At 41.3% G+C, this 261,224-nt stretch overlaps 2 protein-coding genes and 1 long non-coding RNA gene across 14 annotated transcripts; 2 read left to right on the top strand and 1 right to left on the bottom strand.

The window, feature by feature from the left end:
• The first annotated feature begins 7,584 nt into the window (after nt 1–7,584).
• Nucleotides 7,585–167,594, top strand: JMJD1C (jumonji domain containing 1C). Of its 11 annotated transcripts, XM_038141286.1 has the most exons (27): nt 7,585–7,835; nt 59,341–59,505; nt 111,181–111,294; nt 128,294–128,399; nt 133,113–133,237; nt 134,486–134,629; nt 134,747–134,933; nt 135,011–135,960; nt 136,579–136,677; nt 139,772–139,944; nt 140,262–142,459; nt 145,036–145,237; nt 146,908–147,122; nt 148,081–148,233; nt 151,006–151,095; nt 152,339–152,466; nt 152,648–152,861; nt 154,211–154,425; nt 154,698–154,976; nt 155,366–155,534; nt 155,942–156,032; nt 156,134–156,264; nt 157,371–157,493; nt 158,546–158,685; nt 160,906–161,082; nt 166,230–166,361; nt 166,694–167,594. In XM_038141286.1, the coding sequence occupies exons 1-27, from the start codon at nt 7,695–7,697 to the stop codon at nt 166,781–166,783; spliced, it is 6,951 nt and encodes a 2,316-aa protein (XP_037997214.1). In that variant the 5' UTR covers nt 7,585–7,694; the 3' UTR covers nt 166,784–167,594. The 11 variants fall into 11 exon arrangements, with proteins under 11 accessions (XP_037997214.1, XP_037997208.1, XP_037997219.1 ...); XM_038141280.1 differs by having other exon boundaries at nt 135,011–136,677; XM_038141281.1 differs by lacking the exons at nt 7,585–7,835; nt 59,341–59,505 and adding an exon at nt 105,236–105,951 and having other exon boundaries at nt 135,011–136,677.
• Nucleotides 167,595–169,480: 1,886 nt separating this feature from the next.
• LOC119702662 lies at nt 169,481–173,720 on the top strand. Its single transcript, XR_005257415.1, has 3 exons — nt 169,481–170,521; nt 172,625–172,701; nt 173,029–173,720. It is a non-coding gene; the product is annotated as an uncharacterized LOC119702662 (long non-coding RNA).
• A 135-nt stretch (nt 173,721–173,855) lies between these two features.
• Nucleotides 173,856–188,599, bottom strand: NRBF2 (nuclear receptor binding factor 2). 2 transcript variants are annotated; one of them, XM_038141067.1, is made up of 4 exons: nt 188,442–188,599; nt 177,886–177,970; nt 176,440–176,480; nt 173,856–175,392 (listed from the first exon to the last, which is right to left on the bottom strand). In XM_038141067.1, exons 1-4 carry the CDS (start codon nt 188,493–188,495, stop codon nt 174,676–174,678), a joined length of 897 nt encoding a protein of 298 aa, XP_037996995.1. In that variant the 5' UTR covers nt 188,496–188,599; the 3' UTR covers nt 173,856–174,675. The 2 variants fall into 2 exon arrangements, with proteins under 2 accessions (XP_037996995.1, XP_037996996.1); XM_038141068.1 differs by having other exon boundaries at nt 176,440–176,596; nt 188,442–188,478.
• Nucleotides 188,600–261,224: the final 72,625 nt, after the last annotated feature.

The raw sequence follows: 261,224 nt of genomic DNA on the forward strand, positions 1-261,224 counted from the left end.
GCCTTTTCAGATTGTCATTATAAGATGCAATGTTTCATTACAGTTCTGGCAGTAAGGGCAGACTTAAATCAATTCCCTTTATAGGGTCAATTTTGAATGTCGCCTGAACAAATGTGACAGACAGACCCTGGAACACTCCTAATGAGAACAGGAAATTAATCAAAGAAGTTACTGGCTGAGTAGAAAATTTGTGATCGTTTTAATTGGGATAACAGTGCCAGGAAAAATACAAAAGTACCACTGCTTGATCAGCACAGAATCAGTAACATAATTTGTTTACACCCTGTGCCAGACAACACTATGAAATATAAAGACCTAACCCTTACCAAAGAGATAAATATTGTTAAATAATAGCTATTACTGAATTGCAGAACACAGCTGACACTAATTTGTTATCCTTTCCTGATACAGCAACTCAACAGGACAGGCAGCTGCAATTCAGGAAAGAAAACCTGTGTTTCAGTTGTAAGCCAATTGGCAGACAATTTGCTGGCAGGAAGAAAGAACTAGCATGGCATAAAAATATTCATCAGACAAGCTCGTTAAAGAGTGCTTACCACATGATAAGCACTGTTACTGTTTTAGACAAAACTGGCAAAAAATGATGAAGATTGGTGAGATAAAGATATGGGGAAAATACTGCATTAAGAAATTGCAAAAGAATTTGGATAGAATTTGGATAGAGTAGTAAATGAGGCTGAGAAAAGATGTTACAGAAATTTCAGAAAGAAAAAGTAATTATTTTTTTTCCTAAGCCATTAAGAGCTTTTCTTTCTACCTCAGTTTCAGAAAGGCCCAACCATCTTCCTTTTAATATTTTTTCCCCAGACAAGCATAAGGAACATCATCATGTTCTCCATCTAGTACACTTTGATGGTAGCTGAAATCAGCTGTTTCTTACCTCAGCTTTAGACCTTTCCTAAAGCCCAAAGTCTCCCATTTGTTTTTTATTGTGCATGTTGTAGAGCAGCATTATAAACCATTTCCTTACCATAACCACCACCTCCTTTAGTTATGTCAGAATAAGCCTTACAAGGAAATTCAGTCCAAAGCTGCTGTTAACAGGAGCCCCTGCTTTTGAAGAGGGCACCACCCCAACACAAATCACGGAGAAGCTAGAGGTTCAGAAGGGAGGAAGCTTCCTGCACTGCAGCATCAGTACAGCTCTTAATAGTTTGGGTTTTTTTTAAATACATTATAAGTTTTAAAATAAACATTAAGAAATTTATGTACAGAATAGTAATAAGATAATAGAACTTCTGTTCCAAGTACTTCAATGCAGTTTGTATGGAGTGCTAGGAAGACCTCTAACAACTCAGGAGGCAGAAAACTCTAGCCAGATATAGTTGTACATTTTCCCTTTTTCTATCTTTGCTACACAACACCCTAGTGATCTCCAGTGCAGATAAGAACTCAACCCACCTCCCAGTTAATTCAAAGAAGACCTGTAACTTTATTTCAGTTATTTCAGTGTTGAATATATTCCATTCTTTTTATCAGTAACAATATCTACTCATAAAATGATCTACTTAAACACCTTTCATCCAACACAGAGATTCCTCTATAATATTCTGGGAAACTTTAGTACCTCTCAAAACTGAGATAGAAGTCTGACTTAGAAGCAATAACTGCCTTCACATAGCTGTTTATGATTTGGGGGATTTTCTTTTTAGTGCTACCCATCATTCAAAAGCCACTAATTGTAAAAACAGAGAGATAGCAACAGCCAAGCACTTAACATTAGGTAGAAAAAGCATACAAGATAACCCACAAAGCTGCTGCTCCAGGAGCCCATGTGAGAGAAGCCTACACTTCCATACAGTCAGCTATCTTTCTGGTTAACACTGCCCCAGCAGCAGAAAAAGTCTTACTGACTGACCTTTATACAACTTAGGTGTGAGTGGGGAAGAAGCACCACTTGAAGTAAAGGTTCATGGGAAAGTGATTCATTAATTTTAAGGGTGATTGGTTTCAGGTTTTATGTGTGACTGACAGGAGAAAGGAGCATTGCAGCTGGGAGCAGCCTAAGGTAAGGGAGGCCCTTTCAGGAGCACCATCAGCAGTGCTGAGGCTCCTCAGGCTCTGAGTAAGCTCAATCTCTTCTGGTGTTTAGTTCTGTAGGTGGATCCACTCAACTAAATAAAAATTTGTTCTCAGTTCTTGTTCTGTCTTCTGGGCATTATAGTGTATATTATGGGAGAGCTGTTATGGGCTGACTGATAGGCCTAAAGCTGAGTCTGATTCTTGAGAAGTACCAAACCTCAAGCTGGCACTGGCTGCTGGCATCAGCAGCAAGATGAAAAGCAGGAAAGAAACTTGAGTGGAAATCTAACGTTGCCAAAATGGCCACAAAAATATTACACTGCTGCTGCTGTGCATCATCCTTGCTCTTAGTGCTTGCACCTGGGTTGAGTGACCAGTAGAAATGGCATCTTCCATCTGTGCCTTGAAGAAACTCGGAGCATTTTCCTCCAAACAAATTCAAAGAAGTTGTTTTAGATGGAGACATTATCTGATAAGGCCAAAGCAGGGCCATGCAGTTTCACCTTAGGAATTAAGTCCTTAATTATTCAAGGAAAGGTGGAGGCTGAGAGCCTTGTTATCTCTATTCCCCCACCCTCTGCATTTTACCTCTACAGGGTGTAAACATCAGCAGGGGGAGGGACTGTTTGTCCTACACCAAGGTGTAGTGCTGGTCTAATGATGCTTTACCCTCAGGCTGCATTTAAACACTGCAGAAAACAGGGGCAGCTGTTGAAGGTGGTGCCATCCCCAGCAGGAGGGAGTCGGCTAACCCCGGGGCAGGGTCAAGGGGTGAGCACATTTCAGCAGCTCCTGGTCTCAGCAGAACCCGCCCCTGCAACCTCATCGGGCTGAGCCGGCCGACTGTGTATTTAAAGCAGATGTGGGGTACCCAGGAGTTCTGTTTGCTGACTCCAGTGTAAGGCAGTGGTTAAGGATGGCAGGAAATGGGAGCCAGGAGTTGTATAGGGGTAGGTTGATAGCTCAAGATGTCAGCAAACTTCTGAGGAAGAGAATGTATTGAAGGCTATGTTTATTCAAATTGTTAAACCTTTTTTTTTTTTTTTTTTTGGTGCTATCTCATTAGCTGGAACAGAAAGTTGGAATATGCTGTATTCATCTGTTCTAGGCTATAAATTGACTGTGAAACATCACATGGAGGCTCAGTAGTGCTCCTTGCTGTTGTCAGCATTGATGGAGTGGCACCCTGTGAAAGACAATGTTTTCTTTTGCAGATACGGTTGGAGTGATTCACAAATGCAGTAAACTTAAATCTTCCTCCTTTGTGTGCTGTAGCAACAGCCAGGATGGTACTAAAGAAGTCCTGATGAGGATGATGTCCTGAGGATGATACCCGGACACAGTGGGGTGCTCTATTCACCTGCAGTGTAAATATAGGAGTAAATTTGCAGACTTTTTACAACTGTGAAAGCCAAGACACAGGAAAATATTAAGAGTGGTCAGTTGACAGATGCAGATGGAGAGTGACTGTAGACAGCTGGAGATGCAATAAATCACCATACAGGATGTTAGTGGTAGAGCTGGAGAGGTAATGCCACAAACCACAACTTTTACTCTCTTGCACTTTTGTACCTCCAGGTGTTCAATGCAGCCTTTGCATCTACATTAAATAGCTGTCTTTAAAGAATCATACCTTGCCACTGGTTCTATGTCCCATTCAGTGTTCAAAGACTGCCTCACTACTCAAATAATTGTGCTTTCGAGGAGGATGCGTTAAGAAAAGCCCATCAACTCTCTGTAGAAGATAAGACTCTTGGAAATCAAAAGCTGGCATTGTATCAGAAATAACTTTTGTCTGATGACAAATTTTTTTCTCTTGGCTATGAATTTTAAAGTTACAAAACTCTTAAACCAGTTAAATGTAGATTCTTAATTTTCTGCTGCTGAACACTGGATAACATTAAATGTGGCTTTCCAAAGTTCCAAGAAATTGTGAATTCAGAGGAAACATGCTACGTTCTAAGGAAAGGTTAGATAGATCTAGAAGTATAGAGCACATATTTTGGAAATAATTAGTTCACTATTAATTCTGCTTAAGAATTGTGACACTGACAAGTCATTTTCTCTTTCTCAATTTTCCTTCCTGTAAAATGGAAATAATAATTTCTAAATATGGCATTTATCTGTATGGAGAAGGTGCAATTACTACTAGTACAGACTGTGCTGCATTTCAATCAAGAAGTTAGAAAAAGCTCTCAGTAAATATCTTGATTTTGCACCTACCCAATGTGTATACTTTCAGGGAGTGAGAGGTGAGTTTGTCCACAGTCAGTTTCCCAAGAGAAGCTCTCCTTCCCTGGGGCTCAGCCTAGAGCTCTTTTGCTTTATTTTTTGTGGACTTCTACCAGCCTGAAGGTGTCAGCTCTACTTTATTGTTGCCTATGGGCATCTGGCTCTGGGTGTTGCTCCTGAGCTCCAGGAGGATGATTCCTCTGGTCTTTTCAAAGTAATCTGCAAGAAGAGTCTTCCTTATGCCCCCTTTTTCAGAAGATACATCAATTCATAACATCCCTAATCCTTTAAATCCTGTGAATTTTGGTCCTTTGACTTTTCAGTTCAAATATTCCTTTATATTTATCAAACAAATAAGGGACGTGTTGCTTTGAAAGGGGAGTTAATATGTTGGTTTGATGCTTGCAAAGGCTTCTGAAAAAGGAAGAAATCCTACTGGAGTGTGATAGGGCACAGACTGTTTAAAAAGTTAGTATCTAAGATATTTTCAGGCCTTGAGCCACGGCACCATGACTTTGTTTTGTTGAAGACAGAGGTTCTGAGTTGATTTATTCATATCCTGAGCATTTAGTGTTCTCCCAATTCCCTCACAGAGAAACAAGGAGAGAAGGAAGCAGCACTCTCCCAATTCCATCACAGAGAAACAAGGAGAGAAGGAAGCAGCACTCTCCCAGTTCCATCACAGAGAAACAAGGAGAGAAGGAAGCAGCAAAGAACAAATGGATAAATGAAGAGAGACCAAGAAAATTAGTTGCTGGAGGTGGAAAATGTCCAGTAACCTGTGGGTCTCGTATGCTGATCCACCTGAACGTAGTAATTTTGACCTTCCTAAAGCACCTATGGGTTAAAAAAGCTGCTCCAAGATGAATAAGTGAAAGATAGAAGAGCTGAGGTGTAGGTTGCTGGGGAGTGAAGCTGCCCTGTGATATGTCAAGGCTTTCCCTTTGAGCTGTCTCTTCCTGGTCCAGCTCAGTGGTGTTGTGGGGAGCAGGACTAAGTCCTTAAGTCCTGCCCATCTCACCTGGCATCTGGGAACTGACAGCTAACCATGGGAATTGCCACCTAAATGTCGATGTTACTCGATCTTACTGATATTTTCAGGTGATTAACAACTATAAAATGGTTCTGCATTGAACAATAGCCTTCAGTGAATTCTAATCTATACTAAAACATCATTCTGGTGTCAGTGCCTTGAAATGAATTTTTGGAACAAATTAAAAATATTTGATTCTTAACAGTTTGGTATTCTGTGATAAATTCACAAGTTCAGTCTATTAGAATCATGTGAATTGGCTTTTTGGGATATATTTTATGTTTTATTGCACATTAATGTCATTTAATTGTAGAGTTCAATAATATCTCAAATTACCCTTTGATTAAACAAGAGGGAATGAATGCAAGAACTTTGATATGATTAACATTTATTTAGTGAGTTTTGTTACTTCTTATATCCTTTATGGATAACTGCCCAGTACTTACATAATTTTTGTTCTTTCTGCAAGACTGCAGTACACTTTTGTTGGTTGTAGCATTACCTTGGAATGTGAATCAAGATCTCATGTAGCTCAAATTCACTATGGCTGTGCTTCTGCAGCTTCTAAAGAGCACACCTCCATCCATTCCAGCCTGGGATGCCAGGCATCTATAGGTTCCAGTATAAATGTTATGTCTTGTAAGTTATTCTAATCCTGTGAATAAACTTGTCATGGTGAATGATGAATTGATTTTTTTTTGTTTGTTTGTTTTCTGTTAATTAACTTGTACCAGAAGTTATTTGTTCCACTAAAATATACAGGAATGTGAGAAGTTGGCAATCTTGATTTATGGCTTTTGCCTCATAATCTATTTTTCAAAAATGCACTATTCAAATTTGCTTTTAGTGCTAGATGAGAGATCATTAACCTGCTCTCTTGAGGGCAAGCATACCAGTAAAGGCAGGCAGAAGTTCAGGAAAGCTACACCTCCAGATAACGTGGAGGAAAAACTCTTCCAATGCAAACAACGGCATTACCACAGCATGGCTACGGGAGCCATGGAAAGAACAACAAACCCATAGCCACTGCTCCAGAACGTGGCTGCAGGGCTCCTCGGGGGCTGCAGCCCAAGCTCAGCTGAAGCCCTGTGAGTCTCTGAGATGACTTCTTGGATATGCACTGTTTGCCGCATCCAACAGAACTCAGCAGTGTCTTCTAGGGCTGCAGTGTTCTGTCTCTAAAAGCCTCTGAGGGATTCAACTGACATTACATTCCCGGGGAGTTCTGTAGTCTGCAGTAGGGAAAGACGGATGGATTGGATGGGTGTCTTTGTTGAACTCCCCAACAAACTGACTTTAGGGGAGAAGGTGCTGCAGATGGCAGACCTGGTCCTGGCTCTGCCAAACCCTGGAGGGGTGGGACAGAAGCATGCTGGTGCCTGGCTCTTGGTATACCCTTGCCAGCCTGGGCTCTCACAGAATCACAGAATGGGTCAGGCTCGAAGGGACCACAGGGGAGCACCTGGTCCAACCTCCCTGCTTAGCAGGGCTGTCCTAGACAGCATGGCACAGGGTTGTGTCCAGACTGTTCTAGAGTATCTCCAGCGAGGCAGACTGCACCCTCTCCGGACAATCTGTTCCAGTGTCATTGGCACAGTGAAGAAGTTCTTTCTCATGCTGGAACTTCCAGTGCATCACAGCAACACCTTGCCTGTTGCTTCGTGCCCTGTTGCCTGGTGCCACCGGGAAGAGCCTGGTTCCATCTTCCTCGTACCCCGCCTTCGCACATTTATGAACATTAATGAGCTCTCGGAGTGAGAGTAGGGTGTGGGCGAGCCCGCGGAGGACGGACAGCCGCTTCTTCCACCGGGGGGAAGGACCCCGGAGAGGCCGTGCCCGAGCTCCCGCCGTGGCACCGGAGGCAGGGAGCGGGTACCCCGCCAGCGTCAGATCACCGCGGGGCTGCTCTCGGGGGGCGCCGGGGCGACAGGTGAGGGCCGTGCTGCCCCGGCCGGGGCTGGGCAGGGGGCGGCGGGACGAGCCCCCGCGGGGTCCCGGTGCCACCCCAGCGGCCGCGGACTCTTTGCCGCGCTGCGGCCGCGAGCCCCGCGCTGCCTGGCGGAGGGAGACGTCGCGCGGCGTCGGTCTCCATGGCAGTGGGGCTGCGTGGGCGGAGTGGTCGGGGCCGCAGCGCGGCGGGCGGGCGCGCGCGGGAGCGAGGGAGGGAGGAGGTGAGGGAGGGAGGGAGCGCGCACCCCCGGCCCGCCCCCGCCCCTCGCTCGCTGTTTGTGTCGGGCTGTGGCGGCGGCGGCGCGGCCGAGGGGCTCCGACCCTCCCGCCGCTGCGAGCCCGAGAGCCCCGCGCCCGTCCCCGCCCCGCGCCCGCCATGCGCGGCCCCTAGAGCGGCGGGCTCGGCGGCTGGTGCGGTGCCTGCGCGGCGGCGGCCATGGCGGTGGAGACGCGGCCGGAGCTGGTGGGGAAGCGGTTCCTGTGCCTCGGCGGCGAGGAACCGCCGGAGAGCGGGCGCTGGCGGGCCGGGGTCATCCGCGCCGTGTCCCAGCGGGACTCGCACAGCCCCGACCTGGCGGTAAGAGCCGCGGCTCGGGCCGGGCCGGGGGCTGCGGCGGGGGGCGGCGGGCCCGGCGTGACACGGCCCCGCGCCCGGCCGGGCACAGTGACGTGGAGCCGGGGGTCACGGCTGGCGCCAGGTGCGGTTCCTGGCGGCGTGCGCGGCCGCTCCGCGCCCCGGCCGTGCGGCCGCCGGGCCTGGCCGGCGGGGGACAATCGGGCTGCCCCCGGAGCGGCAGGGGAGAATGCGGCTGATCCAGGGGAATGCGGGAACTGCCGCCGCGTAGCACTGTCCGAGCGGGTCCGGCGCGCTGCTGAACGTTGTTATTAAAAGAATGTCATTGTTTCCCTTCCTTTCATGCCCGCTGTCACTGTTTTCCTAAGGGGTGTAGGAATGTGCGTGTAGGTTAGCGAAGGAGCCAGGATATGTGCTCTGTTGTGCTCAGACACACTCTCGCTGTGGGGGGGAAACACGGCCAGGATTTCCTTGGGTTGGTGTTCTGAATGCATAATCTGTAAAATGGAGTTTTATTGTGCTCCCCGGACTTGGTCGTTATATATTGTTCGCGAATTCCGCAGTCACAGGAGTGCGGTGTTACCTCCGTGGTTGTCTCCTGCCATGTTTTTATGTCATTTAGTGCTTCTGAAAGCACATTTAAAAATATCACGACTATGTAAATGGGCATTACGTAGGCTGAAAAAAGGAATCACCGGACTGCGCCGGGCAATCCATATTGCTGCTGGCAAGGGGGAGGCGTTCACAGCCCGACACTGATCGGAGTGGAATGTTGCCTTTTTTACAAACTCATCAGGCAAACAGTTGCCTGGTGTTAGAGATTATCGATTGCTTAGTTCGACAAGTGTGAATCACAGGATTAAGAATTCTTGTTTTTGTTCGTTCCAGACTTCAAGCTTTGTTTCAAAAACAGAACGTGGACTTGAGATGCTACTTTTTTGCTATATTCTGGGTTAGTTTTCTTGGTTGTTTGGTTGGTTGGGTTTGTTGGTTAGTTTTGTTTTTTTTTTTTGGCATGCTGTTCTGGATTTTTTCCCATTCTCCAGCTATAATTCAAGGAGCCCTCGAATTCAAGCTCATAATTCAAGTTCATGCCCTTCTTTATGAAATGGTTTGTGTTTTCAGCCTTTGGCTATATGTGAGAATCGTCTAGAACACTTTATTTTTAGAACCTATTTTGGATGTTATTCTTGCAGGGCAGTCTCTAGAATCTATATACAGTTATGGAAACACTGAGTAAGGTTTAAGGAGGTATTTACTAACATTTACAAGTCAGAGCCATAATTTGTAAACTCCAGGGGCAGAGCTGATATAAAGAGAGAAAGGCATTTCAGGGGCTCTGTTTTGTTAAATGCATGCTGCCGATTGTAAAAACTTGTTCCTCTTCTTGACTTTGGTGTCTGTTTTTCTCTTCAGATGCTCTTTCGTTCCAATTCTTGGTAATTTAAGGAAGAACTGTCACATTACAGCTGTTTTTTGAGGCAGGATGACTTAAGGGTATGCTTATGTGTTGTGGTGAAGCACCATTTGCACAGATCCAAACTACCTGAGAAGCAGGATGGATGCTCCAGCCTCTCAGCCTGGGTGCAGTGCAGAGCTAACATGGCCATATTCCTTGTGGTGTTCAGTATAGCTGCACAGCACTGCATTATGCTATGTGGATACACTCCTAGTCACCTGCGAGTGCTGGAAGCTTGGGAGGGTCTTGAAAATAATTTCTAGGTCTAAATAGACATGCAGTAGTACTTAACTACTGGAACATCATTGCCCTCTTTAAAGTGCAGCATTTGGGGTTTGCGTTATGTGTTCTCTGGCCCCAAAGCACAAAGAAGTGGATAGAGGAAAAAATGATAAGGTTCCTTTAAGCAACAGGTAGTTTCTGCAGGTTGGACTCTCTTTCTGCATTTATAATGAACATTAACTTCTTGTTAGTCGATATTTGCTAATGTGATGATCCTCTTCCCCTGCCCGCAGCAAAGGACAACCATGTTTTCCTGTTAGCCCTGTTCTATGTGTGCTATCCTAGCTGGAGTAACTGCTGCTCTTATCCTTCCATGGCTTTTGTTTTGAGGTGGCCATCCCTGTAATAGCTCCCAGACCCTTCTGCTCCCCGTCACTGGAGTGAAGCAGTAATTCTTGTTGACAGTTTCATTGCTGCCCACAGGGTGCAGTATAAAAATGTTGAAATTGACTTTTTGTCTATTTCGTGTTTTCCTGGTCCCACAAGAGTGGGGAGGATGAATGAGAAATGCAGAAGCTGCCCTGAACCACAGGACAGGAGGAGGGCAGCAGTGGGCATTTCCCATGTGAATTGCAGCTGGCTGGAACTGAGTTACCTCCTAATCCTGGCTTTGGAAGGAAGTGCTATTTGCATTGACTTTGTGTCTTTTCTTCCTGGGTAAGTGTAAGTGTGAACCCCCCAGACAATTTCAACCAGTTTAAGAACAGGGAAGTGTTTGAGAAAGACTGTCTGTGTGAAAGCTGACATCTGAGAAACCCTCTCCCCAAAAAACCATAAAAGCAAGGAGGTCATGGCATTTGGTGTTCTCCTGGAAGTGAAGAGGTGATCTCCGGCTGGCCAGCCAGCATGCACCCAGCCTCAAAGCAGCTGCAGCATACGCTGTCTGTCTTAGCACCATTCAGAGATGGGCGATGGAGCTGATGGGATGAGAAGGTGGGTTTGAGGGCATGACAAAGAGCTGAGCATTAATGGAAGTGTGAGAGCAAGCCTCAGTGTGTGCCTGTGGGAATATATGGACAAATGGGGAGTTTTATGGAGTGCAGGAGCTCAAGGAGACATGGGCAAGTTTAGAGGCAACTGATGTAATTAATGTTAAGTGGCCACAGGGCTTATAGGAGCAAATCCAGAGGAAACTGAGCTTCATTAGTTCTGCTGTAAACAGAACTACTCATTAAATCAGGAACTCCAGACCTGAAGGCTGGACTAGCTGCTCTCCACTTTTGAGCAGGGAAATCAAGAGGCCAGTTTTTGTATGCTGCTAAATTTGTATCATGATTGTATTTTTATAGCTAAATTAATTATTATTTTCATAGTTGAAATTATTGTCCTGGTAGGAAAACGCAGGAAAGAACTCAAGGGTCTAGTATTTTCCTCCTGCTAGGTCTCCCCTACTCCATTATTGTACTGAATAAAGTAAAAAGTATATTAAATAACTCTTTCCTTATACTTTTCATGACTGCAATATAGCTGAAATGTAAGATCTTTTTTTCTAACGTATTTATTTACAAAGAGAACACTATCAAAGTATCTTTTCTCCCACTGCTTTACAGAAATTTTTCCTTCCTCAGCTTTTCCCCACCACTAGTGGGGAATATGGTGAGAACAGCTGGCGCTGGTTGTGAGTGCTGTTGGTCTCCTGGAATATGAATGCTGTTGCCATTACATGAGACCCTCCATGCCAGGATTTGGAAGCTGTGCTCCTTCTTAGTCATCCTCTAATGCTTACAGATGTTGTAAACACTTGCCATACAGGTGTAATTTGTGCACTGTATAAAATCTAATTCAGGAGTTTTCTTGCTGGTTTTCATGGTCTGGGCTTTATAAGTTACACCTCTTGATCTTTCTTTCTTGGACATTGTTGTTGCATGCAAAGCATTTATTTAAAAACCAAAGCAAGGACAGAAGTTTGATATGTGTGTGTGTGTGTTTCATAGCCATTGAGAGAATTCGTAACTATTTTTCAGCTTCACACTGAGTGTTGTTAGAGGAAACTGGGAGCTCTGTTTTTCCTTCCTTCTAACTGCCTGGAAAAGCTTGTGTGCTGCTCTGATTACAGTGATAACTCTGAGCAAATAAAGAAATGGCCAGGAGGAAAGAGGTGGAGTCAATGCCATATGATCTCCCTGGTCTTTACTGTCCCTTAAGAATTGCTTTCTGGGCCATAGGTTGCAAACCTTTGATGTTGTGATGAAAGGGAAGATCGAAGTAAACTTTTAAACATACAATGTGCAACTCTTAAAAAAGAAATACCATTAATTTTAAAATACTGAAATCTCAGTAATTTGTAAGTTCGTGTTTATTGATGCATGAATTTTTCTGCCATGATTAACGTGGTTTGGAAGACAGCATAAAAATTGAGTTGGTAGTCTTTAATGCATTATGATAGGCAGACTAACATCTAATAATTGTGCATAGGGAAATATATTGTGGCAATAAATCACCATATCACATACTCTTCATAAAAGCCTAAATATTAATGATAGTTTTAAAGCAGCTGTGTGATTTTTATTTACAGTAAAGTCAGTAAAATATAATGGTGTAAACAATACACTAATACCTTTGGTGAATTGTAGTTTTTTGGTATCTCATATTTGGCAATTTACAAACAGGCAATTGTTAAAAATTCAGTAAGTCTGGTAAAACCACTTGAAGAGGATATCAGCAGATTGTGTATCTGTTTTAACTGAATTTACCTCCACTTAAAAGTAAAATGGAAGTTTGCAAAATGTAATGAAAATTTACTACTACTGTGTTACACTTAATATGAAAATTATTTGAAATAATTTTGGATAATTGGAAAATAAAATATATTTTGACAAGTACCTTATACTCTGATTAGCTTCTCACTAAATGATGCAGTTGAATTTGCCTTCACTGTGTGTGGAGCTGCTCTTACCTAGTCTTTTTACAAACTGTACTTATTTTCATCTTCGTGCTTCTGCATTCCCAAAGTTTATGAATGGGATCTGTCTTTGTCACAGAGGCACACAATTGCACTTCTGTAGGTTACACTTGGTTTCTGCCATATATTGATTTTTAGTGCAGTGTGTTGCATGTTGTCCTCTGTCCTCCTTCTGCTAAGTAAGTATTTGAAGGAGAAAGTGGATGTGTTAATTTTTTGAACACGTTTGAGCTGATCTGTTGAAAATGAAATTTCCTTTTTCATTCCTTCCTATTGAAGTATGTGCTCTGCAGCTTTGACTTGTTAGATTTGACATAAACTGAAAGACACAGAAAAATCTTCAGTAAAATTATTGTAGAAAGTAAACAAATAAATATGTTTCAAACTCATTGTGCACAGCTTGTCGGTGGTTAATGGAATTTAAAAATTCTGTATGTTTCTGTACTAGCATCTGGGTTAAAGATGAAGAGCAAGTTGTTGGTGAGGATCCTGTCACGTTATTTCCTTCAGCTATTGGAGATGACACTAAAGGCATGCCAGAGTTTATCACATCACTGCTGCCTCTGAATGAAGGAATGTTGTTGTAGGATGTGTTTTGAATCTGGTTTGAAAGGAGTGGGAGAAGCTCAAAACGCAGCAGTGATTTAGGCCTTTTTCAGTTGTTCCTGCTATTCTGTATCAGTGTTGATGCCAACAAGAGTCTTGTAAGTTTGGTGTGTGTCAGCTGGGTAGTCTTTTCTTGGCTAAGCTGTAAAGAAAACTTCCTGCTTTCTTTTGTGTTCCTAGTAAGGTTGAGCTTGTCATCCTGTGTCTGTGAGTGTCGCCTCATCTGTATTCCAGAGATAGTTCAGGAAGGAGTATCTCTTTCGTAGTAATTTGACAAAAAGATCAAACAGAGGAGCAGTCCTATGAAATTGACTGCAAGGATTCAGTGCTTCATACTCTGCCCTTCCCTCTTCACTTCTCTTACTACGAGAAACCTGAGTAAGATGTAGATCAATAAGTAAATGTACCTGCACTGATGGGTTTTGAGTAAAGTTTGTTTGAATGTCAAGATGGCAAAGAGAGTTTAGGTGTCCTGAGCTAAGGACAGCCCATTTCATTTGTTGCCTAGTTGTAAAGTAAGCAACAGTGAACAAAGTATGGGAAAAGAAAGGTTTTATCCTGTAGTTAAATCCTTCAGGAGGCTCTTAGGAAGAGATATTAGATATTTTCTTAATAAAAAAAATGCTTTTGCCTTTTATATGTTTTGTGTATGAATACTGTATTATTCCACATTTGCGTTACCTCAGATTTTTCTTCTTCTGGAACTTTGTGTGAATCTTTGGAGCTGTCTGAAAGCATGGCTTAGCCATCATAAAGAGTTGTAGAAAATGAGCAACTATTTGTAAGAAGCCATTCTTCTTGTGCACCTTCCAGGATCTCTGAACCTGCCTGAGAACAGTAGAACTGATATTTAGTATGAAGTAGAAGGAATTTTAATAGTGATCCTTGCAAAATTTGGCCAAAACTCGGCTCAGCCCTCTTCTAATCCTACTGTCGGTGAACTGTAGAGATGCTTAGTTCCATCAGGGATCTTGAATCTTTACTGGGATTCGGCTTGACTTTCCCATTTAGTTGGACTTGGTAAACTGCTGCTGCTTTCGCTGAAAAAAACTAAGTGCAGATCATGTGAGAAGTTCAGCTTAAGTTGGCAGCGAGTGTTTGTTTGGGAAGAGACACCTCTGTGACGTGCTGTTCCTGCCCACTGCTGTGCTCTGGGCTTTGACATCCCACGTTGCTTCAGGGAAGGTTTCCCTCCTCACCCTGCTGGGAGGGGACTGAGACCACCTCTGCTTGTAACCAGCCTGTTCTTGGAGACTGGTGGAGAATTCTAAGCTAAACTAATGCTATATTGCTTCATTATATTGTTTCCTCCAGAAAGTTACTATTGTTAGTTGATGTTCTACCTGTGCACCACTAATTTTCAGTGTTATAAGACAAAATGAGAGCAGGGTGTCCAGAGGAGCCTCAAGGATTGTGCTGTGTTTTGCTTTCTAGTAATTTTCTTTAAAATAATATTTTACTTAAAACAGCTGTTGCAGTGTTTCAGAATTAAGTGGAATGAAGCAACTTGATTTGCTCCTGAGGAAGTTACTTTCATGTACATACAGCAACTGCTTTGAGCTAATTCACGTACCCTATTTGGAGCTTCATGGGCACAGAACATGCAGGATGAGCATTAGAAGTGTCTATCTTGATCCTCCAGTGGCAGTGTTTTTAGAAGTTTTGAAGACTGTGGTTCCACAGACATTTCTCTTGGTGGCACTGCTGGCTTAATTTTTTTTTTTAACCCTGAACAGTTTCCTGATCCTTCACCATATGGCACTTGAAGCAGTTGTACTGAGGCTGGAGGAGGTGGTATGGGCTCAGTCCGAGGGCAGGAGCAGCTGAAGGTGGAACTGTGTCCAGGAGAAATGTCTCTGGACCATGGCCTGAATGAAGCTGAAAACTGACTTAAGTACCTTTGAGGGTTGTATGCAGTAACTAGTAGATGTGTTCAGTTGTATTAATGATACTTATTCACAGAGTATGAGTAATTTCTTCTTTCAGCTGAATAAAGAAATAAATGTTCACAATAGCGCATGACATGATCATTTGATGTCTGCTGATGCAAGACTTACTTACAAAAGCAAGTTTTGGAAGAATAGATGTGAAACTAAATGCTCTGAGGGAAACCTAAGCATCTAGATCTATGTTAAAATGCATAAACCTCTGATGACTCAGTAAAGTGTTGCCTATAATACTTGTGCATCAAGAAAGATCTTTTTGAGTGTTCTGAACAGCACTACAGCTGATGCAGATGTTGAAATGATTGCAGCAAGGCTTCACTGCAGGTAACTCAAGTAGACTCTGCTGACTTATTATTTGGGTTGGCTCACCATGGTTTTAGTTTTTGGCTAAGGGACCAGAGCTCTTCAATCAAACGATGGTTTAAAATCTGAATTTTGATTGCACTGTGAAAAAGAGAGCACTTGCTGAGTCATTGCCAGGTGGTCCAAGTCAAATCTCTTCAGTCCTGCATGTCTAGTGAGGAGGGACTGGAAAAGCTGTATTTTGGAGGAGTGTTGGCAAGGACAGTTCATTTTGAAACATTGCTCCAGCTTATTTCCTTATTTTTTTGTTTTTCTTGGCTTCTCTTCTTTCCCGAAACATGGAATGTAAATTTACTACCTTTCAAAAACAAACAAAGCAGCCCAAAAGCCAAAGTCGAGCAGACAAAGAAACCTGTTGGGGTAATGATAGAAAATATGTAATCTAAACTGTTCAGTCGGTATAGAATATCCTGGATAAGGAAAACCAGAAAATGGTATTGAAGACTTAGGGTGGAGTTTCTCATTAATCTGTACTTTTTCTTGCACCCTAATTCTTCCTGCAACATGACTTGAAGACTTCAATTTTTCACCCTTGGTGTTCATCAAAGACAGGAGCAAGAGTGTCCAATCAAGACGTGGTGCAAGCAGCTTTTAGAGGGCAGGTTAATGAGTTTCAGGCTGGAGACTCTTGGTGAGATTTAAAGAATTAGGAGCTAACAGTGGTCTAGTTGCTAACATTTTAGTCAGAAGTACAAAAGCTGTTATAATTGAAGACTGAATGGAATGAGGTACTGTGGCCTTCAGAGCTCTTGTGATGATTTGCTGTCACACCTCTACAATTCTGGCATGTGGCTGCACTTCTCAGTGTTTTGTTATAAGGGTTTGGAGCTCAGGGACCTCATCCAGCAGAGGACTTTGAGGTTTGTAGCCCTTCCTGGGTTTCTCATAAATGAATTAGTGGGAAATCTTTTTGAATCTCTGTGAACTTCTCAAAATCCTGTGACAAAGAAGGGTCAGGCTTTACCTGTGCACCATACTCAGGATTCCCTTCTGTTGTTTCAGATATGCTTTGGTCCCTGCATTGTGAGGTACAAGTCCACAGTCACCCCTTGTTTGACATTCATGATTTTTTCATTATTTATGCATGGCACTCAGGATTTTATTAGTTCTGCTCTGTGACTTCATATTTGTCTCCTGGAGCTTATAAATGTGGCAGTTTTCCTTCACTGTTTCTTAACACAAGAGAAAAGGAGGTGTCTCTTCTGTCAGTCCCTACCAACCCTGTCCAAATAAATGTCTCTTTCAACTAGATTATTCCTAAGAGTGCAGTTTGTTTGCTTATCTGAAATGGCTCTCCACCAAGATGTGTATCTTCACATGATTCCCTTTCTGCAGGTTGTTCTGATCACTTTTAATTTAATACTGTCAAGTAGAATTTTATTTTTTCCAGGAAATGAGGTAACATTATAAATGAGTTTTAAATTTTAAAAAAACTATAATTTATTTATTCACTGGACTATATTGTTGATTTTTCTGTTTAGTTTTGGTAACAAAATTGTCCATTGCAAGTGCATTTATGTTTAGTATACCCAGATGTTGGTCAGACCTTGGTGGTAATCTATTTAATAGCAGTTAAGCTGAGAGTAAGGTTTGAAAAAATGTGGAGGTGATAATGAAATATTTCTGTCTTGCTAACTGTTAATTCAGGTGTGCTGTCCTAAAAACACCTGAACCTCCTATATATTGTCATATTTAAAATTTTTTATGTAGGTCAGAATGTGATATGTGAATATTTTTAGATAATGTCATGATCACTTCTCAATTAAATGGGTAGCTTTTCTGTGTTAGGGGGTACTTACCTCCTTCTGTGCCATCTTTTAGAAGAGATAATACATTTTGACTCATTTAAAGAAAGTTCAATTTGTTTTTATAAATAGAAAATGTTTCAAGTGCTTTGTTACTTTGTAGTATTTTTCCTTTAAAAGTATGTATTCTAAATTAATCCATTTCTTTTGTTACTGATTGCTTTTTACAAGATTTCAATTTAGTGAGTCAGGTCTAAGACTTTAGAAAATGAAAAATCTTGTTTAATAAATTATTCATTGACTAACTTTATGATTCCATCAGATGGTTTCTTTTAAAACTGAATGTAGTACTTAAGTAAATGATTGTGAAGATTTTTGTATTTAAAATTAAAAGATTTGGCTTTCTGTTGATGCCTAGAGAAATGGCTTGCTGGTGCTACGTAATTTGTTGGCGTTTTTTGGGGGTTTTTTTGAGTTCTGTAATATTGCCTTTTCAGTGGGATGTGTGTGTATACCTTGGCATATTTTTCCCTGTCAAAATTTTTTTGACAGTAAGTTTTCTGATATCTGATTTGAAACTTTTTGAGTTTTAAATGCATTTGAGCATGGCTCATGTTTCAATAACATGGCAGAATGGATTGCTGCTCAATGGCTTAGTTTCAAACGTGATACACGGGATACAAGTGTTAAGTTTTCCCATATATTACTTTTCTGCTAGAATAATGGTAGAACTTAATAGGCTCTTCAGTTGGTTCCTCTTAAATGGAGGAAGTTTCTGTCTCCAGAGGGTTCTTAGGTTTGTTGGCTGAACTAAAAGGACTGCATTCAATATCCTCTTAGATTCTTTTCTAAGATGTGTTTTGTATTATGGTAACTACCCATTTCCAGGTATCTGGAACCTGTGTTCCAGAAATGTTTACTGGTGCATTTGAAAGAGTTTAAGGCTTCAGTTGACATAACCAATCAGTGCAATGTTTTTCCTTCCTTTTTTACGGAAGTCTAGTTTTGGTCCTGGTCTGCACTTTGGGAAGTATGTCTTCAGTTAAGAAGAGGACGATATAAGGACACGCAGAATGGCTCTCAGGAGTCTTAGGATTGAGTCAGCTAGTGTTTGGTGGCAGGAAAGAATGGAAAACAACTTTTCTTTTTTATTCCTTTTTTTTTTCTCTTTTTCCCCTGAAAACTTTTTTATAAGTTCTTGAGCTCTTTAATCAGGACTTTCTCTGAAAAGACCAGGCAGGCACATACCCGTAGACGCACACTTTGTGGTTACTGGGAGTTACAATGGGCTACAGCTGTGAGAAGCAGGTGAGCAGCATTAAAGTTAATGAGCCATGGGGTGCCCAGGGGCACTGACCAACCACCAAAGGGAACACAGGGCACACAGGTGCAATGCATCAACCATGAGGGGATAAAAGGTTGGGCTAAACAGCAAGATGAGCAGACACCTGAAGCCTTCTGAAGTGGTAAGGTGCTAGTCTGTATGGGTTGAAGCTTTCTCAGATTGTATGATGATACTCTGTTTTGTGGCTGTCTTGTCTGTGACATGTGCTGTGACCCATACACAAGCTAGAAGGTGTGGGTCAGTCAACAGAGGGGGCAAGGAAAGAAGAGTGGGCTCTGATGGTTTGAATGCAGAAACACATAGGTGGTTTGATGTAAATTGACAAAAGGAAGGCTCCTCCTGGCTGCACAAAAGGCAGTATCCCTTCCTGGGAGGCTTCTGGCTGCTCTGGGTCCATGCTCTAGTACTAAGAAATATTAAGAAGTTAGTAACAAGGAAAATCTAAATGTTCAAGTTCAGTACCTGAATTGATAGCTTTACTTAAACCTAGTGGTTTCTTAAGCTCAAGAAAAAAGGAAATCTCGAAAAGCATTGATTACTTAAGGTCAGAGCACAGACATGAAGCTGGTATTGCTGTGTAATTAATTACAGCTCGGGCCATGTGCAGTTCTTGTTCCTAAAGCTGTCAGTTTGGTATTTCTTATGTCAGTTGTAGAACTGAGGGGGGTTTTGTGGCTGTTCTTAATTGCTTTGTTTACTTCTCTTTCCAGGACTTAGCTGTATCTGCTTGTTATTTGTCAGCTCTTGGCTGCCAAGGGAGACTCAGTTGTAACATAGCAGGCATGTGCTACTCTTCCTTGGGACTGCATGTATGCGACAGAGAGCCTGAGCTCAAACCTCACTTAGAATTGCAGAGTTTTTGGGATAGAGAACTCTAGACTGGCGGTCTGAGTACTGTGGATAATGACACAGCAGCATAATTCTGGGAGTTAAGAAAGTTTCTGGAAAGTTAGGTCTTAGAAACCGCTTCCTTAAAACACATTGTGGTGGAGGGACATGGTGCCTGACACTGTGGTAGGTTTGGACTACCTGTGTAGTTTCTGTGTACACAGAAACGTGGGTCTGAGTGTGTCTGTGCTAATGCACACACATTTTCTCTGAATATGTGCTGCTTGATTGGCTTTCCTTTCAGCTGATTTTTTTAATCTCAGATTTTAAGTAAAGCCGCGGTTGAATTCTTTTAGTTATGAGAACTCAGACAGGTCGCCTTGAAGGGGATTAGTTTATCAGATGTCTGGTAAAGTGCAAACTCTCTGCAGCTTTATCCACCTCCAGGCTATTTCAAGTGTGAATATCAATCTTAATGTCTGAACCAGCGAGGCTACAGAATTAACCTTTTTCTTTAGTGTGGAGAAGTTGGTGGTTTTTTCCCTTTGGGCCTTAGAAGACAGTGATGTCTAACTTAAATATGTGTTTTGCTGACAGCTACTTTTAATTAATACCAGGTGTTTTTTCACCACATCAGTATTCCATACCTTTCTTTATTGGGCCTGTCAGCTGGGCAGTGGCAGCATGAGGTTTGGAACTGCAGGCCTGCCTATTAGGCAAGCAGCCAGCTCACCATCAGTACAATGTATGGGTTTGCGAGTCATTTGTTTTGCAGGCCTCATAAGAAATTCATTTGTGGCCAGAAACATCCAGATCCTCTGAAATTTTCAGTAGCTGAAAATTAATAAGGAAATCTTGACTGGGAAATATGCTTAAAGTTATATGTGTGTGTGTGTATACACACACACCTAGAAGCAATAGTAGAAAGTAATAAATTTGTGTGGTGATGATATATTGCCTACTAGTATTGGCATTTATGGTGATAAAACCTAGAGATAATAAGAAAATTGATATATCTGCTTTGCAACAGAAGTTGAAAATTGCTGCTGTAGTATTTGTGCAATGGACTGTGCAGGCCTTTCCTCTGCTGTTTTATTGGCTTTGTTGATTGGGAGAGCTGAGAGGGTGGGGTTTGTGGTCTGTGGCCCTTGAGTAGTGGTGAAGGGTGGTGTGGGGAGCAGTAACAATGGACATGGGGCTGTGCATGCTGTTAAGTTGTGCTTTGAAGTCTATTTCTCTATTGGTTGCTTCTGTGTAATCCTTTTATCTGTTTTCTAACACTACTGACATTATTTAAAATGGAAATTACTTAGATACTCTGATGCAAGATTGTACTAACTATCTGGAAGATGTACTAACAGTCTGGAAGAAAATGAATTTTAGGACCACAACCCCATGCCAAATGGGTTACAATTTGAAGAGTGGTTAGCCTGTGACACTGGTTTGAGATTGCAGTGGTCTTTAAGTTAAAGTGTTATGTGCATTATGGGAAATGTACTCCTGGGGAAAATAATACAATTATAACTTTTCTATAGGTTGCAATGTATGAAAGTAATTTGCAAAGAAATCTTGAAACAATTTCATAGCACACGTAATATCACAGTCATTGCAACTAGAAGGCATTGTTGGTGTGCTTTCAAATGAGTGCTGTTAAATAATATCCCCATGCATCTTGCTGTGTTCTATGTTTTTTCTTAGCTTCTAATTTTAGAAATATCAAACCAAGGTAGCCAGCATGAGAAAACACTTTTCATTGCCAGTTATGCAGGGAGAAGGTGTCTTAAAGTAGCATATTAGAGTGAGATCTTTGTGACTACATGAGTGAAAATTATTGACACTGCTTTTAATCTTCTCTCATCCTGTGCAAAGCACCAAGTCTGTTTAACATCAAAGCACCAAGTCCTGTTTAGCGTTTCTTGTACCCTACCTACTCCAATGATGAGATATATTTTCATTTCTCCTTAGACCATATCTCTTTATTGCATTTTTCTGTGGTTAGAGTACTTCAGGATTCTCATAATCATCTAGTCCTGTCCTCACAGTTGGAAGACTCCAGTAAACCTCCCTTCCCTCAGGAAATAAGATACAGTTACCTAACTAATATCTTCTATTTTTATTGTCAGGATCAAACCTACTGAAACTGATTTCTCATTTAAAAATAAAATCTATAAATGCTGCTTCTGGTAATGGTAGATGGTTGCACAGGTCTGTTGGCTCTTTGCTTCTGTGGGCAATAAATTGATTAAGCAGTGGTATATTTTTTTTGAAGATCATCTGACGGGTTGGGGGTGGTTAACTTCAAAAATGGACTTTTGCATATAGGATTTTATTTGTCTGAAGGTAAGACTGAGATGTTCCAGGGTAAATAGACTGTGTAGTGCATGATAAACTTTGGCCAAGTCTGTTTTGGAATTGCTGAGATTACGGTTTCTGTATCCGTGCAACTCTGTTTACTTTGTAGGACACTCTTTGACCAAGACCTCACTGTGGTAGGTGCTGTGCAAATGCAGAGCTAAAATTGTCACTGCTACAGAGTTTCTGAAATCCAGAGTGACAAGGAGCTGAAATGAGGTTATGATGATGTATTGTTTGTGTCCTGCAGCCTAACCTTTGGGAAGTCTTTTGACAGAGGAAAGTAGATGTTTTTGAGGTGTATAGCAAAGTAGCTCTACTGGAGTTTCTCAGTTGTCTGTCAAACATGAAGGATAGCCAGGGATAAAACTCCAAAGTGGCAGGTTGAAATGGAATTTTCCTTTTCCTTTTCTTTCCATTTTTTTAATGTAGCCAGTGACAGGTTCTAAGTATGCATCAGAAGTGGGATTCGGCATGTTGTAGCTGAGTCTGAAGTCTTTGAAACCAAAATCCCAGTAAGTTACATTAATAAAGGAAGGAGGCGAAATGATGTAGAAAAGACAGATAATGTCATTATACAGTTATTGTATAACAGCTTTGTGAGGTGCTGTGTGTGAGCAGAGTTCTGTGAAGTCCAAAGGAAAAAATGATGTAATGACTGAATTGCAAACCTAGGGGAGGACTTAAAGATACATAAGGGTGAGGACCTAGAAGGAGATGATAGAAACAAAGAGTATTGGATGAGCACTGAAAGTTCTGTCTTAAGCACGGTGTGCTTGAGGTGCAGACTATGCATGTTAGTACCACTGAGGGAGTTTTAATGGGTTTTGTGACCCTTACTGTAGGATTGTGCTCAGCAGCCTGATTCAGCTCCTATTATAAGTACGTTGTGAACTTGTTTCCCCTCAGCACAGAGAATGTATTCTTCATTTCTATCACACTTCTTTTGTTTCTGTGGTATCAACTCAGGAAATACCTTTTGAACTGGATTAGACTTGTGACTTTTGAACTCTGTGCATGTAATTTGTGGTCTAGGAAGCTAAGTGGTAAGTGGAATGAGGTCTTTCTAATGAAAGTTTAAGTGAATACTCATCTCAAAGTTTGAGTGCTACCTTTTCAGTCCTAAAGGCTTTGGAATCACTTTACTTGAATGTTTTCCTGATGGTTTAGTAGGCCCACCATCATTGACATCTTGATGACAGAGGTTGGTGGCAACTTGAGTTGCCAGCAGACTTTTTCGTATATCACTTGCAATGCTAGTTGTGTTTTATGTTATAGATGCAGCAAAGACCCTTTGGTTTTTACTTTATTGTTGAGTTTTTAATAATTGGGAGTGACAGAAGAGTTGAGTAATAATCACATTAACCTGGATTGCCCAAATATGTAACAGTCAAGATCCTTTTTCTGTGAGGAGCTGACTTGATTTGTCAAGATGTCAAATTGGTCACAAGCCAAGCTTATCACTTCTGTGGGTTTCATCAAGAAAAGCAGAAGAAGTGCTCCATATGTTCTGATGTGTATTCATTCAGTTTTGCCTAACAAAATTTTAAGTGTTAAATAGGGTTTGTGACACCCCCTTGTTTTAACATTTCCAACCTGTAAAAGTGGTAAAACATGGTGAAATCTGGACTGTGCTGTTATTACGCCTTCAGGATTAAGTTCATAATTCTTCCACAAGAGGACAACCTGAGGGAGTTGCTAGGGGACAAAGAAGCATTGGTGTGTTTGCAGTTCTCTGAGACTTTATGCTTTTTGAATTGGGAGGGTGTGTTTATCCTAATTTGATAGATTTGGAACTACTATGAATATTTTATATTGACCAAGTTATTGGAACGCTTAACTGTGTGAACATATTGGTTTAGTTTAATGGGGAGGAGGAGGTGGAGGTGTCTAGGGAAAATAGGCAGGAACAGAAAGAATTTTGTGTCTTGGCAAAGAATTTGAGTGCTGTTAAGCCAGTGACTGTGTTATCCCTTGTGTTTTGGAATTTTTTTCGCTTTGCTTTTTTTGGCTTCTTTGTTTTTAATTAAGCCTACAGGATTGCTGTTGTAAAAGAAGATTTTAAAAAAGTTTTTTTCCCCACATTTTCAGCTCCCACTCACAAGTGTGGGTTGTAATAATTGAAGCATTCGGACTGAGATGTAGGAGTCCTGAAAATGGGTGTGCCTGAAAAAATCAACATAGCCTTAACTATCACCACAAGATGTTAAAATAGACATTCTTTAGACTTTTTCTCCATCTTTCTCTCATTGTGCTTAAAGAAAAATAAGAAATCAGTTTGGTTACAGGTTTCAAAAATGATAATCTAAAGTATCAGTCAGTAAACTAGGTAGAGCCAGTCGGTGATGAACAGTGCTTAGGATGGGTGACTGGGCTTTGTCCAAGAGCACAATCAGAGGAATTGCATGTATGAATAAGTTCTGTTGCAGCATCTGGGTCTCTGGAGGGAGTTTTACTGAACTATGAGTGACACCAAAACTTAGTTCTGTAACTAAACTCAGTTTTTACTTTTCTTCAATTCTGTGCTCAGAGAATTGGTCAAGTTTTTTATGCCTTATGATGGGAGGGAGTCTGCCTTTTTAAGGTAAAACCTTGGTGAACCTGCAGCTTTTGTATCCTGTGCTTATGGTGTGTGTATATATAGCAGGCTGTCAGTTAAAAGGGCTACTGAGAAGGGAGGTCTTCTAGATTTAGCAAATGTGTTAAGAAAAAATAGGAGCTTTTGGAAGGTGGGCATTATTGTGTGACTGTATTAGAGTATAGGCAAACCAAGTTTCAAAGGTAGAGAAACCATTGTTAAATGTTTTGCTGTAGGTGGCTGGTAAAAAACTAGATAGGCTTTTTGTCGTCTGAGTCTTTGAAATAAAAGCAGTGGGGTTGAGGGGATGGGAGGAGGGAGTGAAAGAAAGAAGTTTATTCTCCAGAAAAAGAAAAAAAAAAAAAGTTGGTTGGTTGTTTGGAACATGAAGAGAGGAGTAAAATTACTGGGTTTATGGCACTTTACTGAGTTTATGGTTTTTGGTGTTCACTGAAGTTTGTCCCTAGGCTCATTTTTCCAAATAAGTTTTGTAGGTCTCCCTTGTGGATAAGAGCAGAGAGGGCAGAGATTGTTATTTGCTGAATGACGTCTTGCTCTGGTAGCTGGGTATTTCTGTCCTTTGTAAATGTCTCTTAAATTAGCTCCACTATTACTGTGGCTTCTTAGCTTCCATTAGGCACATAGTGCATTGGATGAGGAATGTTACATTCTGGAAAGTGCAGGTGCAAGGATTTTGATGTCTGTGTTGCAGAATGTGTTTACTGTGGTGGCATTAGATGTGCTGGCAAGTCATTGTCTGGCACTAATATAGCTGCTAAGCATTGGGACAGAAGCCAGCTTAGTATTTTGTGTGAAAGAGAACCCTCTAAAACAAAACTGTGAACTGATTCATAATCTTCTGTGCTAAATCATAATCTGTTTGTTCACCATCAGTCCTTCTCACAGTTTAACCTGTTGTTGTGCACTGGTTGAGAATCCTGACAAACTCTAGGTTGCACTAACTTGTAGGTTTGAATGCTCAGGTGCTGCTTGTGTTTGCATTCACAGATCACTCTGACCAACTTGTGTCTAATGTTTTCTTAGCTAGTCTTTGCCCACCTTTCTCCCAGAGTTGGTTTTGCTAATGTGACACTCTGGGCTAATAAATCTGCTACCAGTTAATTACCAAAACTCATGAGTTTACTTAGGCAAATGAATTGCTGCACTCCAGATACAAGGCAGCTGCAGATCCTGTATAATTGGCAATTGCTGGTAAATCCTGTTCTGGTTTATTGATGAACCTAGTCACAGAAAGGAAAATCCAGCTTTCTTACGTTAGAAATGGCTATTTGTTTGTCAGTTCAGTATATGTACAGTAAACTTCTGAGCCATAGTGTTCAGGACTCTTGGCAATAAATGTAATTCATTTAGGTAATCTAGTAATAATCATCTCTTGAATAATTGAGGCTATGAAGCTTTATCGTAGGGTGTCTAGCTGAGTTTTCAAAGCACATTTAATGCCAGCATATTTTCCAGAAAGGGCATTTAGGCTTGATTTGAAGGTTCAGAGTAGTGAGTCCATTGTCCTTTGTTAGAGGTTAATCATTGCTGTTAAAATACTATTGAATTTCCTGTTGAGAAGCACAATAGGGTGAATTTCAAGTCCTGTGATTCCCCTCTCACAGCTCTGCCACCTGACACCAAAATCATCTAACCTTTTTGTGATTCTTGCATTTAGTTCTTGAGCAGAAGCCTCAACAGACTGAAAAGTCCATGAGATATTGGAATCCTCCACTGCTGTCCAGAGGCAAGCTTTGAATTCAAAACAGCTGAATTTTCAAGTGAATAATGAGGCATGTTTGTTTAGGTATGAAACTTTTTGAAAGCTACAAATCATCAATGATCATTGCTAGTATGCTTGGCCTGATTTTCAGTCAGCTGAGCTTAGCATAGCTGAGAACTAATGGAAGAAGCCTGTTAGAAGGAAACTCAGTTCATCTGGGCACTGTTTTCCCCAAACTGGAGCTCAAACCTTAAGAAGATTGAATGTACATGTTTGCTGTGAAACTTCCTGTTGCCCAGTCTGCATCATTAATTACTTGGGGATATAAATGTATTGCATTCTGCTAATGAAAAGCTGTCTGGTGTAGCATTAGGTTTTTGTCATGCGAGAACGCCTCAGATCCTGGCAGCACAGACAGCATTATCACTGTCTTGTTTGGGTTATGCAAATATACTTTGCCTTCACAAAGAGCAAAGGAGAAGAGAATCACATACCAAAGAAGTTTCTGTGAAACTTCAGTACCTATCTATGTAAAAAAACTTGGGAGCTGCTGACTGTGCAGACATTTTAGTGATGATAAGAAATATTTATTCATTTTTAGGCAGAGAATGAAAAGAAAAAAAAAAAGAAAATTTTGAAGGTGCCCTAGTTGTGACTTTGTCATAGTGGCCTATTACTATCTAGTGTTTTTCTGTGAAGTATTTCCTGGTAATATTTGCAAGTTAGAGTCAGATTTTTCTGTCTTTGTTAATAATTTGATTATATGGGACTAAGTGGGTTTTCCTGCCTATTTTCAGCACTCTTCTGCATCCTTCTTTTTTTTTTTTAGCATGCTTCTAAAAATGTGAGCCTCTGAGATAGATGCATTACTTTAGCTCCAGTTTCAGAAAAATGTTGGGTAAAAGGATTTTGTTGATTTTGGTCTCTGGTGTTCTTCAGAGTTTCTTTGAAGGAGTATGTATTCACTGTCTCTCACTATGGCAAGGTGCTGTGAATCATTGATGTCTTCTGGTCTCCCATGTCTCTGAAAGTTGGTCCTTGGGTTCCTGATGGATTCCAAACTCAGTGGGAATGTTACCAGCATGCTTAACTCCAAGGGTAAGGGAAAAAACAATACTATCTTAAGCACTTTGAGAAGTTGCCAGTTTTTCTTCTGGAAAAAGAAATTATAGTAGGCTGTGCTGTTTTCTCAGCCTGAGAAAGAAGGGTTTTTTGTGGGAGTTTTTGGTTTGTTTGGGGTTTTGTTTGTTTTTTATATATATTTATTAACATTTCCTTTTTTCCTAGGGTTTCTACTTTTATTCCAAGAGATAGTGAACTTCTACATTCAAATCCACAAAAAAATTAAATACCAGAAAGATGCAAGCTAACACTTGTTAGTATCTTTTTGATGTGGTTGTGACTCTGAATTTATTATCTTTCTTGATCTACTTCTGTTCTAGAAAGTGGACCACCCTCCTACTATCTGCAGGTTTTGTTGTAGAACTGACCTGATTGGCTGTCCATCCTGACTTTTCTTGGCATGGCTCTTATAATTAATTCTCTCTGTGTGTTTTATTTCTGTGTCTTCAACATATTTCTTATATGGGTTACTTTGAAACCATGTTGTAAATTTCTGAATAATTTGTGAATTTAAGAACTTGACAAAAAATCTTCTATTAATGGTCATTTACCTGGTTATTTTCCATCTTTGCACAAACACCCATTTGCGTGGGCAGCTTTCTCCACTTTGAGAGGCTTGACAGACCAGGGTCAGCTGTGATCAAATAGACCCTTTTTCCAAAATACATTCCAAACTACAGGACCCACCTTGGTTGAGAAAGGAGATCATGTAATTGGTGAGGTCCAGCACCAGGGCTGGGCTCTTGATCTCCTCCTTGCTCTGTGGAGCCTGAGTGGAGTGCCAGCAGGGGCACAGCACTGCACAACTCCAGTGCTGTGAGCCAGCTGCAGGAAGGACGTGGTGAGGAAAAAAGCGGAATTCGAGCACTAAAATGGCTGCATCTCCCCTTCCTGGAGCGTCCTCACTTTGCTTCAGCACAGACATTTTCATCCCAGTTTGCACTTCCCTTGTCTCAGCTCTGAGACCCTGACATTGCCTATCCTATACTCTGGTAATAGCACTAGTGGGATCCAACCTTTTGCCCTGCAAATGGTCTTCCCTGTTTTCCTTTAGCCCTTTGTCCTCCTGTCAGTCTGGAGAACAGCACTTACTCTGTATTTCACCAAGGAAGATACACCTGAAAGGTTGCATCGATACTCTTTGAAATGTCTGGATGGGAAAAAAGTAGGATTAGCTAAATTGATTTGTTTAGATGGGACTAGAGGGTTCCACCTAAGCCACCAGTGTACTGAAAGTAAAAAAAAAAAGCAAAGCAAACCATCCCCAGCCCCAACTGGCACTCGCTGTCTCTGCTGTACCTTGCTTATTAGTTGTAGTAAGAACTGCTTAGGATTGCCAGTTCTCTGAAGTGAGGTGCAAAGCAATTGCACTGTCTTGGCATAAGAGGCTGCCTTTCACAGGGCTTTTCCCAGAGGAAACTTAATCATCATTTCTTCCTAGCGAAGGAACTTGGTTAGGTATGCATGATGTGCATTTCATTTCCCTCCCCAGTGTTATTGCACACTCGGATCTTATGCTTTATTAAATAGCATCTGTAAATTGTTTGGCATAAAACACCCTGTTTTAGAAAGACCTACTTTTAAAATGAAATGTTTAACTAGAAGAAATCCTTTTGAATTTTCAAACAGCTATCGGCATTAGCAGTACAGTTTTGCTGGAAACATGTGCTGTGTGGTCTTCATATAAATGTATGAATTTCTCACTAAAAGGGAGCTGTGGAGCTATTACTGGTGTACTGTAGTTTAATGGTCTCAAATGCAGTTGTGATTTAGTAAGCTGTACCAGATTTCAGGCTGTCTGCATTGCAGCCTTTTTGTTATTAATAGTTAATGATACTCTCTGTCTGTAAGCAGATCCTTGCTTTCAGCCTTCCCTCCCCCTCCTCAATCCTTAGGACATTACGTTTTTCCTCTTAACTGGGAGTGGGGGAATGCTTACAATTGCTTTTAGGCTATCGGGGATGTTTTGTAGGCAGTCTGGAGAGATTTTCCTGGAGAACAATGCGAGCTGCCCCGTCTCAGGTCTGCTGGGCTCGCCTTGGCTGTAGGCACGCTTCTCAAGCCGAGCCTGATCGCCGTGCAGGGCAGTGCAGTGCGCTGCCTTTAGCCCCATGATGACCCTGGATTATGTTCTTGTTCCTGACATGTCTGCAGCGAGTGCAAGGTTCCAATTATATTTGCCTTCAGGCGGTTCTCAAGAGATGGTGGGGGGAGGAGAGGGCAGGAAGAAGAGAATCCATTTGTGTAACTTAGAAAAGACTGTTTCAGGGAAGATATCGGAATTTCCAGTGCAATCCTCGTCTCAGATTTGTCAATCACAAACAAATAAATTCAAAATTTGAGACTACCACTTGGGTTATATTTTCTTGGTTTAGTTTTTTTTTTTCCTTCACAAAAGCAAGTCTACTAAAGTGATCTGGTTTTGTTTTAAAGATAATTTAAGGAGACACTGCATTGCTGAAAAAACCAACAATTTTCATGTCTTGTACTTTGGAAACAAGTAAGACAGCAGTGAACTCTGAACTGGACCTTGGAAAATGTTTTATTTTGCCACGTTTTTTTCTTTTTTGCAGATTGAATTATGTCACCAAAACTGCTTGGCTAGTACATTCTTTTTCATTACCTCTCTGCTTGCCTGTTATCTCTTCAGTTTCGATTAGCTTCAGCTTTGCTACTGCTTTTTCTGGTAAGCAATCTCTTTCAAGACCTGGGGACAGAGAAGGTGTGAACTCTTCACATAGCAGTGAATGGGAGATATTGTTGTGCCAAATTCATGACAGCATAAATTGTAATTGAGCCATCAGTGAGACTTTGGAAGTGACTGTTCATAGCTTGTCCTGCAAACAGACATTAAAGAAAAAAAGACATCGTGTTTTCAGTTACAGCAACAGTTCTACAAGCATAGTTTGTAATTTCAGTTACAAGATTTTCCTAGTAAACATGTTAAAAGCAACTTGTGAAGAGACGACTTTCCAAAACTTCGGAACCAGTTGGTCATAACTTTAATGTAGTGTTCAGGTGACTGATGTAGTTGCTTATTTGCATTTTGAAAACCAATTCAAGTGGAAAGACGTTTGGTTTTTCATTTCCAAAATATTTTCGTTCTTACACCCAGAAGCAATGCAAAATAGTGATTGGCAGCCTGTAGTGAGAGGTTTGGCAAGGTTTCATTGAGAGTAGCCATGAAGGACTGTGTGTGGAGCCTTCATGTCCTTGTGCTGTTCACAAGGGCATAGAGAGCACTTTAAGCTGTGTGTCCTGCAGTGCTTGGGCAGAGTTGGAGTGAGCTCATTGTGTCTTACCTTGGGAAGGTTTGTTCCTATAAACTGTGGCTACAGCGAGTGGCGTTTCCTGTAGTTTTATGTGAACAGCTAGAAACAGCTGCCTGGTGTGTGGCAGTGTGCTGGTTTGGCATTTTCTCTTCAGAAGAGATTTCTGTATCACTGGTGGGCCCCAAGAAAGCAGCAAAATGTCTGTGAAACTTCGTTGCCTCTCTATTTGAAAAGACTTAAATTTCATTAAGGTATTCTGTGGACGATACAAGGAATGCTGTCAGTGGTCAGAACATTTGGGAGCCACTTAAAATAGATAAAAATTAATAAGGTCTAATCACTTCCCTTAGTGAGACTTTATAGACTGTTGCTCTTGCTGAGCAGAACTCCATCTTTATATTAGGATGTTCAGAGGCAGATTTCTAAGGGAACATATGCAGAAGGCTAGGGAGCTTTCTGTGGTAAGGTACCTCAAAGGGGAATACAAATGGAAGAACTCAGATTGTCCCAGAGAGCCCATTTAACTTGAACCCAAATATTTATAACCAGCATGTCCATTCCAGATCAGTGGAACTTTCAGAAAGGTCAAGATGTTCTGTAGAAAGGGGGTTGTGATCAGTGATTCGATGGCTTTAATGGATTCCATTCACGATCAGTTTTTTGCCATCAGGGATTCCCTTTGCTTTAAGGGGAGACAATCAACCTTCAATGTCATGAATTCTGCCCCAAGGACAAAGGAGTAAAAGACCTCTTAATAGCACGTTGCATTTTGCATTGGCTAAGGCAAAGAGAGCAGATCCTCTCGTGCTATTGTATGTACTTTGATGTTGAGGACATCAGCGTTACAGTCGCTGTGTCTTTGGAATTGCTAGCAAGAAAGTCTTTACTACTGATTTGCAGGGCATTAACTTGTGACTTGTGTCCTAATCGAAACCAACTTCATTCAGCAACAGGGCATGCAGCTGCTTTTTAACTTTGAGCCCCTTTAATTGGTATAACAGCACTCTATTCCTCAGATTTGGATGTGTAGCAAAAAAGTAATCTGCTTTTCTAGCTTTACCTTTACCTACAGCAGTCCTCCACCTGTATCAGTGCTTTTGTGAGCTTTCAGGCAAGGCAGTGTGAGGCTGATGGTATTCCCTCACTTAGGGGTTGTGGCTTGAGGGAACCTGTGGTGGTAGGAAGTCTGGGAAAACTTAGATTCATGTATTTTGGATGTAATAGGGATAAGATGGGAAAGAAGCTGAAGACAGGTTAGTAAAAAACAAAGGGAAGGAAATGTCTGCTGATTTTCAAGTTTGTAGTGCTGTCTTGAACAAGAACTGTGCAGCTAAGTGACTCAAGTTATATTATACCTTGCTGAAGATCTTTATTTTCCTTCATACTCTTTTGGGAGAGGAGGATCTTTAAATGCCTCTTGTTTTAACAAGTTTTAAACCAGATTTCTGCATGTAGCTTCTAAAGCAGGTTTTTTTTATGGTTCCCTCAAGGTTGACTGGTAACCAAGACTTTGTTCATTTGTTCTCTGCTATGGCCCCAGTACAAGGAGTGGTATCAGTGAAGTAAAACAGGTGGTTAATCCAAGTTGTTTTTTAGCCTTACCCTGACAGAGATCATAACGTGCTGATAACTGCTGTGCTAGGTGATGTTAAATAGAGGACTTTGAAAAACTATTTAAAAGAGCCAGGACTCTTTAAATTCTTCTAGAAATGCAGCAGTTTTCTCCACAGCAGTAGACATCAACCCAAATGCCTTATTAGTACCTTTCAATCACCCACTTAAAATAGAGTAATTTTACCATGAAAGATGATATTTTAAAGCCTGCCAAAGATCTGTGGGCCACATTATCTTCTGTTTCCACATCATCACACCATGCTAACCACATAAATTGGATACCTTCCAAGAGGGTTGAGTATCTTTACAGTACTCTCAAATTCTCTCTAGCAGTCATGGCAATTGAAAATTAAAACAACAGTGCATAAGAAGTCTGATCTCATGGGCAGATGGATGTCAATAATTCTTTGTTCCCTTTTCCTTCCCCCTCTTATTTTCTAGGCAGAATAGTTTAATATTAAAGTCATACTGTCAAAATTCACTGGGAAAAGATTCACCAGTTCTTTTGTCAAACCCACAGGGAGCTTGATAGCAAACTTTGCAAGATTGTTCTGGGTATCAGTTAATGAATGGCCAGAGCAGTGCTTCAGTCTCTCGGTGTTGCAGATACTGGTATCACTACAATGCCAGATTTCCGATTTGCAGTGCTTCGCTGTTCCTCAGGGGATGCTAGGTGATAATGCAATAACTCTCCTTTGAACAAATTTTCACTTAGTGCAAAACCAGGGAAAACTGTGGTATGGTTTACAGACTCAAATACTTCACTTATTGCACGTCTTTGTGGTTAAGCAGCTCACAAAATTTTATGAGCTGTCTTTTGGTGGCAAAGTCTGTAGGTGTAGTTATCCATTGACATGAGGATGCCTGGAACATCCTTAGTCAGAAAACAGAGCAATTTGTGTTTTTGGTAGAGACTTTGTAGGTCAGTGTTACAAGGTTAAATCAGGCTGTCTGAGTCCATCATTTTCTTCAGCAGTTGTGGGATTCCAGGAAGTGAAAGATTTCCATCAGGACACGTTTCAAATGCAAATCTATTTGTTGTTAAGCTTACAAAGCCACTCACAACTAGGGCTAAGTAGATGTCATTGCCTGCATTCAGTTATGTGCATATGTGATACTGCTCACAAGGGTTGCATTGGTGCCTCAGCCTTTTTTAAAAAAAGCACATGTAAGACAGGTGGTTTTTCAATGGTGAACAGAGTGAGAAGACATTTGTCTCTGAAATATATTCACTTTTGCATTGCCTGACAGTCATTCAGTCAATGATTACTAACATTCACATGGGCTGCTTTGAAAACAACCACTTGTAAACATGAGGATCCTTCTACCTGCTTGTATGTGGAAAACAGAGCTGTTCTGGGAAACAGCTGGGTTAGGTCAGTGTTACATGAACAGGGAGACAAATGTCTTGTCCAAAGCAGTCGAGGTGTGGGAATGGTTGGTTGTAAATCTGCAACATTTTATGGCTGTGGAGCGATTGAAAAATTAGCCAATCTTCTTTGTGGCAGATCCTCTGGTTCATAAAATAGACAGAAGTGTTCTGAGCCTGCTGGTCCTCAAATGAGTAATTCCTTGAGTAGGTCAGCTGCTTCTAGAGAGATCTGTATTCTGGCAGGAGAAAAGCCCAGTGTTAGTTGTGGATCTTGGCTTAACTATTGTGTACTTCTCTTACGTGTCTGTTAAACGCCCAGGTAATCTCACTGCTTCTGGCATGGCCTCACTGGTTTTGTTTATCAGACCTTGTACAGTAAGATGTTGGTGGTTACAGCATTATTTTTTGACCAAGTAACAATAACATTCAAGATTTTTCAAGTTGTATTTGAACCTCTCTTTCTTCAGTCCAACATGCCTGCCTTTTGCTTGTCAGGACGAAGCAGAGTGATAGTGTCTGATTTTTTGAAATGCTGGGTTTGTGTGGAGCAGAATCTGTTTGCTTAAAGCCTAAACAGTTTCGTTTCTTTTGGTTGTAGAAGGAGTAGTTTTTGGCAGACATTAGTAAAGTGGATTACAGATTGAGGCATAACAAAGAATGATATCAACAAATACTCCACTGTATATTGGAAGCTATTCAGCTGGGTCTCAGACTGTCTTCATAGCTTATTTTGGTGAGTTCCCTGTGGTGAGGGGTTGGAGAGAAGCTACGTGGTCTTCGTGTATGTGCTAACCAAACAATGTGCTGATGGAAGCACTGGGAACAGATGCACTGAGAGTTGCCTGTCTGATCTTTCAGATGAATTTTTAGCTTCCATCTCCTACACGACCATGCTGCTAAGTAAGAGTCACATGCACGGATACTTGAGCAAAAAGCCGTTACTTAATATAACAATTGTGTTTAGAAATGTTCTGTATTTGTCGATCCGGCGATTTGCCCTCTGCTCGTGCAGCTCAGTTTGATTTGCAGTGGGGCCCATGTAGGTTGCCTTGACCCTTCTGTGCTTGAGCCTGGGAGCTGAGGGCAGGGAGAGTGCTTGTGTGACCCCTAACGGAGGCTGCTGAGGAGAATTGCCTGAGCTCAGACTGAATGCATGCATATGTTATGTGTAGGGTCCATAGCTACAAAATAACTGGAATTGAAGTTACTACTTTAGCATAACTTTGGGGTGATTATAATGTGGTGTAAAAGCTTTTGGCAGAGATGGAGCAGATACAAATTTTTATTTCAGTATTTAAGTAGATTTACTGAAACTGCAGAATTGTCCTTATGATTTAATGTAATTTTTAAAACATAATTCTAGAATGTGAATATAAGTGTAAAGTGTAATGTGAATATAAGTGTATTTGTGTATAAGTGTACCTGAAAAAGCCTCCTGCAATGGATATTGTTTACTGCAATAAAATAACGTTCATGCCTTCTTTGTTGTGTTACTCAAGAAGTTTAAACTCACTTTGGCAAGGAATTTTGATCTGCTCCCTGGAGGTTATCTAGTAGAAGTGACAGACAGCTTTGTTCACAGATTTGGTGGCAAACATCTTCAAAGATCTATTGGTAGGGAAGTAAAAAGCCCTAATGAGCCTTAAACTATAGTTGTTTGTATTGTTCTCCACTTGTAGATCTGTGTTTTCTCACCTTCTCAATGTTGTCAAGCATTTTCAAAAGAAAATAGTGTTACTATATTGAGTCCTTTTTTATGATGTCTACATGATGCTGTTCTTTCCAGTTCCATTTTTTTAATATGGGGGTTTACAGTCATTCAAGTATGGTAGGTTTAACTTGCTTTCCTGACTTGAAGAATCCTATCCTTTCACATGCAAAACGTATTTCTCTTTACTGCCTGATTACTCCATCTTCTAGCATGAGCTTTCCAAAGTGTGTTTAAGCCTTCCACTTGAAAAAAATAATTAATCGATATTTTCCTGGTCATGTAGGCATATATTTTGTTCCTGTTGACTGTTGTTGCTGATTCTTAGCAGCAGGAAAATGAAATTAATCAGGAGAGTCTCTTTTTAGACTCTGCTTTCAGCTGTTAGATATGGTAGTTTTCAGACTAATGCAACAGTGTTCTGCCTTTAAAATGCTATCCTCTAATAGTAAATTCCACTTCTTCATCGTAAACCTATTGCTATTATGGATTTTTTTGTTCTCTGGGAGATTGGTAGTTTCTGTTTGGCCCTTGTAATTGTTGGAAGAAATCTGATGCCTGGCTCTTGCCATTTTGGCAGTCTCACAGAAGGGCTAAATTACACTGCAGGTCCTGACTTGCCAGTTGTATGAAAATATCTTTGTGCACAGATAAATCAACAAGCTCTGTAGTATTTTTGTACCTAGTACTGCTGGGCAGGTACAGTATTCCCATGTAAAGTTTCCTTTTGCAGAAGGAAGCTTGCCAGGTTACCAGGTTTGCTGTTTCTCCTTATTTTTTGAGTTTCTGACTCTCCCAGACAACATGCTAACCCATTTCAAAATGTTTTAGGATGCTATGTCTGAAGGGGGAAGGAAGTGACTTGTTTGTTGTGTGTATATATACACATGAAGATGGCAGCAGCTAGCTGTTTGATGTTTTAGCTTCTACAAGATGTCTTTCATTATTTTTTCCTGAAAGACTTAAAAACCCCACTCTTATATGTAGGAATTGGAATTTTGGGGTTTATTATTGTTGAGGTTTTTTCTTCCCCAAGAAGGTGTTTAAATCACTACCTTTATTATGCTCATTTTTTTTTTTTCTTGGCAGTATGTCAAAACAACTGAGTGTGATCACTTTGGAAATGCCTCTGTCCACCAGTGTTGGTGCAGCACATGGGGGCTCCTGGTTCCAGCTGACCCCCAGCAGCTGTCAGCTGAACATGCCACAGCACTGATGGATGTGATATCGCTCGAATTCCCTGTGGGATCAGTGTTGCTCTTGGTTGGCAAGACTTCTTTCCTGCTTGAAAAGTCAGACTTGAATTTTATTGGGTAGAAGAGCCTGTGAGAGATTGGGGAAGATGCTCAAAATACTGCTTATGTGTATGACTTTGTATAGATTTTTGCTGGTTTACAGTGGTTTGATTATTTTCAAAGAAGGGTATTTGAAGTGAGTTTGTGCCTCCCCTGCCAGGTACAGTCATCCATCCACCCAGGAGTTTCTTTTCTTAGTGTATTTTTGTGTTATTGCTGCTTAGACATCCCCCTTAAAATGATTAATTATATGTACCATAGTCATACACTTGAGGAGAAGAAAAGGGGTTTTTTTGACCTTCAGTTGGCAGAAATATAATTTTCAAGGTCTGCTTTCTGAAAGTATATGAGTGTCTGGCCAAGAGTTTGTCAAGAATGCAGAGAAACCCTGTTCTTTCCTGCTCTATAAATGTTAACGTGGGTAGATGGGAGGCAGTTACTGGGTAGTAGATAGACTGTCCTGAGAAATGGTTTTGTAGTAAAAGCAAGGATTTAAGCCTGTAGTGCTGAGATTTTTCACTTTTCTTTATTCATTGTTACAGGCATTTCAATTTGTAGTAGCGCAGTCTGAAGTAAGGACTGCTCGGTGTAGTAGATACTGGATGTAAGAGTGTGTACATAGTCTGGTGTTGCTGCTTTAAAACTATTATGTATAATAAGAACCATTCCATCTCTCCCTGATTAAAGTAGAAAATTGGAAAAGTTTCTAGACTTCATTGGGAAATAACCATCTGTACTTGAAGAATCTGGTTTGCTGTGCACGTCTGTCTTGATAGACAAGAATTTCCTCTTCTCTGTAACATCCAGATTCACTATCCCTGCCCCTTCCACAGCTCTACCAGCTTCTCTTACTGGTAGTTTAGGAGGACTGTGTTGGTGGGCACATCTTCCCATGTCCTTCAAGGGCAAAGGTCTCCAGCAGTTTGCTTTAGTAAGTTTATTTCAGGTTTGTGGTGTTGGGGTGTTTTTTTCTTCCAGGTTGATATTAGGACAGATGCAAAGAAAATTGTGACAGGGGTGTAGATGCTTAAGCATTTCCATAATTTTGCCTTGTTTTCCTGCCCCTTCTTGCTGGTGTTTGAGTCCCTTGACCATTTACAGTGCCATATATGGTGCATGAAACTACTGTAACTAAAGACATAGAGAATTCAATGAAAACTGATGTTTAGTAAGTGACTGAGAGTCCAAATGAACACTTTGCATACAAAGGCAGAGGGAGCTCAGCAGGTGATGATTTAATTTCATCACAAACCAGTTGTGCAGTCATGTATATTCTTAAGCCCCAGCCTGTGCTGTCACATCCCCAACATCCAGGCCAGATAAAGCTGCAGGACAGTGGTGTGGAGGTAAGATCACAGTGTAAGAGAAGATGATGTAGTAAGATATTGGAATATGTTATGGGAGGAAACTCAATTTTGCAACTCCTGGGGAATTCAGAGTACTACAATGAAAGTGTATTTGGGAACATAAGACACCACGCAGTTGTCTTCTGCTTCTGGGGAAAAAAAAAGTTCTAAAAAATAAAAACCAAAACGGGACGAAGGCAGTGAGTGATATGAAAGATGCTTCCCTCATAAGTTACTGTTATTCAATACAAACAATGAAGCAAGATCAAATTCTTGAAGCAGTTTATGTATATGATGAGGAGAATGTAACTGAGATTATTTTTTTTTACATATGTGCACCCAGGTAATGTGGTTCAAAATTGCACTGCCACAAATTTCCCTGATAATTTCCGGTGTAAAAATGTTGTAGAAACTCAAGGTTTACTATTGAAACATCATGAAAGACTTCAGGATATGTACTAACAAATCAAAATTGAAGACTTCATGAAATTTGTTCATGCTTCCTGAAGCCTTTGCTGTCAGGTCATGACAAAACCATTTTTCCATGTGTGGTAGTATAAACTGAGGACTAAACAAAATTAAAGGAGTAGAGTTCCTTCTATATAGAGCATTGTTTTTGTTAGATCTTCAGTGCTTTCTCTTGCAGGTGGAAGGAAATTTAAATATTTAATTGGATTTCTGTAAAAATTGAAGACTTGGAATTTGTCCATACTGCTTGTCAGGCTTGAGCTATGCACAAACACAAGCCAGGCAAAACCTTCCAATGCAGCATTCATTGTTGCCAGTGGTATACCTTAGTATTTGCATACGTGCTTTTATTTCTGTCAACTGTTGAATGCTGTTTGGGAAGGTAGACTTGAAACATCAGAGTAAAGTTCTCTAGAAAAAGCCTTGAAATGCAAATCACTGGAACTTGTTTCTTTTTTTCTTTCTTCCCTTCTACATATTGAAATTTAGCTGACCAGATGATGCTCCTTTGTGTCAGCTCATTTCTTCAGTGAGATTGTCCTAGCAGGCCAGCTGATAGGTGGGTTAAATAAGAAATTGATGATTGCAGTTGGTAGGTTTATATTTATATTATATATATATATAATATATATATATATTATATATGCTGTTCTGAGAACTTATTAAATGCTGCCTGGTATTTAAAGAAATATGGAAAGTTGCTAATTCTGGGAGGCAAGAATAAAAGAAGCCTTCTTGTCAGAATTGATAATTGCAATACTTTTGCCTGTCTGTCAAATAATCCTGAATATGCTTGCATTTCTAGGATAAGGGAATTGTCACCATACTGGAAATGTTGAGGTACTGCACACGTGCAGGGTGAACAGCAGTGAATTGAAAAGAGATACAGACAGGGTCCCTTGGGGCTGTTTGGGTGCTTCCCCTTTGTTTTCTGGGGATGAAGCACTCAAGTGGAAAATCCAATGCAGCTGTTGCCAACTTGAAGCTTGCTCTTTTAGTCTGTGAGAGTCTGGGAAAGCCACCTCTAAGAGCCTTCAACTGTTGGGTTTGCTGGGGGTAGATCTCTAATTCTTGGAGTTGATCACTAATAGGTTGTGAGTATAATTTGGTATATTAAGCAGAAGTTATACTAATTCATAAAAAGTCTTAAAATATTTTGGTTTTTTTTAGGTTGTGCCATAGCTAGAGTGTATGTCAGCTGTGGTGAACCTCTTGGATGTTGGCTAATTTGTCACTTGTGTAATTAATTGGCCCTGCAGAGTCTTTGTGAATTACTGGTCACATGATGATGCCAGAGCAGTGATGAGATCTGGCATTTGCAAACTTGGGTACGGTGAAACTTTTTCCTTGCAATCAACATGGATTTGTTCATTTGTGCATCTGTTGTAAAAATATTCTTTGTGCCGTGTGCACCATACAGAGTGATAATTTAATTTCCTGATCTGTGTAAGCAGATGATGTTACACTAATCCCATTTTATCTCCAGTGAAATAAGAGGCACCATGTGTATGATGGCAGTTTGGCTGTATCTGTTGGTGTTTGTGTTGCAAGCAAGTGTTCTGCTTTCTGGATGCTGCCCAGCTGTTGGACATGCAATGTGGACTTTCTCTTAGTTTCCTTGGTAGTTTGGAGACTTTGGCTTCTGTTTCTTACTTATTTCCCATTCTGCTCTTTTGTCTTCTGAAGGAGTAAATTGCTCTAATTGTTACTTTATATGACATGCTTGATTAACTTTACAGACTGCAGCCTTTGCTGACAGTTTAACTAGGAATCTAAGTGTTTGTGTGCTCACAGATCAGAGTGTAGTTATGCTTTCTAAATTGATTTCATTTTGATACTTCAATTAAGCTTTATTATAACTGAGTGTTCACGTCCTTGCAAGTGAGGAGAGGAGGGAGTATCACAAGTGCTACATGCAAGAATAGTTAATGAAATAAAACCCATTAAATGAGCTGGCTGCCTAGTATGCTCCTCAAAACTTTCAAGGAGGTATCAAACTAAAGTGCAAAAGTCCTACAGGCAACTCAGATAAAAACATCTTGACAGCTCTAGTTAAGAGTATCATCTACCAGTCTTTAGCTTTAATTTCATTTTTGCACTGGAATAACAAAGGATATGAAACAATATGAATGCAATTAAAGATAAAGACTACAAAATAGAATGCCAGTACCAAGAGAGTATCAGTACCACTAGAATGTCAGGAAATGGTAGTGCTCTTCCAGCTCAGCAGAATAAAACTACCTTGCCACACTTGGTAGTTCTATGCATTGCAATGAAGTCTTAAGGACTACTAAGTTAAGGCAGAGAGTTTCATTGGTATTTTAGGACGGGGGAAGAATGTAATCATCACACAAACAACTGGAATACTAAAACCATAAACTTCCTAATAGTATTTTACATAAAAAATGGCATAGCAATTTTTAACAGATTTGGAGGAAAAGTGGAATTGCCTGTGTCTGTTGTTTAAGTCTGCATTTCTCTCTGTGCAGTTTATTATGGTAAACACAATTAATGATATTTTAAACGTCTAAAGGTTGTTCTGTAAGTCTTTGTCGTTTTGTCCACGTGTCAGTGTTTCCCCAACCCCCAGCTTCCCCCAGTAAAATGCTCCCTTTGATTCTAAAAGAGTGACTTGACTTGAGTCTTTATGTAGTTCTCTTCTGGCAATTTCTTTGGTTTGACCCATCTTTCACACTTCATGTAGGCAGCATTCTTATCCGGTGTTCATACAAAAGGAAATCTTTAAGGAGTGAACCTGTGTTAAATAAAGTAGACTTCCAGCGGTCAGAGGGTCAGACTGGCTGGCATGTGATAGCTGTTTTATGCATTCTGGAGCTACAAAGCAACTGCAGAATGCAGAGCTGATTCTAACAGATTTACAGCTGCCTCGCCTCACTCAGGGCAACAAGACCTGCAGTTTATTTTCATTCTTGATACCTTATGAACTCCTGAATTTTCTCTTCCTTATTCCCCCCCTTCCCCCCCTTCAAATACAAATCTATTTCCTCTTTCTGTGTGTCCATCTTGTTGATGAATTCAGATGGAGCAGCTCTGCGGATGTTTAGGACTGAGATTAATTTTTAGCAAAAGGATCCTAAAAGTGCATTTCCCTCCATTGTGTCTGCAACTTCTCATTTTTCAGTCTGACTGAAGTCCCAACTGCCTGAACAAAGATGGTCACTACTTGCCTTCTGTTTTTGCTACTGGGAATGAAGCCAATTGCCCCCAGGGGAGAAAGTGGCTTCCTATCAGTAGGGATATAGATGATGACTTTGAGAAAGGATGAAAGCCAAGTAAGTTATTCTTCGCTGAAAGGCAGCCTATGGCATCCATCCTTTTGAGAGTGTAAGTAAATGGCAGCTGTTGTGGAAAAAGGGCAGTTGTTTTAAAAGGTTCTCTGGAGAGCATTATTCTTCATTCTCTTAAAAGCCATGGGAGAAAATTACTGCTAAATCTAAATTTTTCTTTATTTCACTTAATAAACTGTAAGATACTAATCTTAAATATACATGCATGGAGATGATTTTGGGGAGCAATTCTGGTAGCACATATTTAAAGAACTTTTTACGTCCTTTGAACTTGTGAACTTTTGCAAATTCTTTTTAAAAAATCCATTCAGCACAGAATGAATAAGTGCTGTAATTCTGTAGGGGATAGCCACAGTTATGCATGACTAGAAGCTTTAAATCTTAGATTTAAGTACTGAACCTCCTTCCCAACTATTTGATGGTGGATAGTGGATATCTAATGGTGACCTACTTGAGCTTTCCTTGGGTTAGTCACTGACTACACAGCTCTTGTGGAAGCAGCTTTTAGGCAGCTTTTCCCCCTCTTCTTTTCTTTCTACTTAATTGAGGTACAAGGTTCCATTGTGACTTAGGTGTGTCACTGAGGGTTGTTACTGACTGCTTAAATAATTTGCTTCTCAGTGGATTCTCTAGGAGCAGCCTGAGTGAGTGGCATTAGAGAGCAGCAGAGCAGGCTGACGAGTCTGTGCACTGCAGTGCAGAGCAGATGTACTTGAGCCTGGATTGAAGCTGTCGTAGCCACGGTAACACAGAGTTCAAAGTAAATGCTTTGGCAGTTGGCCTGCACTCATAAAACTGGTCTTTACAGATCCTCTAGCTCTCCTCTAACATCCCTCTTCCTCTTTTGTTGGATAATGGCCAAGCTGTACACTCAATCAGTAAAAGGTAGTGTAGGTGCACTCTGCGTGTGCAGTTTACGTTTACCAAGCACTTAATTTTCTACTTTGTGGAATAATATCATGTCATCAGAAAGTCCCTGGAAACTGGCATCCTCTCTAAGGTAGAGGTGGACATTCCTGTCCTGGAAAGCTGGAGAAATTAACCCTCTTCAGAATCTTTCCCAAAACTAAATTCTGCTGACTGTTACTAATATAGTTCAATTTCAGAAGTGAGAGTTAAGTATGCCTTGTCCTGCCTTCTACAGACGTGTCAGTAATAGGAATGCCAGACCAGTATTCTTCCGCACACGTCTGAAGATGTGAACTAATGAAAGTACTTTGGGTTCGTGTACGTATATATTCTATATTCCCATCTGGCCAGGCTGCTTCTTGAGTACAATATTTTAAAAAATTAAATCTATTGTCAAGTATAGCAATGCAGTTGCTAATGCTTACATATAAAAGCATCCAATTTCTTCAAGCTGTCACTGATTTGTGATCCTTACAAAGATTTGCCTTTGGTATGTGTATTGCTGCCTCTTCCCTTATGGGTGATAGCACTGCTAAATATCATTTGAAGAAATCCCCTTATAATGGGGACTTGTACAGATCTGCTGAAAGAAACACAGAGCATGACAGAGACTTATTGGTCCTTGTGCCCTTCCCTGAAGCATCTCACACAGATGTTTGTTCATTTTCTTGGCTTCTCTTGAATGCAGTATTGGTTGAATGGTTGAAAGTCAGGAGACAGCTGGATGCTGATAGGCCTTTCTGGGGCTGCCTTCCATTTTTTGAATTGTGACAAAACTCTGTACCCCTAAGTGTCCCACAAAAATGGGATCAGCCCTGACACTAGCAGCTAGATCAGACAGGAAACACTCAGGAAAAAAGGTTGCTCAAAGGAGCTGAACGCATTCGTCAAAGAATAAGTGGAAGTAATACAGAGAAATAACTATCTCCTTGAAATATTCTCATGTCCTATTGCTGTTCAGCTTTAATATGGCCATAATAAAAAAAACCCAGGCCAACTGACAGAGAGTCATTTATTTGAGCGATGTATTTAAATTCAATTTTAATAATTTCATTTTTGTGTCTTGGATAATACCAAGTCTTATGATAACGTTAAAACTTTCTGGTAGGTGTCTGTTGAAGCAGCCTGTACTTCCATTGTTCTGCTGTTTGTGCTGTTAAACACAAACAGCCCTTTCCAGTGAGCCTGGTCTCGCTGTGGGAGTGCTGGTCCCTTTTCCCGTGCCCTGCTCTAGGTGTCTGCTGCACAGCTCTCTCCTTTCACACAGGACCACATCTTCTCCCACCCAGCATGGTCCTGGTTCCTGGCATGGTGCTTCTGTTGGGCTCTGCCAAGGAAGCAGTCCCTCTGTAAGGAGTGTGCTGCCCCTCGGGCACTGGCCTTTGGACCACTTGGTAGGACTGTCCCAGCTGTGGGGGTCAGGAGCTAACTGAGCACCACTGGGCTTGTTTTAGAAAAGAATCCTAAATTTGTAGTTTGAAGATCACTTAGTGACACATAATTAACATAAAAGAATGCCCTGAATTCTGTCAGATTGCCCTGTTACTGGGCCTTCTCTTGTGTGTGCAGAAGGCTTTACTTGCAAATCAGTGCCAGATTATCCATATATAAAAATAACATTTTATGTGTAAAAATAGAACAAGCTCAGCTTTTCAGCAACGTTGGAATTGATCACTTATTTCTTCTGTGTGGACTCTTGCTAAAGCACTGGTTTTATGACATGTGATAAGCTGTTGAAATAAAAAGCATGTTGTTTTTAGCAGGAGCCTACAATTCCCTAATCTGCTATTATATTTGGATTATACTTCTGAGGTTGCTTAGTAAGGATTTTAGGGCAGAACTTAATGATTTCAGACTGTTTTTTAACTTTGAGATCTGTTTTTTAGAGCTTGGGGGGTGGGGGTGTTGTTGAAGTCACTGAGTTGAAACAAAGGCACCAATTATGCCAATATTCAGTTTTCTGAAACTTTTTAATGTTGATTAACATTTAAGTAAAGCCCTCCCTTTTTTTTTTCCTCCATAATGTTTCTCTGTCTGTGCTATCAGCTGTCCACTATTGAACAATGTGGAAAAATGGGCTGGCATCAAGAAACTGTTCTGCTGTAAAAAGCAAAACCAGAATAAATCTTAGCAGCCACTGCCAGGTAGACAAGTACTGTGTGGCAGTGGGAGCAAGGACTTTGCTGGTAGTGTTTTGGAAGATTTCAGGCTGAGTTTCTTTGCTTATGGAAAACAGTGGTCTTTGTTTGGCACTTCCAATGGCGCTGGGACTGTTGTGTAGCTTCATTGATTGGTTCCATGCAGTGGAAATCTGACCTTTAGCAGATGTTTGAGAAATTGCCAGCATTCAGAGTGATCAGCAGACTAGACAGTTTTTTCCTTATGTTGATGAGAACTTCCATTAGATTAGTAACGTGCGTGACAACGTTAGGCTTTTAAATGATTAGAAAACTTTTTGAAAAAAGGCAGATTTTCCTGCAGTGTAGAGCCGCATCAAGTAATTTATTTTCTTGTGTGCATCATTTTGCTAATTGGTTAGCTAATGGAAATATTTTGATAATGTAAGTGGAGTGGGTTTTTTTCTTTTTGTAATAAGACATTTGGATTTTAAGTTAAGTTTTAGTTTGTCTGTGTTTTTCTTGAAAGGGCAGTTTTAGCATGCTGTTACGGCACCAGTTTGGGATAAATGCTTTCAAAGAAAAAAGAACAAGCTGAAATGGGCTGGGGAGGGGGAGGCAGCAGTGAAACATATCCCATCTGGAGCATTTGGCTTGGAACAGGATGTTGCATGACTCCATGTGAAGTCTGCTCTCACGAACAGTATCCTAAGCAATGTAGGAGATTCAGCTGCTCAGTGGTGGGAGTTCAGCATGAAACGAGGTCTGTTTTCTCAAACTCCAACGGTTAGAGCTACAGGAAAGAGGTGGGACTTAATAAGAGATTTATGTGTTGAATAACTCAACAACACCAGCAGTTGCCAGATTAAACCCTTTCCTGCAGGTGCTGGCTTTCCTCAGACCTCTACAATTGTTTTTCAGTGTGATGCATGTGGAAAGAATAATTATTTCAAGGATTAGAGGTTTAAAATGAGAACAATACAATTACTAAGTTGTCTATTTCTTGTTCTAAATTTAGAAATCAAATAATTGCAAGAGGACTGATCTTGTCTTGGCATTAGATATCCTGTAGACATGTGTGCTTTTAAAAAAATTTTGACTGGGTGAAGTTCCTAAGTTTTTTATTATCATTTTGGGTGCAGAAAACATGTCAAGGAAATAGACTGTATTGAGAGCAAGGGGTAGTCTTGACAACCAGTCCTGCTATTGTGGGCTCTAAGGCAAAATGTATCCAATGTATCCTGTGAAAATATGTTGTGGGGTTTTTTTGTGGTTTTTTGGTTTGGTTTCTTTTGTGGTTTTTTTTTTTTTTTTTTTTTTTTTTTTTAAACATGGTTATTAGGAGGGATGGGATGTGATGGTAAGAGAAGACACATATATTACAAAGCCTGGGAATCTTTGTCCTTTGCTCTCAGTGCTCAAGAACACTTAATTTTTCCAGTGCTGTTGAACTTGTCAGGTATGTCTCTTTATTTTATGATTCCCATGAAACTGTGCCAAAATTCCTTGGCAGCTCATTTTGTTATCTAATAATCTATGTACCAAATCAGATGAAGGTTTTTTTTGGGATATAACTGATATTCTGACTCCTTTTTATAAGCAAAACTAGCAAAGCTGTCCTTGCTTATATGCAGCACATTTAATGCTGCTTCTCAGTCTTGTTTATTCAGCCTTCATTTCCTGATCTAAACATGAGCTAGTGGGAGAGGGTAGAACTGAACTGATTCCCTGAGTGGGTGAAATATTTGTTTGTCTGGTTCATCAGTGGTGATCTCCATCCCACCCTGAGAGGGAGACTTGAGAAAGTAGATTTTAGCTGTGACATTCCATCCTTCTTTTTTTTTTTTTTTTTTCTTTTAATGCAATGACTGGGGAAGTAAATGCTCTTGATCTTACTGGTTTTGAGGGAAATTAAATGCATGGGAGAAAAAACTGGCTTTTCCCCCACCTTGGCCATCTCCATGCAGTTAATTTTCATACATACACTGAATAAATACTGGTATATGTGCTTGTCTGAAATGCTGGCAACTGTTGTCTACTCAAAGCATATCAAAGTTGCAAGATTGCAGGTCTTGGTTGTGCTTAAAACTCTTCATAATTATGATATGTGAGTTATTTGTATCACAGTGACATAACTGAACCAGAAAGCTGTAAGGAATCCAATAATGAGCATTACTTTCCAAAGTATTATTGCATATTCCTTTAATTTATTGCAGTATTAGTATTTGTTGACTGTAGGAGACAGACCTTTCTGTCTTGCATGTTTGTCTTGAATGCTAAATGGACTTTTTCACGTGAGTAATTGTTCCTTTCTCATGCGCAGCAAGTTGATTGCAGCAGAAGGTGTATTTTGCATACAATTCACAGGGAAATGAGACTGACTGTTAGAAATACCATCCACATTTGAAACAGTTTATAGACAGAAGTGGAAGGCATTTTGTAAAACAAGGTAGAAACCTCAGTTGTCATTCCCTGATATGTTTTGAAAACAGATTAACTTCTTTATCACTATCAATGAAAACTGCAGTTACCTGATACCACAAATAGTTCTGCAGCTGATGACTGTAGTTGAAAATACCATCTCTCAGTGTGTTCATTTTCCTGAAGGGAACACTTGTGTCCCTTAAGTTGAACAGTAATTTCATTGCTCATTCCCTAGGGCAATGGGAAAAGTCTGATGTGACTATGCTCTATCTTCTCTTGCACTGATTTATCATAATACAGTAAAATTGTCAAATTCCTCCCTGCAGGAAGGCTGGGCTTGCTTGAATTACCTCTGGAGGTCATGAAAGTCCTACCTAATTTCCTGATGTCTTTCCAAAAGTCTTGTTTGTATTCTGTGTAAATATAGGGACACAATTGCAGTTTGTGGGATGGTTTTTGTTTGTTTTCAAGAGGTTTTCTGACTCAGAGAGCTTGGAATAGATCAAGTTGTGCTAACATTTGTTACAAAAAAGGACTTGGTTACATTCATACATTTTTTTTAAAGATTCTGAGTGGAAGTGATTGTTGGAATTCAAGAAGCTCCTCAGAAACAAATAGAGATGGATGCTGAAAACTTGGGGGAAGTTGTCCTGCATTTTTTGTGTATAGAAATGGTTGATTCAGAGGATACAAAAAACTAATCTTAATTTTAAATAAGTAAGATGATAGTGAGGAAGTAAAGGGGAGAAAAGAGGAAGTAAAGGGGACCAGCCCTTTTGTGGTACATTTATTGTGTGTATAATTTCTAGCATTAAAAGCTGTCCTGGACATACAGTAAATCTTGTTTTGTTCCAGAAACTTGAACAGATGGTGAGAAAATTATGTACAGTTCTGAATTAATGCTTTTTTATTCTCTTCTCTGCAGCATTTTCAATTGCAGGGAGGCCTTTTTTTTTTTTTTAAACCCAGTCACAGCCCTTACAGTTACAGTCTACAAAACCTTTGTGCATAAACAAACTCTTTTTTTAAATTTATCATCACAGCCTTCTTTAAAATGCCATTTTTTCAGAAATATTATCCTTACTGTTGTGACAGGCAGTGTGTGACTTTTTCACTAGTAAGTTACCCAGAGATGGCTAATGCCGTAATTAAGGTGATTAATTGGGTTCATTAGGCAGCTTTTGATGTATATTCATTGCCAATATTTTGTTCTTATGTCTTTGCTTCTGGCCTGAAGCCCTAAGGGTTTGATTGTGTTATCTGTGGGATCTGTTGTTCTCTTGGTCTTATCAATGGATCTATTGTTCCTCCTTTGAAAAGATCTTTGAAAGGAATCACCAGGAGAATTGAAAATGCATAATATTTCGTTGCCTTCACTTTTTTGTGTTGAAGTACATTGGATATTTCTAGGACAATTTCTAATTAACAAAAATTATTCTGAAGGCTTTAAAACAATCATGCAATTAAGTAAAAAACCCAAACATTTCTCTGTAGTTTGGACAATTGTGATACTGAAATAAGTTAGTTAAAACTCAAGATGTAAAAGGTTAAATGACCCCACATTTTTGAGAAATTTTATTGAAGGACAAAAAGTGATGTTAGATGTCAGAGCAAAAGTCTCTCTTCTGAAAAAGAGTAGTAGACAAACACATTGAAAGAGAATTTTCATGTATGTGCCGTGAGTGGCTTCTGTAACCTTAAGTGCTTTTCACCCTGTTTTCCTGAAGCTTTTCTGCATCAGTAATTCTGTTTATTTGAAGCCATTCCTCCTGTGCTGTAGCCTTAGCAGCTGCAACAACAAAGTGGGCAGTTGTTCAGGGGAGCTGGTTGTGTTTGTAATTCTATGATCCAGCACAATTTGTCTTGTAACACCTCAGCTGCACCTGAAAACCCCCTGGCATTCAATCTGCAACACATTCAGTGTCATGCAAACATAATCTCAGTTCCCAAGGAATTTGTGGTCAGAGGAGGCAACACTGGGCTGAAGTGTTTGTGTCTTGGTCTAGAGGATGGGTGTAAAGCACAGACATTGTGACTTGCTTGCTGTCATGGAGTGAGGGCAGAACCTCCCAACTCGCCATCAGTGACTGAAGCTTTTGGTTTGAGTATTTTTTTTTAATAAAAAAGCCAAACACAAGCAAATTACTATTAAAACACTTTTGGAATACATTGACAAAATATGAGTGCTTTATTAAGTTGGCTGTCACATTGCTGATGTCTTCATTCTGATATAAACCATCTCCTTAAGATTGTGAAATGGGAAAGCTGATTTTCTCAATTGCTTATCCTGCTGCCATATTTCTGTAGAGTTCACCTTTATTTATAGAGGTGTAATTTTTTTGCTTGGACATTTAGCTATCTGTGACTCAGGAGTGGCCATTATGGCAAAGAGGAGGTGGAGCATGTGGATTAAGACAGTCTGAAACCCCAGGAAGCCGTGGCTACATTTCCTCTCCTGCTCCCAAAATGTTGCTTACCTTTGGCAGGCTGTTTCCTGATGTTATGTTTGCTCACATGTGCCACCAGCCCTGCTCTTAATCTCCTCTGACCTTTTAGTAATTGCTGGAGATATCTCAGTTCAGAGTTGAATGAACTTTGATCCCAGTTTGTGGACATTAATGCGCTGGTGGACTCTGAGCTGTAATGACCCAGTTCTTCCCTGTGAAGTCTAGCCTTGCAGTTTGGTGTCAGATGGAAAAATAAAGGAAGATCATATAGACCTTAAAAGTCCATGTGTTAATCCTTTGAAGCTTCAGCCTCCTGAGTACAGATCTTACCTTTCTGTTTTATGCTGCACTTAACCTATAGGAAAGAAGTAGACCTGGGTAAGTTTTCTTTATGGATCTTTTGTTAGCAGGTGTCTTGAAGTTGTTAGTTACATCAGAAAAAACATATGGGAGTCTTTTTGAGTGAGTGATGACTCTCCAGTGTGAAGAACTAGAGAAGTGTGAGGGAAACAGAGGTGTAGTATTGAAAGATGACTTGTAGAGGAGATTGAAACTCAGAGGTAACGAAGTTAACTCTTAAACAACAAAACAGTAATTCAGCTCGTGAGATAGCACTGAATGCAGTCACAAGGCTACAAGAGAAGACTTTATTAACTCAGATTTCAAAAAAAAAATTAGAACTTGAACAAAACAGCCGAAGTTAAATATCTCTGAATCCTAGCTAGGAAGAACTTAGAAACTGTCTTTATTGTTCTGCTTAGAGGTGGTTTTGTCAGGACCAGCTTGCAGTGTGGTTATAGGTAGCATGTGAACTGGAGAAAAGAGGACAGCAAATTACTTTTAAAACTGTAACATGTTCTTCTCCAATAAGAGATAAAGCCTTAAAGTAATTGATATATGGTACTAACTTCCCTACTCAAATATTCTAGTCCTCTTATAATGGAAAAAAGGCCTGGAAAAAAAATCTCCAAAGATTTTAGCAGATGATCAATGAAGTAGATAAATATTTCACTAACATTTTGTCTTGCTTCAGAAGATTATGATTATTGTTACTATTACTGCTATTTTCTCATCTGCTTGCTGAGATTGGTTTGGTTGGCTTGTTGCCTAAGGTTAACAGTCTTGGTTACAAGAGCAAATACGTGTTGATGTCAGAATACAGAAAATTACCATTTTGTAATTGACAGTAATTTATAAAAATGCCAATATAATGTAGCTTTTTAGTTGCTCAGTTTTTCTCTTGGTTTCCTGGTTACTCTTGGAATAGTCCTCCATAGTTCTCTTAATTCCTGTAAGATGACCAAAGAAAGCAATGAATTGAGTGAGTTTGTCTGCTGGAATTTTTGCTGTTGATATGAGCTAGGCCTTGAGAAAATATCTCCAGTACAAACAAAATTTACCAGCCAGCTTCCTCTGGTGATTTGTCACTGTGCTAAGGATTTGCTGGTGTCTTTTTGATATCTCTGGCTTTATCTGACAAAAAGGAAATTGTTTGTGAGCCCACTCCTGGTTTGTTTGGCTTGCTGTCTGGAGACTGACGTGGGCACGCAGAGCAGCTGAGAGGCACTTGGTCTTTCCTAGCCTGGATACCCAAGTATGAGTATCAGAAGTTCATCTCAAAACCCTGCTTTTCTTTTACAGTCTCTCTTCTGTTCCACTTCAAATAAAGATTTGCTGTTCCAAAGTACAGTGTTTAATCAGTGTCTGCACTGTGGATTTGAGAGGACACCACTGTTCTAGCAGCATATAAATCAGGTTGAACCTCTGTCTGGGTAGATACTGAGAAGTACTCATAGGTCCTTAGTCAGGGTCAGTCCTTTGAGCCTTGGAAGGGTGGCTGTTGTGGCTCCTCATCTGTTGAAGATGGCTGATTAGATTGTGTTGGTAGAAATAGGGAAAGTCCTGTGCTTTCAGCACTTCTCGATTCCCTTTAGCAGTGCTTCAGGTTTGGGCTATTCAGCTGGAGTGAGACATCAATAAAACTCAAGTAACTGTAGCTCCCTGCTCAGGTCCTGATGTCCAGAGTGCCAGCTTTGTGCATTTAGAGTGTGAATTTAGACTCTCGGGAGGACTGAAGCTGAGCTGTTCCCCCATGAGTGGCTTTGCAGCCGTACCTTGCTGGCTACAGCAACAGCCACGTTGGTTGGTTGTTTCCTGCCTCAGTTTTCTGCCTCAGAGAGGCAGATTTCTGTTTCTGTCTCAGATTGGAGATGAGGAACAATAGCAACTGGTGAATTCTGACTAGGAGGTGAACTATTCCTTTCACCATTCACTTTAATTTAGCCTCCTGTAGTGCACTGTGATTGCTGATGGCCTGGTGGACAAGCTTTGTCTTCATTAATAAGCCATTGCATTGTAAAAATTGACTTAAATCCATTAATATATAGTATTTTAAATAGTCTGATAGTTATTTTTTGTTGCTTTTAGTGACATCTTCAAATGACATATATACAGTTTAAAGTCAGCAGAATCTTTTAAAAATTGAAACTTTGCAATAATGGTTCCTTATCCAAATGACAAGTGTTGGTATTTTTAGTGTGATATTACAAATGTTAGTATTAGCACAGATTAATTAACAAGTCATCTAAATCACTAAAGTTTTTAACTGGCTTTTAGCTTACCTTATTTAAAATCACATCTGATTTGAAAACATAAATGTATTTTTAAATTGATTGTGTAGGCTTTCTATAGTATGTGTGCTTCTTAACTACTGTTTTTAGACATGGTCATTTAGAAATTTAGGTATAGTAAAAGTTTCCTATGTTGTGCAATGGAGAAAAGAATCTGAAAGATGTTTTCAAGCCTGAAGGGCCAGGAGGTTTTTGTGTGATGTGCATATTTTACCTAGTTATCATTCAATAGGCTGTGGTTTCTTAAAATAGTAAGTCACTTCTATTTCTCATTTGGGATAAGTAATTCATTAAACTTCTGGAATGTAAAATATCTTTCAAATTTGGCTACTTGTGTCCCATTGGTTTCTTTGTAAGTCCAGTAGAGTCATGATTTAATTTCTGGTTTGTGTGTCACTTCACTTTGCTGTTAAGATCTGAATTTGGAAAAAGATTTGCAAAACAGGTATGCCAAATAATTTAAACACAGTGATTTAAGTAGTCTACTCCTGTAGATTATCTTTTTATCAGAGGGAAGTCTTTTTTTGAGAAATTAATTTAAACTCACGTACAAGAATTACAGGATTTTTTCCCTTTCATTTCTTTGTAGATCATATTTTCTCCTTTCACCTTTCTGTTCAGAATATGCATTTTAAATTGTGGGATGAAAGTCACATACTTGTATTAGATGGTTTTCTTTATTTTCAAGGATGGTATTGGGGCCTGCAAGTAGGATGCTTTTTTATTCTGTCATCTCTGCAATCTCTACTCTGTGCTCTACGTGATGTGCTGGTTGCTTAGCAATCCAAGCTACAGACTGCAGTAGGCTCTTGCAATAGTACTGGTATTTTTCTTCAGTTTTGCTACCTTTTTTTTTGCTGCATTTTTTTTTTTTTCTGCAGAGGCTACTTTATTGTGAGTGCTCAAGCATGCATTTTGGGGAATGCAGAATTAAGGTTTGAAAATTAACCATAAACTTGTACATGTTGATCCCTTCTTATCCTGCAATGTACCTTGAGGCTACTGTTTTCTGGAAAGAAATAATTGGGTTTGTTTCAAGGCCTCTCTCTATTTGTAGGATATTTATGTTTTAAGGCTTAATGTAAGGAAAATGCATATCTATTGGAGCATGTATTTGCTACATCTGGCCCTGTTCCCTTCTGCACATGCACATATTTGGGATGTCCTCCAGTGAGTGTGTACCTCTGCTTTATTCTGGAGCCTGTTGAGAGAGCAGGGTTGTCTTCCTTATTCTGCCATCCCTGAAGTGTGTTGAGCAATGCTGCCAGTCCAAGTGTGGCCTTGAGCGTGTCTGTCACTGTGTGACTCAAGCAATGACACAGGCTCCTCTGTGGTTTTATACATCTTGAGCAGATGATCCTGAGGCTGCAGATTTTTTTCTTCCCTCAGTAATGAGAACACTGTTTTTGGAGGGGTTGTCTCCTTGCATTTCAGAGGAGCTGCAGCTGGATGCTGTTATGTGTGGCCTTTCAGTGGGAGGACGTAAATCTAGGTGCTTTCCTGCTGGACAGACCTAGAATCATTCTGTACTTAAAAAAAAAAAGAGGGGGTTTCCAAGCAGTTGTGAATCCTGAAGCAACAAAGACTTAATACTCTGCAGAGAATGAACCAGCCTCTCTTTTTGTACACTTCAACTTTACAGCTTGTGATTGAGGACTGCTGCTGGGATACGACACCTATTCCATTTTCTTTTGAATAAATAGAGAATTTAAGTATTCAGAATTATCAGTATGCTGTTTCATGGTAGAAGGGTATATTAAAAACAGGATTTAATGTTTGAGGAGTTGTCCCTTTGATTTCCACAACTCACCTGAAAGTAGCAGGACTTTCTCATTCAATACAAAATGAAATCTTCTGCCCTTAAATTTGTTACTTCTTGCAAACTCTACAAATAATCAAAGCAAATATGCAGATTTGAATATTTGTTCAAACAATTTCATGTTTTAAGAGCTGAAATAGCCTAAAATAACTCACACTGCTAATTTGTCCCATCTTTTAAGGAGCTTTTAGTGTTCATGTGTGTAAAATATCTTATCAGATTCTACAGCTTTTTTTTCTAGTGCTTGAGAGTTAGAAGCAGGGCTCTTGCATTTTAGAGACAAGCTATTCTGTTCCTTAAATTGTGGAATACCAGTTTTGTCAAGAACATTTTCAGGTCTTCTAGAAACTTTCTGTGGTATTGTGGGTATCTACTCACCTTGGCTAAAAAATACATGGTACATTTAGTACTTTTTGTCAAAACTAGGTACTTTCTTGACTGCAAATATAAGTGAATGAACATGTATGATCTGCAGTAAAACTGCTGGTTATTGTTAAGAATATATGGAGGCAGTAAACCCCATCTTTTAATATTAAAATATTTCCTAGTTAAAGACCAATCTATTGCTATTATTTCAGCTGTTTGAGTTGCTTTTAGGCTATGTGGGGAATGATAATGTACTTTAAAATGATTTTCATGAGCTCTTTTTATTGTAGAGAGAATGACTGTGAGATGCTAATGTGAAAGACTGAGGAAATTTTGGTAACAAAAAGCAACATTGAAGCCCTTTAATAAAGAAAAATCCTGACTGCTGCCTTTGGTTGCTGTTTGACCACTTTTCCATGGGGAAATGGGTAGCACTTTCATAAGGGAGTGATAATTTGCCTGTGTTAGGCTGTTTTGCTTTATAGTAACTTGTGCTTTGATTGCACTTGATTAGGTTAAGATATATTTAGAAAGACTTGACTGCTGGGTAATGCCATCTCCATGAAAGAAACAATTTGTAAAAACCTGAGAAGTCAAGGATATTGGGAACAGGATGGGAAGATTAAGTTTTGTAAGAGCACCCTTACTGTCTCTGTTCGTTCCCTATGTATTTAAACTGGCCTTAGTTTGTACCAGACGGATGTTTGGCAATCACATCCATCTCCATCAGGAGATGGACAAGTTTTCCAGAGTCTAGCGTAGTTTTTTTTTTAAATTTTCAGCTGTGTACTATGCTGAGGAAGCACAGCAGAGCTGAGCAAGGTGTCAGAGTTGTCCAGGGTTCAGAACTCCAGAAACATTCCAGGCAATTTCAAGCCCCCATCACTGCCATAGGTGGTTCAGCGTGGTATCCCTGGACTCGCTGCCTCCCTCCACCTCTGTGGCAGCAGCAGGAGGTCCTGCCTGCTCCCTTGGCTGCCTGGGTTTTATTCCCTGCAGGTAGATTTTCTTTCAACACCAAGGAACTCCCAGAACCCTTGTTACTGGGCCAAGAATAAGCCTTTCTTGAACATCCCATAGAATGCTTGTTCCTCAGAATGAAAATTTGCAGGTTGCACTTAACATTGGGGAATATGAAGAGGGAAGAACTACTTTGGACTTGTATTTTGAATTTTGCTGTGACATCTTGCAATGTAGTTTCTGTTTCTTTTAGTTACTCTGTATAACTTGGAGGTGTCAAACAGAAAATTTTTGATTTCCTTTGATGATGGTGCAGTGGATTGTAAAAGCAAAACACCCCTCCTGTTGCAAAAATACTCTCTTTATTGCCACTGAAACATGTTTTTCTACAGTTGTGTGTTTTTAAGTAAATTTCTGTTAAATTACATACCAAGTTTACATTTTTGTATTCATTTGACCATACATCACAAGGTTGGAAAATTGACAGCTAATTTTTGAGTCTTGATTACATGCTAAGAGGTCTAGGCCTATCTCAAGTTGCATAACTAAGAAGTTTGAATTGCACAGATAATTTTTAGCATCTGAGTCTGGAGTTCTCAACACTTACCTTTTTTAAAGTATATACATGTAATAATTGAACATGGCATAATATTCTATCTGTTGTAATATTCAAGTGTTACAAGTGAAACCCAGTTGGATGCACTCTGAGGCTCACCTTGAAGTCAGCAGCCAAAATGGTTTTGATGAAAGACTATTTCATTTTGAACCAAGTAGTGTTTTCTTAGACCTATTGAAAACATCTTCAGAGAGGTTCCTTGGATTTTTTTTCTTCCTAGAAATAAACATTTTGCTAACAGTCATTAGGTGGTAAAGGTGAAACTCTACTCTCTTCCCTCAGGAGAGCAAACAGAACTTGGATAACAAGGCACTCAAGTAGTTTTAAGAAAGTGGATGATGCACAGACTATGCTTTTTAACATTTTAAGTCGAATTTTTTGTAAGTCAGCATTGCTTTCATGACAGTTCTAAAGGGTTTCAGAATTTATCTGGTCAGGCATATTTATTTGGAGCAGAAATGACTGGAGAACTCTCGATCGCAGCTCTGCATGTAGAGGATTTCACCATGGTTGTTGTGTTTGGGCTTTGAAATAACAATATTTTGTTGCAATTGCTTGGCTGACTCCATTGGAAATAAATTTGTTGTCTTGCTTGGAAAAGCATGCTAAAGCTTATGCTGCTTCCTGTTGGAAGATAGCAGTGAGTTACAAAATTAGCACATTAATGCCAATTATAAATATAATATCATCCCAGTGGGAATTTCTCCTTTTTATTCAAGAGAATGCATACATGGTGAGAAGACTTCAGCTACTCTGGGAACACAAACCTATAATATCTATTCACAAATAGCTGACAAGGCAATGAAGCAAAATTTGGCTGAAAAATCTCAGAATCAACATTCATTCTTAGGGAGGCAAATGTCACAGAGTTTCTTGCTGTACAGTGTTCCGTCAGTGGAGCAAAGAAGATGAAATATTTTTAGACTTTGCACTCCTTAGAGGGTCTAACTTTGGCTCTGTATTTTATTTTGTTGGCGTAGGTTGCTGGATTGCTTCCTTTCCTCATCTTTTTCCCTTTTTACTCCCCTTCATGAATTGTGCTGTTTGAGATAGTGCTGGTCTCTGTGTGGGAGGTCAGCGTGCAGAGAAAGGGGAAGCCTCTATTCTTCAGAGGCTTTACTGTTCCCTTAGAAAAATTAATTTCCCAGCCAAACAGAGAATGGGCAATGACTGGGCGCTTCACTTTGTCTCTCTTGCTTCTGCTTTTCAAAAATAAACTTTAAAAAGCCAGCAGATAGTTAATAGGCTTGGCATGGAAACCTGAAAGTGGTGGAAGTTGGCAGAAGTGATTCCCAAGTATTGTGTGTGTGGAACTAGAGGCGGAATATGGTGCCCTGAGCAATGGCAGACTGGCTCTGTGCCATGCTCCATTCTCCACTTTTCTTGGAACTGCTCCTTTGAAGATCTAATTATATGGTGCCAGGAGGCTCTGCAGATAGCTCAGCAGTAACTCCCACTGTCGCTGTACTGGCTTTTGGTTTATTTGGGGTGCAAAACTTGCACACAAACACTAGATTGTATCACAGCTATCCACAAGTTTTGGCCAGTGTCCAGAAGATACAGTATGTTTTAGTGTGGCTGTTTCTAAACTGCTAACTCTGCTTTAGACTTATCTGTGTTTTTCAAAAATATTTATTCATTTGATTCCCCTCGCCTCCTATTTTTTTTTTAAATCTGCTTCTGTGTGAGGTCTGGTGCTTACCCTTTTAACGCTTTGCAGTAGACTACCCAGGTGAAGTCTTTCCAGATACTAAAACAAAATTATTTGATCAGCCCAAAATAATTGAGTGAAATTTGGAGGAGGAAAGGCCAGGAGGAAGGTGAATTTTAGAGAATGATTTTTAACTGTACTGTCAGTGAAGGCTGTCTTTAGAATTGATCAAATGACAAAATTTACAAATAAATGGTTCTCCAGAAGGATTCACAGTAGCTGTAAATACAAGATAATGAATGCTGCCAGAATGATTTGGGATGTGATGTGCTTTCCTGCCAGTGTTTTAATGTTTTACTCTGTTTACTGTTAACTGTTCCTCTTAACTCTTTTGATTAAGAAATGAATATTTTGTGACTTTATTACATATTTTAGAATTAGTCTCTAGAAATGAAATTATTAAAAAGTGGGTATTTTTTAGTGATAACAGTTTTTGCTGCTGTTTGCTACTTGCTTTGTTAGAATAAGAGGCAATTGCTGTAGTTATGAACAGTGGAGGTGTGAGGATTTTCTTGATCTGATCCTTTGAAGAGGAAAGGGAAAAGTGTGTGGGAATGAAGTGGGAGTAATGTGGGTTAAAAGTATCTGTGAGGGGAAACTGGGATGATGAACTTGGGTAGACGAGTGAGAAGTGGCTTGGTGAAAATTTAAGTTGTGAACTCAGACGGGAGAAGGACAAGATGAGAAGGAACACTGTGTAGTACACGTTTGATAGTGTGAGACAGAAAGTCTAGACAAGAAAGTATGTTGTAGGCCTAAAATTAACCAGATCTAAAAAAGAAGAATATTTCTGTGACAGTGATTTTTAGTTCTCAGAAGCAGATAGAGGAAGAAACTCCAGTTTTGGAAATTGCCTTGGGTGTGGCTGAGGGCTGAAGTTCAGAAGGGTAGGAAAGCATCTTCCCTTCTTCTCCATGTAGTGTAACAAGAATTGGCATTTTTTGTATTTTGCCAGCTGCTTTTTCTTATGACATTTCTCATCATCGGGAAAAGAGAACAACTTACTACTTGGAGTTATTTTTAAATTTAAAATTGTGAAAAACGCAATTTGAAAACAAAATGAATTCTGTAATTTTGAAATGTAAAGGGTTTAGCAGAGTTGTTTGGTAGTGCAGCTAGCTTTTGGATGGCTTTGAGATCCCTATGATCTGCACAAGAGGAGACAAAAGGTGTGTGTTTAACCTAGTGGTTTAGTGAATGCAGCTGAGGGGAGAAGGTGCAGCTGTGCTGTATTGGGGAGGGCCAGGGATAGCACAGGATCAAATAGTTACAAGCTGGTTGCACATGAACCTAGCTGGAAACAAAATGTGGTGGCATTGTTTCTTGTTTGGTTTTTTAGCCGAATTGCAGGAGGAAACTCAGCTGCTTCTGTGAGCTGCTGTGTGTTGGACTTGCTTGCAGTAGCAAGGTCTGCAGGCTCAGGATATCCTTTCTGGTGCTGTTCCAATTCACTTCTTTTTCTTTTTCCCTTAAAACCATACCATTGGTTAGTTGGTGTGTATTTCATGACACGTATTTGAACTGAAAATGAGAAATATTCATTAAACTTAGGGATTATGTAGATAGCTGTATGTATTATTTGAATGCTACTATTAAATACTTAGTGTAAGGCTTTTTGTTCATGAGATAAGACACCCAATGTTAGTGGTAATGTTTTAGTAACTCTTCTTTCTTCACCACAAGTGCACTGCCAAGACAACTGTCTTCTGTGGTATAGGAACTGAATATATAATTTCAAAACCATAGCATTAAAATGGGTAATAAAAAAGTTCTTACATTAAATTTTTTAATGTATACATTGAAAAATGCATGTAGATGAACACGTGCTGTGTATATGCGATAATGTATGTCCTTTCCTTTCTTAAATTTCCCCAGGTATATGTGGAATTTGATGACCTTGAATGGGAAAAGCGAGAATGGGTTAAAGTTTATGAAGATTTTGCAGCCTTCTTGGTGGAGTACCAGCTGGTCTGGGCGAAAAGAAAGGACCCAAGCCAGACTCAGGGATCAAAGATCAAACAAATTCAATGGCCTGCATTGGTAAGATACTTTACAATTGCATTTTCTAAAGCATTTAATTCTCTTTAATTCTGTCCTTAAGAAACTGTCTAGATTACTCCAGTGATGGGAAGTGGTGAGCACGGAGGGGAGAAGGGTAAGAAAAGGATAAGAAAAAACTTATAAAGCATGTTGGTGTTGGAGGGGTGGAGTGACGTGATAATAGTCACTCATCTTCCTTTTTGAATCAACATAATGCACTGCAAAAGGGGTCTCTGAGTGGCATAACAGGATCAATGTCACTTTACATAGTCAAAGCATCTCGCAAATATAAACTTAGCAGTAACACATCTTACTGCTCTGGGGAGGATTGAAATTAAGGTGAAAAATAAACCCTTAAGCTTGTGATATCCTCAGCTTCGACAAAGAAGGTATCTGAAATTCAGGTCAGAGCTCAGAAAGATGAGATGAGATTAATTGAGTAAGTGGTAATTGTTTGCCTGGTTTATGAGGTGATACTTGTGGCTCTATTCTTTCTGGATTGGTGCCCAAGCATTTAAAGCTGTTGAGATAACTGCTAGGAGGCTGTGTGCATTTGTGACATGCCTTTAGATATATCTGATGAGATAATCTAAAAAGCAATAAACATGTGTGCCTTTTTTCTCCAAAGAAACTAGTAGTGCTATCAAAGTCTTCAGAAGAGCCAAAGAGATGTGAGATTTTTGGGAACCTACTGTATTGGATTTTGCTTTGTATACAGTGGGGGAAGATACCTCACAGACTTGTGAATGAAAGGGGGTTCCAACACATTTGTGGAAATGATGAAGAGAAATCTTAGATCTATTTGAGAATAAGCATAATATCTGTAACTCTTGGTTTTTTTAGATATTTACAGTCATAATGAATTTAAATGATGATATTTTTTCCCCTGCCTTTTGCTGTATGTGTTTCCTTTCAATACACTCCTCATATTATTGTCTCTGAGCACCTGATGGATTTCTTGGAATGCTATTGTGGGATAATTTTTTTGAAGCTGGGTTGGAACAGTCATGCTGACGGTCATGAAGCAGTCTGGTCAGAAAAGTCAGAGATGATTCTGGATTGACTTACTCCTCTTCATTTAATACTCCTACTTGACTCAGCTTGTATGTTTGTGCTAATGTACTTGAGTAAAGCAAGCTAACTTTCTGGATGTACAGGCTGAGTCATATATTTGCTTGTACAGGCAAGTTAGTATATCCTTGAGCAAGAATTTGTAGTTTTAGGGGAGCCATGTTATTTGCTCTTTGAAGCCACCCATCACTCCTTGATGGAGATGGGTATTTTAAAATCTGCTAAAAATTTAGCTTAGTGTCTAAGTACTCTGCTATTTTACATGCTTTTAATCTCACCCTCTAGGATAGAGATCCTTCTTGGGTTTAGAGGGGGTTTATTTCTATAAAGTATTCTAGTCTGGCTGCTGATCCTGTCCCCAAGTTGAAAGTATGTATTTGCTAATGTGTGAAAGTGTTTTGGTTGAACCTTTCTCCTAGCAGACACTTTTATCAAACTTGTGCCAGTCCAGCAAAAGGCAAAAATGTTTTTTCTTCCATCTTTATGTTACAAATTCTATATTTTTAAAAAATGTTTACATTCTTGAGGCAGCTGATAGGCATGAAAAGGAAGATTTTTAAAAGATCTGCCTCCTGCTTTTACAGGTAAAGAACTGAAATCGTATAGGCTGAAGTGAGGCTCAAATAGCTTCAGGTCACAGTTTTCAGATGTTAAGGATGAGAAATTCTCAGAAATTCTCTCATTTATACTTGGCCTGCGTACAGATGTTCTAGTAATTGTTTCCTGAGTCAAACCCTCTAGTCATCCATTCCAGAAAAAACATATTTGAGGGAAAGTGCAGATACAGGATATTAGCTGTAGTTAGAGCAGATTCCTTCCACAGAGACCTCCCAAGGTTTTGCTGTGTATCAATAGCAACTCTGAGCACACCATGGCTTGGCGAGCAGTGAGGGTGCTCAAACTGCCATGGAACTTTTGGGTTTTGTCACCAGACTACCAAAACACTGAGGTGCATTGGAGTGGATGAGCTCCGTGAAGGTTTCTGTGGTGTGTTTTGGTTGTGGTTTTTCGTTTATTTTCTGAAACAAGACTCACTAAAAATAAGAAAAAATTAAAAAGGTGGTTAAAAAAACTGATTTGTCAAACAGCAGTAGGAATATTTGCACTTTTATGTGAAATCCCAAGTGTGGATGTAGTAATATGCATATTTTGAAAAAGCTGAGTCTTGATGTAGCCTTTAAAGGAAAAGTCTCAAGCAGTCCCATGCATGTGAACAATATTGAAAAAAGATCATAGCAAAATAAGAGGTTTTGGTACAGCTTTATTTTGAATGCTAATGTAAATGCAGCAAAGCAATATTTTAGAAAATTGTATGTAGTATTTCTCTAGGATCTTTGCTTTCAATGGAGTGAATGAAAACTGCTTGTTTATTTCAGTGGTTCTTATCACCTTCTCTTCTTCTTTGATTAATGTACCCTGTATTTACTGCATGGTATTCAAGCCTGATCAGAAGACAAGGTCTGCAATTGCTGTGAGGCTTTTTTTGTGGGTAGTTACCAGTCTAGTGTCTGAGTACTTCAGTTACTGATTGCTTTCATCACTCAGTTGTGTGATACGATGTAATCTCCACTTTAGAGATGAAAATTCTAGAATGCAAGTTGTTCGCAAATGTTGCTATTTTAAAATGCCCGAGTGCCTGAGGTGTAGCTGTTCCTGAAAGCACAGCATCTATTGACCTTGGGTAATGATGCTTTAAGATTTTAGGCTCTCTAGTCAGGCTGAGAAACGGGGAGATGGGGAAGCACTGTCTCTTTCTCCTTGTTTAGAAACTCAGTAAGAGGAGAGGGGTAGACTATCACCTGAATTCAGTTTCTCTCGTGATGAGAGATCTTTTAAAGTGAAGCTCCTGCCTCAGGTGAAGAGTTGGCTGTAAATGAACCTGGAGCCCTATTGCCAGTAACAAGCTTCGTTGTGATGCCTTCATGTGACGGCTCAGACTGGACACCTCTGCCACTGTGCAGGGCTGAGAAGGAGGGAGGAACTGCAGTGCCTCGGGTTGTGCACGCTGTAATCAAAGGCTGCTTCTTCCTGGGAGCACTGGAGGTCGGGGCTGCCTAGCTGGTATAATTAGAAATCACCCTGCATGTGAGGTGTTTGCAATCATAGAAGAAAAGACTGTCAAGAAGCCTAAAGAAATGGCAATAGTGATAAGAAATGTCAGTGTATGTGCAGCCTGGATATTGGGGAAGAGGATGTTTGGTAAACAGTGCTTGTTGTTAACCTTAAAGTAATAGAGATGCTTTACTGATGTCAGTGCAGAAGAAAATTTCTTGGCCAAAGTATTAGCATAGGAAAAAGTCAAAGTATGGATTCTGAAAAAAAGTTGTAGCTAAGTGGAAATGAGTTGGTGTGCCTTCTCACATTAAGGGATTTAAAAAAGTAGCCAAGATAAGGTATTGAAATTGAAGGCATCAGTTTGGGTTGGTAAATAAGGGGGGGTGCATCTCACAAAGACAGAAAAAATAGGAGTGATAGCCTCAAAGTGATGGCTTAGGGGAATCACCAGTACTTCAAAAATGAGGCAGAACTGGGTTTTGAATTTCTCAGAAATAACTTTGCAGCAATTGACATGCTGAATCAAATTTTTCGAGCTGTAGGTAGACAAAGAATAGTTGCATTTTAGGGAGGGTAAATTTATTTTCTTATGTAGAAATAGTTTGGGTACTATGATGTTAGAGATCAGTGATAAAATCTGCATATGATATAATTCAGTCTGAAGCCTTAGGAGTATGGTGGTATCCCCTCAGCAGCCAAGAGGGGAGATTGGAAGTACGTGTGTGGGTAGGGTGACAAATTGGAGCCAAGGTTTTAATGTGGACTGAACAGAATGCTTCTGTGAGCTGTCAGTTTGAATTTAATTACTGCCTCTCTAATTGCACATTAAAATATCTAGAAATAAAGCGTAGAGGGAGAAAATGAGATGACAAAGGATAGAAGCAGCTAGAGACATTTTAGAGAATAATAGAATAATGTGCAGGAAAAGTTTTAAGGTCAGAGACTTACTAGCAGAGGGCACTATGGTAGGAACATAGATAGCAGTTCACATTTTTTCACAGCATCAAGTGTGCATGTTTTAAGTACGGGAAGGTATGGGCTGAGTGTCTTTTTCTTAATAATTGTGTTTGGGAAGAGGGTTTTGGAAACATGAATGATATGCTGAACCCAAAAATTATTATTGAAGGCCTGCAGATAGGAATGAAAGAAAGACATTTCAGACAGGCAGTTTAAGAAGTACGTTCCATCATCTTAGAAGGAAAATAAGGAAAGAAGAATAATGGAAAATGCAGTTATGATTAAATGAGGTTAAGGTTGATAGGTTATGGCAAGTCTGTACTTCCAGGCAGAGGATCTAGGAGAACACAAGAGGTTGGAAAGAAAAGGATTGGAATTGAATATAGAGAAAAGTGAATGCATTGAATGAGAACACACATGATAAAGTTCTGCAACTAGGAAGGAAGAGGATGTTGTAGAACAGAAAAGGAAAAGTATCTTATTTTGGCATTTTCCTTTTGGAAGAAACTGGTGGTCTTGTGCAGGGTAGATGTCCAAGGAGGAAATGGTTTAGCTCAGTATACTGTGATGAAAACCAGGACTGGGGAATGGTGCATTTAGCTGGCAGGGCAGAGCTGGGTGCCTGGGATGATGATGAGTCAGAGTGTTTCATGTGTTCCTCTGGGTATGCCTTGTGTTGTGAAGCATGTATTGCCTTTTTTTCCTACCTGTAAAATAACCAGTGCTGCTTGGGAATTCAGTATGAATCCATATGTAATAAATCAGAAGAAACCTTGGTAGCTTGTTGCTCTGAATATGGAGACAATGCTTCATTAGCTTTACAGCACTTGCCTTGTCAGACCAACAGATCTGCCCTTTGGTCTCAACTAATGCAAAGGTCTGCAGTAACTATCACTCCCTGTTTTGGGGTTGGTATACAGCAAGAACTGGTTCTCCTGCAATTCTGTGTTTCTGAGAAATATATAGATAAAAGCTAAAGTACATTTTCATGAGGAGATCCTGAATATGCATATCTCCTAAGGTAGGGAGGCTGGAAGAACAACTCAGTCTCCCCCCTGCATCAGTAAAAAAAGGAGTATGCCTGTTTGCCTGTCTCTCATGGATCAAGTGAAATAATTGATAAACCAGTGGCTTGAGAACAGTCTTTCTTGGGACTCTGTGCAGGGCTCTACAAGAATATAGAGCTTTAGCCAGACTTATAGCAAAAACAGGGACAAAGAGGGAATCTTCACTGGCAATGGTGAACCCTTTTCCACTGTGAGAATGTGGAGCTGATTTACAAGGGCCAGTGCCAGTGGCACATGTGGGACTGTGGGCCTTCAGTCTGAGTGACAGGCTAATGAGGAGGCTGTCTTCAGCAGAAGAATGAGATGAGGCTTCTTTTGGTGACAGTGGATGTGTCTGTTCTGGTTAGATGTGAATGAGCCCAACGTGTTCATGTGCTGACTGCATGTTAGGGCACTTGGTGGTAAAGTATGTGAGGTGAAGCATTCCTGGATACACGCAAGAGAAGACTTGTCCTCGGACCTTACGTAGCCTGTTCCCTCCTCTCTGTGCCCCCCTGTCCCAGCTGTCAATTGCAGAATCCCTTGGCTTGACTGCACTGTGCTTCAGCTGCCTTGATTGTGCTGGATTACGAAGCAAATATTTTTGAAGTGCCAGTTTATTGGCATTTGTGTCAGGATTAAAGGAGGAAGTGTACAGTTTGTACAACAAGCTTCTGCAGGGCTTCCAGATGTTCTTGAGGCAAATAAAGTTCTTTACCTTTGGCACGATAATGGAAAGTAGAACAGGTTCCTTGTTCATTTCTGTTCTTACTGTGACACACTGCCACTTTTTCACTCTCTCAAGGATTTGTTTTCTTCTTTGCCTTGATGATCTAATTTTAGCATTTCTGAGTAAATTGCTCTTTTATATGTTGATCCCATGGCTCAGATTGATCCCTGTCAAAAGCAGGAGCTTCTGTAGATATTGCTGATGTTCCCCCTGCATATTCAGTTACTTAGTTGCAGCCTGTTCTCTCTGCACAGTGAAAAATAAAGGTATACACTGCCAGATACTATGATTAAATCCTCAGTGGACACTCAAAATACTCCAGCAGTAAAAAGAAATTAATTCACAGAGGATTACTGTGTCTATGGAAAGTAAGGCAGAGAGAAGACTCGGTCTTCTGAGTCCTAAAAATAAGTAAAAACTTTGAGGATATTTCAAATTTGAGGGGAGGAAGTGCTGTAGCTTCCAGGGAAAACAATCAAAAACTAATAGTGTTTTTTTCAGGTACTCCTTTCCCTGCATTAAAAATTCTAGTGCTTGTATCCCTTGGTAATAAGGGGTAAAGATAAGATATATGCAATAGAGGAGAAAATGCTTGGAAGCTGTCAGCTTCTTGGATAACTTTAGAGCTTGGGGAAGAGAAAATTTAAGTAACTGACTCAGCAGAGCATAAATGACCCGATTTTTGCTGCATTGTGAAAGACAGTAACATGCAGAAACAGCACTTGGAGATGGTTCAAAGATTACTTTGTTGGAGAGCACATTACTGTAATATTCCCACAGAACATAAACATCTCAAGCAGTACCACATCCCGCCTGTGTACTTTGGCACCTGCTCCTTTTGAACTGCTGCTCGCTGGGAGTCTCTGCTCTCCATGCAGCCTTCTAGGGAGAGGCCCTTACCTTCCCAGGACATGCTCCAAATGAAGCGCAATAAACTGGAATCTACCTCCCCAGATGATTTGTTACGAAACATGGGTGTTGCCCTGTGGCTTCCCGCTCTGGAAATGAGTGATGGGCTGGAAAGCCTCACTGCAGTGCTGTTTTCTATGTGGCCCTGGTGCTTTGGTTGTTCCAAAGTTTTTTCTTAAGATGTTGGTTAATGGCAGGCTTCCTTTTTACCTTCTTGCTCAACTTGCACTTGTAAGCAATGGGGATGCTTTTTTTGTGTGAAAGGATTTAGTTTTGTAAAAGCATGCTTATGTATATAAAATAAATGAATTTTTTTTGTAGTTGAGTGCTGTGCTAAGAATAGGTCTTAATGTTAATTTCATTTATAGAAGTTACAGAATTCCAAACAAAATGGAGTATTTTCTAGACTTCAACAGTAACCACAACTCACACAGATCATACTGGCCTGGGAGTTGCCATTTTGGCAGCTCATCTGGAGAAATCTGCTTTAATATGTCACAGCACCCTAGATGCCTTTGTACCTGATGTCTTTGCTGCTAGTAAAGCACTTGCTGTTCTCCAGGGGCTGTGCCAGGTAAAAAGCCTTAGATACTGTTTAGCATCCTCCAGCTGTAAGTCAGCAATGCTCCCAGTTGAGTGTGCCTCTGTCTCTTGCCCCTGTTCCAATGTCAGATAGCAGTGAAATGCTGCTGATGATTTACATGTCTTTCTGTAACAGACAGCTATAAAGCATCTCGAGGTTCCATATTCAAGCTCTGCACTTGAAGCAGAGCAGTTGAAGCCACAGCTGCAGGGAGCTCAGTGCAGGGTGACTGCTTGCATGTTGGTATTTATAACTGGAACCTGGACTGGTTTGGGATATGGTTACTCTCCTGCTGCTAGCTCAGTCAGCTAGACTGCAGTTAGTGTTGATGTATCTGAGCTGTGTTCACACTTTGGCTTCAGTGTTGACCTACTGCACAGCTCCTTTGTGTAGAAGAGCCATGAGGTATGCTGGGTTCTCTGGAATTCACCTGAAAGTCTTAAGTATTTGACTTCTTTTTTTCAAATTTTCATTTGTGCTAAAGAAAACAAATTGCTTTGTAGCTGTCTAGATCATCCTCACTTTTTCAGTGAATTAGAAAGATCAGCTCTATTTTGGAGATATCTCAGTGAGCAGGATATAGGCTGGTGGATGCAGATGGTTATTTCAGTACAGCATTGTGTAAATTCAGCTTCCAGAGCTTGAGCTTTGGAAGATGACTGTGTATCTCCATCAGACTCATCACTCTCTTACTTGTTGCTGTTTATGTAAAGTATGACTTTTAATATGTCTATACATTATATATCTGTGTCTGTGTATAGATAATTTTCTGTATTTATAGAAAAACAGAATATTTTTCTCTAAATGTTAAAAACATTTAAAAAGCCTGTCTTCTGAACTATACCTGTTGAGAGTCTGTACAGTGAGAGAGACATGTCAGCCTGCTACTTGTCCTCTATCCCAACAGTGGCTGTCTAGATGAAGGAAAGCTGTGCCAGAAGACCTCCATCCCCAGATACTGCTCAGTGTTTCTCTTGTGATGCAGGAGGAGCAGCTGGGCTTTACACCTGTCAAATCCATTTAGCAGCTAATTTTGAAAGCCACCCACTCTTCAAATCTCCACTGCTGTTTCTGTGCATTAATAACTTGTCAGCTGTGCAATACTAAAGCTCTGCTCACATCATGCTTACTTGAGTAAGATAAGTTATGGAAAGTATAGTTAGAATTTCATGAGCTTCGTGTTCATCTTTCCCAGAATTCCAACAGTCTCTTCTGTGCTTAACAGTGAATACCATGATGTGTAGTATGAAGTCTCAATATCCAACTTACATATAGCAGTGTGGAAAACCCACCCAAAACGGGAAGGACTTTTTCTGTAAAAGGTACTTCAGTAGGTTACAGGACTGTGTAAAAACATAGGGCCTGGTCCATTCCTGTTCCTCCCGTTCTCATACAGCTGAGACATCGGAGCTTCAGCTGAAATTCATGTCTCAGTAAAGTAAAAAATGTTGCAGTCAGGACCAGACACAGTGTTTTCCTAGTTGGGGGTAAACGTTGTATATATTTTTCAAATGAAGAAGGCTTTTTTGGTATTCTTAAGAAAGCATATCCTTCAACTCCCCTTGAATTTTGGTTATTGACATACAAACAAGGCGACTTGCTGCTTAGGTATCTCATTGATGCTGAAAGGGCCATGCTTCTACCTCCCCTTTCTGGCACAATGGCTTAAACCCACTTCAGTCTCAGTTAGATCCACAATCTCTGTCCCTTCCATTACAGAAATTATTCTTTTAGTTTGCACTAAACACTTATGAACTAAGCAGACATATATGTGAGAATGAAATGCTCTTGTTTATTTCTATTATGCCTTGTCTCTACTTGAATTGTATTGATCACTTCTGATTTTTTTGTTTCATTTTTGTCATTCTCAGGGCTCTGCGTTTGAAAAAGATTTTGAAATGAGATGTTGGTAGTTACCTACCATTAACAGAAATTTCTTTTGCTGGCAGATGTTGCAGGCCTTCAGTTACACCAAAACAAGTATTTGGAGAAAAAAGTCATAGGTGCTAAAGCATTATAAATGGGCTGTGTGTGATATATTTATCATGAACAATCTTTCATACATGGCAGTTTCTTGAGGACAGGAAAAGTCAAATTTCCATAGCAACCTCAAACACTGCTGAAAGTTGTTCTAGCAACAATTTGATGTTTTACTATGTTTGCTTTTTAAATTTATCTTAACTGCTAAGGAGAAAACTGAACATAAGAAAGTTCAGGAACAGACTGTCAGCTTGAGGTATTAACTTGCATGAGGAGAATAGCTGAGTGGAATCTGTATTTTGTATTTTTAGCATCCTAAGCTTTCTGCTAACTTCGTTTCATAGCAAAGTGACCATCATGTACATTTGTTTGAAAAACAAACCCCGAGGTAGTAAACCCCCTATGCCCTCAATTCCTGCCTTCACTGTCACATGAACAGCCTCCTGAAGTACTCGCCAGTTCTTTCCAGGTGTGTTTTTGTATGGGAACACACGTTACTTTCTGCAGTTCATGTCGAGCATTCATGTTGGCATGCATATACGATCAGTGTTTCTGAAGCCTTTCTTGCATTTGCTGGCTCTGCGTTTGCCCCAGCTGGGCGGGAGCAATGGAAATGTTGGTTGGCTGCAGGTCACACCGCTCATGATGACAACTAAGATGTAGCTACTGCCTAATCACAGATCACTTGGAATCGTGAGGGAGTGTTGATGGGGAGAGAAGGACAGAGGAGAAGGCTGCTGAAGGCACAGGTTGGTTTCTTCTGCTGAGCAGTTTTCCTGTCCTGTCCTCACTCCTGTCCTCAGAGGCTTTATTTATATGCTGTGGGTTCAAAATCCATTTGCTGTGCACATGCAGAGGCCAGGGCTGGGAGCATATTGTTTTACCACTTCCTTTCTCGTACCCTTGGATTAACATCCTTCCAGCTGCTGGCCAAATCAGGAAGTTGAGTCAAGGGCTAGAAATGGCAGAGACACATCCAATGACTTCTTGAAAGAAAAACAAAAACTTCAACTGAAGATGCTTGTGTTTCTCTTTGCAAAACCTGTCCTGTTAAGATGATGTCAGTCCTAAACAAATGATAGAACAACACTGAAACCATTTAATTTTTTGAAATTCATCAGGTATCAACAAACCCCTTTATGTTCTCTGTGGGTTTAGAACACTTCTGGTTTTCTGCCATCTGCTGTGTGATATATCCATGTAAATGGGGAAGGACATACAGTGAAACTTTGATTTGGGATTGGTTTTTTTCCCCTTAACTTATCTGCACTTCCTTGCAGTAAAGCCTGAGGTTACTCCAGTAATAGTTATTGTTAATTCTTTGAGGTATTATACCTTATTTAGTGTGCATTGCATGTTTAAAGCATTGTTACATACAGTATCTTTAATACCAGAAGGTGAATCATTGTTCAGAATTATAAATTTAGGACTATATAAAGTCTTGAGAAACTAAAACCATTTCAGAAGAGCATTCATTAAGCTGATTTTGTAAGCAATCACAATAGATTCATATTGATTAGGGGGTTGATCTTTGTTTACAAGTAATATCCTTTTGCAGTAATTAATACTTTACTAGAGAAATATGGCAGACCTTATCTAACCTTGAGTAAATCTGACTTCTTATTTACAGATAGGTGAATTATTAACACAATTAATGATATAGTGTTTATTTTTTGTCTACCAACTCTCAGAGGGTCCACCAGTCATGGGTAAAAAAAAGTATTCGGCTTTTTTGTCTTTTATACCTGCTATTGTATTTAATTTTGATTACTTTATGGAAAAGTCTTGGTCTATTAGTTAGCCAATTTTTGAATAGATCTGTATAAGAAAAAATGAATTATTCTTACATATAATGCATAATGCTGAAAAAATCCTGACTGAGTATTTTAATTTGAAATTTCCCATCAATTTTGAGTCTAGGACATGGAATAAGTACCTCATTTCTTTTAATAAATGGTGCAAAATTAGGTTTCTGTTCTTGGCTCTAGTTTCAGATGACTCTGAAAAATTCTTACATATTTAATTTGAAGGGTTTTACTGAGATTTTAAATGCCTATGCTGAATTGCTGCAAACTGTATTAGTACCATCACAATAGGAATAAACTTCTGATTAGTCAGGCTGATTGTGAGTGGATAGATGTTGTTGGAATCACTGAAACATTAAGCTGCATCCTGAAATGAGCTGAATAGTACTTCTTATCTCTGGTTGATATATTTAGTTATTTTGAAAGTATAATAATAAAACTTTATATTAACATCAATACAGCTAAAATCTCTTTGTGTTCTACAGAGTTTTTTGTATTTGAGTGTAACCAGCTTTTTAGGGAACTGTGTTCCTATGTGTTTAGGTGTATTTGCTGGAATAGGAAGATCTTTGTAGGTCCCTTCCAGCTCAGCATATTCTGTGATCCTACGATTCAGTGTTCTCTAAGGCTCAGTTACCAAGTTAAAACCTGTTGGTTTTGCTTCCAGAATTTCTCTTTGTCCATATAGGCTCTTGCTTGTAGTAGCACTTTTACTATTCTAAATCACAGTACTTTCAGTACTTCTTGTACTTTAGTCCAAATTATTCATTAAACTTTTTTATTGCTTCTAAATTTAAAATCAACTCTTTTCACATCATGATTACATAAAGTGCTACAGAAATGACAGGGTCTATCTTCATACCTTACAGAAAGGAGAGTTTGAAGCTGCACCATAAGACATTTCTTTTCAGGAGTCTTGTTAGTAGTGAATTGTCCATGATTGCAGAGTGCATGAAGAAGCACCAACACCTCTGTAAACTGCTCGTATGCCGTTGCTGGATTCAGATGCTTTACTGAAGTTCGAGGCAAGATGCTAATCCTTTTAATCCTGAACAATGGGCATCACCACCCCCCCATCCCCCCCTTTTGAACTATCTCCTTCTGTTCCATTACTCAGGACAGACCTAATCGATTCTGTTTAAATTCCTGGGTAGGACATATTTACAAGGTAGTTTGAGAGGTGGCAATGAATTGATTTTTTTATTGGCAAGTAGAGTGATAGGCATTTGTGTGCAGTCATCTTCTAAGATTCCTGGTCCAGTTTATTCAGGAGCAGTACTTGGGGCAGTTATGGACAACTGTGGAGGAATAACATCAAGTCAGAGATGTCTTTTAGAACTCTGTCATCTTGAAAATAACATAAAACTAAAACAGAATCACTGAGTGCATTTATTTGTTGATGTTTTTCTGCTGTCTAGTAAGATGCTGTTCTGTGGAAAAAAGCAGTTAGAGGTTTGAAATGGCATCAGAAGTTTTGTTAAAGTTCTTGTCAAACTGATGTCAGGCTGTCACCTAGACAGGCAGAACTGAATGAGTCTCCAGCAAGTGCCATCAGCTTTGCTGGTGAAGGTGGCTGCAGGCAGCAGCAGTGTGTGGTCAGTCAGGACTCTGGTGCACTTGCAGAACAGAAATGTGTGCACCTGGATTTGCAGGTGGAGGGATCATGGATAGTTTTTATAAGCCTGACTTAAACGTTCAGTATACAGAGAACTTAATGTGACTCTGTTTTTCCTCCACCCCCAAAATGTGGTCAGGCAGAAATGCAGCCCTGATGTGTGCCTGAATATGCAGCAATCTGTGTTTCCTTTAAACTTGGATAATCTCAGATGACCTTTTGTTAGGCAAGAGTTTATACAGTTTTCATACTGTCTCTTATTAGTAGTTTTGATTTTCTGTCCCTTATCTATATGAAACCTATAGCTTGGAAGTTAATCTACCTGGGTAAGTGCTGTGTACACGTACTACCACAAGGTTCTGCTTCAGGGGGGCTTGATGGCATTCTTAATTGATCATAGGGTTTTTCTATGCCAAGCTATTTTCCTGTGTTACTATCAAAATACCCAGTGAACTGTAATTAATCACATTTTTGCACACAGCTGTGAAATTACTGCCACTGCTCTAGAATGCTGTTTTCAACATCTCTGGCTGCTACAATTGCACAATCTTTCAATGACAGATGTACTTGGAGTTCCTTCAATACAAATGACATTACTGGCACACTAGGATTGTATGCTAGATTATTTATCAGAATAACCAGTGCATTTATTATAGTGCCTTTTAAACACTCCTCTGAATATCTAACCTAAGCTTCCTCTCAGAGTGACAAAATGACCAGTGTCATATCCTTAAATGCTACAAATGCACATACAATGTACAAATGAAAGCAGGAAGGGCAACTGTTCCACACATGCAGGCAGGGAAAGCTGGTGCTCTTGGATGTCATTTGACTGCTCCTGTATTTGCCTGCTTTTGGGAGCAGTGTGTTTGACATCTCACCTGCCTAGAACACTGGAAAGCTGTAAGCTGTTCTGTCTGTACCACGTCTTTCTGTTAGTGTTATTTGAATCAAATTTTGGATAGTAGGGAAGACAAACTGGCTTTTACTCTGGTTTTACGGCATTCTAACCAATTCCTTTTATATGTTGATGGCATTGTAACATATGTTCTAGTGTATGTGTTTACAGTGAGACACAGGTTTGTTTTTGTAATCTATGTTATTTTACTGTATAAAGAAAGTACAGGTCTGTTACTTGGCTGTGGATGTTTCTGGCACAATAACACTATGAAAGGTAATTATTTTCTATCAGGGAATTGGTTCTCTTTAACATATATGTACTTTTTTTCACTGATGTTAACCAAGGTCTTAGCATCTCCATTGTGAGTTTAAAACTTTCTTGGTACAGTTTCAGTAATGTAGTCCAGATTTTTGTTGGTTGCCTTTAGAGTTTTTGAAATGAACTAAAAGATCGGTTTATCTTAATAAATGAGAGATGAAGATGGGAGGTAACAGGAAAGTCATTGCAAAATTTATAAAACACAATAAATCACAAATACTGTTGTTATGTGGGCCAGCAATAACATTTTTTACTATAAAAAGTAAATGAAGAAAACCCAGTAACTGTTTATATCAAATTTCTTATGGAAAATAAGTCATTAGGCCAAAGCAGATACTTGCTTCTCCCTTGAATTTCTGTTTTTAACAGTGATCCAAAATTGTGACAAGCCAAAGAATATTGGTAACCACGTATGCAGTAGTTTTTTATTGATCAGAAATTGAGCTTATTTTCCATTTCCAAGGCAGGCATGAGAAGATGAGTGTGAATTACCCACAAATTAACTGTAATAAGTAAGGCTAGTAAGATTATAGAGTTTATTTCTCAAGCAGTGTTGTGTTCAAACAGCCTTCCCATTAGAGTAGTGAAAATAAGAAGTTTAAAAAAATCCTTACGTAAAGTGGTTTTCAATCCTGTGTATCTTCACCTGTTGTAATTCTTGGCCATTGGTTTTATTCTGCTCTTCAAGTAATTCGTTGTGCACAGAGTAGTTTGGGTTTTCTTAATGCAGGGTTTTGAGTGTCCTGAGTCAGAGACTGTAGCTTGGATCCACCTTCACTGAATCTCCCAATGCCCTCCCCCATCCTCTTTGACTTTGAGTTCACCAGACCATATTTCTGTCTCTTCTGCCTTGCAGACAAAACCTGTGCTCTCTTTGTTCTTTACATTTTCCTGCTCATTGAACTGTCCTGCACATTAGTCACCCTCTGAGGGAATGAGTTTGCAAGTAGAAGTTGTGGAGTGGGGAAATAATGTAGTTCCTGTCTGAGACCAAGTGATAAAATTCTTTAGCCAAAATTTCTTTTTCATACTGTGTGTTGAGAAAGGCCAGAGTTCTACCTCATGGACATTGACTCAGTAGTGCTTGGCTTTGAGATTAATAAGGCAGTTTACAGATCTAATTAATTTTTCCAGATTCATGAGCAATGATTTGCAGCCTCTTCATAGTTCTAGGCTTAGGTTTCAACTGTGAAATCTGGAATTATACTTTTATTATTGAGAAATCATTCTCTTGAGTAGTTTTGTGAGAAGAGAAGAGGTCAATTGTGATTTCTTATGATTCAGAGGGACAGAAATGGGAAAGAAGACTTCCCCAAAATTGGTCTGATTTCCAATTTTGGTAAGATTTTAGCAGTCATGCAAACAATTTGGCTCTATGTTGTTCTAGAATTCCTTCATTTGTCTGCTGGGATTGCTGCTCCGCTGAGAAAGGATTCACTGCTTCCTTTGCCTCCAGGATGTGCTGCATGTTCTGAGATAGGAGGTTGTATCTCTCTGTTTAAAAGGAGATACCACCAGTAACAGGATAAGTGTGAAAGCGATGGATTTATCTACTTGTACTGCCTGTCTTTCGTTCCAAGCTATGACTGGAGCCTGGTTTAGTTCTCTGCTGCTGTTTGATAACATTGCAAGCAGTGTTGGTTCTCCTGGAGCTGTCTGACGAGCTTGCACTGGGATGGAGGCTGCTAGCTGAGGGATTTTTGGAATTCATCGTCCAAGAACAAAAAAACCATGGGTATGAGGGTAACTGGGGAAAGAATGCTCTGTACTGGTGCTATTTACCACTTCTTCATAGAATGACTAGGTTGGGAGAGACCTTAAAGATCAACCTGTGCCCTAACACCTCCACTACACCATGGCACCCAGGGCCACATCCATTCTTTTTTAAACACATCCAGGGATGGTGACTCCACCACCTCCCTGGGCAGACCAGTCCAGAACTTTATTACCCTTTCTGTAAAAAACCTTTTCCTAATACTCAACCTACATTTCCCCTGGTGCAGCTTGAGACTGTCCTCTGGTTCTGTCAGTGCTGCCTGCAGAAAGAGACCCACCCCAGCTGAGCACAGCCACCTTTCAGGGAGCTGTAGAGAGTGATAAGGTCACCCCTGAGTCTCCTTTTCTCCAGGCTGAGCACCCCCAGCTCCCTCAGTGCTTCCTCACAGGGTTTGTGTTCCCAGCCCCTCTCCAGCCTCGTTGCCTCCTCTAAACTTCTTCAGGTTGTTTTGACTTTTTTCTTCTGTTTCAGCACCAGCTTTTGTCTATATTGAACCTTTTGTTAACACAAAAGACTCAGTCTACATACACTGCTGGTTTGCTCTCTTCCCAAAGTAGCCAGAATGAGGTACAAACTAAAACATAGCTTTCTCAGGTAAGTGACTGCCAGAATACAAGGTCATCATCTCCCAAATTCAGAAAGCTGTTGCAGGAGCTCACTGGTGTCAAAAGGGGGAGTCTTTGTTCTCCCTGTTCTTTTCTCTGAAGGTGGTTCAAATGATTCTGCTCTTTAACTAGAACACATAGAGCCAACTTGCTGAGATAAATAGAATCATACAATATCTGGGGTAGCTCCTGTCTCCAGTTTCCCTTTGAAAGGAGAATTACTGCTGCCATGGAAGACTTCAGAACAGAACAGGATGATGTCCAGTAGCTTTTTCCTTTTGCTTCCTTGTAGTTCCGTTTTCATGTTGTCTTTTTTGCCATTTTTGGAGGGAAGAATGGGAGAGAATCCCTTGCCTCGATTCCAGCTGGTGGGTTGAATAGAGGGGCGGATACTGAAAGAAGCACATATGTTTGTTTGTGCAGAGCCCCAGATTACCTGTGATGTACTTGTACAGCTCTCATCAGAGCTCTGGGAAGAAAAACTGAAAGCAGGAAACCTGCCCCATTACTTCTGCATAACAGTGTCTGGGGTGATGGTCACAGGCAGAGCTATGTTATCATTTCACAAATGCATCGCAATATAATCCAGGTTTGAGGAATCACCGATCCCTTTTCTGTGATGCCTACAAACTCCTCACTTTAGACACATGATCCCCTCCATTCTCCTGTTCATCCTCTGTTTTCTTCCTCATTTTGCCAGGTCTTGCGCAAGGATCTGTTTCACAAGACTGATAACTGTAGGGATGTCATCTCAGACAGACTGGAGATGATTCTCTGTGTAACACAGAAAAAGCTTTTCATTCCCAGCCACATGACCTCTCCTGGAGTGGAGGGGTTTTAGAAGAGGCTTACCAGATTTCTGAGGAAATGCATATTTAACAGCCTTGTGAGGAGTTTCTTCCTGTGCCCATAACAGATAAAAGACCCTCTGGACCACATTTTTGAATCCTGTGCCCATAGTTTGGTTTCCCAGGGCAGTGTACAGAACATGCTCCTTGAGGGAGTGTCCAAGGCTCAGAGTTACAGACACCTTGTCCTGTCCTGGTTGCTAGAGCTTTGTCTTAAAAACAGTTCTTAGAACTCTTTTCCTTAAAGTCTTCTACTAGTTTCAAAGCTTCTCTTCTAAAAGTTCTCCCTTTGTGCAATCTAGTTCTGCAGTTTGCTAACAATTCAGCTTCAGTAACCTTAATTGTGTAAAGAAACTTGAAACTATAATAGTCTAGGAAAAAAAAAGTAGTTGACATACAAATGCAGACACATGTGTCAATGTGCCATTTGTTCCTTTTCTCTTACTCCTTTTACAATGCCTGGGAGCCATTTGGTATTTCTTCACTGTCCTGGATCCTCCATCCCTCTTGTCCTTCTCAGCTGTGTTTTCATGGAGCTGGTACCTGCCTCCTGCATAGGGTGCATGTCTCTCTTATAGCCCTCTTTCCATGTGAGTCAGTCCAAGTCAGTGGAATGAGAGCATTGAATTTTCTGTGGAGTAGAGGATTATCAATGAGAATCTCCTTTATGTAGTCTTTATTTTTCTCAGAGGACAGGATGATTTGTTCAGTTCCTCTCCACAGCTCTCTTTTGGATCCTGAATGCCATGTTCCAGTGCTGTTGGTACATGGTCAGTCTCAGCTGTTCACAGGACACACGGGATGCAGCTGCCTCCAGGAAATGCTTCTCTGGAGTGATGAAGGGCACATTTGCATGAGACAACTCGTGTTTAGTCACCTGACAAGGGCGCAGTCACCATGGCTAAAATGCAGCCTTTTCCCATGCCTGCTCATGTGCCTTTGCTGCTTTGTCTGCCTGGTAAGGAGGGTGCTGGAGGGCCTTCAGTGAAAGGAAGTGGGCTGTGGCTGGTTGAACAGCTCTCCTGTGGATCCCCTGTCCCCGCGAAGCTGGAGAGGCTGGCCCAGACCCTCACTTGCTGTGAGTCACAGGTGGCTGTGCTGTTCTTGGGTATTGCCAGGATGGGAGCTGACTCCTCACAAAATCCCGTTCGGGGCTGGTGGTGCAATCCCCAACGTGCTGTGCTGACATGTCACAGGAATGAAATTAATAACATCTCTGAGAGGAGCATTCCCAGGAACTTCTGAGAGCTTGAGTGCTGCCACAAAGCCTACCATGCTCCTAGGACGCTGAACACAATGTTTAAGCCTTTTGTTGCTCTCAGTCTGAGAGGCAAAGGATCATCGTTTGGATGGGAGGAGAATAAGTTACTTGAGGAGTCTAAGCAACTCTCACAGATCCTTGGACACAACGTGAAATATTGGCAGTTTATGTGTTTTTAGTGGCAAAACCATTGTGAATTGATGTTAATTACAGTATGAAGGCTGTCTTAATTTGCCAAGTTGCCATTAATTGTAAAAACAGACAGAGGCATGAAAAGGCTCTGAACTAAATGCCAAAACCATACGGTGACTTAAAATCTTGAATTTATGGAGCCCAAGCTGGGGAAAGGGATCAAAAAACTAGAAGGATACAGATATGTAAATAAATGGGTATTTCTGTTTATCAAGTCATGGAGTGCAAAAGACACATATGTCTTGGTCATACAGGTGGGATGATCCTTAATAATGACTGACTGTGAAAAAAGAATAGATCTAAATTTATATTAATGGATTCCAAGTATCACTGGACCGAATTGTTGTAGCCACGTATAATGTGCACACAATTACTTGCTGATCTCCATAATAAGAACAATTTTAAAATTTGTTTCCTGACCCAGTTCTTTATTGCTTTACTAGACCCCGCCCCTCAACTTACATCACTGAAAACTGCAAGTTAAACTCCTTGCTAGTGAAACCTTTTAAATCTAGGCAGCAAGATCAATTCTTCTGGTTTGAGAGTCTGCATTATACCATAGGAAGGGACTATTTAATCATATATAAAAATAGCAGATGAAAACACTTGGTTTAACACATAGATTTGTTCTTCCTTGAAGAAAAAAAATACTGAGTTATGAAATGCTTCTCTCCCTGAATTACAGTATTTTCTTGAAAAATAGTGCAAGTGATAGGTAAGCCTGGAGCAGCTATTTTGGGGGTGGTAATGAGCAGTGGAAATTGATTCATTTTTCATGATTTATTTCCAGCACTGTAGGTTAATGGAGTCAATAGTGTCTCTTTTATTGTAGAACCACATCCTGTCTGGTTGAAAAGGATGGAATTATTAGCCAAGTCTGTCTCTCTCTGTGACTTTTTTGTCAAGACAGGAACTGCTTCATGCCATGCTGTCTGACAGCATTGCTCAAAAGCTCTTCTGTCACATGTCCTCCTTTCTTCCAAAGGCACTGGCTCCTTTTCTGAGGGGTAGAGACGAATGTTAGATTCTCTCAAATCTGAAGGTGTTTTTAAGACATGGTTTTGATGAATTTAATGTCAGTGCTTTCATCACAGTCTCCTAATTAACAGCCAACAATTATTATTATTCTGTAATTCTGTAATACCAGTTGATGCAAAACACTGGCATATATTTACCTTACTTTGGTGTCAGGCATCTCTGATGTTTCTTTTTGTGTGCTTCCATGGTCAAACTGACTGTGTGTTTGTACTAAAGGCGGTAAATTTGTTACATCCTTACTGAGGTTGAAGGGCAGGTTGCTATACCCAGAATTATACCGGCTTATTTGCATGTAATATTCAAAGAAGAGCAGACTTAGAATTTACTGTCTGCTAATGTTGATCTGTTCTTTTGATTTTGGCACTGTGCTGTGTATGAATCATATTTAATGGCACAGGGAAGGCACCGTGCTCGGCGAGGGAATGAGGCCGTGTTGCATCTGTTTGAGTCAGCAGCCAGCGCGCTCTGCTGCAGCTCTGCTCGGAACAGTCTGGAGGTTATTTGAGGGGACAGTGAGTCACAGCAGTGCCTTCTTCACTCATCACCAGGCTGCAGGGTGACACGCAGCTCTAGTGCAAACCTCTGCGTGATTGGAAGGAGGAGATTTGAAGTTAAAAAAAGGAAGTGTCGTTACTTGAAAAGAAAAAGATTTCTGGTTATACAGATGGGAAAAAAAGCCTGATAATCTAACTAAATCACTGAGGATCTGCAGGTGGAAAGATTTCCTTCATGTCCTCAAGGTCTAGCCATTCCATTTCTTTGCATTTTCTTTATATAAAAGCAAATCTGGATGATAGATCACTAATACTGTATCTGAACTTACTGCTTGAGCTGTCTAGATAGTTCGTTAAACATAAAGCCACAGTTCTGTAGAAAGCATAAGTCTGAAATTAATTATGAAATAAATTCTGGTTGTGGCCACCTCTGCTGTACAAATCTGTGAAGGAAAAAAAGAAAAAAGCAAGTATCAGTTCATCCCCATTTCTCATAACCATTATGGGAAAAACCTGTGAGCAGCTGAAGGAGAAGTACTGTAATTTACTCTTGCTGGAGTGGTAAGAACGGTGAAAGCAGAAAGAGGCCAACTGGGATTGACCATAAAAAGCATACTTCCTTTCAGAACTAAAAATAAAACCTGTGAATCCTGAGTACCAAAGCTTGTCTACCAGATAATTATGACACTCATTTACATAGTCTTTTATCTCCTTCTAGGGACTGGTCTGAACAGTCTTCTCTTAAAATCTCTTCCAGCTTCTGTGGTTGCCTTGCAGCACAGGTTTTCAGGCTCCTTAGCTCAAAAGACATCTGACAACGTAGGTTGGTTTTAAGCAAGGTCTTGTGGGTTTGTGTTGTGTGGCACCCTGCCAGGGATTTCTGGTGCCTCAGTTACAGGGAGGAACAGAGCTCTGAGCAGAACAACACTTGCTATTAAGTTGTGGAAGCTGAAGAAGATCCTCATCTCAGGCTGTCATTTTGTTTTAGAAGAAGGAGTGTTTTAGAGTAGGCGAATATATGTAGTTCCAGACAGGGGCCCCCATGCCTGCTGTTCTTCCATTCACTTAATTTGCCTACTAAATTAAATATGAAAGTTCAAATTAGCATTGTGAGCTCCGTGGGATCACTATGCTCCCAAATGATGGAGGTTCTGTAATAATGGAGGTTTCCATTTTGAGTTTAGGAGATCACAGACCATAAGACTTGGACTTTTAGAGTCATTCCTCAGGTTGCAAAGTCAGCCATTGATAAAGTGGAAGACACTGTTTTGCTATATGTGGATGAATCTGGAGGTGTAAATTGTCTGTGCAAACTCTCAATCCTCTGTTCCTGAACTTCAGAATTTTGTTTCACTTTAGCTGAATAAAATTATTAACTAAAGCTGCACACGTAATGAAAGGATGGCAGCATCTATGCCTAATATTCTTCCTCAGTCATCTCAAAATCCACCAGTTAGTGCATAGGTGATCCACCAGCTCTTCTGCCAATGGTGTAAGATGGTCCTCACCAAGGCCTACTGATTCACTATGCATTTCCCATCATTTTCAAACTCTTGAGTTTTTAAAATTTTATGTAATGCAGATGATGTATTCTTCCTTCTTCCTGTTACCCTGTGCACAGTTATGGGAATTGCCCAGAACATGCTTAATCCTAAAAACTGAAAAGTTTACTTAATAGCTAGGCTGGACAGAAGACAAATGAACAAGTTAATTTTGCTGGAGTTCTACAAAATACCATGGTGGAATACGTCAGAGAGCATTATATGGGTTGTAATTTAATAACTGTAGCTGAGATATAGTTGATTGAAATATTTCACACATCATAGAATCTAGAGTGCCTCATAGTTGTTCTGCATAAAAGTATGTTAAAATATTCAGAGGATGGATTTTGACTATTTTGTTGTACTAAAAAAAAGGCAGCTGAGCTGATAGCATTGTAATACATGATATATTAAATGCTATTCAGTAATGGAATTCTTCTGTTCCATCACTGGTGCTATAAAAATAGAAGTGGTCAGTTATCTTTTCAATATAAGCATCACTTTTTTTAATGTTTACTTTAGGTCAAGAGTTATATAAGGCTTATTCCTAGTACTCCTCAAATATAATTTCTGCTCTACTTTCCAATGCCCAAAATAGTTTTCTGGTTAAAAGGCATTAATTATGAAGATGGCTATACCTTGTAGTCATCCTTTATAAAATCTCATATCAATAATGCTGTATTCAGGTGAAATTGAAATCAGGCTAATTGAATTTTTTTATGCCAGTATAGTAGAGTTTAGGCACATTTTTAAGCTTTGAAAAGAAAAAAAAATGTTTTTATTTATACTGAAAGCCAAAGTTGGAGAATCAACTACAGTATTGTCTTGGTTTGCAACAAATTGGGAGGAAATGTCCCGAAATGCAAGTGTCCTCTAATGGAAGGCAGAATTCAGCAACCCCTCCCCTGAGGTAATCACATATCTTCTGAACAGAGAGAGATATAGCTCTCCCAGGATTTTCCTGGGAAGCTGTGAGAAAGCTCAGAGAAAAAATTAAAACCCTGGCAGGCAATCCCTGTTTGTCAAAGATGTTTACAAGAGTTATCCCTTCTTGACCAATAGGTAAGAAAGGATTCCTAAAGGCTAATCAAGTTTAAGTCCACCATTATTTCTATAAGAACTGTGGATTTCTAATAATAAAATGCCTTTTCATACTTTTTGAAGATGGAGTCTCGTATCACCTTGGTCTGTCCCCCCCACCCCTTGGTGACACTCTCCCACCCAGACTGACAAAAGAATCTCTGGAGCAAAGTGAAAAAACCCTGTTTATTTTACAAGCAGGGTGCTCACAGGCATGAGAAGAAACGAATAATGTTAAATAATCAAACCTCTCGCTGCAGAGAAGAGCTGGTAAGATTGGGAGTTCTTTCTGTAGGTGTGGCTCAGCTCTTTCCAGGATCTGGAGCTGGCCTCTGGGCTGGTGTGGGGGCCTCTGGCACCATCCTGGTGTTTTCAGACTGGAGAAAAGCTGAACAGTTCCAGAAGAAGAAGCCACAGTCCCAGGAAAAACTTCTTGCCTCAGTTAACTAAAAAAAGCAAAGACCAACTCTCCGTGTCTCTCTGTGGAGGAAAAAAAGCCACAAGAGCTGGACAAGACAGCAAGTTATCTGAGTTTTGAACATCACTGCTGAAAGAATCCCACTGCTTCCCCCTCAGTCCAGCTTAAAGCTACAGGACTCATGCCTGTGCATAAAGCAAATGACAGGGGATACAGGGCCACAGAGTCACCCCAGGACAAGAATGTATGATCCCCTTTCTGATCCCAAAGGGATTTGTTGATAGATACTCAATGGGATGAGGCTGCCATTAAGAATGCACTCTTACAGCTAGAACCTTACAAATAGCAGTCTTTAAATGTTCAGGAAATATGAAGAAAAACTTTCTCTTCCTTGGCTGAAGGGGTATAGGGGTCTTTGGTATGATCTTGAAAATAATATCAGTATATCTTTCTTCCACTCAGTCTGCATTTTTACAAGCTGCTTTGTTGGCAAATATCCTTTTGAATAGCCTCAGGAAATATTTTCAAGTGAAGTTCACCCAAGGCAATGATTCAAAATGCTGTTTTGGTGTTTGTGCAGGACACCAAGGTGAGATTTATCAACTCACAAAGACTTTGTGATATCAAGTAACAGAAATGGAAAAAGTATGACTCTTTCTCTGGTAAGAGGTATGGACTTCTGATGGTCCAAAGGTACTGTATTCTTGCCATTTCCTTGTTCAAAGTCATCAAGTTTAGTCTACTGTATTTTTATGGTTTCACCTTTTGATAAGGCTCCCTACAAGCCTTGTCTTGCTGAAGCTGGGAGCTTTTTCTTAATATTTTGTCTGCAAGACTGTGAAAATTTCACAGCAAATTTAAATCAAGTTTTTGTATGGCAAAAATAATTTTAGTATTTTTGAGATGTTTCAAATACATGCATCAAAAGTATTTACCTTAGCCATCTTTTTCAATTATGACAGCAAGAAAGGAATCAAAGCCATTATAGTAGCCTTCTTTCTCAAATATGGGTTTTTACAAATGCAGGCTGGTAGGTCAGCTATTAATTCAAAAGAACATAATTTCTAATTGCAAATTTCTATGATCTTGGAATTCCATGAAATGAAGAAATTTCTTTGTCAAACTCTCCACCTTTATGTAAGCCTTTCTGTGAAGCTCTTTGGTTTAGGGCAAATTTGAGAGGAAACCTCCAGAGGGGTCCCCCTAGAAAGCAAATTCAAGAGGCTCCTCCCTGCACCGGTTTGAGAGACATCAATCTCCTTCGAGAGAAGTGGAAAAACTATTTAATGAGCAAAGTATTCACAAACATGAGAAAATGAATAACATTAAACAATGGAACCTCTCGTTGTTCTGAAGAGATGGCAAATCCAGGAATTTTCGTGGGGTGTAGCTCAGCTCACTCAGCCTCTTGCCAGTCCCTCCTGTCTTGGAAATGCTGTGTCCTGGGCCCTGGTGGGCCACAGGTGTGAGCTCCTGGTGTTTTCTCAGTTTTCAGTCCAGAGCAGGGCTGATCAGTTCCAAGAAAAGAAAAGCCACAGTCCAGGGATCTTCTCTGTCTCAGCTAGCTAAAAAAACTATCTAAAAGCAAAGGAGAGCTTTCTCCTTCTGTCCGTGCTGCAGACATCACGCACCGAGAGCCAAGGAATTCCGGGGGAGTGAGAATGAAGCTTCTGCACACACAAACTGTGCACCATCACTTCCCCTCCCTTCACTCCTGGCTCTAGTTTTAAAGGTGCAGAACTTAATTCTGAGCTAAACAGACGAACAGGGATACAATTCAGCATCATAAAGTCACCCCAGGACATTCTTTCATTCAGAAACGCATTAGTGGCATTAAAAACAAATTAGATAATGGAATAACTAATAGAATTATAGACTAGCCCTCTAAAAGAGGTGTCTAAATTCTCACTTGAAGTTTACCAAGCATTTAAGCATCATTCTAAAGAGCAGGTAGTGGTTCTGGCATCCTCAGTTGACCTTAACTATGTCTTGCCTTTTCCCTCTTGTTTTTAGCTCTAGTGATCTGCCGAGTAACAGCAAACAGTGGAGAAAGAGTGTAAGGACAAAGCAAAACTTAAAATCGTGTTCCAGGAGAAACTAACAGTACATGTCTACCTGGCATAGCAAATGCAGCTTATCTTAAGCCTTGTATAGTAGAACTGTAAAAGTAAAGAAGGCCAGGAGCAAATATTCTTGTCAGGACTCTTAAACAGGCTTGGAAGAGGGCTGGTGGTGGGGGCAGCCTTTTGTATGGCCATGGATGCTGGTGAAGGGAGCATGGCAGAAATGACTGCCTTGAGGTACCAGTGGATGCCCTGTGAAACATAGGAGCAGCAGGGTCACAACAAGCAAGAGGAAATACTTTATCAGCAAAGGGAATGACAGTGACTGCCATGGTGCCCTTGCTGCTGTGCTGTGCTGCAGTGGTAAGAAATGCTCATGGATGTGGTAAGGGGTTATGGTGACTCAGGGGGAGGATGATGAAATGGGATGCAGATTCCGGCTCAGGCAGCCAGTCCATAAACTGCTGTTTGCCAGCATCTGCTGGATCATTTTGGGTGCCCTTTTCTTGTTTCAAGGAGGGGAAGAGTGTGTGTGTGTGTGTGTGTGTGTGGGAACTGCTGAGACCAGATAGTGACCTGGTGTCACTGCTTATAGTCTTGTGAGAAAAGAGATGGGAATTACAGCAGTTAGCAGTTTTGTCTGCTATGATACACCACTTGGACAAGATTTGTCAGTTTCTTTGGGAAATATTTTTTTTCCCTTTTAGGTTTTTGATTTCTTTTTCCTTTTAACATCCTTTGATGTGGTCTGGTGAGCTGTGTGTGTGGTCAGAGGGGGGAGTTATGCTGTTCCATTTTGATATGCCTTTTCCAAGTCTCTTTCTGCCCTTTTCTGTTCTTGGATGTTTCTCTTTTTGTCCTCTTGTGCCCCTGCATTAAAGTGAACAACTCTCTGCAGTGATTTCATCCTCATTGAAGGCAGGATAGATGATGCTAACAGCACAAATTAGTGAAGCTGTAAAGTAACATTTCTCTGCCTTCCCAGTTTTCCTTCCTTCCCCTTACTAGCATGAAAAGTCAATTAGCATTGTTTCAGCAGCTGCCTGGGTTGTAAACTCCCATTGTTCTTCCCACCCCCCTCAGGACCATCCCAGCTTTAATTCCATAGCATTAGCTGCCATGGATGGCCAAGGTATTTGTCAGCCTGAAGTATTTTATACCTAAGACTTCAAAGCATGGCACGTATCTGAGAGTGGCTTTCTGATAAATGAAAAGTCTCATCCAAATCTTCTGTGACCAGTTAGAAGTACACTTTACCAGGAAAAAATAACAAACCATACAACAAGACAACATAATCCGGTTTTCAGTTTGTGATTTTCATGGTTTTTGCAGGAAATCCATGTAATCCATATGTTTGGATATGGTTTATTTTGGGCTTTGGAAATGCGTGGTAACTTTTCTGGTCTGAATTAGTCTATGCAAGAAACCCCTCAGTCAACAAACCCAAACAATAAAGCTGTTACTGAGGTTTAGCTTCCAAGTTGTCATTCTCAGCCGGTGCTGAGGGCTAGCAGCACATGTTGTGAGACACAGAGGTAAACCCAGTGTTTCAGCAGCTCCCTGATGGCCTTGAGCACTCAGAGCCTTGTCAGCTCTGGCACTTCCTAAGAAAGAGTCTTTGGTTGGAACATAAAGTTATCCAGTACTGCTCTGTGTGCCTTCAACAGAAAAATGGAGCTACTTGAAGGTCCTGCCATCAGTTAATGGACATGTACAATACTCTGTTCTGCAGCCATCAGAAAAAGCAAAAGAATGAGCAGAGCTTCCAGATGGAGGTACCAGCTAACCTCATCACCACAGCAGCTGCAATAAAGCCTTCCCAAAAAGAAGGTTTGAAATCTCAGTGCTGAGGGAATTAATATGGGAAAGCAATTTTTACTTTTGCCAAAAAATGCAAAATTAAGGGTAGTACATGGTACTGCCACAATACTTTGGTAAGCTTTTCTAAGGAATGGTAGCCCATGAGCTCTCCATATGCACTTGGCAGTTTTTTTCAGACTCAGGTGGGAACAAGGTACAAATCCAGAGATGTTTATATGGAGCTCTTGAGGTGAGCCCCAAGCTGTGCCAGAAGCTGGGCTGTACAGTTGCTGTGTGGGTCTGCAGGCTACTGCAGTGTGTGCACTGGATAAACAGACACCTAGCATTGCACAGCTACAATAAGTAAGCATCCACCTGGGGTGCTTTGTGATTTCCCATAGTAGTGTGGATGCTGTGATTGCAGCTCTGCATGTTGAGACCTGTGATTAAAGCTGCTTTTTGTCAGCCCCACCTGGGTTGCTTTTGTCAGTCAGAGCAGTTCTCATGTTGGAGGTTTCTCAGCTGGGGTGATTATCTTGTGTGATTGGAAGAGGTTACTTTGAATCTAGAGAAATGTGAGGGGCTGATGCAGGTAGCACTCTGGCCTGCTACCTCACACCTGCAGTTTTTAGGAGGACAGAATTTATTTATTTTCTTTAATAATTCTGAGAAAAAAAAAAAAACCCCAAACCTCACGTTTGGAAATGAAGTCCTGAAATGTGGTGTGAATGTAACAAATACAAGGACATCTGCTTGCTGCTTCTGAGAAGCTATAAGAGGAACCATATACTGCTTTAAAAGAGTAAATGCCAAAACATGTGACTTCTCAGGCAGGCTTGCCAGCACCAGTCCAACAGAATACTTCTTGTAGGGAAAAGAAGGGTGCAGTTGCTTACCAGTCTAGCCCAAGGCTTCTGGCCTTGTCATCATGTTAAGATTTCCTCACATCAAAAGTGTGCTAGTAAAACGACTGTGAATTTTCGCTACCTGCAAACAAAGGAGGGATGCTGCTGTGTTTAACACAAGGTCCCCATGATGCCATCTCTGCTTCTGTAGGAGAGGAACACACTTGCTAAGACAGTTTCAGGAACCTGGAGCAGCTTGTGACCCTGTGGGGGATAGCAACAGCATCGGGGCCAGCTGTGACCCAGGCAGAGCCCACTGGAGTCGGTGGGGTGGAGCAGCACAGCCACGGCCTCAGTGCAGGCTCTGGGCGTTTTCTCTGGACTGCTGTTGTCTCAGCTTCCACGTGGCAGCTCCTCAGGAGCTTGGTGTGGGTATTCTGTGGGTGCGTGGCTTGTGTTCTTAGGGTGAAGCATGGGGTTTTGTTCCTGACTATGCTCAGCAAGGTCTCGCAGACCTGACTGCAGCTCCCCCAGTCTGGCTTTAGGGAATTGTAAATATGTTGGCCACACGAGCCAGCTGCTGCTGCCTTTGCATCATGAGCAACTCTGATGCAAAGAGGTGGATTTTATTGACAGACCCTTGCCAATACATCACCATTGGTTTAAATCACTTTGGAGTAAGAAAGTGGATAAGCTACAGTTAAGGAAAATCTGACAGAGAAGTTAGTTTCTTTCCAATTTAATCTCATACAAATATATTTACATGGTAAACTTTATTGTGTAGGGTATGTGGGGGGAAAAAAAAATCTGGTTGCTTCTTTCCCGACCTATGTTAGTCCATCTTTTAGTACAGGAGTATATAATTTTCTGAAAAGCATGTAATCATGCTAATACTCTTCAGTGTAACCTATCTTTTTTTCCTTATCTATTATTGGGGGGAAGAAAAGAGCCACTCATACACATTCATGAGTTTTAGCTAGCTAAATTGACACTGTAACACAACAGGCCTTTTCTTAAAATAGGAAAAAAAAATTAAAGTGCATGAATCTTTTGCATAGTTTTTTCTTACTTTAAGCACTGAAAAGTTAGTATTTACTGTAACTTGGTGTAACCTAGAAGAAAACATATTATGGAATAATTTAATTTTAAAAATAAATGTAATTATTAATTTAGTAAGTTTTGGTTGGTCCCATTTCACTTACTTTCTTTGTAAATATAAGAATTTGAGCATTCAGTTAACAAACATGAATGCTTCTGAAATTGATGGTCATCCAGGCTCCACTTTTAGAGGAGGAAAAACTATGGTCATTTCACATCTCCTAGCGTGGTAACTGTTGTTAAAACAGATTGCCCATGGGAAATCCTTTTGCAAAACTTGGTATAAATAACTGTTTTCTCTGAATTAAATGCTGCCCTCCACTGCAGACTGTTCAGACTTCAGGGCTGATGGCTGATACCCTTTAACAGTCAGTATGTTGTGCCTGATGGGCAACGGGCAGAAAAACCAACAGGCAATTCAGTAAACACCAGAGGCACAAAAGTTCTCATGAAACAGACTGAAACGGTTTAATCTGTTAGCAGATTTCTTTCTGTCAATACATAAAGCCTGAAGGAATCCAGACTTTATTCATGTTCAGGAATAATCCCCCCCACCCCAGTCCACCCCAAGGGCCATCGAGGAACGCTCAGGAGTAAATGCCTAAAGGACTCTTTGGCACATAATGCAAAACCTGGTTTGACTGCTCTTAATAATCCTATGTAGGACTCGCCTGTCAGCAAGCAGAAATTCAATTATTGCCCATGCTTTTTAATTCCTAGTGATAGGCAAAATATATTCAAATAGATTTATTTGAGCTGCATCCCTTAGGAAGCATTCATAAGCGTCAACCTTTGGCATGCAGCATTCTCCTCTTGAGTGAGAATTTGGTTTCGGAAATGTTGCTGAGGAACGAAAAGAACTTAATTTATTGCACTTTGATGACTGCAGTGGAGTCCTGTGAGTATTCAGGAAGGCATGCTCCAGTAAGGAGCACTGGTGAAAGGAGTGCTGACCTTCCACAGTTACTGTGGGCTGACTGGCTTCTGCTTCCCACCACGCTGCTGCAAAGAGGCATCTGGAAGAGTGGGTGTGCCTCTGCTTCCTGCCCCAAGTCAGCTTATGGTCTTCTGTGGCACAATACCTACACCAGCAAAGTTTGCATGGAAAAAAAATTTTTTTTTTCTTTTTCCCCTCCATATATTTTTCTTATCTTCATCAACCTTCAAACTACTGTGATCCTCAAACTGCAGTTTTTAGCCCAGTGTTAAGGGCTCTCTGATTGGAAAGGTAAGATTGTGCAGCAGAATGTAAAGTCCAATAAAGTACACATTTCATATTATAAACACTGTTACAATCTAGAGTTCAGTGGGGTGTGTCTGTGCATACAGAGAAAACTTCTGAAAATAAATGGTAAGTTTTTGCATCTGAGAAGTAAGGCTGCGAGGTATTACCAGACCAGACAACAAAACAGAGGGCTTTCCCTTTTTCTCAAAAATAATTTAAAATTTCTCTTGGAAAGGCCATAAATAAAAAGCTGATAATGGAATTAATAGCTTTGTCCTTTTAATTTCTTTAAAGATCTAGAACTCAGCTAGTTAAACGTCACTTTCCAATTTCACACACCTCCTATCTTCTACAAATTAGTTTTAATGCCGATGTTACAATTACTTTTGGTACGCATCATCATTACATATAAATTTCTCTGCTTGCACTCTTTTGCCACTCATTCAGGTTCAGGAGCTTCTGCACCAACTTCCTATGAGTTCTTTTGCCCTTCAACTGAAGCACATTACTATCCTCAAAAGAAAGGTGGTACTGCTAAATATAGAAACCTAATTTAGATTCTGCTGTGACAACTAGGGGTCCATTTCTTTTTCATTACAATGATGAGGTATTTATTGCTGAAGTCCATTGGTAATGTTACTTAGGTCATTGTAGGCAGACAAAAAGTTGCCAGTATGGGGGTTTCTTCCATCATTAAAACTACTGTTAAAGCCACTTAGTGCAAAGCATCTTCTGCTCAATAGACTCAAACCTGTGGATGTATTTTTCCTTATCCCCTTTTTTTTTAGGACTAATAATCTTACACAGAAAGTCAGGTATAACTCAGTTTTAGAGAAACCCAGAGAGTTTCAGAGGCTCAATAATGACTGAGAGAGAGAAATGAAGCATTCTCAGCAGGTATGCCAGAATGATTTTGTCGTATGGGAAGGTAGTTCTAAAAGTAAGGTAACTGTGCTTCTTTCTCAAAATGTTCTTAGCTTTTATATTCATTGGAAAATGTCACACTTATTCTTTTTTTTTTCCAGAACAGGTTGTGGGGTGGTGGGGAGCAGGAAAGGTTATGTTTTTTGCTTTTTATAGGCTAAATGACTATATGCTTCACAGCTGGGATTTTTGACCAGAAATGGGTAATTTATTTTATAGATTCTCCTGAAGTAATTCAATGTGCAGTGTTATAGCACTGTGCAATTGTGGGGGGGAGGGAGGAATTGTCCTAGAGATTTAGTGCTTGCTCCATTGTCTAGCTCCACTTGTGAGTCTTGGTCTGATACAGCTCTCTTTCAGAGAAAAATAAAAACCTGTCAGTGAGAGTTACTCTTCTGTTCCCTCAGTACCTGGCTTATGTAGAGCTTGGTTCTTGTTACTTTGGGGTCGAGGAAGAGAGTAAAGTTCTTTACTCTCTTAACCAACATTTTACAGGTATGAGACTATAAAGACCAAAGGGAGGCTTTGTTCTTAAACTTCCATCCGCTGTTTATGTCTTTAAGCTCAACTTGAGAATATCTTAAATAGTAGTAACCCCCCCCCAACTTTTGAATAGTTCTAGATTTGAAGCTGTTATCTGATTTATTGATAATTTTGTGTCAGTTATGCCTGGCTAGTTGGGCCAAAAAAAGAGTAATTTAAATAGTAAATTGAAAAACTGTTATTAAAAATTGAACGTGAGCAGGAGAATTATTTAAAATAATTAATTACTACACTAAGTTGAAAGGCAAAAATGAAGGACAATGTTCTCATCCTCACATATGTAAGTATCTTGCAAGTGGCAAAAATACTCAGAAGTGACACAGGCCAGGAAAGAGGAAGGTATTAAGCAGAACAGTGTATGAGGAGAGTGTCTGGATGATTTCTCCTTTGACACTGCTGTGAGCAGGTAGTATTTGTAGAAATAAAATGCTGCTCCTTCCAGTCAGTTTGGGGTGGGGTGATCCCTGCAGGATAACTGTTTTAAATGATGGAGAGAAGGGGGCAGGATAAAGAGAAGCTTAATCCCTCTTAGTACACAAGCATTTTACAGTGCAAAGTGCTTTTTTCCACATCAGTTGGCTGGCAGGTTTTGTGGCCCAGGTACAAAAGAAGCAGTAAGTTGTCTTTGTAAAACACCAGAGGAATGTTGCCTGGGGTTTCTAGGTGTGTTTCCAGCTTCCAAGGGGAATGCGTGGTGGCAGTACACAGAGCTTTCCATTCTTGTTAATCCATTGCCAGCTGTTTTGTGTGTTCATTCTTTCTCACCCACCTGGTGGTTCTTTCCCTGCCTCTGTGCCTTCTCCTCTGCTTTTGTCTCCCTTTTTCTTTAGTGCTGGGTGCCGGCAATGGGGAGCACTCTTTGTCCTGATCTCTACGGCCACAACCCTCAGTAATCAGGAGCAGTGATTGTCAGGAATGGAAACAGCACCTTGCTTGCAAGCATTTCTCAGTCAGACATCTGTGAACTCCTTTTTTTTTTTAATTTTTAAGTCCTCTAACTGTGCCAAATTTGGATAGACTTCCATGGGAGTAACCAAAGCAGACATCTTTGACACATCCAGTCTGTTACAAAGCCCTGAGCTTATAGCAGAGGTCAGCAAAGCCAGCACAGCACCCTCTCCTGAGGCATTGGGAAGCAAATCTTGTTTCTTGAGGACCAGTGACAAGTGTTTGATTTGAATGTAATTTATGGACAGCATGTGAACTTAGGTATGAGACTGGTTCCTGTTGCTACCCACAGCTGATCTAAATGAAGGACTGAAATTCCTTTAGACAAGAGGTTTCAAAAGTCAAGCAGCTGATAAGTAGTTGCTGTGTAACTGGTGAGTATATCGAGGGAGTTTAGTGTGTGTTCTTTTTAAAGGCAGGGACTCAAAATAAAGGAGAGTTAATAATCAAAGGAATGGTGGAGGAAACTTGAAAAATGGCAGATTTAATAAAGATGACTAAATATACTGTGCATGAAATTACTAAAACTGTTCAAAAGTGAAGAGGAAAAAAAAAACCAGAAAAGCAGGGAGGCTCAAGATGCAATTGGCAATGAGGCTGGAACCTAAACCAGATCCAAGAATTAAGGGAAAGCTGAGAAGCTGCAGATTTCTTGGTGGAACTTTTGATGTTGCTGAATGGGAAGATAATGAGGAATGAGAAAGCTGAGAAAGATCCTGAAGGGATTTGAGTGGGAGTGGGAAGGAGAGACTCCATCATTAGCCTTCATGATAGGGTAAACGACAGTACATTTCTCCCGTGGTGGATTGCAGATGTGCATACCATCGTGGAGAAGGCAGAGCAGATGCTCTGACAATCCTACATGGAAGTATGATAGCTGGTGAGAGAGCACTGAGGAGATAAGTCACAGAGAGGCTCTGATCCCAAGTACCTAGAAAAACTGCCTTTGGAGAAGGTGGCTACTGCAACGGCTGGGAACTTCAGTGTAAGGAAAAGCCAGCACCAGCAGTGTGACCTCCATTCAGACCTCGCTGTTGGGTAAATGTTGTTTCTTTCTTGGCATAGGGAAAAGTGCCAGTGGGTAGAAGACTAGACTGAGAAGGAAAAGAGTTCCATGATTAAGGAAAATGATAGTCAGGCATTGCAGCTAGGGAAAAATTTCCACTGCATAATGGTATGTGATTACTAAGAAGTAACTGAAATGCTGGGAGCCTGGACAACAAAATGGAGAAATCTGAGCTTCTCACAGAGGTCAGGATATAAAACATCTAAGTATCAGAAGGTTGGCAGAATGCTCTTACTAACTGGACTAGATGTGTTTAAAAGGCTTTGTGCTGTTCAGAAATAACTGAACAAAAGCAAAAGTTGTGCAGTAGTAATTATATAGTGGACTAGAAGAAAAGGCTTTGGTGTAAAAAGGTCAGACTGAATTCAGTTTGGCTGACAATCACTTTGGAAAAAGATGACAGAAGGAGCAAAGAATCTGTGTTAGCCCCAGGGTTAGACTCAAACAGGGGTAGGGATCTTTGTATGTGGTGTTGTTAGATAAATACTGCCTTATTATCAGGTGGTTTACTTTCCCCAGTGGAGATAAGAGAAGTGATAGGGCCAAGGTACTCCTGGATTTGATTGCTGGCAAGTTTCTTCCTCAAACTAGTCACTGAACCATCAGGAAGAAAGTGCTTCTTAAATCTTCACTTTGAAAAGCAATGAGGATATTCTAGAAAATAATTTTGGATTGAGCATTCAGTTTCCCTTTGTGCTTTCTCATCTGCTGAAGAGCTGGCTTCCCTCTCTCTGCCCCTGTGTAGCTCATCTGAGCAGTCACGCAGCCAAGGCACGCGTTACATCAGCAAGGTGACTCCAGTGGGAATGAGTCAGTGAGACTGGGCTGAGTTCTGATGGATCAGGTCTCCAGAGAGCTGCAGCCACTGCTTGGGGCTGCTGAGGCACTCAGGCATTCCCAGCCAGTGGCAGCTTACAGTTCATCAGATGAAGTGGAATGTAAAATTGCACCCTTAGTAATCATGGGTTGATGGTGTTTGAAATATGTGGAAAAAAAATATAGAGAAGTTGGTTTGGAAATCTAGATTTTGAATCTTAGGGGCAAATTTAAATAAGCAAAATTGGTCACAGGTGTAAGGAGCCTCAGGACTCAGTTTCTGGAACTTACAGATATGTAAAGCTTGCCTGGAAATGAAATCCTCAGTAAAGAGTTATCCTGGTCTGTCGTTCAAAATGGATGAATAGTCATCCTGAGACTATATAGTGCAACTAATGCAGGAATCTTGCAGGCAATGGAGCGGGGGGAAGAGGACAGTACAACTTAATTTGGGTTTGTTCCTAAAAATTAAAACTTGATCTTGCAAATTGTGTGAAAGTAAATAAAAATAAGGTTTTATGTGTTGAGAAGGATAGAGAATAACCATAATACAGAAATAAAACATTAAATATTTTTGGTCTAATTTTCAGTAAGGATAACGATAAATAGAGGAAAATGTTACATGTATGAGAGTAAGAAGATGGCAGTTGCTATAACCAGAGGGAACTTAAGGATCGTAAACTACTCAAAGACCAAGAGAAATTTTCATCTCACAATTAGGAAAAAATTAGTGTTGATTGTAACTATTTTAGCTAATTTTTCCTTCAGGGTGATACCAATCATTGGCAAAAGCAGTGCCAACATGAAGAGGGAGAAAGGAAGAATTAGGCAAGCAATTAAAAGCCTGTCAGTCTATACTCACAATATGTAAAACTTTGGAAGGCATATGTGGGTGAGGGGCAATCAAGGATTTTGGAGATTAAAGAAAGTAAACTACAATTATTTACTTCAGAGAGTGAATTTTATTGAACCTATACTTGTCTTTGGGGACAATTAATCTTCAAGACAAGGAAGGCCATTCTATGGCATTCAGGTCAGGCATGATCTGCCAGAACCTTTCCCAAGGTCTGCAGGTAAATCTTCCTGTTCAGCTCCACTGGTGGGAATATGGAGGCTGGGCTCAGAGCAGCCAGGGAAAGCTGGTGCCTCCCAGCTCTCAAGAGCACTGGAATACTGCTGCCAGGAGCAAGGTCTCGAGACACTTTTTGCACTGCAGCCCTCCCAGGAACAATGGTTTGTTGCTGTTGAGGGAAGCCATGAAGTAGGTGATGTTGGGCAGAGAGGTACATGGCATAATAAAAGCAGACTTGAAGATACCATTAATTTGGCAATGTGTTTCTAAATGCTCTTTTATTTGGGAGAGGTCAGTGACTTGGCAGAATTGTACTACTAGTCAATTCTAGATGACTCTAGAATTGTACTACTGAAAAAGACCTTGAGATCATCTAATCTTAATTAAGGCAGTTAAAACTTGTTGTGTCTGCTGTAGAGATTAAGAAATTATTCCTTGCAGCATCCTGTTTTCGTAACTGGAGACACACCCAGCTGTTCTCCCCTCCCAGTCTCTTCAGTCTGTATTCACTTGGTATTTTCCAAAACTATGTTCATTTTATTGTACATACCTATCTTGAAGAGCAACATCCAGAACTCTGCTCACTTTATAGTACTATAACTGAGGCTTTATGAATGCTGAACACAGGTTGTACAAACATTCATATATCCCACTATTGTGTTTATATTTTTACAGCATGATACTGTTAACTCAGTCCATAAATTGAACCTAAACTCTTTTTTTTCTATGGAATTCTTCCTTAGCCACTCAGTATTTTTGCTGTTGACTTCTGCCTACGTGCAGTGTTTTGCATATCATCTTTTTTCTCAGACCACTTGTCCAGTTTTCCTTTTTGTCCTCTAATATAATTTGCAGTCCCATCAAGCTAGTTGGTTGTCAGTTTAATAAATGTAGTCTCTGTTCCATGATCTGGGTCACTAATAAATATAGTGAGTATGACCAGACCCAGTGTAGGTGACTTTGGGAACTGCATTCTACATACAAATTTTCACAAATAGTTAGTGGTGATTTCTGAATATTTGGAGGTGTTAATTTTTTGGGTTTTGGGCTTTTTTTTGTTTTGTTTTTGGTTTTTTTTTGGTGGGTTTTTTTTTGGTTGTTGTTGTTGGGGTTTGTTTTGTTTTGTTTATTCCTTCTTTTTTCCTGATATGCATCTCCATTAGTTTCATTTCGGTCTAATGTGTTTAGCTTGCACACATGAGTATCATAGGAGGCAAAGTCAGGATATAGATCTGCTTCTCTAGCTTGCTCTTTTATTTGGCAAGGAAATTTCCTTTGACATTTTTGATTTAATGCTGCCTTTTACTCATGGTCTTGTATTCTTTAAAGTTTTCACAAATAGACTGATTATAGCTACTGTGTGTTTCCTCCCTCTGCCCTTAATCCTGGTCTACTCATAACCATCAGCACCTTGAAATGCTATATCATGGACCCACCTGAATAAAAACTTCAGCTGGCTTTGCTGTGAGGCAAGAAAATGTAATTAATATCATTCATCAAGACTTTTGTAATGCATTCCACAGTATGTCAAGCAGTGAACAATCAGAGGAAGACTGGGATTAGTGGAGTGAACAGTAAATTAGGTAGGAATGAGTTTATGAGATGTTGGCTATGTGGTATTGAAACAGGTGGAGTGTTGTGGTGGAACAGTTTTGTCTGCCAATAGCTGTTAGCACATTTGGGAAATGACTTTCTTCGTGTTTTTACTAAAATGTTTAGACTAATTCAATAAATCTGATTAAAGCACTAGATGGTGCAGAATAGGAGAAGCCCTTAACACAGAGGATGAGGAGTTTTTATGCAATGAAAATGGAATATCCTTGAGAAACAAAGGAATAAAAATGGAACAAAATGTCACTGCATAAAACAGAAAGTGGTGGATTTAGGAGCAGATGGCAAATATAGATGAGAGCTTATCCAGCAGAAGCACTGGCAAGGAGAAGCTCTGAGCCTTCTGGCCGGTCAGAGGAGGACTGAGAACCGGCTGTGTGATGTCAAGCTGATGGCAGGTGTGACTCTGGGATGTGTGAGAACAGAGGCATGCTTGTGTCCCCCTGGAGCTGCCCCCAGAGCCCTTTCACACTCACAGACATAATTCTGCTCATCCATGCTGGAGAAAGATCATTTGAAGCCAAAGAGGGTACAGGGGAGGAGGATGAGGATAGCCAGAGCATAGAATACAATCTAACATGAGAGACTACATGGAGGTAGAAAATGCAGGTTAGTAACACTGCCACGCATGCTAATATGGGGGAATGGAATCACTACTCTAAATAGATCTTGGAGGGGAGTACTATCTGATAAACTACACAAAGCATGCAGAAGATCCCAAATTCACAATACAGACCTGAGACGTAACTTGGAAAAGAATACATTGCATTTTTCTAAAATACCAATAAGTTTAAACTTAGAAAAACGTTTCACATTCTGCAGAAAACTTCTGAGTGAGACATGTTTGTGTGACCTTTCAGAGACCCTACAGAAAGGAGATGAACAAGATCTGGATCATTTTGATTTTATCTTTAAACTCACAGCTGTCACAGTTTGAAGATAAGTGAATTTATAAAAAGCGGAAAACTTGTTATCTCGGAGAGAAATACTTTGAACGCCATCTGTCCTGTGTTTTCCTGAACGGAAAAAAAAGTGTTTGTCCATCAAGGTTGCTACTGGACAAGCATGTAGGGCAGATGTGAGAATCTAAAAATAGCATTGGGCGGGGGGAGAATCCATTATGATATCTAGGTTATTTTCTAATTTGTTTACTAGATAGACTGATGGTGTTTCAACATTATTTCAGCATTATCCTGAAGCTGGGATATATTGACTAAAACCCTGTCTGTTCCATCAGACTTTTTATTATCAAATGTTAAACTTTTAACCTCACCTTCTTAGTGGCTTATGCTTATAAGAGTTTTTTTTATTGGAGAAGTTCTTCCAAGCCTTTAATGCTACAGATTTAGGAATCAAACCAGTGTATTAGCAAGTGTATCTGTGTAGGAGGTCTGACAGAGTTACAGTATGATTATAAAATAATCATAGCAGGAAAAAATACTGCTCAGGAAGGTTAAAATACATTTCTGTGTAGTCTGACACTTGATTGTTTCTTTCCCTCCCTCACACAGGTGAGGTGAACAGTCTGGTGTTTTTATTTGAGGAGTATGTATTAGCATGTTGTCTCAGTAAGATGGAGCTTTTTATAAAGAATTAAAACGCACTTCAGTCTTAGTGTCTGGAAATATGAAAATACTACTTTTAAGATACCCTTATGGGTAAAGTGTACAATGTTTAGAATATAAAAAAAGATGTATTGCAAAACACAGAACAATGTTCCAATATGACCTTGCTCCCAAGAAGCTGGGACTAAGAGCAAAGAGGCACTGAGCCCAAAATGAGTAATCCTCTCCCTCCATGAATGGCCTATGGGAATCCATAGACAGCCAGACAGAAAGCCTAAAGAACTGCCAAATGGGTTCCTGCTTTTCTGGAGACGGTGGAAGTAGAAAAGGAGGAAGGAGTAGAGGTTGCAGCCTTTTAACTATTCACCATCCCTGGACCACCCTCTTCCTCCTCAGTTCAGACTATGTCGCAGATTGAATGTGCTTATTCTACAGCTCTTACTGTGTCTGACAAACAGTGAAATGCACTGCTGTCAGTAAAAGGAGTAAATGTAGGCCTCGAGGAGTGGCCCTGAGGAGTCTTTTGCTTCTCAGAAACTGAATCCAAATTTATGTACAACAACTTTATTGACATGATAACATGAAGTAGGTATTCCCCTCTTTCAGCTTCTACGACACGTTCTTTTAAAATACTGCTCTCTATTTTTGATATTTTTTCAGGATTTTTCTTCTTCACCTTCTGTGTGTTTTTGAGGCTTTTGTTATTGCGAATAGCTCCAAACAGGAGCTCCTCGTTAACATAGCCAGCTCTGTTTCAAAAGCCAGTTCCACTCCCCACAGACACTTAACTGAGTTGTCCCAGCCTACTACTCAAGCGACCATTTTATAGCATGGTGTCAAGAATACGTTGCATGCCCTGGGTGTGGTGTCAGGCATATAGGGAGCATTTGATGTTACAAGAGTCCTGTGGGGCTACAGGAATGGAAAATACCAGCACGGGTGCATGCTCACCACTGCTGTAAGAGGAAGTGATGCCTGCAGTGAGGCTCCCTCAGAACCGCACCCTGACTCGCCTCCGATGGAGCCAGTGGCTTGTTTCCAGGAGGAGTCCCTGGACCAAAGGGCCTGCCAGCATCCTGAGCAATCGAGGAGCCTCAACTTCAGTGGGAAGCTGAGCTTTCTGTGGTGAGGATGCTCCCGAATTGTTTTGGTGAAGAGCAAGCAGAAAAATGCAAAATAAAATACAGTCCATTTAAAAGACAGGAAGATGACTAAGCTGGTGAATAAGATGCTCTAGACAAAGGACACAGGGAGTGGCAGGGCAGAGGAGCTGAAAAAACAGCAGAATTGGGAAAAAAAACCCCAGTGCTCTGGAAATTCAAGTTAACAAATATGTAGGGGATAAGATGGAAAAAGGTGAGGCAGGTATTTAGGTTCTGGGTAGTAAGAACAGAAAGGGGCCTTATGAAAGCTGGATCTGGGTGACTCAGGAAGCAAGATGAGCTTCTGAGAGGCAGTTGGAATGTAGTCTGAGAGGAACAGGAAATAGTAGGAGGGTGAAAGGTGGACTCCTGTTCTGTAATGGACTTCAATTAGTGGGAAGAATGAGAGGGACATGACAGTACCGCTGAATCAGAAGAGCAGAAATGCAGTGGATGTTTAGAAGCCTGAAGCTGATTTTCTTATTAAGGTTGTTTTACTGGAGGTGAGGCTGGAAGGAGGCCAGGTAAATGAATGTTACATCCAGTAAGTTATTGGGGAAAAGGATGCAAGAACATTGTGAATGTTGCTGATAAGGTTGGGAGAAGAAAGAAAAGCCAAGAAATGAGTTGGATGGAGTTTGGCATCACTGTGATGGAAGCAAGAAGGCTGAAAAGGCATGAATACTGCAAAACATGGATGGCACCCAAGTTAAAAAGGGTTTGATGAATATTGCAGACGGAGTGTGGGTAAGAACATTATGAACTTGAAGCTGTTGTGCTTTATGAACTTGAAGCTGTTGTGCTTGCTTTGTAGAAGACAGAATCTGTCCCAAGGTTAATGAATGTTATGGCACATTACCACGACAATTGAAAACTCACATGAAAGTCCAGAATTCCCTTGTCCAATGAGTTGCACAACAAGCACAGAATGAAAAGGGTTCCTTTCTGCACAGAGTTAAAATCTGAGAGAGAGTGAGTCAAGGGCAGATGACACACAGAAACAGGAGGTGGGAAATAGAAGGCATTGCTTATGAGGGAAGATGAGGCTTCCATCAAGCAGTGCCCAAGCCATTGTCAAGGTTTCAGAGGTCAATACAGCAGGCAGAGTTTTAAGGAGAAAATGGAAAGATGTCAGTGAATCAGCTTTGCTAGTGTTGCCAGTAAATTGTTCCTGAAATTGGTAAATGAGTGATACCAGGACTGGAAGATGCTGTGTCGGAAAGTGCAGTGTGATGTGATGGGGCTGCAGGGGGAAGGAATGCCAAGAGTGGCTGGGAGTGTTTGTGACAGCATTTTGCATGGTCTGAACATGTGTGCATTTATTAAGGCCAGAATGAAATGCAGAATGAATACAGGCAATATAGGCTGGTGCTCTGAACTATGGGGATGGGTAGAAAAATGTGGTTTATAAGCTTTGTTAGAAAGACCTGCACCCAGAAGTGAGAGAGAGCAGGTCACACATAAGGTGACATTGATGTTACTCAATGTGAGTGAGTGGCAAGGGTCCCAGCATTTAGGATCAATTAATGAGGGAAGGGGGATTAGGAAAACACAAGTCTTTTACAGTGATGTTGGGCTTAAAATGAGGCATCCACAAAGTGATGCCTGAGAGACTGCTCAATATTTTGTATTTGAACATAAATCTGGAGTTAGAGCACTGCCCAGCAAATAAGAAAACTCATACAATTCTATTGACTACAATGATGATTTTTTTTTTCTTTAAGGCCATGAATCTGGTTTTTCTTTTACCACAATTATTGGTCTCCTGTTGCAGCAGGGTCACTGATTCAGCCACAGATATAGCACCAGATCACTAACAGCGCTTATTCCCAGAGTTGTGTTAACAGTACTGGTATGATGAAGTAGATGGGGATGAAGTAATGGGGAAAATTGCACAGTCATGTTGATGCATGCAGCATTAAACCCCATGATGCCTGCCCAGGGAAGGACAAAATTGGTTTTAAAAGTAGATTGAAAACATTAAAAATATAGAAACCATATTTTAAATTTGATTCATTTGAAATATACTGTAAAATCAGCACTGATCTGGAGTGTATTAACTGTACTGTTGCATATGTTCCTTCATGTACACTCTTGTCCTCAGCTTCTCATTTTTGAAAAATTACTAAAGATAGCCTGGTGAAGTTTTTGCATGTCTGATTTGCCCACCTCAATAACCAAAGAAAAGGAGAGTTAAATGAAGACTCTGCCAAATGAACTGGCACCTGAATGCCAGTCGCTGCATTTCTCGTGTTGCAGTTCCAGCAGTAATGATTGTTTCACACACATTAATTTCTCCTTTGGACTTTGGCTTCTGCACTTAAGTACAGGGTCTGAAGTCACGGGTTGCACAAATGCATAATGAGAAGGTTAATTTCTCCACTAACGCGAGGCTGACCATAGCTCTGCCCTTGCACTGCATTATTTCTGCAGGAAATATCTGCAGGACTATCACTATGAAACGGTTCTGCTTGCTAAGCAAATGTGGAGCAGCACAGACAGGAAGAAGATAAGTAGAAAAAAAATGCTAATTTAAATGCTGAAGACCGATTTAACTAACCTTCATTTGTTTTCAAGTTTAAATATTTACTCATTTGCAATATTTGCATGTGCTCTTTCCTGGCCGGCGGCAGCGCACACGTGGGTTTCTGTGGCGCGGTGAGAAGGAGCGGGCTTTGCAGTTCAAGGGGTTCTCCGCCTGCAAGAAACCCAAGGGGGTCACAGCAGAAGGCCTGCTCCGTGTGTGTCGCTGCCCCGGCGCTGTTCCCGGTGGCCGCGGCTCCCGGCGGGGCGGTGGCACGGGGCCCGGGCGCTGGCTGCCGGCCAGCCCGCGACTGCGGGGCTGCAGCTGCCACCGGCCCCTGCCTGCTCAGCCAGCGCCGCTCCGCTGGAAAACCTGCCAGGCCCCTCGAGGGGAAAAATAGCAGGGCAAAAAAAAAAAAAAAAAGAGCAGCTCTTGCACAACTGTGCCAGCGCAACCCGGCGTGCCTTCCGCCTCTAAGCAAACAAAAAACAAACCGAAAACGTCCAAAGCCTTCCACCACCTGGAATTTTTCACGCAGTCGCTAAAAATACAAAACCTGCAGTATTGCTGTCCTCACACGTGCGGCCCGAGCCTGGGCTGTGCCGCAGCACACCGGGGAAGTTACAACTGCGATTTTAGGAAGGGAATGTTTGCATTTTTCCGTTGATTTTCATGATTATCTGTAGTTCTAGTGATTATCTGCAAAATAGGGCACGCTGTGTTACCAGTAATACATGTATCCTGTGGCAGCGAGCCAAGGCAGTAATTGAAGGTCAGGGATTGTTTGTCGAGTGCAGTTCAGTGTGCTGCCTGATTCCATAGGGGACTGGCAGTGCCAAAGAACAAAGGCAGCTCTGTTCTGCAAGCTTATAGTATGGCTTGTTTGACAGAGCTCAGGCCCAATTGTGAGAAGAAGCAAACAGTAGTGGAAAACAGTGCTAAAATAATGTGACTACTAAATAAGCCTTTTTAAAGTGTAGTAGTTTGCACATGTCAAAACCAGACTTGGAGAGATGCTAATTTTTAAAATTCTTATTTAGAAATTAACCTTTATGTGGCAAATCTGTGTTTTGTTAAAAACATACACATATATATCATACTAAATTTTGTAAGTAGTAATGATGTAAATGTCACTTTAGGTTGCCTTAGTCTACTTAACATTAACAATTATACCAGTAGCAACTTCTTTGGTTTTGTTTTTACTTCCAAAAGGTATTTTACCACTTAGTGGATTTTTCCTGAGGATGTCTTTGAGTGAAACTCTTAGATATAAGAGTTGCTGAGTTAGTACTCCATGCATAGCTAGTGCAACTTGAGAATTTTTAGCAAAATCCCTCTGTGGTAATGAATTGGTGGTGCTGGGCTGGGTATTAATATTCTTTGTTACTAAGTCGCCGTCTATTAATAAAGCTTTGTCCAAACGGGCAAACTTGCCTGTCCTCCAGACCGTCTTGTGATTTGTATTTTAATAGTGTCTGTCTTGGATATTATTAAGGATTGCCTGCTTTGACAGTTGCACTACATACCACACAGCTATCACAGCACCATTAGTTCAAGAGTAGCGTCGAGTATGCTGTGCTCTGTAATAGGCATTTTTCATTTGTTTGCTCTTCCTGAAATAGCTATTAAGCGTCTGGGCTCTTAAGAGAAATGGTAAAACAAAACCTAAAACTGTATGAGAAACTGTGTGTATGAGAAAGGGGGGAATCTAGTGGTGGAAGTAGTATGCCTTTGGGATGCTCAGTACTTCTTGGAGGTGACCTAAAATGTGCTTTAAAAGCTAAATTGAAGATCACACAAGTACGGAATTAAGTTAGGAAAAATACTCTGTTTATTGATTACTTGGCAAAGTCTGAGTTCCAAGATATTTTCTTGTATCAGCTATTACTGATAAGTCAAGTTTTATTTCTTAGTGACGATTAGGCCTCTGAAGGACCAAGTCTGTGAAAGACTGTCCTGCTCACTGAACAAGTGGCCCTGTTGCTGTTGGGTGGCGGATAACAAGGCACACTTCCACTCCAAAGGGGGAAGAGCGGTGCAAACTGCAGCCCCAAACCTGGAATAAGGCTGCATTTTAGTCTTTGCTACTGCATGACCTCTCTCACTACTGGTGAAAGTGACTGAGGTGTTATTCCCCCCTACCCAGTGAGAAGAAGGAAGTAAAAGGAAATCAGGTCAGAATGGTGTCACGAAGATGTTTAATTTTTTTTCTCTGGAGATAAGGCAGTGCACCCCTACCAAGGCATGGCTGGGACAGGAGGTGTGTTGTGGGGGAACCAAGGAGCTTCGTGAGCTGTGTTCTCCTGGTGGTGAGCCCTGAGTGGATGTGGTGAGAGGCTGTGGCAGGGGTGCCAGAAACCAGAGGAGCAACTGTCCAGTCTGGGTGGTCAGGAATAGATGGAGGCTGCTCAAGGCACTGCTGCCTCCCTGCAGCCTCGCTGCCATATAAGGCTGCTCAGCTGTCTTGAGCCAGCCCGGATGGAAGACCACTTAAAAAGGAAAATCAATACAGTAAACTGCCTCTGCTAGTGTCCTTTCCATGCGAAACCCAGGAGTCTTGCACTTACGTGGTTTGAGCGCAGGCCAGGTAGTGTACAAACACCATGTACAGGTAGCCTGGTTCCTGCCCTTGCTTGTGTGCTATTATGGGAGAAAACCAGTTTGCTGGAGAAAAGCCTGTGGTGGGTAGAAAGCCTTCCAGTTCAACTTTAATGTTTAGCTGTACCTAAGTATTTTATTTCAGAGCTTAGTGCGTTATAGCATTCCAGTACACCTTTCAGCTTACATCATTTGGAATAATTCAAGATGAGAACAGAGATGTAGTCATGCATTGATTTCCCATTATTCTCATGCTTTCTTGGCAAATGACACGCCTTGTATTTTTTCCATGAAATGAAAAATGTACAGCTGTTTATGTTTAAAGAGTTTGGGGGAAACAAATGTCTCTATCGCAACCTCCCTTGTGATTATTTTTTCTTTTTTTTTTTTTCTTACTATCCATGTTTATGTATGTGAGCTAAGCTCAAGGAGTATATTACAGGTGTTTTTGCTAAATTTCTCTCTGGAAATAATTTTCTCATAAGTAAGTGTCCCCTGAACCTTTTCCCCCTGGACTATTCAGTTGAAGCTTCCATGTGAACTGTAAACAACTAGTTAGTGACATTAGCTAGTGTTGAAAAGTGTGAAAACACGTGGGTTTTTTTGGTTTTTTTTTCTTTTTGGGGGGGGGGGGTCGTCAGGGAGAAAACAGGTTCTATACTAAAAATGAGCAGATTGTGCTTGAGAAGTTTTCCGCGCGTTCCGGGGCTGTGAGTCCCCGCTGAGCGCTGTGTGCTGCTGCTGAAGGCTTTGGGCTGCGCAGCCCCGGCTCTGGCGGCGCAGGGGGGAGCGGAGCCGCCCACCGCCCTCTGCTCCTGGACCCAAACCAGGCACTGAGCTCATGCCTGACCCGCCCTTCCTTTTATTGCCTTTTTTTTTTTTTTTTTTCCTCCTCTGGGTTGAATGTGGACGAGCTGCAGCCCTCGCTTGCTAACTTTCCAGAGCCCACCCGCGGCAGGGACTGAGAACGGCTTTCCAAGGCCGGGCTCAGCTTCGCGGGGGCACGAAGCACTGAGGCCGTAAACGAAGTTCGAGGTTGTGGCGCGGAGCAGCGGCAGCGGGAGGCTCAAGGCCCCCGGGTGCCTCGGCCGCGCTCCCGAGCCACGGCCACACGTGTCCCGGGACTCCGCCCCCGCGGGACGTGGCCGCGGGCCGCGCCTGCCGAGCGCCGCCTCTTCCCGCGGCGTGCTCTGCTCGCCCGACGCTCGGCTCGGTGCTTCCCCGCCCGGCTCCTCCCGCCCCGGCACCGCGCACTGCGCGCCCGCCCTTATGTAACCGGCGGCATCGGCAGCGCGCCATGACCCAGCAGCGGGGACGCGCCGGGGCCTCCGCAGAGCGCACAGCTGCGCGGTAGTCCGCGCCGGCCCCACAAAGGGCGGGCGGTGAGTTGTCCTCCTCCTCCTCTTCTCCCTCCCCGCCGCCTCCTCCTCCGGCCCCGCAGTCTCCGCCCCCGGCACGGCCGCCCGGCCCGACCCGGAAGCGGCGCGGTGAGAACCATTTTCCTTGTGAGTTCAAAGGCGGAGGCGGGCGCGGAGGTCCCGCGGGCCGGGCCGCCGGGCGAGGTGCGTACCGGCCGACGGGGCGGGGGGGAGTGGGACAATCCGCCGCTGTCGTTCGGGGGGGCGGGGGACGCCTCCGCGCCTTCCCCCGCGGGATACAGACCCGCGTGGACACTTCAACTTCGCGACGGGCGCCTTTGTTTGCCCTCCGAGGCTGCTGGGGCGGAACGGGCCGCGCCCCCGGCCCGCGGGGCTGTCGCGGCCCTCGGCCCCTCTCCGTCCTATCCCTGCGGAGCGGCGCACGTGACGAACGGGCTCCCGCGGGGGCGCGCGCGGCGCGGCACGCGGCCGGCGACGGCGGCTTTGTGCGCGGCCCGGCGGGGACGAGAGCGCGGCGACCCCGGGACGGCGTGAGTACCGGGCATCTCCTGCGCCCGCGGGGGCGAGCAGGGCGGCTGCGCCCCTCGGGGAACGGCAGAAAGGGAGTTCAGGAAAAAAACTGAGGTTTTGTGTTTTTTGTTTTTTTTTTTTCTCTTCGGTTAAGTTTATGCCGTTAAGGCGGGGTGCGCGAGCGGCAGGACTCGGTGCCGGCCGTTAACGGCACGGAGCCCGCCGTTAGAACAGCCGTGGGCGCCGTTGGTGCGCCCTGCCATGCGGCGGCTCCGGCGGGCAGCGGGCCCGGCTGGCGCTGCCTTCTCCCCGCGTCCCGACGGGCACTTCCTTCTGCCCCCCCCCGCCCAAGGGCTGCGAGAGTTCCGCCCGGAATAACGCCTTGGCTGGAAACGGCCGCTTCCGTAGGGATTGCGGGCAGGGTAATCCGCGAATGAGGAAACCCCGTGCTCGATTTTAACGTCAGATCTGCTTTACTGATTGTCCGCTCTTTTCCACTCGGTAATTCTGCCTTTGAGTACAAACCATGGCAACAAACAGGCGTTGGGAGAGGGCTACAGCTGTTTTGAATGATTAAGTGTCATAAAGAAAAGGTGCCGGTGCTTGCGCTATTGCAGACTAAACAGCAAGGCTAGAGAACAATGTGTGGAAAAGTTTACTGAATAGCACGTAAAAAATTAGGCTTAATTAATCTTTTTAATTTTTGTGCTTTAAAGAAGAGGAAGTATGGAATGTAGATGTTTCAGTGCAAGAATAGCTTTCTAAATTATATTATTAACTCTTTAAAAGTCTGTTTGGCTTACGGCATAAATTCCTCTAGAAAGATTTTAAAAAAGGGTCACTGCGGTACGTGAGCATTGCAGGATGTGCTTTTGTGGTGTGGGGAGCAGGCTTGCGGCACTGAGTGCCCAGCAAAGCAGGCTGTGAGCCCCAGCGAGGCAGCTGAGGCAGTGCTACGTGCGGGATGAGCTGGGCAGCAGCTGCGAGCTCAGCTGTAACCCGAGCATTTGCTGCATTGAGCCTTCTGGGTGTCACAGCCTGGCAGCGCCCAGGCTGCAGCAGTCGAGGTGCAGCAGCTTCTGGAGCCCTGGCCAGTGCCAGGGAGCTCCCTGCTCGCATGCTGGAGGCAGATCACCAGCGCTCCAGCTGCTTAATTGCACTAGGCAGAGGTAAAAACGCGCTGTGTCCTTGCTTGCTACTGCTTCCTCGGGAAAGTGGGTCCTGTGATTGCTGTGAGGGTTTTGGAAAGATAAATAAAGAGATGACTTGTGTTATTGGGCATAAGAAAAGGCAGTCGCTGAGTAATTTGCTGTATTGGTATTTGGTGAATGCTGTTGAATGGTTTTGTGATTGTTTGCTGTGAAGTGGTGGTAATTTATGTCTTCTGAAAAATTATTTGAATTTCCAGAAGGTCCAGAATCCAATTCTCAGACTCAGTGCTGTGCCAGCTGCCTCTTGTAGGCAGGTTATTTCTGGCATGAGCCGGGGTAAAATCATGGTGAGGGGGCAGAGTAAGAAACACTTTTATTTATTTTTATCACTTTTATTTTATTTATTCAGTATCAGGGAACTTGTTAGCAAAGCAGCCAAAGAGAGAGAGAGTGTGTGCGTGTGTGTTCATGGAACTCCCTTTGGCTAAGCAGGGAAATCTGGTGGGGGAAAACGTGGGATTTATTTTTTTTTTAAGCATCCAGTTAGAATACTGGTAAAGCCAGATGTCACTTAAAATTGAGTGCTTGAGTCCTCTGCTTTGTTGTGGTCTTTGGGGAATTAGGTTAACATATAGAACTTCTTTTACAAACTACAGGTTTGAAAGGGAGATTTTAATTTACCGAGGTTCAGTTTATCCTGATTTTTGCCAGTATGCTTGGTTGTCCTTAAAGTTGTCCTCCACTTTGGGAATGGAAAGAGGGAGCATCTGCAAGGAGCCTGTTGGACCTTCTTATATATATTTTCATGTCATTACGTGCCTCATATGCTTACCTCTAATAGCTGATTCTTACCTGCTGTGCTCTCAGTCTGTTTTTCTTTAATCCTGTGTGATATGTAGTGTGAAATTCAGTTACATCTTCTATTTAAAATTTTTCAAATCCTTAACTTACCCCAGGCTGGGTGTCTCCTTGGTGGCCTGCCTATCTCATGGAACTGATGGAGTCTGGACTTTGCTTTTCCAAGAAGGCGTTTACTTAAGGGTGGTGTTTTGTTGTTGATAGTGGGAATGTTTTTTAATAGCGTCTGAAAAATCTCAAGTCCTGTGCAGCTGAGTGGCTATCCGCATAGGAGGAGGTGTGTGACATGGCGTGGTTTTGCTTTATTTATTTACATATTTTTCCTCTGTGCTTGTGGGATAGCCTGCATCCTCCACATGAGTATTTTGGGGGCGTTGACCTGTCTACAGGCATAGATCTATGAAAGTAAGGGAGAAGGCATTACGTTTCTCTTCTCAGAATAATCACACTCGCAGATCTATATTTGGAACTAGTTCTTTTAATACCAGTAGGAAGATAAACCAGTGGCTCACATGTACCTTAATCTGTTCTGTTGTCTGAATCCTGAATGATAACTGCGAGCCACATTCCACACAGTTTCGTTTTAGCTGATGATTTGGTGTGTCCTGTTGTTTGTAGTCGGAAACTCATTTATTGACCTAAATAACAGCTCGGAAAGTTAGAAAGAAGGTAGTGTGGGAAAAGTAGAACAGTGTGAGGGAAGACATGGGGGCAGCTAAAGAGCTGAAGGACTACAACATTGGCTTTTTTCAAAGTAAAATCTGCTTGTGAGTTGATGCACTCAACACTTTGCAATTCCATGATGTGAACTCCACCCTCTCTTAACCATTAGCAATACAAGATCCATTATAGGAAAGTGATGCAAGAGCAAAGGCCCTTTCTTAGCTATTAGAGGTTAAATAATTATTTACTATTTGGACTCTGTAGTTGGAATATTATCATATACTCTTGCTCTTCCAGCCCTTTCATCTAGTTACCTATTGGTGGAGAGGCTTGGCTTTTTTCCTTCCTTGTCTGAGAAAGAGTAGCAGCTGAAGTGAAACCTTAAATAAAATGGAAACAAGAATGCTGTGCATTCAGTCGGAGCATTTGAGGAGTTTGATAGATTTATTAGAAAGTATAATGTATCTCCCATGAAGAATTCTCTCATTTGTTTAGTAAGTGCCAGAGCTGAAGCTCCAGAGACACTTGGGTTATATTTAGCCTAATCTCGAGGCAACACCTTTGAAAGTAGGTAATGAAGCCTGATAAAACCTTGAGTGCTCTCTTAGGAGCTGCCTGCAGACTGGCTGAGGGCAGGTCACTGGCTCTGCTGCGGCCCTGCTTAGTGGCTTTTGTCAAGTTATGGGATTGCTTTGTGCCTCAGTTTCCCCATCTGTAAATAGGTCGTGGTGATCCTGCCTTCCCTTGTAAGTACTCGGGGTCTGTTGCTGCAGGATGTTGTATGTGAGCTGTTACAGCAGCATTTTACAGTTGTTGGTAACATTTGCTCAGTGCTCCATGTGGTTTGACCTGCCCTTGTTTCTCCTCTTTGTCTTTTTCTCCTGCATTTTAAATTTAGAATCGGTCTCAAAGGGCTTTTTTTTCTTTTCCTGTTTTCCCTCATTATTATTTTTTTGTCCTGTAAAATAACTTTCCTCTTATTTTTTTCTGTCCCTCCATGTTTTTTCCCCTAGCATCCTGCACGTTCTTTCTGCCAGTCATTTCTTTTGTTCACAGATGTCTTCCTCTTGCTGTTCCTGTCTGTCCTCAGAGCAGCATTTCTCTCCCCTCCATCCGCTGGGATTTCCTTTTCACCTGACTCATCCCCAGTAGGTACATCCCCGCTCGGCTGGGCTCTCCTTGTGCTTCTGTTCCAGGAAGCCCAGCCAGCAGGGAAGGCTTTGCCTGCTCGGCCCCTCTCGGGGGAGATGGCTGCAGGCGCGGCGCCCTCCCTGCTCGCCTGCTGCATCCTGCTGTGTTTGGATGAGGGCAGGGGCTTTGGGCAAAGCCTGTACGAGGGTGTTCGAGCCTTTTCTCTGTGCCTGGCTTTTGCAGCGGAGCTGGGAGATTTCTTGCTTCCTCCAGCAGCGAGGGTGGGCAGCACCTTGTTGCTTTGGCGGCCCTCGGGGTGAGTGCGGAGGGCTCCCGGCCCTGCTGCCGAGCGCCCGTGCCCGGCGCCGCGGGCCGGAGGCGTTGTGCTGGAGCAGCCGGTTGCTGCAGGGAGGAGCGGCTGCGGGGGCGGCAGGAGCAGAGTCAGAACAGTTCAGAGATGGGCAGGGAAATGAGATGGTTGACTTGAGGCAAGGTGAACGATTTCAGAACAGGAAGCGGGGGGAGGGATTTCTCTGCAGTCTGCTTCCACTTGAGCTGTCCTTAGTATAATCACTGCTGTGCTAGCTGGTCCTGCAGGCAGGGAGAGAGGAGCTGCGGGCTGAGCTGTATGTTTAGGATGGAATGGTGCTCCCGTACTTTGAGCTTCTGTGGTAAACAGTCTTGCTCAAGCATAGTGAAGGAAAGGAGGAATGTGTTGGTGTAGTTCTCTTTTCTAGCTGGTTTTCCACCAACGGCACAAAGGAAAAAAACGACAGCGCACAAAATCCTCCTTTCTTGTATAATTAGTAACTGTTATTTTATTTTAATGGATGAATACATCAGTATTTATACAATTTTGGGGGTTTGATATGCTAAGGGTTTTTTTCACTTGCCTGATTTTCTCTTTTTTCTTTGACAGACATTCAAGCCCTTGGTTGGAAAAAGTGTATACAATTCAATTACTGCAGTAGAATTCCTTGTGGACAAACAGCTGGATTTCATAACTGAAGATAGTGCCTTTCAGCCCTATCAGGTAAGGAATTTGACTAATGTATAAATACTATCAATTTAATTGATTTCAAAGCCATGATTTTACTATTGTTTAAGTGCATTTTATGTCCTAGTTCTGTGTTACAGGAACAATTTCCTATTGGTTATTGGCAGAGATTGTTCCTTGTTCTGTGAAAGATTATATTGGGTACTGTGTTATTCTAGTTAATCTGATCATGTCAAGGTGTACCGTGCCACGAATATTACCGTAGCACCTTCAGATAAAATACCTGACCCCTTTAAAGGTTAACCAGTACCATTAATTGTAGAGCAGATAAAAGATAGTATCCCTCCTTCTGAAGCTTTCATTTTCAGGTCTTTGCATGATTACAGTGATATTCCACTTCCTGAGTTTTGGTTCTCTTGGAAAATGAATAACAGAAAATGTTAATATCTTAAAAAAGAAACACTCCTCTTACTGTTGCCTGCTGAAATTTCCAGTATCCTTGATTTTAATGCCTCTCCATTAATTAGAAACACATTAATATATTGATGTGTGTGTATTTAAAGAACAAGAGAATTAGATTCCCCCCCTTGCTGCTTCAGAAGAAGGTCTAAAAATCTCTTCTATGACAAATAGAAAAATACTTGATACTTCAATTTGTGCTGAACTGATTGCAATTACAACAGCCATAAATTCTTCCTTATGGCTTGGATGGTACACTGTGGTGATACAGAAATAGTACTTAGAGGCTTGGAATAACAGATGGCCCTGAATAAATGCTATGTAATTTTGTCCTGACACCCCTTCTTCCCTCCTGCTTCACCAAGATGTTTTTTTTTTTCCCAATGCCAAATACAGAGCTAGAAAAAGAAGAGTGGCTGAGAGAGAATCCTAGGGAAAGGGAGAGGCAGGTTCAGTTCATGGAAGGGCTGGTGCTTTTGTGTGTCTGTGGTAGGGAAGCCAAACGAGTTGAGCATTTCTCATCAGGGTGAGGTTACATGTTATGACTCGAGCTGCTAGAACAGTTTGGCTGTGCCGCAGACAGCAGTTCCCACTCTCAGACCCTGCACTAGCGCCTTCAGTCCTCGAAACCAGCACAGCCTTGATTTTGGAGCATGCAAAGGGGGGGCACGGCGCGGGGGAAAAGCCTGTGATGTTGATGAGCTGAGCTGGATTAGCCCAGGGTGCATCCAGTGCCGCGGCTTCCTCCACGGAGGGGGTCAGGATGACGCAACACGGAGTGGGATATCCTCCTTTGGCAGCAGCGACCTCCTAAATCAGCTGAGCCATGAAGTGTAAATTCACCCTCAGAGTCCAGCCGCAATCTTCCCGATTCATTTTACAAAGCAAATACTGGTGCTACTGGCTGTCCTTTGCCTGAAATCTGTCAAGATCATGTGTCTGGTAATGCTCATTCCAGTAACAGTAATCAATCTCCTTTTGGCACTGGATCATTTCTGATCTGAACAAAGCAAACTGAGCATAGGAGGGACTGCCTTTTGTTAACCAGTGCCATTGCCAGGCAGTGACATAGCAATGTTCTGTGCATTTTAGGCCCCCCAAAGAATATTAACTGATAGAGCAGTAGGCTTGGAAGCACCTTAATTTGGGAAGGTGCCTTCAGGTTGAAGGTGTCATTTTGTGAAATATGTCATATGAACAGACAAAATATGTCATACTGTCTTGATTGGTAATATGAAATTAGCAGTGTTGGCAACTTCACTTCTCAAAGGCATATTCACCAGAAATTGCTACAAAGCAGTAGCTTGTCAAAAATAGTTCCAGAGATAAGCTTGTTCTTCCTAACTGTTGGCCTCTATTTTTGATGCATAGAGGGCTATTCTGTGTTAGATCAGGCTGTTTCCTCCTCTCATGGAGCAAATAGTTACCTATTGAAACCTGAGATGAGGACTGTTGATCTGTATCCCTCCTGAGTAGTTTGGTGACAAGATACTTAAACTGTTTATTTTAACATTACAATAAGTTTCCTGACAGAGATTCCTCTAAGTACTAAGGCACCCAGAATTTGCATTTTAACTGGATATTGCTTGGATATTGAGTGTAGTAGCATAAAACAGCATTGTACTCGCTGATGAATAGTGCAAAGATTTCTTTATTTGAATGGTTATAAAAAGCTTGATAAATGTTTTTCATAGGAATTTGTCTTCGCAGGGCTGGCGCTATCTCAGTGCCAAGTTTCACAGGTTAATTGTACAGATAAGAGCTTTACTGAATGATAATGTCTTCAAGAGAATAGAAACTATATGTACTAACAGTATGTTAGACAGAAATATTAGCTTTATTTCTGAGACTGGCTTTCCACTCAAAGATAGCTGAAGTGGGAGGATTGTTTCTATTCCTTTTGCATGCTGTTTTCTGTGAATGCTAGAATTTGCTAGCCATTAGTCACTTAGTGTAAGGTAGTTTGTACTTGTATGTTTTTTCTGAAAGACCTCCCTTTTCCTTGCCATAATACCAGGTCCTAGATAAATTTCTGGTAAACTTCCTGTTACTATCTCCTCTGCAAAAAAATGGCAGTTTGGCTCCCTTGTTTAGTCTGGAATAGCATTGATCTGCTTGTGAGAAGAAGACAGAACTGAGGAATCATTCTTTGCAGGGATGAGTTCACTTTGAGTCTTCTGAAACGTGTTTAGGTTTTTGTTTAAGCTCTCATGGCTGCACATTTTCAATATGAAGTCCTTAGAGACCATGTTGACCTAAACACTTTTTTATTGCATTTTGCTGTTAGTGCCTAAAATTCCAGTATCTTCCTGCCAAAACAAAGTTTGAATTTGTGTGGGAAGGCTCCATTTCACTTCAGATACAATTCTTAACTACTGACTAATTTTTCCCATCGTTACATAGACTCATAATACTGGTAATGGGCAGCAGACGAGTATTTGGTACTAATTCTGCTCACATCAGTTCTGATCAAGAAACACTGGTGTTTCACATAACTATTGGGCCAAAAGGCTTCATGAATAAGGTGCTGCTGTCCAGTGTAAAGGTGACAACTGTTCAAAGCAGGGAAAACAGCACACTTGGCATCCTTTCAGACTTGGCAGGAAAAACAAAGTTTGAGTAGGCAAAGAACTAAATTACTGTCGTTACCAGAAGTGGTTCTTCCAGAACAAGATTAAAGAGACTTTGGCAGGACTTCTGGGGAATCGTGACCCATGCGTTCCCATGCCATGTCTGCTCTTTGCATAAATAAACATGTTTCAATTGTTAAGAGATTCAGTGACCTTGCTAAGGGCTAGATGAATATCGTTATTAAAAGTAGGGTATGCTGCTGCATTATGTGAGCCCACTTCCATGCCTTCACAAGGTTTGCTATATCAACTGTAACACTTGCCAGTGAATTTGTTCTTTACTGCTTAAATGTCCATGTGGTTTTTCTCTTTTTTGCCTTTCGTGTGTACTGCTTAGAGCCCTGCCCTTCTCTTTAGAAATTGCTTGGATTCTGTATGTGTGGTGCCTTAAACAGCAACCTGCAACTTGTTTCCTGTGGCTTTTCTCTCTGTTGCTTCATGGAGGATGTAAACTGTATTATTCTCCATGTGAAACTTGTGTGTGACTGACTCATTCATTAATCTGGGATGGTCAGACCATTTAGTCATGTAGTTCTTTTTATGGTGGTGGTGGGGGGATCTTGAGGATAAAGCAGATGTGAAGGTTTGCTGTGGTGCTTTGCTTAGCAATGGAATGAAAATTCTGTGCTTTGTAGGAAATAGACATAAAGTTTACAACATTTTGATATTTTTAATATCAAATTAGTATCTGTAGGAAGTCTAGTCTTGAAATGGATATGTAGGTTAGGTCCTTAATGTGAATTCCACTTTGCATTCATAATATCATGTATGTTCTGTGTTTTAAAATTCACTAGTATAGTGAGTTTAGTAATGGCTCTTGGTGTAGTCTGAAAATGAACACTTCTTCCAAAAAGCTGTTTTAAGGAAATATTACAGTTGAGTGTACACATACAAGTGTGACCTAAATCAGATACTTTGAACTGAAGTGTTTTTCTGTAATTTGTACTGCTCTGTGACATCTCTGTGTGTCTGTTTTGTGGTACACATATTAAGTTAGGCAGCAGCAAAGCTAATCATGCCTTAATTTGTTTAAGCACTGTCGTTTACTTGAAGGACTATAGATGGGGATGTGAAGCATTAAAGCCCAGCACATGGTATGCGTGACCTCATCAGAGTGGTGTTTTTGTCTGGGTGGTGTTTGGCAGTGCCCGTCACGGACACTGTTGGGCTGAAGTGTGTGATTCTGCTGTTTCTGGCTGAAGCAGCTGGAGTCAACTGCATTATACTTTGGACAAGCAAATGAAGAATAACAAAAAGTGTTTTATATTGTGGTTTTTTTCATAGTAAAAGAGGCTTGTGGAAAGATCTGGAAAGACTGTGCTTTGCCTGAAGCAGTGAGTGCATTTCAGCTGTGTCTGGGTCGGGCAGAGCAAGGGTGCATGATTGATTATATACTTCCAAATATGTACATACTGTGTGTGATAATGTATTTCCAAAGGATTTCTGAGCACACAGCACTGGAGCAAATGTGCACAGTGGAGGCAGGACAGAATTCAAATGAAGTTCCTTCACAATCATTAAATGTCCTGCAGAGGGTATTTTACCACTCAGGGAGGAAAGTGGAAGGGTGCACAGTCTTTAAAAAGTCCTCTTGCTTATTTGGTTTAAAGAAAAAAAAAATCTTGCTAAGAATGAATATTTATGATGAAATCTCTCTTCAGGCCTCACACTCTCCTTCAGAACTTTTTTTTTCTGGAAGACAAGCCTGGTTGCTTTAGTGTTTCAAAATGGTACAGTCTGCCTGTCTACCTCTGTGCTGAAGGTTGCAGATGTAAAGATAGGGCAATGAGAAATCCCCCGTGGGAGGTGTTGCATGAACAGTGATAGGCACCTGTACTTTGCTCTTTTTCTAAATGTGTGTGGCACATCTGAATGCTGGCAGGTCAAATGTCTAACACGCCTTAAAGATTGTTGAAATAATAAACTTTCCCACTAATCGTGCAGTAGGTACATCAGATACAGGCCCTAATATACACCTATCTTGATCTATTACAAATTCAAGTCGTAATGCCATTAAGAAAGACTTGAGTGAAGGGCCATGGGCAACACCACTGCTCTGCTTTTCTGTTCATTATGGGCTGACGTGGGATATTTCAGACCTGGATGCCTTTGGGTTCCGTGACTTGTTTGCTTGTAGGAGCAAGTAAGCTGGGCTTGTATAGTAATGACATGTGCACATAAAAAATTCTTTAAACATCTTGAAACAGGGATAAAATAGTATTTTTCTGTCTGTATTTTAAGCACCCCATAATTATATGTGCACTCATTTTTCAGGCTTCTCTTACTTTAGGCTTCAGGCTTAAAAATAACTACTGCAGCTGAAAATTGCTTTTCCCATAAACTTTTACCTCCAGTGATGGGCAGGCAGGAGCTTTTGGGGTTGGTCCCACCCTTTGAGGTTGCCAGAAGCAGCTCGGGAGCTCCGGGTGCCGGCCACAGAACCTCTGTGCTCCCCTCCTGCTTTCAGTTCCTCCACAGACAACCCAGGCACACACAGCTTTCTGCATCTTTAACTCCTCTCAGCGTTGTGCCGAAGAACTGTCTCGATTCTTTCCCATGTCTCTGGACCACCCATAAGGAGTCCAGCTGGCTTCCCTGGCAGCCTTGTAGAGCACGATGGTCTAAACAGCTTGTTACCGACACATCGCTCGCTCGGCTCCAACATGTGGGGAAGCACAAAGCTGCGTCCAGCTAGAAGTGGGTCAGATGACTCACAGCAGTGCTCACTCCCAGCAACACGTGCAGGACAGGAGAGTTTCATCCCAGTGCTCCCAAAAGGAGAGCAATGAGGGAGGAGGGATTGGCACCCTCCATTTGTAGAGTCAGAGGGACGAGTACATCATCTGCCCTAAGCCTGTGTTTGTGCTTCTCTTTGAAGAAGAGCTGCTCATTTGAGAACTTCTTCTGTTTTCTCAAAAGAGGTGGAATAAAATAGCACCTTTCTGTTTTACCTTGATCTGGTAAGAAGTAAGAGCTTCAGTCAGTTTTTTTGTCTCTTAGCAAGGTTTGGCTCAGGAGTGGAGTTCTTCAGATCTGACAAGCCTTAGGGAAGTGAGCAGTGTGGAGGGGAGGCCATCAGTCACAGGAAGGTGACACAAATAGTGTGGCTCCACCAGTTCAGGTGGAGCTGCTGAAGCTGTGGGAAGGCACACAGGGAGGAATGGGGAAAGAGTTGTGAGGTCCTTGGGATAAGCTGAGGTTATCCCAATGCAGATGACACTCAGATCCATAGGAAAACAGTTTTCCTTCCCCAGTCATATTCTTCCTACAATTTCTGAAAAACCAGTTCAGTGATTTGATTTCATTAATCCTACTCTAGGAGGTAGTATTTAAGTAAGTAATTAAAAGACTGGACTTCAGAATGGAAGAGATAGAACAAAACCTGCTTCTTCTTTGAAAGTGAATATTAAATCCTTTTACTGAAGTATCTTGGTACTTCTGAAAGGCCATGCTTGGGATTACTGAGTTTAAAAATCCATCCAGTGTTTCTGGATAGAAATTCCTGTGTTTGATCACAAGTGATTACTTTTTCACCAGTAAAAATCCATGGAAAATACCAGTCAGTAGTAAGTGAAGGAAGCCTTATTCTTGGTTCTGTGTCCTTAAAATTTCTGTTTCATCTATTAAAAAAGAAAGTTTAAAGTATTTTTCTTATGTGGTGGTCCTGACCAACCCTGCTTCTGTAATCCAGACTCAGAGTCCGCTCCTAGAGAAGTCTGTTTCACATTATAACCAGTTGCTGCTTTTCCCCTGTGTTCTTGGTTTCCCAAGTTTCTCTTTGTTGGGATTGGGAATCCTCTGTGCTTTTAGGGATCCCAGAAGTGCGAATGCAAGTAAACTCTGCAGTGCTGCATGGGAGTTTTCACCTAGAGCAGGAAGAGAGTAGGCATTCCTGCATTTCAGGTAGAGGGAAACTTGAGTTTCATGAAAATGTGTTCTTAACCAAATTAAGCCTTATCTTGACATGATAAACACAATAGCTCGTTTGGTGAAGTGCTCATGGTTTGTTTGCTTTCGTCCCTCCCTTGGATACAATGCCCTTTTGTTCTGGCTGCCCCTCTAGACCTTTTTCTTACGGAGTGTATTTTTGAAATTACACTAATAGAAGTAATAATTTGTAGTCTGGGGTTACTGCTTCACAGGAACTGCTCCACAGCCTTCAGCAAGCTACAGTTAGTAGAGGTTGAGAGCTATAGCAGTTCCAGGTCTGTGTACCTAATTCTTTTTCCAGGCCAGACATCTGGGGAGAAACTCAAGTAATTTTATACCAACTTGGATTTTTAAAATTAAAACCAGGTATGAATCTTACAATTTTCTTAGATGTTGGAATAACTTTACTAAGGGCTTGTGGAGGGCTTGATGTACAGAGCATTATTTGTTTTTAACAGTGTACTAGTAATTGCAAAGTCTTTTTACTACTATTGTTTGTAAATACTGAACCCTCCCCCCCTTTAATCTAGCAAACATTTCCTGTCTTTTGAATGGAATTAAAGTTAACTATTCCCTTTCTTCCCCTGTAGCCTCCTCTACTTGAGTGTATCTGCTTGTATTATTAAGGGTAGTATTTTAATGTTTTTGCTGAGCAAGTGAGTTTGAATCATATACTTTCTACACATCTCACTAAGCATTATATTTTTTGTGATTTTAGTTGTGAATTTTAAGCATGCAGTTGGAAATTAAATTTCAAGCATAAAGACGGGTTTTACCCCATTTGAATGTTTTCTTTGCTTTCATTGTCTTATCACCATGTCACACCATTTTGGTATATGGGAGATAAAATCAGGTTAAAGCAGGTTTCAGAATGCATAAGACTTGGTGGCTGAATTATGGTGCTTGACAGGCTTGAGCTTTTTTCTTCCTTTTTTTTTTCTTCCCCAAGTGATGTAGTTCAATTTTGAATTATGTCTTCAATAGGAATTTTTTGGTTCTACATGCTAGGAGATTTGTCTATGAAAAAATATGGTGAGATATAAGATCATTGTATCAATTTTAGACTCTGAATGACTTACCTAAGTTTACCCCAGGGAATTTATTGCAGCAATAACTGAAACATTCCTGTTTTCTGATTAGCAGTTTAATCTTTCCTCTTTGCAAGACTGTTATTCATCAGTTCTATAAAAGGCATATCCCCTGCTTTCTCCAGAGTTGCAGAGAATTGTAATGTTAATCCAGCTATGATATATGTCCCAGCTGGTCAGATCTGTTATTTATAGGGAAAATTCCTAAAAAGGCTCCAGCAGGTCATAATGGAGCTCTCTACAGGAAAAAAAGATAGTGCTGCTTTAAATCCTGTTAAAAATTAACTTTGAAAAGTTCTCTGCAAATATAGACTTTTAAAATGGGAGAAAAATCAGTTTTATTTTGATCTACTTTCATAATACCAGCATGTGGGCCAACATGTATGTATTTGTATTCTAATAAACACATTATCAAATAAATCCCTGAAAGCTGCTTGAAAATAAAACATTAATGTAGTTCAGTGGACTAAAACACACTGGGTTTCAAGAACACTTGGATGGTATCTGATGTATTCTTTCTGCCTTAAAAAAAAAAAAAATTGTTTGTAGAGATTTGTCTTCCGCCCATAATCCTCATGAGTTACAGAGAAAAGGAGTTGGAAAGTTGTATGTTGCCAGAGTTCCTGTTTGGTAAATAGGATTGAGGATATCTGCAGAAGAGACTAGGTAGCTGTGTGATTGCTGTTGGTAATCTAAGCTGGTGGTAGTTCAAATTCCAGAGCAGGGAGTCATTCACAAGAGTGATACAACTGATGGATATCTCTAGGAGGTGGTGTTGATTCTAGGATCTGTCATCACACTGGCACGTATGGACAGTTTTCTCCAGTTTTCTTCTGCAGAACTGAATTGAGAGGCTTTGCTCTTCACTTCAGTGAGCTCTCAGTTACCAGTGGTCTTGTCAAGGAATATGGTATTGCTGAGTAATGCAACTCTAAAAGATTTTGATGGAGGTGACTGCTGTGAGCTGAGAGAGGACCTGTCTGGTCAGTCATTGTCTGTGGTGCTGGTGGTACACAGCCTTCCAGCTGCCACAGATAACCTCTGCTGTCCCTCATGCAAGGAAGATGTGTCTGTTGGAAGGTGGTCAGTGTCTGAGCAGGCCTCTTGTCTTGATTTCTGGTTGCCCACTAGTGCAGACAACTAGCGATCAACAGAATGTACTTTCTTTTTTGCTTAAAGATGCTGACATCCATACAGCTTGTCCTTCAGCTGATGGCATTTGGGTCTTGTTGAATACCTTCTGAAAGCTGTTCACAATTCACAGGGTGTCTGGTTCTCAGTTTAAATTTTAATATCAATGTATAAAAGAGATTTCTTCAATCTACTTACTTAGCAGGTCTCCTTGTTAGCATCAACTTCGCTCTGCTAATTGCTTGCTTCAGGGAAATGTCTGCACTTTGAGGTTGCTTTTCCCATAGTGGCAGTGAGTTGCTTAGTGACTCAAAGGCTGTTCCAGTATTGCCACATGACTGAGTGGCTTAGGACCAGTACTCCCTCCCTGTTTCTCTTACAATTAGAAAAAACAAAATGCCAAATTAGTACAAGTTGCATATTGCTGAGATGGTGGTGATAAAAATGTGGAGCCTGCCCCGAGGAAGCGGAAGGAAATGTGATTCAGTGGAAAATGAAAGAAAAGCAAATGTGTGTCTGTGTCAGCAAAATGGGAGAGAAGGTGGACATAGAGTAATGGTCTTTTTTTTCATTTGACCTTTATTTGTCTGCATGTGGAGAATATATGTAGTACAAACGGTCAGCACAGTATTCTAGGTGGAAGCTGAAAGCCCCTCTGTTTTGTGGATAGGAGCCACTTTTTTTGGGAAGTCTTAGATGCTATAAGATACCTGACTTTGGAGGAAGAGTTTGCTTTTCTGACCCAGATTGTCCTAGCTGCTCAGAGAGAGAGAGAGTAACATAATTTGTGGGCATAAGGGTCATCTGTTTTTTTAATCTCTATTTTCAAGTGCAAGACTATTGTAGCTGCTACTACAGCAGTTTTTAGGCTGGTTATTGACAATACTTGTCTAGCCCAGGTTTGGTTTTGCTTATCCATTGGTTGTTGCTTACTTTCCTGCTGGATGTTCATCCTGTTGTGTTCGTGCTGTTTTGATTTCCCCTCTGCCTTCCCACACCAGATTGTCATGTACAGATAGAAGAATAGTAAACTGACTTGTAAAATGTAAGTTTTACACTATGCCTAGTTCACCTGAGGTATTGATAGTTATATAGGAAGGCAAATACCTCTGTTGATTTTTGTGTCAGTAAGTTAAAATAATGGAGAATATTACACTACAAGTCAGATTCCCCCCCCATATAGTTATGTTCCTAATGTTAGTATACCATAGTATACCAGTTATGCTTCCAGAACTGAACAAGTCAGTGTGGTGATGCATCTTCAGGCCTGAAATCAGAACTTGGAGAAGTGTATGTAGCCCTGATCACTTGGTTCTCAAACATGATAATTAAAATTTTAAAATCAGTTTCAACTCTTGAGGTAAAATGAGGAAGGGAGTAGGAGTGTGTGGGGAAGAGTATTATGCATAGGGAAGAGTGGGGAGCAGCAGAAAAATCGTTGATAGCTTTTCCTGAGAAATGTTAACTTTGCTGACAGTTGGAAAATCACTAAATTTGTATTCTTTTTTTTCCCCCTTGTAATTTTAACTTCCTACTTACAGAAACATAGTCGCTGCTGTTACACACTGAAAATAACCCCTAATCTTGAAATGTTTGTGGTCTGAACTACCTATAAACATTTGTCCTTGGAACATTCAGAGCCCCTTCTGGGTGGGGATTAGTTATCCCGGTTGTCTGCCCTGGCCCCTGCTTGCAGGGCGAGCGTCACTGCCCATCCCTGCCTTCCCCATGCGGCCGTGCCTCCGCGCACGTGTAAGCAGGGCTGACCTCGGCTCGACTTTGTTTCTGCTTTAGGGGTCAGGGTTGTGCCTTCAAGCTTGACTTAACTGGTTCAGATGTAGCCCAGCAGCTGCTGGGTTTGAATGAGGTAAATTGTGACTGTGCGCTCAGAACAGCAGAAAATAGGTCAAGTGTGGGTTGGGTTTACATAGAAAGCGCTGGCGTCGCCTGGTAAGCCTAAGCCTCTTCTCTCAGCTCAGACAAAGCCGTTTAAGGTAAACTGGGAAGTTACAATCTCCCCAAAAAACTTTCTAGCCTTTCTAGCTTTCCAGCCTTGGTGTTGGTGGGTGGCGTTGCCCTTGATGAGAAGCGTGGAGCGGGAGGGAGGCTGCCCTGCTGGGTCGGTGCGTTCCCAGAGCAGTCCCCTCTGGTGTGGCCGTGCAGCACGGCCCCGGGTGCCTGCCTGACCTCCTGCCCAGCAGCTGCACTGCCGTGGCAGCTGGGGTGGCCTTTCACTTGTCAGAGAAATCAGGAATATTCTGGTTACCGGTGGTTTATGCGTGCTGTGTGTCTAGGAGGAAGCTGCAGGAGATCTGTATTTAGATTCATCTAAATTTGCTCATTTCCCTCCTAAGTTCTGGTGTGGTCTGTGTGGCAGCCGCAGTGCCTGCCTGGTAATACCCTCAGGGCTGTCGGTTGCTGCCAGTTTTTCTGTGTTTTAGTTAGATTCTTATCTTTTGCCGCTGAAAAAAAGAAGTCTGGTAGCAGAGCAGAGGGATACTTCCAGTTCATAGGTGATGTTCTTGTTACAATATTTGGTATTCTGCCTGGCTGCATTTTGTGGGTTTTTTCTCACTCTGATGTCAAGCAGGACAATGTTAAGATTGAAGGTTTGTTAAAAATTCCTGTCAGTGGAAGAGAATACAGATCAGTGATATAATCATGTATGTCAGGTGACATAATCAGTGAAAGATGAAAGAAAATGATTTTGCTGGTTATCAAGAAATGAAAATAAGGAGAGAGTTGTACAGGCCTGCTTTCAAATGGGGGGTAAAAATTGGCATGAATGTGTTTGAGGCCAGGTGCAGGTACAATACTTAATCTTTTTTATGGGAGAAAATAATAAAAAAATTGCATTAGAGGACTAGTATAAATTCTCAGCAGTTTAGAGTTTGAAAAGTGCTTTTAGCTGCTACTGTTCTGCTCTCTAAAGACTTGTGGCAATCAGTAGAGAAGTGTTGGCTTGTTTTCACACTGCAGTTCTCATACCTAATTTCTATGCAGCTGAAGTTCAGTGCAGTTGTACAAATGACTTGCTGCAAAAGGGGAAAAAAAAAGGGTTTGGGTCTGATTTTATATAAGCTAATATTCACTTATGAAACAAGAGCAAACCTGAAGGTTCAGGACACTAAGGTTTTCTTTTGCACTGTTTGAATTTAAATGTGGTCCCTCTACCATTCAAGTCTTGACAAAATGCTTATTTCAATGTGCAATGCACACTGTGTAAACATTGTAAACAGGACTGTCAAGTTGGTTATGTACTAGTTTTCATCTAATTCGTGTCCTAAATTATCAGAAAACCTCTAAGCAGCCAGAGGAAGCTATAGTTAATTAAGCCACAGATGGTGAGGACTAATGTGGCGTTGACCTTTGCGAGGACTGCAAAATCTACTTAGTCTTTCTCTGGAAAACACTAGCTGAAATGAGTTCCTACTGATAATAGATAGATGTCCTTGATGCATGAAGCCAAATGTAGAGACACCATGACCAAGGAAGGAGGTTTCCCAAATGAAGGTTTGCAGGTTCCTAATGTGTAATGGGTGTTGAGATGTGGTCTTCAGGGCTCTGATTTAAGCCTTTTTAATGCCAAAAGCCACTGTTTTTCTAGGACTGGCTTACCTGGAATGCATATTGTCAGCTCTCCTCCTCTTCTTTATTGACAGTGGAGAGTTGACAGCTGACTGGAGTGTGTGCACTGTCCCTTAAGCAGCATGAAGGCTCTGTGACTGGGGGTAGGAGCAGCTACTGGAATCCACTTCTTTGTTTCTCTTTGCTCCAGGGTTTCATCTCTCAATGAACTAATTTCTGCCTCTCAAGCTTCTGAACGATGACTTGGAAGAGTATTGTAAAATGCTAAGGCAGTGTGTTGCTTCAGTAGTTCATGTCTTGTGGAGGAGGTAGCTGTGGAAATAATGTAGGCCTTCCTAGCCCAGTCATACCTGGCTGCCCAAAATGCAAAGGGAACTTCTGGTCATTTGAGCCTTTAATAGTACTTTGTATGGTCTTTGGCCAGTGGGCAGGTTCAGCACATCTGGGGATAGCTCTCTGTCTCTTGTACAATATTTTTTTTGTGGATGGAGAGCAAGAAGAATTCTCATTGGGATTTTGACTTGTTTTTCTGTGGGTACTATCTTGAAATTCCTGTTTGATCTCAAAGGAATTTTGACAAGTGGCAAAGTGATCCAAGCACTTGTTCACCTGTGACTCTAAATGATAAATTATTTTGAGTTATTTTATGTCTGAATAAACTCTCTGAAAATGCTTCTCTGAACAAAAATTTCTCCTTCCTGGTTAGACCAGTGTGATACCTTAACCTGATGGTATGGCCTATGGTTTCAACCTGCTTGTATCGTTTTGTACAAGGATAAAGAACAGATAAACTCGGAAAAGCACAACATCTTTTTTGATACTTGGGGAAAATTTCATTCTCTATTCTTCTCAGGACTTCCCTGGAGTTGAACACATCCCCAGCAGGTGAGCATGATCACCTAGAGAGATATGCAGCTGACCCAGTTCTTGGGATAATTAAGCGTAAAGTCCAGTCCACCGGAAGTGAATTCCTCTTTTGATCTAGAAAGAAGGAAGAATATCAGCAAAGATGTGAAAAACTAGTCATAGATTTGCAAGCTTCTGATAGTCACGTTGCCTCATGTGACTGTTTTCCAGAAGGGCCAGAGTGGTTATCTCAACCGTATTTTTCTAGCCCATAAGTCCTTTGTCTTCTTCCCAGAGTTGCATATAGTCATTTGTGGAGCAAGAGGCGCTGCCACTTGAAGTACGTGAAGAGCTTCCTCCAGTAGATTTGAAGAAGAATATAACAGTCCCCTTTATTTGATTTGCATCTTGATTTGCATAAGGATTTCAAACCACTATTAACATCCTTCTGGAGGAGATATTCCAGGGCTTGTGGAAAAACTAGTTTAGGAGAGGGTACCATAACTTCTGTTTGTAAAACTACTTTCAAATGAGGAAAAGTCTGGAGGAAAATCCTGCAGGGCATTTAAATCTTCTGGAGGTTAGTCTGTCAATCATGCTGCATCAGCTAAGAACAGGAAGACTGAGGGTTACGATTGCCAAGGTTCAAATCTGTAGACAGTAATTGTTCCTTGAGCAATATAAACACAGGGCAAAGAAAAGAGCTGGGAACTGCGGAGTCATCTGCTTGTCTTCTGTGTTAAACTGGGGAAGAGACTGCAAGCCATCAGCCTTGCCTGTTGTCCTCTCCCTGCTTTTGCCAGAGTTTGTGATGTGTGCTGAGACTGTGTGGTTAAGGCCACTGCTTTATAGCTTTTACACATTATGCAATTAATTTCCTGGGCTTTAGATATTCAGATTTAAGACTGCAGATGGCAGAAGGTAAGTCGTGGCACACACATTTTTTCATAGATAGATGTACACAAAAGAACAGAGTTTCTGAGATTACGGAAACTTGCACTGTTAGTATCTTGCTCCCTACCCTGTGATTGATGTGTTAAATGTGTATTGTGTGTGTATTTAGAAACTCTGGGCTCTCTTTGATATCATCCACATAATCCCAGTCACACCTGCATGTGGTTTGTGTAATGGGTCTTTGACCTAACTTGTGCCTTTTGTAGCTCATCTTTGAGCTCGTCTTTCTCCAAGGGTGAGGAGATAAATACAAAATGGACTTTGCAGTCTCCTTTTCTAAATGTTCACAGGGAGCACTCTCAGCCAAGGATGCTGATGTCATGCATCTGAATAGGAGGTAGAGGTTCAAATGTACTTTATGTAGGATGGACCGTATCTTCAGTGTCAGGTTCAAAGAAGGCCAGGATGCTTAGGAAGGATGTGAAATCTAAAAAAAAAAGCACAAGTGTCTGTTGCTGTCAGGAAACAAATCAAGTGGCTTAAGATGGTAAAGAACTCATGAAAATAGTATCATGTTAAGAGTAACAGGTTTGATTTTATGGTACGTAATCAATGTGTATCATCTCAAAATGAGGATACAAATTTTCCTAGATGCGACTGAAGAGATTACTCAATATGTACAAGATCTGCACATCAACTGCATTTGTAGGTCAGCCAAACTCAGTATTGCATCCTCAGTCTGTTGTTTAGATCCAGCACATGTGGATCTGAGTGGGGAAATTTTTGGTGCAGGAGTCTCTTGCAGCTGCTGTGAAAGAGAATGCATGGGAAGGAGGAGAGATGATTGATCATCACCCAGCTCCAGTTCCAGGATCTGTTGTGTTCCCCTGGCAAATAATTCCCTCTTCCCAGTGGTGGTGGTGGTCTTTCTGTACATAGGATCATTGCACAAATGGATTTGCGCATGTAGGCAGAATAGCTAATACTCTTTTCTGAACTACTTTGGGAGAGGCCATCCTTAAATAAATTTTAGTTATGACCCTCTTGTGCCTCTGGTAATGCTAGCAGCATACTTACCTGGTTGGTATTTTAAACCTTGTGGTGGAGGTCCTGTTAATCTTCCTTCCCTTTCACTTTGTTCCAATTTACATGTATTAAAATGGCCATCTTGACCATTTCTTCACACCAAGGCCATATCCTTTGTAAAAGCCCAAGGATAGAGAGAGTAATTTTCTCTAATAACCAAAGCGTTGATGCATTCTTTATAGTGGAGCCCAGCAAATCTCCAAGTGTCAGGAACTGAATTTTGAATTGGAAATAGATATCCTGTGATCAGTGGGTTAGCAGGAATAATCTCATCCAGATGAATAGAGAGAAATTGCTTGTGTCACTGGAGGGCCTGGCAGCAATGCACGATTCACTGGGTGTTACTTGTATCTTTGTGTTCTGTGGCTGCAGCTCTTCATAATAAATTGTGAAACATCAAGGAACTTGCTGGAGATCAAGAAAAGAAATTGCTTTATCTCAGCTGCAGTACTGATAAAACATTCTACATTTCGTATGTGGAGAATTGCACTCATTATTTTAGCTGTCTGAAGTTCTCTTGCTATAAATGAATGTTGCTGCTGCTCATGGGTTTCCAAGGCCATCTTCGGTGTGAGGAGCCACCAGGCTTTTTTTCTCTGCCACCCTCAAAGACAGAAATAGCAAGTTTGCTCTGAAATAGAGAAATAGGTGTTCTAGGAGTCCAGAGATGAATGGTGATTCTTAAGCCATGCTTTTGCAAGGGTATGAACCAGATTCTGTGCCTAATTTTTTTTCTGTTAGAAGGAGCCACTGAACATATCTTAATTTCCCAGATGATATCCTACCAAATAAATACTGGAAAATAATCTTTTCCAGGAGGACTGATTATAAAAAAAATTAAAACATGTCTTATTTGAAACTACCTAATTAACAAAGGCCAACATATTTGAAAATCAGCAATGGTGTTTATCTCAGAATGCTTGTTTTTCCTAAAATACTGCTTATGTGTTACATTTGTAGGTTTGCTATCTGTGTTTATGCTCAACGTGTCCATATTATTACATTTTACAGATATGGAAACCAGAATTTTTTTAAAACAAAATTTAGTAATTATTGAAACAATTCTTTGTGCATACCTGTGAGCACCGAAGTCTTTAAGAGGGCATTTTTAGCTTGTAGTAAGACAGTATGAAAGTGTGATCCTATTAATAGCTTACAAGTCTGGCCACATGTGGGATCTGACATACTGTGTTCCCATGAAATAACTTCTAACACTATGTTATGCTTTGAACTTTTTTCTAAAAATAGTACAGGGATTTGTAGGCAATCAGTAAAATTAGCATCTAACGACTTAATATTTTATTTTAAAATACATCTAGGAAAATAAACAAAAATGTTACAAGTAAACATAACATATGGTTCTTTTTTTAATCTCTACTTTAGGACGACGTAGACAGTCTAAACCCAGTTCTCAGGGATAACCCGCAGTTACATGAGGAGGTAAAAGCCTGGGTAAAGGAACAAAAGGTTCAGGAGATTTTTATGCAAGGTAATTATGTGGGAAATTGTGTTATTTATATTCTGTGTTAGCTAGTTTAAGGCCATTACTTGTGTGGGACTCATCCCATAGCATTTGTGATATAATGGAGAATATATTTTTTTACTTGGAAGTTATTTTTTGGAAGTATTTGTTAATACAAGGAAACAAGACTGTAAGAAGCTGTTGGTGTTTGCTTCAGACTGTTCTTAACTTGTTTGATGTTTTAGTGATTACAGCAAAAGCTGAATATCATTAGTCTGAATGTAGATATTTTATAGAGTTTGTTGTGAAAATAAATGTGTATGAATGGCCTCCACACACATTTTGGCATGTTTAAAACTGTTCTGTGCTCTGTTAGTGTTATTGTTACGTGTGATAACTTCTCAGATACCTGTCTGTGCTTGTAGTTCTTCACAGTTCTGTCACAGCTGAAGAATACTTTCAGATCCCCACCCCACGCTCTCACCCCCTGAGTGAAAAGTTGTTTTCAAATCAGTAACAATTTGTAACTCTACTCTAATGCTGGGAGGTTGCAGAAAAAGCTGTGTGCAATAATATTTATGCTGTAGATGCAAGTTACAAGAAAACTAGTATGAATTTCAAGAAATTATTTTGGTGCCATCTTGCTGATAGTAACAATACTGTATGCATTTGCAGCATATTCATTAAGTTTCAGGAAGCTCTGCAGAGGAGTTCCTGTTACTAGGAGGCAGAAACCAGCCTCTGTGGGTCTGGGCTAAAATCCCCAGGAAAGAAGTTTCAGAACAAAAATGCTTAAGCAGTCATTTTGTAAATGAAGATTAGGAGGGAAGCTGTAAATAATCAGATATTTTAAGGATGGCTCTGAGGTTTCTTTGCTGTCTAGTCTTTTTGATAAAACCAAGAGCAGAAGACAAAAGGAATGTGGTAAGTATAATACTGAACTTAGAGTAAAAATCTTGTGTCTTTCTTTCTGTGGAGTTTCTCATTTGACTAGACGTGATTCTTTTGGGCCACAGAAAAAAGAATGCTGAAAAAATGAACATGTGGAATTGTTTAGATAGTAAGTTGGCATGTTGGTGTTAGTCATTTTAGATTTCACTTTTGATATCATCAGATACAATAAAAGTTAATAGTCTGTTGATGAAATTTGCAGACAAAACTGGATTGAGAGGTGATGCAAAATCTAATCAGGGCTATATATGAAAAGGAAACTGAAATTGAGCTTGTTTATTGTATTGCATTAGAGTAATGACAGTAAGACTATTGTAAAAGTCTCTGTGTGCAGAATCAATAGCTGAGCAAAGCTCTAGCAGTATTGAAATAGTCATGTAAATGAGACTGCCAGCCCATCACCCACACGACTCCCTCCCATCATTCCAGGGTCTGTATTTTTGTCTTCATAGATAGAGATTCTCAAACAGGGGTTTCTGTGCTTAGAAGTGCACAAATGAACAGTAATACAGATGACAAGATGAATCTCATGCCAATGTCCTTGAAGGCTAGTTGTCCTCATCTGAGGAGAAGCTTTAGATCCACTTGCTCCCCTGATGTGATGTGTGACCTGAGGGGACACGTGCTCCTCACTGGGGCCTTGGCCTCAGCCCCATGGGATGGTGGTCAGCCAGCAGAGACTGCTGTCACATTCTCCCTGCCCATAATCTGCTCCTGCTCACGCAGACTTTGTGTTGGCACGAACCTTCCAGTGGCTTACAGACAGCCCTCTGACAGTGCTAGCTGCTGTAATCTGGTCATGTTCTCTTCCTTTTCTCCTCCTCTCTCTTCTCTGGTTTGCTTCACCTCCTCCATTTTCTTGTTCCCTGCAATTTAAGCTACATTTTTGGCTCTGCCTTGTCTAGATGCATCTGTTAAGGTTATTGCCACATTCTCATCCTTCATCCTCTACAATATTTTTAGTATCCAGCCTTTGCCTTGTTTTCTGTGATGCTGAGACCTTCATATCATAACTTAGTATTTTCTGCTTTAACTTCTGCAGTTAAAACACAGTTTATGTGAAGAAAGAGGAGGGTCGGATAGAAGCATTAAAATCTGGTTCCAAATATTTGGAAAGAAACACGCCAATTTGAGGAGGGAGAATTTTAGTCAAAACCAATCCAATTATTTACAAGAATGAGACTAAAGAAAAAAAATTGGCCCGTTTAACTTCTCCTTTGGGCGGCAGTCACAGCAGCATGCTTTGCAGTAGAGATTGTAGCTTTGGCAGGAAAGTAGTTTGTTCCTTGTTTAATAAAAAATGAAACTCCTCCCAAACTTGGCCAAGTTGAAAGCTTTTGGGACAAATAAAACCGGTTCAAGGAACATAGTGAAGTGTCTTTGATTTTTAACAATTAAAATATTTGATTTCTTTCTTCCGATTAGTTTTTTTATTGTTACAGTCTCAGGCTGCATGTATAATAATCCTCCTGAAACACTGAGTGTGCTTCAGCTCTGAGCATATTTTCTCATAGCATGCACAGGCTGTTTCAACAATGTGGAGCTGGCGTGATTCAGCCAGGGACTGGAGACAAAGCCAGGCTTTTCCTGTAATGGCTGCTTGTGGCTGGGCTGGGCTGGGCTGGAGCTGAGCTGGTCTGTGTTGTGTGACTGCAGTTCAATCTTTCTCCTTCTTCCTGTCATCCCATCAGCATGTAAGAAAAAAACCCAACCCACTGTTTTTAAAGGTAGATAAACTCTCTTTTAAAAATAGGGTAACAGCTGGAATGAAGGATGGACACAGATTAGAACAAGGAGTAAGAAGAATGACACAGTGCCAATTTCTGTGTAGGGGAGTATGGGAGAAGCTGGAAGCTGTTGGAGAAGGAAGGATGGATGGAGGTTGTAAGCTGAGAAGACTGGGGGAAAGGACTTAAAAGCTAGTGGCCTGGAGTCAAAGGAATGCTGAAATGAGACAAGAAGCTGGGGAAATGCTGGTTCTGCTTATGCAAGAGACTGAAAATCATTGTGCAGTTAGCAGTAGGATGCAAGAGAGGAGGAGATTGGATAGGAAAGTAGGAATGGCAAATTTGCGCAAAGAGACACATGCAGAATTTTACTGAGACTGTCTGAATAAGGCAGAGCTCTGGGACAGCCCTTAAAAGTTCAAGATGTGGAGAATGTGGATGGGTCAGGCAGTCAGAAGTGTGGGAGCTGAGCTGGAGGCGTTCTGCAGGGGCATATGGAGTAAGGGTTGGAGAGAAGCCATCAGGAAATGTGTCCCCATGGGAACCCTGTCTGGTCCAAGACCAGAAATGTGAGACATAAGTTTGTAGATTCTTCCTCCTTTTCTGCCCACATGTACCTGTGATTGGCAGTGCCTGTGCTGGCACACTTCTGGCCCTTGTGTGTGCTGCTGGAAACACACTGCAGGCATCGGTTACAGTGAGTCAGGGGGTTCAGGAGCTCTCAGTGTTTCAGTTGTGCAAAGAATGATGTGGATGGGGTAAGAAGGCTGCTGTGGTGTGGTGTTTCTCTTCCCAGCTGGTTTTAAAAATGATATCATCACATGCAAAAAGTATTTCAAGAGACCACTTGGAGATTACTAAATAATTACCACTTTTGCACTTCCCTTGATCTGTCAGATGTTGACATTAAAAACAGTCCTTGCAGTAGCACACTGTCACATGCAGAGGGGATAATAGACCCACTTGTGTGATCCTGGATATTTTTTATTAGAGAAAGCTGTCACCTGTGAGGTCCCTGGCCTGTTTGCTGCAGATGTTTGAGCTTGCTTAATGTACTGGGCAGGGCTTGGAAAAACTGATCTTTAGGAAAGACAGGGAAATTCTGGCCTTGCCCGTGTGGTTCAGCAACTGAGCAGTCTTAAATCATTGAAGTTAGATTGTCACTGACTGGTTTTTCCTCCCTTCCTGTTTGCCTGACCTGGGACCTGGGGTTTGATTGTGGAAGTAGCAAAGCCCACACAGTTGGAACTGAGCTTGGTGGCAGTGTTGCTTGGTTATACAAAATGCCATATAAACACCAAGTGCAATGAAACTGAAAAGTTCCAGTGATCAAATAAGACATTGAATATGAATAAAACTGTTAAGTCTTGATTTCTGGGTCTTGAAACAAACAGCAAAATAGGTACTGTATCATAATAGCTCTCCATCCCCATGGGCTTTTGGAGGTGAATTAAACTGAGCTTTGCAAAATGTGTGAGGTTTCTTTGGATTTGGTATGTCTGAAAACAGGAGCTGAAGTGTTCATAGCGTGTGTGTGCTTGAATGTTCTGTGTGGCCGTTGCAGTCACGGGATCATTCCACTGCCTTTCTGCTTGTTGTAATAGAGAGAAACTCTGTGGTCACTTATGGGAAAGACTTGGCAGATGCAGAGCCTAACCACCAAGATGTAAATCTTTTAGCCAGCAAAGCAGCTGGGCATGTGACTAGCCTGTTAGATGGCTTCTGTATAACCTGCTGCTGCCACTTTCTAGCCTTTCAGATTACTTTTCTGTGGTTGCTGTTTGTAGGCAGGAATTTTCCCATCATGTGTCATCATGGTTGCAGAAAGATTTAGTTAGATAATAAAATTGTATGTTGAAAATGTTAGCAGAATTAACCTTAAAGCATACTTATATGGATCATTTGCATTTTGAAATGTCTTCCTGAATCTGTGGTTAGCTGTCCATGCCCTGTGCACTATATATTTGCTGTGAAGCTTAAAAAATAGTAGGAAAATTCATGTATGCCTTTTTTTTTTTCCCTGCATTCCTCAATGTTTTTTTTATTTCTTCCCCTTCCCAAGGTCCGTACTCCTTAAATGGTTATAGGGTGAGAGTGTACAGACAGGATTCTGCCACCCAGTGGTTCACTGGCATCATCACTCACCATGATCTCTTCACCCGCACTATGGTGGTTATGAATGACCAGGTGAGTTGATGGGTGATGCTCACAAAAAAAGCTGCAAGTAAGCTGTACCTTGGGAGGTTCTGGTTTTTGTTGGTAGCACTTAGAATCACACCAAGTTGGTTCAATTCCAGCAGGCTGAGGGTATCACTGCACTGAAACTATAGCACAACTGCATTGGGCTGTCAGTTAAATCCTCCTGAAGCTGAGTATTTGTGCAGTGACATGATTAATACCAGTCCTGCAGTTTGTTCTGCTGTTGCTCTTTGACTGTTGAAGTCTTTGAAGTAAAGCAATCCAGTTTGAAGAACTGGTCTTCCCTGTCTGCTCTGTTGGGAATTTTTTCCCCAAGAGTGAAATCTTTCAGCACTGCAGTTATGGTTACCTTTTCCAAGCAATTGAAACAGTCACTTTCTGCAATTTATTGAATTAAGCATTTGCTGTACCCCCAATTTATATTTGCTGTGGTAGGTTTTAGTGATGTTGCAAAAAGAGTTAATACTGGTATTTTTAATGGCAGTAATGAATTCTATTTCAGGAGAGTAGGGTGATGACTCAACAGTAATAGAGTGAATGACCCATCTGCCTTGAAATGACTGACACAAACCATGTGTGACAATAAAAATTTAAGGCTAGTCTATTACTCAGATAGGTTCTTTCCCTTAATTTGCTCAAATTAGTATTCCCCAAATGTTACTTTTTCACTTTGTGCCATGTCCTTTGAAGATCTGGTTAGCATTTCCTACTTTATGAAGTATTTCTCACTAATAATGTTCAACAGTTTTAGAGTTCTTCTTTCCAGTCATTTTAGTTCTGGTAGCAGTTTTGCCTCTGTTGAAAGCAGTACTGTAATGTGCTTCTGCAGTATAATTTACAGTATATTAAACTAATTTTATAAAATATTTGTATATTGTAATTACCAGTTAGGGGTTACTCTATGAATAACTTGTTAAATCTAAAATTTGCAGGTTAGTGAAGGGGGAAGGAATGGGTGGTGGGATACTTTCAGCTTTTTTTAAAGAAAAATGATTTTTACAATGGCATGTAAAGACACATTTGCTTTAGTTTGACACTGTTCCCAGCATGTGTTGTGTCATATGTCAGTTCTGCTTGTCAGGATTAAGTAGGCTTTTCTCTGATTAGTCTTTAGCACACAAAATAGACTGGTGAACACTGGTACAGAAAATACAGATTAGGCATTGTCTGAACATCTGTGGATTGTTATTTTCTCTCTTCTCTTTTTTCTTTTTTCTTTTTTTTCACATAAACCAGGTGTTAGAACCTCAGAATGTTGATCCTTCTATGGTTCAGATGACCTTTCTAGATGATGTTGTTCACTCTTTGTTGAAAGGTGAAAATATTGGCATCACTTCACGCCGACGGTCTCGTTCCAACCAGAACAGCAACACAGTTCACGTAGATACATTTATCTTTTTACCTAAGTATTTTCATATATTGCAAATGTTAAAAATACATGTTTAAAGACACTAACTAACATTGCATTTAAGTCAATTAATAATGAATTATTTTTAGGGTCATTATACGCGTGCACAAGCAAATAGTCCCAGACCAGCAATGAATTCCCAAGCTGCAGCACCAAGACAGAATTCTCACCAGCAACAGAGGAATACTCGGCCAAATAAGAGGAAAGGCTCTGACAGCAGCATGCCTGATGAAGAGAAAATGAAAGATGAAAGATACGATTATATAGGTCGAGGAGGTAAAAGTGGTTAATGGAAAGGGTGGGAGAGCTTCCTAAAACTGAAAATCTGATAGATGTGTTTTTATCTTTTGCAGAAAACCCCAAAACCAAAAATAAACACTTTCTTAGTAAGAGAAGAAAACCTGAAGAAGATGAAAAAAAACTAAATGTGAAGAGACTGCGGACAGACAACATCTCAGATTATTCTGAGAGCAGTGACTCGGAGATTTCAAATAAAAGATTAACGGATTCATCCTCGGAGCAAAATTCAGAAAATGAGTTAAAAAGCAAGAACTCTTCAAAGATAAATGGAGAAGAAGGAAAATCCCAAACTACTGAAGGAGTAGAACAAACACTAACAGATAGGCAGTCTCCGTGGGATGAAGTACAGCAGGACAAAAACCATGAAGAGACAGAAAGACTGAAGTCATCGGTCTCGGATCATCAGGAAAAATCTTCGCTTCATGCAGCGGAGCAGCCAACACTTTATGAGCAGAATGCCAAGGATCCACCTGTTCAAGAGTGTAATGCAGAAAAACATCATACTGTGGAGTTAAAAAATGAGCAGTTTTTACCCAGGCCTCCTACTCCTAAGTGTGTTGTTGATGTTACTAATAAAAACAACTCTGAAAAGGAGAACCAGGATAATGCTGCAAGTACCTTTGGTTTGCAAACAGTTCAGAAAATAGAATCTCACAGCAGTGATTTAAAGCAGCAATTTGCAAATGCAAATTTCCTTGAAGCAAGAAAACAGGAAGCTGATCAAAGTTGGGTTAGCAGTGTTGGTAAAACGGATTTGATACAACCTGGGGTTGTAAAAACATTACCAGTAAACGAACACTTAAATTCTGAAAAAGTGCAGTATGGCTCATTTATGTCTTCGTTAAATGTAGCTTCTCTAGCAGAAGAGAGTAAACTGCGTAAACAAAGTCCAGGCCCCGATTCTGTGAAGTCAAAATCTAGTGCTTCAGTTGATCATCCTAAAACAAAGTCACCTGATGTTAAGCCTAAATTCACCCAATCTTCTGATACTGTGAAGTCGAAGGTTAGTTCCCAAAACAGCCATGCTACTGGATTAACAAGGTCAGCCAATAAAACCGATCATGATTTGCCTAGGTCTAGTTTTCATCCGGTTCCAGCTAGAGTTAGTGCTCTAGAAGCTACTAAGAGTCCTCTTATCATTGACAAGAATGAACATTTCACAGTATACAGGGACCCCACTCTGATTGGACAAGAAACAGGAACTAATCACATTTCACCTTATTTGCATCAGCATAATTATCCTCTGCATTCCTCATCCCACCGAACCTGTTTAAATCCAAACGCACATCATCCTGCATTAACTGGTTCATCCCATCTGCTCGCTGGGTCTTCAGCTCAGGCTCCCTTGTCCGCTATTAACACTCACCCCCTTAGTAGCGCATCCCACCATTCTGTTCATCACCCTCATCTACTTCCCGCAGTGTTGCCCGGAGTGCCTGCTGCCTCCTTGCTGGGTGCCCACCCGCGACTAGAGACTGCTCATGCTAGCAGCTTAAGCCATTTGGCATTAGCACACCAGCAGCAGCAACAGATGTTACAACACCAGTCTCCACATCTTCTCGGACAAGCTCATCCTTCTGCTTCCTATAATCAGCTAGGGCTTTATCCAATTATTTGGCAGTATCCAAATGGAACACATGCTTACTCAGGACTCGGTCTGCCCTCCTCCAAATGGGTCCACCCAGAAACTCCTGTTAACGCGGAGCCTTCCTTGAGAAGGGTAAGTTAAGATCCTTTCTTAAAGACATATTTAGCTTGGCCTGGTGTCTCCCAACGGTGATTTCCTAGGTACAGATGTGGTAGTTTGTGTCACACTGAGTAATATTGTGATGGTGGAGTTTTCGAGTAGGCAGAGAACTGGGAATGGAACTGCAGCAGTAACCACTGTCTCATTGTGGATGTGTGTAGGGCGTTTTTCCAGACCTTGATTTCCTAAGAATTCTAAAGAAAGATGAAATGTTTGATTTTAATTTATGACTAAGGGTGAGGTCAGCCAGCATGTTTGGGAACTCAGGTTCAAAGGGTAAATATTTGCTGCCTGAAACTGTGCACCATTGTGTAAGTGAAATATTAGGACAGGTGAGATAGTCGTCTTCATAGTGAAATTTCATGCATGCTCACTCAATAATGGTGAAAGACGGAGAAGGAAGGAGTACTAAATCCAGTGGGAAGTTCTGGAGAGAAATACTCCTGCATTTCTAAATGTTTCATGCACACTGTACACCCATTTCTCTTGCCTTTACACCTATCTGTGTACCCTTTGTTGGAGTGTCACTTTCTCCCCTTCTGTTTCTTGTTGACACACATCTCTGCCTTCCCAGCTGCTTTCCTCTCCTCTGTATTCAAGTCAGGGTGATTCCTCTGTCTGTCTGCTGAGTGCAACCACTGCAGTCTCAGAAGAAGTGTTTTTTTTCAGCCTAGTGCCCAGTGTGGTGGTGGGGTTTGGCAGGCAGACGTGGCAATTACAGGAAAAGTTTTCTTAGCTCCTGAAGGCTTGGGATATGGCATGCTTATTGCAGGCACCTCAGAGGAATAGTGTAAGATGAAGCCTGTGTAGTGCAGACAGAAACTTTGGAGAGCTTTACTGCCAGCTTCAATTAAACCACCACTGAGCATGTGCATACTGATCTTTGGAGGCTTTCAACTTGGCCTAATTTGGGCAGATTTTCACAGGGACCACAAAAGGCATGTCACTGACAGTGGTCCTTCTGCCAAATTGTAAGCCTTTGTGTCAAAGCTCGGCCTTCTGAATGGTTAGAAAGATTTTTTTTTTCCTTTTTTTTTTTTGTCATGGGGAAGGCTGTTCTCCCCGAGATTCATTCTTAAAAAAAAAGCCAAACCATTGTGGCTAAGTTATTCCCAAAACAGTCAGTTTGAGTTGGCCTTGTAATGTGAAGTGAGTTTGATGTAAAATGTGATAAAATCAAAATGTAGCAGTGAAGAAAAGCCTAAGAGAAAAAGATAGGTGGATTTATCTTTTCGTGTTGCTGCCTGCTCCACCCTATACAGAAGTCCATTTTAAAAGAACTTAAGATAGATGTTGTTTTCACTTTGGCTGCCTGAAGAATGCAGCCCTGCATACTGAGGCACGTAGCTTTTTAATTATGTTGATATGTGGCAATTGTCTTGTGGTGACTTGTCTTCTGGCTCTCACACTGGAGTCCTTTTTTAAATAGATCTTAGAAACCCAGAATGGGCGTTTCCAAGGTCGGTTTGCACGGATGCCACAATCACAGTACGGGATCTGTGTTTCAGCTGTACGAGCAGCAGCAGCATCCACCCTTGGCTCAGGGCTGAGCCATGCCTGAGCTGAAGGAAGCGTGCCCCAAGCCCACCTTTCCCTGCTGGCCTTGGGTGGCTGTGGCAGCTCCCGTGTTTGGGCTGGGCAGTAGATGGTGCAGGTGGAGTCAGGAAGCTGTTTGAGCAATGCTTGCTGCTCAGGCAGATGTTCCCCAGCTCCTCTAGGGAGAAGGTGACGGGCCTTCTTTGCATAATACTTTAATGCAGCTTACAGGCTGTTCGTGGGAACTCACCACAGCGTGGGAACTCCTGGCCGAGAAAACGTGCGCACTAAAACTGTGAGCACAAACCCAAGTGGCTGCTTTAAATATTCAAAAACACAGAAATCATAACTTCAAAGTTGTAGCACCTGCAGATCTGTACTGTGCTGTGTGCATGTGTCATGAGAGCTCTTGGCTCCCCTTCTGCTGCAGCAGTTCCCAACTGGAGTTGCCAAGTCTGAGGAGAAGGACGGGGATGGACTGGTGAGGAATGTAGGGAGGGGAAGGAGGTAGGGATAGACAAGCACCACGAGGCTTTGGGGTGTGCACAAAAGCTCACTCTTGTCCCCAGTCCCTTCTTGGCTTGTCCCCAGCACTTGAGCCCCACTTGTACAGGTGTCCTGCTTTTCCACTCTGCTGTGTGCACTTCTTGTGGGCAGGTCTCCTAAGCAGAGGAGAGACAGAGGGCAAGAGGAGCAAGAGAGCTGCTCCTGTTCTTTTCTGCAGTCTGTTAAACAAGTTTCAGTTAAGATAGGAAGACAAAAACTTTACAAAGCAGTAGATTAAAAAGTACTTTCACAGATTAAGATTGACCACTGTGTCTAAACAAAGAGGCCCACCTTTGGAATGTTCAGGTACATAGCATAAAATTGGGCTATTTGTTTGCCATGCTGCACAGCATGGCAAGTGTGTACATTTATGGTTTTAATAGCGTGATGAGGATGATCAAGCCAAACAAAAATGCCTGACTAAATAAAGCAGATTAATTAGGATTATCATACTTAATCATTTGGTTGGGGAGGAGAGGAACAATCCAGGAAAGAGATACTTACATCCCTTTTATTGAGATGTGTCATAAGGCTGGAGATAAAATTGCTTCTAGAAATATCAAGCCATATTTGTATTTTTAAAGAAATACTTAATGCAATTCTTTGAAGAGGTAATGGTCTTTTTACTAGTAACTGAATATAAGTGTTGTCAGTTGTCATTGGTTTGTTAATTTTGATGAGCTTGAAATGCTGTTCTGGAATTGACTGCTCATCTTGAGTGCTTGGAAATTAAATGGTTCTAAGAATGCTTCTGAAATGTGTAAACTATTTTGTATGCTGAAAGTCTAGAGGAAGTACAATCATGTTTTATTTAGTTGGTCAAAAAAAGTGACTTAAAATGTTAAATTTTATTTAAAGTCTGTGATTTGATACTGAAATATATTACTTTACTTTGTTCATTGGTAGGACTTGGTAGAGTTACCCTTGTGGTCCCATGATTATTTTGAAATCTGATTTTATTTTTTGTTTTGGTTGGTGTTAACAGAATACTCCCAGCCCCTGGTTACACCAGCCCACCCCAGTGACCTCAGCTGACAGCCTTGGTTTACGGAGTCACATTCCCGTGCGACCGTCCAGCGCAGATCCCCTTCGGCCTCTCAAACTGACGACACATTCCAGCCCGCCTTTGTCCAAAAGCATCGTAGAGCATCGCAAAGAGTGAGTTGGCCGCTGATCTCTGTGTGTGAGGGTACATTTCTGCAAGTGATGTTGCCTTTCAGCTTCCTTTTAGTTTATTTGTAGATGTGGGTGCCTGTGGGGGGCACAGGCTTGTCGTCGTGTTGCCTTGTTGACTTGGGGTGGTACTTGGGTTTGTGAGTCATTTGAAGACTTCTGAAAATTGTACTTAATATAGAGAAAAGTTTATTTTGTGTTAATAGATAACTTGGTTCAGGGCATGGGAAGAAAGGTCTTCCATCTAGCACATGGTACTACATTCAGGCTAACCTGTGTTTGCTTAACCTTTCTTCAAACAGAGAACTGGAGAGGAAAGCTTTTGCTGAACCTTTGCGTTCTGTTACCGCCGCGCCAGTGAAGAGTGAGCTAGAGCAGAGCAGAACGCCGACAGCAAAGGAGAGCCATATGCACAGACATTATGCAGATCCAATGTTGAACCAGCTGCCAAGGCCACCGCAGGAGACTGGGGAGCGACTGAGCAAATACAAAGAAGAACACAGACGGATACTCCAAGAAAGTATTGAAGTTGCTCCTTTTACAGCTAAAATAAAGGCACTGGAGGGAGAGAGAGAAAACTACTCCAGGGTAACATCCTTATCTTCAAGTCCCAAAAGCCATTCAGCAAAATACGACAAAGATGCTGAACGCTCTGTGTCAGAGCTGTATAAAATGAAACATTCAGTTCCACAGAATTTGCCACAGAGTAACTATTTCACTACCTTGTCTAACAGTGTAGTGAACGAACCACCAAGATCATACCCATCAAAGGAAGCTTCAGGTGTATATGTTGATAAGCAAACCAATTGTCCTTCAACTGCAGCTAGTCCCCAGGCTCTCCCCTCCTACATTTCTTCCCTTTCAAAACCGCCACCTTTAATTAAGCACCAACCAGAAAGCGAAGGCTCTACGAGCAAGGTACCTGAGCAGCTTTCACAGTCGGTGCAGTCTCACTCTGTAAATTCTTTCAGAAGTGACAGCAGGAGCCCTACTCAGTTGTCAGTCTCATCTTCAAATACACTCCGGAGTATGCCTGCCTTGCACAGGGCCCCTGTGTTTCACCCTCCTGTGCACCAGAACCTGGAGAAGAAGGAGAGCAGCTACAGCAGCCTTTCACCTCCGACTCTGACCCCTGTTCAACCCGTTAATGCTGGTGGTGGCAAAATACAGGAGTTGCAGAAACCGCCAACTTTAGTACCTGAGCCCAAGGAAGCCCAAACTGTTTTCAAGGGCACTTCTGAACAGAATTTATCAGAAGTGTGGAAGTCTAATAATGCCTCAAATAATGAAAAAGCGGATTGGCATACTGAAAGAATGAGTGGAAAGTCACAGTCCGCTACAGCATCTGTTATTGTGCGTCCTCCTTCTAGCACAAAATATGAGAATGTACCAGCAATGCAGCCCGCTTCCAAAGATCGAGTCAGTGAGAGATCTTCAGCTGTGACAAATCTAGCAGATTGCCTGAAAACAGCGGAAGCCAGGGAGACTGGAAGAGTCATACTGCCAAATATGAACTCAGACAGTGCTCGCACACAGTATGAAAAGAAATTTGCAGCTGTCTCGCAAGGCAGCGTTCCTCGTGCTGTCACTCCTACCACAACTATCATCTGCAGCACCAAAACGGATGTCACTGCATCAGCGGCAGTGACGACCAGCGCGTCGAGCCGGGGCGGCTCTGAAGTGACCTGCTCGGTGTCGAGCGCGGCGTCCTGCGCGCCGCCGGAGAGCGCGGCCCCGCGAGCGGCCGGCCCGGCGGCGGCGCAGCCCCAGGAGTGCAAGGTCAGCACCGCGGCTCCGGTTACATCCGCTGCTGGCAGCGCTGCTCAGCCCAGCTCGGCGTTCTCCACCTCCACCGACTTTGTCCATTTGAAAAAGCACAAGGCGGCGTTGGCTGCAGCTCAGTTTAAAAGTAGCAACGCCGCTGAGACCGAGTCCAACTCTGTGAAAAATCAGACATTTTCAGCCTCTCTCTCCCTAGACAGTGCTATCGTCTGTAATACAATAAACAAAGCGAACTCTGTAGGCAGTGGGCAAACTTCCCAGACGAGTCAGCCAAACTACCACACTAAACTGAAAAAGGCTTGGCTAACAAGGCATTCAGAGGAAGATAAAAACACTAATAAAAAAGATAATTCAGGGAATAGTGTCTCAGAAATTATTAAGCCGTGTACTGTCAATTTAATAGCTTCTACATCAAATGATTTGCAAAATAACATAGATAGCAAAATCTTGGCAGATAAGTTCGTGAAGGAAGATAAGCACCCGAGGAGAAAAGGAAAACGAACGTACGAGTCTGGCTCTGAAAGTGGTGACTCTGATGAAAGCGAGAGCAAGTCAGAGCAAAGGACTAAACGGCAGCCCAAGCCAACTTACAAAAAGAAACAAAATGATTTGCAGAAAAAAAAGGGTGATACCGAGGAAGAAGTGAAACCAAATGGTGTTCTTAGCAGGAGCGCCAAAGAAAAAAGCAAGCTGAAGTTACAGAGCGGCAGTAACAGCAGTGAGTATATTAATCTGATTTGGAAGACACAAAAGTGTGTGAAGTCCAGCACTGTTAATCCTGGAGGGTTTGTCATGCACGATAGCTGGGGAAAGAGCTAAAAAACATGCCTGTGTAAATGAGTAGGTCCTGATTTATCTGTCTTGAGGCCATTTGAAATGTCCTGGTGTAAGAAATAGACCATTTTGTGTATCTGTGTTAACAAACTGGTTCTTGGCCTAAAAATAAGCAGTAAACCATCTTGTTTATGCTGTCCATCAGAATTGAGCAGGCTGGTGCATACAGTTATGCCACTTGTATTGAGCTCTATATATATATATGTTGGGGTTTTTTTTATTTTATTTTGAGATCTAATGCATTTATTTTTAGAGCACTGCTGGAGGGAAAGATTCTCTGTTGTTGAACTCTAATTCATCCTTTGATCAGAAAGCCAGAGGCAGTTCCTTGAGAGCCTGGTGCCACTCAGTTACGATTTGGTTAATTTAATGAAAGGTTTAAGGGAGAATAATTTCACACTCCTAACTAGCATGTGTAGTACATGATGTTAACATCCCTCTTGTTTAAGGACTAAAAAAATTTATGGAAATACAAATTTCCATTTAAATGTAATACTGAAACGTATAGCAGATTGTAACTAAATTAATCTGAAAAGAGAAACTGGTCTGCCAACATAAGGGATTTTATTTAAAAACTTGCCTTATTTTTATCCCAATTTATTCTTCTCCAAGGATTCTTCTTTGTCTTTGGTCTGGTTAAGTATTAGAGAGTCTACCATTAAATTACTTCTTGTAAAACTTTTTAAGTACAGGTAGCAAGAAAATGAGCAATACTGCCTGTAATTACATTCTGTGGCTTTCCACTGTCTGGTGTATAAAGTTACTCTTCTGGTATCTGAGAGTACTTGATCCCTGAATTGTACTGGGTGCTGGAAGTGTTGTAGTCCATCTGAAGTATTCTAGATATTTGGTCCAGTGATAATAGTATTACTTTTTCTTTCTGCTCCCAAGTAAAGGGAAGATCAAAGCAAACATGCCTGTAAAATCTTTTTCAGCTTCCCTTCTTAAAGTAAACTGTAAATACATGTATTTAACATGTTAAGTGTTTATGACCTTTCTGCTGTTGCAGAAGATTTTTTCGTGGTAAATTTCTGCAAGAGAGCTAGCTAGAGATTTTTCTTTCAAAAAGAACTTTCCACTAAAATTTTATGCAAAATCATAGTCAACTTTGAGGAGCTTTCAGGAAAGATAATGTTCCTTTGGAAAAGCTGCCTGGATTCTCTGTTGGTGGCTGGAAGTAGCTGACTGTGTGACAGGGTCTGGGGCTCAGTGGCAGTTTTGCAGCTTGGGTGGTGTGTGGATTCTGCCAGGGTTGAGGAGTGCTTTGTCCCGATGCTGTTTTGGAAAGCCCCCGGAGCTCGTGCACTAGCCAGAGCACTCAGAGCTCCAGGCTGGGAGGCTCCCTCCTGCAAAGCAAGGCATTTCACAGCCCTGCAAGTGCTGGGGGTCTTCCAAGTGCCTACCCACAGAACTTGAAGTCTAGCAGCTACCAGAAGACACCCAGGATCTCTGCTTCCAAGGCAGAAAGCATTGTTTTGGACTAGTAAACCTGTACTTGGGCCCCTTTTACGCTTCAGGTTTTAATCCAGTTACTGTCATGCCTTGGGTGAGTGTGGAATGTGGTTTCTCGGCCAAGAACTGAGGCACAGGCAGTCTGTCACTTGTAAAGTTTGTACAAGTCATCTCTGGCAAAATACCAATGTGCACCCAGGTACCAAGTCCAAAGTTAACACCCTGACCCTTTTATCGTCCTACATCAGATCCCTGTTTACAGGACGTGAACTTTCAAGAGCAGTGGTAGATGAAATGACAGATAATTCTCTCTGTCTGCAGATAAGAGTGGTGCCACTTTCAAGACTCCTTAAAATGAAAGCTTGGTTAAATGACAGCAGGGTTCAGTTTCAAAACCTGTATGTGAAAATTGCACTTATTACTCAATAGACTTGCTCCTCATGTTACTCAGTGTCAGATTTGCTGACTTCAGTATCGAAAATAGAATTATACTGCTTGGCCTTGCAAAGCCAGCAAACCAGACAGAGTGTAAATGGATTCTGTGAATATAGCTGCCAATCTGTAAATTAAAAAAAAAAGTTTTGAAGGAGTTGGAATTTTAGGTTGTTTTTTTTAAGCTCTGCTTTTATTCATTAAACTGTGGATTTTTTTACCTACACCTTCAGAAACAGAGCACAGACCTAACTTTCTTGCAGTATTGTATGTGTTTGGTTTTTTGTCAGAATGAGATTCTGAAGATGGCTTTAGTAGAATATCAGACAAATGATACACCTAATATAAGGGAAAATGTAGTGTCTTGGGAGATGAGCAGTTACTGTCTAAGTTTTATTGCTGCCTTTGCATTTTTAACTTTGGTGCTGTCAGGCAGGCAGGTGGAAATAAAAACGAAATGTGTTACGCAGGTAACAAATGTACCAGAAAAAAAGTGTTGAACTCTGACTGTCTTGACTGTGATGTGTGGGGGAAGCAGTGCCAGTACCTCATCTGAAACTGTCCTTCCTTTTGCAGCTGGTATACCTCGCTCAGTGTTAAAAGACTGGCGCAAAGTAAAGAAGCTGAAGCAAACGGGAGAGTCCTTTTTGCAGGATGATTCTTGTTCTGAAATAGGACCAAATTTGCAAAAATGCAGAGAATGTAGGTTAATAAGAAGTAAGAAAGGAGAAGAACCAACTCACTCACCAGTATTTTGTAGATTTTACTACTTTAGGCGGTAAGTATGCCTAGTTCCCTGGTAATGTGGTGCTTCAGGTTTTAAAAATAATATTGACAAAGGACTGGCATACTTGAAAGCATGTCTGATTTTTCTGGCTCAGTCTACCCGATAAAAGACAGAATCTATTTTAACAGTATTTACATTTGCATTTCTTTTGTGGATTGACTTCATTGCTGTTTAAAAGCTTCATAGCAAAGATATCAGAACATCTGCCTGCTGTACCTTAGGCAAGCAGAAAATACAGCACATCACCATTACACAGGTGTCTGACATTTGAAGTGGGATTTTCAAAAGGCAAGCTTCAGTTTTTTTGGACAAGTTGTACAACCGCAGAGTTGCACTTACTTGTAATTGTTCTTATGCCAGTGTATGGTGGGAATGTTGCTCAGGGTTTTCTGGGAGTTTTCTGAGGACAGAGAAGAGTTGTGACCTCCTTTCTTTGGAATTAATGGCCCATCAAGGAAAACTCACAAGGAAGCTCCAAGAAAGGATAAAGCATCTTCAGTTTGTGTATGGATTGTGCTGTCAATATTAACCCAACTTGTTTTTGACAAGAAACTGTTCCTTAAATGGGGTTTAATTTTTTATAATGAATCTTCAGTTACAAGACTTGGTAGATCTATAGGAATAGTTTCAAGGTTGGACTCTGAATACCTTCTCTGTAAGAATATTTGCTTCCACATTTGGCAAACTTGGAATTTTGGTTGATTCTCTTCCCCAGTGTGAAGGAGAGAACGTAGAGGTTTGCCAACATTTTAAAAAAACAGTATGCAATGTTTTTATTGTATTGTGGTAAATTTTACAGCAGTTTAATTATTTTCATTGTGTTTAGATGGTAGGGCTTGAATTGCGAAAGAAGTTTACACTTCTTTTGAAAATTGTTGTTTTGGAAGCCGAAAATTGATAATTTTATCTTGTTCATTTGAATACGTATCTAAATGTTACTATTGATACTTCTAAATTCAGGACTGTCTTGATGCCATAAATTCCATTACTGTTATAATCATATCTGTTTAATGACTTACCCTGTTTTGGATAAGATAGAATGATTAATTGTAAGCACTTAAAAATAGGCTAAGTATAGGCAGGGTTAGTAGAATGGCCCTGGATAGGGTAACAGGAAAGCCTTTGAAAGGTCAGAGTGTAGTGGCTACAAAAACGTTAGCTTCTATTGGTGATTCGTTCTGCCTAAAAAAATGTAAATGTAATATTTGAACCCATGTATTCTCAGTATGAGAGCAGTAGGATACAAAAATCTATAAAATATAAGTCAAAGTGAGTCAATATAAGTCAATGTCTGCTGCCACAGACATTCCGAAAGTTGAAAGTGAGGAGGGAAAGTGGGTGGAACCAAACTTTGACCAAAATAAAATAGAAAAAGAAAGTTTTTCTGTCTGCAATTTTAAAGGAGTAATAAATGCTAGAGGGAGAGAATGATGAGTGAATGGAAGGGAAAAAAAGTTCCTAAAAGGTTAGTTTTAGTTTTCATGCTTCCTTCTTTATCATTTTAAAACTATTTTCATCAGTAGGATTAATTTTAAAATGTAAAAAGTATGTAGGATGATAAGGTGAAAAGAAAACTTCTGTGTTGTAAGACACAAGCAGCAAGTAAATTGGAAGTCACAGAGTATGATACATGGAGTCAAACTGTCTGTTTTCATTTTTAGGTTGTCTTTTAGTAAGAATGGAGTGGTTAGGATAGATGGTTTCTCCTCTCCTGATCAATATGATGATGAAGCACTGAGTTTATGGACACATGAAAACTATGAAGATGACGAACTGGACCTAGAAACTTCTAAATACATTCTAGATATCATAGGGGATAAATTTTGTCAGTTGGTAACCTCTGAGAAAACAGCCATGTCCTGGGTGAAAAAAGACGGTAAGGAGCCCTCAAAGCTCTCAAGTGTTCTGCTGTTTTTCTTGGATGACCATTGCTTCCCTTTACGTAGCTCTCTGCCCCTGGCTGTTGGATTTTCCTAGGCTGTTTGGTAGGAGGACCTGCTGGGGCTGGGGAGGGTTCCTTCCTCAGTGGGCCAGCCAGATCCCCTCCCTGTGCTGCTGGCTGTGCCTGGCCAGGGCCAGGCTCCTGTTGGGTTTGGAGTAGCTTCCACTGCCAGCTTGGCCTCCAGCCCCCAGCCAGAGCAGCCAGCTCCCAGCCAAGGCCTGTGGTGAGCCAGGTACGGAGCGCTGCCAGCAAATGGTGTGTTTCTGATGTGCCTCCTTCCCAAAACAGAGGAGAAGAGTGGAGCAGCATAGGCCCTGCAGAGCACGTGCTAACACTGTCACCTCCCCACCAAAGCAGCCCTCCATCCTTCTGGCCTACAGCAGATGGGCACAGGCTGGTGGCTCTGTTAATTCCAGGCTGTATGAGGAGGAAGTGGAGCAGAAAATACATACTGGCCAGGTCTCCTGAACAGGCACCTCCCTCCCCTTCTGCCAGCTTCAACTGTCCAGCTCACTGGTTTGGCTGCCCTTTAGATCAAACACGTCCCATGGGCAGTCGGGTGAAAAACCCTCATGAGTGCATGGGTTAAAAGTGTATGCTTAAAAAGTTCTTCATGCTTGCAGCAATATATTTTCTGTATTACTTTAGTCTGTGTTTTCTGAATGCCTTATTTCTTTATAATGTGTTGATAATAGGTAGCATTGAAGGGGATGCTGTGTCATGGAACTAAGAGGGCAGCTCTTGATGGCCTGTTCATGAAGGATCACTTTCCTCCCCCAAAACCCAGTTGTGTCTGGGGGGAAACTTATGAATGCTTCATCTGTAAAGACTATTCATTCTGTGCTTTGCATTTAAATTTCAGTCCTTTTATTCTGCTTATTTTGTATTTCAGCCAAAATTGCATGGAAGAGAGCAGTGAGAGGAGTCCGTGAGATGTGTGATGCATGTGAAGCCACATTATTTAACATTCATTGGGTCTGCCAAAAATGTGGATTTGTGGTCTGCCTAGATTGTTACAAAGCAAAGGAAAGGAAAAGTTCTAGAGGTCAGTTTTTTTATGAACTAGAGTATTGTATAGGCTGTTTATTCTCATTTGCTGCAGAGCTGCTGATTCACAAGAACTGTCTGTCTGTAAAGTGTTAAATTACTTCTTGTGTGTATTGGTTTCTCTTGGATCTTTTTGCCTCCTTTTTTTGTCAGTAGATATAGAATCAGTCATTCCAAAAGCATCTGCTGTGGGGGCTGTTTCAGCTCTTCGTCCACGTTTCAGTCTTTTTGTGTGGATTGCTTGTGCCTTGAACCACAAGGTTAAATCTTGTTCTTTGGTTGTGAGACTGGTGCTCAGTCACACCTCCCTGTTTATGGGAACTCGTTGCTGTTAAAGCTTGCCTTGATTTAAGTGCTTGCTGGAGTCCTCCCTTCAGAAGTGGCTTGTCATACTGATGTACCATCTTATTTTATAGTTTTATCATAAAAAAAGAGAGATGGAGAAAAATACTTGGGAAGATATTTAAAATGAGTGTTAATGGAAGTTTCACAATCCATAAGCCTACACATAAATGTGGTTTATCCTGTGCTCTAATGGAAATGTCAGCTTTAGTCTGGAGGGAGAGAAGTATAACAGGAATGACTTGCAAACCTCTGATTTCTGGGTGACCCAGCTAGGTTGCAATTGAAAGGAGGAATGACTTGGAGCATTGATTTGGGCTCGGAGCCCTTGGCTGTGACACTGGTGTGCAGGCTGCTTGGTGGAATGCACTGCCTTCCCTGGGAGGCAGGCATTGTGCCCTGGCACAGTTCTGCGGTCAGACGCCGTGCCAGGAACTGATTCAAGGATAATGCTGTTTTGAAAAGCAGTTCCATGTTTGTCATAGCCGTGTAATGTCACAGATGTGAAATGTTAGTAAAATAAAGTTTAACTGTTAGGTGGCAAAGCTTTGCCAAATGGAGAGTCTCACCCACTTTGTCCCTGGCTTGCGGTGACAGGCCTCCTACACTGCAGTTTTTAGGGAGCTAATGTCAGTCTTTTCCTGCACTGGGAACAGTTGTTCAAGCTTTAGTGCTGGAGGCTGCTTCAGCAGCTCTTCACGGGCCGCGGTCGGTGTGCGCGCATGTGTGTGCATCCATCTGACGTGGCTTGGGATGCACGCCAAACATTATTTACCCTGGTGGGAACACACAGTCAGAGGCTTTTTATAGTATGTGTTAGCCAGCCAGGAAAGTTTTAGCAAAATGTCTTAGAAGTTGGAACAAGCAGTATAAAGAAGGAGGCTTCTCTTCAGTCTTCTTGCAGGGAGGACTTTCTCCTTTCTGTTGCTTGCAGTTTTACGTGTGAAAGCAGAAGTATGACAGCTTCCCTCCCTGCAGATTAATTTCTGATGATGCTGTAGGATTCATGTGAGCTGTGTTGCTTCTTTGGTGCTCTCTTGAAAGACGTTCAGAACCACCCACCCCTCTCTGTATAATAGGACTTTATATTACACCATTTTTCCTGGAACCAGTAGTTGTTTTTACAGTTGCTGAATGTAACAGAGAATCCCCTGGTTTTTCCCTGCTTCAGCAGGAATGTTAGAGGTTTAAATGTTCCAGATTCAGATACTTATCAATGATTTCTCTTATCACTTTGCTACATGAGTGAATAAATATGCAACCATTGTTACCTTCAGACAGTTTATGGCACTGGGATGTCATTTTGTGACATTTCTGAGAAAATAGATTAAGTAGGTACATACTGCTTTGTTGTTTTGATTTATTTATGTTTGTGACCAGTCGGATATTCAGATGTTTTAGGTGCTACAAAAACTACTGAATAGCTTATAAATTTAGTACTTATCTAAAGGAACATTTGAAACATTGTGTACCTACTACAATGTGAAAAAATGCCTTAAATGTGTTAAATGCTTCCTGTGTTGTGTTCCTTAGTTTAAATTGCTGGAGAGAGCAAACTGGTCAAAGGCTCAGAAAAATTTCTTAAAATGAGCAGTTCAGTGAGTAGGACTGGGGATGGAGAGAGAAATTGTGTTCTTTCTGCCCCAAAATCACATAGCAGGTTGGTGACCAGTTGCTTGGCCAGACATTTTTTACTCTCATTCTTGTTGTGTTTTTTTTTTTTTTTTTACACTGCACATTTCAGGAGAGTCCTCCTTAAACTTTTTAGAACACACCTCCTACCAGTTCTGCCCTTTCTGCTGGCACAAAGGATTTTCAGCCAGTACATAGAGACTTAGGGTTTCATGGTTGCTTTAATGTGCCATAAATCAGTGATGCAGCTTCCCTCTCCTTTGTGCCACCAGTAGCACTAGTGTAGCTGCATAATAAGCTGAATCAGAGAGGTGATTTGGTTAGAAGTTAATCTTTTTGGCTTGTCTGGTGAACTCTGGTTGAAAACAGACACTTCCAGTTGGAGTGTGGACTTTGTTACATTAGATGAACCATACAATCACAGCCTAATTATGTCTCTTTTCCATGGCAGGATTCATCAAGGGAGGCTCATGGCCTTCATAGCAACTGTAATGGATGTCAGCCTATGTTAAATTGGCAACTCACTAAATGTGATAAAGGGAATACACTTTGAAATTTGGAGGTAATTGGCAAGGGCCTGTGTTACAGATGCAGCTATTTCAATTTCAGTATTGTTAAACTCTTTCCATTAATGTGAAAAGTAGCTGTTGTATGCAAGTCCTTGTCACACCGGGTAACCACACAAGAAGGCCTGTATGTGCAGAGAAATGGTTCTAACCAAAACCAGTCTGAAAGGCCTTAGCTCTGTCTGTGTGCAACATACGGGAGCTAAAACATTGGCAATACTGTTTTACAGACAAGGAGTTGTATGCCTGGATGAAGTGTGTGAAGGGACAGCCTCATGATCACAAGCACCTGATGCCAACACAGATTATTCCAGGCTCTGGTAAGACCATATGCAAACTAGCAGAAACTGCTTTTTCCCCAGGTCTTTCTGTGAAGCGTGGCCAGAGTTGTTTCTTGAAACTTCTCATTTTCCATTTAAAAACCTGGGAATTGGGTTAAATCATTGCAAGAAGGCAGGTGGTTCAATTACCAGCCCTGGGCACAGATGATGATGAGAGTAACAGGAGTGTGCTGACAGATGTGTAGAGGGGTTTTGGGGACAGGCAGTGAAGAAATGGAGGGCCTTTTTTGTGATGGATTTGTACCTCTTTAGAGCAGAATAAAACAATCAGAATGTATTTAAATGTTTAAATAGTACCACTGAGGCAATGGATTTTTGGGGATTTATATTTCACTGTTGTCTGTTCCATACCCAAAAAAGCAAAGAAAGTTGGTTCAGATGATTGAGCAAAATGCCATGAATGAGCTCATGATAATTGAAAAACTAAGCAGGAATCGTAAACCCAGCTAGATTCAGATTTCTGCTTACAACCAAGTTCTCTGAAGTAGTGCCTTTAGGTGTGGTGTAGTGGTTGTTAGCACAACATTTCTGTCAGCATTGATACAGACCAGAAAATAGAAAACTGAAATGTGCCCTTAAACATACTAAGTAAATTCCCAGGTTATTTTAAGCTGAAAATACAGAACCAAGTCATTATTCCATGGGTTGTTGCATGTTAGTTCAGGTAGAAATGAAGGTTGGGTAGATTCCATAACAAATTCAAATTGTGACATTTCCCAGAACAGGTTCTAGACTGAAACTGGTTTGAATTTTAAATTGTGAAAGTGAACCACTCATCTGGAAGCAGCACAACGAAGACTGCCTACTTAACCTCAGTTTTGTTCTTCTGTGCATGCCCATTACCAATCAGCCTTCATTTACATGCTCACATACTGATTTTTTTGTCAAGACATGGCTCACTTCAGTCTGTAGCTGATGGTTTTATTGAATGAAGCAATGATGTACCCATTGAACAATGAGAAGTAAATAATTACTGGCTTGCTTGATGTGTGCCATGCAATGGGAATGCAGACTAAAGCTCAGATTATTCAGAAGACTAGTGTGCAATTATTTAATTGAGTGTCTCTGCACAAGCTTGAAGATAAACTGGGCAGTCATTTTGGAGTAGTTTTGAGTGGTAGATTCAGGATTTTTAATAGTTTAAAACATCACTCTATGTCTGTTGTAAAGAGGGTCAGAATGATTGACAGCTAGTAATGTTTTTCTTCTTAATTGTCTTTAGTTTTGACAGATCTTTTAGATGCTATGCACAATATTAGAGAAAAATTTGAAATTAAATCCCATTGTCAGTGCACCACCAAGCAGAACACACAAGCTGGCAAGCTCCCTGCAATGAATGGTGTGTCTCAGGTGAGTCTCAAATGTGTGTATATGTTGCATCTTGTTCAAGTGTTCTGATCCTGGTGAATTTTTGTATTCGAATAGTACCAGTTGCATTTTAGTTTGCATATGTGGGGGTTAAATGCTGGCCATGTCTTTGAAATACGTTAAAGTGAAGCTGTGTAGTTAAAAATAAATTTGTTCTTTACAGGTTTTGCAGAATGTCCTTAACCACAGTAATAAAATTTCTCTGTGTATGCCTGAGTCTCAACAGCAGAATACTCCTCAAAAGTCTGAGACAAATGGTAACACAAGTCCAAGGAGTGATGTGAGCACAGACAGCAAGTTAACACCGCCTGAATCCCAGTCCCCACTGCATTGGCTGGCTGATCTTGCAGAGCAGAAAGCCAGAGAAGAAAAAAAAGGTATATGTTTGCAGTTGTCACATCATGTCCTTGGGGGGCACTGCTGGTACTTTCAGATGACACCAAGCTGGGAGTGTGTGTTGATCTGTTGGAAGGTAGGAGGGCTCTGCAGAGAGACCTGGAATGGTTGGATGGATGGGCAGAATCCAGTAGGATGAAGTTTAATAAGTCCCAGTGCTGAGTCCTGCCTTTTGGCCACAATAACCTCTGCAGTGCTACAGGCTGGGGACAGAGTGGCTGCACAGTGGCCAGGCAGAAAGGGACCTGGGGGTGCTGGTCCACAGCCAGCTGAACATGAGCCAGCAGTGTGTCCAGGTGGCCAAGAAGGCCAATGGCTCCTGGCCTGGATCAGGAATGGTGTGGCCAGCAGGAGCAGGGAGGTCACCCTTCCCCTGTACCTGGCCCTGCTGAGGCCACACCTGGAGTGCTGTGTCCAGCTCTGGCCCCTCCGTTTGGGAAGGACGTTGGGACTGCTGGAGCGCATCCAGAGGAGGCAACGAGGCTGGAGAGGGGCTGGGAGCACAAACCCTGTGAGGAAGCACTGAGGGAGCTGGGGGTGCTCAGCCTGGAGAAAAGGAGACTCAGGGGTGACCTCATCACTCTCTACAGCTCCCTGAAGGGTGGCTGTGCTCAGGTGGGGTTGGTCTCTTTCTGCAGGCAGCAGCTGACAGAAAGAGAGGACACAGTCTTCAGCTGTGCCGAGATATAGGTTGGATATTAGGAAATTGTTTTTTACAGAAAGGGTGATAAAGTTCTGGAATTGTTTGCCCAGGGAGGTGGTGGAGTCACCATCCCTGGACGTGTTTAAATAAGAATGGATGTGGAACTGGGTGCCGTGGTATAGTTGAGGTGGTGTTAGGGCATGGGTTGCACTCTTCAAAGGTCTCTTTCAAGCTGGTGATTCCATGTGATTCTGTAATTGAATTAATAAAAAAAAAAAAACCCACGCAATTTGCTGTTCACAAAAAGAAAGGGCAGGGTTCTTTTCTCTCCTGATTCTGAGCTTGAAACTGCAGTGCCTTTCCCTGGTGGCATCAGAATCCAACAGCAGAAGATCACTGGTGGAATGGCTGTGTGCTGTGGAAGTGTTTCCAGCTACAGCGTATCTCACTCGGGACAGGCACTCACTCAGCTGCACGTCTGAGATGCTGAGGAAGGCCTTTGCTTGGTGCCACTGTTTGACTGTGTTGTGAAGGGTGTAGTTCATCCTCTGGTGTGTTTCCAGGTGAATAAAGCACTAGTGCTGCACAGTCTGTTGCCACCACTAGGAAACGCAGGGTACTGGTGCTGTTCCTTTGTGTGGACCACGGTACAACAGCGTAAACTTGCAATGATTATTTTTGTTTTAGAGAACAAAGAATGTCCTTCTGGAAAACATTCGAAGGAAGGGAAGGACCAGGATAATTTGGAGTCCCCAAACTGTAAAAGTTCCCCTCCTTCATCCCAGAACAACGAGCAGGGCTCAACCTTACGAGATCTGTTAACTACAACAGCAGGCAAACTGCGTCTGGGTTCTACAGATGCTGGCATTGCTTTTGCTCCAGTGTACTCTACAGGAACAGCAGTAAGTGTTTACAAGATGCACAGTTTTTCTCTTAGGATTTGAAAATCTCTATCAGTCTGTTCTGGCACATTACAGTTAGAGCAATCTGATAGGTGTATTGCTTTAAATACTCATTCATAATTAAAACTTCATATGCACGCACACACACTAACATTTTATTTGTTTTTATATATGATGATAATTGATAGAACATCAGAAATGTTACTCTCTTTCAAAAGGAATTGCATTAAGTTGATTTTACATTGTTTAAGCATGCATTTGTTTTCTAACAGAGTGGCAAGAGTGGAAGGACTATGCCAAACATTCTTGATGATATAATTGCTTCAGTAGTAGAAAACAAGATTCCACCAAATAGAGCACCAAAGATAAATGTAAAATCTGAAATAAAAGAAGAGCCAAAGGATGATAAAAAAAGTATTCAGGATGACTGCAGTAAGCGGTACAGTGATATCCAGTATTCATGGATCTGTGACAAGCATGTTCTGTGGCTCAGAGATCATAAAAACACCAACAACTGGAAGCTCTTCAAAGAGTGCTGGAAACAAGGAAGGGTGGGTATCGAGCAGGTTGGTTTGTAAAGTGACATTGGCAGGAGCTCTGGGAAGTTGTGTGTTATTAAAGGGCAGAGGTGCCTAACTCCGTGTTTAAAACTGGGGGTAAAAAAAGCTTGTCAGGAATAGCCCACAGATGAACCATGTGTAGTTACACTTGAGTTAACCCGTTATAATAAATGAGACATTTCTGTGATAGAGTTTCAGATTCCAAAAAGGGGTGACACCTTTGGGTATGGGTGCTGTTGGAGGAAGTGTTAACAGCTCAGTAAGGCCAAGGTCTTCTGTGTGTGTTCCAGACACATTTGTATTCCAGTTCAGTTGAAGAATTTGTCTACCTGTAAAAGGATAATTACTGATTTTTAAAAATTATTTTATACTCTTTACAGCCGGTTCTGGTGTCTGGTATGCACAAGAAAATGAACTTCAGCCTGTGGAAAGCTGAGTCAATCAGTCTGGATTTTGGAAACCAGCAAGCAGATATCTTGAATTGCAAGGACAGTATCATTTCAAACACCAATGTCAAGGAGTTCTGGGATGGTTTTGAAGATGTTTCAAGTATGTTCCTTAAAATATATTATGGTATTGATTCTGAACATGATCAGTGTTAGAAATTGCAGTTTAAAATTATCATTATGGACCTTGTGCCTTTGAAGAAACTTTTAAAAGGAAGCTCTAGGTAATCTGTTTCCAGAGAATGTGGTGGAAACTTGCTCTTTGTATCTCTGCAGAATTAAGGATGCACTTTTATACTAGCTAGGTCTGACTAAGAAACTGGACAAATGTCCTTCTTACTTAACTAGCTGAGTTTAGTTTGTATAATTCTTAAATCTTGAAAACAGCTATCTCCTGTTAATGCATGAAATTTTGATTCTTGGCAGGTTTAGAGTTAATGTTTATATTTTAGTTGAATAAAGTGAAATGCCTACAGTACATTAGTTTTTAATTATTTCTGTTACTTCCAGAACGGCAGAAAGTAAAAAATGGAGAAACAGCTCTGCTGAAACTGAAAGACTGGCCTTCTGGTGAAGATTTCAAGGCCATGATGCCAGCAAGGTATTTTGAGTTTAGTATTAGATGTTCTTCAGTCAATATTACTGTTTCCTCTATGTAACAGCTCAAATTCAAATATATTCTTTTTTTCTTTTTTCCTCCAGATATGAGGACTTACTAAAAAGTTTACCCTTGCCTGAATATTGTAGTCCAGAAGGAAAACTAAACTTGGCTTCTCATCTGCCAGGATTTTTTGTCCGTCCGGATTTGGGACCCAGGCTGTGCAGTGCATATGGTGAGTTTGCCCTGTGAATGCAGCAGTTACCTCTTCCCTTAAACTTGCAGGATATCACACATGGCCATGCTTGACAGAAAGCTGAGCTTTCCTGATGGATAATTGTCCACTGACTAGGGGAAATACTGACTGATTGGGTATTTAACAGTACATGCACCTGGGCCATGAGAGTCTATTTGCTTTTCCATTTTTTTCATCTTTTCTTATGCTATTACAGTGTTCTGAAGCATATAAATGATTAGCTGCTTCTACACAGTGATAGAACATGTCTTTAGTAATGCTGTGTGAGAAAATGCTTCATGAAATATCATTGCATTCATAATTCTGGTCAAATTAACCTCATCATATTTCTCATAATTTATTTTGTGTGCTGTACACTCAAAAACCTGTTTAGAAAAGGTTGATTCCCTCAGAATCCCTTTCTGTCTGCTCCTTCTTTTGCAAAGAATTTTGTTCAGTTTTGTTCTACAAATTGTTGTAGTAGGACAAGGAATGAGTAGTAATTTGTGACACAAGGGCTTTGGTTTTAAAAGTCCTCCAAATATCCTGTGAAAGAAGCATATTACCAATAGTGGTAATGGCATGGGTCTGAGAACTGTGTCATTGATGCCACTCTGAGGCAATACTGCTCTAAGGCTGTGTTCCAGAATGTCCTTTTGACTTAAGAATGTTAATTTGCACTTCTTAAAACTATAATTAATTTTCCTCTTTGGGCATGATTTTGATTAAGGACTCTGTTACAACCAGACATAAAAGTGACAGATTTGATAACCTTGTGTATTCATTGTAGCTGTGTTCTGTCCTGAACAACCCGAAGGGTTGAAGAGGAATGGAACATCGTGGTCAGGAGATGTCTCTGACTATTCTGCTGAAACGTTTTGTTCTGACATAGATGCTGTGTAGGGACAGGTACCTGGGCTGAGAGAGAATCTTAAGGACTCTGTTAAAAAGTAATGTTTTCTTGCTTAGCAGGTGAACCAAAAACATGTTTTTAATTTGTCTATCTCACTGATGCCAAGTATAATTCAGAGATTTCTTCACTGTTGTTACATGTTGTGATTTGAATATGCAATACAAACAAATCTTAATTTTATCTTGTAACATAGGTGTGGCTGCTACTAAAGACCATGACATAGGAACCACAAATCTCCATATTGAAGTTTCTGATGTCGTGAACATCCTTGTTTATGTTGGCATAGCCAAAGGAAATGGAGTACTTTCCAAATCAGGTAAGGATTTGGAATCGGTGAATCTCGCTCACTGAAGAGGTGTAGGTAGACTGACTGTTCTGCCCCTTCTAAAATTGACACTGTTCTTTGGAAGGCAGTGAAGGAGATCCACAGGAACCTTCTTACAGCTGGGTGATTCTTTGTTCCGAGGGTTTGCACACACATTAGTTCTGTAGAAAATACACTGCAGTTCATGAATTATGAAATGGTATTTCAAACTCTTTCCACTTTTTTTTGCCATTACATATAATTGATGCACCATTGCTGTGCTGGGGCTGGCATAGCTAATGGAAGTGCAGGGGTGAAGGATTTTCTCTGGAAGCTGTGCCGGGTCTAACAGTTATGTCAGGATGATGTATTTGCCAAACCTCCTGTTTATGCTGCTTCTTCTGGATGCATTGTGCTTACTCTATTGAATTTGGGCTGTAATGTGATTTTTCAGTGCTGGAGAGCTTAAAGTGGTGTATGTTAGTCGTCTCTATGAGGTTTATTGCTTATGTGAAACGGTCTTTAAATCACTGAAATAGTTTTGTTTCTTTGCCCTTTTTCTTTTGTCCTCTTATTCCGTAATCAGCAAATGTAGATTTTGGGTGTGACTAATAGAGCTGCAGTAAGGTTTGTCTTTCATTTGCTTTGTTTTCACTTGTGTATGCATGGAGTTAATAGCAGCAAACCTGAGCATCCTGGGAGAGCTCTGGCTGCAACAGCAGCATGCTTTACACTGCTTGTGCTGACTGCAGGAAAACACCTTTTTCATCTTTTCATTTTTTGGTACCAGCCCTGCTTGTTTATTTCAGGTAGGAGATTGTGTTCTGTGGAATTCAGGAAATGTGAAAAAGTTGAAAAACTAAACGTTTTTTTAAGGTATCCACGGCATTCATGTTCTAGTAGTGAATTACAGACACTGAACAGAAAGATCACCTGGTGGCTTCTGTTGTATTCAGCAAACTTCCATCCGCTCAGTCTCACACAAGAAATTTGAAAACAAATTGTTTAGTTTAGTCATTTTTTTCTCCTTCTCACATTTAAAGAATATTTTTGTTGAACCTTAGGAGTTTTGAAGAAGTTGGAAGAGGAAGATTTGGATGACCTTTTAAGGAAGCGGTTGAAAGATTCAAGTGAATTACCTGGTGCTTTGTGGCACATTTATGCTGGCAAAGATGCTGACAAGATAAGAGAGTTTCTGCAAAAGGTTAGATTTGTTACACATCATTTATAAATATAACCTAGGTAATTGGTAAATCAAAAGGAGCTGGCAAAAACCACAAACCCCACCTCAATGTTAGAGAAGGGAGGAAGGCAAAATTATTTCCTTTATAGCACATAAAATAAACTATACTTGAGCTGCTGCACCACCAACAAATAAAGTATGTAACACATGTGTTCACTTTGTAAGAGTGACACGTGGCCTGTAACTGAAGGCTTAGGAGGCCATGGAGATCTACTCTTGGCCTTCCCTAATACAAAAATAATTTGTGGGATGGTGTTTTTCTGTCACTGATCCATTATTGTATTATTGCTGCTGAATTTTTGGTGAATTTTCCCGTGCCAAATCCCCTGACCTCACCACCCAGTGGCCACCAATCTTTGCCAGGACTGTGTCACATCATTCAGCACTGGCACGTGGCTGGGCTCTTGGTGAAGGTGGAAGCAGTGGGAGAACATCCCCCAGGATGGCAAACTTGACCTGGCCGTGTTGCAGATCATCCTTCAGTGGCATGTGGTGATCACTTAGAGCCACATCAGAGCCTTTCAGGTTGTTCCCTAGCATGAATATCTGTCAGTGCATTACATGTAGGGATTCCATCTTGGAAACAGTTTTCTGTGCCGTGTCCTTAGCACATTGTGTGCTCTGGAAGGTGGCCTTGATAGAAGACACAGAAATACCAAAGTATCACTGAAGTGATTGCTTGAGGAGATGTCTTTACTGTCCTCCTCTCTGAGGAGAGATCAGATGAGTTTTAACTGGCTGCAGCAAAGGGGTCCATAAAAAAACTCGAGGCCAGGGGCTCTGCTGTGAGCAGGGGAAGCCTGAGGAATTCAGCAGTGAAGATTCCCTTTGACAGTAAAGCAGTGATTCTGTACCAGGCCAGCTGTCCTCCAGGGACTCAAACATTTGCTCTTTGGCTGGCTGAGCTGTGGGGAAAAATGAGCTCTGGTGAGTAAAACAAAGGTAATTCCAGGAGATTATGGATTATTCAGCAAGACTTTTCATTCATTCAAAAAGTAGATGCTCATAGATTAGATGGTGGCTTTTCAGTTCAAAAAAGAGAGTTGTGAACATAGGGAGGAAAAGCTGAATACTCCCTCAGAGCGCTTGTGAAGCTGTTGTGAATAGCTGTCAAACCATTTGAGCAGCAGGTTTAAAACAGAAGCTTTTAGGATGCTATGTGAAGTTTGTCATTTACTACCACAGTTAGCCCTGGTGTCCCAAGTGAGTTGTGTACCACCGTGTGTTTTAGGAGTGGTGGTATTTGGGAAATAGTGAATTGGACATTAGTTGATGGGTAAGCATTGGGACCTCTTTGCTGCTGATAAAATATAAAATCTCAGTATCTTGTTAGAAGGGTGATAATACTCAAGGGGAGTTTCAAGTTCTGCATCACACAATTACATTCATTTAATAAATAAAAGCAAAAAAAAAAATCTATGTTTCTAATAAGATATTTTTTTCATGACTCATGGCAGGTGGATTTGGTCTGTGTTCTTTGTATGTAATATGTTTCTTTTTTAGTGACTAGGATTGATTTAGTAGCAGTTGATTAAGAGTAATATTTGTTCCCCTGTGGCTCACTTGATGAGAAATAGTTGTGCAATTCCATTTACTGATGCCAGGAAGTATTTTTGTGTTCATCATTTTTTTCTGAATACCTTCATAGGGTGGTAGGAAAGCAGCTTCTTTCTTATCCCAGTGTGGCTGAGGTTGGAAGAGGCCCCTTGAGGTCCCTTCTGTCCAGCTCTGTGCTCAAGCAGAGTCACCTGGAGCAGGTTTCCCAGGACTACAACCTTTGGCTTTATTGGCTGCTTTTTTCCTGAGCTAATGTAGTGATGTTGCCTGTCTGTGTCAAAACTGAAGAAGGTTGTAAGCCTGAGGAATTGGCAGCACAGGAGCTCCTGAGCTCAGATTTTATTTTCTGGATGAAGGAAGTCACACAGAGAGCATGTTGTTTATTAATAGATTATTGTGCTGAGTTCTTTAAAGCTCTGCGCTTTGGAGTGGGAGTGTTGCAGATGTCCTCAGTTCAGTGAGACTTCCCAGATCCTTTGGGGATGTTTTGAATCCCTAGCCAGAATTCTTGTTTGGTATTGGGAACTGAGTGACATTGCTTGGCGAGGTGGGTATACATAAAATCTATCAGCAAAAGGTTTGGTTCTTTTGGAAGTTATTTGGGATCTTTTCTGTACTTAACAGATAGCAAAGGAGCAAGGCCTGGAGGTTTTACCAGAGCACGATCCAATCCGTGATCAGAGTTGGTATGTGAACAAAAAACTTCGCCAAAGACTTTTTGAAGAATATGGAGTAAAAACCTGCACAGTTATTCAGTTCCTTGGTGATGCTATTATTCTACCAGCAGGAGCACTTCATCAGGTAATGTACCTTAGGTTAAAGACATACAAGATTAATAACTTTTTTCCAAAGATACATTTTCCAGTGGATACATCTGTGCTCAGTTACATTTTATTTTTTATTAGTATCTGTTAGCATGTAGGAATGTAAAATAAGCTTGCTGGTGTAGCTGACTAACATACAGCAAATTAAATGCCTTAAGTATTAGTTCTTTTTTTGCTTCCAATTACAAATGAACAGAGCATTATTAACCATTGTTTTCCACTTTTCATTTCTGTAGCAAAGTTTTAAACAAACTGAGTCTAGTTATGGCAGAGTCAGGTTAGTAATTTTCTTCTAAGCCAGCAGTTAACCTAACAGAGGAGAGGCAGGGAGAGCAGCTTGAGCAGGTATGGATGGTAAGCACCTGGGTGTCAGGTGTCATTGTTTTTGTCTTTAGCTGTAGGAGAATTGTAGTGGGTGTTCTGTAGCTTCTGTAACAGATAATTGGTTGTTTTCCCATGCCACATTTAAGTTCCTTTTAACACAGAAGGTACATCAATCTCCAGAAGTCATTGTCTCTTCAGCAGCTTTTCTTACTGTGAGAAAGAGCGATACCACCTTTGCAGCAGCTGAGCTGATCTGTTCTGTAGTTGGGTAAGGAAGGCACTGCCAGTGGGGCAGTTCTGGAGAAGCAGGACAAATTCGTGTAGTCAGCCTCAGTTGCCCCTGGCACAGAGGGTTTGTTGTTGCATTTAGGCCTTTTTCCCTTACAGCCTCTAAACTGCTGCTCCTTGGTGAAAAGAGGAAGAAAGCTCAGTTGTTTAGGTGAGATTTTTAGGCCATTCTAGATTTCTTTCTTCCCTGCTTCAGGAGGAGGTGGAGCCTGCTGGCTTGCTGTCTTGCCAGCTGTCGAGCACCACTAATGAGGTCCTTGACTGTCAAGGAATGAGGAGCATCCCCACCCTGCAGTTGGTTGTAAACCATTGTGATGATGAAGATTGATTTCCCTGTGGGTTCAAGTGAAGCCAAGCCTTTCTGAAGAAGGTGGTGTTTGGTTTCCAATCTGCAGATCAGCTTCCAGCTGTGGCAGAGAGGAAGCAATGGCTCACCGTGTCCCTGTGGCCAGGGCAGAGGGGTTTCCTCTGTGATGAGGGTGTAGTGATGACAGGGGTTATGTCCCTGCTCTGTCTCTGGCTGTGTCTGTTGTGGGGCATTGAAAGCAACTGGTTCCTTACCAGACGAGGCTCCTTCTCATCCCACTGCCTTTCTGGCTGGGTTTGACGTGGTGGTTCATAGCTCTGGATGGTCTGTGTGGATTTGTTTCCTGGCACAGGAAAGGAAAGACCCAGACAGCCCCAAACAGACCTTGCTGACCCAAATCTAGGGAGGTGTAGGTTGCCTTCCCTCGTACAATGACTCAGGGCGTGACGTTGTTTCACAAATGTGGAGGAACATCTGACATTGCTGCTGTTCTTGGCTCCTGTTTGGCTGAAGAAGTTGGCACTCCCAGAGCATGTATTGCATCCTCCAGCAGCCTAACTCTGATCTCATGAAACAAGAGAGATATAGCCCAGATAGAAGAGTGGAAAGGGAACCCAGGGGAAATAACAGATGTCCTGGGAATTCTGTTCTATATAGCATGTGCCATTATATAAAGGCATACAGAATATAAAACATGAAGTAGTGGGACTGTTCCAGTCTTCTCTGTACTTCATATGTTTAAGGACTGAAAATAAGACCACTCTTATCTTTATCTCCTTGGCTTTAAACTGCAGATTGTGTTTGAAGTGGTAATGTTGTAGCTTCTGGCACCAAGGAGTTAATAACATGGTGTTTTTAAACCTTAGTGGGTGAAGCTGAGAACCTTTTCATCTTCAGTAAGAAGTTCCTGTGAATCTGCCACGTAGGAGGAAATAAAAGCATCGTGTTCTTTCATGTATGTGCATAGCGCTCTCTGTAGAGATGCGTAAATACTGACCTTAGGGATCAGCACCAGCACTTCAGAGATACAAAGCACACTTAAAAACTGAAAAATAAGTCTGCACAAGAATACATACCACGTTAAGTTTACACATTAAGTGTTTCAGATTTACATGCGCATTATGAACCTTTTAATTACTAAAACTGGGTAAGAGTTGATGCTAAATTAGGTGGGTAATTAACATTTTTATTTGCTCCTGAGTAATGTTGTGGAGCAGAAGAAATCAGACTGAGGGCTGGAGCTAGAGAGCCTGGCTGCCTGTGGTCACTGCATAAGTGTACTTCTGACTCTTCCGTTCTGGAGCCAGTTAGGATTGTTGGCACACTGCTGCTTCTGACATGCTGGATTAGAGTTTACTGCCCTAACATGGAGGAGGTTGTGTGTATTACTTTTGTGTTTTGTTTCTCTCCCCCCCTCCCCCCCCCCCCCCCCCCCCCCGATTCTATGGATTCATGTCTGGCTTTTAAAGTAACTTTTTCTTTACATTTCATGGCACCATATAGCATTCCTCTTGCTTCCCAGCTTTCTCCCCCTCCCTGTGTACTTGCAGACAGCAGTCACATTCTTCTTGTGATGACTGCAGCAGGCACAGTCAGACTGTTCCCGGTGGGATGGGAGGGACAGCCTCTCCTGTGAGCTGTGACGGGCAGGGCAGCCTTGTCAGTTCCTCTTGTAGAGGGAATTGCTCACTCAGAAGGAGAATCCAGAAATAGATCCAGCACTGGACCGGTCACCTCTGCAGGTGCTTCCCTGGATGCTCTGTGAGGGGCATCTCCTTTCTTCTTGGCTGTACAGCTTGGGAGCTCAGCAGTGTCCCTGCCTTGCCGATGGCTGGGCCTTGTTCCCTCTGTGGCACTTGGGACAGGGAGCCCCTGAGCTCTCCTTGGAACTTCCCCACCCAAAAAGGAGTGTTGGCAGTGTTCTTTTGAAAGATTCACTCTTTCTGCTGCTCCACTGTGGGTTATGCTGTATCACAGTCATCTCTAGGGATGGCCTCCCTGGTTTTAACTTGGTAGCTCCAAACTGGTGAAATATTTGAACTAAAAATAAAAAGCTAGAAATACTGGAGTCGGTAATGAAAATGTAGTGTTCAGGAGCCCTGCAAAACTTGTTCATAGTGGAACAAGTTATTATAATGTTGTTTTTTATGGAGGCATTATCTTGATTGAACAGCAGGATTATGTATTGTACAATAACATGCTCGGAGGTAATGTGACACCCTGGCAGTGCTCCGATAAGGATTGCAGGATAAAGGTCTGGGCGTTGCTTGTGGAGAGCTCTCGGAGCTCAGCCTTGCAGGAAGCGGCTGGTCCTGCGGCCATCGGGATGGGTGGGTGGCTCTTTCTTCCCTGCCCACTCACCTTTCCCTGTCCCGGCCCGAGTCTGAGGCTTTTCCAGCAGCACAGCCGCCTCCCGGGCCCTGCTGGAAGCTCTGCTCTGCGTGGGCTGGGTGTGAAGCTGTTCTCAGTTCAGCTGGAAGTGGCACGGGCGTGGGAGTGCTGCACTCCTCGCCCCACAAACCTCAGGGGAATCGTTGCTAAACGTTTCTATGTGTGTGTCACTGCATCAGCTTGTGTTATAAATATTATAAATAGAACTGCCTGGGGCCGTCAGCGGGGCATTCCCATGCTAAGTACCAGAGCAGCCCTTACACACGGATAAGACAGGCCCTGGAATTGGGAAGGAAGAGAAGACTTAAGGCACAGCAGAATTAAAGGTGTCAGGATAAAACGAATGTTTCCTATTCTGCCAGGGAGGGATCGGGAGTCAGTAAAACCTTGTCTCAGTGAGGAGAAAGTGAATGAGTGGTGTAGGATTTGCATGGGCTGGCAAGGAGACCAGGGGCAGGTAGAGACTTGAAAGAGGTGGGAAGCCTGGGAGGGAGGGGAGGGGGCTGGAGCTGCCTCCTGCACAACGCAGAGGTGCCTCACCCCAAGCTCTAGGAAATTCCCTGGGTGCTGGTGGGAGCCTCATGCTGGCACTCGTGCAGCTGCTGCCTCTCTCCTGGCTTTCTGCTGTTTGCAGGTTGTGTGGCATCAACCAACCCTCCTTGTGTCCAGAATTAGTTCTGTTTTGATGAATTCTCAGGAGGGACCAGCCCTGCTTTGTCCTTGGTGATGATGAGCCATCAGAAGCCCTGCGTGCAACATGACTGCTGAGCTGGGGGTCACCTGCTGGGATTTCAGCTGGAGGGGGGAGCTGCCATGTAAAACCAGACTTGGGCAGGGGTTTTGAAGAAGGAAGAAATTTTTAAATGAAGTCTTGTGTCCTCAGCTGTGAGGACCCCAGTGGTTTATTTGAATATCAGGCACCATAATGGAATTTTTAGAGTATGCATTTAGAAACTCTAGATTTTGCTAGGTTTCGCTTTAAAATACACAGATCTCTGTCAGTCCTGAGCAGGGTGGGATGGGGTGTTTGCTGGAATGGCTGAGGCTCTGCCTTCCCGCCCCCAGGCTTTGGGAATTCAAACTGATGTTACACAGCTTCTGTGAGGAGCTGGTGGAGTTTGGGGAAAAGAGGGTTTTGACATGCTGAATTACAAATTACAGTGTAATTTGTAAGGGTTTAGGGGTGAAAACACAAACGTCTCTGAAGGGAGTGAACTGGAGTTGGTGGTTGGGTCACAACGAGGAAGCAATTTCCCTTTCCCCTGTCCTCCAGGTACGACCTGGGTGGCAGGAGGTGGTGTCTGTTCCTCAGTAGTTATCTCACGTCAGCAAGAAGAAATATTCAGAGAAAGAAGAAAAGCGCTCTTTTCCCCCCACTCCTCAGCCTCCCCCTTTCTCTGTTCACGGTTGTTTCTTTCAAGTCTTTCCACTGGCAGTTCCTTTTGCATGGACGTGCCAGCTTCCAGCGCGTGTGTGTGGCAGAGGAGCCGGGTCCCGCGGGGCAGGGCAGCTCCCGGGGCCGGGCAGATCGCGCCTGCGCCGGGCTGGGGAGGCCGAGCGCAGCTGCTGAGGCAGGAACAAGGCCTCAGTGTGGAATTAATGCCGGAGCACAGGCAGCTGGGCTGCCTCCGAGCCTGCCTTTGGCAGCAGCCTGCTCAGACAAGGCAGACACACAGCTCTCTAGCTGAGAAGGTGCCCCTTAGTCCGATAAGGCCGTGGTTAAGGCGTCTCAAGAGCCACTCTTTCCTCAGGAACCTCTGCCAGAGAATAACCCCAAATGCTAATTATCAGCCTCTCCTTGTTGTTTTCGATAGGTGCAGAATTTTCACAGCTGCGTTCAAGTAACGGAAGACTTTGTGTCTCCAGAACATCTTGTACAGTCATTTCACTTAACGCAGGAGCTGAGGCTGTCAAAGGAAGAAATCAATTACGATGATAAACTGCAGGTAGGAAATGAATGCCGCTCTGGAAGCGCCGGGAAGGCAGGGTGTGCTCGGGCTCATTGAAATGCCGAGCCGTGCGTGGAGCTACTTCCTTGCTGCTGTTCACACAGAATAACAATGAGCAGCAGCATGAATGCCAGGGCTGTAAATGACTCTCCCTTGAGCTGCTGGCTTTATTTCACATTACATTTTAAAATGTGTAAAAAGCTGTTCCTTTTGCACGGGCTTGATGAAGCCTTTCTTTTTTCCATCCACTAAGCTTAGGGCTCAATCCTAAACTTTGCAGAGTTCCTTGGGTCGGAGGCCTTACTAAAATCTGTCCCGTGTTCTTGCAGGTTAAAAATATCTTGTATCACGCAGTTAAAGAAATGGTGAGAGCTTTGAAGATTCACGAAGGTGAAATGGAAGATGTGGATGAGAACTGAGCACGCTCTGCTTTTTGGAGGTAGCATCACCCAGAGGTTATTTCACCTGACCTGTGAACGGTATACACACTAATTTAAGCTTCACAAACCATCAGTGCCAAGAAAACACAGTCATCATATTTACTCGTTAACGACACTGCAACGGTAGAGCTTCATATCACAGCCACTGTGATTCCATGTTCCACTTGCAAACAGTCGAGCAGCGTTCTGCTGTCTGTATTATAATGTACATGAAGTTTGTGAAATGTCAAAGATTTAAGATGATGTATTTATTTTTGGAAAAAACGACAAAATTCTATGCTATATTGTTGATCAAATGTAAATGTGACTTGTACAGTTTGCTAAAATAATTCAGATCTTTTTCACTACATTGAGACAGTTACTGTGAGAGTAGGACACAAACACCAGCTATTGCCTGCATTTGGGATCTTGCTGAGTCCGCACAGCAGTCATGTCATATTCTGAAAATTACTGCCAAATAATTGTAAACTTTGTAAAATATAAAGTATATAAAGTAGATATTAAATACAGACACTTCAGTATTTTATTGAAGCTATTCAGTGTACAATTAAACGTTTTCAAAAGGTGTAATTTATTTAAAAATTGTCTCATTTTGGTAAAATTTATGTGAACTTTTAAAGCTTAAATATTAAACTTAATATGCTATGTAAATATATACATATATACATTCAATGATGTATTTTTTTAAAACATTGGCTTGCTTTAATTTGTTAAAAGTGCAAGTGTTACACATGCTTTGTACATTGAAGTTGAAAGGGGTTTTACATTTTCCATTAAAATGACTTTGTCAGACGTCGCGCTGTGCGTTTTGTGTTCGGCTGCTGCGGGCAGCCGGTGCTGCCCTCTGCGGGCCGCAGCCGGCACTGCGGGCGCTGCCGGGAGCCCCTGGCCCTTCCCTTGGGCAATCTGCGAGTGCTCCGCGCGGAGGGAGCGGCCTTCTGTAACCATAACAATGGTTATTTCCTAACGACTTGCCTTGGATAGTTCAGGTAATACTTCAAAATAATGGATGTTCTTAAAAATGTATCTTTATGTTTTTTATTTAATAATGATAAATGTTAGCAGTTTTGGAGTGAGTTTGAAAAGCTTCACAAGAAGTGTGCTTTAAGTTATCAAAACTATTCAAATACTTAAATTGATTATTAATTTAAGCTCATGAGGTGTCCAAAAGGGAATAGTAATTAGCCTGGTGACGGTAATGAGCCTGGTTACTGCTTCTAGTCTGACACATCTGACTGGGTTTGGGGTCACCAAAAACCCCAAATCCCCTGTAAGTTACCTTTCAAAATAATAAAGCACAAAAGCAATTCCTCGTTCCAAAAGTCAAAATATTTAGTTGGCTTGAAAATTTGAAATTTGTCAAGTTGCAGAGAAATACCGGGGAGTTAATGGTGCTGCACTTAGCAATTGCTTCTTAACTTTGTAGCCTGTCCCATCCGTTACCATCTTTATCCTTTCCTGCAGCATTAGAGCGTTGGCTGAAAGTGCAGGACCTGCCAGTGTACATTTGCTTAATGAGAAGTGGACTCTAGTTGTACATACTTTTATTTTTAAAGTTCAAGATATGTAAATATTTAAGTATTTCCTTCTTCAGTTTTTTTTTTCTTGAGTTTTTTTTCACATGCCTTACAGGTATGAAATTATCGTTCCTGCTGCAGAGTCCCAGTCCCTTTGGTTCTTTTCCTGCAGCCAAGAGCAGCTGCTGGGCCTGGGCCGTGGCTGCCATCACTGCTCACCCCGGGCTCCTGTGTCTTGGCAGCTGAGTGGGAGGGCAGGGCTCGGTGTCCCCTGAGTTACTGTCCCAAAGTGCCACATCGCCACGCCTGCCCTGGCCCAAGCCAGGGTTTTCTCCTCTGCCTCTTCTCAATGCCTGTACAGCTGACAGCGCCTGTGCCTCGAGGTCTGAGCATTGGTACCACCCTCTGGGCCCCACCGACAGCTGCCCCTGCCACCCCAGAGTGCTCAGAGACCTGGCCAGGGATCCCTGGCTCCTGCCTGCCAGGCTGAAGATGTTCTTCTCTCCTTAAAGGAAACTGGAAGACTGACTAAACTGTGCCAGAAGTGGTTGAAGTTCACAGGTACTCCAAATACCACTAAAAGACACCAAAAAAATTGTTAAGGTACTTGGTGTAGCACATTCTGCTTCTTCAGTGCCTTAAGGTTTCTGGCTCTGCCACAGGGAAGCCAAGCTCCCTGCTCCCCTGCAGGCAGTGGGGCTGGTGCTGTGCTTGTGGCTGTGAGCATGACCAGAGGTGTTCACAGCTGGTCTGACACAGAGAGGGGTTTGCGGGAAGCTGTTTTGTTTTCAGGTTAGTTTTCCCTCTTGACTGTTTTCCATGTTCTGTGAGGTGTTACTGGGTATGTTTTTCCCATCTTCCTTTGCTAAAGACTCTTGGGGGATTTTCTGCTCTACAATCTCAACTATTTTAATACAGCCAGAAGTATTCAGTGAGATCAGCTGAAGCTGTTGGAGTGCAGGAATGCTGTCAGCTGCTAGAACGTGGATATGAAATACTGTGTGTCATCTTTTGCCACCTTCCTGTTGAGCACAAGCTCTGTCTTTGTCTGCTTTGCTCTCCATGAAACTCTTCCTTCTTTCTCCTCTCCTGTCATTTGAAAGATCACACCTCAAGAGTCAGCAAAACTGTGAGCCCTGCTCCCCACACCTCTTCTTTCCCAGCTCCTTATCATCATCTCCATCCTCAGCACTGCTGTACAGTAAATGGCCACAGCAGTTTCTTTCCTGTTGGAACTGCAGAGGTACCTCATGAAGAATTAAGTTTTTAGCAAAGAACAAAGCAGGGCTCTGATGACCTGAAGTATTTCAGCACAGATGGCTGCTGCATTTATGGTTCAGCAGAAACAGAAATTGCTGGAGTTGCTGGCAGGGAAATGGTGGTCCCTGTTAGGGAGGTCAGACGTAGGGGTTTAGAACAGTCTGATTTGCAAATCTATTTATTCTACTCCTCCAGCTTCATACAAGTTGTTCAGATCTGTGTGTGTAGGCCAACCCCCATCTGATCAGCCCTATGTTCTCATGCTCTCTGACCTTTTTGGTAGGTGGTAATTTTGTTTGTACCCTCTCCCGTGACATTCTGTCAGGCCCTCTTCTGCTCTCACAGCTGACAGCCTTCCCTGCTCAGCGCCTGTAACTGGGAATTTCCCTTCCTTCCTCCTTCCACAGCTACCATCGCCTGTTCTGCTGCTTTCCAGAGCAGGATGTTTGTGCTCTCCCCCACATCCGTGCTGGATGAGCTGCCCCACCCTGTTGAGATTGCTGGAGCTGCTCTGTGCTGTGCTTTCCCCTGCTAGCCCCAGCTTTGCTTCAGACAGTGGCAGCTCTGCGCTGTGCTCCCGCTTTCCACGCGGTGACCCTGCCTCGATGCTGGAGCGCTGTGTCTGCCCGCCGCGGTGCTGCCGTGTGCACAGAGCAGTGCCGGGCGCTGCTGGGGTGCAGTGGCCACCACCACGTTCTTTTCTTCCCATCTCAGCAGGGTGGCCCAGGAAACTGCCCGAGGAGCAAATGCCCTGTGGCGTCAGCAGCACACACAAAGGAACCTCTGTACTTCTTTCATTTGTTCTCATCGGTTTTGAAGAGGAAGTCACCATCTATAAATAGCTGCTGGGAAAATCTTGCCTCAGAGCAAACTGAAGATGTGATTCACCTGATGTGTTTGTGTGCAAATAGCTGCATTTTAAACAAGGGCCTTTCTAAAGGTAAGTGGTGGACTGAGGGATTTTTGCTGTTATGTTTCAAAGCGAACAGTTCTGGTACCTTCCAAACATACTAAGGCTCTATATTCTTGTCCCAGGTGCCTGTTTCTTTTTCCAGTCCCTGGGTCTGTGCTACCTTAGTGAAAATAGAGAGCAGGGTTGAGTAGCTCTGAGGCAGGAAATCCTGTATTTTCCCAGCTCTCAGGATTTCATATTGTTTGATCTCAATAATACCTTAAGTCCTGCAGCAAATGGGCCTGAGGGAACACTTCAAATGATTACAAGACAAAACCCCTGAGCAGGCTGAGATTACTTCAGGTAAAACAAACATGAGAGAAAAAGAAGGTGGAGGAAAAAATGGCCATAGCTCTTGATTCTTTAGGGAACAATGAACTTTTTATACAATTGAACTCCACAGTCCTCATACTCGGGCAGGAAGGTGTGGCAAATAATGTCCAGCCTGTACCAGGCTTGTGGCAGCCACACCACCGCTCTGACTGCTGTGGAACAGTTTGATTTTGTTTTCTGCTCTTGTAGCCCAGGTCAGTACAGGATGTTATTAGCTGTTGTGGCTGTATTTGCTTTTCTCCACGTACAGAGCTGGACTGGAAGGGGTCTCAAAAGATCCAGCCTTTTGTGGGAAAGAGAATCTAGATGAGGTGTGTAGCTCCTGTCACTGAAAGCAGGTCATCAGGAACTGCAGATGGCTGAAGAGCTGCTGCTGAGAGGACAGTAGGAAGGAGTTCACTACCAGAGTTCCTGAACATGAAAATGCTGTCAGAGGAAGCAGTCACAAAATCTTTTTTTCCCCTTTTAATAAAAGCAAAATGTAAAACCCAACACTTCTGTATTTTGGTTTTAGCCATCATTTTAAGTAGCAACTGGTAGTGGTGAAGTCTGCACATTTTATTCTCAGGAGACTCCACATTGCTTCCCAGTTGCCTTTCCTTGGTTTCTCTTTCCGTGGTGATACAGCCAGAGATTGGGTAATTACAGTTTCTTTCAGCATAGCATATGTTGGCAATATTCAACAGGGCCAATATTCCTGAGTGCCAAGACAAGGGTGGTTTCCGTGGTTAAAGCACAGTCTATGAATAGAAGTCAGTGTCTGGATGTGTATTTAAAACTGGTTCTTGGTGAGACACTTTGAAACAACGGACCGCAGGATTCTTTAACTCTGGCCATTGTAAAACGATGCAGCCCAGACTCGGCAGCCCGGGAACGTTTCTGTGTGCTGTGCCAGGCTTTGGTGACGCGCCCGGGGACAACCAGTGACTCACGGCTTTGCTGCTGCTACAGCTCTCCGAACGTCCGTCACCTTCTGCATTCCCGCACCACGCCTCTTCCTTTCCCTCTCCAGGCCCGGGCACTGAGCCCATCCGTTGGGCGGTGAAAAAAGGGCACGGCCAGAGAGGGAAGAGGTCCCCGGGCTCCCGGCAGGTGGCGGCCGGTGGCTGCGAGAGCGGAGCGGGATCCGGCCGGCCACCGGCCACCGGCTGCAGCACCGCGGAACCGCGCCCGGCCGCGCCCCGCTCGCCAGTTTAACAACTTGAAACTGTTTTAAAGTGTTGTGACACAAATTAATTGCCGACAGCCGCGGGGGAAGAATTTCCCTAGCTTTATTGCTATGAATCTGTAAAACCTGTCCTCTAGTGGTGAGTATTCTCGGTACAACCTACCTTTCTTGCAATGCACTCAGTAATTGCTTAGCTCTAGATTCAGACTGAAGAATTCCTTCCTTAAAAAAATTCAGCATCACTCACGAGAGGGGAACACGCCCGTGCTCAGCCTTACTGCCGGGAGTTGGGATTCAGCAGCAGTCGTGTTGAGTAGGCAGACTGCAAGAACAAACAAACATTTGCTTTGCAGGAGAGAGACAAGTCTTAACAGCACTTCCAAAAGTGGCAGTATGGAGTTTTGCCCCTTCTTGGCCATTCTTCCCACAGAGAAGCAGCTTCTTTAAGATCTGGTGTTTTGTTTATGCAGCCACACACGAAGGGACAGTTTAGTGTTAAAATCAAGAAGGTAGAGCTTGCAATTCCCACACTCCCACCTCTGAAGAAGTCTGACTTCAACAGACCTAAAAAGTGCTTCCTTGTCCTCTAGCTGCCATTTGCAGACACCACCAACATGTCTGTCTTGGAGTTAACAACCCTGAGCTACCACCCCAGCAGTGGCATGAGGTAGGTGCTTAAAGAATTTCATTTCCATCTTGTAGCACATGCCATTTTCTTTGCTTTACTTACATGACTAGAAACATCATGCTCCTCTGCCTGGTTACCTGGAACAGCCAGGCAGGGGCCAGCAGAGACTGGCACTCGCCCTTTGGTGGGAGCGGTGAGCTGGGCCTGACCTGGAACAGGTCACCTCATCACAGCTGGACAGGGCTATTTGCTAAACTGCTCCAAGTGAAAAATAACTTTTCTATTTCTCCAGCAAGATTAGATTCCAGCTACAATTCAGCACAAGGCACCTCCTCTAATGAACTTGTCTTACCTCTGTTTCTATAGACTTTTTCTAACCTCCAGTCCCTATGCTCCTTCAAGCACAGAAGATGCCACGTATACAGAGGTAAGGGGAGAATTTGCACAGCAGTAAGGTGTTCTTGCTGCACTTCCAAGTCTATTCTGGAAGAAAAATGCACTCTTAGAAAGCAAACTTACCTTTTAACAGCGCAAGAGTAACTTAAAATGCCATAGCTTGCAATACTGAACACTTCACTAATCAGGAACAGCTGAAGGTCATTAATGCCTCCACTAGACACTAAAACACCCCAAGGGAAAGCCCCAGCTGGGCTACAGGGCAAGGGCTGAGCCATGCTGGAAGGGACAGGTGTGAGGAGGCTGCACGGCCCTGCTCAGAGCCAGCACCCTCAGGGTGTGCAGGGCCCTGCTCAGAGCCAGCACCCTCAGGGTGTGCAGGGCCCTGCTCAGAGCCAGCAGGTTCAGGGGTGTGCACGGCCCTGCTCAGAGCCAGCACCCTCAGGGGTGTGCAGGGCCCTGCTCAGACCCAGCACCCTCAGGGGTGTGCAGGGCCCTGCTCAGAGCCAGCACCCTCAGCACTGTTCCTACAGCTCCTGCTGGGCTGTTCCCCAGCAAATCCATGGAGCTGCTCCGGTGACGCTCCAGCGCTCTGCAGGGCTGGAACCTGGCTGTCAGCCAGGTCACTCCACAGCTGGAGGCCCTCTGAATTCATCACAGCTTTCTTGAATTTGCTGGATGATGAAAGTGGAAGGTGTAGCTGTATCCTATCAGCCGTAGGTGTATCCTAACACTTAGTACAAGTACTAATTTGTACTTTATACTCGGCAACATTTGTACAGATGTAACAGACAGTGTCAAAACACCTTGGTTTTTATTTTCCTATCCTTTTTGAATCAGGTTAAGTTGTAAACAATTTCTTTTTCAATCAAATACTGCCAGCTAGAATTACTTCCATTCATGCATCACTGAAAACAAAAAGGGTATTTTACCTTAAGTATAGATTTTTCATTTTAAACCATGTCACTTTATACAGAAACCAATAGCTAGATTCAATGCACCCTGATTAGTTATGTAAACAGATAACCCCCCAAAAAAACCCACATCGACAGAATGAGTAAGCTGGTTCCTTCATAGCATGGAAATTAAAATCTCTCCTGACTTGAGGTTAACATGGTCAGGAATACAGAGTGTGGCACATAAATCCATCTAGGAGGTGTATAAATTGCACTGTATCTGAATTAACAAAGTTATGCATAATGAAATGCACAGTTTAAATTCATGCTAGAAAGCATTTTTCAATATGAAGTGGCAGCCAACTGGCAACCATAACAGTTAGGTTCTGCACCATCATTTATGGCATTACAGATAACTATTACATATAGCATACTTAAAAACCCTGAAGGATTGTGTTACTTGAGACATTCTCCAGGCAGTCGTTTGGTTTGAAACATTGGGAGAAAGACTAAAGAGATCACCGTCTTATACCAACTATGGTACCTTTAACTTCCATGAAGTAAATCAGATATGATGTGTATTTCACAGTAACAAAGTTGCTTAATGCCTTTTCTCCAACAGTAGGATTGTGGTAAATGTTTCTGCCCTCAGATCACCATTGTCCTGGTGGCTTTCCCTTTTCTCAAGTTTGGGTAACTACACTGAGCATTTTCCTGGTTTTTAACTATTCATCAGTCCTTTCAGTATATCATCAGAGAGTTCCAGCAGCGGGAGTTCAGGGGACGGGATGTCCAGGGGGGGAAGGCTGGGTATTGGAATGTCCTTTGCCTTCCCAGCAGTTGTTGCAAACTTCTGCCAAGTTGCAGCTGAAGAAGCAGATTCCGAGTGCTGCTGCAGACCCCACAGCTCTGACTTCTCGACAAAGTCAGTGTCTACATCCAACTCCTTGTCTACTGGAGATTTTTGGAGTCTAGCTCTTTCTGCTTTCAACTGCTTATTCTCTCTCCTTAATCTCTCGTTTTCAGCTACAAGAGATTCTATGAGCTGCTTCAAATCTGCAATTTTGGTTGCCTGCTCTTCTATTATTGTTTTGTCATCTTTTGGCGCTTTACTCCCAATACATGCTTCCACTGGCTCCTTTTTTTTCTGAAGCAGAAATAAAAGTGTATCTGGGTCCCTGTCAAAGACACCCCGAATATCCTGTGAATGTTTCTCTGTGGAAGAGCTGTATTTCTGAGCAACGGGAACCAGTACGTTTTGATCATCAGAGTCTTCAGCAGATGGCCTGTAAGAAGTCTGAAGATGTGCGGCTGCTTCCTTGTCAGCACTCTGCTGGGCTTTCAGCTTTTCCTCCCTCTTTGCCCTTTTCCACCTCTCCTGGATGAGCAGTAACTGTTTCATATGACTATCCCTTTGTAATTCCAGTGACAGCTGAGCCTGAGTAAGAACAAGATTAAACAATTTAGTTGGTGATCCCTAATGCCACCCAAATATTCACAAACACTGAATTACATGTGTGTAAATATTTACATGAACAGCATCACTGCATGCCCAAGGGGGGGAGCCTTTGTTATTCAGACATTAAGTCCAACAGGAAGTGCTCTCTGCTTGCACAGTGCAACACATTCAGATATGTCAGGCTGAGCATAACTACTGGTGTTTTTGTTTGTAAGTCACTGACCAGGCTACAATACCCAGAGTTTAACTGGCCTACGACCAACACCAAGAAGGAATAGATTCACTTGGTATGCACGGCCACACTGGCTAAACAATGCACACTTTTTGTATGCTTCTATGATGGTATCTGGGTAGCTGTACCAATAACACCCAAAATGAAGCAGCTAATTGCTCCAAGGCCAGGCATAGACCCAAATGTCTATACCTGGCCTTGGTACATTCAGCCATATTTAATGAAGGGGTGAGATACCATTTTTCTACAAGAATGACCCATTGGAGTAAAGACAGATGGCTGATCTTCAAGGGCTATTTGATTTCATAATACTGGCTAAACTCAAAGCCTGCTGGTACAAAAGTACCGAGCAGACTGCACTACTACATTCACAGATAAACTTGTGCAATGAATAAGAAAAAGTGTCAGGGCTGCTGTTCTAGAGATCCCCCAATCAGCATACATTAAACATGACACACTGCAGGTGAGATGCTTGTTTTTTTGTCTCAACAAAATACTAAGTGCCTCACAGAAAAAGTTAAACATGACACTAGTTTAGTCACCTATTTGAAGATGCCTGGCAGCTAAGAAAGTTGGAGACCCCCTTGGATGGGTTAAGGTTTCTCTTGTCCTTGGAAAAACTCTCTAAGAAGATTAGTATTACCACATTTGTGAAACTCCTGGTGCAGTTGCCAAGGGTTCAGAAAATTTTGCAGAGGCTAATGCCCAGGAGGGGTGTGATCAGACACAGTGGGACCCGTGGGCACACCACGGGGCCGTGGCTGGTTCTGGCAGCTGCCGCGCTCTGGCCTCACCTGCTCCGACTGGGTCAGCTTCATGGCGTCGGTAAGGTACCCTGTGGGACAGAACATCCATCAGCACTTAGGGCAGCCTGGGAAACCCCAACGCTTCCAGAAAAGCTAAGGAAAGCCTTCAGACCTGCGTGCTCAATCCCCACATAAAGGCAGCAGTCTAGAGGGAAAGTATTTACAAGTTACAGTGGCTGGAAACACCTGCTGTTTTTCAGAAGTCTGAAAAAATTAGTGTAAGACCTTGTAATACACACTACATCCTTCCCATGGTATCCTGTTGGCTTGGGTCACTCCAGTTTGTTTTTAGAGCAGCAGCAATTTCCAGAAAGACTTTGAGCATAGCTTACTAGTGCTGAAAATGACAATGTATGAGAAATTCTCAACCAAATTTGGAATGATGCAAGACAAAAGCAAGAAGCATTCGGTGTATTTTTGGCTTTTATCTTGGTATATGAAGTGAAAGAAAACAAAAATTATTCATTTTAGAATGAGTGCAATCCCTCATCACTCTGAGTATTCACAAACGCCAAAGAAACAATTAAGTTTCTCACTTTATGGGGTTTTCTAGTATTTATGAATGGAGGCAGAATGCCTGGTATCTAGGTTACCATGTTCAGAGCAGCCACTTTGTCTCCACACAAGCCCTGTCACTGAAAATGTCCTACTTGTTGTACCAGTTAAGACCTCCTTTCTTCTTCTGCCAAGTAGCTGCACACTGTCAGAGAGCTGAGGGACTGCAACACAAAAAATGAAGCAGGACTATTTAAATGGACAGGTAAATGCACAAGATCTCAAAGAGGAGAGGCTGTCCCTGCAGTGTTGAGGTCTGTGATGCAATCTGCTGTGTTGCTCGAGTTCTGGGGAGCTCTCACCTGTTTTTAGCTACCTTGATGAAGACATTAGGAAAGGGAAGTTTTGTAAGCAAACATTTGTCCTTTACCAACAGAGAGAGCACTGTGATCTCGCCTATGAAAGCAGTAAAGAAAATGCAAAGTATGAAGTGAAACTGCCTTAGAGCAGGTACACAACTTCAGTCTGTGCATACCACAAGGTGCTGGCTTCATCTTCAGTCAAGAACTGCTTTCACGGTGATAATCACCCCCAACCTAAACAACTTTGGAAATGTCTGACTTTAGCTGCTCACAGGAGAAAAAAAGTTTTCAAAAGGGTTCTTGATCTGGACTGAAAAACAAACTGACATTTTAAAAATAAAAATTTTGCAAGTAAGTAGACATTCTACTTACAGAGAATCACAGAATCTGCTGGGTTGGAAGGGACCCAGCAGGACCATTGAGGCCAACTCCTGGCCCTGTGCAGGACACCCCAAGAATCCCACAGGCCCGAGAACATTGTGAACAAACACTTCCTTCTTGAACTCAAGACAGGCTTGGTGCACGCAAATCTAGAAACTGATTTTAAGAGCGGAAATGTGAGGAATAACCTACTCACCAGCAGCTTTTTTGTGACAAGAAATTGCTTCTTCATATTTCCCTGCTGCCAACAAGCGGTCTGCTTTTCTGCTTTGCTGGTGAGCCTTAAAATAAAAAAAAAGAACATAACATCAATGAGGGTTAATGGACAAATAGTTATACCTGTCTTTAAAGTCACCAATACATCTAAAAAACCTGTACTGATTCTAATTCTTAGGCTTTTAGGCTCAGATTTTTACTCCCTTCCAAGCTTTGTAATTGGACTTCTTCTTTAATACTACCTTACAAGAGTCTGTACTGGTAAGAACTTAAGTTTGTTAATGCAGCAAAACTGGTGTGTACACAACAAAATACTTTTGAAGCTGTTCCTCAGAAAGCACATGTTCCCCTTTCTAGGCAGGCACTTACCATAGTAATGTAAAAAGAACACTAGGCCAAAAGAAGTTATGAGAAGTTGTAAGTATTTTGGACCAATTTACCTGGCAGAATGCAAGATATTTGAATTGTGTTACATCTTGCAGCTGATTTGATATTTTCTGCTGCCCCATGCCCAAGACATTTTGCCTCTTGGGTGAGTAACTTGCTTTTTTTTTGTCTGCAGCTTTCACCAATTAATGGTTGCAGCACAGCCATAGTTAAAAGTATCAAAGTCACGTTGTTGCTGTACAACAGTTAAATCTATACTAGTATTTGTAAACCACTAATGTAAACCACCAACACAGACTAATGTTGTTGCTGAAAGCATAATTTCATGCAAGTATTTGCATATGTTTAGTGAGAAACTACTGCATAACCAGCACTGCAACACTGATGAAAGCAAGTCTTTTTTGTCATTACTACAAGACACGGATTTTATGGCCCTTTCCTCCAAGACAAGTTGTGTAATGTGAAAGGCTACAAGCACTAGCTGGTGAGACTGTGAGTCACACACTGTCCAGGACTGCTTTACTACATGTTGAGCTGGAAGTAAACAGGCATCAGGTACTGATACTTACATGGTACTGGTATTAACAGCCATTTAAAATACAAGTCCCAAAATGCAGGTCAGTTTGTCATTTCTGTCTGCCAAGTGTAGTTATGCACTACAGTATTACAGTAAGTTCAGTGTTCTACCAGAATGTTAGCAGCTCTGACACCACAGAAGAGAATGACTTGTAGAGAAAACACCTGTTTGGGTAACAGCTGCTCTTAAGCAATCCCTGGCAGTTACAGCACTCCATGAAGACATTTGGCTTTCCTAAAATTGATTTCATATGCTAATATGGTGTGTTCTTAAAAAAACCTAAACCACAACTTCTTGATTCTTCACAAGAAATATTCTTTGTTATAGTCTTTTTTCTCACCTTCACTGAATCCTCAGAGCATTGTTACCATTTCCCACTTCTTCTACCCTGAGGTTAAATAATCTTAGAAGAGGAAGTATTTTTCTATTGGAAAATCATCTGTTTTACGGCCTTTTTCTATGAACTCCTACAAATGACATATGCCAGAAAGATAAACTTATTTCCCTTTGATATGAACAAACAGTAACAGCACAGATAGAGCCATCTCCTTGGTTATTCCTGGCAGCTTGTCCCATTACAAATTAGCTATGTCATGGACATAAAAACACCTGAGCTAGTTTCTTTGCAAAACAATTTTTCAGTCAATTAGTATTGATACAGCTGCTTCTGCAAACTGCATGGGCAGGTCTGAAAAAATAGAGAAAGAGGGAATAGAACAGCCAGAGACAGAAGAGCTGAGAAAGCAATTCAACAAGTCAGAGGAGAAGTTCCATTTACTAGTTTTCACACATGAGAATTTGAGTCCCATTGTTTTCAAACATTATTCACGTATGTTTTAAACTGCTGGAGTGTGATCTTACTCAAATCACTTAAGCACATGCAGAACATCTGAGGACATTCAGTTCTTATTTGATTGAGCAATTAAATTATTTCCATTCTCAATTAACTTCCAGTGAAGCTGAAGGAAGTCTGAAGAAGTTGGGCTGAACTGTGAATAAAATTAAGAAAACAAAAGTCCACAGATGTTGGCAAAAACAAAACCTAGGGTCCTCTGGTGACAAGCTCACAATGCCTTTCTTGCTCTTACATCAAAATATACATGTCAGGCCATCTTACTCTGATGCAATAGAATTCCCAATGGAAACAACAGGAGCCACACCAGAGAAAAAATCAGTTTTCAGCACAGCCCTGTGTGAGAAAACTAGCTGTTTTGCAGTCAGTCATGGGCAAGGAAGTCCTATTTTCCTGTCTTTTCCTGACAGGTTGACAAGAAAATACTTGCTCATTTATTCTAACTCATGTCTGTTCCAATTAGTTGATTGCTGAAAGATCAAGGAATTTCTCCCACTTTCACATTAGCTTATTTATCAACAAGCAATTGGAAGAAATTAGTGGTGCTGTTTCCTAGCAGCAAGTGACGAAGCTGCAACAGAAGTATTTGGATGCTTACTAGCCATTATCATGGATGAGCTTCTACATCTTGTCTGCTCTGATGGTTTGTTCTTAGTGCTCGGTTACCCTCAGCCATGCAGCTTCCAAGCATTGTTAGCACATCTATTTTGAACTCAGAGCGGCCTGTATCCCATTATACAACTGGCAATGGAAGAACTGGTCCACTGTCATAAAGAGAAGATTACTCTCAAGCTTATCCCTGCTCTGGTGTCATGCTAGAGGAAGGTATTTACACAGCAGCTCTGGAGCTTCAGGGCTGGTTCCCAGCAGATTCAAGCAGGATTGCTTTGACTTTGGTCTTGCTGCTGCGATTACAGAAACACCTACTGCTTGACTGTGGTGGGTTTACAGATCTGATTCCTCTTTCCTCTTCCACTTGCAGTGCTGGAAATTAATGTAGGATGGGGTGTAAGAAAAGTTATACTTTATTAAGAAGCTACAGAATTGAAAAGGGGAAGCAGGCTGACAGCTACTTTCAGATGTCCCTCCCAATCCTGATGAGCAGGAACTCCCAGTAGGCAAATGGACAGGTGTAACAACTTGACTCTTGTAATAGGAAGCAGGTGTGAGTGAAGGATAGCCAAGCTAAAAAGCTTCCTCACCTTGCTCCAATATAATTGGTTCTTAAGAGATTTGGGTAAGCTTTACTGTGTGACTTGAAGCACTCTGGATTAACTGGAGAAGGGAAGTGAGACATTTTTCCACACCCTTTGTAAATGTAGTTGAGATGCTGAGGGACAGCACTTGCTTCAGTAAGTTTGTACTGCTATTCTGAGAAGTGTTCCTACTTGATATTTCCACTCAGCTAACCCAAATGATTGCCTATGCAATCTCTGAACAGCAGAATAAAGCCCAATCACAAACAATCCTCTAGAACAGCAAAGAGTCTCCTCTTCACCTACAGCTTTCTTTAACCAAAATTTAACACTCCACTTCTTTGTTGGTTTGGTTTTTTCCCACTATAGACTAGATACTGACGTGACTGCAGGCTGTGAGAAATGAAGCCACAAGGCCCACTTGCCAGACCTATTACTGTTCCCTCAAAGGAAAAAACAGCAATGTTTTCTTTCCAGACACAGCACACTCTTATAACTTCAAGGAATACCACAGTATGATCCTGGCTTAGGATGTGGGGATAAGGAGGGAAAGCTGCTACTCTTGCCATAGTTGATGGTTAGCTGTTGTGGAAAGGAGCATAACAGGAAGAAATCCTGTTTGATTCAACAGAATAAAACAATGTTAGAAAAAAAAAAGGCAGATGTAGTACACATTTTCAAACAGAGTATGCCTCTCCTCAGAGCAGTCATTTGCAACAGTGCTCCTGCAGCTGAGATAAGTGTGTTTTGTTTTTCTCTGTTCCACTAATGGGAAAAAGCTCTTCACTGGACAAAGCCTTGCACAAGATGTTAAGCTTACAGCCTTCTTAGTATATTACAAAGGACTCACCAGAAAATGATGTATTTTAATGGAATTATAGAGTACAGATTACAGCACTTTACTTAAAATGACAAAGGCAGGAAAAATCCAGCTGCTAGAATGATGGGGCCTGATGAAAGTTTAACTGCAAAGAAGCTTCTGTTTGTAAATGTTTTAAGTGAAACCACTGTTTGATGTTGCTATCATCCATTTTATGTCATGGACTGTGCATATCAGTTATTCTTGCCAGAAAAGATTAATACCTGTGCTCTCCTACTGCTGAAAACCAAGGGGAGGGGTTGAGAGATGAGGGATCTATTTTAGGATTTGTTTCCTTAAGGCTATAGGTCTGATTTCTATTTTGAACAGTCAAAGTGCACACTGCACTGCTGCTCTATTATCCAGAAGAGTGCTAAGTGTTTTCCATGTGGGTGTTTACAGCAGCAGGCCACAAAGGGTGGGACAAGGTGGTGTACCATGGCTCTCCCCACCCCACACACACTCTGTCAGAGGCTGTATCTACAGAAGCCTCTTTCAAAGCCATTCTTACCACAAAATCGTGAATTTAGAAAGGTTTGAATGTGTACATCCTCATATGCAATGACAAAATGTAATGAAGAGAGAATGCGAGTGCAAAACTTGATCTGAGAGGTCTAAGAATAAACTATGGCCATCCATGTATTTAAAAAGTGCAACCTTGATCAGGGTGACTATGGAAAATGCTTGTATTTAGTGGCAATTGCACTAAAAGTAAAAATAATAAAGAGTTGTACTGTAACTTATGCTAAATAATGAGAATATATTTGCAGTAAAACTAAAGAAATGGGAATGGTGTAGTTTTACCAAGAGAAGCAAGCCCCCATTTTTAAATCCTTGTATTCTGTAAAGACAGATGACTAAAGATCAACCAAAAAATGGCAGAACCCATTGTGGCTGCTCAACCAAGACCACTAGTCACATGTTAGCTCAATTTTCTGTTTCTGAAAGCCTGTATTTAGCAAGGTTGACAGAACAATGACTCAACTGTGTAAATTATAGGTTAGTGTTCCTATAGAGCAAAACAAGTAAGTGACACTATCATGAGAATGTTAATGTTGAGAATACAGACCCCTGAGTCACTTTGTATTGAATTGTAAGGATGTCAAAGTTCACCTTGCATGTAAGCAATAGTGTTAGACTTTAAATATATGGGCAGACAAGCAAGCAGCTGTTTAGGAAACCCCCACTAATTGACTGAATAGCTCTAATTGACTATGCCTGAGCTCCCAACCTATTCCAAGTTTCAGATGAAATGGTTACTCTGAGTTCCTCACCATGCAAATGCGATTAAAAGATCTGGAATGAACCCAACTTGCATTCATACTGCTCAGGTTAGGTGGAGTCTTGAAAACCCCACACAGGCAGAGCTGCAGCCCTCTCCCTGAGCACCTGCACCTTCATTAAGGTGTGGTATCCTTTTACCTACTGCACAGTCAAATCAACCTCATTCGGTTCCTTTTCATCCATTCAGTATGATAAAAGCACTAAATGCTTCAACTTGTTTTGCAGAGCTATTTTCAGACTCACAGAATGAATTAGGCTTGAAAAGACAGCGAGATTGAGTTCAGCCTGTGACTGAACACCACTGTGTCAACGAGACCATAGCACCGAGTGTCGTGTCTGCTCTTTCCTTATCCAGGGATGGTGACTCCACCACCTTCCCAGGGCATTTTGTGTGCCTACAGTTCTCAGCTGCTTTGGCTATGTCCTTCTTGTCCCCATATATAATGTGTCACAGCTGGTACTACACAAGTCTTGCTAACTGAAGGTTACCAGGTAAGTGAGAACCACTCCACTGCCCTGATAAACAAAACCAGCCTGGGTTTCTGTATGTATGTAGCCCTAAACCACAAGGCTCAAGCTTACAGCAACTGAGCTACCTCTCAATAGGAGCATCTGAACCATTACAACAAATTGTCCAGTAAACAAGCTTCCACGAGCAACAATTTCAAAACAAGTGGGGCAGAAAGGCTTCAGCCGTGCCTTCAGTCTGTCTCACCAGGCTTCTCTGAGATGGCTTCCTTTGGGTCTTTAAACCGCTGGTCATGCTTACTCAGAGCTGAACTCTGTGGCTTGATGACAGGCATGTAATGGCAGTGTGACACAGCAGAAAGGCACTGCTGTGCCCAAACAGCACAGGTACAGTGAGGCAATAACACCTGTCAACCACCCATTGCTTAGCTAATTATGTTCTTGACTGGGAGCTGCTGCAAGTTGTTTTATGTGCCACAAGGAACAGTTTTGTGTTGTGCTTTTATAGCAGTTACACGCCTGCACACAACATTGTCCAGCTTTTCCAAGGTGGCTATTACTGATCTGGCTGTTCAGCTGAGTACCTGATGCACCTCCAGCCACCTGACTCAGATATGCTGCTGCCTCTGTGGAGTCACACCTTTCGGTTCTTCCCCCACTGTGGTAAAAACAGACTTTGTGTTAAGCATGTCTGTCTAGTGATACTTCCCCTTTTGTTACCTTACAAGCTTGTTCTCTGTAACTGGACTTCAGAATTGAGTGCATCTGTCTTTTTTTGGTTTCATTCTACACTGGTAGATGAAGTATAGCAGCTGTCAGGTTAAGACTGGAAAAAAAAATCAAAGAAAACAAATGGGGTTCCATGGATGTTTCTGTAGATTAACGTAATATTCCTGGTTTTCCAATGAAAATACCAGAAGTGCAGGCTGGCATTAAGTCTCAAACACATCAGCATGTGTGGTTTAAATTCTCTGGTCTCTAGTGAACCTCTGTAGATGTTTTCTATTTTCTCCTCCTACACTTCCATATTGCATATTCTGCTTGTTCCTTGGCCTTTGTGTGGATGCAGTATTACCTCACTTTGAAATAATTCATTGAAGTAAACCATTGACTGGCTTGCACTGGAATGGCTGCTACTGATGGCTAGCAGCGTTAATATTAAAAGCTTTCATGATATGAGATTCTTGGAATACCCAGTTTGTGCTATTCTCACTCCAGCTATGGGTCTGTTCTTTCTGGTTTCACTAAAACAGCAGCTCTTCAAGCTTCCTTTATGCTTCAGGAAATTTAAGAGGCAATAGATATTAACCAGATTTTGGACTGTATTTAATTATAAACCATACAAATACCACTACCTTGCAGGAAGAATACAAGGTAGAGGTGGTATGGCTCCTTAGCTACAGGACAATACTGCGCTGTGAAAGTAGAATCTGCAGAATTATGAAGTCCTGGGTGTCAAACTTTTTAAAGAGCAATTTCTCATCTCTTCATGAGGTTAATACTATTTGCCTCACTTTTATTGTGTTATTTCCAAGCTTCTGATGGTCAGCAGTGTGTGGTTGTGCTTCTTAACTTGTAACTTTTGCTCCTACACCTAAGGGTAAAATTATGGCTGGATGTGGGATCAAAATTCTTTGCCTAAATCAGAGAGCAGTAGGAAGAGCCCCTATAGCAAGCAGCACAGAGAAGCTCTCAAGATGCTCTGTAAAAACATGCAGTGTTCATAGAAGACTTATTTTCATGCTTTTACAGGGTAAGTTTTAATTTGTAAGAAGAATGTCGAGATGTTTTTGGTCTAGATTATGTGTGAAATAAGTAATCAGCCGGGCTAGATACCTGCTACATGGCTGCCTGCTGCTTTAGGGACTGCACTTCATGCTGGTTTTAAGTTCCACAGCATAACCTAAATTTTTTTTTTTTTGTGAGGTTGAAGAAGACTCAGTTCCATAACGCTAAAAAAATTTTTTTAGGGAAATGCACCTTTCAGAAGTTACAGAAAAAGAGCATAATTGAAGCCAGGAGAATATAAGATATGGCATTAAAGTGTGAGGAGTGGGGTGTGGTTTTTTGTTTGTTTGGTTGTTGTTGTTGTGTTTGTTTGGGGTTTTTTGTGGTCAGATCAAGTGGCCAGGACAATCAGGACAGTATCCATGCTTCCCAATAACTAAGACTAGATGCTCCACTAGATGATCCACTATTAATGGACAATTTTTACAAGACAAAGCAAGATTCAAGTACTGTGGTAAATTCTAATGAATAGCCTAAACTGACGGAAAACCAGTTTTGTGAAAATTGTCAAACTGTGATATACTGGAAGAGGGAAAATGGCTTGTATTCAAACCACTGATAGCAGTTAAATAAGATTAATGATTACTGTATCCAAAATCACTTTGTAGTTTAGGTATTGAGTGATTTGGTGGCTTTGGTTGGTTTTCCTTTTTTTGGGGTAGCTTTATTTTCCTCATTGGCATATCTGGAAAAAGTTTTAAGTTCCAGTGCTTTTCCAATTCACTGGAACAAGATTTAGGTGAGAAGAAATTTATGAGAAAAGAGAAGCACTGGATAGTATCAAAACTTAAATGAACATCCTCATTTTGGAGGTTGGCACCTTCCCTGAATGATGCTGTCAATCTGAAGCTCCACAGCAGAGAGGGGCTGTGAACAGAAGAGCTTTGCAGAACTGTAGTTATTCCTTCCTGTTCACGTCTTTGTAAAAACCTAGGCATGCTCTAGCCATGGTACTGGAGAAAAGGAGACTCAGAGGTGACCTTATCACTCTCTGCAGCTTCCTGAAGGGTGGCTGTGCTGAGCTGGGGGTCGGTCTCTTTCTCCGGGCAACAACAGACAGAACAAGAGGACACAGTCTCAAGCTGCACCAAGGGAGATACAGGCTGGAATTAAGGAGGAAGTTTTTCACAGAATGAGTGGTCAAATACTGGAATCATCTGCCCAGGGAGGTGGTGGAGACACCATCCCTGGATGTGTTTAAAAAAAGCCTGGACATGGCACTTGGTGCCATGATCTAGTTCAGGTGTTAGAACATGGCTGGACTCGATGATCTTAAAGGTCTCTTCTAACCTAGAAATTCTGTGATTCTGTGATACTGTACCCATCCAACCCTCTTATCTTGAGGAGTTTCCATGGTGCTTGGCACAACCTCAATGGACATGTCCCTTTTCTGTATATGATGATCCATGACTATATTGCACAGCAGTTTCAAGAAAAGTTTTTGTATTTCAGGACGCTCTCAGGCAGTAGGAACATATTCACAGGCAAATTCATAATTCTGGGTATTGAAGTGTGTAAAGCAACTCTTTTTCCTGTATCATCCATTACATCCTGAAGTGTCCTGACCTTGTCAGCCTGGAGCTAGACAGGCATGGTAACTGCACACTCCCGTTGTGGTTGCAAGGTCATAAACCAGGCTTTAGTCACAGTCATGTCACTCCTACAATCCTTCTAAGTGGTCTCAGTAAAAAACATTGCTGACTGGTGATATTGCCAAAAAAGTTGCTACTTTCGGACATTTACTAGTGAATATACAAATTTCTCTTTAGAATCTTATTCACTAGATCTACCTTTTTAAAAGGTTTTTACCATGTCTGTGAAATAGCTGTAGTTTAGCCCTCCTGCTTTACCATGCTTTAAGTTTGCCTGACTTTAACCCCACGATATCAACAGGTTCCAAGACATTTCCTATTTCCTGCTGTTCCTCATTTCAGTTGGTCTTTCAGTAGTCAGAGTAAAAAGTGAGACAGTATGATGCTGACATGCCCAGACAGGTTCTGCACCATTGCAGAATAGATCTAAATAGACCATCTTCCTACTACACTGCCAGCCCCAATTCCTTAGGTGGTCTGCTGTGACAGTTGTGTAAGTCTTTCTGAAACTAGGGACAGCAACCTAGAAATACCTGATTGACTCTGTAGGCAATGATTTGTCAGGGGTGACCCATCCTGGCACAAATAAGCTTTGATTAAAACCTAAACTGACACAAGTCTCTGAGGTTTGCACGGCAGTGTCTAAACAGTTCCTGGATCACACTCATTCCTGGAAGCAATACAGCTGTATTCTCAGCGTGCTGCCTCTGGCTAACTGGGCTGCTGGACCACAACTTGTTTTCTAAGAGAATGCTCAGTGTATCACCACATAGCCAAGACACAGCTTTGGTCAAACCCACAAGGCAGCAGAGAATTAACTCTTCTTGACCTAGATCTTGTCTAGGACAGAGACCTGCCAATTCAGACTGTTTAACATCTGATTAGCTTTTACGAAGAAGCATTTTTTAGACTATCTGTGTTTCAGTTCAGGCTCCTTAGAAATTAACTTTAAGCAGAACAATTACTGATTTAAGGTTTTGAAGCACTTCACCTTCTGAAATTAAAGGAAGCACTTAGCCAATGCTAGGCCCTGACCAGCCTCTAAAACGCCCGAAACTCTCATGGTTATGGCCTGTGTCATCTACACGTTTCCTCCAGACGCTTCCTTCCTGAACTGCCCTTGTCCCTCGCTTTTGCAACGCGATGTCCCCACACCCCCCAGTGTAAACAGGCCACGGCACGCAGCCCGGGCGCTGCCCCTCTCGCCGCGCTCCCGGCGCGGAGCAGCACCGGCCCGAGCGCACCCCCTCCCTCCCTCCCCGGAGCCGCCTCCGGCCCGGGACGGCCGCTGGGCCCCGCTCCCGTCCGGGCAGGGCCTGACCCGAGACCTGAACAGGTGCTTGAGGGGGAAGGAAGGGCGGCAAGAGCCCCTTTTTCTGTGCAGGTCGCGCCTCTCCGCCCGGTTACCCGGGGGCAGGAGCCGAGCGGTGTCACCCTCTCCCCGCTATCTGAGGAGCGGCGGCGGCGGCGGCGGCACCGGCTGACCCGACGCGCCCCCCCCCCACCCCCTTCCCTCCATTCCCCGCGCTCACCAGGTTGAGGGGCCCCTCCATCACTTCCATGGGCGGCGGGGGCTGCGGGCACATGGGCGAGGGGCGCTCGCCGGTGCCCCCGGCCCGGCCCGGCGCGGCGCGGCCCCGGCGCGGCTTGTAAACACGGCGGCCGCTTCCGCCCTGCCCGCGAGAGCCGGGCGCCGAGAGCCTCGCGAGACTTGCGGGCCGCGTCGCCGGGGCAACGGGCGCCGCGCGCGCCGCCCGCCCTGAGGGCAGCGGGAGGCGGCTGAGGGGAAAAGGGGAACGGAGCGGGATTCGTTCCCCGTTCCCGTAAGGGTGTGCCGCTCAGCCAGGGTGAAGAAAAGTAAAGGAAAGCGTCGCCTTCCTTGCCTCTCGGAGAAGTTAAGCCGTGAAATGGTGAAGAAAAAAAGAAGAGAGAAGGAAATGTTAGAGTCGTAGGATATGCTGAGCGGGAAGGGACCCATCAGGATCATGGAGTCCAACTCCCGGCCCTGCACAGGACACCCCAGAAATCACACCCTGTGCCCAAGAGCGTTGACCAAATGCTCCTGGAGCTCTGTCAGCCTTGGGGCCGTGACCACTGCCCTGGGGAGCCTGTTCCAGTGCCCGACCACCCTCTGGGGAAAGAACCTTTTCCTGATATCCAGCCTAAACCTCCCCTAACTCTGCTTTATGCCGTTTTCTCGAGTCCTGTCAGTGGTCACGAGAGTGAAGAGATGAATGCCTGCTCCTCTGTTTGCTCTCATAAGGATGTTGCAGATTGCAATGAGGGTTCCCCTCAGTCTCCTCCATGCTAAACAAACCAAGCAGCCTCAGCCACCCCTTAGGCTTTGCTGCTTATGATCTGGATTTAAAGTATTTCAGCACTAATGGTTGTTCAGTAAGGATGGTTAGTCTTACAGAGAGATTTCTAATCCAAGTTTGTGGCCATGTATGCATGTTCATCTCAACTTTAGTATGGCTTTTGACAATCTCCTGTAACATCACTGTATAGGAAGTGATGAGGCATGACCTAGATAAACAGACACGGGGATGGACTGAAAACTGGCTGAGCTGCCAGGCTCAGAGGGCTTGCTTTCATTATGATCAGTGGCAGAGTTGCACTGGTGTCCAGTGACTAGTGACATACTCCAAGCTGTGATGCTGGGTCCAATATTATTTAATGCCTTCATTATTGGTATTACTTCATGTCTTGCACCGCCCTCCTGCATGGAATACTGATAATGAGCTTGCTGGGGTGAAGGGGTGTCTGTGGGGTCATGCCTCCAGCATGACCCATCGAGATTCTTAGTGCAACGCCAGCTAAATAAGTGCCTTTTACAGTGCAGCATGGAGAGGATGTAAAGAAGCACGCATGAAAATATGAATGTCTGGTCAAAACCTTGCCTAGGAATAAGTGACGTAGTTCCCAAAGAGTTATGTTGTGTTCGAGTTGCATCATATTCTGGGCAGTATCAAGTCAGCATTCCCAGGTCTTTAATAAATGTCAGGAGGATATAATTCAAAATAATGGCTGCAAGGCAATGTAGGGCTGGAACTGGCATGTAAAATTTGTGTAGAGTTGTACGTGGACACCAGAAGCTAGCTGCTATAGTGTCAATCTGAGAGCTCTAAAGCTCTGCACCCAGTCACTGCCACACAGAAGCTTTAAAACTAGCATGAGGACCAGCACTGGGCGAGTTTAATTGAAATGCTTTAAAAAGAGAACTATCTTGCTCACTTTTTGACTATATTCTTACTATTTTTGTCTGACTTCAAGTTACTGTTATAGCTCTCTCTTCCAGAGAATGCTTATTGAGGGGAACAGAGCAAATTATGAGGTAATAAAAAAAGGCTATGTTACTAGACACTTCAATGCCATGGAAGCTCAAAAAACACTTTAAAAGTTCTAGGTAGAGGCTTAAGGGACAGACACCAAGGGCTGTGATGAGGGGTGAGTGGATTCCTGTGGGGAAAGGTTCCCCCAGCAGAGCCATGAAGCAGTAAAAGTGCAAGAGCTCCTCATGGCTTTTCATTGCAGGAGTGCATGGAAACAGGTGACAATTGGCAGTGGTACTAAAATTGCTGTAGTATATGTACGTGTGCGTTAACAGCACAGCGGTGTCAATTCTCCCGTGTAACAAGTGATAAAATAGAAGGAAATGGCCTCAAATTGCACCCAGGAAGGTTTAGATTTGATATACAGGAAAAATTTATTCACTGAAAGGGTTGTCAGGCATTTGGTACAAGCTGCCCAGGGCAGTGATGGAATAGCAGTCCCTGGAAGTATTCAAAAAACTTGTAGATGTGGTACTTAGGGTTAATGGTGGACCTGGCAGTTTTAGGTTAATTCCTGGACTTGACCTTTTCCAGCCTCAATGATTCTGTGATGAGTTATTCAAAATGCACTGTCTTGAGAGGGACCAGTGTTACTGATCTAACAGACCAGCGAAGCAGGGCACTGAACATGGTGACAGTCGTGGTCCTCACAACTTTGTGCTTCGTGAAAACAAGAGAGGAAAAGTGTGATCAAGGGATTGTGTGCAACTTTATCAGGTGGAGCAAAGAATGGCTTGAGTTATATCATCATGTCTGAAAGGGGAAAGAAGGCAAGAAAAAACAGGGAGAGATAAAAGAAGGTAGGGCTGAAGCTGAGACATCCAGAAGATAAATGAAAAAGCTAATTAGCAGCAAGTGAGGAAAGTCCAGAGTTCTCTTTGTGCCCTTTGTAGCTGCGATGCTCAGAGGTGAGTGGCGTCTCTGAGGGAGCCCGCATGGCCTGAAATGCCATAGCTCTCTATGCCTGTGCTCTAGGGACTAGCCCTGCAACATGGGAGTGCTGGGGGGAGTTTTCCTTCTGACCTATGTGGTTAGACAAGATAGTCTCTTCTGACAAGGAGCTTCCCAAAGACACCTTGGTAGTTCCCATTTTCATTTGCAAGGATTTATCTATCACTTTGTTTCATTATGTATCAGCAAGTCAGATCTCGTGTAGTCCAGAGGGGGTTTGATCTAGAGCCCATTGATTGAGTAGGAGATAGGTGAAGTTGTCCTGTATCAGTTGTTACAGGTATAGGTTGGCCTGGGTGAGGGAGAAAGGGTATCTGGCACTTCCCTATCGGCACTTACACTCAGACATGAGACGATAAAAGGGAATTGTTTCATTGTACTGAACCATTGTGTTTCCTTTCCTTTTAGCTCATGGACACACAATCACGAAAAAGTAATATTTAGCTGTTATCTGTGGGTGTATAGTACCCATTGTGACCATCCCACTTGGTCACTGCACCTCTTCACAGTGACAAGCCCTTCTCTAGTCCTTAGCCCTCTGCAGCCTGGCCTTTTCCTCTCTCTTCTGGTAGTGCTACAAAGGAAAAAGTTTGCCAAAGGTCTTTACATTTGAGCACAAAACTTGGTTGCTTAGTTGTTAATGAGGTTATGCTGAACTTAATGTGTCACAATTTACTGATTTTCTTGCATGTAAACATCAGCTCTTACACTTAGCTAGCTGATTATCCTTTTCCATTCTGCATTAATCCAGAGGCAGATGTTGATGATCTTGTTAAGTAGGGTGAGATTTTCCATACCCTGGCAGTTAAATTGCATCCTGTCAAGCTGTTATTTCTAGCACCTTTACTAATTTTTTTTCATCTATTGTGGTGGAACTGGAGATTTTAATTTATTTATTTATTCAAACTGTATTCCTGATCTGTTTGTGTATAATTTTTAATTTTGTATAAAATATCTGACTTGTGACAGGTAATTGCATAGCTGGTTTTTGCTGTGTGCTTATCAGTTATCTGTAAGTCATACCAATTTGCTAAAACAGATCATTAGGTCAAACACTTTTGTAGAAATTAAACTAACTAGTTCTGAGAAATGTTTTCCATTACTCCTGCTGCTGGCTGAGGAAAGGCAATTTAATTTATTGGGTTTTAAGAGACAGTCAATGTTCATCTCAAGACACATTATCTTCAGTGGAAAAAGGAGTAAGATGCTGGGCCAATTTACCACTTGTGGAACGGGAGCTAAAGGATTAAGGGCTGTTGTATTAACTGAATAAAGGTTTTAGGGGCTGTGTTGTTGAGTCAAGCCAGTGTGTGGATAGCTAGTACTTTTTGGCTTTACCAAAATGAAAATATAATTGTCCCCTGGTCCTTCAAGAAGCATCATGTTGCAATGTCCTGAAGTGGCTGCAGAAAGCAAGTAAAACCTGTAACCTCATCTTTGTGAAATTAGATTTAATGGGATATAATGATGTTATTGCTACTTCAAAAAATCTAAATTTATATGGAAGTTTTTCTTTACTCTAGAAAATAGTCTTGGGGCATTTTGTGGATTTATGTCCAAAATACCAAGATCCTGGGGTGCTGAATGTCACAAATTCATTCCAGATGGTGTGCCATCCTCTGCTGTGCTGCTCTGAAAGTGGCTGCTGTTTACTGCCAGAGTCTACAGAGTTGATCCAAAAGATAAAAGTTGCCCTGTGGAAAAAACAGAACCATGGTAAGTACTCTACTACATTATCTTCAAATTTATCAATGAATAGAGATTGGTTAGTCCTTTTCATTACCACCCTTTCTGTGTTTTGCATGTTTTGCTCCTCCCGAGGGACTGCATGGGAATAGCATGTTGACTATAAGTATAAATTAAATGTTTGTGTAAAAGAAGAACTATTAAAATGTAATCCTGGGCAGGATGTGCCTGTCAGCAGGAAGCTTCCTAAAATACCCTGTGTTTTAAGGGTGGAATTTTAGAGTAGGAGGGAAGTGTAGAATTGCTATTTACCTGTCTGATGCTGCTTTTGACACACATGATGAGCCAGCTTCATTTGACTGTCACCTCCTTAGGAGGCAGAATTCCTCGGCCCACACTTTGCTTAGCATTGACTACTTCTTTATTTACTCTTTGTGTCTTTGCATTTTATCTGGACTGTGCATTTTCAGTGAAGCTCCAGTTAAAGACAGGCTTCTCAGTCATGGCATTGTAGGAGGGCCCACAGAGCCTCCCACACAGTGCCTTCCTCAAAGAGAGATAGGGATGTCTGTTCCTTTGAAGAAGCACTTTTGAAACAAAAGGGATTCCCCTATGCCTCTGACAATTTTTTTTCCCACCACACATGTACAGAGCCATCAAACTGATGGGCCTCCTTCCACTTGTCAGATTTTTCAGAATAACCAGATTTTAGGATTTCCCCCTGGATGTGCTGTGTCTCTTTGGGTTGCCTCTGGGGAGTGCCTGAGAGGAGCTGTGGGTGAAGGAGAACTTTGACAACCAGGGCTGAAGGAACCGCAGTCAGAGGACTAGCAGGTTCAGGACAGGGAAATCTTGGAGAAGGTGTAAACTAAATCAAAACCTTTTCCAGTCACCTTTACCCCTTTTGTGTCTATTTGGATTTTGCCTTCTCAAGGTCTTCAGTGACCTTTTCCTTTATTGCTGACATGTGGTCAGCAATAAGAACCAAAAGAGCAAGTAGTTAAAATGCGCTCAAAACTTGCAGTTACAATGCCTTGGCATGAGAATTTTGTCTCTGAAAGAACTTGAGCACAGCGTAGAAATCAGCAACCACAGTTTGGCACTTTTCTTAGCTGCCAGAGCAGCTGACAGAATTTGAAATCAGTCAGATTTGCAGGGAAGAAAAAACTGGTGAGTTAAAAAAACAAGAACATAGCAAGACCATGTCTGAATAAATTTCCAGTCGTCTGTACATAGACCATTTATTGAGAAAGATAAGAGAAACTAAATTTTCATAATCCTGATTACATGCAGAGGATTGACCCAGATGCATGATTTTAGCTGTATTTATTACATTTAAACACAATGAATGCCTTCACATGTGTTTGCTGAAATGAGAATCCACAACCACTTAAATGCCTCTTAAATATTCCTGTTTAAAAAAGAAACTATTGGATTCATGCATACTAAGAAGTAATGTATATGGCTGCGGTGTTCTGGAATTAATTAGGTCTCTTATTTTAGGTTTAGAATCAAGAAGATATTTTCTCATTGCTTGCAGAATAAAATAGTTAAATCCTCTGCTTAGATCTGAAAGTAGTTTTGCCCACAGCAATCAAACTAATATTTTCTTTATAGCTCATTCTCTCTGTAAGCCTTATGCTGATTTCATTAGGCTTTAGATCAGGTTCCAAGTAACTAATTATATTTATAGTGTGATTTCTTTGCTCAGAACAACTAATTTAGTTAAAGGAGTTGGTGGGAATGGTGAAAGGTTAAGTAGTATTCCTTTGCATTACTTTGTCCAGGTGCAAGATACCAGGAAAACTGTTTGTCTTTGTGTTTGTAAGCCCTCAGAATTGAGCTGAGCAGCAACTGTCCTGTTTTCTGTATTTTGTGAGAGCATAGTGTTGAGCAGTTGATATACTGACTTTTTCTTTTCTACTGAGCGGGGCTGATATATTTTTGGCATAAAAAATAGGGTCAAAAAGAACTGGCCATTTGAAACTGATGAGAAGTCAAAATGTGAAGATTTCCGTGTTTTTCACTTATGCTCATTGCCCCAACTCTCTTCCTAACATTTCTTAATGCATTTTCTCTCACACAGCTCTACTGCAAAGCCACCACCCTCCCTTTCATCACTTTCCCACTCTTGCCACAACTCCCCTCTCACCTACAACCCACAGGCCTGCCCCTGTTTCCTCAACTCAGACCTGCTGTTCCACTCATGCTCATCTTTGAAAGGGCCTGTGCTGCATCCATGCTTCTGTCACTGCCTTCCTAAACGCTGCCACAGGCAGCTGGATAATGCTTCTCTCAGCTGGCCCTATCCACAAACGTAAAAGATCCTTTCAGTTTTGGTTTTGGGGATTTAAAAAGCTTGGACAAAAGTATATTTGTTTAGCAGCTTTATTTTGCTAAAGGATATGAAGGTTCTATTCTTGCATCACTAGCACTGATTCTGTTTCTCTTTCTCTAGACTGGCTCTCTTATCCTTACCCCACAGCTGTGTTTCTCTGCACAGTGTATTGTTGCTTTCCTTGACCTTAGAAATCGACACATTTTCAACATACAGCGAACACATCCAGAGTGCTCAGTCAAATTTTTTTCTGGGTTCTTTTGTTTTTCCTCTCTGAAACTGTAATGCAAAGAAATAGGCCCATTTCAAGAAGAATTTCTGATAGAAGGTCTGGTATTTGACACAACCCTGTAGACTACCAAGCTATGTTGGGTCATTAAATGCTGGATCTTGTTAACATTCTAGTAGAAGCCTGCAGAATTTTGAAGACCTGAGCCATAACATCATGCTCTAATCTAAAATTTGCTGAGAACCTCGAGTTACCTTTTTTAAATTTTTTTTTCTGGTATGTTTCCATTCCTGAGAAAAGCAAGAGCTGAAAGACTGACTTATATATACTCATTCAATTAATCAAGTGAGAGTGAATCAAACCTTTCCAGGCAATTTTGTTTGAAGTGTCTGCACTCTTCTCTGTACTGCATGAGGTGCCAACACCAGTGGGAGTTTGCCTGAGGTAAGAGCTGTGGGTTTGGATGGATTCTTCCATTTTTATTAAGCCTTACACTCACAGGAGTTCTGTGCTTTTTAATCTTGTAAATGTACAAAACTTATCTGGGTATGGAGGAAGATAACTTAGTGAATTGCTTTAATTATTCTCATAACTGGTCACATTAGGTTTTATGAGCTAGTCACACTTGAAAAAATTCCAAACCCACTTTTATAGCAAGGAGATGTTCAACTGAAATTCTTGTGCCATGCATCTAACCAGTAATAAACCAGTAGCTCTAGTGAGCTACCAAGACACATCAGTACTACACGCTTCTTCCCAGTTGGTCCTTAGTTTCACTGTATCCATTTAAGCCTTGTAACTTCCTTTTATGCCTTTATTATCTGTATGGTTTTCTTTGAAATCCTTTATATGGAATGACTTTAGCAAAAAAGCAAGTTGTCAAAAAAAAAAAATCCAGCAAAGCACGTTAAATATTTATTGCTCTTAATATTCAGAGTATAGCTGCAGAACTGAGTAGTATTTATTTGCAGTGCAGGGGCACTGAGATTTCCCATGCTGGTAAACAATATAAGGCAATCTTACACCCCTTGTAATCTTTCAAAACAAGAAAAGGGACTGAAAGAGAGACCAGGACATGAAGAAGCCAACAACATTTTGGAAAGGTCTTGTGGCAAATACTATGCAATGCATTCATTTGTGAATACAATTAATTATTCAGTTAAGCAGGAATTGTATGCTACTTCACATAATCAAAATTAGATCCAGTAACGTCTGATATCTTGACATTAGAGTCTACCAAAAAGGTGGTAATAGGACAAGACTGTCTCCCTTTTATTTTTATATGTAAGGTACAAACAAATGAAAGAAGAGACCTGTTTAGTCTGTACCATGGGACTGAAATTCTACACAAGAATAGTCATAGATTAATTCACTGAAAGTTTTGAATTGGCACCTCAGACTAGCTATTTCTAGGAGCTCTAAATTCTTTGGAATAAGTTTTTTCAGGACAGGTTAATACTTGAATTGTTTTGTTGCAGTCTTTTAGCTAGTACTCCCTCCAGTACTGGTTTCTAGAATTCATAATTAGCTCCTAAAGAGTAATGCTCAAAATCATAAGTTGAATCTTTCAGTTAAGGGAGTGGGAACATGGATGTTAAAGGCAGACATAGGACAACATAAGCAGATCCCACCTGAAATTTTACTAGAATGGGAAATCTAAGTAGATGGACACAATAAGGTCCCTCTCACCTTCAAACGCAGCAGTGAAAAGACAGTTCACTGTTTTATTTCCTGTCAGTTAAAAGTACAATATAGAATTATGGCCAAATACAAGTACCAAATTTTCATATGAACGTGTTAACTACTGGCTTAAAGCTGAAAAGAAAGCTGCTGTCTGCAGCAGCAGAGGCACGTTCTCTGGTGTTCCAGAGTGAAACCATCTTACATTTGTAGATCTAGGCTGTGAACATTAGCCCCCATTTGTCTCCCTGCACACCTCCTGCAAAGCCACAGAAGTGTGTTTTAGGTAAAAATGAACAGATCAATTGCATTCCATGTGCCTGATACCCTGCTGCTCAAATCAGAGCATGGTTTTAAATAAACTGGGCTAATTTTTTCCCAGCTGTAGTGGGGAATAAGGTTTCTTTTCCCTACACAGGCCATCATCTTTTAGTAAAGGCCCTTGTGCAGAGTATATGTTAATCCATGCATTTTAAAGAATGAGATGACTTGCAGTGTATCAGTATAAAGCATTCATATCAGTTACAGACACCGGAATACTTTTGATGGATCTAATATTCAGCCTTTGGCTGGAAGGCAATTTTGAAAGAACCAACTAGTTAAACTTGAGATACTTCTATTTCCTCATAAGATTTACTTCTCCTCCTTAATCTGTAACTCCATAGTGAGTTTCTCTAACCATCAATACGACAGTACAGCAATATTGCCTCATCAGTCATGATTTACTTAATGTTTTCTGAATTTAGTAATATTTGATTAAAATTTAATGTGAACATATCATATCATGCCACATATATTATTGCATCCATTAATCAGGTAACCATAATAATGAAATGTCGGAAGATTGGATGAAAAAGGAGCTGAAGGCTTTGATATATGTTTGGCATGGGTTTGTGAGTGATTAACGAAAAGATATCCAGTCAATTGTGTAAAGCTTCATTAATATACATTTACAATCATCTATGTACTGTATCATCAGATATTTTTAACCTTAGTTAAACTTGATTTTTTAATTTACTGCATGACACTAAATATTAATAATCCTGAAAAATATATAGTATTCTATTAACTCTCATAATGCCAGAATGATTCATAATGTGTCCTAATGCTTTTGTAGCAAACTATGTACTAAAAATATGGTCAGAGTTAATGGATCAATTTTGTTAAAGGTGGAATAACAAATGCTTTATGCATGGCTCTATAAACCTCAAATTACACAATCTTATTAAAATAAATGTAAGTTGGTATTTCCATCTACTTTTTTAATATGCAAAGTTATATATGATCTAATCTAGCAAAGCATCTACTGCAGCTTGGTGGAGGAGATATTGATAGCAGTAACACCTGAGTTCATACTCCTAAGTATTTTGTTAAACGTATGAAGAGTTTCTAGATTAAAAAAACCAAATCCAAACCATGAAATCCTTAGGTTTCAGCTCATGAAGCAGGATTATTCCATGTTCTCCAGGTAAACTTTGAGAAACATGTCATTGTGTTCTTGCTGGTTGTGAAAGGAAACAATTAAAGCAATAATCCTACAGCCTGGATCCGTGTAGGAAGTTCTTTATAGCGTGATGGATCTGTTCAGGGCTGTTTGTCATGGCAGGAGTGCACACGTGGCTCTTGAGCCGTGCGTGTTCTTGCACTCAGGGCTGGGCACAGAACAGATCAGAACACACATGCCTTGTTGGTAACAATTCTGAATGTTCCCAATGGCTTGCAGTGTGTTCACTGTATACAACATGGAGCGCACTTGCAGGGTGTCCTGGAGGTACCTGTTGAAAAGCTGCAGCTGTTATACATCTGATATTTGTCTCATATCGTCTCTCGCTTTTGGTGAGAATTCAATTTATTTAGTTTTCATATATTGATCACTGTGAATCATAGAGAACACAATCATTTTTTTCACTGCAGGTAACCAAGTACATGTTTACACTACAACAGCCTCAGAAAACAGATCTCTTCAGAATAGTTTCAGAACAGTGTTGCCATCTTTTAACATGGTGTATGATTTTGAAGTATGTTTGGTTAGAAGCTGGATGCTGATCTCTAAATTGAAATATTGCCTCTTTTGAAGACTGCTTAGAGATCACTGTTGTGTGGTGTTGATCTGTATAAGCAACATGCAGTATATTGGCATCCAGTTTATATTTTTATCCCACAATGTCAGTCTTCAGCTGATTTAAAGATGCTTCCTTAGTAGTGTCTAGGGGGCAAAAGCTGATAGCAGTGTTTGGGTATTGGGGTAACAGCTCAGTTCTGAGCAAGGCGGATGAGTGTGCCCATCAATCTACTGATAAAGGGCATTAAAAACAGTCAGGCCAGGATCTGTGGCTCTTCTAAACTAAATTCAGCCAAAATAGGTCTATGTAGCTGCATCTGGTACCTGTTCTGCTAAGAAATGTGAAACTATGAATTTAAGGAAAAACTGAGGCTAGTTACTACTAATTTAGTATTTGTAAACAGTCTGACTGGATGCTATATATAGCCTGGAGATTGACAGAGGCATAAGTAAAATAATTATTACTCCACCTAAATATCAAATGATCCACCTGTGCTGGCAATATTTTTAATATGTGCTTTATAAAAAAAAAAAATTGATGTGAGTGTACAGGCTCTGTCTCATGTTGCATTACTTATCTTACACCACCTAGTTCACATCCTGCCTTTGGCACCAATAGGTCTCAGCATGTATCCTGAATGTGCAGACTGGTGATGAAGAAAAATGCATTGTGGACTTTCATTATGTACCTGTGAAGAAGAATTAAGAAGACACAGGGTGCAGAATTCTTTCTTGGGCTTAGGTGGACTTTTGAAAATGAATTTGCTTCTGAGCTCCTGTCAGCAAGAGTAACCATAACTCATTTTCTGTGGCTGTTAATCCTGCTTGTGAGGGGGTAGGGATAGTCATTTTCTTTGTAGTTGAAGGCAGGAACAGCATCATAACAAATAATGACTTTAGGATAAGCCTAAATGGATGAAGTGCAATTGCTGTTGTCCTTCAAAATTAAGAACGGTAAGACAAAAAAAAATAAAGAAAATATGATCTAAACTAATATTACTTTCAGCTTTTGCTGAATGCTCTCTAGCCTTGGACCTGTCAAGGCTTGCAAATGCTAAGGCAATGGATGTTGAAACATCTATGTTGAGCAGTTATTTATTCACTCTTTTACAGGTGGGAAAATCAGAAATATGGGATACAAGTGTCCCTTGTACAGGTAGCAGTAATAGAACAGAGGGTTGTACCCCAGTAAACTGTGGTTTGCTTTTAGACACTGCAGCTCATCACTGAAACAGCACATTGAATATAACATACAATCCTAATCTTTTCAGTAAAGCAGACTTTTTTCCTACACATTCACAGATTTCATGCAGGAGAAAACCCATCAGAGATTTGGTGGTTTTAAACAGTGTTTCCTCTTTTCATCTTTAGTTATAGCTGGGCAAATGGTGTCAAGTGTAGGTATCAAAAGCCATGGATGGGAACTCCTAAGAGTATGTAGAAGGATTCTATTTTGGTAATTCTTTTTGATGAAAGGCATGAGAAGAAGTTGTCTTTGGGAATGTGACAATTGCTGCAGTGCACAAAGTTATTTCCTCCTAGTGGCATCTGTTTTTCAGGAGAGAAAAATGCTGAGATTATGCTACAGCCTGAAGCTCTAGCATGTTGATGAGGTAGAAGGAGTCCAAATAAATTAACTGTTGTCAGACTCTGATTCCAGTGACTGGGATTTTATGTGGTTGGGGAAAAAATGGTCTTACATATTTGGAAAATTGTAGTCTGCTTTGGCAAGAAGGAAAGTGAGCAGATCAGAGCCTGTTTCTCATGTCATTGAAGCGTTTGAGGACTTGCCTTCTGCTGAGATGGGAGAGAACTTTCTGCAAAATTAAAAGTGTTTGTTACATCTATCTAAAATGTGTAGCCCTGTTCTTGATGTAAGATTTGCATGACTTCAATCTGCTCTTCTGGCCTAGGGAGGTCTGCCTCTAGCAGTTAAAGGAGGTTTTTTTTAGGAATGAACTCTGACAGTTCCTTGAGTTTGTTGCTGAATTATGTAAATATTGATGTGGGACTTGAGGAGAAAGAGCACTCTGAATTTGCCAGTGCTAATGTCCTTGCCCTATCTTTCTGCAGCTGTCTCTGATGTGATGACTGAAGTATTGCAAATACTTTAAGTTACTCCTTAATATTATGGTTGCAGAAAAGGGAAGGGGGATTGTTTGCAGCTGACTGCATCTTGGAAGTTGAAAATTTTTTGCTCATCTTCATGCTTCTGTATTTTTATATTCATATCCAGTGTCGCTCTGATGGGCTTATGAGAATGATGGGGAAATCTTACACTAAGATTTGGATAAGAAGATGAACTCTGAGTTTGGAATTTTCATTTTTATGGACTTGCACCTTTTCAGCATGGTATTGGAGAGCCTAATGGTGCTTTAAGCACAGGTTCTCCTCACTCTTGCGACTAACTGGGAGAGGAACTGCATGCATCATAGGTCCTTGTGCATAGGTAGGGCTTTAGGCAGGTGCTGTAGAGCTTTAGTTTGTTTATGAGGAAATGAGGGTGCTGCTCTGTGTAATCAGGAAGACCACGGTGATGGAGGTTTCTTAGCAGAGAGTGATTTGGTTGGGATAACTGGTAGATAACAATTCATGCTGCACACTGAGAGCCAGCCATTGAGAAATTTCTCTCTTCTGCAGAAACACACAGCCACTCAGTAGAGATTCGTTTGTGCAGCACTGAGCTGAGTTACAGTACCTGAGATTTCAAATGACAAAAGAATCTTGCTGTCAGACTCCCTCTGCTGAGCTGCTGATACAAAGGGCTGTGGGAGGCGAGTAGGAACACCAAAGCGTCTCCCATTGTTCTCAGATAGCTCTTCACAGAAAGGTCTTCTCAGAGTTTGCAGCATAGAAAGCACAACCCACACATCATTGTTACTCATTCGTTCAGTTTAAGAGGCTTGTTTTTCACAGATGTGCCCTTCCTGTTTGGCATTTGTAACTGAGGATTGTTGTTAGTTGTAGAAAAGTGTCACCCAACTATAAACTGAGATTTTCAGCTGATTCATGAACACCTTTGTTAACTACAGCGTAAAGAGGAATATGGTTGAGTGTGGAATGTAGGTTAAGCTATTTCTACCCCAGTATATTATACTGCACAGGGAGGGTGAAAAAGAAATCTTAATAGCTATGCAAAAATTCCCTCCCCACCTTATATCAAATAGAATTAGTAAAGCAATTAGAAGATAGAGTTAATTTCTATATGTTAGCCTGTGTTATTCATGTGGAGCCTGTATATAGAGATGTGTATATATATGGATTTTAAAATAATTAACCAAGATTACTGTACATGGTAAGTAAAGTAAGCAATCAGTATGTTTGAGTAAGGCTTTCCTGTCAGAAAATTGGCCAGACATGCTAAGAAAGGCAGTAAAACTTGGGAGAAGAGGAAAAAATGAATTATCTCAGAATAATGGGACCAGGACCATTCATGTCTGTATAACAGATAATTTGTGGAGTTTGGAAGTTTTTATTTCTACGTTAATGCTGCAGCCAAATAGGATAATCACAGATAAGTAGCTGTTTATTGTTGTTCCGGGGTATAATGATCAGATGTGTGTTATTTCTGCCCAAGTTTTCTTCAGTATATACTTATAATCTCATGTCTAGCTTTAGAAAAAACGTCTAGATAAAAAAATAGTAAAAATGCCTTTTGAAAGTGATTTAAAAATAGTTCTTCATACCGAAGTGCATCTGTGAAAACACTTCTGAATTGAAAAAGCAGCTTCCTTTTGGCATATGGATTAAATGTGCTCTCTCCTAGTCACATCTGTATCTGGCTGGTTACTCCATCTCTAGGAATTTACACTCCAAAAACAACATTAGGCGTGAAACTGGCTGCTTGTCAGAAGGCTATCCTTGCTTAGGCTTCCTTAGATCAGTGAGTTTTTAAAAAGTAAGGATATTTTTTAATGCATAAGTATTCTCCTAAAAATTTATAAGTACATAGAAAATGTTAACTATTAAAACAAAAAGGATAAATAACAGCATTTGCCAATACATTTGCAGCAGAGTGAGACCCCAACACATACCTCTGGAAAGTTGGTTTACTAAATTAAGTGCAAAATAACTATTCTGAATTGTCTAATTGTCTTTTCATTCTTAAGGTCTTGGTTTATTGTTGCAAGATTTTTTTTCTAAACCTACAATCAAGGATCTAATTTCTGGTACCTGTGCATTGGCAACACATTGGAGAGAAATATCCAAAGCGGAATCAAATTTTTTCGCTCTGTAAATTACAGCTGTGTTTAACATTGAGTGTTCTGGTATTCTTGGAAGTCTTCCTTTTCAGTGAATTTAGGACTAAAATGCCAGCAAATCAGTTTTAGTGGTGTTGATATGATATGCGTTCAGTTGGAAAGAATGAGTGGAAGAGGGAAGAGACATCTGGATGTGTTACTTCTGCAAAGAAAATATATATCCTCCATCATAAGGCAGAATGAAACACCAGAGTGACTTTTCTGATGCTATGCAAAATGTGGTTGTCCTCAGCACATTCAATTCCTGCTCTGAGACATGATTTTTAAGATTTCTTCACTGCTAGGTCCAGACACTCCACACAAGGTTGCTCCACTTCAGGATTCTGAGGACTTGACTTAGGCTGAGATTTGCAGGGGTGGGGGCTGTAATCTTCCTGGCAGCTGTCCCCAGCTAGTGACCTCCCGTCTGTCCTGGGGAAGAAGGGCACTAGCAATGTGCTTTTCCAGTCAGCCCTCCCATTACCCAAAGTGAGGTGTAGTTGTTATGCTTCCTTCCCAAATGTCCACAATCTGTGTCTGGTCTCATACCAGTGTGGTGTAGGGAAATAATCCAGGTGTGCTCTCATGCCTTCAGCCCACAAACAGGATGGCCGTGGGACTCCTCACCCTCAGATCAAAACATGAGAACTCTCTTTACATTAGCTTTTCTCACAACGACTTTGCCAAATGTGCAGAGCAACAGGGAGCCCTGGAGCAGCCTGTCTCCTCATCCCTTTCCAAAGCCACCTCCTTAAAGGATCACCTCGTAATGGGGACTGATTGCCTGTTTGATCTTGGTGAGCCTCAGTTTCACACTAAACCACATGGATGCCTCAGGGGCCACCACAGAAGCACGGGTGATGAGGGGATATTAGTGTATACTTGCATTCCTGCACAGGATCTGCTGTATAGTTAAACACCTTAAATAACCCTTGGAAATTATTCTGGCTGTATTAAAAAGTGGTAGCTTAGCAACTGTGGGGTTTTTTTTGGTTTGGCTTTTTTTTTTAGAAAAACCAAACAGTAAAAGAAGCGAGTTCTAATCCTCTTGAGGGTGCTGTTTATTAAAATTTCCACCGTGGAAATTAGACAATATCTTCCTCTTTCCCAAAACAATTCTGAACTAATTGCAACAGAAACATTTCTTTTAGCTGAGGTGACAGAAATAGATGTTAGAGACAGTAAACATTTTTTTTTTTCCAGAAAACTGGAAAATACATGAGGTTTGTTAGTGCATCTGTTAAATAATGGCTTTAGGAGGTTAGATAGGAGAGGATACAGGCTGTTTAGGTGCTCTATGTAATGGATGAAGACCCCATAATGAGAATTAGGGTGCCTTGTAAATGTGTGGCAGCCACAGCATCAAGGTTAAATGGAATTGCCCAGTCAGCAGCGTGGTAACAGGGAGTTGATGTTCTTAAACCCATTCTGGGCTTTGCTTTCCTGTGGTTGGTAAGGGTTGAATTCCATGGGAAATGCTCTGGGAGCAGGGGAACTAGCTGAACATTGGCATTTGGGATTTGACCACCTTAGGTGCCCATCTTAGAAAAAGAAAGTGATACTGTTTGTTGTTGGTTTTTTTTTTTTTACCCCTCCTGATGAGTATGTATGTTCTCTCTTGCTCTTTTTAATATTAAATGTCTTAATATAAAGCACCTCTGCACAGTGGAGGCATCTAAGTGTGAATCCATTGAAGAATTCATCCTGTCATAGTATCCTTGACTTCAAAAATGGTTCTGGCTTTGGGGGAACTACACAAAAAACTAGAAATAAAGCTGAGTCTGTGCTTTACTGTGCTGCACCCTGAGGTGGTTCCTGTGCAGCCAAATTTGTACTTGGCTATGTATCTTGAAATTTGTAATTTCACACCTGAATTGATGATATTGAGTCATTTTCACTATACGTGCAAGGTATTTAGAAATGTATTCTGTTAATGATTACTTTCACATTTGTGACATTGAAGCCAATTAGAAGTCCTTGTGTGGTTTTTGCATGTTTGAGATGTCACTGATCCTGAAATGGCACAATTTGGTCAGTTATCACTGGTTTTTATATCCTCCTTCTTTTTTATAGTGTTTTATTGGCGTTCTGTGGGGAGAGATGGGATAGAATTGAGCTGCAGGCTGTGGAACATGCCTGCAGAACCCCATGGCAGCACAGGCAAGTTTGTCTCCACCTGACTTTGGGGGGGGGAGGTGCCACATGGCAGAGCCCTATGGAGAGGAGCCTGTGGAAGCTGACAGACTCCTGAACAGCTGGTGATGACCCCAATAGGGACATGAGGAAACTGTTGCTGACATGGCAATGTGTGACAGGTTGCTTAGTGAGCCTTCCCATACAGGGAAATACTGTGTCTTGAAGAAGTGTATAAAACCAGCTTGTTTCTTTGGATAAGCGATTCAGATTCCCTGCCAGTCTGAGCCTGAGTCTCAGTTGTTTACAGTGTTCCCTATTGCAGACATTATCCATTGAAATTCAGATTATTCACCATACTATAATTCTTGCTTCCTCGCACTTGTTTTGCTCCCATTGGAGAATGCTTTAGGGAAGGAAATGCCAGAATAAAGAAGGGAGAGAAAGATCAGTGCTTAGTAGTCCCTCTTGACCACTTTAATAGAGATAATTGCAATAATATATCTATAGTAAATATGCTAAAAAGCAGTAGTAGGTTAAAATTATAAAATTGCTATAACTATCTGTTGATAGCTGAGCTGTGTCCAGATGTATAGTAATAACCTTGTTATTCTGAAAGCTTCTCTTGTACCTAGGGTGCCCCTTTTCCCTCCAGAACATTAACAATGTGCATCCAATGTCAATCCAAGTTTTTGGACAAAAGGTAAAATAAGGGTAGCTGTGGTACTGAAATAGATGTGCAGGTGCAAACAGAAATGCAGCTGTAACGCAGGGCATGGTGGCATACTCAGCTGGGTAACCATTGATCCCTGGACAGTGGCAGACCCTACCCAGCTCCAGATACTCACACCTGTGCCAGGCCAAGGCACGAAATCTGTGTTTCATTGGGAAGACTTGACAGTCTCTGGGCTGGGAGGTGAGGAAGGGCACCAGAGGGCTCCTGGAGAGTTTCTCCCAGCTCTTGCCAAATTATTGAGTTGTGGTGCCACACTTGCATGTGTGTGCCATAAACATACAGGGCGTAAAGCATTGAAGGCTCTGGCAAAATACCTGTGCTGGGCTTGTTGTATGTCGTGCTCCGAGGCCAAGACCTCACGGGGGACTCGTGTCACCAACTCATCTTCTGAAGGGCTGGAGTTCATAGAGCATAAATTCCTGGAGTGTGTCTGCTTGCAGCTCTGCAGATAGAGCAGGAGACAGCGTGGCATGATGCTATGGCAGGGTGCAGTATCCAGGGGAACTGTCTGAGGGAATACACTTCCTAGCTCCATGGAACAGGGCAGTCCCTTTTATTGTGTGATCTGGCAAATGACCCACTGCAGGTCAAAACAGAGGGTCTGCATTTGCTGGTGCTTGACTTTAAGTGCTTATAGAGATACTAATGTTGCTATGAATACTCCAAAATAACATTGAAACTTCTCAGTATTTCAAGCCCATATTGATTAACTAACGCCTTGATAACCCATGCCCAGGGAAAAATTATTCTAAATCTCCCATGTCCAAATTCCAGATTTGAGTGGAAAGAATTACAGAATTGCATGCAAATGTTTTGGATTAAAATGGATTTTTACAATGAAGCCTTACAATTATTATAAAGTAACTACTATAACCTAATACATTATTTTAAACTAGTTTACAAACAGAAGTAATGCATTGGCTCTTGCTTCAGAATCAGAAAATCGGAGATCATGGTTTCTGAAGGGTTTAGCTGTTAAACTCAAGGACCATGTTCCATTTGCATTGACAAGAAGCTGGTATCAGGTAGTCTCTCTTGAAAAGACCCACCACTCAGGAGGACAAGGATGCCTGGCTGTGTATTGCCAAGATGGAAAAAGAGAAATCTCTTCTCTCTCCCTTGGCAATGGTTTATGGTGCTTACCTGGAACAGGCTCTTCCATTTGAACATCTCCATAGCCACACACTAGATGAGAACACAAGATTAAAGCAGAAATCTTATTCTTCCATCTCAAGAGACAATCTGCCATCTGCACAGCTTGTTTTCATAATACAAGCATAAGTGAAATTTTCGAAAGGCTTTTCATTTCAATAATTAAAAGTTGATGTAGGTGAAGGAAGACATTTTTAATAATTTTGCTTTTTCAGGCTGGGAAGGGGAAGAGGGGAATATGTCAGAGACCAAATGGGTGGAATTTTTGTGTGAGTAAAATACACATGAAGGATTTGATGGTTCAGCCTTATCGATGTTACAAAACATGGGGCAGGTCCTTATAGTAGATGCAAACAGCATTAACTCAGTAAAGATCAAGTAATTTTTTAAGGGGAGATGAAGTCATGTAAATATGGCAGAGAACACATACTCCTTGCAAACGTTTGAACTTCAGCAGACTGCATTAAACTGTATTACACACAGTTACAGGGCAAAGTGAACTTCATTACTGGAAAGTGTCTTGGCTGTCTGTCTCAGTAATGACATAGGTCAGCCTTGGGTTTATCATATAAATACTGCTTAAGAAAACCACGTGCAATGTAATAAAAATGCTCTGTCTAAAACCACACACTGAATTAAAAAAGAAAAGGTTTGTGTCCTTGAAGAGGCTGTGAAGAACAGAAAACTTCACAAATTCTTGTGTTTAGCGTTACTTTTTAATATCCTTGCATTAAAAATGAATGATTACTTTTTAATATTACTTGTAGCCAACTATCCCCTACCGTATAGATAAATTTCTTGTATGATTTTATTATATGCTCAATAATAGTACCTATAAGCTCAGATTTCTTTTGAATATAAATGATTGGAAACAATATCTACCCTAAAGCATCTTTAATGTCATTATAGATGGGTAGGAGTAAATTAAGCGGTATTTAGCCACCAAAGTCTTTAATTTCATTGCATTTGAGTAGGAGTTAGACATTATGAGGTCCAATTAAAAAAGTCACTAATGTTTTTACATCTGAGTAGGAGTAAATTAAACAAAATCACTCCTGAGCTGCTAATATCATTTTAATTGAATGTCATTCAGTTTCTAACTGCTGTTACAACACAGTAGATAATGAGTCAAGCTCAACAAATCTTCTGAGCTCCAGGTACCATGGCTACTAGGGGTGAGGGCAGAGTTTAGGGATGGAGAAGGAAACTGTTGGAAGTTAGGAAGCTGACAGGAATGATAGCAGGCCTGACATCTCTTGCTTGATGAGACCTATGTTCATCTAAAAATATCACCCTAACAAGAGCTAATCTAGCAAGGCTGCAAGCCAGGCCATTATTTCTAGTGTTCAGACATAAAAAAAAAGGCAAAAAAAGGGCATTTATCCAGAAGATGTGATTTACAGAGTGAATGCTAGAGAGGCTAATGCCATTTATTCACACCTCATGAATAATTCATTGTTTGATTTACCGTTAGTCTTGATGATGAGACAATGGTGAAACAATGCTAGACAATATATAGATTTACACATGAGAAAATAAAAAATCATATCCTATCACAAGCATTATTTTTTGATCTGTAACAGATAATATGGCATTTTCCTCATACATGGAAATCTTTTCACTTCAGTAAATAGCAGGTTTAAGACAAGCTGTGGCACTTCGTATAGCAACAGTTAAAGAGAATAGAGTGAAAAATACCCTTCATTGTAACTGAAATTACTATAAAACTGTAGATATTCGGCCCTAAAAGCAGTTCAAGCTGTTACACAATGCTAGGCTTCCATCTGGAAAAACTGCAGGGTTTTCAACTTACTATTAGTTTGTGAGCATCAGATCTGTTCTGATGTTGCTCAATGTGTACGTGCTTGACTGCTGAGAGCAAATATTCCTTTAAAGTGTGCATGTAGGACCAAGAGACCAGGGTCTCCTGACTGAAGCTCAGTCCTTGTTCCAAACTCAAGCTGGGTGTTGGCTTCAGGTATAATCACACACTTGTGTATCGTCACAGGCTTTCTTTTGGCCTGTGTGATATGTCTCTCTGCAGAAAACAGTGAGGTCAAAGGGCCACTATGGTCTGTGTCTTTACATGTATCTGGTGCTACTTCTTGCTCATGTTCCGAAAGTCCCACCAACTATCTCTTGGCTATGTACTCAAAATCATAGAGGGGGAAACTTTTAGTTCTGACTCTTTCTTTATTTTGTATGAGAAAACTTCTATATGAGGAAGATAGCAGATACCATAGACCTGCCTTTTCTCTTTCCTCTCTGCAAAACTGAGGCCCCTTCAAAAGCTGTGATCCATACGCCTTGTTCCTCCTCCAAGGGCAGGGAGAAAGGAGAAAGTCAGTGCTGCTGGACAGGGAAAGCAACTGCAGAGCCTCAAACTGTCTTTCCTCAGGGCTCTGAGGATACCCTGTTATAGAAGAACAGGTTGCATGCAGTCATAGCAGCACCCTTTTCCTCAGGGGGTCTCCTGCAACCCCTGTCTCCAGATGACAGAATGTACCAAGGCAGCACAGAGTTGCCACGGGAGAGAGATTTTGGGCCTTTCCAGGATGGATTTCCCTATATTCTCCATCCTAAGGGTTAGTTACTTAGCCCAGGCACTGCTAGGTAGATCTGAGGTATATTCCAACAATGTCCTTTCCATCATATATCATTCCTCAATTTTTGCAGAGAGCAGCATGGGTGTGAGGAGGTAATTGTAGAACTTCAGTGGTAGGATAGAAAAGTTACAATTCCTTCTTTGCTGGAAGGACAGATTTCCCATTGCCAAGGACACCATCTTCTCAAATATGGTGCTTTGACAAAAAAGACAATTGTCAAATTCTGCTCCTTCCTAGGTGTTTCTCATATTTAATTGTGAGATTCTCCATATACTCTCCCAACTACAACTATGCTATGTGTCATTGTGTAGTTCTGTTTTTACTTTTCTTGCCATAAATGGATGTCTGACAAGACATTCTGGACAACTTGAAATTAGTGAGCAAAATGAAGGAAACTGTCAGTGGATGTAAAGGGGGAGGCAATCCACTAGAATCTGGTGAACTCCTCAAATAAAAAGCTGGAGTTTGTTAGCTGTTAGTTTCAGATAAAGAGGATGGGAGGTAAAATTGTTCATTAAGTAGGTTTTGCTTTTAGAGCTGATTTTCAAATGAGCAAATATGAGCAGAAATTCCTGCTTGGGATTCAAGTCTGGCTGCTTTTTGCATTCGCCTTCCGTGATGTGGAACACCAAAGAGCCCCAGTGCTGAATTTTGGTTCAGTATTCCCAGCAGGCAAGAGAGTGAGCTCTGTGAATTAAGACTTAAAGCTTTCATGCAGGGTGTGTGAAGCAAAGTTTGAGATTGAGCGTGGGCTAAACTCTCTGTGTAGATGTATTGTTGCAAACATGCTCTGGGACATATGGAATTATATTGCTACTTGGGGGAACAGTGATGAGATGTTTTGACATAGCCTTTTGTCTTTTCTGTGTAGATTGCACTGGAACATGTTACAGCTTGTTTTAACTAATGTGCTCCATAGGTTGGTTGTGTCTTGTGTCTGTGAAATTCCAATGGTAGCACTGCAAAATTAATTACTAACAAAACTCTTACAGTATTTTCTTGGGGAACTCCTAAGAAACTTAATGACTTCCGTCATGTTAAGATACTTAAATAGGTAGGATTTTACTTATTGAAAGGCAAGTATATAGACTTTGCTTTGGAATACCTGTTTAATGCCCTGCCTGTGCCTAAGTGGCAATTTGTGAAACATTTTGCATCTGCACATGAAGTTGTTCCACTTGATCTCTGTGTCTGTCAATCACAAAACAACAAAACTTTTTCAAGAGGTCTAAAGACTGCTAATTCAGTATTAAAATATTAGACCTGGGTCTTATTTCCTGAAAAAAAAAATCTCATTGCAGTCTTATATTGCCATTTTTCTCATTCTTCCACTGCACTTTCAACCTCCCAGAGTCCAAGGGGTTTGTGAATTGCACTTAGAAGCACTGTGGAACTGGGATGCATTCCTGGGTAAGCAACAAAAGTCTGTCACCGATGGAAGTATTGCTAGGATAGAAGACATCATGGCTGATACTTCTGATTGCAAAGAGAGCAGTTTGCTTCAGTAAAGAAAGTCGTCACAGTGCAGTAGAAGATAAAGTAATAAATGTTTTCAGTTAATTTTCTTTTTCTCCTGGCAATCCTGATTTGAGCACTTGCTTCCTTGAATTTTGTTGGTCAGGCAAAGTTCCTTAGTTGTTCAAGTTTCTACTCTCTCTGGTTTAGCAGTCATGTTGGAGGTTTTTATCTTAAGCTTGAAGAGGCTCAAAACCATCTTTCTTTTCAAATGGGCCAATTTAAATCAAAATGGATATGTTTTTCAAAATTTTCTAGTTGTAGATGTGGTTAGACATGTCTAAGGTAAATTTAGATTTCTAATGAGGCTGCCTTTGCCTCACATTGTTCTTGTAGTCAAGCCCTTAGTTTCCTATCTCAGAAATATTTATGTCCTTCATAGCTGAAAAGCCAAGTTTTGCTTGGTGTCTGTTAGTTCAGAGCCCAGTTACTCTTTCCCCGCCTTACGTTGTTTCACATGGAAGCTATTCTCCACATATAGCAAATACCTCTGAAGTCTGTGGGCACAAAATCAGGTAGAAGAGCTCTTGAAAACGCATCTGGTCTAAATGAGGAACTGTATTTTTTTCTATAACCACAAGTTATGGAATTAGTTTGATGGTAAGAGTTATGTTTACAGTGTCCTTAGTACTTGCTTTGAAATATGTCAGTAAATATAAGAATCAAACAACTCATTGTATTAATCACAGGTGAATCTAGTTTGACTGTTTGCAAATGGCAGTACATTCAGTGCTAGCTGAAGATAGGAATGCTGATCTTGAGAGACCTATTTGTTCACAAAAATCACAGAACTGGCTCTTTAAGTCCTCTGCCCAGCCATGGCCTACAGAAAGCTGAAACAATGAGATACTGGGGGCTCTGTGCTTGAACCACCGTTTGGAGTTGATGAAGTTATACTCTTTGCAGGTTTTGCACGGTTCTGCCAGGTGAAAAAATCATTGCAGGTTGTGATCCATGTCATCTGCTGCTGGCATTCACTTCATGTGTCTTTCAGAGCACTTATAGTTGGAGGCACATGAGGCCAGCCTGGGTTTCACCTGGGCTGTCTGGGTAACTGTGTGCTTTTGAAGTCCTTGGGTTAGAGAGAAAGATGGCTCATTAAAGGTCTCTATATAAAGGACTCAGAGCTGGTCCTTTTAAGGAGGAAGAAGGATTGCTCACCTCCTTCCCCCATGCTTGGGCATGGCAGTGCTGCCTGTGACCCGTTGTCCTAGCTGAGTCTCAAGGAAGAAGGATGTGACTTTGCCTATTCAAGCAGCTAACAGTTCTAGGCGGAACCTTGTCTTTCTTTAGGGGTACTGGGGAGAACATGCACACACCACTTCCATCCTAGATTTGAGCCCAGACAGGCAAATTCTCTGCATATGCAGCTGGAGAAAGATGCCCTCAGAGTATGATTTATGGCATGTAAGTCAGATGCTTAAAATTAGACAGTCTGTATGCATCCTGTATCTGTATTTTGTATACTAATCTGAAAACCTGGATGGTAGGAATCTAATGCTTTCTAAGCCTGTGGGCAAGACTGCCTAGATTAGATGATCCACTGCATGGATACTCACACAAAAATACTCTGTATTGTCTTTCATCAGCTCTGCCAGGCAACAACAAGACTGAGACTTGTGAAGTTTGCTGTCCCTGCACCTCTGTCTTTCCCAGGTATGCAGTTATCAGAACTGCTGCCCAAACAGGACTATTTTGCTTGCCATCTTACAGGATGCACAAAAGCAAAATTTTGCCTCTAATTAGTTACACAGTGTTTTCCTTAGCAGTTAGGAGTTTTTCATCAGCTTAGAGAGTTTGGTACGACTTAGTGCTGACTTTGGTTTGAGTATCTAATTCTGTATAAAAGGAACAGAAGTGTTTTGTTCTTTTGGTGCATTTTTAAATGCTTCTTCTTTGTACCCCTTAAGATAAAACTGCAAAATTAACTTTTAGACTTACCCTTTAGTGTAAGATATGGAGTAGTGCATTCTGAGTACAAGTTAGACTACAATTCTTTAATCAAAGTCCACAGTGTATCACAGACTTAAATAGCACTCTTTGGAAAGCAAGTCACGAGCTAGACTTTCACATTATTTTAATTACTTGCATAGGAAAGTACATACCTGTACTTGTAGTTATTTTCTCTGGTAGCATTTCAACTTTCACAGTCTGTGTACCTGTGTGATAAACATGAATAGATGCTGGCAAGGGGACATCACAGCACAAATACCCTTTTCCATTCATGAGGTTTAGAGAGACTCATTCTTGCCCAAACCATTAAAAGCTGAGTTCAGGCATTCAACAACTTAAAAGAAATGCAGCTGTCAGAACAGGTTTGAAAATATAGTCTTGCCATGTACAACACACGAGACTTTACTGTTCTGTCATCCAGGTGCAATTGTGACTGTGGTTCCCTGGTAGAAACCAAGTACAATGCATTGCTTTTAACATCTTGTTCTGAGTATCCTGGGTATGTTTAGAAAATGTTGGTGCCAGCTGGCAGATTGCTGGTGAGGCTGAATACATGAGGCTTCTGCTCTTGCAGTGTCATTGCAGCTCCACAATTCCTTCATCCATTTTTCTGATTTCTGCAATTCCAGAGACTTGCTTTGCCTGCACCTTCACTTGAGTTTGCCAGGAGTGCTTTTCTTTATCAAACCTCACCTTTGTTGCAATTTTTTATTGCAGGATTAAAAAAAAATCACATTAAATCAAAATCATGCAGCTAGTTTCTTTTTTTTCCCCCTCACTAATTGCTTTTACGTTAGTCTCACTAATCCATAAGTGCCAGTAGTCTCTGAGATACTGGATCTCATTTAATTTCCAAAGAAGCAGAAGAGAGCTAAAACAAGAAAATGTCACAGCATAAACAGACAACAGAAGGGAAGAAAAAACTAGATAAAACAGTTTCTTATCCTCCTACTTTACATTCATTCACTCAGCCATATCACATGTAACATCAGAGCATTCTCATCTTTTGAAACTTACTTATCACTCAAGAAGAGTGACAAGTTGATCTCCCTTCATGTACATAATTGTGCAAACGTCACTGAGCCTGAGGAGAGAGGACTCTCATCCTGCCCAGATGAGAGTTAATCTGCCCATTACAGATTTAAAGGTTAGTAGAGGCAGTCAACATTGTTTCAACATTTTTCCCCAGAAATGAGAGTATAAATCAAAGATGGTTTGTTTGGTTTTTGGTTTTGGGTTTGTTTTTGTTTTAAGGATGATTTTTAGCACAGTATTTGTTTAAAAAATACAGAATAAAAGCCTTGAAACTATGGAACTATTTCTCTGGATTTTTTTTAAGTTAAATTTTTAGTCCAAGTGACTTTTCTTTTAGAAATTTAAATTTTTTTTTAAAAATCAAAGTGAAATGTTTAAAAAAATCTTGAAGGATTTTGATTGACTTAATCAGTGTTGTATCTGGATCTCCATTTGTGGAAAGTTTCATCTTTTTATTCTGATTCCATTATTTTCTAAAAATAGAGGGCATATTGAAGAAACTTGAGTATAATTTGAGCCATTGAGAGGAAGAGTTAATACTCTGACTTGAAATTATATTACCCCATTTACTTGAACAGCTAGCAAAAACATTTTAAGATTTTGCACAAGTTCTATCTAGTTTATAGGAGTACTTGGTTAAAAAAATCTTAGGTATGTAGGGAATTTTACTGAGAAAATAATCAGAAGACAATTTCCTTGTTTATTCACAAGCCCCTTTCAGCCAGTGCTACTTCAAAATTTTTATATTTTTGAGAGGTTCTTCCATTAGCTTCCCAGGTTAGCAGATTTGGATTAGCTCTTAAGAAATGGGATAAGTTTTATTATTGTTTCCTACTGGCTAAGTTAAACATGAATCTATTATCTCCATCCCAATCATAATTAGACTAACCCCAAAGTTATGTAATAGCCTAGATTAAAAAAAATGTAGCTAAGGATCACTATTTTGAAGTATCATATTTATTTAACTTTGACAAATGCACTAGAACTTCTGATTTCAATCTTTGCCTTTTCTAAATCAATATTAGTAGCAATATTTTACAGTTAAAAACTGTGCTGTTCAAAACAAAAATATTCTATTCAAAACCAAATGTGATGTAAAAAATGTAAGATCCATTTTGAAAATTAAGTATTGCAAATTTCATTATTGAATTTGTTTTCATTCAAAAAATATGTCAAGCTTTTGGCATTTTGCTTTGAGACAGAAACTGTTTTAAAATCTTATATTCCCACAAAGTGAAGAAAACATTTTATTCTAGGTAGATATTACAAAGGTAGTGAGGGTAGCTCTGTGATTTATCCTTCCCAGAGGCATTGACTTAGTGGATGAGTCTAAGAGTGAAAACTTAAGAAATATTAGAGACAACAAACACAAAGACAGTTCTTTATCTGGACATTCATCTCTGAACAGCTGTGTAGTGGAGAAGCTGTTTGGCTCGCCCCTGCTTGACGCTTACCGCTTAGCCACAGTTGCTCTTCATGTTTTCTAAGCTACTTTTCCAAATAATGCTTGCATAGAAAAGTATTCTGTATCCTGAAACAATCCTATGAGCCTGAGAGAAATGGCAAAATCAGCCCCTGCACAGAATTTCTGAAGTGAAACTGAGCACAGTTGCTGACAAAGCCAAAGGTAAATACCAGAGTATGAGGAGAAGTGTAACTCGTAGTATAATTTTGAAGGTAGTTGTCTGAGTGGATCTATAGATTGAGGAGTTTTTGCCTGCTGTGGATGTACATTCATTGTAGCAGAAAATTGTTTTGTAGTCAAATTGTTAACACAATACAAAACTGCTTGAAGAATCATAACTCTGAGGAGAATTGCTAAGCACATACATGAGGGCAGACACTTATGTTCACAAGCCTTTGTTCTCATGGAAAGAAGCCAGCTGTAGTGTAGTGCTAATGATGAGCTCGCTTTTCTCATATCAGTATAAACAATACCCATCAGAAGTACTCTGCCTTTTCATTTCTTTTGGTGATTTGCCTACATGGTGGGTAGCAATGCCAGACCTCTTTCCTCCAACCCGCAAAGGGATGGTCCCCACACAGCTCTGTTTTATGAGAGTCTGTCATGGACAGGATTAGGCCATCTCAGCAAAGCAGGGACTTTGGTTTATCTTCAAGATGTTTAAAAGCCCCTCAGCCCACAGGCTGTCATACCGAGAGTCAACCTCATCCTCATCTTGCTACTCTGACTGGAGGGTTGGGCTTGTGGTCATCCCACAGCAGCTGTAAAACAGCAGATGAACATGGGATGGGCATCTTTATTGCCAGAGGAAAAAAGACTGCTCCTCTAAAAAGCTTGCCTTATACCTAGGAGCTACTCGAGGCATTAAGCCCCTCAGAGGAGCATTGCAAATCCAGCCAGCTAGTTAATATTGCTAATATTTTTGAACAGGTCTGCTGAGAATGGTGATTATTTGTACAGTAAATGAATAACTGAGAGGCTTGCTGTTTTAAGTTTAGAGCATATTTTATGGTGTAATGGTTTATGACAAGCAGTGTGAAAAAATGCTAAATTGAAAAAGGCAATAATATATGGAAGCTCACAAATGTGTGTGTCAGTGGCAGCAATTTGTTCTTTCTTGTTTGCTACCTAGCCACCTCTCATTATGTTATTCTTCATGTCCTAAAGTCGACCAATTTCAGGAACAAATCAATACCAGGGAAATCCTTTTGTCTTCTTCTAAGGCATAACATGTAAAGAAAGCTCAGTCAATATGTCTTTTAATAACATCTAATGGAAATGCCTGGATTTCCCTTCATGTTCTATAATTAATTGAGCTCCTTGCCACCCACAATGTATAGTTGTTCCCCTCTATATTCTCTTTTGGCCTAATTGTCATTTGTTTTTCTGTTCAATTTGTCTTCAGCTTTTTTTTTTTCTTTTTTTTTTAATGGTGTTGGATGTGCTTTGTGCTTAGTTTTATCTTCCTGTGCTTTTGCTTCTAAATGTCAGCATAATTTTTCTGCCTTATAATATCGGAGAAGTTATAACCATCAATCAGTCCAATAGAAGAGCAGAAAAGATTAGATACCATTTATCTGTATTGGTTGCCCATTGTAATGACCCAGTGGACAACATGAACAGATAATCTGTTGCTTTGATGGAAACTAATTATTCTTAAGAGTGACAGCGTCGAAATAGCTTTTGTGACATTGTTTTTAAAAATGATGACTACCTAGTCATTGCTAGTGTAAGACTGCAATTTCTGTGCTGTTTTCCCTATATAAGCAGCAGGAAACTTAGATGGTTTTTTCTTTTTTTTTTTTTCTTTTTTTTTTTTTTAAGGAAAGAACCCTATTTGCAGAGGCAAAAATATCTGACATCCCATGTAAAATGCCTATTAAATTTAATACAGAAAACACTGCTCTAGCTGCTGAAAAGTAAAAATGCACTGCCATCTTATTTCTGTTGCATGTAGTTGATCTTGTTGTTCTGTGAATATGAAGCCTTTTTTATTTTGACAGCTAATGGTTCTGCTAGTGTACTGTGCTGGCATTTCACCTCTTGAAAAGAAAGTTTCCTGAAGCTAAAAATATATGTCTAATTGAATGATGGAATTAAAAGCAAGTGATACAGTTAAAAATAGCTGTTTCCATCCTTTCCAGGCACATGTAAATCACACAACTTTTACTCTGTGTCAGTTAAAGGACTGGGGGGCAAAAAGGCAAAAAAGCAAAAACTTTCAAGAACTTCCTTAAAACTTGCCTGTGTGAGGACTTGGTAAATGGCAGGATTCTTCAGTGTGTCCTGAAATTCAGTACATGCAAGCCATTGTTGTCTAGGGAAGCGTGAGGAAAGAGTGTGGGGAATGGGGTCTCCTCACCCAGACACAAGCTGTGACCTCAGGTCCTTATGCAGTTACAGGGCTGTGTGTGCCACCTTCCAGCTGGGCAGTGCTTGCATGGCAGGGGCCACGTGCCTTGGCCAGACAGGAGCTTCTTGAGTCTCCTACAGCTGCTGCTAAGCTTGTGAAACTGCTGGTCTTTGGGACCAAGTGAGCAGGTGAGGTGCTGTTGGGTGGGTTTGCACTCTGGCTGTGAGCTGGGCAGCCACAGCGCTGGTGCTGTGCCCACTCCCAGAGCTGTGCGATGGGAAGCTGAGGATGGCAGTGTTTTTATCTCTGCTGTCTGGCAAATCATTGACGTATCTGAGAGGAAGTAGAGCAATATTCCAGTCTTCCTAAAGAAATAGAGGAGTATACTAAGTCTAGAAAGTTAAACTGACTCCCCTAGGTAGATGAGTGCTCTTTCAGTACTGTCATTTTATTTCTCTGCTCTGTGGGATGTCCGGACACACTACCTGGCCTGGTGAAAACGTCACCTTGGCTGCTTGGTCAGCTCTGCTGTGACTTAATCTCACTTGGGCTGTTGTAAATCAAGATGTCAGTTCCATTATCCTGCAAACCCATGAAACTGGGATCATGGAGCTTGGACCTCTGCCCAGCACCAAGTGCAGATCACCACAGAAGGTCTGTGCTCTTCTGTGGTCTTGGGTAGTCCAACCACCATTTGAAATGGCTGAAGAAATTTGCAGGCTTTGAGGCAATATCAAGCATTGATTGCTGTGCCCTTCTCTGCACTGTTTTCTTGGAGGAATGGGAAAAGGAAGCTCAGAGGTCAGAAGAACTAGCTAATTAATTTTAACAATTTAAACTGATGCTTACTGTGAATAACAGTACTGGACTAGATTTGTTTTCATGGGCACTAATGAAAATTTCTTACTTATATGGTTGTTTGGAGGTGGGAGCAAGTAGTAAGTATAAAGGTCTAGACTGCTGACGAACTAATAACCTAAAATAACTTAAATGCATAAAATATTCCATAGCAGAACACCTATGAATCCATCTGAAGCATCTGAGAATTAAATTGTGATGATATTTTAGGATGGAAAGGGTCAATGGTAAAGAAGATTTCAAGTGGTTCTGCAGTGAACACAGCACATTTAAAATACGTATTTTAAGCAGCAAACTTAGTTCAGTGTGGCTTCTGCAGACAGTTTTCTTCTGCTCAGTCCAGTCCACCTTTTCTTCCACAAGTGTCTCTTCTTGCCTCTGCAAAAGCAATATAAACCTATGGACTAAAGGATTTTGCTTATTGCTAGAAACTGGTTATGCATGAATTTTCAGCAAAGTTTGCTTTAATCCTGTATATGTATTGTATTAGATATACACTCAGTAGAGACATCTCTACACACCTCAACTGTGCTTTTGTGTGTGAGTATGCATTTTAAAAAAATTCTTATAGAAATTCCACCGTCTCTTCCTATGCTTTTCTTATTCTTAAGTTGCTCTGAAGGTAGAGCCTGTGTAATCAGCCCTTTTTAAAATACACAAAGCAATCTGTCATCTTCTACACGGCATTTCAGATCTTTCCAAAGTGTCTGTCTTAGCATCACTGAAAGGAAAAAACTCTGATGCTAAGAACTGCAAAGTTAATGGTTAATCAATGGTGTCTGGTCCCCATCCATGGGACATCTTGTAGAACAATCAAGCCTTGCTCTGTCATAGTCCCCAGCAGTGATTGCTTCTGCGCCCTATGAGACATGAGGCACTAGGGATGAAGATGGAACACCTCAGTAGCTAATTAAACAAGGCAACTACAACTAAAGTACATGCCTGAATAAATAGGCTGGAGTACAGAATCTGTCAAGCTGATCTGTCTTTAAGTGCTTTGCACCCTTCACTGTACCTGGTTGAACATTAACATCCCAGATTTGCTGATTTTCACCAATATCCTGCCACATGCAGAGAACTTGCTGAAAGGAAGCTGGTATTTTTTGTCAAGTAGCTCCTTGAAGCATTATCCGAAAAAAGACATCAATCTTCACTGTTGCAAAGAAAGACACAAGATGTTTTAAACATTTTGAAGGCAAAATGCACTGTCTGTACTTTCCTGTTTCTCTTCTACTACTTCCTTCCTCACTGGGGATGTATGTTTTTATAAGAATTCAGAAAAGGAGTATCATAAGGAAAATGAAGGAACAATGACAAAGCAAGTGCTCTGCTCTTCCCTGCCTGTTCACAGATTTTCTAACCTTGTGGCTGAGCCTTGTAAAATTATCTTATCTGTGCATTTCAAGGGTCACCAGGACTTCTTTCCAAAGTCGATGAAGAGAGTCATGCAAAATAAAAGCAGGAATAAATACAGGAGGAAAGCTTTTCCTCAAAGCATTTTATCTTCTCCTAATCCTGCCTGGATCAAAATAACCCACATATGCAAAATCTAAAGGAAATAAGCAAAATATTTGTTGGAAATATACATTAAAATAGGATGGGGAGAGTGATGCAGTTGAAACAATACAGATGTAGAAGCAGGAATGTGAGGAAAAACAGCACCAAGAAGCTACTGCTGCTGAGGTTGTGAATAACAATCTTCTCTGAGTGAGGACAGCAGAGATACAGAGTGGTATTCCAAAAATCTGTGGAAAAGTCTGTGCTGTAACAGAAAGATAGTGCAGAGAAAAAATATTTAGCAAATTTGGCAATAGTTCCTGAAATAGAGCTGCAAATGAAATTTTCCTTTCTCTAGAAAAGGTTGCTCCTTTGGAATAAATTATCTCCTTAAATGTATGCGTTGACCCTGGACAAGGAACTGTGCTAAGCAATTGGAATGCACAATACTGGGGCTCAAGACTCTTAGATGATTTTGATAGGAAGCTCAATTCTTGTTCAGAGTTAGGAGTCCTCAGACTAACTGGAGATTTTGGAAGGTTTGGGATGAGCACCCAATTGATATGGGCAGACTTTGTTGAGAATTAGTATTGACTGTGCCAGTGAAAGTGTAGGAATGGTTTTGAGCGGAAGATTTTGAGCACCTATTGTGAGTGATGTGAATTTTAAGGCATAAAACCAGTTAGGATAAAACTTATGCAGGTTGCTGGGGAAAGCGTACACGTAGCTGTCACAAGGAACTGTTTGATGTGGTTGAGGAATGGAACAAATGTGGCAGGACAGAAGTATAAAAATTTTAACTGTGCACACTTTTGTACCAGTGTTCCTAGGAAAAACCAGCAGTCTGGGCTGATAAAAGTTCTGAAAGTTTGTGAGTGAGACTGGGAACCAAATTCTGTCTTCAAAAAGGGTTTAGGCCACAGAAGGACCTGTGTTGTCTGAGCTGAAATCAGGATATCATATATAGAGTATACAGCTAGTCCTTGAGCAGGGGCTGGGCTCCAAGCCTTGCTTTAAGTATTGTACTATAGCTCAGATGTGCACTTTTCTCTGGCCCCTTTTGGAAAGCAGCTTACATAGGAAAGCTGGAAATTGCCTTTACTGCTGAGGAGGTGGGGTGATAGAGGCTCCTCAGGTGCAGCTGGACACATTTCAATCATTTGGCAATTGCAACCACAGACGTGCACATTACTAGACCAAAATCACCAAATGCACCTCAGGTGCTGAGAAGGAGTGTACAAAAGGAATAGTCTCTGCATTGTTTGCTGCTGAAAGACACTGAGCAAGTTGTTCTCTGGGCACTCTGACAAGATCTTGGTTCTATAATGATGGAAGTTCCTGGATGTTTCTGCCCCCAAGAAATTACTTTGGATTTGTTTAAATGTCTTAGTCCTCAAATGTCTATTTCTATTTTTTTTTTCCAAAGCAAAGGTATTTCTAAAGCTACATTTGAGACCTTTTATAGAAAATGGTAGGAAAATGGAAAGCTAAATTTTATTAACCATGGGCCAAGGAAGTACACTATAAAATTACTGATATAGGCTGAAGTCTGGAAGTGCAGATGTATCCTTGCAATAACTTTCATTTTAATTGTCTGTTTCTGTTAAATCAGAGAGAAAATGCAAATTGCCATGAAATTTGAGTTAATTTATATTCTGTGTAGCTGAAGTGTTTTATGAATGTTTTCCCCTACAAAAAAAAAAGCCTTTTGAGATATAGAAAATATTCACAGCCGTTTTCAGATACATGGAGATATTCCCACTTTCAGTACAGTAATTCAAAATGGAAAAGGTTCTAAATGAATCTGAAGCTAAAATAAAAGCATCTGGGATTTGATTTACCCCAGTAATTCCCCTTCTCTTTTTTCAGTACTGGAAGGGGGGTGGGGTGGGTAGGGGAGATAGGAGAATCCCAAAAGCAGAAAACCCAACCAGAAAAACATTTAAACATTTTTAAAATTTAGTTTGTTTCAAATCTTCTTTTGTACCTGTGCTAGATTCCTAAAATTAAAAATACTCACCAAGTATTTTCCACAAAGCAAGTGGAAAAGGTTTTACCCCTATTTGCATTTGAACTTTGCTACTTGTTTCTTCCAAAACAAATCTGGCAGAAGACTGAGCCAGACCATCTCTGTTCAGGAAAAAGCACCTTTCAAAGCAGGTGACGTATCAGCCATGGTTTCAAAGGCAGTGAGGTGCTTAATGCCCCTCTATCTCCTGGCAGGTGTGAAGATTTATCTAATCATTCTGCATTACTGTAAATAAGTGGCCAAACCATGATTAATAGAGAATTTGTCTCTAAGGCTTAATCTTAAAGCACTTGCAATGCAAGTGCTATAGGAAAAAGTGATGTCCCAGTTGTACACTAGAGCTCAGTTTTGGTCTGAATACTGAATGTGCAGAGTTTGGCTAATAGCAGTCAAAGTTTTCTCGTTATGTGGATACTCACTGAAACACCTAAAGTAACCCTGGACTGATAAAATTAGAAGTGGAATCAGCAGAATGCTGCAAGACAATATTTCATTTCCTGAAAATGTTTTTCTAGCTAATAAACATCTGCCAGAAAGGACTCCGTGGGGGCAAGAGCATCTAAAAATACAAAAAATTTAAAGAAGTATTCTTCCACGTTGCTAATGACTTGGTCAACTGAGAGTGTGAAACACAGCTCATTTTAGTTTGTTGTTAGGCAAAACATGCTTGATTCCTAAGTACAGAAAATATGAGCTTTTGATATCACTAGTTAGTCTAATTGACTCATCTGAGTCCTGTTTGAGCTCTATGATTCATCATTTTTCAAATTAGTAGGGACATAGGTAGGATAATATGTGGGTATAATCAGTAAAACATTTACAGTGCTTTCCGCTGTAATGGATTATCCTGTCATTTACAGTATCTCTTTTTTTCCTGCTATTATCAGGGCTTCATATCCCAATTAAAAGCTTCATTAGTTCATTCTTGAAGAAGCTGTCCCTCTGCATTGCTGCTGACAGCTGAAGGAAGTGTGTCAGCTTGTTGTGCAGAGCATTATTTGCTTGAAGATGGCAGCTCGCTTTAGCACAGACGTCCTCCTGCTGCACAGGAGATACTCAAGTGTCAAGCGTTTTCAGGCCATCCATCTTCCTTGGCCATTCCACCCACCCATGCTCGAGCCACGTCCACCAGTGCTGCTGCCCCTCTCTGCCTTCCCTTTGTCATCATGTCATTGTCAGTTGTTCAGTTTATTCAGTGATTAATCATCATTTGGAAGGTTCTGCTGGGAGTAAACAGAAAAGGGGGTATTCCTGCAGGTGGTTTCTCTCTGATTAGTTAAAGCTACAATGGCTGGCTGCTGAGCCTTTGTTTCGGCTTCTTCTGAAGATTGCCTGGGGTTTTTCCTTACCAGAATCTAACTGGGCTGGTTACTGTGGGCCTGCCTTGGGTGTCCCACTGGTGAATGCTGAGAAGTAGGCCTGTTAGGCTCAGTGAATTTGTGTCACTCCAACAGAGGAATCAGCTCTTTTGCAGAGATTGCTGGAGGGTTTTTGTAAGGAGTCCCTTGCTATATGTCCAGACTAACCCTGTCACAGGTTTAAAAGCAGAGCTTTTCACTATTCATTCAGAAACACCTGCCTGGTGCTTTGTGCATAAAGGATAAAATGTCGCCTGGAAGATGAGGGCAATTGAGCTTCTCATGCTTCCTTTGTATTTGCACCAACTATTTGATGAAATCAAGTAATAATAATTTTCAATAACCTTTGAAAAGTGAGATTGATAATATTCAAAACTGTGGAAAACAAAGGAGCTCTTTTAAACTTTGCTTATGTCTTCTGCACAACGGCCTAAATGCAACTCTTTCCCCATCTAATAAAGCATGGTTAATTTTGCACCTCTTTGGGTCGCATGAAAAATCATATAAATTCCATGTATTGTTTCTACTTCTGTATTCCTTGACAATCATAACTTACTGAAACTTATGTTCAGTTAGAATGGTTGATGACAGTAACAGCTATGCCATGGTTCCAGATCTGTTAGCTTGCCTGAGTATTAAATTGCTCTTCATATTTCTCTCACAGATTAATATTTCTTTTTATGCTGCAGCAGCTTTTAATGTCATCAAAAGGAGACAAGATGAATAAGATACGTGTGGGAGGATGAAGCAGTGGTCACTCAAAGTATCCTGCTGTTTACTCTGGCTGCAGAGTTTATAGTCCCTCCCACAAGGCAGCTGGCACTGGGCTATGATTTTAGTACTTGCATTATTTGTAATTCATAGCCTCCAGTTATAAAATGACAAACTCTGAGCATTCAGGTAAATGCAGCAGCTGTATTCTGAGAGGCAGACTCGTGAATGTGATGGAGTAGCTCTGAGTGACGTGGTGAAAGGATTCTGGGTTTGCATGTTTACTGTTTGTTTTATTACACGCGTAAGAAAGGGTGGATGGGTGGGTAGCTGTGGGTGGAAAAGGCTTGAGGGGCTGTGCAGTTAGACTTACTGAAACCTGAAGAAGATGCAGTCGGTAGCTTAGGTGGTTGCATGTTTAACTAAAAGCATTCTCAATTTTGTGCAAAGAAAAGGCCTCCTTTTGGTGTGTTTGACCAAATCACGATGTGATTCGCAAGGGCTCTGCTCCACCCCTTCTCCATATGTAGGAAGTGAGAGGCAAGAAATCCAAGGCAAGCAAATAGCAGTGGTGAATGGGATAGCTTTGAGAAGAGTTTTGTCATGCAGACCTGCTATTCTAGCTCTACTGGGTACGGCCATAGTGAGCATTCCTCTGCCTGGGAATGATTCTCCGGGGGTGTTTCAAAGAGTAAAAAAGCAGCCTGCATGCCCTTTATTGTCCCAAGGCCTAAGCTGGGACATTTCGGGGGAGGGAGGAGGGATAAGATGGGCCAGCAGTCGCATGTGTAAGTCTGTCCATGGTCCCGTCTCCCCACCAAGTATGCGGGCATGGGTGGTAGGTAATGTGCCAACAACTGCTGCTCTAAGCTGCACCAGCAGCTCTTCAGTTCTGCTGAAAGAGTGACTCAAATTCGGGGGAAAAAAGGAAAAAGCAATCTTAAAAATCATTAGACTTTGAAAACAAGTTGTTTGGGTGTTCATTTGCTCGTACTTCTGAGAAGTGTCTAATATTTCTCACCAAGGCTAAATTTGCTACCTAGCAGAATAAAAAAAATGGAAATGGGCTTTTCCAGAACCAAATGCCTCGAAGAGGGAGCAGCACCTTGTGATAAAGCACCAAAATCCACATGGCTTTTAATATCAATACAAGACCTGATGATACTATTGGCTATTGCTATGAGAGGGCTCACCCTGGCTGCATATGCAGAGCCCTCCTCCACAAACACTGAGTTTGTGTTGTGGAGCACTCCCAGGGTACCTCCACGGATGGGGATTGTGCATATGCTGATGGGAACCCTTTGGCTTTTGCAAACCCACATAATTGTTCAGCCCAAAACAGGAGCCTTGAACTAAAAGTCAAGCGGGAGGAAGTCTTGAGAGTCAGGTCTTGGCAATCAGTGAGACTTTTCCTGCAGGAGTTGCCTGAGCCACATGCAGAGGGAGCCTCCTTTGCCAGTTCTAGTCTTGGGCCTTCTTTGTATTTTGCATTATCAGAAAAACCTGTCTATGAAACACTTGTCACTCATAGTATTCATGTTTTGCCAGTTAATAATTGACTTGTGCTACACCCCAGCTGTTTTAGAGTCTTTTGCAACTGTTGTTTATTGTAGAATACAAATTAATAAAAATCAGTAAATAGGCCTAGATAGTAAAAAAACTTCAGAGAGACTTACTCAGAACAAAGTGCTGTAGAAAAGACTTGAATTGCTGTTTTAGAGCTCATGTGGGTCCTTCAGATAAAGTTCACAAAGTTGCCTGCATTTTGTTTTTCATGAAACATAAGGAAATGACAAAGTGGTGGCATTGGGCAGCTATCACAGGACCCCTCACCCTTCTGGTACTTCCCCTCCCTTGCCATCCCAGGGCCAGCACAGAGGAGAAGCAGTCAGCAAAAGGCAGGAGCCAGGGACACTGGGGATACAAGGGACCTTCCCTCTTTGGAGCAGCAGGCATCTTCTCTTTCTCTCCCAAGGCAGGAGCCTCCAGGAGGTATAGCCAGAAGTCGTGCTGGCTCTTGGGGTCACCATCAGCCTGTCAGCACGGGGTGCATCCACTTCTACTGCACCCAGTTCAGGGCTTGGTGGGGTACTGGGGACTCACCAGGGCCAGGAGTGCTGCCTCCACCCCGGGACCAGACAGTCCCTGCAGCCTCAGGAGCTGACACAAAAACAATGGCTGAGTATTGTTTTTGTCTTGGATGCTTTATAACATTAACATTTGCCTTTTATGATTATTTTTGTTTACTCAAATTCTACTTAGTGCGTGGTAAAACAATGTGAATATGCCTTCACACTATTGTAATGATTTTGTCTTTTAACCAAGCTACACAATCCGGTGGACTTTGTATGCAAGCAGAGGTTTTACATTTTTCAGTGAAAGGTAGGTTAATTTAAAAAAATTGCCAATTCAGTTGGTGTGTTGTCCATAAAGGCTATCTAATTTGACAAGGTTTAATTAGAAAAATAATGTTCTGTTTCTGATTAGAGATGATACTGTGGAATTTTACTGTCGTAAAAGAAACCCGCTTAAAAATATAGAAATGAGATACCAGGGAAAGAGAGATCAACAAAGCAAGCTGACTACAGGCAGCAGATACTAACTTAAAAAATAGAAAATTATTATTACATTAAATACACAAAATAAAATATTTATACTCTGGCTTATGTTGGAGAACCTGTACATACTGAGCGATTTCAAAAGTTTCTGGTTTTGTTTTTGATGTTTTTATTAATTGATTAATGCTGTCAATATGCCTGGTATTGTACAGTGAGCTCTACCCTGTTGATAATAGCACAGCCTCCTCAATGTAAGAACTATACAAAATTAACATATAGCTGCAGGTGACATGGCATCCTATTTTTACACAAATCAAATATGCACTCTGATCCATCTATTAGATGCTTTTCCTCAGACCTCCTGTCACTGAAGCCATTTGGGGAATGGGGTTTGGAGCTGTGATTAATTCTGGTTCAAGCAGCTATTTTTGGTGTTTGGATATTTCCTATAATGCAGAGCCCAAGACTTCACTCAGATGAAATCTGAACTGATCTGGTCACATGTGATCTGTATCTGAAGGATACTGGAATAGTAAAGGAGTGTCATACTTCAAAATGGAAGAAAAGCCATGGGTCCTAGTCCCCTCAATTTTTAAACATGATCAAATTAAATTATTTTACATACACACACATGCATCTATGATATATAGAAGAATATTGTAATGTGTTTTTGTCAGTCTGGTGAGTGTTTTTTAGGTATTGAGTAGCATCCAAATTGTATCCTAGCCTTCATATAGTGGTGTGCTTTTTGAAAATAAGATCTTTTTGGAAAGAAGGTTTAACTGGTTTTGTCCAGATAGATTTCATGATTTGACTTTTTGTGGCAGTGGTTCAACAGTGCAGCTACATTATGGGAGAGCTGAGGGTACTTAATCCTCTCACCTCTTACTCTCAACCAAATTATACATTGTAAATGGCACTGAATTTGTCACAAATGGGAACATCTCAATCAATATACTGAAAAAAAGAAATCATTTATTAATATTTTACTTCAAGGATAATTTTCCCCCCAGTTATTTTCATTGTTTCTAGCAATATCTTTTATGATCATAAACCCCCAAGAGAGCTCATTAATGTGTATCGTGTGCATCAGTATATAAATAGCTTCTACTGTATGTAATAGTCAGACCATTTTTGTGGGTTGGAGCAGGCAAATAATGGTGGTTGTCTTTATTCATGCCTACAATCTCCCTGTTCTCAAAGTTTATACTTATGTGTTCTCCCTGTTGAAGCAATTTTGACTCCGGGGATGATGGCAAGTACAACTTTTGGTTTCTCAAATAAAATAATGAAGGGAAACGATTAGTTCACTAAGTATTAGTTAACTATATGATATTGGAATTTTTAACAGAAGAGTGTGATATGGATAAAAAAGTACCAGGCTTGTTAATTAAGGGCAGTTACTTTCCGGGAACAAGAGAACAGTGCAATATAAATGTATGTGCAAAAAATGTGTCCCAGAAAAGATTTGCAAATGTGCTTATTTGTGAAGAAAAGGAAGTGTATTTAGCTGAGCCCATGGAAGACTTTGAACTGCATGAGGACTATTTCTATATAATAAAATACTAGAATATTAAGATAGAAAAATAGAAATATAAATACTTCTGTTACATAGAAATAGTCCTCATGCAATTCAATAAATAGTTCTTCCTATAATGATGGAAAGGGAAACACACACAGTGACTGGTGTCTCCTTTCTGGCCCACTAAAACTGATGGAAGTTTTTCAGTCAAAATGATATCCAAATGTAAAGTAGAATTTCGTTCAAAATTATATTTTCCTTGTATAAAGGATGCAGATTTTGGTGGGAATTTTTAACTAAATGTAAGAATTTCAGTGCCTTGGGTTTGTGGTTTTGATTTGTTGGGGTTTTTTTAATCAGAACCCTTAAATTACACATCTAATTCTTAATTTCACTATTCTTTCCCTCTTCCTTCTGTAATGACTTTTCAACGTACCTGTCTCCTCAGACTTCAGGAAAAAAGAGAAATGAAATTATTTCTCATTCTGCAAATCTTAGAGGTTGATGGTAGTATTTTTACAAAAAAAGTATTTTTTTCTCTCTAGGCTCAATGTCCAGCTTCTAGGCAAGATCCCTACCCAAACTGGACTGGCCTGCAATGGTTAAGAATCTAGAATAAATAAAATCTAATAAAATGGAGAGAATTACCCAGTTAACTAAGAATTATTCATATGAATATATATTGCAGCTTGAAATACCGTCCCTCAGCTGATAAAATGTTTTATAGCGATGATCATAAAACCACATGTCATTTCCTTTGTTTATATTCTTTTTGAGCTTTGAGAACACACTCCAGAGACATTGAATTGTGTCTCCTGAAATGACAAACCTACACGATCCGAGCGTTGTCATACGATAGGTGTACGAAGGAGCGGAAATCTCCCGGATCCTGCTGGCAGCCTCCATGCCAATGGCGTTGGCTGGAGGTGCGAATGTTCCTGCTGGAGCCGTTGTGCTGGGAATGTGCACCAGATGAACAGCTGCCCTCCTGGCTCTGCAGCACACGCAGCCTGCTGAAATAGCTGCCACAGAAAGCTCTGAGAGAAAAGAGCACATAAGCACTATTTCAGCTGGAAACAACAGGAAGATGTGTTTCCCATTGTAACTATAAAAAGTATTTGAATATTTATGTAGGATTTATGCTCATCGCTGTGAGCGGGGGATTTATATAGATTCTTTACTGTACATAAAGAGGAAAATGCCCCAAATATTCCATTATGTTAGTTATTCCTTCACAAGCTGTTAGTTATTCCTTCACAAGCATCCATTATGCAGTTCATCTTCCAATTAATCTTTACTGTCAAAAAAATGTTATTCTCCTTCCCCATTCCCAGGGGTAACTTCCATCCTGTGAAACAGTTTTGCAATGGGTGAATTAATGAAATTATGTTAGGTGATTTTGTTGCCAATATGTATTGTATAACAGCTACTGGGAACCTTGCTAATTAAGAATGGCCATTTACAAAAGGACAAAATACAACAGTCTTCAAAAAGATTGCTTTTGTGGCAGATTATAACGAAGATGCATGTCTGAAAGAGGAAAAATGGGAGATAAAAAAAAATGGAAGTGGTTTGTTATTGTTCCTTTCTTCTCTTCCCCAATTTTAGACTTTTAGTGTGGCCCCTCCCCAAAGCTTCCTAGAGAAGCTGAACTGTGAAAGATGGAAGTACTTTATGTGGATAAAGGAGTTAATTAAAGGTAGAAAACAAGGAGCAAGAATAAATTATTAGGTTGCTCAATGAAGAGATGTCACAGGAGAGTCCTTTGGAAATGAGTGCTAGTCCTGGGCTGTTCTACATCTTCATAATCACTTGTAAGGTGAGTGGTGGTGTAGTGAGAGTATTCACTGATGTGACATTATTAGGGCAGTTAACTAAAGATATTGAAAGAAGAAAGGCTTTAAAAATATATAGAACAGTTTCATCCTATAGAATGTCTAGGAAATTAAAAAGGGGGGATGACATTCAGTACAGATTAAATTAAATTAAGGTACATGGGGAAAACACCTGATGCTGCATGCACAGTAATGGGTTCTGAACTGCTTACTGTCATGATGGCATTATCACAGCTCTTGAAAACATTTAATCAGTGCTCAGTAGCAGGCAAAACCCACACAAAATTAGGAAAAGAGCAGGAAACAAGATAGAAAAACAGTTTGATCATTGCAGTTAACCATGAGCTCAGTTGAACAGCTAGCACTTCTTTGCACAGAAGAGAGGGAATTGAGGAAGGGATTATAGAAAGCTGTCAAATCCATTAATAAATTGAATTGGGAATTACTGTTCCTTATCCCCTATACAACTCCCAGGAGCCATTAAAAAAACCCCTCAGGCTGTGGACTGAAAACAAGCAAAAGAAATAACTTCTTCCCACGGTGTGCAGTTAAACTCTGGAAGCCACCACCATGGGATGCTGTAGATTGTCACAGGCTTACATGTTCCAAAAGCAATTAGAAAAATCAATGGAAGAAAATCCATCTACTAGGTGCAAAGGTGCCCTGCCTGGCTTAGGAAGCTGCTATATATACATCTACCCTGTCTTACCTTCTTTCTGACCCTCTGCCACTGGCTGTGGCAGGGGCACAGGATTGTTGACACCTGCCTCAGGGTGGTTGCTGCTGGCAGGTGGTGGGTACAGCCAGGAAGGTGAAAGAAGCAGGTTGCCTTTCCTCAGAGCTCTGGAGGTCCAATTACAACAGGTAGCAAAGAGCTAAAAGGTAAGACAACTGCTTGATGCACTTTCAGAAATGAAGTGGTGATTCTGGGAGAAGAAATGGAGTAAGATACAGGGAGAAGGGGACTGAAAATTGAGACTGTTGAGAATCATCTGGACTATTGATGTTGGTTTTTGCAAGGAGGTGTGTGTCACTGCATTTTCCCAGAGTTACCTGCTTGAGGCATGTGAAAATTGCTGCTGCAAAGAGCTGAGGTGGGTCATCACCTACCATGGGGACCATGGCATGGCTTAGAGCCAGGAGTGCCTCACCTCCTGTCCTGTACAGATAATCCTCAGCAAGAGGCTGGCTTGTCTGACTTTTTGCATGGAGATAGGACTGACTTCCAGGAGCAGGGTTTGAGTTCACAGTCACATTGCCTATGAAACCTCATGTGAGTGGAGGTTTGCAAGGCTGGATCCACAAAGAGCCTGGTGGACTTTGGTTATATTCTTATCTGTTTAGGTAAGGATTACTTCATTTTAGTCCGTTTATTATTCAAGTTTATATTTGTCTTATAAAGAACAAGAGTTTTGCTTTAATCTCTGAAGAAGAATGTAAATAGGTGAGGAGTGTGTTTTTTACATATTGAGTATCTGGTGGCTTAAAGGTTGAGCTCAATTGCATAACTTGAGAGCTGTATGTCTTGATGTACTGAACAGTTAAAAAGTAATTGTTTCTGATCTTTCCTTTTCTTTTTTTTTCTTTTTTTTTAAAGTAAAATTCAAATTTGAAATATCTTTTGAGCAATACTTTGAAGTACAGTGTAGCTCCCAGAGGTGGGTAATCTTGATGCTAATTTACTATACAACAATGTGCATTATTAAAGCACATGTGAATGATTCATCCGGTGAATGAAGAAAAATTATTCCAAATTATTATTGATGTGTTAATCAAGATAGCCATGCCAACTTTCTTTTGTCCATTAGTGTGAACAGTATTTCACAATCATCATAATAAGAGCCAAATGTTAATGGCTGAGGTAATCAGACTCTAATGAAGAGCAGTGAAAACTGCTCTCTTTAAATAGTTTACAGTTTTCCTAATCACTGGAGTGGTCAGTTGGTCCCATGATTCTTCATATTTCATAATGTATTTCCCTATCAGCTTTTTGTTTTCATTTAGTTTTTCTTTATTCAGAAGGTGAGTGAAAAAAAGGTAAGAAACATAAAACCGTGTAATAGCAAAGCAAACTTGTTTTTGTAACGTGAATCCTTTCTAAAAGAAAATTATTTTACATCTGGAATTACAGGTATCTGGGGGCTTCCTTCTGCCTTTAATTTTTGTTCTTCATATAATTCTTTTGTTGAAAATAATCACTGTAATTTTTAAGAGCTCAGCATAAGCTTAAACCTCATCCAGCAAAGATCCTTGACCAGTTTGGGGGAAGAGTATTTTAGCTGCTATCTGTGTTTGCCAAGTCGTATGCATGTGATCCACAAATAGGCAGTTCAGGAACTGGTTTGCATGACTGATCCTGTGAGTAAATTTGCTCAAGTGGCTTTTCAGGTTCTATATCTTTCTCCTTGCTTGTATACTTGTCTTTCTCTCCCTGTAGTATCTGAGACTGTTCTTTGAAAGTATGTTTTCTCCTTGAGTGTAACATTTTAAAAATAAAATAGTTATGTGTCATTTTAGGCCAAGAAACTTGACAAGTGCTCATAATTCTGGCTGGTCCACAAAATATTCATCTATATTCTTCCTTCTTTTCCTAAGGGATGGAACTTTCTAGCACCATCTTATAAAATAGAGACCATTAGAGTAAAAGATTGAAAGCCACTAAACTAGAGCCACAGAAATGTCCTAGGTCACTGCAGTGGTAGTATTTAACAGTAAAAAGGGGAAAAGTAAGCTTGGCCTGGGGAAAAATGCCTTTCTGACTCCAGTGTTTCCTTCCAGTTCTCTTCCCTGGACAAAAACCTTACCATGCATAGGTTTCTGATTTGATGGATTGCTCTGAAGGCTAGAAGGAGTAACTTGAATAGTTCAGTTACCCACAGTTTGTAAGGTGGAACAAACACAATGTTGTTTTGCTGTGCCATGCATCTGCACCAATTCTGAAGACATTTGGAGCAGGACATGGCATCATTGAGTCATTCCTCAGGCTGCCAGGGACCAAGCACCAGCCAGGGAACGGCTTTTCATCAGACCAAGCGCACCTATTTGCCAGGAGACATTGACCCTGCGCTTGCACAAGGCTGAGGTGTCAGAGCAGGAGGTAGAAACCTCCTGCTTCCACTGTCAGATATATGTCAAAGCCATTTGCCCTTGAAGGGGGGCTATTGGGCAAGAATACAAAATCCCCAAGTGTTTAGAGCCTGCCCAGGCTACAGGGAGGCAACAAACATTCCTATTTTTGTTTAAAATATTTTATCTGTTTTTCAGAATAAACTCTTCAGGAATGTTCTTGGAAATCTGAGGGAACAGTAGTTTGTGGGGATGCATAAACATGTCAGTAATTACAGGATCTGCTTGCTGTGGCTCTTACCTACTCCAACAACCTGAGATCATAGAGACAGTGTCAAATAAGAAATGAGAAGGAAGATCTGACAAGGTGTGAGAAGCCCCTATGCAGATAGTAAATGTACACTGTATTTAGCATATCTTGTTCTTCCCTCCCCAAAGAGAGAACCTCTTGGATTGTTCAAATTACCAGTCCTGTAATGTAGGTTACAAAACACACTAACAAATAAAAAGTAAAGCAAACATTTCTTTTTAAACTGTTCTAAACTATCTTAGATATATGTCCGTGTGTATACACCAGCATGGCATTAAGAAGGCCAGGGAAGATGGTATTTTTCCTGTTAGGGGCTTATCAGTAATAACTTTTCATGTTTTGGTATCTTCTATTGCTAAGCTGAATTCGCCATGATGTGTGTGCATTTAATGTGCTGTCTAGGGATGGAAGGAAAATGCAAGCAGTTTTTGAAAGTGTGTCCTGTCTAAGGCATAAGGCTGCATGTGACACCAGACACTGTCACACGTACATCAGAAGGCCCAGCTTGTCCTGGCCTGACCTTCAACTTTTGAAGTAAAGCTTGCCTGACAAGCTACAGAATAGAGGTAGTGTTGTAAATTAAGAATTCCTCTTATGCTGGGTACTGCAGGTTTTGGAAAGTGAATTTCATAACTAGTTCTCATTTTATGTCCTGAAATGACATGTTCAAAACACAGGATGTGGCCTTTCCCAGAGTCTGGTGGGAGTGAAAATCAGATCTGGAGACAACGGTTTAACACATCTGTACTGGAAAGAGAATATTTTACTTTTATGTTATAATCAGTTGATATACTTGTATACTGTATACCCAAGAGTAAACTCTCTTATGCTGTTTTATACAATGGTAAACTTGAGATGAACTGCCTTAATGGGAATTTGCTGAGTTTTAATCTTGATTCTGTCACACTGCTTATCCTTTCTCACTTACATACTGCATTTTTATATATATATATATATATATATATATATATATATATATATATAAAAAGACCATTATGTTATGTAAGCTATCAGTAGGATACTCAAATTATCACCTGGGTAAACTTTTGTATCCTTTTTATCTGTCCTTCTTTGCATTATCTGACCTTTAGAAAAATACGATTAAAATACATTTTAAGCTGTTCATAAATGATTTTAAATGAATTGTTTACTAGATATATGACATTTACATGCAATATGAGTTACTTGTGCATGTCAGAGAAGAGATTAAGAGAGCTATTTATATTAGGCATACAATATCACATTTATGTTAAGTGTCCACCTGCCATCAGTGGCCTTGTAAGACATTTGATGTTTGATTTACAGGTTACAATCAAATTTCTTGCCCATTTCTGTGCTGTTGATGGTTTTACTTTCATAACCCCTTGTTATCTTGAGATAGTTTTTTGTGAACTTAGTCAGAGATGCGCACCATGATACTGAGTTCTCTGTGAGCTGGTAATTTCCACTTATTCATGGGCCCATCTGCTTCCTTCAGAGGCTGCTGCCTTGGGTTGAACCAAAGCTTTGCTTTCACACACTATATAGTATAGTTTGTGTTGCTCAGCTCTCATGCTCTTGGGAATCAGTCAGTAGCAAAGGCATGTCTTACCTCAGGAAAGGAGCAGGGGCAGCATTGGTGTTCTGGAAAACAGCAGCCTGATGCCATATTCCTGCTGGAAGTTCAGCACCCTGAGCTGTAGAAAGAAAAAGCATCTCTCCAGCTTCTGAGAGAAAGTGCAGCCCAGGAGATAAGGCAAGCCTGCACAGAGTATTTCATGCCCATTCCCCGCAACCCCCTTTTGCATCTTCGTGCATGTTCCTTGTCTGTTTGGAACAGTCCTGTTCGATTACATAGCTACTCAAACATGGCACACAAGCAGCTGGCTGTAAAGCAGTATGAGACTGAGTGCGTATGTGAGAAAGATACAGGTAAAATAAGGTAGGTAAAAGCCCTCCTCAAGCTTTTTGGACCACTCCAGTGTTTTCCAAAGGCACTAAAATCATGTTTACAAAGTGACACAGCTTCTTCGTGTCTTTGGAGCCTCTATCATCAAGGTGCTTATAAAAAACACACGAAATTCAACATTGGATTTTTGTAGTTTTCTGTTATTTCTGTGCTTGGCTTGGCAGATGTTCCTGTGTACCCATTCAGTCTGCTTCCATGCATCTTCTGCAGACACTAATGTGCAGCGTAGAGTCCTTGTAAGCATGTTGGCTCCCATTTATATGCTGCTCTCATTTCTTCTGCTCCCCTGCTTCAAAACCCTTCACAAATAGGGGTACAGTGATGCCCAGTATCTCAGGAATCACAGTATGGGAAACTTCATACTTAGACAAGTGTCTTTGCTACAGCCAAATCCTCTGCCAGTTTTCTTTGGCTGTGATAACACTAGAGCTTGCTGTATTTGAGAAATATGTTCTGTCAAATGATTCAGTGGTGTTTTTTCTTTCTCCAAAGGTTCCTTATTTTATTTTTTCCAAAACTAGAAGGTAACTGGTACAGGGAGTACCACTGACCATCAAAGCATTTGTGCTTCATGGACTTACCTGATGGTTGATGTTCATATGTCTTTGCTGCTTTGATTCAAGCAAATACTGGGATTGAATTTGGTTAATTAACAATGACAAAGTCAATGTCAAGACCCATTGCAATGAAGAGAGACAGTGTTCTTATTTGCAGGGTAGTTTCTCAACAGTCTGGCTGCAGAGAAACAATTTCCCTCCTTGAATTGTGCAGATCATGTAGTCATGAGGAAAATAGCTCAGTGGTGATTAATTTGTTGATTTTTACACTGGTTTGTTTTCCAAAAGAATTCCTAAGAAGGCAACAGAACTGTCATTTATCCTGTTCCTACCACAGTCTTCTAGCTTAATTTTTCAGAAGTACCTGGATAAGCTGTTTTCATTCCTGAAGTTCTGTTCAATTACTTCAGCTGAGGAAGACTGGCACCTGCTTAAAGCTGCACCTGGTAATGCCAAAGTTTTCTGTTTTTTTTTTTTTGTTTTGATTTGTTTTGTTTGTTTTTTGTTTTTGTTGTTGTTGTTTTTCCTTGAGAGTGGGATTACCCTATCTGGAGGATCTCCCATCTGGCTGTCTGCAGCTTTCAGCTGGCTCCAATGGCCATACCCTGCTCCAGCTGCATCTGTGCAAGGTTTGTTACCCTAACTTCATTGTGCTCACCTGTACAACATAGAGATGGGTCTTAAAGGGCTTCATTTAGTCCTGACATTTAAATGGGTTCTTTCTCCTGACTATGAGGACTGGCATACTGCTGTGGTTTGATGCTGGCCAAATGTCAGACACCCATGAAAATTGTTCACTTACCCTTTCCTGCTACAGTTGGGCAGAGGAGAGGGGAAAAAAATTAACAACTGTCTCATGAGTTAAGGACTGGGAGAAAAGCATTCTAAGGGCAAAACAGGTTCAAATTTTAAGGTATAAAGTAAATCTATTGTTAACAGAGTCAGAGGAGGATAATGAGAAGTAAAATAAGCCTTTAAAACACCATTCCCCCCCCCCCCCCCCCCCCAGCCCCTCCCTCCTTCCCATGGACAGCACAGGGAGGGTGTGGGGGTTTTGGTCAGTTTTCACTCGAGATCTTTTTCCAATCATTCAGGGAGAGGAGTCTTTTTTCTGCTATGCCGTGGGGTCTCTCCCATGGGCAAGCAGTTGTCCCAAATACTGGTGTGGTGTGGGTCGCTTGTCCACGGGGTGTAATCTTTTAAGGATAGGCTGCTCTAGTTTGGGAGCAAGGGACTTCTTTATCTCTGGAAGCAGGAACCCTCTCTCTCTATTCAGCTCCCCCACTGGATCACAGCTTTCTCTGGCATCCACCTGCTCTGGCATGAGCACTTTTACCACGGGCTGTGAGTGGATCTCTGCATCCCCCATGGACTTCATGCATTACAGGGGGCAGTTTGTTTCACTGTACTCCTCACCACAGCTTGCAGAGGAATCGCGACTCTGATGCTTGGAGCGCCTCCTCCCCTTCTTTCTTTTCCATTGACCTTGGTGCCTCCATGTTGTTTTCTCTCGTGTCCTCACTTCCTCCTCTTCTCTGACTAGAAGAAAAGCTGCTGCTTGTAGGTACCACTGCCAACAAATTCCACCAATTCAAACCTTCTTGCGAGATCCCACAGCGCTGAGAAGTTGATCTCATCCAGGTTCTGTGCTGGACAATGGCTCGCCGTGTTTCCTCTGTCGGCCCCACGGCCGCTGAGCGGGCAGTGGCGGCGGCGCTGGGGCTGTTCAAGGCCTCTCGTCAGGTGGGGCCAGGAAAGAGAGGCCACCACCACCCCTGCCCTCCTGCCACCCCTGCCCTCCTGCCCCCGGCATGGCTGGCTGGGCGTGGCCAGGCTGGCAGGGCTCGCTGAGATGGTGGCTGCCATGTGGCGTATTGCCATGGGCCACGCCGGCATGGCGGTGGCCACTGTGGTAGCCACAGTGCCTCCCCACACCTGGGGAAGAAGCTGCGTCTGTGCTGTTTTGATTTTCTTCTTAAATATGTCATCACAGGGCCATTACCAACCTCTCTCATTGGGCCAGCAGTGCATCTATCTGCAGAGCCATCACGGATTGGCTCTGTCTGGCATTGTGGGACCTTCTAGCAGCTTCTCACAGAAGCTGCCCCTGCGGGCCCCCGCTACCAAAAACCAGGCTGTGCCAAATCAACACACGTGTCTGTTGACTCCTGCAGTTTTTCATCTGGCAAATATCCTTGTACAATCAATGCAGCAGTGCCTGTGCATAAACTAAGTTACAAAAGCAAGGCCCTTAGCATCTGTGCAGGTGACTTAGCAGGACCACTAACTGATGTCAGTATTCTTCATACTGTTACTGGAAATGCCACATGTTGTGCTAATTTTGCATAGCTAAAGACGTTTCTGGGTGTAACTGTTGTTGGAATAACATCCAGAAGAAGTGCATTTAGGCAAAAGTTCCTAATCTGTGTCCTTGAATCCACCCTACCAGCACCTTGAGTTTATGGCAAGTGTGTGTTACAGGACTGGACTAATTGCTGGTATCACCATAAAGCTGTTGGCCTCCCTTTGCCTAGCAGAAGGATATTTTTCAAGGCAAATGCAGGTGGTTGGCCTCGCTGAGATTGCTGCATGGGGACATCAGTGGCAAAGTTTGTCAGTGAATCTTGAGGCTGAGGATGAGCAGTGCTGGGAAACCTGAGCCATCAGCTGTCTCTTCATTTAAGAAAAATGTTCCAAGTTTGTTGTAGTTCCCCACTGCAGAAAATTAATTAGTTATGAAATTAAATGCTTAACAGGGTTATTTTGGGGCTTATAAAATCTGTATAAAACCAAATAGGAATGATTCAATTGTTTATATAAATATCTCCTTCCAGGAATATTTGATCTCTTTACTCCAGTCCTCACTATTTCCTACATCTCTGCTTAGGGAAAATAGAGTCCTAAAATAATAGTTTCAAATCTTCTTCACTACCCCTTCCTTTTAATTTCTTTTTACTACACAATTGTGTAGTTCCATGAACACAGCATGTTAACAACATGACACTGTCTTCCAAATACAGCTTTGCTGAGGGATATCTTTTTCTGACAGTTGATGTTTGGGTTTGTTGCTCCTTTGGCCCCTCGTTTTGGAGCTGTGGGTCTTTTCTGCCAGCTAAAAGGAGTGTGTGTTTGTATGTGTGCAGGCAGGAAGGGAGGTTGTCTTTTTGGTACTGCTGTGTCAGTATAATGGGTGTTTTGTTATGGGTTTAATTGATAAAATAAATGTCTCCTCTTTGATAAAAAATACTGCAGTGTTTTTTAAATTTTAGCTTGCAGTTTAAGACACTCTTTTTCATTGATAAAAAAAATATTTCTAGTGGTAGCATTTTAATTACCTTCAAAGTGCCGAGGATTCTAATTCTATAGAGTTAGGTTTTAATAAGATGATACAGCTTTTCTCTTCAATGACAACTACTCTATTTTATTGTTCAGTACTGATCTACATTTTAAAACAAACTGAATACAAAAGTTTTGAACAAGAAAGAAATACCAAAATATCTTTTATAACTACTTTTTTTAAGCAGGTAACTTTTTGAAAGGCTGTATTCTTGAGTCTCCAAAATATTTAAGTTGCTGTCATGTGAACTCCTGTGAAAGAAGGAAGACAGAGAACTCAAGTGCCTCATTCTTATAGTGTGAAATGAAGTTTGTGGGTGGACTTTTCACAGAGCTGCATTATGCTTTGTCTCCATGTGACATGCTGGTTAAATGGACAGGACAAGCCTTTGTAGTTTTGCAATGTCCCAGTGTTCTTTAGCACATAAGAAGAGCGCGGTATTGGTGCAGCTGTTCATAAACTGGTCATTGTAAACCTTCTTCGGGGCAAGACAGAAAATGCTACATCATAATTCTGAATCTGAGTTTTGAAGCTGCTTCTGGCAATGTGAAACACTTTCTTTCCTTAAAAACATGATTACCTCTAATCCTGGTTGTGTGATGCTGCAGATGGAGACAGTACTAAGCATCTATTAGCAATTCAGATACACAGGGCTGAGGTTGAAGTTTTGATCTTTTATGTTCTCTGAGGATCTCTGAAGAGTATTTTTGGCCTGGGGGTTTTACACAGCCCTATTTTGTGAGAAGTGCTGAGCTCCCATTTCTTTTCTTTCTGCTTTGCTGAGGGTGGGGTTCTGAAAGCCACTGCTGAAAACTTCAGTTGTAGTTTGTCTTTTTGAAGTAGTTGCATTTTAAGTACTTAGTGGGCTTAAAGCATTCTAATTTCTCTGGTAATAATAAGTGCCTTCCTTGAACGGTAGAGAGGAGACTTACTAACTCATGTAAAACCCCAATCCCTCCCCAACTCATGTAAAATCTCATACCCCAGGGTACCAGAGCTGTTCTTCAGTGCTGACCTGGACACTAACCTCTTACTTTAGGACGGAAGGAAGGGTTTGGCCTGAACTGAGAACTGGAGATGTTTGCTAGAAGGCTGGAGCTTATAAACCCATAACGAGATGTTACCTGTTGCAGCTGCCACCTTGCATCAGGTGCTCCTGTGAGTTTTTGCTGTTTGTAGAATCCAAAAGAGCTGGTGCCATGGAGGGAGAGCAAACTGAAGGGCCAAGAGGACGTCAATTAAGTGCTCACCTGAGGGGTTTCAGATGTCCTGGGAAACCCATATAAAAACGCTAGGTTTCATCTGATACCATTTTGCATTCCTTGCCCAGGTTGTAGGGTGGGGGAAAACCACTTTGTGGCATTTTAACCCTGATCTAGATTTTAACCCTGGTGAAGCCTAGATGTTTGTCTGGTAGTTCTGTGCTGGTGATTTTGAAATTTTCTGTATACTGAGAGACTTTTTGCTGTGTACTTGCAGGTTTTATCATGATCATTGAAATTCAATATAAGAGGACAAATCTGTCCTTGCTATTTTTTTTTTACTTGTGGTTGGTTGGTTTAGGAAGCAGCTACCATGGAACAGGGTGAAAATATCAACTGGCATGTAGATCACATTCATACATGTATTTCGTCTGCTGGATGTGTACAAATATGTGACTCATGAGATAGTTTCTGTTGCACTGGCTGCTGTATAAAAGATTAAAGCTTGGAGCAGTTTGTTTAATTAATTCCACTGTAGCAGAGCCCGCTGGTAGTATGCGACCAGAGGCACAGAGACAAAGGAGGGTCTTCAGAACGTGTTAACTGCGGGGCAGCGGGGGCGGCTTCACAAAGGTCACAGCAAAGAGCCCATCCCAGCTCGGGGGTAAGTGATCTCTCTGCAAGAGAGAGCAAATGCTGCTTTCACCTACATGAAGCTCTTATTTGCTCACCATGTGACAGTACAAAAGAGAATCAAAATTAGTTCATATATTCATTCTTTTATTTTTGCTTTTCTTCATGACTCCCTGTCATTACTGAAAACTATGTTTTCCAACATTAAAATATTGGCTGGGCTATCAATATTCTAGTGAACTCTTTCATGTTCAGAATGTGGAAGGGGGTTGCTAGAAGATAGCTTCCTGTATTTAATTAAGTAGCTTATATATATGGCAGTTTTCAGAAAAATGAGCTGAATAATCTCAGGATATTTCAGGGTGCATAGTATGAAATGATATATTGCACCATCCTGCAGTGTCAATATTTGTTATTAAAGGAAATCTTAAAAAACAGCAACATCACCCCCCAATCATGTTTATTTGATAATTTTACCAGTTAATTTTCTCACATCTGTGTATTTTGGTTTTTTTCTTGCAATCAGAAAATAGCGCATACAAAAACTCCGTTGGTCCTTTTATCTTTGCACAGGGTCACCTGGAATGATCTCAGCATTTCCATACAAACAGCAAAGAGCTGCTCATTTTTGTGTCAGACTTGCTTTCTGGCCCAACAGGTACTGGATTACATGCTGAGGTTCTATTACTGTCAATTGTATATTTATAATCTTTAAAGCACCTCTTTTCAGAAGCAAATTAAACTCCTTGGACAGGATTTTTAAAGTTATTGAGGTTCCTGAAATGCAGATAATCTCCAGCTGGGACTTTTAAAATATGAATTGGGACTCCCATATACTTCTGAGAATTCAGTTCAGTACATTGCTTGCATCTTTAGGCCAAATGAGGCCTCACTTCTTGAGGAAAGCATTTAGGAAATGCTGTCATTTGGAGATGTGTCCAAAAGCATGGGAATATTTTGCTGAGTAAGACCAGACTTTAAAACTTGTGTTTTAGTGTTTTGTGTCATTTGGCTGACAGACCATGCTTTCAGTTCTGGGGGATGTGTGTGCCTGGCTGAATATGCAGGCTCTGAGCAGAAAATGGTGAACATTACTGCTAGCACCAATGTATGAAAGGAAGGTTTTATTACAAGCTGCCTGATGTGTCACCCAAAATCCCTTAAGGTAACCACTCTGCTGGTGAGCCTGGGCTTGCCTGAACTTCATAAGCAAGCAGCTTTGGACTCTGGGTTTTTATCATACCCTAAACAGTCTGAAGTAATCTCTCAGATTCGTATGTAAAGACCTATATAAATGCTAAATATTCCCAAAAGTCTGTCTTTGTGGGCATCCTTGCTCCTTGCTGAAAAAATAAAATAATGTCATTAACATATTTTTTAGAAAAAGTAGCCCATCTTTGGTTTTTTTTCCCATCTATTTCCTTCTCAGTCATAAGAAGAAAATCAACCTCTTGATGACCAGGATATGTTTACAGGTGATAGATGTTATGGTTTTGGAGTTCTTGGAGTTGCCAGGACAAGAGGTTCAGGATCATGAACAGCTTTAAGGATTCTCTATTTAGCAAAAAAATCTCTGCAAATCTCCTGTTGCAGTATCTTTAAAGAAATGGAACTATTCAAGCCTCATGTTGGGATTAGGAGTAAGGATTAAATTTCTCTAACTTTCTCACATTTTGATATAATTTGGGAATATTTAGGGTTGAATATACTGCATTGGAACTTTGCAGTCAGTGTTTCATCACAAAGATATTCACTGTTAGAAGACAACTTAGATCTCATTCAGAAACACGTTACATCGACAGAAGTGACAATGTATTTGTTAGAATTAATTTTAATGGAAAATCCTCAGTACAAGAAGATGAGCAGCTTGGTGGCTGAGACCTGTTTAGTGCCACAATGCACAGACAGGCGGCACCCAGTGTTCAGCATGTGCCACATCCAGGGGGTCAGCCTGGAGCTGCTCTGACTCAGATGAAAATGCAATGTGGCAGAGCATCCTTGCTGCCGTGCAGCAGCATCCAGCATATGGCAGGTCCACTTTCTCTCTTGACTGAAGGAGCCTGGCCTGAGAGCACGTGCATTGGCAGTACAAAGTTTATATGATGCACAAAGAACATTTATTCAATTATGACAACTGATTGAATGGAGATACAACTATTGAAACACTGAACTGGGAATTCTGATTTACTTGCATGAAGATGATTTGTACATCAATCCAGCACAACCCTTGGATGGATATTTATCTGTAAGCCTGGGAATGTCCCTAAGGAAGTATCAAATGGGACATGTGCAGAACCATTTACAAAATCTTGATAGTACTGGTGAGAGATGAGGAAGCATCCGTGTTGGCAGAGACACATGATTGGGTGCCTGCTTTTTGTGGTTTTAGAAAAGAAACAAGCAAACAAACAGTGTAGGGTAGAATAAAAATCATAGTGGTAGAAAGATTCAGCCAAAAACCTGACATTCTTCTGGTGTTCAACAGAACTTGTAACAATAAATGTTGTTCTACTGCAGTGTGCCAGCCATCGAGGGTATTCAGATCAGCAGTGGCAAGATTCATGGTCCAGCAAGAAAATTTATAATCATGACAAAAATGGAATGAAATCCAATTCCCCCCCCCCCTTTTTACGTATTTTATCTTGAATTGTATCTCATGTGACAGGACTGCAATTAATATCTCTTGAAAAACAGAAGGCTCGTTAAATTGGCCTTGTTCTGGTTGCTGAGGTGCTGAGCTGCTGCTGAAAGGGATTCCCCCATTATCTGTGTTTGACACATACTGCTAATCAACCAGGCCAATTCTGCTTTATCAAAGGTCTGTCACATGAGGGGAGATAATATTTATTCTCACTTGTACTAGCATAAAAAATGTAGGTTGCATTGGCAGATACACAAGCCTCTGTCAGAACCGGTCACGCAGAGCATTTATTGAGGTGTTCCCTTTCTGCAGAGGTGATTCCAAATACAGCCCACTTCACCTTTCACCACTGGGGATCCAGGTCATTCTGGTTTTTAAAACCTCTTCTTTCAAGGAATATTTATGAAATGAAATTTCACAGCAAGAAATGTCAAAGGGCAAGATTAACATCAATTCTGCAATTCCTCCACACTTTATTGATGAAAAAAAAAAAAAATCTGTCAACCTTACATATCCAGTTTGCTTTGGAAGCTTGTTACCAATATATATACTCTCCTTTCTGAGAGGTCATCATACGTGTCACAATATTACTTCATTTGCCAAAAATTTTCTGAACACTTGGTTTTGCTTTATATTGATACTCAGTTTATCAGGGACAACAATTTTCTCTGTTTACAAACTGCTCATAGAAAATGCATGAGGTTTAACTGTTTCAGTCCATTTGGTTTAGCAACACTAAGGAACTAACTCAAGGCTTAAGAACATCACCTGTAAAAGCCTTGCACAGATACCTTCATACTATTACAGTGTTAAGTGCTCAAAAGAAACATTTGTAGCTGTAATGCAGCCTCATATGTTTGCATGAGAAACCACCTGCTGCAAACCACAATCTAAATGCTCTCTTATTTACATGTAAGACATTTTGGATAAGAAGCTAGATCCATAGAAATTACATATATATGTGTGTGTGTATGTGTATGTACATATAACCTATACAAATGCTAGACATATTTTTGTTTCTTCATTCAGCATCTCTAACCAGAGGAGGATGCTTCCTTGTCTCCAGTAGCACAAAGCATTTTCTGACTTGAGGGAAAAAACAGGAACTGGGAGGAAGGGCAGTTGACAGTGCTCATGCCAAAGGTTGGAATGATGCTGAAACACCCTGCCCAGGACCGATTGCTGGAAGAATGCCAGAGAGTTGAGGCAGAAGGGTGTTGTTTCTTATGCAAGTCATTATTTAGTTGTTTAAACTTTTCCTTTTCAGCAGTTCAGTTTTTTTGATTACCTGAGAACACCGACCTGCAGTTTACAACAGACCTCTTGGTACAGCAGTGCCAACATCCACCAATATTGGCAGATCCTTCAGACACTGAAGCCAGGAGAATACAAGTATCCTTCCTCCTCAGAAATCGGTGTGGGAATGTGCTTGCTGCAGAAGTTGCCCTCACATCAAGGAGGAAGGTGAGGAGTTGCAAGGGTGCTGAGCCCAAATGAAAGCAGATACTGTCCTACAAGTGCCTGGAAAAGGTTTTGCAGCAGAGTCCTTATGAGCACAGCTTTGTGCCAGGGCCCTTGGCCTCCCCCTTCCTTTTGTTTTGGGGCTGATGGCTGAAATGCTGGATGTCCAGGAATCAGATGATTTCCCAGTCACTATTCTGTTCCTGGAAAAGCTGCTTCTACTAATGAGGGCCTTATGTTTCTGATTTCCTTACTATGCAGAAAAGCTTCTACTGGGACTCTGATTCAGAAGACAGCATTTGTCTCCTTTTCCAAGAGATGATTTGAGTCAGTGAACTGATGCCAAGAGATTGGGTCCTTTATTTGCTGTTGAGAAGAAAACTTCCCTTTTTTTCTTTCTTTCTTTGTCTTCTAAGGCAAAAAACTGTTTAGTATTTCTCTTGTTCCACACAGACTGATGAGGGAATAGTTGTATTTTAGAAATTATCAGAGACACAACACTGCATTAGATAAGACTTCAGTCTGATTGTTCTTAGGTACAGTGTGCAGAATGTTGAAATATCATATGGAGACATCATATTTTAAATCAGTTAGTCACAACTTGAAAATTATTAATACAATTTTCAGTCAAAACATCTAAAACAGATGAAGCTAAAACAAATTGAGGTTTCTGATGAAGTAGATAATAATCTTTCCTCTTCTGCATGCTCATCTTCCATGAGCTCCAGTACTGGGTGTACTTCTAACATCATGTATCTTGATGCACAATTAACAAGCTTAGTATAATGACATGTTTGTTTATACATGTCTACTTCAGATTTATTAGATGAAATATCCTGAAAGTCAGCATTGGAAACAGAAAGTATGGAGGTAAGTTTTTGATGAATAATTGGTTGTGAAGTTGATGCTTTTGCAGACACAGATCATCAGTTAAATGAACATGATTACAGACAACAAAATGGTCCTGGTGGGGTATTCTGCACCCCCTGAAACACAACCAGTCCCATTTGCACAAAGTTCTTGCAGACTTGTAGAGCTGTTGCCTTGTACTTGCAATGATCTGCTGCACCATGGCAGTCTGGAGCAGCAGAAACTCCCCAGGCACTGCTGTGCTGGGAGCAGCCAACACCTGCACCTGGAGTTGAGGGGAGGAACTGCTCCTGCCTCCAGCAGGGCTCGGAGCCAGACAGACCTCGTAGTTATTTACAGTTCTCAGAGCTGACACCTACATGAACTGGAGTTTGCATGGATTATCAGAGCACAGCTCTGCTTGTGCTTTCAAATTTTCATTCATTTTTGTCACTCAGTGTCTTAAGCATTTTGCAAGATGTGGCAGGAAGGATGCAGAAACACGTGGCCATGTTTCCTGCAGTGAGTCTATCTTTCCCACTGTAGTGGACTGAGGTCTCAAAGGGAAAGTCCAGGAATTGATAATGGCTGGGAATAATTCAGTTACTCAAGACTGAGTGAGCAAATGCTGAGAAAGTTGTAATTCCAAGCATGGTCTGATGCAAGAGGTTGACGTACTGTAGGCACTTCTTAACATAATTAGTAAACAACAGTGGCCAAATTCTTTCGTCTGAGTCTTCCTAATCTGAAGGAAAGAATGGAAAGAAGAATAATGCATCTGCAAAGCTCAGAGCTGTGCATTATTCCAAAACAGTGGGGCTAAAAATACAACTGTAAGTGTTTAGAGAAAGATAACCCTTTAAAGAGTCTTAAATTTAGAGATCTGAGAAATGAGAGAAACGGAAGTTAAGATCTCTGCTTGCACTGAGAGCTGATTTCTTGAGGTCAGTGACATTGGGGCCAGTTTTAGCTGATGGTGAGGAACTTAGGGTTTTTTTTAAATAATTGCATCTCAATCTCAATAGACGCATCTCAATATTTTGTTAAAATAATTTAATGGAACCAAATTAAGTGGTTTATCTGAAAATACTGAGGCAAAATATTTGTTTTTTGAATGTTAGACTGTAGGAGTCAGGCTGGTATTTTTCCAGAAAATGTGATTTTGGGGAATTCTGTGGAAATTTCAAGATATTGTAAACAGGAGCTGACTAGCAAAATGTATGAAATCCAATGGTTTTGTCAACTGAAATATATTTATTTAAGGAATACTATAGACATCAACAATTGAACAGTGCAGGGAGTGGAAGAGTCACTCCTATTTATCCTTTAATCCTTCTTAATTTCCTTCTGATCAATCTAAATATCAAACTGACTGATTTCTAACTGCACCAAGCAAAAAAAAAAATTGTTTCTTTTTACTCTTTAAATTTTAAGCCTGGTGTGGATTTTTAGAAAGGAATGTCTTTATGGAAATTGGTGTGCCAATGGACACAGAATTTTTGAAGGATGAAATTCAAAGAAGTTAGACTTCAATGCAGCACCTTATCTAAATATTCCCCACAGGTAGTTCCATATTCAGCTGACTGCTGCTAAATTAATAGCTCCCCTGGAAACACTGTCCTTACACTTCAGAATATCAGAAACATTTTCTGGTTTAATTCCTTATACATAAGGAAAAGCAGAATGCGTTCCAATAGGAATAGGACAAGAAAATGAGATGCACATGTGTGAGAAGTTTAACATATGTGTAAGGGCTCAAAGTACTGCAGCCTGTACTAATAAAAATTACAGATCTTTAAAGTTTCAATTGCTTTTTCACTCTGAAGGGTTGTTGAATGGCTTTCTAGTCTCGTTTGGAAATACATCTTTTGGAGCTCATACAGTATTTCAGACTGCACAAAATATACAATTCTTAGCCCTAGAGCAGAGAACAAGTCATTATGCTGGGAAACTACTCTGTCTGCCTGAGTTTTCGCCCAGTTTCTCTTAGCTATTACAGACAGTTTGAAATACTTTCCTTTTTTTGCACTTCTGCCTATCTTGCATCCATATTTTTTATCCCATAGCTCATACTATATTAAAACAGTATGTCAGTTAAAAGTGATTGTGGCCATATATCAATGTTATAACCAGGAGTAACCTGGTTTTTAATTTTCTATTAATAGACGGTATTTTTATAATAAGTTTTCTTTGGTCTTTTTTCTGGAAGTCATTATTCATCAAAAATTGTGATGAATTGTGAAAGATTTTTATGTATCTCCAAAAGGGTAGCTCAGTGCATTATTATTGGCTCTAGGCCTAAACTTCAGTAAGTGTGTGATCAAGTATACCGGAAAAATCCTTTGTCCATTGCTAAACCTTATGAAATTATAGATCAAAAGAGTTTTCCTATCTCACAAGGACTGTGGTACCATTCATGGGCTGAAAATGACTGTCAAAGTAATAAAACAACTACTGTTGTCAGGGAAAGATTAAAAGCAGCAGCTGGATTGTACACTGTCAACTTGAAAATCTTTCTCTGGGAAGGTAGATGCTTTAGAAAATGATCTGGCTTTTCAGTTGATATGCCATGATTGGCAGCCCTATAAAATGGCTACTGACACAGGAACTTACAAAAGAAAGAAGCCTTTTTTTCCTCTATAAAAAGCATATTCTGCTTCTTGCCTTCTCCCAGATTGGACTCTGCATTTGGAAGTGAGATGTAATGCAAGTGTCATGGTGATGATGGCTGCCAGCCTTTCCTCTGTTTTATCAAATTTACCTATACTAGGTTTTTTTCCTGGAATCATTCCTGCTGTCAGTTTTCTGCAGCTTGTGTTTTAACCTATGCTCATTTTAGTTTTGTTCCTTGAGTTAGTTCCTCTGTACATTTTGCAATTCTCCTTAAATTCAGTATATTGCCACATCTGTTTCCATGTTATTTTTCCAAGATCATAATCCACTGGAACAGTACCAAATAATTTTAATCTCCATTCAGATTCTACCATTATCCCTGAAATAGAGGAGTGAATATTTTTAATTGTCTCCATACCTCTAGCCATCCTGCTCCTCAAATTAGCATGTGTGCAATCTTTGAAACTTTGTTTATGCAAGGTCAGCATTAATGATTTCTTTAATTAGTTCCTTTCTTTCCATTTAATTATCTCTCTTCTTTCTAGCCATCCAGACTTTCTTGTTCTTTTGAACCAAGTAGATTATCTTTCTATCTGTATCACAAGATTTGGCCATCTGCCTTCCACTTGGTGATTTTTCCCAGATTGTAGTTGTCTTTGGGGTTTTCTTTCATGGTTATCTTTTTGATTTATATCTATTTCTTCATGTCTTCCCTCAGATATTTCTCACTACATAACATTAACTTGGAGAGTAGTTTATCTTTCTTGCATCCTGACAACACCATTGGAAATGAACTCAATGGTTTGCCATTGCTTTGCCAAAAGCTTTTTCTCCCTGCTTTCTGATTCCAACGCTCCTCGTGCTGTACTTTTGGGTTCCACATTCCCCTGTGAACATTGCTGGACCTCTCCTCACCTCTGCTTGGCCAGATTTTTAAATATAAGACGTGTTTGTGTTGTTTTCCGTTAAGATTATGTGCATTGGAGATAGGAAATGGACAGCTTTGTTTGACTATATCCCATTTTCTGTGCACTGGTCTTAAAACTATTTATGTGTTTGGCTTTTTTGGGTCTAAGAATGGGTGTGTGTTGCATAATTGGTCACATCTCAAAGCCACTGTGGTGGCCATGCCTGGCCTGCAGCATGCCTGGTTTGTGAGCCAGTACAAGTTCCTCTCGCTCATTCACTCGCTGGGCTCGGCACACACTGCCCCAGCTTCGTGTAAGGTCAGCCGTGTTCTTCCTATCTGTGATGAAAATGGAAAACTTCAGCTGAGAGCCAAACTTCTGTCCCTCCTGATCTTTTGTCAGTGCCCTGCCTGAGAAAAACAAGCTCCCACAGTAGGTGACAGTTTCAGAAGGAACGGTGTTCAGGAGAGCTGCTGAGCAGGAGAGGTGCTGGATGCAGCCTCTGGCACAACGGCAGGCACTGATGCAGCCCCTCGGCAGCCACCCTGCTTCAAACCCCTCCACCCCAATCTACAAACACGCTCCGAGTGCCTTCGGCTGCTTCTGTGGCTCAAGCTCGAACAGCAGCACCAAGCCTCACCCTTGCTGACCGTGGACCTTGAAAAAGAAAAGAACAATATCTGAAGTTTTTTTCAGCTCTTTCTGAAGGGGAAATACAGATAAAAGCAAAGCTCTTTGTGACTGATTTTTTTTTTCTTTTTTTTTTTCACTATCTACTTGAAAGGCAGTGGGTCAGAATTAAGGCATTTTTGCTGCGGAGGAAACGTGTGGGATGTTGGCTGCAAGCCAGTAGCCACTAACATCCCCGCTGCACCAGGAATACTTGAATGAAGTGGGCGTCAACCTCGGGAGAGCAGGCATTTGGTAACAGACTACCTACATCAGAGGAAAACCTCTTCATTGAGATTCAAGCAGTAAAAATACTGAATGAAGATAAACGGGTTTGGTAGATTCTTCTGAGGGACAGTGAAAATGGAAGAATTATCATCCAGTCTGGAAGATCATCCTCTAAACTCCTGTATTTGTCAGGTCCCATTTATCCCGCAGAGGAGATCCATACAGTCACTGACTTTTCTGACAGTATTAAAGTTTTATCTTCCAGTTCTGTTTCCTCAACACAAAGAATGATGAAATAACATCCGGAGTTTTCAGACAGTAGTCCATGATATTGTCAGTCTTCCAGGGTTTTTTCCCAAAACCAGAATAAAAATCTGAAGTGTGTCAAATGCCTCTATAAAATATAATTTATTCAGACACTAATTCTTCTTGAGTCCAGCTGGATATCCACTGGGAAAAATAAAAGTAATTTCTAGAGTTCCTTTGTATCACCAAATTATGAATCTGAACGATCAAACAGAATACTCCCAGTGTTATCATTGTTATCTGTCTTTGTTAAACTATCTTGCTGAGTCAGTCACCAGTGCTATCCAGTCAAAATATGAGCACATTTCCCTTGAATCAAGTCCATCATCACAACGTGACATCTATGAAACAGTTTCTCTTTCCACCTCCAGTAACATGATAGGTAAGCCACAGATTTTTTTTTGGTCTGAAACTGCAAATCTTGTTTCCAATGTGTGTAATGGAAAGGAGATGTCCATCTTATTCCATCACTGAATTATTAGCAAGTAATATATTTATTCTTTTTCAAACACAGAAATGACACCAATGGAAAAAAGGAAGGAAGCATTTTGGGTAAGTGTGGGCAAAGGACAAAAGTGGCCATAAAAAGACTGAATGTCTAGAATAGAACATCCCAAATATTTTAAGTAGCTCTTCTCCTTGTAGAGAAAATAAAGAGATCCTGGATAAGTGACAAAACTACATCCATGTAAATCTAAATGTTTGCATGGTAATAATAATTTGGATTTTGGATGCAGTTGTGCCTGTTGGGTCTGGTCTAATAGCACTGAGGTTGCAGAAGGCTAGAGGATCTATGACAGCTAGGTGACACGGATGAAAAATAAGTGAATTTGAGCAGGATTTGAGAAAACCAGACCCATGAACTGGAGCAGGTCTACCAAAGTAAAGTAATTATTGGTTTTAGTTTTACTATGGGTAATAGGTTTGTTTTGACAATCTGCCTTTTAAATTCTGGTTTTGGAAATGACCTGCACAAGGTATTTGTGGGCAGTTGATTTGCAATGTCCTACCCCTTGGGCAGAAAGCCTGGGGCAGGGGAAAACAACTTTAATACCTCAGGGCTGCATAGTTCCTGTGGCTGGCAAACTGGAAATCACCAACCGAGCAGGTCTGGGTGGGTTGATGGCTAATATCTGATAAAAATCAAGCCTGAAAAAGCAGGGAGAGAAATGTACTTGCTAGAGCAAAACTAATTGTTGGACTTATAATGGGTTGGAAAAGTGAATTATGCTTGCAGCTTGAAGAAAGGTGTGAGGCTGACAGGTGTGTAGCTAAGAGAAACTGGGAGAAAACTCAGGCTGCAGCCAAGAGAGCCCATGGACTGACAGATGCCCTGGAAGTAGCAGTTGCCAGCATAAATGTGGACATCTGTGAGAAGACACACAACAGAGCTGGGAGTCAAAGCCTGAGATGAGGAGAAGGACCTGGAAGAAAGCTTAAAGGCAGCAGAACAGGAAAGAGGAAAGGTATGATGGAGAAGGCTTGGGTGCAATATTGGAAGATACTTAGACAATTCAGCAAGAAAAATGGTCTGAGGGGTAACATGCTCAGGAAAATGGAAGAAGAAAATGTAACTGTAATGACTTCTTCTGTAAAGAACCCTTCTTCTGAGATCCTGAGGTGGCAAGCAGCAAATTAGCAAATCCTCAAAATTAATTTGGAAAGCAACCACACTATCTGCTCTGAGAGAAAAGTTTAAACTGTCTAACAGAGTTTTTGTAAGGAAAAGGAAAATTTGCCGGAGGGTTCAATGTTCTTAAGACCAAGTGATGAACCTTTGAAAATAGGATTTTATAATGGAAATGCAGAGATCATTAACTATTGTAGGCACCTCTAAGAATGACACCTCTATAGTAAATTACATTCAAATTAATATAAAACTGTAAAGATTCTCTGACAGCTTTGATTATGTAAGTTGATTTTAGTAGTTAAATGTTGACTTTCTATAATGCATTCTCCAAATATTATACTGAATTCTGCATCATATATAACAATTACCATGTCACAGTGCTATTTTGTGTAAATTAAATTATTGACAGCAATATAATTTTGTATTCACTTTATTATTTTGATCCATTTTTCTGTCAAAATATACAATGACTCTTCACTAGATTTAGAAACCAGAAAAACTCTTTAGATGGTGAAGTATTATTCTCCATACATTATTTTTCCTCAGCCTGTAATGAGATTGGGGAAGGAGGAGGAAGCAACATTTCATTCCTCCTCTGACATTGTGTGTGTTTTTAGACACATTGTCAACTTTAAATTGTGTTTCAATAATTGTGCTTATCAAAAAGTCTGCAAAGTCCATGGCAGGCCTGGTCAGGCTGTCCAGGCATGTGGCAGAGATGGTGTTTTCAGTGTGCTCCAGCACAAGCACTGTCCTCGATCACAGCATGGAATATGATGTGGTTATGAGCATTGGTTATTATTATAGGTCTTCTTATTATTGGACTTCATCATCTCCAAGGTCTTTTACAACCTAGTTGATTCTGTGATTCTATGATTATTCAGCCTAGCTTTAAGGTGATGCTCTTGTACATCCCAGGGTGAATACTTCCTGTTCCTTGATATCTCTTATGAGTTAAGGTGAAAAACATCATCTGTGTGGAGCAGCTCTTTCTTCACACCTTCTTTTCCTGTGTCCTTTTGGGGGCTGGGGTGTGAGTATGGCAACAGTGATTGTCCATCCTTGGATGCCTGGAGAGTGCTTGCAGGTTGTGGTTTTAACTACTTGTGATGTAGCACTTAGAGTTTTCTCTCTCACCTTTCTTCAGATGCACAGCCTGTTGGCTCCTTGCAATCTGCATCACACTGGAGTGCAGAAACTGGAACACAAGCTCTGTCTTCCTGTTGGATCCCAGCTCTTCTCCAGGCAAGTATTCTAACCCTCAATATGAAGACAGTGCAGCTGGCTCACTTCACATAAAGCCCAAAGCCTTAATCATAAATACACAGGGAGGCACTGAGAGTGACTCTGAAACATGGTTTTGGGTGCTATCCTGTAAGAGTAAAGAAATGGACTGAGATGCTTTTAGGCAGAAAAGAGGACTGAATCCAGCACATCACATACCATGGGCAAGGACTCTTAACTCTGGGTAGAAAAATTCCCTCCATTCTGAGTGGTGGTAGAAAGGCTCAGAAAATGCTCATTTGCTCAGCTTGTCTAGACCAGGGAGGTTGGGGTGCACATCTCAGTGGGGTTTAGTTATGGCTTAGGTACAACCAGGCCATAGTCACATCTATATATATCTGCTTGATAATAAAAATCAAAGGCTCATTGGCACTCCTGAGAGCCTGGGAAGCAGTTTCTGGCCCCTAGGCCAGTGAATGCAGACTTGTTTGTGCCTGTACAACTGTAGGCTAACTACTTCTTCAGTAAACTGGCCCAGGTCTGTGCCCGTAATGCCCTGTGAGCCTTAAACTAAAGATTATTTTCCAGATGCTCTTTGCAGTTTTTATTCAGCTGCACTGAGCATGTGGAATCAAGGGGACTGAGGGGAAACCTGCAAGTTGCTAGCACGGCAGGGATAGGACAGGGGTAATGGGGAGGGTTCACCATTTTTACCAGTGCTCTCTAAATATGCCATAGCTCATTTGTCTGTTGTCCTCGGGTTGGGAACACATAAAATATACGTCCTTTCTGTGGCAGCACAAAATTACAAAAACTCATCTGATACCGATCAAGTGCACTTAACCATTGCACATGCACTTAATTCAGTATGAAATGTTATTACATTGTTATGTCTGCATGCACCAAAGTCCCTTGTGCTCAGTTTTAAGGGACAGAAGCCTGGAGACACTTGGCAATCTCTCCTGGGAATTGCTGCTAATGCTGAAAGTAGATGTTGCTTCTTAGCCTGGGTCATTCATTTTTCCCTTCGCTTAGGCTGTTTGTTGTTGATCCACACTGCACATTCAAGATCTGCAGTGTGGTGGCAGTAGTAGTAGTGTGAACATGGAAAAGAATCTGTTTGCTTGAAGACTGATCTGTTGTTGTATTAGTCTGATAGAAAAGCATTAGAGATCTGTCAGCCTTGCCCTCCTAAGATACTGGTATTGACTTATATTCTGTAGGCAAACTGAGCTTATTAACAATTATTGCAGACACAACTGTTGAAGTACCGAGTCAGAATGACCATTTCTGTTAGCTGGAACATTTATAAAATGCCTGGAATCATCAATGGGTAGAAGAATTACTTTTTTCTAGTTTCTTGTCTAACATTAATAGCCATTTCTCCTTTGAATGCTTAACTTGTAAGGAAAGATCTTGTCTTTGCACTTTTCTGCACGTTATTTCATTAATCTTCCCCTGTAGGAAGCTGTTTGACACACACACACATTACAGGAGTAGAGTTCTAATAGAGCCACCTTCATTTGGGAGTAGACAAATAGATTTGGGTCTTTCTATGGCAGAAGCTAAGCCTTGATGCTGATTTTCTTATTTGGCCTAATTTCTTGTTTGATCTGCCAGTGTGGGAGTTAATTGTATAAACACAGAAATCTGGGAGATAGGGAGAAATACGTTCTGTGCTGCCCTGTTCGGGTGGCTCTGTTTCTTGCTGGCTTTGTTAATGTGTTGCTTACAGCAGTTTAAATGGCAGGGGGCATGAGGAACAGTTGGTGATGAGAAGGAGTTAATGTGAGAAGGCATGAAGAAATCATGTTGCACAATAGGAAATTGTTCTTCCCAACATATTTCTGTGCTAGCCCATATAAGTGGGACTCTATAACAGTACCCTGTGAGTACACCAGAAGATGAAATGGCATTGAGTTCAGGTGTTAAACAAGTATATAACCAGGTTCATCTAATTTTGGCATCTGAGATTTTAGGTGGCAGTCACTCCTCTTGATGTCTGCGAGCCCAGACATTGTGGTGATGAGCTAGATCTCTGTTAGCACCTCAGGTTACTAACCTGGAGAGAGGAACTATACACAAAAGGAGGATTTAAAGCTACAACACAGCAAACAAGAGCTAACACCTGATTAAGTTATCCTGAGAGTGGGGAAAAATGAACCTGCTGGGCAGGTATTCCCTAATGATGCTGTTTTGACTTTACTAGCCTGTCTTCTCAATGTATCCTGTATTTATTCAAAGAAAATCATCTGCTCCTCTCAGTTATTTCAAAGTAAAGTCACAAGAATAGCTTGTTCCCACTCTATTCCAAATATAGATGTTGGCAGCAATTGCTTAGATAAGGGGGAAGGAAAGGAACTACCAAGGAAGAGGAAAGACAGGAGGAGGAAAGGGAAAAGAGAGCTGAAAAGGTTGGACAAGGGAGTAGAGAGAGAGACATGAATGAGAAGGGAGGTGAAAGAAGTACATCACAGCAGAGAAAACAAATCAAAGATAGCAACAAACTCCTGCAAAACAGGTGGAAGCAGCCCAAATATAGGATGAAAAGGACCATGCCTGCCCTCGAGAAAACCTGGAGTTTTAGCCTTGAAAAGTAACCAAACTGTAAATAAAATCATGTCAAATTTTTTTGTTCACTCAGATTGCAGGGGGTTACATGATCAGAAAACTCAGGCTAACTTATGCCACTTAAAAATCTGGCCCTAGAAATTTTAAAACAAAACATGTTGCATATTTTAATCCTATGGGGGTGGGGGGGTGTTTGTTTATTTAATTCTCTGCTGCAATAAAATTTGCTGTCTGTTCTGAGAAAGCTATCCATTGGGTAACTTTGCTGAAAATGAATCTGAATCCCCGTGTCCTAAAGAATTCACAGACAGGATGATCTTCTGGAGCATGTAGACATACCCTCAGGAGCAGAAAATAAATGCTGATAAAACCTAAGGAAAAGCCAGAACCACACACAGATTGACTTACCCAGAGCAAAGAGCTGAGTGTTTTCAAAGCTGAAGGCAGACTTCTTTAAGACCAAAACACAGAGAAATGAGACATAAATGGAAACAGGTTCTGAGAAGTGGCACATAGAGCAAATGCAAACAAGTGCTTGGAAATTTAGAAGTCCTGTAAGTGGCTCCAGCTTCCTTGGGGAGATGGAAAGTTTCTGGGAAACACCCCACAGAACTCTTCTCAAGAGAAGACTGCTTGGAAAATGGTGTTAGAGGTTTGCTGGAGAGAGACGTTATACCTGACTTTACTCGTCACTTGAGGATAAAAAGCTATGGCCAGTTCTGAAGACACTGTTTCCTATAAACTGAATATGTCCAGAAACCCTTCTGACAGGCTTTCTAAGCACTCAAACACTCGGTGATGGGACCAAGAGAACAGAAAATGTGACTCTCGCTACACTTCTTTTATTTCAGTCCTTCAAGGTAGAAGGCCACTTGCATCATGAAGGCATGTGCTTGATTAGTCTCTCTCTGGACTGAAGGTCCAGCCATGGGACGAGGCAGTATTTACACAAAACACAGGAGGCACGTCAGAGCAGGAAATACAAGGGTAAGTGAAACTAGTTTCAGAAGAAAGGACTGGAAAGTAAAGCTTTAGCAGGCAGACTATCACTGTTTAGAAACCAAGTTGTCATTATTTTGTCTCATGAATGACATGTGTATACCAGTAATTTTCACAGTTGAGAAGCAACTTTTTTTTCTATTTTCTTTTTTTGTTTTTCTTCTTTTATTTGTCCCCCTAGCAAGCAGCACGCAGAGCTGATATTTTAGCCTTTCAGCAGGGATGCCCCTCTGTGGCTTGCTCTCAACACTTCACACGTCGACACTGTTGGGGTTGTGGGGGTCACAGCTGTGGTCGGGATCTCTGACTCTAGAGTCTCTCTATAGGTGGCACGACTGCGATTAAAACCTTTAGGGGTGCTGTTATGTGAAACAGCAGCAGAACTCAGCCCAGAACATCGCTCTGCTCAGCTGCTGTGTCCTCGCTGGCTCCCGGGAGCGCCTTTCCCCAGGAGAGGGCAGTGGAGCCCGCACACGCTCCCCGCTCCCCTCCCGACAGCGGCGGGAGCATCCGTTCCCTCGGGTGTTCCGTGGGAAACTCACGGGGTGAGTGGAAATAGGACGGCGGATTTTATATATATGCTAAAAACCGTGTACAGGAACATCCAGGAAACGTTCTGTGAGTTTAATAAGGAGAATAAGTTTTAAGCAAACAAGTTCGTTGTTGCTTTTATTTGACTGGAAGTTTTCTCTGTCACACATACTTGTTCACAGCCACATGATCTTAAACTAGTAGTTTATTGATTCCACGTGGGTTTATTTAATTCCTATAGCCCGAATTAGAAAAAAGTTATTGACATTTAAATAACCCTTCAGAATGCTGCTACTGCTATCCTAAGCCAAGGACTCACAATAAAGTTATTTACTTATTTCAAATTTACAGGCACTCATCCTAAGACAACAAGCAGCCTTGGCTGGAAACCACAGAGTGGTTTCAAGGTACTGTAATTAAGGGCAGACTGGGATGCCTTCTCTGCTCCTTAACCATCCTCTTCCCCTAGCATACCAGCAGTCAGCCAGATGTTTTCTGTAAGTTGATGTTTACAGCAGGTTTCCCTGGCTGGATTCCAGGTTTTGGTGACTGGCCAGTGCAGACTAGGAGCCTATATCAGGCCTTTGAGGGCCAGGCAGGGCAGACTGAAGGGAAGTGGCTTTTGCCAGCAGCCTGGGAATCCAGCAAACACCCCTGGCCAAAACAGAAGGTGAAATAGTAAACAAGCATTTCTTCCTGGGAGGACATGACAAATCTTTCCCCAGTGAAAAAGGGGCAAATTTAGGAAACTCTGAAATGCAGCTTTGGAGAGAAGATTTTCTCTTTTACATGAAACATTAAAAACCCACCAACCCCAACAAGAATCTAGCCCAGACTTAGGACAGACAGTCTTTGCTGTTGTCAGGGTCATTCATCTCCAATCTGTAAACAACTCCCTGCTCCCAAATGAGTTCCTACTCCCTAGGGCACCTGCTGAGCTGGGGCCACCTTAACCCTCCTGAAAGCAGCAGGATGCAGAGTGGAAGCTGCAGGGTGTGTTTCCCATGCAGGCCTGTTAGCACAGGAGGTCGGGTGAGTTTTGCTGCAAAAGCATAGTAACCCCCTGGAGAGATGACTCAAATGTGTGATGCTAAGCTGGTTAAATGTGTTGCCAGCTCCACAGATGATAAGCTGCCTTTTCTTCCTCAGCCACTCTCAACCCAGGTACGGAGGCAAAGATGATTTTATTTCTACAACTCCTGTCTCAGGTGCTGGTGGTAGAGAATGACTGCAGGAAAATATACCCCCAGTGCAATGGCAGCTAGCAACTTGTTAAAAGAGTAAATATAGTGAATCCAAAGGGGCCTGGTTTCAATGAATTGGGAATAGGAGAGAAGTTCTGCCTTTCAGCTCTGAACCATCCTCAATCACTGCTATATCCACTAAGAGGCCACACACATTCGAGGCTCCTGGTGTGATTGGGGATTTGGCAATTTGCACCAACAGTCTGTCTGTCCTATGAAGCCACGTGGTTTATAGGAACCACAGAAATCAGTAGGATATTTCTGCATGTAAGGGCCATTGATGTCAGTGTGAACTGGACAGTCCAACTTTCAGAGTCTGCTGTAATCAGCCAAATGGGGATCAAAGGTACAAAGCACATGCAAAGCAATACAGCGAGGATATCTGAAAAGGGCCCAGAAACATTTGAGTTTCATCTGTCAACAGCTTTCCTGAAACTGAGCATTAAGTATGCTTCCATCTTGCCCTACACCAGATCCTGCTGCCATTGGGACAAAGCCCCCATTGAAAGATGTCGAGTGATTTGATTGTCCCTGGAAAGGCTGGAAATCAGACACAATTTATTCCATTCTCAAGAAGCCTTTAAAAATTAACCAGCCAAGTCAACTACAGTAATACTCCTCAGGTGAAGTTAAATTTTATTTGTGTCGGTCTTCCGTTCAATCCTTTTCCATAGTGGAAGAACATTAAAACAGCCAAGTAAGTTCAAAGCTAGAGTTGAATCGTGGGAGGATTAAGGTGGGGTGTGAAACCTTGGCTCTCCTTTCTTCTGTATGCATTATGATTTAGTGTCATCAGTGGGCATATGGTATTTTGGATTAACACAAGATGATGTAGAATATCCATAAGCCCTAAATCTGAGATATCTGCAATGTTTTGCAGTAAGGAGGATACTGCACTTAGTGTTTCTCAAATTCATGTAAAGTAACTCACCCCACTGCACAACAGATTCCAATATTTTGTTCTTTCATAGTAGCGATTAGACCAATTATAGCTCAGCTATAACAGAAAGGTACAATACAATTGCTCCTACTTCTCAGTCAAATTTCCCAGAACCTGTCTCTCTGTCACACTTCAAAATTTTACTTTTAAATTGAGATGGTTTTTTAAATAAAAATATCTAGAATCTCACTGAAAGCTTGCTTTCAACTAAATCTCATATGTCAAACTGTATTGGCTGTACATTAAGTGCTAGAGAGGACTGGTAGCACAAATTTATGTTAAAAACCACTGTTACATATTTACTAATGACTGTGCACACTTCCCTGATCAAGGCAAATACCTAGCTTTATGCCTACTATTCCTTAGCAAATGCCCCTAAAACCTTTACTTTTCCAGGGATGCTGCTGTCTAGTCTGGACTCCGTGGTGTCTGGACAAATTATGAACCTGCAGCATCACCAAAGGCCGTGACCTGGAGGAACTGAAAAACCTTTCTCAGCTGGGGTGTGAGGTGTGGCATGGACAAAGAGGGTCCTGAGAGACACTGTGACAGTGCTTGGGAGGCAAGGCAGAAGGTAAGTCTACACACTGTAGGGATGCCCGAGCACACCCCT

Source organism: Motacilla alba, chromosome 6, assembly GCF_015832195.1.
Source record: "Motacilla alba alba isolate MOTALB_02 chromosome 6, Motacilla_alba_V1.0_pri, whole genome shotgun sequence".
Taxonomy (NCBI): Eukaryota; Metazoa; Chordata; class Aves; order Passeriformes; family Motacillidae; genus Motacilla; species Motacilla alba.

Bases quoted from the DNA above. Each gene is read 5' to 3' on its own strand.
- JMJD1C (XM_038141280.1), top strand. From the start codon at position 7,695: ATGGCGGTGGAGACGCGGCCGGAGCTGGTGGGGAAGCGGTTCCTGTGC. The intron at 156,033-156,133 runs GTATTTTGAGTT...TTTTTCCTCCAG, and splicing joins AAGGCCATGATGCCAGCAAG to ATATGAGGACTTACTAAAAA. The intron at 157,494-158,545 runs GTAAGGATTTGG...GTTGAACCTTAG, and splicing joins TGGAGTACTTTCCAAATCAG to GAGTTTTGAAGAAGTTGGAA.
- NRBF2 (XM_038141067.1), bottom strand. From the start codon at position 188,495: ATGTGCCCGCAGCCCCCGCCGCCCATGGAAGTGATGGAGGGGCCCCTC. The intron at 176,481-177,885 runs GTGAGTAGGTTA...TCTGTCCCACAG, and splicing joins TTGTCACAAAAAAGCTGCTG to GGTACCTTACCGACGCCATG. The intron at 175,393-176,439 runs GTGAGGCCAGAG...GTTCTTACTCAG, and splicing joins AGCTGACCCAGTCGGAGCAG to GCTCAGCTGTCACTGGAATT.